Source organism: Biomphalaria glabrata, chromosome 10 (assembly GCF_947242115.1).
Source record: "Biomphalaria glabrata chromosome 10, xgBioGlab47.1, whole genome shotgun sequence".
NCBI classification, from domain to species: Eukaryota; Metazoa; Mollusca; class Gastropoda; family Planorbidae; genus Biomphalaria; species Biomphalaria glabrata.
In genome coordinates this window covers 39230274-39473644 of record NC_074720.1, presented here as the reverse complement: position 1 = coordinate 39473644, position 243371 = coordinate 39230274, and the positions used below count along the sequence as shown (strand labels likewise).

The window sequence follows — 243371 nt, the reverse complement described above, 5'->3', positions numbered from 1 at the left end:
TGGATCGCTCCATTATGACGGAAAGGGGTGTTAGCTCTTTAAGTTATGGAATTTTTTAACTATACATATATTATTATAATGACTCAAATGTAGGCCGCCTTAGCAGACGCACAGCAGTTATTGAATTGGTAACGATAATAATAAGCGATGCGTTTCATGTAAATTTTGTAGGTGTATGCTAATAATAACAAATTATCACTAAGCCTTATTCATTGTTATCCATGAAGAAATACGTTAGCAAGAATGAAACCGCGAAAGTGTTAAATGAAAAGCAAGGAACCAAACGAAGGTACAAAGAAGATTACATCGGATATGGTTTCATATCTTCGGGACCTGAAGATGCTCCATTGCCATTCTGTCTGATCTGCAATGCAATTCTGTGGAATGAGGCGCTTGTTCCAAGCAAATTGAAGAGACACTTGGAGACAAAATATCCAGCTATAAAAGCGCAACCGAAAAAATACGTTGAAAACATCAGCGCTCAACAAAATAAACAAGCTAAGAAACTTACAAAGTACCTAAAGCTGCCAGAAAAGGGATTGATTGCAAGTTATAAGGTTGCTCAGTTATTAACAAAAACGCAAGAAATCACACACAGAGGCTGAATCAGTCATTGCACCAGCTTTAGCAATAGTTGTTGAAACTATCCTTGGACCCGATGCCGCCGAAAAAGTTAAAAAAGTTCCTTTGTCAAATGATAATATCTCGCGCAGAATTGAAGACTTATTGTCAGATTTACAAGATCAAATCTGCGAACTCTTCGACGTGACTGACGATGAAGTGTCTCTGCTGTGGTCTCTTCAAGTTGATGAATCCACAGAAGCCCAGCTGCTAGCTTTTATTCGGTTCATAAAGGATGAAAAATGTGTCAACGAATTCTTATTTTGAAAAGACTTACCAACTACGACCAAAGGCGAAGATATTTTTAAAGTGGTGAAGGAAAACATTTTGCTCTTCAAACTACAGTGGAAAAACTGTGTCAGCGTTTGCACTGATGGCTGTCCTTCCATGCAGGGAAATAGAAAGGGATTCGTCACTCTTGTGCGTCAAGAAAATCCAGATGTATTAGTTGTTCACTGCATGATCCACAGAGAAGCTCTTGCCTTCAAATCTTTATCGAAAGATTTGATCAAGTGATTGAAGTTGTAAACTTCATCCAATCTCGACCGCTTGCATCCCGACTTTTCTCAGAGCTTTGTGAAGCAATGGATTCAGACTACAAATGTCTCCTGTATCACACCAACGTTCGTTGGCTCTCCAGGGGAAAAGTGTTAAAGGTGTCGTCCAACTCAAGGCTGAGCTGATATCATTCTTGGAGGCTGAAAACAAAAAAAGACTTTGGATTTTCTATTCATGACGAGATCTGGTGGGTTAAGGTGACATTTCTCTCTGATTTATTTGACAAATTAAATTCATTGAATTTAAGTCTTCAAGGACCATCGGAAACCATCATCACTGCATCCTCAAAACTGAAGTCATTTGGTGAAAAATTGTCTTTGTGGCAAAGTAAGATCTCGAAAGGAGTCTTCGACTGCTTTCCTACTTACAATGAATGTGCTTCAGATAAAGAAATCACCCCCGAAATTCTGGACATTTTGACACACTTGCAGTCAGCATTGCAGCATTACTTTCCAACAGTTGGAAGTAATGAATATGGATGGGTCAGTTATCCGTTTGGAAACATTGAGGCTACAAATCTGAAAACTGAAGAAGCATAGCAGCTCATTGATTTAAAAAACCAAGCAGTTCTTAAGTCAAGTTTTGCCGAGAAAAGCCTGGATAAGTTTTGGATTTCAATCAACAAGTTATATCCTGCAATCAGTTTAAAAGCAATCAAAATAATTCTTCCATTTGCATCTTCATGGTTTTGTGAGTTTGGATTTTCAGCATTGACTGAAATCAAATCTAAGAAAAGAGAAAGACTTCTTACAATAGACGATGAAATACGAGTTTGTTTGTCGACTCTGGAGCCTCGATTAGATCGCATTTGCTCTAAAAAACAACAACTGGCAAACCCTTCACATTAAATGCAATACTTCAAAAAAGGTAAAATACTTTTTTTCCTTTTTATTATAAAATAACTGTTGCTCTTCGTGGTGTGCCGCGAAATTTTTTTAGTTTTTTTACTGTGCCGCCAGACAAAAAAGTTTGAGAAACACTGGCCTAGGCTTTCATCTCATTTCCATAAAATAATCCATTATTCCTCTGTGATTACAATACGCCATAAACTATGCTTATTTTTACAAAGCTTTATATCAACTCACTTTGTCTGTCTGATAATAAGTTTGTACACGTTACTACTCCGTCACCTAATCTCCAATGAAGCTGAACTTTTGCACAATTATTTCTTTTACCTGACGCACAAGAATGAAAACAAAAACTAGCTATTTAATTATAAAAAAAAATAATTAATTATTATGTTATGTAGGCAAGCCATGCCCAGGCGTACTACGCCTTTCGGCCACACATCGAGATTCGAGTCAGGACTCTCGGTTCGGAAGTCAAGCGCTCTACACCTCAGCCCTCACGCACCATATTTATTACAACATAATATGCTGAAGAGGAGATCTGTTGTTTTTTTATTTTGCCGACTGTTTACGACGTTTACGGTATCTGCCCTATAGTTCTCAAGATCTAAACGGGGAACTTTTTTATGGTGAAATTGAAAGACAGAAATACAATTTCCCACTGGCCACGCCCTATTTGGACACGCTGAACTATCAGTCATTGAACAACAATGCACTTATTTAACACAATCGTCATCCCAAAGATGGAGACCGATTTTATGGAGACAGATTGCCGCCCAATGTGCCAAACGGCACGAGGGAAGATCTTAGTCTAATATTAATTGCTAGTCGACCCACGGGGTAGCGTACGCCGCTATTTTGCAGGGCCGGCCTTAGGCCACTGCATCCTTTTCGACCGCAGTGGGCCCCGCACTTTCATAGGACCCGCGCTAATTCTAGGTGTAAATTATTAAATTCAACCATGTTATAACTTATAACAGATTTCCCGCGGCCTCCTGATTTACCAAGGAGCTTCTGAAAATCTCCTGAAATTGTAAAATTTACGAAATAGTCCTGGAAATCTCCAGAAGTTATTAAAATTTCTAGAAAACTTATACAAATATATACACAAAAATTATCATTTTTGGGGTGTCATTCAATAGGGAAAACGCCAATCCTGCGCGCGATTAAAAAAAAGGCATTATGCAAAACACACAATTGTAGAATCTGGTGATAGAAGCTTCTCTCGCCTCAAACTAATGAAGAATTACTTGAGGTCAATAATTCTCGTACATAGATTGAAACATTTGGTAATTCTTGCTATTGGGTGTAATCTATGTAGGAAATAGAATTTTTAGATATACAGTATGACTTCGCTACACGCAGGGCTCGTAAAGTAATTCTGTACGTAGTAAATTAAATGCAAAGACGAATTTATTTTCTAATACTAACGCTTAATTTTCACTTATTATCCGTATCCCTACCCAAACTTGGCCATGCAAATTCCGTTTCGCATAGGGCACCACAACGGTTGAGTCCGGCCCTGCTATTTAGTGACGGGTGAATATAGAGTAGATTACTTGTTCTCTCCCTCTCTTTTTTTTCGCCGCTAAAACTACGTGGGGTAGAAATGAAAAAAAAAAGTGATTTTTCCATGACTTCTTGGTCACAATGGTTAAGACCGGCCCTGCTATTTAATGACGGGTGAATACTACTTGTGGTCCCTCCTCTTTTTTTTTTTTCGTGCGGTAACTCTAGTCCGACTTGTAAAATAAAAGAGAGATCTTTCCTCTACTTCTTGGTGTCCAAACTGTTGAGCCATGAAGAGAATTATAGAGAGAGATTATTTTGTCGGGAAATTTCGCGCAGTTTTGTCGGCGGTACTTTGTCGGCGGTACTTTGTCGGCGGTACTATGTCGGCGCTATTTTGTCGGGGTCATTTTGTTCGCGCTATTTCGTCAGCACTATTTTGTCGGGGAATCCTATTAGCACGATGATGAGAGTGTGTTGTCCAGTCAACACAATTTGATTACCACTTTGCCTTCCCACCCCCTTCCATCTCCCGTCGTGATTTTCATTAGAAAAAAGTTTTCTAGGAACAACTTAAAAGCCCGAATCAGCTAGCGCTGTCCTCACACGAGATTTGAACATAAGACTATAAGTGCAAGCCTCCTCAAGCCAACACACTAGCCACTGTGCCAGCGAAGTGCTTATGAAAAGTAAAGTTTTTATATTTATCTATTTATAGTTTCAAAATTTTAAGCCATGATCTAATTATTCTAGTTATCTACACAAAGTATAAAGATGACAAATTCAACTTATGCCACCACATCTGTCGAGTACAATTACTTTCCCTTGTTCGATACTAAACAAAATATTTAATAACCAATATTTAATCAACAATCTCGATGCCTGGTAAAAAAAAAAAGAATGTACACCTAATTTCTCCCTCGCCCATTATTGGATCAAGTTGAAACTTGAAATAAGTATTAAAAAATTATGAAATTATTATTCATGGAGCCTAATAAAATATGAGTCAATTAATAAGTCAACCAATTAGTCAATTAATGATTGCTTATTAATTAATTTGTTTGATATAGAAAAATGGAAATAACTTATTTAGATAATTGGTTGCAAATATTGGGTTCTTCCCCTAATGGAATATTTTGATAGTCACTTGTTTCCTGGTTAGAGTAGGTGATATCTTTGCAGTACTCCGTAAGAGTGCTATATTGTTTTGTAGTTTCTACAGCGCATCAAAGATACTAAGTTTTCTATTTAATTAAAAAAAGCTATTTCAGTTTTAAATAAGGTATACTATATTTGCATTAGAAAAGCATTTACCAGATAATACAACACATCCAGCGCACAAGAACAAAGCAAAATAATCCATGTTGAACTAGAACACAAAGAACAAGAACTTTTACTTCAAACAAACCAGATCTTGGAGAACAAGCGAGAAACACTGATTTCTCTGATATAGGCTACTGACCTATAAAAGTAGTCTTAGTCTGCCCCGCTCCTCCCTCTCTCTCTCTCTCATAAATTTGTCCAGCCCCTTTACTTTAATACCTTTAATGATTCGCTTCAAAGCAGAGTTGGACAAAAGAAGGGAAAGGGGGTGAATATATGAATTGATGATTTCGTAGATATTTATTTGATAAAAAAAGGGGGAGGGGGTATGTGAGATGGGGGGGGGGGCAGTGTGATTAATCAGGGACGGACTGGCTATATAGACATTCGGGCAAATGCCCAGTGGGCAGTTAGGGCCACCGAGAGGGCTCATGAATGCCAGTAAATTGTTTCAAGATTTATATTTAAAAGGCAACACTTTGAGCGTCATGATTTCATGTAAATATTTCGACACTTCTCAAGTCTAATGCTAATGTAAAGCATAGTCGTAAATATCTTTCATCCGTCTATAGTGCTTCCAGTAGACGTCACGAAACGATAAACAAGAAACTTAAGGCATTTATTTCTTATAGAGATCGACGTTAGTGTGAATCTACAAAGGAATCCCAACAACGTTCAAAGTCCTATAGAGGACATGTCCACAGTCACATACGAATTCTTTTTTGTTTGTCCCGCAACGAAGTCCTTCACAAATCACAATTATTTTCTTGAACAGTGTTGAAATGTGTTGATTGGAATCAAAATGCAAAAAAAAATAAATAAAAAGAAGGAGCAAAAATAATAAGTATTGCTGGAATGCTGTGCAAAACAATATTACAAAGAGAGTTTATGTTATCACACAAACTCAGAGGCGCCCCCCCCCCCAATTCGAATTCCCCAATGGACCAGGAATATTCAAGATATAGTCTTGTTTTGATCGTTTAAAGTAATAGAATTTTAAAAATAATTTGGCGTTTATTTTTCACATAAAAGCAAACAGGACGACACTTTGATAAGACTGTTTTAACTCTTCTGAAATAAGTAGAGTAACCTAAGAACTTTTTTTTTTATTCAGTGATCTTTGGGCGTCTCTGAGCAGTAGCGTAGCATCCATGGCGCGAAGGGGTTCAATAAACCCGGGCCCACGACCATTAAGGGCACACTGCCCGTGGTGTCTCAACAATGGCGCAAACGGGTTGATTGCACTTGGGCCCATAACTCTTGACCAGTTGGGGCCCTCGTGAGAACTTAGGGATGACACCAGGGGCGGACTGGGTATCAGAATCGGCCCGGGGATTACCATATAAACCGGCCCACAAATGAATGGCGTCATATCATCGGCGTTTTTCGGTGGAGGGGATTTTTTCTACCCCCCTCTGCAATGTATATGTATGTAATTAATCTTCATTACATTCCGACTTTTCATTGTTTCGGGCGTTTTTGTTTAGCCTAGAGTAGGTTCTTCTTTTAATTAGTGGAAAGACAGTACACAACCAAGAACAGCTACGCTGTCAGCGCTCCCCCAGCTGGGTCCGAGGCTTCGTCCCAGATCCAAGCATTATTTCCGTTATTTTAAGCTTTAAAAAAATGCATATTCTGAGGTAGCCTATCTACAGTGCAATTAGCTTGCTACTCTTCCGCAAAAAATTCATAAACCAAATCTGCTATTCACTGCACTTAATTAAAGGAGTCCAGCGACTGGTAGAAAATGGTAACTATAGTTTTGCTTTAGTTTTTGTATTGGAGGGGGGGGGGGGATAACCACAAAACCCCTTTTGGCTACGGTTAGGAAATTCGGTGATTGTAGTTTACTTAAGTTGGCTGGACTGGGGCATTAAGTAAAGTTTCCTTTTCAGACTATGAGGTCTGAGGCAAGTGATGATTTGAACAATAGCAGCCTTAATGAGTTTGAAACTTTTTTGGTATTACTTATAGATTGCAGACGTTTCTTCAAAAAATAAGATAGTTACGTCCTACGCATTGCATGTTGATCTGTGACTTTTCCTGGCTGACTCAGGCAACCCATTCCATTAAAAGAAGAGAATGCAGAACGGTTAGAGAGGCACTTACAAGTACATTCTCAAAAACGCGAATTGTATATGAATATATCATGACCCAATATTGAAAATATAAATCTCCTTTCATTAAATATCTGATGTGACAGCGCTATAAGCCTATAAATTATTATAATTATTATAAGAATTTCCATCATTAATGACTTCATACTAAGCATAAGTTTGGCATTAATTATAATAGTAAAAAAGATATGATTTAGATCTAGATTTGTCTTTTTTAAATTAAATAATTTGTCTTCTGTCTTCTAAATCTTATGAATCACAGACGGTCCTTCAAAAGAGAAGTTATTCACGTCCGTTGCGTATTCTCGTGTCCTGGAGTGCGTGCTAGAATTGTTCAGTAGGGGGACCTAGTGATTATGAGCCTAGTGTTCCGTCTGTCTGTCTTCTATCTGTCTTCTACCTGTCCGTCTGTCTTCTACCTGTCTGTCTGTTTTCCAACTGTCTGTCTGTCTTCTACCTGTTTTTCTGTCTGTCTGTCTTCTACCTGTCTGTCTGTCGTTCTGTTTGTCCTCTACCAATCTGTCTGAGTCTTCTATTGCCTGTGTGTCTTCTACCTGTCTGTCTGGCTTTGTCTTCAACAATCTGTCTTCTGCCTGTCTGTTTGTCTTCTACCTGTCTGTCTGTCTTCGGTCTGTCTGTCTTCTACCTGTCTGTCTGTGTCTTCTACCTGTCTGTCTGGCTGTGTCCTCAACAATCTGTCTTCTGCCTGTCTGTTTGTCTTCTACCTGTCTGTCTGTCTTCGGTCTGTCTGTCTTCTACCTGTCTGTCTGTGTCTAAAACTATCTGTCTTCTGCCTGTCTGTCTGTCTTCGGTCTGTCTGTCTTCTACCTGTCTCCTGTCTGTCTTCGGTCTGTCTGTCTTCTACCTGTTTGTCTGTGCCTTCTACTATCTGTCTTCTACCTGTCTGTCTGTGTCTAAAACTATCTGTCTTCTGCCTGTCTGTCTTCTTCCTGTCTGTCTTCTACCTGTCTGTCTTCTACCTGTCTTTCTTCTACCTGTCTGTCTTCTACCTGTCTGTCTTCTACCTGTCTGTCTTCTTCCTGTCTGTCTTCTATCTGTCTGTCTTCTACCTGGCTGTCTTCTACCTGTCTGTCTTCTACCTGTCTGTCTTCTTCCTGTCTGTCTTCTACCTGTCTGTCTTCTACCTGTCTGTCTTCTTCCTGTCTGTCTTCTACCTGTCTGTCTGTTCAAATAACGGGCCTAGGATGTGGTATTGACGCATGCGTGGAACCCTAAGTTGTGGACGTTTTGCGTGCATGTGTATGGTCTGTCTGAAGCTGGACTCTGTTTTGTCTTATGACCGCTACGTATAATTGATGCATGTCGTTGTAGTATACGGGTGATGAGTGTCAGTGTGGCCCCCTCCCCCTCTATACTTTACATTCATGTTTGGACTCAAATAAATTAACGAGAACCTCCGAGAAAACGTTCATGAAATAAAAATGCTTCAAATTAACATTCAATTTTTTTTCTGCCCAACCCTATTGTTATTCATTTAGTGCGCACTATAGGCAAGGGCAGATATACATATACCATAGACTGGCCAAGAAAAAAAAGTTTATTGTTTGTATTTAAAATTCTTATTGTAAAAGCAAAATACTTTTTTTTTGTCCGTGAGGCTGTAACCGTAGTACAACGAAATCGGAGACTGTCGACTTACACCGGTGAATGTTAACGTGTACATAGTCGGTTGGTGGCTGTCTACAGTACTCTCTACAGGAATATGAATGTTAACGTGTACATAGTCGCTTGGTGGCTGTCTACAGTACTCTCTACAGGAATATGAATGTTAACGTGTACATAGTCGCTTGTTGGCTGTCTACAGTACTCTCTACAGGAATATGAATGTTAACGTGTACATAGTCGCTTGTTGGCTGTCTACAGTACTCTCTACAGGAATATGAATGTTCGATGAGTTGTCGTACAGAGAGTCATTATGTTCATCCTAGATAGATCTTTGGTGATACATCTGTCACTTTCTGTGATGCATTAATGAGTAGCCTACAATTATAACAAAGTCTACCAATACAGTATGTAAGTTTTCAAATTAAGCATAAATCTCTATTGATAGATTAGAAAGTGTTGTCAAACTTTTTAAGTGAGTAGAGAAGCCGAACCGAATTAACTTCTATGTGTGAATATGTGGATCCTTTCATTGAGTATCGGATGGGACAGCGCTGTAAGCCTATACATTATCAATGACTTTATACTAAGCATAAGTTTGCCATTAATTATAATAGTAAAAAAATGATTTAGATCTAGATTTGTCTTTTTAAAATTAAATAATATTTTTTTTTGTAAGCCTTAAGTGTAGTATTTTTAGATTGATGTTATTAAAATAAACAAAAAGGAAACTTACTTTTTCTGTACAAATCTCATATTGAGCTGTGAATAAGTTGAGTGGTTTGCAATTTCGTGGCTGTGTGTGTGTTTAAGTTGATTCCTATGAAGTAGGGGCCTAGTGTTAAAGAGCTTCTTCTTTTTCCTCGTTCTCATTTTTATGTTGGAACGTTCAGATGACAGACCAATATACCAGATGAACTGCGCGGTGGTTTCCAAAATCAGGGAGCTCTCCATAGAGTTTTCTTTCAATTGGCGTGTTTTGGGGCCAGTGTATTGTACGGGCCTCATGGTAAAGTGAACAGTTTTGAAGGACATGTTGTCTCATTCTGTTGTGTCCGGTCCTGAGTCGTAAGATTAGAGTTTATAATAGACATCATCTTTCTTGTGATTCGCATGAGAGCTTGTCCATTACTCATTTATTTTATTTACTATTAGTTTCTTCATTTCTTCTGGATCGAGTGCAATTTAATTGTGAATTTGTTCTCCCACTCTTGGCGAGTGTGTCAGCCTTCTCATTTCCTTCTAGTTCTATATGTGTTGGTATCTGTTTTATCCGTTAAAGAGCTAATTGTCGCCCCAATTGTTTTTCTGCGTTATATCAATGTTTTCTAACTTAACCTCTCTCATCCCGCTTTTTCGTTAACTGCCAATGGAACGATCAAAAGACGGGGGAGGGAAGGCGCAAAAACAAAAGGGAGTGTCATCAAACGTATATGCCGACCAGCAAAATAATTAGGCCAAACACAACCTCGAAGACATCAAAGAAGTGTTGAAGTTAATGCCGCTCGTGCATATCAAAAAGTACGGTCTAACGTTTTACAAATGATAATACGTAGGCTACAGTGTATAGTGTACATTTTTTTTTAAATTCTTGTTGAATTTCAAACAAAATTAAGAGTAATAAATAAATTTAAAAAAAAAAAAGGAAACGTGTTCGGGCATCTGTGTCTCTCTGCTGTATTTTTTTTTAAAGTTGTCTGCATTTAAAAAAAAAAGATGTTTTCTTTGTTCGCGACCAGACCGGCCCATTTGGTACCGGCCCACCGGGCATTTGCCCGTTTGCCCATATAGCCAGTCCGCCCCTGGATGACACTAAAGAAAAAAATTGCACTTTTGTAGAAATATAAGGGATACAGAATCTGAAAAGCTCCCTCGAAATATCCAAAACGTAGCAAGAAACTTTATATTAGTTTTAAAACATTAACTCTGTGTTTGAAGCTAGAGTTAATATACCAGCAGCTTGTATTATTTAAATTGTAAGGAACTGTTCTGCATCAGGTTTAATGTCCTGGTGTTCAGCCCTAAGCGTACGAGGGGACTAGTGCTGCCAGATCGTCCCCTTGTTTTCCCATGTATGTTCATTGCTAGTATTAATAGGCTGTTATTATACTGAATGGAGTGGGAGGAAGAGAGAGAGAGAGAGAGATGTAGAAACTATGAATGTGTTGTACAGAAAAATAAGGAAAGGGGCAAGTAACATTGACAATTAGGTCTAGTGAGATAGTCATGAAGGTCAAGAATTAATATTTCGACACATCTACTAATTATTCATTTTTTTAAAAGCTTAATCTGTTTCTTTTATTTTTTGTATTTAAAATACGTTAAACATTTTTTACTACGGGCCGCAGGGGCCATATAATGGCATAAAGTCTAAGATCTTAACAGACTTAAGAAATGTTATAAAAGATATGTATCCGATCCCACAATGGTTATACAATGAATGCCTAGTAGTATAAGTCTACATCATATTGTTGTGTTGTCTTCTGTATTATGCTCTGTAAATGTTTACAACAGAATAAAAGTATCATTAAATATTAAGCAAGCAAAAGAAACATCATAGGTCTCGTGCTTGTGCTATTACAATGAATGGCCAAACCGAATTGGAGAGCAGGTTTATAACAAAGATCAAGAAGGTAGATAGATGTCCAAATTGATCATGGAATAGTATCAATCTGTAACCAGTGCTTAGTATTTATCTGGTTCATAGTTCTTAAAGAAAGTTATCATCATTATATTTATACAAAAACCTCTAATTAGGCTTTATTTAAAAATTGCTATGAATATTGAAATCTGACAGGAAAAAATATTTTAAGAATTTTTATGACACAGAGCAGGTTTTTAAGAATTTTTGTGACACAGAGCAGGTTTTTAAGAATTTCTATGACACAGAGCAGGTTTTTAAGAATTTCTATGACACAGAGCAGGTTTTTAAGAATTTCTATGACACAGAGCAGGTTTTTAAGAATTTCTATGACACAGAGCAGGTTTTTAAGAATTTCTATGACACAGAGCAGGTTTTTAAGAATTTCTATGACACAGAGCAGGTTTTTAAGAATTTCTATGACACAGAGCAGGTTTTTAAGAATTTCTATGACACAGAGCAGATTTTTAAGAATTTCTATGACACAGAGAAGGTTTTTAAGAATTTTTATGACACAGAGCAGGTTTTTAAGAATTTCTATGACACAGAGCAGGTTTTTAAGAATTTCTATGACACAGAGCAGATTTTTAAGAATTTCTATGACACAGAGCAGGTTTTTAAGAATTTCTATGACACAGAGCAGGTTTTTAAGAATTTCTATGACACAGAGCAGGTTTTTAAGAATTTTTATGACACAGAGCAGGTTTTTAAGAATTTTTATGACACAGAGCAGGTTTTTAAGAATTTTTATGACACAGAGCAGGTTTTTAAGAATTTTTATGACACAGAGCAGGTTTTTAAGAATTTTTATGACACAGAGCAGGTTTTTAAGAATTTCTATGACACAGAGCAGGTTTTTAAGAATTTCTATGACACAGAGCAGGTTTTTAAGAATTTCTATGACACAGAGCAGGTTTTTAAGAATTTCTATGACACAGAGCAGGTTTTTAAGAATTTCTATGACACAGAGCAGGTTTTTAAGAATTTCTATGACACAGAGCAGGTTTTTAAGAATTTCTATGACACAGAGCAGGTTTTTAAGAATTTCTATGACACAGAGCAGATTTTTAAGAATTTCTATGACACAGAGCAGGTTTTTAAGAATTTCTATGACACAGAGCAGGTTTTTAAGAATTTCTATGACACAGAGCAGGTTTTTAAGAATTTCTATGACACAGAGCAGATTTTTAAGAATTTCTATGACACAGAGCAGGTTTTTAAGAATTTTTATGACACAGAGCAGGTTTTTAAGAATATTTATGACACAGAGCAGGTTTTTAAGAATTTTTATGACACAGAGCAGGTTTTTAAGAATTTTTATGACACAGAGCAGGTTTTTAAGAATTTGTATGACACAGAGCAGGTTTTTAAGAATTTTTATGACACAGAGCAGGTTTTTAAGAATTTGTATGACACAGAGCAGGTTTTTAAGAATTTTTATGACACAGAACAGGTTTTTAAGAATTTTTATGACACAGAGCAGGTTTTTAAGAATTTTTATGACACAGAGCAGGTTTGCTTCAATTTGTGTTCTTTCCATTGAGTGAGAAACAGCTAAAAGTTTAGAAATAGATGCACTGGTTACTGACCTTGTTACTTAGAAGGCCAGAAAAATGTTCGATCTAGTTACTGTTAAATGATAGAAGTAAAATTAGATTATAGTTTGTATCAATATTTAACAGTTTTACACCCAGAAGTGTTTTAGGAATATTAATGTGTAGAACTCGTAAAACACTTCTTTATTCAGTTGAAACATCTTTAAGTCGTTTAATTCTGTTAAGGAATTGTTCAAACATTGACTTTTAAGACACTATTACTTGTCCTAACTGAATCATACGTAAAGACATTATTACTTACTGTAATTCTATAATTGGGATCGTTAAAAAATGATATGTAAATGTATAAAACAGAATAAATTTGAATTAAAAGATATTATACACCATTAGCTAGCGTATTTTTAATTATTTTTAATTATATATTTCATATAAATTTATGCGGCCCCCCATTCCCAAAAATTGTTTAATGCGACCCTCGATAGAAAAAGGTTGCCCATCCCTGGCCAAAGCAGTAAAAAGATAAGCTATATCTTCATGTTTTTATAGATATGAATTTTGTTCAACTTGTTTAATACATTTAAATCTAGATCTACGTCTGGCCTCTATTTAGTCTAATTTTGATTATTGTCATTCACCAACTTTATGATGACAGCATTAACGAATGAACAGGCTTAACGCCATAAGAAACGCTTTATCGAAGACGACAAAGCTATTGACTTAAGTCGTAATACAAAGAGGCTTTGCTAGAACATAAGATTACCTTAACAGCATTCGTTTTACTGAACGTAAGGATATTAAAAACAAGCAGGCATGTTCTGTTGTGTATGTGCGTAGCCAGCTTTAAGATGCAAACTAGGTTTAACAAGTTATTGAGAAACCAGTATATGAGAGTAAAGTTCTCTTTTAGACCTTGTGATCTATAGGGCAGATGATGTTAAGGTCATCTGTTTCTTTGGCCAACGGTTAACGAGCATGGTGTCATGTGGCCAGCACAACGACCAACAGCCTTTACTTTCTCAACTAACGTCAGGTACCCGTTAAAGTTGGGTGGACCCGGGGGCGATCGAAAAATCCCGAAATTCAAAATCCTTCAACGAGATTCGAACCAACGACCCCAGGTTCGTAGGCGCTAAACCACTCTGCCACCACGTCCCCCTTGACCTTGTGGGATGGACAGTTAATATAATGGAAGAGGAAGAGTTGGAGTTCATATGCCTGGCGAGGAGTGAAAGTAAATCATACACAATATATTTGTAAATGCGGTATCTTCAGATGACTTGAATGTGAATGCTAATGTGTATGGTAGCAAAAACTTTTCACAATAAGAGATTCCCCATTCCAAGTGTTATACTTTGATCATTTAGTAATAGCCCTTATATTTATTATACAGCGGTTCCCAACCTTTTAAGCTCGGCGACCCCTTTTTAGAATCTCCCACTCGGCCGCAACCCTCCCCCCTCCCCAAACACACAGCAAAATAGACAAAAAAGCAATCCATATTTTCTATGGTCTTAGGCAACCCCTGGAAAATCGTCAATCGACCCCCAAAAAAACCTCTGGCTTATCAGATAGTTTCAAAAACATCTAATAAATTATTCATATACTAACTACTTGGATACATTGTTAAAATTTACACAATGATTTTGAGGACAGGTAGGATTGGTCGCTCATTATGTGGCATACAACTTGTGGGGCGGATTGTATAGAAATGCCCGGGCCGGTTTTGACACCCAGTCCGCCCCTGTAATAGACGAGTGCTAAATACTGGCTGGCGAAAGCTGGTGAGAGCTGTATGTCAAGGTCGAGAAGCGCGTGAGTACTGTGTGAGTGTGTTTAGTTAGGGTGTGTTGGTTTGCCTTCACTGGTGTGAAATAGAGTTTTGAATTTTAGAATCTAATACATCACTAATATTTCTCTCTTTTTACAAAACCTCTATTAATAAACATACACAACGCCAACACTATCACGCCAGATTCATCAGTCTATTTATTTACACACCCTCGCTGTACGAGGTTACACACAACACTATGATATGACCTTTCTTACCAAGGGGAATAACTCTACATACTAATAACAAACACATTCACATAAACACAATGTCAACAGCGACAACAATACAAGAATCAATCCGAAAATTAACCAATTAATTAATCGCTTAGTACTAATTAACTAATTTTATGTTATATGGCAGAAAGGTAGATTAACCCCGTATGTTTCAGATAAATGGCAGTAATTAGCGGTTCATTCCCTTAGATAAATATTTTTTATAAAACGTTTTCTTTTTTCTATTGCTTTTTAATATGATTGTGAGGCCAACTATTTTTAGATCCGAGGAAAAAAAAAGGGGGGGGATGGCATGAAATTTTAGACACGCCTCTGACGGGTTAATATAATATATTAGTTTAACGTGCACTTTAGCAGATGTTTCGATTGGAAAGTGAGAATCATGCCAAGGGCTGGATATGGCCCGCTGGTCGTATGATGGATATCACAGCTATGTAAACTCTTGTTGAACTGACATGCTATTCTAATCGGTTAGTTGGCAAGTATTGACATGGAAGGAAAGGGGCGGTACTGTGTTGTAACTCTGTCGTTAGAATATTCTTTCCTCCCTAGCCTCTTAGCGTCCCATTTACCAAGTTTCACATCCACCTAACCAGCTATCCACCTAGCCTCCTATCCACATAACCTGCTATCCACCTAACCTGCTATCCACCTAGCCTCCTATGGACCTAGCCTCCTATGGACTTAGCCTCCTATGGAACTTGCCTCGTTTTGACCTAGCTTCCTACTCACCTAACCTCATATTCACATAGGCTCCAATTCACCTAGCATCATATGGACCTAGCCTCCTATGGACCTAGCCTCCAATGGACCTAGCCTCCAATCCACCTAGCCTCCTATCGACCTATTCACCTAGCCTCATATCCGACATATCCACCTAGCCTCTGTTAGACACCTTATTTATATAGGTTAGTTATTTAGCGACGCACCATAGAAGACGCATATTGAACGGGACTAGTGACGTTTGGGATATGTTGGGTTAGAGACCGGAAAAATCAGTTAGCGTTAGAATACTCCAGGGTAACGACGTGTTTAGTGACAGAGACTTCTACTGTGGCCTTTTATCAGAATAAATCTATGTGAACTTGTTCATCATCGTTGACTACATCTCTTCATTTGTTACAATCGATGTGCCAGTTCTTGTTTGTATTGTTGTGCAACTACACGTAATACACCCGAACAATTACACCCAAACGATTGCAGAGTAATTGGTTGACTTCAAGACAGCCTGAACTAGCAACATCACAGTGGCGACCCCGACGCCCGAAGCCCGGATTAACCGAACCTCGAAGTCGAACATCGAACCGGACCTCGAAGCAGAACGTTTACTCAGGTGAGGGTCGTGCACTCGAAGATATAAGATTTTATCGGAGTACGGCTGAACACAGCATCATCGCAGAGTGACTTTGTTCTAGATCTACATGCAGTCGTCGCCTGTTTGATCGCACGTTCAACGAGCCGTTAACTCAGGGTAACCTTCGTCAGGACCGTAATCATCGCAACGTCTGGTCTACTTAACCAGTATATTATCGAAGCCTGATCTTCATATGCTGAATCGACCTACAACCAGAGAAACCGTTCATTCATAACGGGTGAGAGATCGTTAGTGAACCTGTTGGACATATTTTTTCTTCGTCGTAGGAGCCACATTGAGTATCAAGTTTTACCTCGTCAGTTTCGAGAAGGACAGTTTGCCCGCTGTCAGAAGTATTGTGAGTACTACAAGTTTGGTAGCTAACTAAATCGAAATCGCTCTGTCGTCTTACCCTTTGAGAGATTCTTGTGGAGCAGTTTGCTCATTGAACCGGTTGCTTGCCACTTTTATAACGGTCACTGTGTTTAACCTTTGGAAGGTTAGTGAAATCGTATTTTTCGCTGCTGAACATTGATATATTTAGTATACGTCGGTCTAGACCATATCTAGACTTGTTGATATTGAAGTTGTGGAAACAGCTACATCCACTTAATTTCGTTGAAAACCGTTAATCGTGTAACGGAACGTCGTCGGAGGTGACCTTGGTCTCACCTAGTCTACATTGGACAGTTTGGTCTAGTGAAGCAGAGTACAACAGCAAACTTCGTCGTACTACCAGAGTAGCAGCAGAAGCAGTGAACTATTTTAGAGAACCGTTATTCGTCAGCCCAGATCAAGTCATCGTCAAGAAAACCGTTATTCGTCAGCCCAGATCAAGTCATCGTCAAGAAAGCCGTTATTCGTCAGCCCAGATCAAGTCATCGTCAAGAAATTCGTTATTCGTCAGTCGTCCAGATCAAGTTGCCGTCAAGAGACTGTTATTTGTCAGTAGTCGTCTACACAAATCAAGTCATCGCCAGAAGAACCGTTAACCTATTCGTCAGTAACTGTGTACACAAAGTCGTCGGAACTACACATACGGTCATCAACAGTCGCCGAAGAAACTGAAACATTTTGCTGTGGCATATCAGGACATCTGTGGCATTACGTGGGATACTGGTAGCACCGGAGAACAGAGTCAGAACTGGAGGAGAGGCAGTGGAATTTGTTGTGATCTAGCATATTCGGGAGTCCGAACAAAGGGATCTTTCTTATCAAAAGCTAAGTGCCATTTTTCTTATTAGTGTATGTTTAGATTGCCCTTAGAAATAGATTTTGTCTAAATTTGGTATGTTAGCCTGAGTAAAATTCAGGTGGTGCTGAAGCCTTAAACCCGTTCGGGGTAAAGACATAATTTAGATGAAAAGCTATATTATACGTTTAGGATTGTAATTTGTTTTGTTTGTGTAAACGTCATATCCGTTGTTGCCTAGTTACTTCGTGACGTTATCATTGTGTGTCATATTGTCATATCCCAACCCATAGCGATAGTCTCATTTAATTATTTCATTTGTTTATATTATTTTAAATTATTTATTTTTATTAATTTAATTAGATCTGTATTTTTTTTTCACTTAATGATAGAAAGTGCGGGTAGGATTCTTTTACTGTGAATCAGACTAAAATAATTTTAGTTTGAGCGGTTAAAATCAAATATGATTTTGCCATGAGAATAATGCCGAAACTGGCTATGTAGTCAAACACTGTCGTCTGGCTAAATTTAGATCTACAAATTGTTGTACATCTCTTTGGTACAATTAAATCATCTAGACTCTAATTTGAAATATTATTAATTGAAAGATGAATGAAGGTAGTACATTCTAGATATATATCTTGTTGAAGATATATTTGACATTGTATACACATATTTATTTCGTATGGTTAAATAGAACCATAAGTTCTGGATTGGATCTAAGAAATCTATTTTATCTACTCTAGATCTATATTAGCTTCTTATATTTTGGACACCCCATCAAATTCTCCTTCAATGAACGGGTCGCTTTTTTTGTTTGTAATTCATTTGTTTTTATGTTTGGAGCAAAAATCAACATTTCGGGACTGCACATGTCCAATTTTAGATAAGTTCCGGTAATTTTGTTCCGTTTTTCCAAAGCAGATGGCAGTTTTTTAGATTCTCGGTAACCATGTATGTAAAGCTGTTGTTTTAACCTCCCCCGGCAATTCATACCCATATAAGGGATGAAGGCTATATTATGAGCCTGTTTGATCGTAGGCTGATGGGCATATCAAAATAAGCTTCCAAACATCTTTAGAAAGACATTCCAATCACATTTATACCGTTAGCTGTTAAATAAAATTTAATAAGGGGGTGTACAACGAATAATAATGAATTCAGCTCATTCTCCTTCATTGGACACAGCAAAATCGTAATAAGAAATATTATTGGGATTAATAAATCTATGATTTTTTCAATGAATAAGCTTGACCTAGATCGAGATGTCTATAATATATAATTTATGAATGAAAGAAAAAGTGCGGGCTGCTAATTTGAAGCCAGAGACCATGCCCACTGCAGGTGATCACTCCAGATGAGCTGGCAGTGAGGAGAAGTATACACTCAGCTTGTAGTGTCACAAACTATCCAACAGGCAGTGGAGGGAAGGGGGAGAGAGTCATGAAAAGAATTATAAGCATCTATGGGAGGGAGGGGGGTGTTAATGTGTCACAAAACGAACATCCAACTTATGAAAACAAGAAGAGGGTCCTTGGATGGCAATTAAAAGAAAGACAGAGGAAATACATGTAGCCAATGTAGCCTAGTTGAAAATATCTTATTTATTAAATTATAATAATTAATTTATCGATATATAATCTATATAGATTTATTTCTGTCTGTTTCTACACATAGATTACATAGGTATATAAATAATAAACTATAAACGATATATATATATATATATATATATATATATATATATATATATATATATATATATATATATATATATATATTCTATATAGATCTATATTCTATAATATTATAGAGTTAGAGAGAGAGAGACAGAGAGAGAGTATATGAGGAAATAGACTATAAAAACATATTGCAAAAGTGAATCTACTTCTTTTAATACAATCTAAAAAAAATTAAGTAACACAGATATAATTTATTAGCAATTACATAGTGGTGTACAATGACGGTGCTCACTGTCCAATTGAGGAGAAAGCCCAAAAACTGCGTTCAATATAGGAGCATGAAGTGACCCACTTTATTTTAAAATAAAATCTTGACTATGAGTGGTAATACAAAGGAATACAGCTATTTTTATAGTCCTTTAGTTGCAGAATAAGAATCTGCTTTCAGTTTTTTTGTAAGTTAAACCGTCACCAAATAAAAAAATAAAATAAAAATTTGACCTAGTTCCCGTAAGTCGGTGTTCAGGTATAAGAATCTACTATAGATCTAGACTCTAGACAGTCTTAGAGTCCACGCTAGACACTTCAGTCACATCAGATTTTAAAATTGATCATAGTTATTCATACTAATAGTCATAGTGCTCTTGATAACTATAGATCTAAATTGTATTATTATATATACTATAATATACCAGATTTAAATTTGGGTGATACTAGACCTAATATACAGATTTGAATATAACTCAGACTAGATTTACTCATTTACTAAATCTATAGAATAGATAGAGACATAACACTTAAAACTGGTATAAAAGTGTGTAAAAACCTAAATATAAAATAAATTTAAAGTATAGCCATAACCAATATAGGCTAAGTAAAAATATATATAAAATATAAAACACAATGGCTACATCATCATATGTGGACCTTAAGGAGGTTAAGGAAACAGCTATGCAGGATGGAAAGGCCATGGAGTTAAAAGGAAAAGACTTAGCAGCTTATGTACAGCAAGTTGTGAGGGAAGAAATGGAACGGCAAGATAAAATAAGAAGGGAAAAAGAAGAGATAGAAAGACAAGAAGAACGTCAAAGACAAGAGATAGAGAGGCAAGAAAGGATCAGAAAGGAAGAATATGAGAAGCAAAAAGAGGAACAAGATAGGCAAGACAAAGAGAGAGAAAAAATTAGAGAGCATGAAGCTAAAATGGAGAAGATGAGACTGGATGCAGCACAAGCCAGAGCTCAAACTGAACAGACAACCCAAAGAAATAACTCAAATAACTCAAATAATGTTACCACACAAAGAGACAACCCTAATTCACAGACATGGCTAAAGAGAAAGATACAAAGTTTTGATGAACAGAAGGATGACATTGGTGATTTTCTGAAAAGATATGAGGCAAAAATGTCTACATTTAATATGCCTGAAGAAGAGTGGTCTGAAATACTGATAGACTTTGTTCATGGTCAAGCTCTAACAATATGCCAAAATCATGACCATCATATTGATGATAGCTATCAGGTTTTAAAAAGAGAGTTATTGAATGCAAATGGTCATAATGCTACAACTTTTAGAAAGAAATATTTTGACAATATACCATCATTAGGAATAGAACCCCAAACTACTATTAATATGGAAAAGGATTTTTTCAATAAGTGGGTAAAATTAGAAAAAGTGATAAACTCTTATGAGGGATTAAAAAATTTTATTCTAGTGGACAACTTTGTAAATAAATGTGATCCTCAATTACAATCTTTTATTAGAGAAAGAAATCCAAAAACTATAGATGAAATAACAGAAATAATGAGAGTATACAAAAATGCCTATCCAAATAAACCATTTTCTGATAGGGATAAAAGCAAAGTAGATTTAATAGGATACACCAAAGAAAATGTTGATAGAAGTAGAAATAGAAACAGATCAAATAGTGGAAATAGAAAATATAGTGAAATAACCTGTTTTAAATGTCAAGGAAAAGGTCATATAGCAGCTAACTGTAGAAGAGGGAATAGTAGGTCTGGAAGTAGAAATAGATACAATGAACAAAATAACAGTAGATATAGGAGTAGAGATAGGAATGACAGGGGAAATTATAGAAATAGGAGTTACAGTAGGGAATACAAAAATAAAGGTACAGATAGGATATATTTCATGGAAGGAAATAGGAACAATTTTGCAGTGTACCCAGGGTTTGTAGATAGAATTCCGGTGGAATTAATCAGGGATTCAGGTTGTAACACTTTGGCAGTAAAAACTAAATTTGTCAAACCTCATTGGTATAAAGGGTTTACTAGGAAAGTAGAATTAGCAGATGGCACCGTAAGGGAATTTAAAGCTATAAGGGTATACATTGAAACTCCATTTTTCACTGGTTATTGTGATGGCATTGCAATACCAGAAATGAGATATGATATGTTAGTAGGAAACATAAAAGGAGTTAAAGAATGTTCAAGAAAAGAATTAGAAGACTGGCAAAACAAATACAAAAACATAAGACAAAATCATGAAAACATAGAAACACAAAATATAACAAGTATGATAATAACAAGATCAATGGATAAAAAAGATGAGAAACAGGAAAATACAATAAATGTAATAAGTAATGATGAAGAAGAAGAAACCAGTAATGTAATACAAATAGAAAATACAGATGTTAAGGAAAGAGAGATAGAAAATGAAACACAAAATAGTCTTGAAACACAAATATCTCAAAGTGAAAAAGAAACAATACCCAAATTTGCATTAGAACAAATGAATGACAATATTATTGGGAAAATATATTCAAGAATATCAGATAAAAACAATAATAATCCAATGGAGAAATTTTGTATAGAGAATAAAATATTGTTTAGACAAACAAGTAATGATAACAAGAAAATAAAACAACTTGTCTTACCACAGAAATATTGGAAAGATGTTTTAATCATGACACATGATAATAATTTAGCAGCACATAGGGGAGTAAAGAAATGTTTTAGGAATTTGTCAAAACAAGTATTTTGGCCCAAAATGAAAGCAACAATCAATAAATACATAAACTCATGTGACATATGTCAAAAGAGATCTAACAAAAGCCTAGTGAATAAAGCACCTATTCAAGAAATGGATGAACCTACAGAACCATTTCAGAAAGTAGCTATTGATTTAATAGGTCCTTTAATTCAAACTGAAAATAATAACAAATACATTCTAACAGTAATAGACATGTTTAGTAGATACCCAGAGGCAATCCCATTATCAAATACAAGTGCAGAGAATATCATTAATGCCATAACTAAAAAAGTAATTACAAGACATGGTATACCTAAAATTATATTGAGTGATCAGGGATCTCAGTTTAAGTCAGAACAATTTAAGAAATGGACTAAACAATACAATATACAACACATATACTCTTCGGTTTACCACCCAGAGAGTAACGGTTTATGTGAACGATATGGTGGTTCATTAAAAAGATCACTAACAAAAATAATTCAGAATAATCAGAACAAGTGGGATCATTACATTAACTATGTACTATTTGCTCATAGAAACAACATCCATGAAGCAACACAATTTTCACCATATGAAATAATACATGGAAGAAAACCCAGAGATGAATTAGATGTTTTCAAAGAAAATCTAATAGACAATGAGAATAAAGTAAATAATGACAGTGAAACAACAATCACAACAGAACTGAAAGAAATATGGACTCAAGCATATAACAACAATAAGAAGTACAAACAAAGTGCTCATGAGAATCTAAATAAGAAAAGACAATTGAAAACACTAGAAGTAGGAAACAATGTATTAATATTAATAAATGACTTGAAAAATAAAATTGGTAAACAATGGAAAGGTCCATTTAAGGTGATAAAACAAATTAATGATGTGAATTATCAAATTGAAATAAATGGGAAAATTAAAACATATCACATAAATAATTTAAAACTGTATCATGATAGAGAAGATGAGTTAATACAAAACATTCAGGAGGAAATAGAAAATAAATTTTCAGAAAGAGAAGAATGCTTGATGATAATAACAAATGAAAATCACAATGAAAATGATATTAAGGAAATACCTGTAATAGAAACAAAAGAGAATCAAACTTGGCAAAAGATTAATCTTAATAATTTAACTAAGGAAAAGTCAAAAGATATAACTAAAATAATACAGGAATACAAAGAAATTTTTTCCAGCATACCAGGAAAAACAAATATTATTAAACATGACATTAAAGTAACAGACCCAAAACCTATCAAGCTTAAGCCATATAGAATACCGCTACATTTACAAGACAAAGTAAAGAAAGAAATAGACAATTTACTAGAATCAGGTATAATTGAACCATCAACATCTCCTTATGCTTCACCAATTGTGATAGCCAAAAAGAAGAATGGAGATATAAGGTTATGTATTGATTATAGGAAACTTAACAACATCACAGAATTTGACCCATATCCAATGCCAAATATAGAGGATATTTTACATAAATTAAATGGAGCAAAATTTTTTACTAAATTAGATTTAACTAAAGGTTATTGGCAAATACCTTTAACAGAAAATGCAAAACCTTACACAGCATTTGTAACACCATATGGTATTTTTCAATGGAATTATATGAGTTTTGGATTAGTAAATGCACCTGCCACATTTAATAGAATGATGAACATGATAATTGGAAACAAAGAAAATGTTATTTGCTATTTGGATGACATATGTATTTTTAATAATAGTTGGGAGGAACATTTGGTAGATGTAAAAGAAGTATTCAAAATAATAAAAGAAAGTGGACTTACAATTCAAGCAGAAAAAGTAGAAATAGGATTGGAGGAAATAATTTTCTTTGGACATAAAGTAAATAACAACATGATTAGCCCTATTGAAGATAACATAAAGAAAGTACTTAATATTGAAATACCTACAACAAAAAGACAAATTAAAAGCATATTGGGAATAGTAAATTATTACAGAAAGTTTATAAAGAACTTAGCGGAAATAGTGAATCCATTAAATGACTTACTTAAAAAAGGAAAACCTCAAAAAGTAGTCTGTAATGAGGAATGTGTGAAAGCTATTGACAGAATTAAAGATGTTTTTAGTCATGAACTAATATTAAGACTACCTGATAAAGACAAAATATTTTATGTCACAACTGATGCATCTGGTAATGCTATTGGTGGTTGTCTAATGCAGAACTATGATAACTTACATCCTATATTATATGTAAGCAGAAAACTGTCAGAGGCAGAAAAAAAAAATATAGTGTCATTGAAAGAGAAGCCTTAGCTGTAATATGGGTAATTACTAAGCTAGAGAGCTATTTAATAGGAAGGAAATTTATATTATTAACTGATCATAAACCTATTCAGTATATACAGCAAAAGAGCATGAAAAACAGTCGTGTATATAGATGGTTCTTAGCACTACAGGAATATAAATTTGAAGTGAAAGCTATTAGTGGATCTGTGAATATTGTAGCTGATCTATTGTCTAGAATGACATTGAAGTGAAATAATTTTGTAAATAAACTATGATTATATTGAGTATGTAATATATATTAATATATTGACACCATTTATATGTTATGGAAAAGGGAGATAAGTAAATTTGATGTTAAGCATTTAAAAGTAAGTATGGATATTTTTTTTTGTGTGAATCATTTCATATATCATTGACGAAAGTTAGTTCTATGGAAAAGGGTGAGTATAAAAGAAAAATGGACAAAAGCGTATAAAAGGGTAGTAAGGAGAAAATTTATTCAATGTGGAAATAAAGTCTATAATTGTTTTTTGAAATATTGTATTTTATCAGATTACTGCCAGTGAAGAACATTTGTGATGTATGACGTGCCCATAAGATGCCACATTTTCCTCCATGATGAACTGTGTACTAATGAAGATGATTCTGGAATGTTATGAACATTGACATTGAATATGAGGAACTGTCAAGTCAAGATGAAGATGTCAAGATTTTATGTTTGTTGTCTTCCCCTTAAATTGAAAATGCCCTTGTAAGACTTGACAGTAGTGGAAAAATATTGACATATTTTTTTTTCAAGGGGGGGAGGAATCTGTTAGACACCTTATTTATATAGGTTAGTTATTTAGCGACGCACCATAGAAGACGCATATTGAACGGGACTAGTGACGTTTGGGATATGTTGGGTTAGAGACCGGAAAAATCAGTTAGCGTTAGAATACTCCAGGGTAACGACGTGTTTAGTGACAGAGACTTCTACTGTGGCCTTTTATCAGAATAAATCTATGTGAACTTGTTCATCATCGTTGACTACATCTCTTCATTTGTTACAATCGATGTGCCAGTTCTTGTTTGTATTGTTGTGCAACTACACGTAATACACCCAAACGATTGCAGAGTAATTGGTTGACTTCAAGACAGCCTGAACTAGCAACATCACACCTCCAATTCACCTAGCCTCCTATTGACCTATTCACCTAGCCTCATATCCGACATATCCACCTAGCCTCCAATTCACCTAGCCTCCTATCGACCTATTCACCTAGCCCCACATACTCCTGTTCACGCAGCCTCCTAATCACCTAGCTTCCTATTCACTTATCATTCTATTCACCTAACCTCCTAACCCCTAACCCTTCTTTCCACCTAGCGGCCTATCCGCTTATCCTCCTTTCCACCTATCCTCCTATCCACCTTGCTTCCTAACATATCCACATAGCCTCCTATATCCACCTAGCCTGCTTCGGGTTCCTTATAGAAGAAACATTTACAAACTATTCAAACTAGCAGCTAATTTACTCTGAGTAGATAATTTAATTCCCTTAAAGAGAATTTTAGTCTCGGGTTGGGGGGGGGGGGCGGGGACTGGATTGGCGCAAGAGAAAAAAAAATATAATTTTAATTTCAATCAAAACAATCGCCTCTTATAATAGTGACTCTTCTGTACAAAGGAGGAAATGTTCTGAAACAAAAATGTGATTTGTTTCTACTATTTAATGTTACAAGTGATACATTTTTGAAATCGCTTGAGTATTGTGATGCCGTGTACATGTACACACTCTAACACTGGGAGACTTCTGAACGGTACAAAAGTCACTTTGTTCTTTGCTACGTCAGACTGTCAGCGCCACTCCATGGCTGTGGAGCGTGACTAAGATCTGACATCCTCTGTGTGAATGAACTTCTCTGTTCTGTTCTCGTTTGTTGTTTAGCCGTTATCACGATTCCTCTTTTCAGCTTGCGAATTCATCAATGTAAAAAGTCCAGAACATGGAAATTGGTCAAACCTGGATACGGTTCTCGAAAACGGCTCCAACTATTTTCTTAGAAATTTTAACAGTTTATGTATATCTTTGGGAAAAGAATTACTAGCTAACTGGCCAGTCACAGTTTTGTTTGACCGTTATAATTTTTTCAAGCTAAAAATTTGGATTAGCGAAACATGCTCATGAGGAGCATCAGGAGAGATTGCCGACCATGCCCTTCAAAGCTACAGACTCTATGGAGAGTCCCGAACAATACACTGGCCCCCGAAACCCTAACAGTCTGAACTGGAAACCAGTGCGCAGTTTATCCACCTTTCAGCCCACACAAAAAAAAAGATGAATGATGTATAGATAAGTACAACATTAAAATGAAAACAGATTTATGCAATTTTGAGCAAGCCTTTTTTTAATGATAAATTATCAATGTTTAAAAAAATGCAATGTTACACCACAGCGATAAGTGTATAAGCATTCATTCTTGCGAGATTTAGATCTTTTTCTATTGACAGCAGACTTCGTCACATTTGCTTACGTTCTAAAATAAAATCACTAGCCTATACAAAGAAATAATAGGACACCCAAAGCTTTAGCAGAAGTGATGACGGCATTGCTTGCTTTACATTCTAAGAAGCATCATTCTTTTGTCCGATTTTTTAATCCCCAAGTAAAATTTGCAGACTTCGCTCAGAGTTGACCAATGACGTAATCACACCGCGAGCTACATTCAGAATTCAATTTTGGAACTTTTACTTAAGAAATAAAATGTCTGGTCACGAAGATCAAATATAGTCCGTTCTTATTCGTTTAACCCTTAACGCATACAAAAGCGAACTTGCAGTAGAAATGTAAATATATTGTTGCAACTGCTTAGTACTAAAAGGGTTAACTCAGTCTTTCAACACTGAGCTTATAAGGTGACTTGTTTAATGTGTATTCAACTTTTATTATTATTTTTTAATTCTCTTTTTTCTTTTTTTTTTAAATCTTTAAATTCTAAACAAAAGAGTTAGCAATTTTTCATCTGAGAAATGGGCTTTTGTTTTGTTTGTATTTCTCTTTGTTATCTACGAAGGTGCTGAGTTCAAACCTTTGCTGCCTTAATTACCTGTTGCCCAGTAGAAGTTTTATGATCTAAGTTGTAACAAACTCTGCTTCAATGACGCATCTAAAACCCAGATCGCAACACATAAATATCGATAAATAAACATAGACACTGAGAAATACCTAGATGAAACTTTAGTGCATACATGCACACAAAAACAATACACACTCACACACACACATGTATACAGAGAGAGAAATTTAAATATACAGAAATTTAAAATATATGCTAATACATTATACATCTACCTTTTCTTTCATGAATTTGAATGTACAGGGTTTAATCAATGTAATTAAGCATGAAGAGTTAACATAATGTCAATACTGATCGAAAGGAAGAAGAGAGCCACCAATTTCCAAAAAAGTGATTTAAAATAGACCTGGCCATAGTAATGATTTTAAGACATTGGGGCCCATAACCAAATGTCTGTCTCATCAAAGTAATTGATTCTTGAGACATTTTTTTTTACCAAGTTCTACTGTATCATTGGAAGCCCGATTTACAAGTGATGAACATACGCAAGAAAATATAGAAAAAAATACTTTTTTTTTTAAAACAAAGCTTATATGAAGTTTCATTGTATCAATTAGTTTGGATCAGTCATGGAATTTAATTTGTAATAAATCAAGACTAACAATAATAAATCTGTGCGATTAGAAATATTTTTACCAATTGTTTTTGTTTAGTGCAATTTCATGCTTTTAGCTTTCTCAATACGCTATGATCCTATCTCCTGTCTGGACCAGTCATAGATGGGGCAGGGGTTAGAATGGGTGTATCTACGTAAATGTTACCGAGAACGCTTTTTAAATGCATTTTATATAAATAAAAAAGTGTACTACTTGAATTTGAACTCACCTCAATACAATACCCACTAACCACTGTGCCAACAAAGTGCTTAAGAAAATTAAGGTTTTATAGATTATCTATTGTTAGTTTCAAACTTTTAAGCGACGACATAAAATATAAAGGGGACTAATTCAACTTATGCCACCGCAAAGTACTATTTCTTTCCTTTGTTTGATACAAAACAAAATATTTAATTACCAATAGTTAACTAATTAATTGGTTAATTTTTATATTGATTCTTGTTCTTTCAGGTTCAAAAGATAATTGTGCGAAATATTAACTTGATCCGATACTTGGGTGTGGGAGAGATAACGTATATAGGATTTTGTATAGGACAGACAGAATGAATTGATATAAGGTTCGTAAAACATTATTTGCTTAACATATCATTTCATTATATTTAAATAATAGTAAAGTTTCTTGGTATAATTCTCCCTTTGATTTAGTGTGACCGGCGATGTATATTGTATGTGTATTGAATATAAAATATTGGCATTGTATGTATTAGAAATACCTCCTTTAGGGAACATCTAGCATAGCATATCTGCTTACATTCAAATTTGTATTCCTCATCTAGAATTCTCTCATGCATATTTTTAAAACTATATAGTGGTTGAATATAATATGAGTATACATTAAAAATAAAATGTGGTCACTATGATACCTCCGCAAACGGAAAACAGTATTATAATGATATAGTTTTGCTACAATTTAAATATAGGATTAAAGAACAAAGAGGCACAGGTTCGTATTCAATTTTGGCACTCAAATGACTTACTTTCTTAGATACAAAAACTATTATCTACACATTGAAAATAAAAATGCATACATACGTACAAGCATATTTTAAAAAAATGTAAAGAATAAAGCAATTATCTCCCTTATTTCTTAAAATAAAATTACATCCGGACCAGTAAAACCAGAGAGAGTGCTGCGAACAAGCAGCTGGGCCCAGATATACTTCCGGTGTTCTTAAACCTACCCTTACCTGAAAAGAAATAAGACAATACAAATTAGTTGAGGAAATTAAATAGTCTAGGCATAAAAATATCAGGTAGGCGCGGTGGATAAGCGGTAACGCGTTTGGCTTTTGAACCGGGGGTCCGAGTTCAAATCCTGGTTCGTGATCCCTTGGCGCCTCTGAGTCCCCCCACCTGACATTAGTTGGGAAAAAGTAAAGGCGGTTGGTCGTTGCGCTGGCCACAAGACACCCGCGTCAACCGTAGGCCACAGAAACAGATGACCTTTACATCATCTGCCTTATAGACTACAAAGTCTGAAAGGGGAATTTTACTTTTATAAAAAATATCACACAAGCACACACATACAGAATGGTGAGCTTACTATCTTTCACAAACCAGTTATTCAAAACTACGACTTGCGGGCATTATTTGGACCTTGAAGCGCTACTATCCTCCCCGCCCCCGCCCCCCCCCCCCCATTGTTAGTTCTGGCCACAGTAGAGGAAATTAAATGTTAAAAAAAACACAAAATTAAAGTACTGAATCTGTCTGTTAATACCGTGTCGTAAATATAGATTGTTCCCTAGCCTGGAAAAAAAAAAGAGGGGGGGGGGGTTAATATCACTTTTATAGACTATAAAATAATATGAATGTATCTTTTTACTTAACATTATCTTATCTTATCTTATACACCACAGACGTTACTTCAAATGGTTGCTCCACCTTTTTTTTTAAAATCTATCATTCATTAGTTATTAAGTGCGGACTACATGAGGTATTTGTATATAGGAAGAAAAGTCTTTTTTATTTTTGTTTGTCTGATTCAAATAAGGTTAGGATAAGTGTAATTAAAATATTTTTACTCCATTTCTGTGATTAATTTGTAATAGATCTAGAAGAACAATAATATAATTGTGCATTTGTAAATAATGTTACTTATTGTTTTTGTTTAGACCTAGAGCGCAAGTTCATGCTTTGAGCGCTATGGTCCAATCACTTGTGTGGACCAGTTGGGGTGGGGGAGGTTTACCTGGGAGAAGGCTTCCGGGCTAGCTTTTCAAAAACATTTTATTTAAGTTGCTTGACTTAAATGCGGATATCAACCCTAACCACTGTGTTAGACAAGTGCCTATGAAAATAGAAGGTTTTATAGTTATCCATTGTTGGTTTCAAAATTATTTTTCTTTACACAAAGGCATACGTCTCCTTACTGTCACTATTTTTAAACAAAATTACGACTAATTGATAAAATAATTGGTCAGTTGTTTTGTTTTTTTTTTGTTTGATTCATGTGTGTTAGGGACAATGAATAATTATGAAATGTTTTAAGTTGATACGAGAATGAGAAATTGGGACAAATAACGTGTAATAAAATGTGTACCAGACGTGTAATGAAATGTGTACCAGACGTATAAAATGTGTACCAGACGTATAAAATGTGTACCAGACGTATAAAATGTGTACCAGACGTATAAAATGTGTACCAGACGTATAAAATGTGTACCAGACGTGTATTAAAATGTGTACCAGACGTGTATAAAATGTGTACCAGATGGAAAGAGTGAGTTGATTGTTAAAAGCTTTGTATTTTTAAAAAAATATAGCCTTATACTACACGCAATATGACCAACAGCCTTTTACCTCCCCGGCTGAATACTTAGTTCGTTGATCAGACTGGCTATGACCATTGTTCATTAGAACTCAGTTCATATCTTTCTTTTTTTCTCTCTCTCTCTTTCTCTCTTTCTCTCTTTCTCTCTCTGTTTCTTTTTTCCTCTCTCGCCTCTCTCTATTGTTCTCTCTTTGTTTCTTTCTTTCTTTCTTCTCTTTCTTTCTGTCTCTCTCTTTTGTTCTCTCTTGCTCCATCTTTCTTTCTCTTTCTATCTTTCTCCCAATAACTCTCTCTCTCTCACACACACACACACACACACGAACATACGCACTATTTTATGTTTCACTACAAGATAAACTGACCTTAAACAAAAAATACTTACATTCAATAAGAATTGGTTTTGACTGTTCAAGTGTCATATCAATTTCCTTGATTGTGTTCCCGCACTTTGACTGCAGCTCTGTCAAACAACGCTCAAGTTTCAGCACTTTCCTGGCAAGCAATAAAAAAAAAATGAGCCTATAATGGCGACTTGTTGGTAACATGACATGTTGTTGTTGTTGTTGTTGTTGTTGTTGTTGTAGCTGTTCTTGTTGTAGCTGTTGTAGCTGTTGTTGTTGTTGCTGTTGTTGTTGTTGTTGTTATTGTTGTTGTTGTTGTTGTTGTTGTTTTTGCTGTTGTTGTTGTTGCTAATGTTGTTGCTGTTGTGTTGTTTTTGTTGTTGTTGTTGTTGCTGCTGTAGTTGTTGCTGTTGTAGTTGTTGTTGCTGTTGTTACTGTTGTTGTTGCTGTTGTTGTTGTTGTTACTGTTGTTGCTGTTGTCGCTGTGGCTGTTGTTGTTGTTGTTGTTGTTTCTTTTATCAATATTTTTTTTTTCGTTTTCCCTACGTATATCTACCAGGTAAAGTTCCCCAGGTAAAGTTCCCCAGGTAAAGTTCCCCTCTCAGACCTTGTGGCCTCTAGGGCAGATGATGAATGGTAGATTAAAAAAACAATAGAACGATTGTCCTACAAAGTTGTCGGTTGAAGTATATTGCTCTGAATACAATTACTAGCTCGTTGGCCCCATTGGGATAGCTCCAGTTTGACCGTTATAGTTTTAAAAAAGGAGGGGGAGATTAATTCGGCTAGAGAACGTGGACTAGGTCTAGATCCAACATCGGTTTTGAAAGGACTTCGCAAGCCGGAATTTCCTAACTTCCAAAAGAGATACAAAGGCACCGATAGCAAATACAAACAGACATAAAAACTATTTTTGTTCCCCTGGCAATCAAATCATTAAATAGAAACAATCTGATATAAACTTTGTCACATGTAAATTTTGAGCGAGTCAGGTGTGAATGTACACTTTGTTATTTTAAAGTTACAAAAGTTTTGTTTGGTGTAATGCACAAATTGTAAAACTAATTTCATTACGGACAATAAAGATTAGTATTATTATTAAATAATAGTTTAATAATACTATGTTTACGAAAATTCTGCACATCGCCTTTTAAGTCTAGAGTTGAAGGCCTAACATTGGATTATTATAAAGTTTAGTAGATCTTTATATTCATTTAAGCAGTATTCTGTTTCCGTGGAAAAAGGGAAATGGTAATGGGGCGCGGTAAAAAATGTTCCATTCTTGTTGTAATATAACATTCATTTGTTATTAAGAGAAAAGACATCGCTCTTAAAGTTGGATAAAGGATGTGTTTAATAATAATAATAATAATAATAATAATAATAATAATAAAACATTATAACTATTATGGGCGTAGCCAGGATTTTTTCGGGGAGGGGGGATTTTTTTTACTCCCCCCCCCTGCTATATATATATACATATACGCGCGTGCGTGCGTGCGTGCGTGTGTGTGTGTGTATGTGTGTATAGTAAATCGTTATTATATTCTGACCCTTCATTCTTTTGGAAGTCGTTTATTGGACCCTGGAATAAGTTATTCCTGGAGTTAGTGGGAAGATTGTAGACGCCCTGCCCATGCCAGCTAGGAGGTCTAGTGGAGTGCCCCGCCGCCTAGCGGTTTACTTTAATTTTATTTTAAAATGGTGGTTTTAAGCTTCAAACCCTGCTGGAGTGGGTTTTAAACACCAAAACCCCTCTTGGCTACGCTCATAGAATCGGGTGACTATTGTATGCTTTAGTCTTATATTAAATAGGGGGTTTTGACTACAACAAAATTTGGAGGAGATTTTTTTAAACTTCAAATCCCCTTAGCTACGCTCATGGAATTTTGGTGACTCTCGTTTGCATTATTATTTTTTTTTTATAGCAGAGGGAGTTTTAAAAAACCTCAAAACTACCTTGAGGTGGATTTTAAACTCAAAACCCTCTCAGCTGCGCGGGGGCAAGTGATGGTTTAACATAGAGTCACATCTAAAATAAACAAAATCAAAGCCAAAAATCAGTCCCAAAACTCCACATCCCCCCCCCTGCAGGGGAATTTCATTTCGGGGGGGGGGGGGATTGAGCCCCAAGAATCCCACGGCTAAGCCCATGGTATTGTTCATGTCTTTCTTGTTTATGTTTTTTTTTTCTTGTTTACAGTGCCTCTATTCAAATCATAACTTCATCTAACCGTTAAAAGTTCAGTATTTTCACTAACCTGCAGTCCTCATCAGTCATGTTCTTTGCTCCCTGGCTCTGCGGCCCAACTGAACTTTCAGTAAAACATTTGGACATGCCGAGCGCTGAACAGGTCATATCTTGTTTACCTGTCGAGAAGACATAATCTAATGAGATTTCCTAGACCTTAGATTCCCCTAAATACTGTGAAGAGGCTACAGGTGAGTTGGTTTGGGTCATTTTTGTAAGTCATGACACACTCACAAAAGTTCAGTGTATGTGTGGGGGGGGGGGCAGGAATATGAAACTATCAAAAAAATCAAACAAAGCATATGCCAATAATAGAATATGCATCCTCTGTTTGGGACTCCTCAACTCAAGAAAACATTAAGAAACTGGAACAGACACAAAATAGAGCAGTGAGATTCATAACAAACGAAAACTCACATTTGACTAGAGTAACACCTTTAGTAAAATCACTAAATTTAGAAAGCCTTCAGGACAGAAGACTCAAAAGTAAAGTAGCAATTAAACATAAAATACTTCAAATACAAATACAAAATCTAATAGAATACTCAGAGAGACACAAAGATAAAGGCACATTCCTCGTCCCATATGCTAGGACAAATTTGTACAAATACTTCTTCTTCCCTAGTGCTATTAGAGCATGGAATGGATTGCCTGAGCCAGCCAGGAAAACCAGTGACTTGGCAGAATTTAAGTCATTGATTAGAATGCATGGTAATGATTAGTAAGTAATCATCTTCTTTTTTGAAGTAACGTCTGTATTATATAAGATAAGATAAGGTCGTCCAAAGAAAAACTGGCTAGATAACGTTAAACAATGTCTCTCTTGATATCCTGCTAAGAACAACTGCTGGTCGGGAACAGGGGAGAGGTTTGGTTCCGCGCACTGTCCCAGCACCCCTACAGCGAAATGGGGACACGACAATTCGTTCACTGACATTTCGTTCACCGACAAATCGTTCACGACTTTTCGTTCACGCGACTATTCGTTCACCAGACATTTCGTTCACCCGACAATTCGTTCACGCGACATATCGCTCACGGACTATTCGCTCACAGACAACTTGTTCACCGACAACTTGTTCACCGACAGTTGGTTCACGACAAATCGTTCACGCGACAAATCGTTCACGCGACTATTCGTTCACGGCACGGACAAATTGTTCACAGACAAATCGTTCACTGGATAGTAACATATTGTTTATATTATATGTTCTCGTCGCGTGTTTAATTTATTTACATTAAAACTTTTGTAGCTATTATTTCCAAATGCAAAAAATTTCTAGAGATCAGGTCAAATCCGAGTTTATTTAATTTCGTTGTTGTTGTTAATATTTTGTTAATGATGACAGAATGTGGTAAAAATTATACTTAAAATAAAAAAAGAGATCTTACAAGCAAGCTAAAAATGTAAATGGGCCCTCACTTTACTATTTACTATAGGTAACATTTTTACTTTCACCTTTAATATACATTTACACCCCCTTCTTTTTTTCATCTACCGGGAATCTACCCATTCATCTGGCTACTCTAGTTGACACCTAGCTGAGTTGAGTTGAGACAGACTGGCTCCTCTGGAAGTCATACAACTTATTGGACATTGCCTATACACATGTTCAATCTGTTAACATTGAAAATATCTACTAGACACTAGTATAGTACTTTCCATCAAGTTTAAAAGAAGTTTTATTTTATTTTTATTTTAGTTAACTTGTTTCTATATGTGACCACCCATTGGTAGACTAATTTGATTGCTTTGACTTCAATAACAAATTTATTGAAAAAAAATTATTTTGTTGTTTTGCAATAAATTATAATTTTTTGATAGGGAACCAAAATATTTCCTAGTGTTCTATATGTAATTAGTTTTTTTTTCTTAGATGTCTTAATTGATAAGTATTAACCTTAGATCTGTATCTAGTATGTGACGTTCAGAGTTGAACAGTGAAACCATGTGCTGTACCAAATCTAGTACCATTGCTAAAAATCTAAATTATCTCTCGTAAAAACACTGAAAGGATTGTGGAAAAAATACTAGTGTGTCTGAACTAGCCAGGAAAACCAGTGACTTGGCAGAATGCATGACGCGTAGGACGTAATCATCTTCTTTTTTGAAGAAACGTCTGTATTATATAAGATAAGATTTGTTTTTGTTAATAAGATATCAATAAAATGGGTATGTTAATTAAACATCTGGACCGCTATTAAGAAGATAAGCAAATATGGATAGGTCGACCAAGACTACATGATGGACACGAGAGTAAAAGAAGGCCTACATGTTGAAAGTAAAAATGTTACCTATAGTAAAGTGAGGTCCCATTTAAAATTTCAGCTTGCTTGTAAGATCTCTTTTATCTTTTAAGTATAATTTTTTCACATACTGTCCTCATTAACAAAATATTAACAACAAACTAACAAAAGTTTTAAAAAGAATTTCGGATTAGGCCTGATCTCTAGCAATTTTTTTGTTTTTGGAAATATCCAGTGAACGATTTGTCTGTGAACAATTTGTCTGTGAACGAATTGTTCGTGAACGATTAGTCGCGTGAACGATTTGTCGTGAACCAACTGTCGGTGAACAAGTTGTCGGTGAACAAGTTGTCTGTGAGCGAATAGTCCGTGAGCGATATGTCGCGTGAACGAATTGTCTGGTGAACGAAATGTCTGGTGAACGAATAGTCGCGTGAACGAAAAGTCGTGAACGATTTGTCGGTGAACGAAATGTCAGTGAACGAATTGTCGTGGAACCCAGCGAAATGTAGACACGAGCATTGCTATTAGTCGAAAAGCGAAACGTTAATGAAGTACGGTGCAAACTGTAAAGCCGTGTTCTGTAATAACTCTCAAAGTCCAGGCCTATGTGTATGCTATGTGTGTTTGTCGACTGCTAATTCTGGGCGACCAACACAACACCAGTTTCGTCTGCCATCCTTAGTCTGGTTACGGTGGGGTTTGTTTTGTTTTGTTTTGTTTTTTAATTAGGTCAATGAGACTACTTGTGGGTTGTTGAGCGGTCGCTATGGTAAGTTAGACTACAACATTTGGGCAACTGGTTCAAACATGGATGAATAACTGGAACGATGAATTCTAATCTGAGTATACCGTCTTGTAACACAAGCATATAACTGGACCATCCGATTATTATGATCATAATGATGGAGTGTCAATATGTTTTGATTAACATGAATCGATTATTGTTAGATACTTTTTAATGCTGGAGTAATATTGTAATCAGAAAGCAAGATGAGCCAAACACTGTACACGCAACCGGAGGCGCCATGGCTTCCTGGTTCAAATCCTGGTGAAGACTGGGATGTTCAGCTTCGGGGTCGTTATGGCGCCTCTGAGTCCAGCCAGCTCTAATGGGCACCTGACATTAGTTGGGGAAAAGTAAAGGCGGTGTGGTCATTGTGCTGGCCACTTGACATCCTCGTTAACCAGATAAAACATCTGCACTTTGTATACGCAGTCAGGGCTTCGCACACAGTGTCGTTGGCTCTGAATCGGGCCATATCGCCATAAAGAGTTAAAATGTGTAAAAATGTATGCATTTTTATTTCACCAATCTTAAAACAAAATTCTATTACTTACAATAAGTATTTAACGCACTTTCCGTCCCATCCATACTAGCCTGAATCAATTTTCGATGTTCATCCGTCTTGCATCCTACAATGGCCTTGTCGTAGCAAGACTTTACTTTTGAAAGGTTACTGTAGATAGATAATTAAAAAAAAAAAAACAGTTAACATTCACAGAGTATGCATGTTGTTAAGCTAGAGGGGCTTTTTTTTCTCAGTTCAATGTACTCGATTTTAATATTCCTAATGTAATGTAATAATTTATTGTTTTTTTTTTTTTTTTTTTTTTTGCCGTACCTGATTTAGAAAAGGACTTTCAATTGTTGACCCTATATTAGCGACTAAGCAGGGACAATTTCAAATTTTTTGGAAAAAAAATATTAATATTACCCCCTCCCCTTTTTAGAACAGTAGCCACTTTTTCATAAATGTTTTTGTTTTTAACTTTTACATGGACGCATCCTCATATACACTATGAGAAAGTGTTTTGTTTTTTTTTAGTCGAAATAAAATAGTGCTTCAAATGTCACAGACCTATAAATATATATTAGAAACAAACTCCTATCCGCGATTGATCAACTCACAGACCTATATATAATTATATATATATATAGATAGATAGATAGATAGATAGATAGATAGATAGATAGATAGATAGATAGATAGATAGATAGATAGATAGATAGATAGATAGATAGATAGATAGATAGAGATATATATATAGATATATATAGATAGATATATATACATATATATATATATATACATATATATATAAATATATATATAGATACATAGATACATAGATTGTTATGTATTAATCACAGAACTATATATTCTCGCAAATTCATGAAATAAAGCCATTCCTGTTAGTTTCTATATATTGCCAGTGCCAATACATGAAACAATGACAATCATACAAAGTAGCTCTGACCTAATGGATAAATACATAGGTTCATCGACCTGACGGTGCCAAAATTGACGGTGCCAAAATTGACGGTGCCAAAATACGTGTTCGATACCCGACTTCACCTGATGTTGTTTTTTTTTATAAATTCTTTTTTATATTTAACTGTATTGTAAGTTGTAAGGGAGGTATTGCCTTTTAAAGAAATGTATTTTTTAATGTTTATCTTGTTCAATGCATCCTTCAATAGCATGGGTATTTTTATTTATGCTGGACTAAGCCAGTCAGAAAAAAATGGTTACTTTGAAATTTTTAAACCACCACTATCCCCAAAACAATAAAAGAGGGTCCAAAACTCTAAAAATAAGCTTTCTCTTTCTCCCTCTAGATCAGGGGTTCTCAACCTGTCGGTCGCGACCCCCTTGTGGGGTCGATTGAGGATTTGCCAGGGGTCGCCAAAGACCATTGAAAAAATGGATTGTTTTTGTCTACTCTTCTATTGCTGTGTGTGTATGCAAGGGGGGGGGGGGTCGTCGCGGCAGACTGGAGGATTGTAAAAAGGGGTCGCCGAGAACAAAAGGTTGAGAACCGCTGCTCTAGATCGTCTTCCTCGCCACCCCCTAATTATTGTTCTCACTAAATCAATTCAAACAAAGTATGTAAACCACGTGATTATACTTGCAAAGTGCAGGGATATTTTTAGGATCTTGACTTTGTGATTGAGACAATGATTGGCATTCAGAGCTTTCTGACAAACAAGCTTCAGAGGTGATGAAACAGCCTGGCAGGAGAAAAACATTATATAATGAATTGTACAATAGATAGATAGATAGATAGATAGATAGATAGATAGATAGATAGATAGATAGATAGATAGATAGATAGATAGATAGATAGATAGAGATGCTCTATGGCAGGGGTTCTCAACCTGTGGGTCGCGACCCCTTTGGGGGTCGATTGACGATTTGCCAGGGGTCGCCTCAGACCATCGAAAATATGGATTGTCATTGTCTACTCTTCTATTGCTGTGTTTGTGTAAGGGGGGGGGAGGGGTCGCGGCAAAGTGAGGAATTGTACAAAGGGGGTCGCCGAGCTTAAAAGGTTGAGAACCGCTGCTCTATGGCCTATGCATCTATTACTCAGACAGATAGATGAGACCTTTGCACATTGCATGTGAATGATCGCAGGGCAACCGTTGATGCTACAAATTGTATAAATGACAATAGGACTCTGGTTACCAATTATCATATTCACATAAAAGTGTGACTTTTTTGCTCACTTATTCAAAATACCGTAACCAGCCTATTGACCTGCATTGTGGTCATAAAGGTGTAGCTATTTTTACATGTAAGCAACAGTCGCCGTAACACAATATACAGTAATATGGGGGAGGTAATATAGTGCAATCCAGTGATGCCCAACATACGGCCCGCGGGCCACATCCGGTCCGCGACGTGATTCCATTCGCCCGCCGAACCGACGGCACAAAGTGTAGAAAATCTACTCTCCACAAATATATTAGAAAGAAAATATTTCCTTTACTGGGTAGCATTTTTCGTTGAGGTCCCTGTCTTCTTCAACATTCATAGATCTAAAAGTATTCCATATAAACAGAGAAAGAGAGTATTTTAAAAATGTATCACATTCTCCTTTTTTAACTATGCTCAAAATGCTTAACTTGCTAACAAAAATACGATGTTGAAATTTGATGACGTCGTTCAAGTGTTACGTAGTCATATGACGATGCGTGTGTCACAAATGTGTGTTATAGTATAATCAGAAATCTTGATTATGTGCAGCATCTCCATTTGATCAAACCAGGGCGTCTCTGGGCGCAACATTGTAAATCTTAGTTGTGTCAGGATTAGTTAACCTGGCGATCCCATTTCTTATCTGTAAATACTGCCTTCGAAGAACTAAATGATTTTGTAGGGAATTCGTATGAATTTTGGGAGGACAACTTTAAGACAGTAACGCAGAGTGACTCCAAGATAGTATTACGGAATGTTAGAAGTCGAGTACAGGACAATCTATTAAGAACAAAGCATTCCGTGAAGGGATGACACCATGAACATCAGCTGTCTATTGACGGTCATCACCCCAATGTGTACAAGTTAATCTCTTACTTTCTCAGAGAACACTGAGAACAAGATTCTGAGCTACAATGCTGGAGAACGAAGTAACGCTGCAAGCAAGACAAAGTACCTCCAATTTGACAGAAGTCTAGCAGCTATATTCGCAATGTACGGAAACAAGACACTGATGGAGATTCTACGTGACAGTGCATACAATTTAATTTTGTGAAAGTTTTGTGTGTATGTGACAAGTATGAAAGTATCTTTGTGTGTTTTGAAATGCACATTTCGAACGTAAAATAAATGATATGTTTTGAATATATTCTTTTTAGCTTATCATAATTCTTGCATAATGTTTGATTATTTATATTTTAAGATATCTAAAGTGTTTCCTGCAAAATGACTTACAAATAATGGTAACATTAAATTTTAAAAAATATATTGGCTCTATTTTTTATTTTACGATATCTAAAGTATTGTCGGCGCTATTTTGTCCGCGCTATTTTGTCGGGGAACCCTAAAAAAGTGCTTGCAAGCAATGATGGAAGAAATGTGTTCTGAAAAAAAGAATCTTGTTGAAGATGTCAGCCTTTCTCGTGACAATGGCGAGGCATCATCATCACTCCTTTGAGTTCCTCATGGAACATAGGGCCTCGACAAAAAAACACGCCACCCTCCACGGTCTCTTGCTAGTTTTTTTTATGGTTTCCCAGCTCTTCCCGGTCTTCTCTGCTTCTTCCAGTACACTGCGTCGCCATGTTCTTTTTGGTCTTCCTCTGCGTCTTGTTCCCTGGGGGCTCCACTCTAAGGCACAAGGGCGAGGCAAAGTGAAAGATATTGGTAAATGTCTCCATTTGAAACTAGGAGACATAACAGAATTGGAAATTATGATGGTTTCTACTTCATGTTGCTTGCAGAAACTTGTCTACATCTCTATCACAACCGTTTACGATGATCACAATAATGACAGACACTTATTGGTTAGGACCATGGACTATATATATGGTCTATGATTAGGACTAACATTTCTAGTGATAAATCGGGCAAAACCTATGTTACGTAATCATCTCTAGGACGAGCATCTGGAATTCTAGATTCAGTGCCCCGACTAGATTCATGTGTTTCTAATAAAAATGGTTTACTGTCTATTTATTTATTTTTTTTTTTTGTTGATGTGGCCTGCGACACGAGTGTTGAAAATTAAAAATGGCCCGTGTTCCGAATAAGGCTGAGCATCACTGAGGTAATCTAATATGCATCATGCTACGCAACATTCCAGTTTGATAAGGTGAAGGCTATCAATGTAAATACCAATCACTCTGGAATGCAGCTACATTTATATCTATTATTGTACCCTATTTTATTCTTTTTTTTTTTCCATGTAGTCAAAAAAGAAATTTACATTTTAAATAAGGTATACTATATGTGAATAAATTGAATAAATACGTATTTACCACTTAGTACAATACTGCCAGCACACAAGAACAAAGCAAAATAATCCATGTTAAACTGCAAGAAAAAAGGCCGACAGCTTTTCCTTGAAACAAACTAGATTCTAGATGTCTAGATTTAGAGGGTACAAGCGAGCAACACTGCAGTTCTCCCTAAGAAGGCACTGACAGAGGATAGTAGCTTTAAGTTGCCTCCTCTTTTTTTTTTATCTCCCTTTGACTTTTCTCTCTTACTTTAAATACTCGCCCTCAATGGTTCGCTTCCAAGCTGGAGGGGGGAGGGGAGGGGTGAAGGAGGGGCCGAAGATATGAATTGCTGATTTCGGAAATAGAAAAAAAAAGGGAGAGGGGAGAGTCGTGTTAGATGGTGGAGCGCTCTAAATACTCGCTGGCGTGAGTTGGTGTGAGTTGTATGTCAAGGTCGAAGAATGTGGCATCTAAACGCGTGTGAGTAGTATTTTAGAATTCGCTCATGCATCATCTAAAACATGGTCTATTACTAGAAAGCCAATGTGGCTTCAGAAAGGAGCGCGGAAACATTGACATGATCTTTGCGGCAAGGCAGGTCCGGGAAAAAATGCCAAGAACAAAAATGTTGACATTTTTCAATACATGTTGACCTAACAAAAGCATTCGACGCTGTTAGCAGAGAACGACTCTGGAAGATTACGTCAATGTACGAATGGTCACAAAAATTCATATCCATGGTGAGACTTTCATGATGGCATGAAGGCTAGTGTCCAGGAAAGTGGAGAACCATCAGACCCCTTCGAAGTTTCAAACGGGGTAAAACAAGACTGTGTCCTAGCACCCACACTGTTCATTATAATGTTCTCTCTTGTCTATGCTGGCAGATGCATGCACAAATAGAGATACAAAATAGAACGCATAGATATGATGGTGGTCTATTCAACCCGAGGCGGCTTAAAGTCAAATCATAAACAAAATCAGCAGTAACTTTTCAAGAGCCTTTTCAGACTTCCGCCTCTCTACAAACAAACAAATAAAAGTATTTTATTTGCCTGCTCCAGGTAAAGCCTACTCGGATCCAAGCATTAAGATAAATGGACAGGAAATAAACGCAGTGGAAAGATTTACCTACCTTGGTAGCCCCAAAACAAATTATAAAAATAAACACCATTCAAATAAAATAGCCCCAATTTTAATTGTTGGATTGAAACAATCAATGCTATCAAATAACGAAATTTAATATAGGACCTCTTGGCATTCTCCGCTTCTCGTTTGCGTTTTGATGCATCAGACTCAAATCAAAGTTTTGAAATATTTACCAATAGGAACCAACAAGGTTCTTCTTACAACGGTAGTCTAAAAAGTAGATCTCAGCACTCACGTATGAGACATAAGTTAGTGTAGTGACTTAGAGCTAGGCTAGTTGGCATAAATCTCTGCCATGTTTGAGATACGATCCAAGTTTCGCAATTTTCTTCTCGAGGCCCCCACCAATTGGAGGCCCTAGGCGGCTGTCTAGTTTGCCTACGCCTAAGGCCAGCCCTGTAGTAGGCCTCAACACTACCCACAGGTCGCAGGTTGATGTTGGTCTTGGCTCAATGGGCGTAGAAAGTTTCAATGTAAAGTAAAACTAAATAAATCCTATGTATTGTTAATATCTACTTTAAAGAGGTAATTATTTAAATTAGGTAAAGTTACTTAGAAGCCTGATCTAAGCAAGTTAGCTAATTGTAATCTTGATTTAAGCTAGTTAGCTTATCGTAATCTTGATTTAAGCTAGTTAGATAATTGTAATCTTGATTGAAGCTAGTTAGCTAATTGTAATCTTGATATAAGCTAGTTAGCTAATTGTAATCTTGATTTAAGCTAGTTGGCTAATTGTAATCTTGATTTAAGCTAGTTAGCTAATTGTAATCTTGATTTAAGCTAGTTGGCTAATTGTTATCTTGATTTAAGCTAGTTAGCTAATTGTAGGCCTAATCTTGATTTAAGCTAGTTAGCTAATTGTAATCTTGATTTAAGCTAGTTAGCTAATTGTAATATTGATTTAAGTTAGTTAGCTGCTTGCAGTTTTTTATTTACTCTATCAAGCTAATTTTAATTTTGATCTAAGCCAATTAACTTTTAGTAATTTTGATTTAAGCTATTAAGCAAGTTCTAATCTTAATCAAAGATGGCTAGCTATCTGTTTTCTTGCTATAATCTATCTGGCTAATTATAATCTTCATTTAAGCAAGCTAGCTGTAATTTCAATGTAATCTAACGCTAAATTTAATCTTGATGCAAGCCATCTGTAATTTATTTTCAAGCTTTTATCAACTCTATCTGTCTGTCTGTCTGGTTAAAAGTTTGCTCCATTTCCCATTCGCGGATCAAGTTAAAAGTTTGCATATTATTGATATTCGATGACAATACACGAATCAATCCAAAATCAACCAATTAGTTAATCGATTAGTACTAATTAATTAGTTTTGTTTTTATATAGCAGAAATGGAGCTCAACTCTACGATTTTTTTAGTAATAAATAGCAGTTATTAGCGGTTCTTTTCCTTAGATAAACTTTTTAAATGTTTTTCTTGTTTAACTATTTTACTTGCCTTAACTTTAATTTTCTAATCTTATTGTATTCGTTAGCCTCTGTCTAAGAATATATTTGAACTACATCTTAGTCAATGTCCTAGCCTTCATCTTAAGCACACCCGGTCTCGCTTAGCCCTCAATACTCTATACATGTGTGTAGGAGTTCTAGTTAGTCGAAATACTAAATTCCTCCCTCTCTCTCGTGTACTCCCCACGACTAAGTCACCTGTAAAACACCAACTATCGTTCCACCTTTTTCCCATCCCCTCATGTGTTTTTATTTCACATGAACATTTTTTTTTTCCTTTCGGTTCTGCTCCACGTGCATTGCTCAATCTGGATAACTTAGTTCTGCAGAGTGAGTCGCGAACCAAAAACTATATATACCGTGTGGCTGCCAACTTTAGCAGCTGCTATTATGTCGATTTTTTTTTGGTCTCCTTTCTGGACTAAAACACACATACACATGCGGATCAGGGGGGGGTAGGGGCGATCGCCCCCCCCCATACTCGGCCGACCCCCCCCCCCCGAATTTATTAGCTATGTAAGTAATATATACTAATTATTTATATTTCAACCTATTTTTAGATTATTTTGCCCCCCCCCCCCCCTAGTATGTTGACCGATGTGGTGGGATGGGGAGGTGGCGATATCATCAATCCCGCCCCCCCCCCCAGTAAACTTTCGAGTGGAGGGGGGCGGTCAAATTTATTTGTAGAAATCACAGCTTGTTAACGGAATCAATCAAATATCTATATAATTAATACTTGTTATTGGTATTTTAACCGATCCTTATATTATGTCGTTCCCCCTGTTGAATACCTCTACTGCCCTTCCGACCTAAGCCCTTTGAGTGTGTGTGTGTGGGGGGGGGGCGGCCCTACTTTTATGGGGAAATTATAGTTTGTGAACAAAATTAGTTGAATTACAGTATAATTTTTATATTATGTTGCGACACTTCTGGTATCTTAGCCGATTCGATGAAAGGAGGGGGGGAGCATTGGAGAAATCATAGTTTGTGAACAAAATTAGTTGAATATCTATATAATATAAGCTACGACTGAAAGGGGGCCTGTATATATATATATATATATATATATATATATATATATATATATATATAGCCTATACATATATATATATATATATATATATATATATATATATATATATATATATATATATATATATATATATATATATATATAAGCTACATATTGATGTTTAAACCCATTTGTATATTATGTCGCACACAGACTCTGATCTCAAATTTTATCATTAGTAAATATAAAATGAATAAGGGTTGTGCCAGGTGGAAGGGGTGATACATGCAATCGCCTTCCGCCCATCTGACAAACCAATACTTTTTTTTTTTTATTTTAGTTAAGAAATTACAAAATTTTGTGTATTCCTATTCCCCTATTCTTTAATGCCAAATGCAATCATTATCAGAAATTATTTTTAAAAAAAAAGTAGCGATGATTAACGTTTTCACTCTACCACCCTCTCCCCTTTCCATACAAAAACATGACTTTTTAAAACAGAATAGTCTAATATGGCGACAGAGTTTATGTAATTGCACACGAATTTATCTTAGTTATTTTAAGAAAGACTTTGTTTTGGAAAATTTAGAATTCATACGAAATTGTTCATTTGGGTGGGGGGGGCGAGCCCCTCACATTTTGAGAAACGCTGAACTAGATGACCATTTAATCTGTGGATTTTATGGTTTCGATATGTAATATGTATGTAAATTTGTTTATATTTTGTATTTGCAGTAAATAAATCAAGGTATGACAAACATATTGGAGTCTTAGTGAAAAGTTGAACATAAGATCAGATTTAGGCTATAAGAGAAGGATTATAAGATTAGTTCTATAAGAGAAGATCTATAAGATTAGATCTATAAGATTAGATCTATAAGAGAAGATCTATAAGAGAAGATCTATAAGAGAAGATCTATATGAGAAGATCTATAAGAGAAGATCTATAAGAGAAGATCTATAAGATCTTACAGGAGGACGACCCACTAAGTATTCTTGAACTCGGACCCACGGTTGCCTAGCTACGCCACTGGAAATGTTCCAAAAAGCGGGAGAAAAGAGAGACAGAGGATGACCTAATCTTCCGCCAGGCAGACAGCACAGCGTGGGTCAGAATAAAAAAAATGACAAATGTGTGCATATTGCGTTTGTCTACGCATTAATACTGTACAATCGATCCGTTACACCAGTACAGCACAGACAAGATCCTCTTGTTTGTAGTGTCCCAACTGAGTAGCATGGGCTATTTCGGCGTTTGGTCAGCGCATATTTAACAGTATACATCAATGTTCCCCAAACTTTTCCATTAACAGTACACTTCGCCCATTCTGAGCGGAACACTTTGCTTATTTTTTTTAGAGAGATTAATTCGCGTCGTGGCCTATTAGTTAATTATTCCTTTAGTTCGTGGAACACATATTCAGGCTTCGTGGAACACTAAGTTACCGCGTAACACAGTTTGGCAAACACTGCTTGTTGGGGCGAACGAAATGATGGCGCGGGAGAGGTGGGGGGAGGTGGGGGGATGGGGTAGTACTTCGCGTCTTCCGGGGATGCCACCTAAATATCAATAGGGTAACCCAAACGTTAGAGTATTGATTGCTGGCAGCGCCTGCACTTGGGCTGTTTGTTTTTTTTTTTTCTTTTTTTTAGGGGGGGGAGACCTCATAAGTTCGTGTCCCACGATGCCCCACGCACTTTGACCTTTTTAAGTGTTAATGGGGGATAGAGTGGAGTGTCCAGCCACAATATTATGTTAATTACTAGATCAATGTTACACGCTTAAGACTAAAAAAAAAAAAAAAACAGTTTTGGACAATCGATGAAGTTGTGTTCTTTACTGGAGTAAGCAACCCTAATAACGAAACATCTAGAAAGTATCGGTAATTTCCCTTTTGCATATGGCAGCCCGGAGCTTTATTAGTAAACGAAAATTGAAGTCAACAAGTAGCCTACTATATAAATAATGATTATAAAAAAAATATCTAAGGATAAAAACTCAACATTAATATCCTTATCCTTAATATCCTTATCACTCAATACTGTAGGATTTATTTTCCTTTTTAGACCAATAAAAAAAAAGTAATTACCACTAATCAATTGGTTAATTTGTTCCGGTCATTATAATGAATAATTGTGAAAGTTTCAACTTGATCCAAGAGTGGGAAGTGGGAGAAATAACGTGTTCAAACATTGTACCAGACAGACAGACAGAGTGAGCTGATATAAACTTTGTAAAAAATGTGGAGAAAATCCAGAACCAGTGTTTAAAAAGTAAGGGAAGTAACATTAATACATGATATACTGAACCCTGAATTACAACTTACAACACAGCCTAATAAAATACTCAAAAAGACACGAAGATAACGGCACATTTCTTATTCCATATGCTAGGACAAATACATACAAGTGCTCTTTCTTCCCCCAGTGCCATTAGAGCATGAATAGTGTTGCCTGAATCAGGACTGTCGTTCGGACTTATCGATGGTCCTGCCCGCTCCCATCCCCCGTCGTCCTGCAGGAGGGTTAAACAAGGAAAGAAAATTATCTTCAACTATACAGGAACATCCGATACATGTAAAACATTTTTAGAAACAAAACATTTACATTTTTAGATAGCCCTAATAATATTGAGAGAGCATTCAGTGGACATAGATCTCGCGTTATCATGCCGTTTTGTTAGGACACACATTGTATAAGATAAGATAAAAAGACACGTGACTCGTAATCACTCAACTATTGGATTGCCTTTTAGTTACCTTAATCGTATTTAACTCTTTCTCTCCTAACTGACGATACCAGCGTTGATTCCACCAGAATGTGGTAAATAATTACGGAGAGAAATAGTTAAGTAAACCCACTAATATTTTCACAAACATTTTCTAAGACGTGGTTTCCAGCAAGCAATGGCGCCGATCTACAATCGCACCCCTCAACATTCGCACCACTATACATTTGCACCACGCTGAACTCTGACCATACGATAACATACTAATAACACCCTACCCTCGAGATACTCATCCTGTGTGTGCATATCTTTATCTCGCTACCCTAGTGTGAGCCAACCCTTTCTGGTGTTTTGTTTTAGAATTTCGATATTTACTATTTGCAAAAGAAAGTTAACACTTTAAAAGACAATTATTACAAAAACATTTTATTAAAAATATGTGTGGGGGAAAAAAACAACTGTAATTGAATCACAGACCTAGATCTATTAATGTCGATGTCTTCAATTCCGAAGAGAAAGGACGAGTGCAGTGTTTCACGTGACTATGTAAGCCCAGTTGCGACCTGCATATTTTTCCACATCTAAAGTTTATTCGCATTAATCGGCTTTTAAAATTCGAAACTAAAAAAGTGTTAAAAAAAAAACTATTCCGTACACCGGATACGTAAAAAAACAGTATTTATGACTATGTTATTATTCTGCCTATGTTTCCATCATTCTGGCCTTTTCATTCTTCTTATTCTCTGTGCTACTATCTATATTGCCCATGTTTCAATCATTCTAGACCTTTTAATTTTCTCTCCATTTTATGATTTTTGTGGGTCAAACTTGAAGTGGAAAAGTCTGCCTGTTCATGTTTCGTTCACGACTTTTAAAATAATGACATTGCCTCAAACTTTCCATTGTATTTATTATTTTCAATATAAAGAAAGAAACTGTTTTGCCTTTAATGCCCCCCCCCCCCAATTGATTCGGAAAGAAAAAGAAGTTGTTTCCTTTAATTATGCAACACCTAGGGCGAATTTTCTGGGCATAGATAAAAAGGTCATAAGTTGCACGTGAGTCATGCCCCCTCGCTCGTGCTTACAGCTGTGGTCCAAACGACCGTAAACGGTTTGCATATTACAGCTCCTGTAAAGAAGTTGGTGTCATAAAATGGCATATTTGATGAAATGTAGAATTTCTATTCATAGGCGTTGGCCTTTAGAGAGTGGCCTATAGAAGACTCAAAAGTAAAGTAGCAATTATACATAAAACACTGATCCATAATCTATACTCAAAAGATACAATGATAAAGGCACATTCCTCATCCCATATGCTAGGAGAAATACATACAAATGCTCCTTCTTCCCTAGTGCTATAAGAGCAAGGAATGGGTTGCCTGAGCTAGCCAGGAAAACCAGTGACTTGGCAGAATTTAAGTCATTGGTTAATATGCATGACTGAATGTATTACGCGAAGGACGTAATAATTTTCTTTTTTAAAGTAACGTCTTTATATAGTCCTTTCTGTATAGTGTGATATACATAGCAAATAGTCCTTTCTGTATAATGTGATATACATAGCATATAGTCCTTTCTGTATAGTGTGATATACATAGCAAATAGTCCTTTCTGTATAGTGTGATATACATAGCATATAGTCCTTTCTGTATAGTGTGATATACATAGCATATAGTCCTTTTTGTATAGTGTGATATACATAGCATATAGTCCTTTCTGTACAGTGTGATATACATAGCATATAGTCCTTTCTGTATAGTGTGATATACATAGCATATAGTCCTTTCTGTATAGTGTGATATACATAGCATATAGTCCTTTCTGTATAGTGTGATATACATAGCATATAGTCCTTTCTGTATAGTGTGATATACATAGCATATAGTCCTTTCTGTACAGTGTGATATACATAGCATATAGTCCTTTCTGTACAGTGTGATATACATAGCATATAGTCCTTTCTGTATAGTGTGATATACATAGCATATAGCCCTTTCTGTATAGTGTGATATACATAGCATATAGTCCTTTCTGTATAGTGTGATATACATAGCATATAGCCCTTTCTGTATAGTGTGATATACATAGCGATAGTCCTTTCAAGATAAATATTCTTTTTCTTTACTTTTTACTTTGAAAAATTATAACGGTCAAACTAATTTTCCCAGTGTGGCCAATAAGCTTGTAATTCTTTTCCCAATGATATATATCAACTGTCAAATTCCTAGGAAATTCGTTAGAGACGTATTTATTTAGGCCCGGCCTTAGGCTAACTAGGCAGGTGCCTGGCTAGCAGCCATCTTGAGGATGCTTGGTCAAGGCGACGGATGTGATCCCAGACTCTGTATGCCTTTTTAGATTTGTCCCAACACTTAAAACATTTTTTTCTATATCTGTTTTAGATTACCTTCCCTTTGGAAACCTAAATAAAATTAATATAAAAAAAGAGAGAACCTTAACACAAACAATTCTTTATTACAATTTAATCATTTAAACATTAATTGATACATTAATTTATAAAACAGCATAAACATTAATCAACCAAAAAAAAATATTACAATTTTGAATACATCAACCAACAGGTTCCAGATTTGGATTGTCTGCGTCCACAATCTTCAGACAAAGATCTGCCAGCTCTGTGAAAATAGGTTCTTTCATGGCTTGGGCCATCAGGATGTCAGGTGTATCTGTGTTGACCAGATTTTCCATCATGGCTCTGAGGTGTGGATTGACCAGCACAGATTTCACTTCCTCAGACTCACCTACAAAAATAAATCAAGACTTAAAAGCAGGACAGAATAAATGGGAAAGAATTTTTCTTAACTGTTCTTATCATTGTCTTTCAATTGTTCATAATTATTATTATTTCCAATATATGTAGCAGTGATTTTGAGAATGTTCAATGCATCCTGGCTCAATCTCTTTTTCCAGACATTTAGGGGAAAAAGGTATTTGGAAAAAAGGTTTCCACAACTCAGCACAAGTCAGGAATTGTATTTATTTAGCATTAAATTCAGCAAGTAAATTATCTTCCCTAACCAAGATAAGACCAGAGCTCATTGAGCCGATAAAAGCATGTAATACAAAAGTAATTCAAAAAAATTCAGCGTGACTCAAATATTGAATTAAATTTTATAGACTACTTCATGAGTTACAAGACGCGGTGACCTAGTAGTGAAACGCTTAGCTTCCAAACCAGGTGTTTTGTGTTCAAATTCTGGCCACAGAAACAGATGACCTTTCTGCCCTATAGATCACAAGGTTTGAAAGTGGAAAATAACTTTAGTTTACATCATAAGTTTAACTGAAGCCCCCTCAGAAGCCATATACAACTCAGCTCACAGCTCTCATTCAAGCCCTTTTTTTGTATCTACATCTTGGAAAACATAAATATTCATGTCATCTAAAATGACAATGCGAATAAAAAAATGTCAGTCTGTATAAAGAAAGGATCTTTCCTATAACCTCATGACCTTTAAAATGTAGATAAATGACTCACCTAGTCTCTTCAGTAATTCCTCTGGTACTTTGTCTTCATCAGCATGATCCACTACATTTCTGAAAGCTTCATGGACATGCTGAACTAAAAATAACAAAAGTGGTTGGTTCAATTTAAATTTTAATATCTTTTAAAAAAAAAATTTTCTTTTAAAATATACCCTCAGGTAACTTCAGTCCCAAGTTATGATGTTTTGTAGTAATGACACACCTCCCATAAACTATATAAACCCTTGTTTCGAATAATATGGTTTTGCATTGTTAACATTACAAACACAAACTTCATGTGCCGTAACTAGTCGGTTAGTTTAGCAAGACATTTTGCTCTTATAGAGGAAGGGTAACCCAGGTTTGAAGAGGATCCCAACATGGACAGGTACACTGGGGTTGCCAAAGGGGTCATGGATTGCCTGCAGTGCTACAAGGAGAAGAAGATGGTCTCCTTCCAGACTGCAGCATTATTTCATGAAGATAGAGAGGCCTGCAAAGATCCGGTAACCTCTACCTCAGCTGCCTCTCCAGACTTCGCTGCCTTTTTTTATTAGTTTCATTTCATTACTAAACATATTTTATATTTCCTTAATGTGTTTGTTGATAATTATGCCGGTTACTTTGTTAAGGTATGTGTTAAAATAGAATAAGTGCTTACAGCATTGGCATGCAATATGTATGTATGTTCAGACTTACACTGAAAATCAGTTTACAACACCACATAAAAATGGATTAACGCCATAACCAGAGGAGCCCTCTATATGTTACCACCAAAGTGCAAAATCTGACATTCAATAGAATGCCTGAAGATTTCAGACATTTTCAGACAAAGTAGGAAATGATTTCTCCCTTTCCTACTTTGCCTAGGCATTCTTTAGAATGACTAAAACTACTTCAAGCAAAGTGTTGATTTAAAGTAATAATATTTCTATTCACCAATAATCTAAATAATTTAAGTGTGGAGTTAGTTTGATAAGGACTGTCTAAGTGTGTGCTTTATGTACAACTTTATTGTACTATGTAAATTGTTGATACAAAAGATTTTATTATTGTGTTTTATGAAAGGTGAAAGAAAGCAATATGTTAATAAGACAAATAGGACTACTAAGAAGGAAGCATTTTCACTAGATCTTGATTTATAAGCTGAAAATTGTTTTGTAATGATCATGGAAAACACAAGAAATTAATTTATCATGTTAAACAAGGCTTCCGTGCTATTAATTTTTTGTCTGAAATGTTTGTACACAGATTTCAACAAGTCAGTGTTGATGCCTTCTTGAGCAGGCATGCATTTTTTATAAACCTAATTTATACGAAACAAAGACTAAGGAAAAGTTGGGAAATGCAGTAAAAATACACACAAACAAGACCTTCTTTTAATAAACACAAACAAGACCTTCTTTTAATACACACAAACAAGACCTTCTTTTAATACACACAAACAAGACCTTCTTTTAATACACACAAACAAGACCTTGCTTTATCCAAAAAAAATATTTTTATTACCCTTCCTTATATAAATAATAACTAACTGGATCATTATTAAACTGATTTTTATATTAGTATTTAAAAAAGAAACTAAAAAAATATTTTGAACTAATGAGCACCCTACAGGAATATTATGAAATGCTGTGATCATCTATTCCTGTTGCCTGTAGACAGTTTTACCCAATTACTATGAATCTTTTAATTTCTCATTTTATACTATATCTTATTTATAACAGACATTACTACAGAAAAAGAAGATAATTACATCCTGCGCATTTCATGCGTCAATCTAGTCATGCGTGTTAATCAATGACTTAAAATCTGGCTGATTCAGGCAACCCCATTCCATTAAAGGGAAGAAGGATAACTTGTACAAATTCATTCTAGCATATGAAATACGAAATGTACCTCTATTTTTATGTCTTTCTGAGTATTTCCTTTGTTGATTTTTTTAGAATATTTGATTATTCTATACAATGCCAAGGCAAAGTAGGAAATGGAGAATGCCATAAACATATTATCAAATAAATGGTAATTTAACTGAAATAATATGTTTTAGTTTCCACAAAGCTTCTTTGAAAGAACAAGTCTTGAGGTGACCAATACAATTTTTGTTTTTAATATTTAAAGACTTGGATTAAATAAATTCCTGGTGTATGTAGTGCTACAAGAATACATCTACACTATAAAACATAAACAGCTTACCATAGGGCACGTGCCCATTATCCTCATAAGCTGGCACTGCAACAACTTGTAAAGAGTCTTTAGGTTTTCTAGTGCACAGCTCTGATGAAAGAGGTTTAATGGCATTCATAAAAAATATGGTTCAGTGCATGACAAATATACATAATAAGTTTAATTCATATAAAAGTATTTCGTTTTCAATTCAACCATTTTCGACCAGCATATGCTAGGACTGCCACTCATGTTATCTCTCTGTCAGAGAAGAGAAACAAGTCAAAACATATTGGTAGGCAATACTCCCAGTTATCTGTGATAGCCAAGGAGGAGAAGAAACAAAAATCAAGAATAACATTAGGTAAAAATAATTGTCATGGCTGGATCAAAACATAATATACAAGCAGCCAACAAGTTTAAACGGCAATAGAAAAAAGAATACTTTTGAAAACCAAAGCTTGTCTAAGGAGAAATAACAACTAATTAGCTCCCTATCTATTATATAAAACAAAATTACTTAATTGGTACTAAATGATTAACTAACTGGCTAATTTTTGGATTTATTTGTGTATTGTAAATGACTATGAATAATTAAGCAAAATTTCAACTTAATTCAAGGATGAGAAAAAAATTTAATAAGGGGAATAAATAAATATATATATATATATAAATACACATCTCTCATTAAGTAGCATTTATTCCTTTTAATTTTAAATCAAACAAAATAAATAATTAACAACAAGTAATTTTTTTATTGATTCATGTCTTATCAGGTTCAATGAATAGTTGTACAAAGTTTTAACTTGATCCAAGAATGGAAAATGGCAGAAAAAAACATATTCAAACCTCAAAGCTTTCTGAATACCTTACTGTCTTTTGCCCTATAGAGATACCTAGCTACCAGAGTTTGGCAAAGCTAGCAGAATTGTTTTGCTTTTTCTGTTTCAAAAAAGGCCTGTTGTCCTGTCCGTGTAACATGACAAAAATAATAATAATAATAAGGCTTGTGTTCGAATCCGAAGATTAATGAGGAATGCAGTATTTCCCATGGCTAAGCAACCCCAGCTTTGACATACATATCTTGCCACATTAAGGGCAAGCATAATCATTGTCCACTGGTGGTCAATTAAGATTTTTCTTTCCCCGTCTACATCTGTCCTCAGCAGCAGATTTTCTTTTGATCTCAAATGTGTATTCCACAGCCTTCGTAAGCATTTGTAAGTCACTAGAAAGTGACCTCCCAACTAGGATTTAGATTTAATTAAAGAATATAAGTCAGTGTATTATGTTAACCAGCATACCTTTATGTGTCTTGCAACAAGCCAAAGAACAACTGCAAAAAAGAAAAGAAAAAAGATAAATTGTTTTGCATAGATTTAATAATAAATTACATGCATTGTCACAAGACGCTAGCAGTGTGCTGGCGCCTGCTTGAACTGGTCGTAGTCTAGGGTGATTCAGGAGGCCCGACTGTTGACGCTGGAACTTTGGTGGCTTTAGCCTTGTCGCGATTTTGGTGTTATAACTAACATATATATAACTAAGATATGAAACTAAACACCGGAATATAGTTAGAGACTATAACTTTAAACTGTAACTTTATTTACACACAACACATAAACTTCCAAATGAAACGTTATATACAGGTACATCAACTACTAAAACTAAACTCAGATCTCTAATGACTATGTCTCTAATCATGAAGTCATTCTCCTATAGTTTTCTCGTACCAGATTAGGAAACGAGCAGGAGCGGGAAATACAACCGTCCGCTCTACAAGACCCACGCCAACTAACTCTCTCTTTTTTAGAGCAAAAAGAACCCTCCCACGTGGACTACACCCAACACAATGGTTACGTCCCCTTGCGTCATCAGTGACGCATCCTCAGTGGTTAAGTCTACATGCATCATCAGTATCTGACCAGTGATGACCACTGCCCCTTTCCCCAGATCACCCCGCCCTCGTTGTAGCCTAGGTACTCTGGTCCCGTGACAACAAAATAAACATTAAAGCACAAAAAAAAAAATACTTATTTCCCCCTTCCAATAATAAACAAATCTAATTAAAATATATTAAAACATAAATAATGACATTAGATCTAAAATATAAATAACAGAAATCAACTTAAGACTTTACACCATAACTAAGGCCATGGTAGTGGACTGCGGTTGTTCTGCTACACACACACAAACGGTTGTGGGCTCACAGCGGTTTGTGACATGCATTTTGAATCACAGTCATCCTAAAAGTAACATTTAAGGACAGCTTAAACCCGCCTATGGTTCAAACTTATCAATTTGTTTTTATTACTGAATATTATACTGTATTCATTTCTTTGGTGTATACAATAAACAACATGTCCAAATTCAAAGTGGAAGTATTTTAACTATTTTTTTTATATTTTGTATACTAACTTAGTTTTTACCACAGAGGTTGTCGCTTTTTGCTGATTAACAATTTTCATATTTTTTTGTTCAGAGATGGCATGATAAAAGATTTATTTATGAATATTTTGCCTTGAAATTTGGCATGAATAAAGTTGTATAATTATATATATATATATATATATATATATATATATATATATATATATATATACAAGTATGAAAGTGAAACAGAATAATTACAAAAGATTGAAAACTTTTAAAGTAATTAATTTTTTCTATGCCTACCCCACTATAAAAACTTGAGCTGTAACTTTTTTTCTATTCAATGAATATGGTTAATTCTGCTTCACAATCTTTTAATAGTATTGAATAATCAACAGCTGAAGTTTTATTGAACTAGCTTTAGTAGTTTTCAAGTAATCTTGACATGAAAAGTTCCTATTTTTTCATCATTTTAACTAAAAAATAGCCCCCCAATTTTTTTAAAAAAGCTGAAAAGATATAAAGTAAATTATTTATTTTCTTATTTGCATGCCTACACATAATTGAAAAGCCTTTTTATTACTAAACATGTAATTTCTAATTGGGGGTTTAAGCTGTCCTTTAAGCAAAACTGTTAATTAGAATTAAGTCGCTATAGAGTAGACTCTAGAATCTTATTTTTCTAGCTAGACTAGACTAGTATTACTATACTCTATAGTAGTAGTAGGGTGACTAAGTTAAAGTTAAAAGTTTAAAATAGAAGTATGGTTACACTACAGTCTACACTACACTTTTAATTTAAACTTTTTTTTTTACTTAATTACAGTTAATAAATATATAGTAATTTCCGTCTTCTGAACATCCTCTATTTTCTTACATTAACGAAACCCCCACAATCTTTGTTAAAATGAGCCTCTATCTTGCTAGCTTTGACGAAACTAGTCTATTGTTTTTATTTATATTCCATTTCTTTATAGTTCAGACATATTTTATATTTAGTTTCGTTTACTCTGAAAAACAAGGGTTTTACATGGGTTCAAAGAGCATTGGTAGGACGATGCCATTTTTTTTTTCTAGGACAAAAGGGGTTAAGGAGATTTTTTTTAGAAAATTTAAGTATCAGCTAAACATGAACTATCTAAAATGCTTCTAAATAGGCCTAAAAACACACACATCATAGTCTATGTGTAAATATGGGGTGTTCCATAATATTCGTTTGTCACAATCAATGACACTAAGGAACGGTCTTTATCACTATCAATGACACTAACAAATGCAATTTTAAAGTTGAAAATGCATATCAAAGGGATGTAACTCAAGGTTGGGAAATGGACAGTTCTTTGATTTATTTTGTATAGGTCTAACATTTTCTTATTTAATTTTGCTTTTGTTTTAGATGTTAAACCAAGTGTGATGTGAATGAGTAAAAAGAAAGGGAATATCGCTAAACATAGTGCTAATGAGGGGCAGAGTTGGATATAATAGGAATGAAATAAATAATGTTTTTGTGAGTGGCACAATCCTGCTCTCTCTCTTTTTTTTTCACTCCCTGGCAATCTAATTATTGATTGACCAGCCTAGGTAGGTACCTAGCATGGTATCATCAACACAGTACCAGAAAAAAAAAAAGGTAGCAGGAGGGACAATTATTGATCAATCACATACCAAATTAGGTCACATTCACTGAGTGAAAAGAGCTGGCTATCTGCACGGGGTCACGCAGTTGTTGTTTTTTGGGGGGTCAACTATATATAGGCCTATAGATCTAAGTAAGTCACAGTATATGGCCCTTTGACTTTGTAAAGTTGAGGGTTTAGCAGAGAAGGGAGCAATTAAAAGAGGGAAAAGTGACACTAATCTGTCAGTCTTGAGTTGGTTTAAAAAGACATTGATAATAAAATTTAAAAAATTGAAGATAATATTATTTTAAATACAATGACATGAAGTGTTCGTTAGTTCGTTAGTGTACAGATAGTGTTTGTTAGTGTACAGAGCGGAGAATGGTGTTCGTTAACGTTAGCGCTGCACCCCATTGACCTGACCCTCTTCAACATCATATTTTATTGTAACTATGCATAGCGTAACAAAACAATATAGTTTTTTCCTAGGACTAACCATTATCCTATGGATCTATAAAAATTCAAACGTAAAAATTACGGCGTCAGCGCTTAACTTGTTCGGAAGAGGAAAATTACTGTACTAGTTTTAGAAAATTTAGTTTACTAATAGATCTAGTAATAGTCACTAATACTACTTAACTACAGCTGCTTACACTACAGAACTAGACTTCCTACTCTTAGTAACTCTAGTCTAGTCTCGCTCTAACTCTAGCTAGATAACTGCTAGAGATTTACATCTAATTTATAGACTAATTTAATACTAGTAATAGTAAATCAAGATTTAGATTACTTCTATACTATTCCACTATTCATCTTACTCTTAGGTCTTAGATAGTAGTTAGTATCAGATAATCACACATAAATCAATTAGTGTGAGTGTCAGTTATTCAGTATCAATCAATCATCAATGTATGACTATGATTTGTTACATTTGAGTTTTGACCATTCAGGCATTAGTATCTACTAATAGTAGATGTCTAATTCATGATCATACCCTATTCAAAACTTAAATTTAAATCTAGATATCATATCTTACTATCTCTCATAACACTGAGGACATTTGTATTTCTTTGTTTCAATACTACAAACTACACAGTTTGACATTTTTATTAAATTAATCAGCTCTGAGTCTCACTATCAGAATTAAAGCATGGCTTTCATTTGTTGTTTCGATTCTAGTTTTTATTTCATGTTGGTAAACATAGATCTAGATCTAAATACGAAAATTCTATAGTCAAGTGATTTCCTATTGCTTAGTTTGACACACGGACCTATATATATTATAACTGTGGTGTGAAGCAACTCCACTGATCTAAAAATACGAAGGTTATTTTCATTACATTAAAATTGTGAATTGAGATTTGTTACGAAAACTAGTGTACATAACAACGAAAACACCTATCATATCCCATGGCGGTGGGATATGCTCAAATACTCTAGAAAACCGAAATCTAGAAATCATTGACTAGAACTACTCTAGTCTACCCTACGCCTACGAGTATGCTTCTAGCTCTAGATTATACCGAAGTTTAGATCTAGACTTTTTAAATCTAGACTCTAGTGACACTCTAGGCCTAGCGTCTATTCTAGAGTCTAGACTGTCTAGACTAGAGTGACTAGAGACTAGAGTCAAACTTAATTGAAACTACTCAAGTGACAAGTCTCAGACCAGTCAAAGAAATTTAGTTATGTAAAATAAAAATTTACAAGATTTTCGAATTTACTCTAGACCTAGTAAATTAGGCAGGCAAAGGCCAGGATTAGGGCATGTTGCATGTATGATGTCATGTAAATGTAAGTTAAAAAATTGTATCTCATAGACATTCCAGAGTCTAGAATATTAAATTAATGATAATTGATATTTATTTAACTAGATTTACATTTTAGATCTAATAATATAATATAATATACATCCTCTGTTTGGGACCCCCTCAACTCAAGAAAACATAAAGAAACTGGAACAGACACAAAATAGAGCAGTGAGATTCATAATGAACAAATATTTGCAGTTCACTAGAGTAACACCTTTGGTAAAATCACTAAATTTAGAAGCCTTCAGGAGAGAAGAATCATAAATGAAGTAGCAATTATAGGCCTACACTGAACCATAATCCTCAAATAAAAAAACAAAATCTAATAAAAAATAAAATACTCAGAAAGATACAAAGATAAAGCACATTCCTCATTCCATATATATATATATGCTAGAACAAATTAGTACAAATGCTCCTTCTTCCCTAGTGTTATTAGAATGTGATAAACACACTTGCCGGGGATTATATTATCAAACTTGACAATTCAATGAAATGAAGAAAGAAACATCTCTCTGTATTTTCTTAAAACTTCTTTAAGAATACTTCTTCAACTTTCACATCAAAATAACTTCTCAATTCAATAACAACTTGACCGGATACTTCATAAATAAAACTTAAAGATACATGAAACTTCACTTAGTATAACTTCAACTAATAAAACTTTAACTAATGGACCCGCTAATATCACAAAACTTATAACCATTACTGAGCGAGGACCATCGCTCTACAAGAACTACTACTATGCAAGGACCCCATCTAACTGACTTTCCCCTAATTTATACTTTCTTTGATCGTACGTTCCAGAATCCTGGAACCTTCTCAGATAATTATTTTAGTAACTTTGACCTTCTAGAAGCTGACGTGTGCTATTTTTTCCCTTAACCTCTTTCTTTGATTGGATACCTAAAATTAACTTGTTTACGCTGGATACTTGCACTGGTTTGAACTCGCTTCTAGAAACTGGTCGAAATAGGTCACAGACTCAACTCGTGACATAGAGCATGGAATGGGTTGCCTAACCCTGCCAGGCAAACCATGAGTGACTTGGCAGAATTTAGGTCATTGGTTTGGTTAACATTCATGATGCGTAGGACGTAATTATCTTCTTTTTTTTGAAGCAATTTCTGTATAATATAAGAGAAGAGAAGATTTAGGTCTAATTCTTATATATGTTATGGTCTACTTTTAATCAGAAATTTTATGTATCACAATCTGAGTAATCAACACTAATAAAAACCAGCTGATTACAATGAAAATAGCATAGAATAGATCATTATATATAATGAATGAACAGTGAAGCACATTTTAACTCTTGTACACTTTAAGTAAGAACAAGTTTATTAGGGCTAGACTTTACACTTTCTTCAAACCCTGGGAAAATACTGGACTTTATCTGGGAGGTGAGGTTGACTATGAAAATTTGATTTGAGATTGGGCAAAGTAATTGTAGATATATATACATTTTTACAACAGATTTTTTTGTAAACTATAAAATTTCTTCTATTTTTACTATTTGAGCTATGAATAGACCTTATTTTTAATAACTTAGACTTAGATGTACAACATTTAAAATTTGAGCTATAAAGAGGAAGTAACCCATGAGGGATTATGGGCATGACATGACCTAAATTGTGCCAATGTAACAAAAACCCCAAATATCAAACTTTCTTCAAAAACTGTACTTTGGTTTTTGATTGTATCTGTGTGTTTTCAAAGGTAAGAATGAGGAAAAAGAGCATTTAGTTTTGCTGGTGTATGCTGATGAAACCATGCTCTGGTGTGTCATCATGAATGTTTAGAGAAGTGGAGATGGGAGACAGAAAGGATATATGTTATTGTAATGAGATTTTATTTAAATATTATTTCACTCTGTTACTACTAGATCATTTCTTCGTTTCAAGTTTAATCTATGTATATTTAAAGATAAATGTTGTATTCAAGATTGTTTGAAAAGAAGACTGTTTAAGCTTATTTAGAGTTTTAAATTAATAATTTATTATGCTTAAATCAATTAAGTTACAGTACTAGCTGTCTGGAGGTGAGATGGCTGATTGGTACCAAACTAGGGGTCCTGGGTTTCAATCCTGGTGAAGATTGGGATTTTTAATTTTGGAATCTTTGAGCACATCTGAGTCCGCCCAGCTCTAATAGGTATTTGACATTAGTTGGAGAAAAGTAAAGGCAGTTGGTTATTGTGCTGGCCACATGCCACCCTTGTTAACCGTGGGCCACAGAAATAGATGACCTTTACATCATCTGCCCTATAGATTGCAAAGTCTGAAAGGGGAACTTTAACTAGCTGTCTGGATATACACACCAACGACCAAGCAACAACAACCTTAAAACTATTTTTTTTAATTAGTGCAAGGCTTTTAAAACAAAAAAAAACTATGTTGCTATAAATACATTTCCATTATGTCTGGCTGAGTTTTAAAAATTGCTTGATGGTTTATGCCTTCAGCATGTTGACATTGTGCGTTTGTGTTTGTTGTTAGAATGTAGAATTATTCCCCTTGGTAAGAAAGTTCATAGTATTGTTGTGTGTAGATTAAAGAGTCAGATATATCCAGCATCTAGTGTCCATGTCGCTTATTCATTTCAGTGTAATATTAAGCTTATAAGTGAATCATTATATATTAAAGCTAACACAGCACCTCTAGCATTATTTGCCATTACATTTTATAGTATGAATTTATGTTTCAGATATTCTCATTGTTTGTCAGAGCTCATTACTGTTCTCTTTGTTACGAAATGGTAGAAACACACTTGCAATAACTAGCTTAGGGTGTAGGTTTGTGCATTCTTGTCACAACTTATTCTCCCAGCTCAAGAAAACATTGTCGGAAATGACTGACGAACAAGTGAGGAAAGCTACCGCCAAACAAAGCAACAAGAGCTGGGATCACTATGTAACTATATCACTCCCAAGTAAACTCGATGAAAACAAAGCTCTTAACTTTAATGTGCATGTTTATGACACTGGGCCGTATGAGCCAAGTGCCAAGAACCCTGTTGTCGTTGCAGTTCATGGAATGCCTGGAACTGGTCAGGATTTTACTTCACTTGCAAACAGCTTGCATTCTAAAGGCATCAGATTGGTAGCACCTACAAGTTTAGGTTTGTGTCATCTTAGTCAATTTTTTTTTTGTTCTGTCAACATTTTAAGAATCATGCTCTTGTATGAAGGTTTAGAAAGATAGAGATGGATTTGTTTTTTATTCTTTTACCAAGATTAAGGATTAAATTTTGTCTCCTACATTCTAAAATACCATTTTGTTTACCTTTTCCAGTAATAAACATTTTAAATTCTGAGTAGAAATTAAGATTTCAATCTCTTGATATCCAGGAAATTCTGCACATTTCCTTTTAAATTCACACAAAGATATAAATAATAATTTTATAAGTCCTTTTATATACAAGGAAATGAAATACTGAGACTTAAGTGGTAGGGTAAGGATGCAACAGAGCCCTGACAATGCCATCAAACTCACCTTGCTGCTCCACAAAGGAGACCATCACCAGAGACTTGGATGGAAGTGGTGGTTTTAGAATAGGAATATGAAGAAATTCCCCATAGTTATTGCAGCCTTTGGCCACTTATAGCTAGTCGACCCAGTACTGGAGGCTGTGCTCTACAAATGTGATATGACCTAATTGTAGTAATGGTCACTATGTTGTATTACCTTCAGACAGGGCCTTGGGCAAAGAGCTCCCCTGCCCACTTCTGTCCATCTTATAAAATCCTTTTCAATGGTCACTGGGATAATGGCACACATTACAATCATGCTGATTCCCAATTGGACTCCATTGAAGGTTGGATGCAAGCCTTTAATGCAAGGTTCAGTCTTGATAATGGCTAGGCCTTTTAGCAAAGCTTCCTGATAAAGCTGTTGAAAGACAGTATAACGCTAGGGTTATTGAGTTCTCCACATAACAGCTTGACTAATAAGTGACCATGGGAGTGTGCTCTTTATTCTTTTAGTTCTTAGTTCTAACTGCTGGTATATACAAAAATACATAACATTTGTTATATATAAGCAATAGATCCAACAATGACGTTAGAAAAATTCTGCCAGTTGAGTTTATTTTATGCTTTTTTTTTTTTTTTTTTACATCAAATTTTAGGTATGGAAAAAAGTCCAGTAGATATGAAGCAGCTTAAAGAGGTAGACTTTTCTACAATGGGTCGCACTAAAGCTCTGAAACATGTACTCAATGCTTTAGACATCAACAGGTGAATTGTTAAATTGAATTATAACATAAATCGTGCACCTCTAATTACCCAAAGTGATATTCACATGCTTAGCGGCATTTAGTTTTGTCTGTCTAAGCCGTTAGACACAGCTATAATATATATTTTTTGTTTTGTTTTCATGTTTTGTCTTTTTAAAGAATTAATTATTATACTTTTTTTTTTAATAGTAAAACCATCTCAAGCTATGTCTTTTCATAGTTCTTTTAGTTCATAGTTCTCTCAGGGTTAACATTGTTTGTATCTCAGTATCTATTCCTCTGTGTTTTAGCTACTCCAGTAGTATATTTGTTGTGTGAATTTCATTAATTAAAAAAAAATTTACTAAATATTCACAAGGAAAGAAAGAAAAATTCTTCCACTAGTAGTTAGATCGGGGTAAAATGAAATGCTTCAAATGATAATTAGTTATCAATAACTATGTTAAAAAAAAAGGGATCCTTAGGCAACTGCTTAAATCCTTACTGGCTCACATGCTAATCTCCCTTAATAGTTATCATCATTTTTGTTTAAAAACATTCGAATCTATAGAGGAGACTGTTATTTTTAAGTTTTAATACAATTGAATGAATACAATTTTAAAAATATTGAAATAAAAAATGTTGTAAACTTAAATTTTTGGTTTAGTAATTTTTACATTCAATTTGAGTAGAAATATATATATATAAAGCATTATGATTAGGGACGTGCAGTATTTCTTGTGACTATCTGTGCCTGTCTTCAACAAGGGCTTTACTTTGGGTCTCAAATGAGTAGAAATAGCATGTATACATTTAGACCTGCCCTATAATAACTAAAAATCTCTAGAAAATTGTAGACATTTAAAAAAAAGAACAATGTACGTTGAATACCATTGCAAGGACTTACTAACTTAGCATCATATGGAAAGAAAGCGAGCTGGTAGAAGCATACTGAAGGCAAAGGAAAGTAATCAAGATCACAATAATCAGGATTGAAATACTAAACTTATGTAATGTACTAGTTTAGAGAGTAGGTTAGTTTTGTTAGATAAATATATTGTGTATAGTTTTAGCGACGGTAAAAGTAATGACGTAGTAAGACAGACTAATGACGTAGTAGACTTAGGCGAACAAGAGACCAACATGGCGTTATGTTAGAAGTAGGCTGTTTTGAATAGTAATTGAATAGTAGTTAGTTATAGCTTAGAAAGACTGGACGGATTTCCCAGTGGTTAATAAAGCATCATTTTATAGAACTGAATGTTGTTATCAAGTATATCTATTTTGTAATGTTCTGTGGCTAATGTTAAAGTAATAATTGCACAACATGAAGTCAGATTAGATTAGCCCACAACACTTAGCTAGTAGTTGAAAGCAACTTTATAGGGAAAAGTTTTATGGCATTTTAGATAATTTATGTTTATGCATATTTCTGTTTAGGGTAGATCTTGTGATGGCTCATAGTGCTGGGGCCTGGACACTCTATGAAGTAGGAGCCAAGTGGGACAATGTTGATTCTTTGTTAGCTGTCAATCCTGGAGGTGCTACTCCCAACAGGTATGAAACACGGGAATGCACTGTATTTCTTTACATCTCATCTTCAATACAACTTCATAAAAACAAAACAAAAAACATTAAATAGTAATTTAAAAAAAACGAAACAAAGCTTATACGAAGTGTAATTAAAAGAAAGAAATGGATATCTGGGTGGATCTTACTGTAATTGGTTTTTAAAAGCATTTCAAAAAAAAAAGGAGAATGATCTGAATTCGAACTCATGGCATGCGCATCCTCAGGCGGACATTTTAACCACTCTGCTAGTGAGGTACTTATGACTAGAGAAGATCGTATAGTTATATATTGTCTGTTTCAATTTGAAGCGGCAACCTATAAAGGGGACTAATTCAGCTTATACCACCACTTCAATCAATTACCATTTTGCGTTTGGCTACATTTAAAAAACTGGCTATGTCTGTCAGAATTCTTTTAAGTCACAACCATTCTATATTAAAATGCTACTAAGACATGTTACAGCTACTATGAAATTAAGGCCATTTGATAGCCTTATTTTACTCCTATACAAGATGTCATATTAAAGACCTAATACAAATTAAAGAAAAATGAAAGTAGAAATATTTATAACCTCTTTGTTATGTTCCTTCCCCCAGACCAACATTTCTCCCCATGCCCTGCTCTAAGCTCCTTCAGGCGGATCAGGAACAAAGCCCCATCTGTTTTCTGTATTCTTAGCAGTAGAAATGCATTTACTGGCATTGCAGGGCACAATTCAATTATGAAAAAATTGTTGGTCACCATCCTGTTACTATCCTTGTAAGATAGTCTTTGTTATGCAATACTTCTTATAGGAGGCCTATATTTTGGTATTGAAAATATTTCAACAGAGTACAGTAGTGCACTAGTAAACTAATTTCTCAAAAAGTTGACATGAAAAGGTCTGATGCATTGACAGTTGTTATTTCCTTAATCTAATTCTAGTTAACCATTCCACACTTGGTCAAGTCTGGGATGTTAGTCCAGACCTATGCCCTAAAATTAAAATCCCAGTTTAACCTCTAGGGTTTTTTTACCACAAATTTTGTGATTGGTTGTTGAAATCTTGACCTTTTAGCCATGCATTACCTTTCTTGATATTTAGCGCAAAACCTGAGGCACATTATTTAATGGCACTCTTGGCATATGTTCTGTTGCTGTGGACATGTCATGTCTTTTGAGTTTTAGTGCTATCTTTTTATGTACACTGTTAATCTTAAATGAAAGGTTCTTGATTCAAGATGTCCTTGAAGCGTTAGTTATTTCTTGCATTTACTGCTGAAATGCTTATGGTTTTATTTTAAATTATGTGATGATGCTACACCTTGTTCATGAGTTTGTTCATAATCTACAAAAAAAATGTTAGTTTAACAAATAACAGTTTTTATGGGTATTTATTTATTTTTTTTGCCTAATTATGAAACATTTAGTCGACAGTTTGTAATTCTCCAAGTTGAAAAATTAGTATTATCCAACATTTTTTTTTTTTTGAAGTTCCAGATAAAAAATCTCAAAGGGCTCAAATTTATTTTTCAGATGCATTCGTCCGTATAGCGCCTTGAAGTTTCTTGTTTCCATAATGAATAATTCAATAGGTAGATTTATGTTGAAACCATTTATTCTATCAGCTTATAAAATACAAGGTATTTACTCAGAGTTTTGTTTGTTACTTACCAATTGACAAATGTGACTACAATGTGTCTCAATAACATTTATGCTGAAAGAGTATGATTCATAATTTTAAAGAATTGTCTCTCCACCCATCAAGTTCAGTCCCCTTCTTTGTTTCTTGTACATGTTTCGGGTGTTTCTTCTGAATTGAAGATTAGTACATCTAAGCCCTGCGAGAAATGGCAGCAGTCAGGGTTATCTTATCTTTTATAATTATACAGACGTTACTTCAAAAAAGAAGATGATTATGTCCTATACGTCATGCATTTAGTCATGCATATTAACCAATGACTTAAATTCTGCCAAGTCACTGGTTTTCCTGGCTATCTCAGGCAACCCATTCCATGCTCTAATAGCACTAGGGCAGAAGGAGTGTTTCTGGATCCTGAGACCATTGAGACAATAATCCAGATTGCAAACCACATGACCAGGAAGTCAGACTTAGCTTTAAGTGAGAGTTGTTCTTTATGTTTGAGACCTAAATAGAGTGACTCCCCCTTTTCCTCTTTCCATGTAACAGCAGAACTTTTATTGCCTCACAAAGACGCATATTTTACTGTCCTTTAGTACTGCAGCCCATTGAGCCGTCTGCTTTCTCACACATTTTTAATTCCTAATACATAATATAGGAATATAAAGACAGAAATGAATATTATTATTGAAAGAAATCAATAAATTAAAAGACAATAATTATGAATAATGGTAAAGAAAATATGTCAAACTACAGGCAAGCTTCAAATAAGGGCACAAACCACAAATCTTGCACTTGGCAAACCACCTAGCAGCTACTAAGGAATCAGGTTAACTTCTCCCTTGATTATTTAGATGGTAATCAAAATCAATCTTTCTGATCAGAAGAGTTATATACTAGCCTTGCTCTCATCCCTCAATGATCACACAGCCCAGAAAACAACAGTACAAATGCCTCCATATTTTCTTCAACCACAATACATTATTTCATTAGACGATTGCCTAGTCTTATTGTCTCTGTATCTTATCTTATATAATACAGACGTTACTACAAAAAAGAAGATGATTACGTCCCACGCGTCATAGATCTAGTCATGCATATTAACCAATGACTTAAATTCTGCCAAGTCACTGGTTTTCCTGGCTAGCTCAGGCAACCCATTCCATGCTCTAATAGCACTAGGGAAGAAGGAGTGCCCTGTAACAAGACAATAGGACAACATATACACACAGTAGCTCAACATATACACAAAGTAGCCATATTGAAGTGATAGTTAAGCATACAAATGTGACGTGACACTTTAGTTGGAAGTTTTGTGTTTGCTCAGGTCTAAAAGATGTGAAGTATGGGGACCACCTCGTGGCGGCACAAAACTACGTAGTGAACCAGCAGTTTGAAAATGTAGGTCAGAGAAATGTTTTAGGTTAATTTTTCTTGAAAACTATTGTTTCTGCTCATTTTTATAAATGTCTGATATATTAACTCAAAGATTATTTTAATTCATTGACTAAGGCCTTGGAATGCACATTTGAGATTAAAACAAAAAACCAATGCCAAGGGCAGACCTAGATGGCGAAAAGAGAATCTAAATTGACCACCGGCAGACAATAGTTATGTCTGCACTGCATGGGGCAAAATATGTGGGTTGCAGCTGGAGCTGCTTAGTTTGCAAAATACTGCTCCTCATTAATCTTCAGATTTGAATACACATTTCAATAAAAAATAATAATTTTTCTTTCATCTATCGCTCTGAAAGTAATAAATAGTACATAAATAAAAATAGTAAAGCAGTAAATAATAAAAAGATCAAAGATAGATTTAAAACTGAGGGTAGATCTTTGCAAACCTTATTATTTTAATTTCATAATTATAATAATGTCTAAAGAAACCTAACAGTCACTTTTTTGGTTTATTATCTAATGAAAACAAAACCAGGTTAAATTTGAAATTAATAAATTTACTCTTGTCTTGAGTTTATACAAACCTTATTCAAAGCTTTCATTACTTAGTAGTTAACTTCAGAAAAAAAAATGAATGAGCATTAGACTAATGCATAAACACAGGAGATACAAAGGAGTGCAGAGATAATGCAGAATTGATGAGTCCCTAGTAATCGGTAACCAATTTCTTTTTGTAGCCACAAGACACAATGCTTTTTTAAGAATTGTTTGAACAAGGAAATATAGAATTTGGAAATACTGTAGAAAACAAGAATGGAAAGTAGTTATTTAAATCCTGTTTTACAACACAGTTTAAATGCAAATAAGGTGTGTAGTGGCGGACTGGCTATATTGGCTTTCGGGCAAATGCCCGGTGGGCCAGCACAGAATGGGCCAGTGGGGCCACTGCCAAATGGGCCACTCTGAATGACAGTAAATCCGTAAAAGATTTTATAGATTTCCTTTTAATGTTAATGGATATTGGTAAAGACATAATACAAGATATTGTTTTGGATGATGTGTCAGCGACCAATTAGCGCACTCCTTTTTCAAGTGTCACACCTTATTTTTAGTAATTTCAAATTATTTCAAAATCGTGTAATAAAGTTTTTTGTTTGGACTAATTAATATAGCCTCGAAGTCCATCTTTATGTAGAGTTACAATACACTTATGTCAGCTTACGCATGAGATCAGATTTTGATACTTATCAAACTTTAGGCCTACATATTATGATGACAGGTACAAATGGATGCCTTTCATGCAATGGTAAGTAATGCCAGGGCTGCTTTTGGCACCCAATCCACCCCTGGACATGTCCTTTACTTTTCCTGACATAAGTTGTGTACCCATTAGATAGAGGTGCAATTAGAAAATGGACTGACTGTACCTTTAATTTTGTTTATAAAAAAAATTAAAGTTCTCCTTTCAGATTTTGTGGTCAATAGGGCAGATGATGTAAAGGTCATTTGTTTCTGTGGCCTTCGGTAAATGAGGGTGTCATGTGGCCAGCAAAATAACCAACTGCCTTTACTTTTCCCCAACTAATGCCAGTTACCCATTAGAGCTGGGTGGACTCAGAGGCGCCCGAAATGTAAAATTCCCAGTCTACACCAGGATTCGAACCCCAAACCCTAGTTAGGAAGCAAAGCGCTTTACCGCTCAGCCACCGCACCTCAATCTTGTTAGACATCATCCTTATTTTGTTGTACAGGTGCCCAAGAATGCTGCTGAGATACGAGCCAAGTCATTACCTTTTGTCATGATGTATGCAGAAAATGACAAGTTGATTGAAAGCAGCATCTGTTCAGACATGGCCTATCAGCAACTGCGTATTCCCAAAGACAATACAGTTAGGTTCTCCAAAGACTCAAAACCAAATAGGGACCCAATTTTCGGTAAACATTTATCTTCTAGAATTTTTTTTTGTTTTTTTAATTTTACAGTAAAAGATGTCTGTAATGGAAAAAAAAACGTTATTTAACATAGTTTGTTTTTTTAAAACTTGGATATATAAATTGAGACTATGTCTTATACATTTTTTCAATTGATGATAATTTTCATTAACCATTACCTAAATCATAGATATAGTTTTTTTGTGTCATTCTATGCTCATGATCAAAACCTTTTTCAATTTATTTTTTCAAACTTCATTTTTGTTTTAGTTCATTTCAGGTTACTTTCTAGGAGTTTCTGACATTTCATATTTTTTGTCCACGCACTTTTGATTTCTATATCATCATCTGTGGCTTATGTCCCTAACTTAATTTTTGTAAAGGAGTCGGTAAAGTAAAGTGGTACCCTTTGTAATCATATGTAAAGGTATTCGAGTTTGTTTTTTAATCTTTCAAAAGACAGTTTTGGTCAGGACTCTGTGGAATACAATCTGTTTAACAACTAGGTGTCCATTAGCTCTTCCCCTCCTCTGTAAAAAAATGTAAAATGTTTTACACATTCAGGATGTTCCTTCAGATTTGCAGATAGTTTACTTCCTAGCCCAAACCTAACCTTCCACAGGTTGATGAGGGATGGGAGTGGGTAGGGTATGAACCCGGGAGCATCAATAAGTTTGAATGACAGTCCAGCGCGCATTCCGCATGACCATGCAGCCATCCTTGTTGGCTTCTCATCCTTCCTATACCCCTGTTATCAGTCAGGTCTTTTAATTATTTGATTATAAATTACATTTGATCATTTAAACCCAGAGAGCAGCTGGCAGCAAGGGGCTACCAAACGAGACAGCTGGAGATTTCTTATGAAGATTGGGAGATACACATTTGAGCCCAATGTGAAATCTACTGCCTAGGACATATGTAGAAAAGAGAACCTAAGCCCACCACCGGCAGACAAAGATTCTGTCTTCACTGGATGTGTCACAATATGTAGATCACAGCTAGGATTGTGCTGCCGCATGAAATATTGTATTCTTCTTTAATCTTCGGACAAGCCTGTTATTATATCATGTGCAATTTCTTTTTTTTTTTCGTAACCGTTCCCAGCTTTTTTTCTTACAGTTCCACCTGGATGGCTCTGCAGAGTTTTGGTATTTGCTCGAGGCGGCCATGTTGTTTACTTGGCCTATGAAGACGAGATGGTCCAACAGATACAGGACTTACTGAAACATTCGGCGGTAATGAAGAGATAGTCAGGTTCAAAGCTTCCATTTTAGGGATATTTATTTATTGTTTATTGTACAACAACATTAACTCAGGGATAATGTCAGTATTTCAAATTATGTACATGATTATTTTAGGGAAAGGATTATTGTAATTTATTAGCAATTTTTCAACGTTTTAAAAGTTTTATATTCAGAGCAAGAAATAATGCAGTAAGAACAATAACTCTAGTGATTCTTTTTTTAATTCCTTGTTTCTATAATCAGCATTAGTTTGCTCCCATGGCTGAGATAATTGTGTGTTGTTGTTTGTTTTTTTTGTATTTTAAACTATTTATTTGGTTACAGAGCTGCTTAAGTTTTATTTAAAATTGTTTTTTTTTCTATAAATAATATTGATATGCAAATTGGCTATTTTTTTTGTATTAGTCTGGGTTTGCCTGATATTTTGATTCAGATGTAAAGCTTCATTATAAAAATATACATTCCCTAAGACATTCTCAACAAAACAAAAAAAAAAAAGAAAAAGTTAAGATGTATGATGTTTCTGCCGTGTTGTTCTTTTTCAATCTTTTTTCTCCTCTACTTATAAAAGTACCAGACGCTGATGTTTATTTATTAGAAATCAAAGGAAAATATTCTCATTCATAAATGAAACAAGTTTTGTTGAAATTTATTCAATTTTACATAATAAAGGTCAGTGCTTTACAGTTTTAACTCAGAGTTGACTTGCTTCTTTGAATATTGACTTTAGCATTAAAAAAAAATTCATAATTAAGTAGTAAAATACTAGCACCCCTTTCAGACCTTGTTGTAAAGGTCAATATGTTTCTCTGGGACTGATAGTTAATGAGGGGATTATGTGGCCTGCAAAATGACCAATCATTTTACTTTCTCCAACTAATGTCAGTTACCCAGTTTGGTGGGCTTCTTGACATCCTAAAAATCCCATTTATCACCAAGATTTGAACTCAGGGCGCCTCAGTTCGGAAGCCAAGCACTTTGCCATGCCACCTAATAAAGTAGTAGATGGTCCATATTCTTTAACTTCATTATGTAAGAGTATTATAACTTCATCGATCTAGACTAGTTCAAGCGTACTGAGCCTCTCGATCAGGCTTCCCACAAACTATTCTAATGTACTTTATCAGTAACATGCATATTGAGACCCGCGGGCCGCGTGTAACATATGGCTAGTGTACAATAAAAAAAACTTCTGTCTCTTTGTAACCAGTAAACAGCAATGTAAATTTCATATGATGGAGGTCTAAGTCTTGTATCTTATGACACATAGATCACTTTAAGTTTGTTTAACTCTTTCTCTCCGCAAATTTTTACCACATTCTGGTGGAATCAACGTTGGTATCGTCTGTTAGGAGAGAAAGAGTTAATGAATTTATAACATTGCAAAGGTCACGCCCATTGATTTGTTTCGTGTGTATGTATTCCATGCTTTGTAAAGCTTCTCTTCACTTGCATAAAGTTGGATTGGACGCACTATATTGCCTAACCAAACACATATACTTTTCAGCCGGTGAATTCTAGTATACTTTTTACTTCCCCTTCTCTAAAAAAAAACCTACATACAATATCTGGCCATTTTTTCGGCTTCTCAATTCAATATCGAAATATTTGATAGACTCTTATGTTGATTTATCTGACCGTATCTTTTTTTTTTTTAATCCTGCATCTCGTCACACTCTACTAGATAGACTGAATTCAGTTAAATCTAACCTCTATGCTATAAAATTAATAGTCATACCTACATTTCAATTTGTTTTTATAATTGTATTCACAAACACATGCAGTCATACCAGTGGCATTGCAAAGTACCAGTGAGCCCGGATTCAGGAATAAGACGCAAGTGTCGCCCCTCAGGTAAGCTAAATGCGAATTTACCCTAATTGATTCATACTGTATCAAATACTCAGGACAACAAAAAACAAAGGTCCTGACTGTTTTACATCAAATTTCACGGGAGAAAAAAAAGTTTGAAACATATTTTATTCAGATGGTTGTTTACCATTTCAGTAGAAAGTCAATTGAGATCTTAAGCTCAATTTCCAAGGACACATTTGAAGTACAAGGAGAATGCACAATATAGTTACAGCAGTCTGTGTTTCCGAACCGTTTGATTGTCAAAAAAGTTCGAGCTCTAGGCATGTAAGCCTGCTTAAACAATGTTCTGTCTGGAAGAGGTCCAAATCAATGTCTATGTAAGACATTGCTATTTCCGATATATCCGGCACCCCGGGCGCATGGACTAGAATACATGGCCGAAGGCCGAGCACACCGAACCCCCGCCATTTTCCTACGTTGTACCAGGCTAACCGTGCAGGACCTATTGTAACGGTCTCTTGAGGAACGGCGCATGGATTAACGACAGGGACGTGGAAAGCTCTCTTTCAACTCCGCACCGTGCAATGGAAAAGCTCTCGCATTCCCTTGGACACTCCCACGTGAGTTTTGTTTTGCTATTCATTTAGCCTAATTACTTCCTCTAGTGATCGTTTCGGCAGAATAGCTCACTCAGTCATCGTCAAAATGTGGACGAGGAATGCGTTTTGAACCATTTTGGAATTGATGTGATGATTAGTCAGTGGACGAAATGCAGATAGCACGAGCATCCACTGTATATTTGACATACCTATACACCAAAGAACAATTTTAGTTACTCTCGACTCATAAAACTTATTCATGGATCTCAACTAGTTAATATATACGATAATATTAATCAAAATAAGATAAAAATTAAACAAAAAATATAATTGTATCTAATAGAGTACATTTACATTGTTGACTTCTTTATTATTAATATGTTAGAAACGAACGAGTAGTCATTCTCTGGCACTGCTAGGGTCGAGCTTCGTTAAAAAAAAAAATTCACTGTAGTCCCTTTATCAGTGTCCACTGGGAAATTTTCTGGTGATATGGGAGGTCTTCAGCAGTACCGCCCTCTGACAGGCAACGAGAATGTTCCTAGGATTGTTAAGTGCCTTGAAGGTATCTGTGAGGTCAGTTGTTATTATCCCCTCGGTTGATATAACAATGGGGTATATTATTATTGTGGATAACTTCCATAAACGCTTAATCTCTAATCCTAGGTTCCCATATTTTCATTGTTTTTCTATTTCAATTTTTTTAAATTATGAGACAGTGGTACGGCGATGGTAGCTGGTTTCTTTCTTTCTTTTCTATATCTATCTATATTTTTGTCGGTCGAAAAAGGCATATTCCACTACAGCAATTGATCAGTAGACTCGAGAACCTCTTGCAGCGAGTATTTGTAATAAGGAGGAGTATCCTTACCGATAAAATTATAATGTATCATAGCCAAGTGTTGGTGTATTAATTTTGCAACTTGGTTATGCCGCTCAGTTAGGCAGATCCATCGTACCTGATTTGACCTTCTTACACTTGTTTGAGAATAGAAATACATCGTGGAGAACATTCGATCCGGGATAGAATACTCCACAGTCCACCTCGTCACAGTGTTAAAAGCTTTAATGAGATTAATGACGTTGCTGTTCCCAGCATTAATATAGCTATTTGTACAAAACTTTTATGAACTCATTCTGTGTCTGTCTGTCACAATTTTTGTTCACGTTATTTCTCTCATACCCATTCTGGGATCAGCTTAAAACTTTTCACAATTATTTATTTTATTTAACAAAACATGAATCAATCAAGAAATTATTCAACTATTCAATTAACTATTGGTAATTAATTATTTTGTTTGGTAAAAAGGAAAACAATTCTACTTATTGGTGTATGTGGCTGTATATGTGGAGTTATTCCCCCTATTATGCTTTTAAGACATTTTCTCCCATTTCCCATTCTCGGATCAAGTTGCAATTTTGTATAATTATTCATAGTCTTGGGGTGGGAGGTGTCGGTGGCTTAGTAGTTAAGCGCTTGGCTTCCGAACCTGGGGTCCTGAGTTCGAATCTCTTTTCAAATTTCTGGATTTTTAAGGCGCCCCTGAGACACCCAACTTAAGTCGGGGAAAGTAACGGGAAATTGAAATGGCCCATCAGTTCGAATTAGGCTGGGCATCATTGGTCTATACAAACGAAGCCTACAGTTAGAACATGACTGTCTTCGATCACTTGCACCCAATGCACCAGGTCCTGCTCCTCGCCAGTCTGAATAGGTCTGTTTTGTGTTTGCTGGTGTGAGAGAGAGACAGAGAGAGAGAGACAGAGACAGACAGACACAGAGAGAGACAGAGAGCGAGACAGAGAGAGAGACAGAGAGAGAGACAGAGAGAGAGACAGACAGAGAGAGAGACAGACAGAGAGAGAGACAGAGAGAGAGAGACAGAGAGAGAGACAGAGACAAAGAGAGAGACAGACAGAGAGACAGACAGAGAGAGAGACAGACAGAGAGAGACAGAGAGAGAGAGAGAGACAGAGAGAGAGACAGAGCGAGACAGAGAGAGAGAGACAGAGAGCGAGACAGAGAGAGAGAGACAGAGGGAGAGACAGAGAGAGAGAGAGGGGGAGAGAGGGGGTTAATGGATGAATGGATATATATTAAGATATTTAGATAGATAGATAGATAGATAGATAGATAGATAGATAGATAGATAGATAGATAGATAGATAGATAGATAGATAGATAGATAGATAGATAGATAGATAGATAGATAGATAGATAGATAGATAGATAGATAGATAGATAGATAGATAGATTAGGCAATAGACAGATAGATAGATAGAGACAGACAGGCAGACAGACGGACATGCGTCTTTTAAGCTTTGTTGTTTTTTTTTAAATGGTGTATTTGTACGAAACACAATTTGTTGCATTTTTTTAAATTTTAACACTAAACTCAAAAGTTCACTTTCAGAAGACAGAAGTAGCCTTTGAATTATTCCAGCACGCTTCGGAATATTCTTAAATTGAATTTTCAATAGCGCTATTGATTTTTTGACTCTAGGCGAGATAGACAAACAAAGAAACATCATTAAACTAATATATTTTTTTTCTTCCTTTTAGAGGAGGGGGACTCTCTAACAACTGTGGTGCGGTCATTTTTCATACAAAAACTGTAGAGCAAGGGAATTAATATTGATAAGGTTTATGTAAATTAGTTTTTGTAAGAGTAGCTTCCCTTGTAGACAGTTCAAAAACACTCCCTCCCCACCCCTCCTCCTCAGTCTTTTGTATTCGTAGATTGAAGAGTTGGTGGTGGCGGTTTTTAATATTCATCTATAGATCTATATCTTCTTATCTTATCTTATATCTTTAGAATCTAAGCCTTTTTTTTTCGTATAGACTCAGTTATAGGTCTAGTTATCTATACTTCGTTCCTTTATATTCAATTATTTATGACTGTTTTTTTTTTTTTAATCAGAGCTGTGTTAAACTTCAAACAAAATACTCTTATAAAGTCAATCCCTGCTGTTGGTGCTCTATGATCTCTCACAGTGCAAGATTAACGTAGGCATACAGACTGCACAAAACTATAGCTTATGCGGCCTAGGGCCTCCACTATACTGAGCCCCCCTCCAATAAAAGGTGAATGTGCCGTGAATAGTGATAATTGTATTTTTTAAAAATATATTATTTAACTTTTCATTTTATATCAGTTGGACTCTCTAGGTTTCCAAACATTATATTTGGCACTGACCTAGAGTATCTGAGGGGTCTGGACATATAAAGTTCAATATATCAACTAGCTTGAGGCACTATGAAGTCTTAAGCCGGCCCTGATTTCTTATTCTATTCACCCTGAGTAGGCTATCATAAATGAAACAATGGTTTTTAATGGCGTTTTTTTTTTTATTTCAATAATCTGTGAAATGGTGTTTCTGGAATATTAAATAAAAAAGTGTTAGTTCAAATTACCTTTTCAGATGATAGAAGTAGGCCTAATAAGTAGGCCTACATGAATCGAACCCACGACATTCGGTTTATTAGCACGACGTTCTAACAACTTAGCTAACCAGCCACTATGCGCAATCTGAGCTAAAAATAAATGTTTTTTTTTACTTAAGTTTTGACCCTGACGAAAGTGTGAGGAAATAGCATAAATTGGGGGGTGGGGGGAAATAACATCAAAGCCCCTTCCCATATTTAGTCTTACTGTCCTATACTTAGTCATAGATCTAGAAAAATAGAATCTAAGCCTGTAGATAGATCTAAATCTTGTTGCTCTCATCTTATCTTGTTCCTCTTCAGTATTATTTCGCTCAAATGAACGGCCATTCAAGCATTTGTTCTCTCTCTCTCTCTCGTAGATCAGATGACGCATGAGTAATGCCGGTGGCTCGGCTCGCTGGATTTCCTTGTCGTGCGTGTTCCCCCCCCCCCCCCCACTCTTCGACCCACTGCGACACTGGACCCAGTCTCGACAGCAAAAGGGAGGAGTAGATAAAACTAGGAGGGGAAATTGAGACGCGCACGGATGGCCGAATGTGCTGAAAGGGGCGCAACACCTGTTGAATGAAGGATAACTTGTGCAAAACCCCCCCCGCCGTCATTTTCTAGTGTAATAAAAGTTGTCTGGAAATGATTCTAATGCATAGTGTAAATTTGCGAGTACAGAAATTAGATCTATACGGATACAGCCTTTAACAAACATCTCATAATTGTGTACCACTGTTATGATTTCTTTTCGTTAGTTGGAATATAGATCTAGATCCATTTTCCCCCTGTGGTGGGGCACGAGTGGGCTGCATAAGTGTCAACTGTCAGGTACGTGTAATCTAGGTCAGTGAGTGTGTCCTCAGGAGGAAACGCAAGAGTGATCTAAAGTGTACCTGCAGGGCCGGTCCGCTGTGTTCTGTGCAAGGGCATTTTCCCAAAGACTCATTCATAGGATATACTTTTATCTATGTGCAATATGTTGGTGTGTTTTTTCATAGGACTACAGTGTTGTTTGTTCTGTGTCGGAATATTTGGACTTGCTGACTAACACGCGTAGTCAGATACTTGATAGGCCTACTCATAACTGTTACATCTACTAAAACTGTGAAACGAATCTAGACTAGATTTCTAGCAACATCTAATGTAGATCTAGATCTAGATATCAATATCTATAAAATAAAGGCATTAAAGGTAATGTATTGCTCAGTTATTGGATGTAACGTTAGTGTATTAGTGTTATCAGACCTATGGCCCTATGGCTACAAATATCTTAAAATAGATCTAGATCTAGATTCTAGACTCTGTCTTTTAGTTCTTAAAGCTTCAATCGAAGAAATAAGATCTACAGATCTAGATAGATATAGGGGCCTACGAGTAAGAGTAGATTTAATCTAGACTTAGACTCTAGATCTAGATATCATGACGCGTAGGACGTAATCGTCGTCTTCTTTTTTTTTTTTTTTTCTGAAGTAACGTCTGTATTAGATCTATATATAAATCTATAAGATAAGATAAGATGAGACAGAATTAGACATCTGAATTTTCTAGACCCGTGATGGGGTAATTACGGCCCGATAACAAAGTCCTACTCGTGTAAATTTTAAAACCGAAATTCATACAAACTCAGGGAACAAAATAGAAGTGTATGTTAAAGGTTTTTAAAAGAGTTCATTTTTTCTTTATTACACTGTCTCATTGTGTATGTGTGTGTGTGTAGGCCTATAGAACACTGTTTGTTTAATTTGTAAGCATTGGTCTTCCGTGTGTAGTGTAAGAGCTTATGTTTATTATCAAGTAGGCCTACACATTATTTAACCCGTAATACACTTTGAATTTCACGTTTGTCTTCGAAAACTGTCTCTCTCTCTCACACACACACATATACGCACTCTCTCTCTCTCTCTCTCTCTCTCTCTCTCTCTCTCTCTGGTCCCGTCTGAGGCATAGGCCACCAACCATCTTTATCCAGGCGTCTCCGTTCTGGGCGAGTCTCTCCAACTGTCCCCACGTTTTGCCAATCTGTTTTGGCATCTGCTTCTAAATCTTGGCGCCACGTACTCCTGGGCCTTCCCCCCCCCCTCTCTCTCTCTCTCTCTCTCCTTGGGAGTTCTAGGTAAGGGCTTGCCTTGTAATGTTGGATGCAGGCCTGTGAAGGGTGTGTCCTATCAATCTCCAGCGTTGTTTGCCACAGTTCCTAATGGAAGATCTTGTCTGACCAGCAGATCATAAGAATCTTCCGGAAGAAGGTGTTGGTGAATACCTGGATTTATTTTTCATGGCGGTGACGGTGGTTCTCCAAGTCTCTGTTCCCTAAAGTAGTATGGGCTTAACAATGGTGTTAAAGAGCCTGATCTTGGTGGTGGTGCTTATTTCCCAGGATCCACATGAGTTCTTCAGCTGATGGAAAGCTGCTCGAAATTCGACAATGCGGGTTCTGACGTTTGCATTTGTTCCGCGGTGGTTGGCCAGGATATTGCCAAGATAGTCGAAGCATTCCACCTCTGTCAGCGCCTCGTCTTGGACTGTAAGGGTTGTGTTGTTGGAGGCCTTTATCTTGAGCACTCTCTGCTTCTAAGACTAAAGTAGACAAAAGTAACTGGAGAAAGATTAGTCTCTATGTCTTGAAGTCCTAACATCAAGAGAAAGATTGCGGAATTTTGCGTGGCAACGCAGGCACAGATTTGGCAGAACAAGAATAAACATTTACGTAAAATAAATTAACGAATGATCCCTTCATTTTTAGGGAAGCGGTTTTAATTTTAATTTAAGAACTGAATCTAGCTCTTTATTCTCTCTGCTTTATCGGACTCTGGTCTTCAAATTGAACGTTTAGACAGCTGTTAGAATTCAAGCTGACTTTGAACAATTATTTCCCCTGTCTGGCATGGAAATTGTTGTCTATTCCAAATGCAGCTCTCATCTTCGAGATAATACACACACTAAAAAAAATGGTCTGCGAAAATCGAAAGGCTACAAAGATTGAGTTATCGCGCTTTAATAAGATAAAGCGCAGTAACGTTCCTCATTCTATATTACGTAAGATAACCTAAAGGGGGTGGCGGAAAAGCACAACTTGATCTAGTTAATCTCACACCCTCTACCCCGTCCCTACTCTTTTTATTTTTCAAAGCTTATATAAACTCACTCCTGTCAGTTTTGGTGTAGTCTTCTGTACATTTTTTTCTCCCATTTCCCATTCTCAGATCAAGTAGACATCTCTCACCATTGTTCATAGTCTATGAAGACACAGGAATCTATTTTTTTTTTTAAACTTAATTAATTAGTTGTCATTAATGAATTTGGTTTTGTATGGGAAAAGGGTTAGAAAAAAATTATAATATTGAGAGCAACGGTTAAACGGTGCTCTCCCTTCACTCAAACCTAGCTTGTTTTATTTCCCTTGTTTTCCCTTTATTTCTATTATCGCACTCGAAGACGATGTATTCTACATTGCTAGAAATGGTAGTCGTTGTCTTAGCTTTGTCAGGCTAAATTTCAGGATTTTGACAAAGGAAAAAAAAAAAAAAGGAGGTCAGCACTGTTGCCGACACTATGTTGTATATACTGTAACATAATATATAACAATAATAATAATCCGGAAGATTAAGGACGAGTGCAGTATTTTCACATGACTACGCCAATCCAGTTTCGACCTGGATGTTATGCCACAACTGATGCAGACAAAGCCGTTGTCCTCCGGGGGTCTATTTAAGTTTTCATATTATGCCCGTCTTCGCCAAGATAATTTCTTTCAGCCTCAAATGCGTGTCCCGGGCCTAGGTGAGAACTAACTGTCTTTTTCAGCGGCCTTCTGCTGCCATGTACTTTCCTCCATTGCTTAGGGATCTCTGTAAGTTTATTGTATAGGGATCTCTGTAAGTTTATTGTTTAGGGATCTCTGTAAGTTTTTTGTTTAAGGGATCTCTGTAAGTTTTTTGTTTAGGGATCTCTGTAAGTTTATTGTTTAGGGATCTCTGTAAGTTTATTGTTTAGGGATCTCTGTAAGTTTATTGTTTAGGGATCTCTGTAAGTTTATTGTTTAGAGATCTCTGTAAGTTTATTGTTTAGGGATCTCTGTAAGTTTATTGTATAGGGATCTCTGTAAGTTTATTGTTTAGGGATCTCTGTAAGTTTTTTGTTTAGGGATCTCTGTAAGTTTATTGTTTAGAGATCTCTGTAAGTTTATTGTTTAGAGATCTCTGTAAGTTTATTGTTTAGGGATCTGCGAAAGTTTATTGTTTAGGGATCTCTATAAGTTTATTCTGTAGGGATCTCTGTAAGTTTATTGTTTAGGGATCTCTGTAAGTTTATTGTTTAGGGATCTGCGAAAGTTTATTGTTTAGGGATCTCTATAAGTTTATTCTGTAGGGATCTCTGTAAGTTTATTGTTTAGGGATCTCTGTAAGTTTATTGTTTAGGGATCTCTCTAAGACACTAGCGTCGTCCCAGTGGCTACATACGCTTGCGAGGCGTATAAGTCCAGACCAAACGCGTTTACCTTTTTTTTATTTTCTTCGTTCTCATTGTACATGTTGGAGGGTTCAAATCTGTTATCCTATATCTGAGATGAATCGCGCAGTGGTTTCCAGATCAGGAAATTCTTCATATAGTTATTCTTCTAAAGAAGGATTTTGGGGCCGGAGTCTTGTTCGGGCCTCTTGATATAGTACGCAGCTTTGAAGGACATGGTCAGCATTCTCTGGTGTTCAGGCCTCTTGATATAGCACGCAGCTTTGAAGGACATGGTCAGCATTCTCTGTTGTTCGGGCCTCTTAATATAGTACGCAGCTTTGAAGAACATGGCCAGCATTCTATGGTGATGCTCCACAAGGGCAAGTTACACGTTCGCCAAAGTCAGCTATAAAATAGGAACCGGAAAGAAGAAAGCGAAAGCAGGGCCATCTTGGCAAGTAAGTTTCAGTATCATTCTTTCGACCGCCTCAAAAGAAAAGCCTCAAGAAACATTACTTTTGTATGATCCATCACCTGGCACTAGTAGTATATGTAAATATGGACATATGTTGTAAAGACTGAACGTGTCCTGGACTAGCAGACCGCTGTTGTCATCTGTGGGTCACTTTTATTTCTGGTGTATGCATTAGATGCAGAAATAGCTCCTATACTTCGTCTGACGGAAGTGACGTTGATTCTCTAAAAACTGCTCCGGTTTGTTGAACATATATGTAGACCAAGACTATGTTCAGAGTAAAAGAAAGTTCTTTTTGTTTTTTGGTTCTAAATATTTAAATATGACTTTAATTCCCAACCTGTCATATGACATTAATTTTTGTGTGTCAGGTCTTGGCTATTCCTGACATGTAAGTATATGAAGCAGTCGTTTTTTTCTATTCTGACCTAATGAAAAAGCTTTTGAAAAAACTGGGAATAAACTTCACATTGACTGATTCTATTTTGGGTCGAAAGTTTTTAAATTTAAAGAGTCCGCCGACCCCAGTTGAAGTCATGTTTCATCTGAGGATATTCTCCCCCTGATTCGCGGATTTATAATAATACATTTAGATCACAGATACTGATTTTGTGGCATTGGAAGGCTGCTCGTGTTCCGGCACTAATGATTTTACCGTCTAAGGAGATGTTTGTCTTTGATAGTGGGCTGTGAAGGTATAGAATTACATTGAAAACAAGGATTCTCGTTTTGATGGCAGATACCGTGAGATACGGAACAAATTTAAAAAAAAAGTTTCATACTTTAGTTAAGGGTTAGACCAATGAAACAACCCAAATCCCTTATCTTTGGACAGAAATAACCTTGGGAATGTATTGTCAGTAAGGTCAGATATCTATCAGTGTTGCATGGACTCGGGGAAAGCACTCCAGATCTAAAGAGATCAGCCCTCCACATGTAATTGTAAATCCGTCCTTGCCCTAGATATTTAGATGATTAGATGTATGACATGTTGTACTGACGACAATAATGAAGTCTATTTATGTTGTGCGATGTTGTTGTGTTTGGTCAACTTAAGCCATAGCTGACGTCACAGTTGGGTGGAGAAACTTGTTAGGATATTGTTCGGCTAAAGACGAGGATAATTAATTGCGATTATTCAGCATATTTGTACAATCTTTGTTTAACATGTTTTGGATGCAGGCCGGCCTTAGGCCACTGCAACCAATGCGACCACATTGAGCCCCACACTTTCATAGGGCCCGCGCTAATTCTAAGTGTAAATTATTAAATTAAACCATTTTATAACTTATAACAGATTTCCCGCGGCCTCCTGATTTACCAGGAGCTCCTCGAAATCTCATGAAATTGCAAAATATAAGAAAACTCCGGAAATTATTAAAATCTTTTGAAAACCATTAAAGATTTTCTGAAATATATAGACAAATTTGTCATTTTTAGGTGTCATTCAATATGGAAAACACCAATCCTACGAGTGAAAAAAAAACACGACATTATGCAATACTTGTAATTGTGGAATCTATGGAAAGAAACATCTTGCGCCTCAAATTAATGAATAATTACTTGAGGTAAACAATTCTTGAAGATCATTAAATAGAAACAATTTGATATAAACTTTTTACATGTAAATAATGAGTGAGTTTGGTGTGAATGTACATTTTTTTTTCTAGTTACAATGTTTTGTTTGGTGTAATGCACAAATTGTAAGACAAGTTTCCTTACGGACAATAAAGATTATTATTATTATTATTATTATTATTATTATTATTATCAAGATACATTGAAATATTTGGTAATTCTTGCTATTGAGCCTAATCTATGTAGGAAACAAAATTTTATGATATACAGTATGACTTCGCTACACGCAAGGCTCGTTAAGTAATTCTGTACGTAGTAAAGAATGAATAAAATGCAAAGACGAATTTATTTTCTAATACAAGCTCTTAATTTTCACTTACTATCCGTATCCCTACCCAAACTGGGCCCCGCGAAATCCGTTTCGCATAAGGCCCCGCAATGGTTAAGTCCGGCCTTGTTTGGATGTTCCATCAACGTTGAATATAATCTTTGCCCAAATCTCCTGCAAGACGACGGGGAATGGCAGCGGGCAGGGTTTGAACCCGGAACCATCGAAATGACCGAACGACAGTCCAGCAGATGAGACTTCCATTCATACACCAGACTCATCTATAGTAGATTATGAGGACTTTAATGTTGATTCAAATAATAATATGTCCATAATAACCTCGTTTACATTCCTCAATTATCGGATCTTCCTCTATCTTCCTCTTTCAACGCGCATGCGCACCATTCCATATTCACACAATGCTGCGCACGTAACAAGGTGCCATCTTACTGAGACTGTCACCCAAAAATGTTACTGTTTAGCCATACGCGACTATTGTACAAATAATGAAATACATTAACTGTGAATTTTTATTCTTAATAATTGCAACCATGTTAGAGTTTATTTTGCTTGGTACAGATTCCAATTCAAGTCAATTTTTTTGTGGTGTCTTCTCTCTGTGAAGTATGTCTCGATGCAGGACCACGACGAGAAAAAAACAAACCATAAATACTTTAATAAGTGTTATTTTAACTTCATTCTCCAATCGTAAACATTTAGCCACGCGATTCTCTCTCTTGTATACAAATTACGATCTAATTTTAGTTCACAATGGCTATCACGTGACAATTTTTGTTCGTTGTTTTATCTATATTAATTATCACGTGACTAAATGTTGTTTGTTTACGATTGGTAAATGAGGTCCAATAGTTTGGATCAGTCGTGTACGATTGCCCTAGACATATAAATCTATGCCGTAGAAATATTTTTACTAATTGTTTTTGTTTAGCACTTGTGCCAAATTTCAGCTTAATCCTAGATCGGGTTTGGGAGAAATAATGTGTACAAACTTTTTAACAGACAGACAGACAGAGCGAGTTGATAAAATCTCTGTAAAGACACTTACTGTGTGTATGCTTCGCCTACGCTTTACTCTGTTTGGTGTGAACCTTGACCTTGTGTTTGACCTCCTGGTGTCAGTTTGCCCTTCCTTTCATATCGCGTCTTCTGAGATTTACTAAGACGCTTTAACAATGATTGATTTACAGCTGACTCTTTTATTAAGATCTCCCTTTTCTTAATCTCTCTTCCTCTTCCTCTCTCTCTCTCTCTCCCTCTTAGTGTGTGTGTGGCGCGCGTGTTTGTGGAAGTCCAAAGTCAAAACAATAAGGTGATGTCATTCATTCACTAGTAATGCAACTTTTTTCATTCTTTCTTGTCTGGTCTTCACTTTTTTGTTCTTACCTCGCTAACCTTTGGATGACCTGATCGGTCCACCTTCCCTTTAGGTAATGAATGTGCCCGTCTTGATACGCAGCTCAGTGGTTCTCAATCATTGTGTGCCACGACACCATGTAATAAAAAGTAGTATGACCCTAGCGCAATACGCTCAGAACAAAAAAAATGCGTCGGCCGAGTGGTAAAGTGCCTGGCTTCCAAACGTGGGTTCTCGAGTTTAAATCCCTGCGAAGGGAAATCCCTGAGTTGGAAAAACATGAAGGCGGTTGGTTTTTGTGCTGACCACATGGCACCCTTGTCAACCGTGGACCATAGAAACAGACGGGCTATACAACATGGTGTAAGAGTAAACTTCATTTCACAACCTACCAGGTTTTCTCAAGTAATACTTCTGCTATCCATGACAGGACTCAGTTGACGACCTTTGACCCGGAATTAGTGGTAACCAATTACACCTCTCCTAGCGGAAGAGTTTCAGAAAATGCGGAACTCCTCTTTCGAGTGTGTAGGCCTACATCGTCCGCTATATCTGGAGTCGTTTAACTCTTTCTGTCCGTAATTATTTACCACATTCTGGAGGAATCAACGCTGGTATCGTCACTTAGGAGAGAAAGAGTTAAGTTACGAGTAGTGAGGACAAGAGCCTCGCAGATATAAGGCTAGTATTATTTTGCCGCCTCCGTTTTCTTAATGAGAATGGTATAGTGCTCCCAGATTTGGATGGGGGGAAATTGTAAAAGATTTGAACGCTGAAACGTGAATTTTTGCGGAAGTTAATTATTCAAATTTTTAAGGTAACGGTGTTATACTGGAATCACTTTGAGTAGCCGATTTGTGAAAGACCATTACTGATAAGAGCATCGTTGTACTGCCCTAGCCATTGTTCATAAAATAAAGTTTCTTTTTATCTTTTTAGTTTGGGGGGAGGGGGGAGGGGGACGTTCTCAAGTTGAAGAGTTCAGATACCTGACATCCTGACACGAACTGCGAACTTTTGTGTGTGTGTGTGTGTTTGTTTTGTTTCTTTTTTGTGTTAATTATTTTTTTTTTTTTGTTGTTGTGGTTTTGTGTAAAATAAAATATGCAACTTTGCAAAACTTCGGTCATCATTCTCTGGAGACATGTTTCGCACGTTCTTCTTTTCAGCATCCGGAGCATGTGTTGTCCCATTATGTTGCGTCCCGTAAAGACTTTGCGATCTATGTGTCAGATGATGTAAATGTTTTACTGTTTCTGTGGCTAGCACAACGACCAATCGCCGTTACTTTTTCCCAGCTAACGTCAGGTACCTGTTAGAGCTGGGTGAGCTCAGGAACGCCCTTAAAAATCCCGAAAATTCAAAATCCCAGTCTGCACCCAAATTCGAACCCGAGACCTCTCGGCTGGGAAGGCAGGCCCTCTACCACTCAGCCCGAACGAGGACGAAAATGTATTTATTGATCGTATCAAAATGTCCGTGATTTAGCTATTGAAATATTTAAATAAACGTCTTGTATCAATAGTGAGAGCTTTAACATTACATCAAAACAGTGTCTCTTCTTCTTCTTTGTTCTCATTGTTATGTTGGAGCGTTCAGATGACTAGACCAATACATGAGATAAACTGCGCAGTGGTTTCCAAATCAGGGAGCTCTCCATATAGTTTTCTTTCTATTGGGGTGATTTGGGGCCAATGTCTTATACGGGCCTCTTGGTAAAGAGAGCAGTTTTGGAGGAAGTGGTCGACATTCTCTGGTGATACTCCACATGGGCAGATTTCACTGGTTCCAATTTCGAGCTTCCGGTACATATGTTGTCGCATTCTGTTGTGTCCGGTCCTGAGTCGAAAGATTAGACGTTGGTCATGTCGGGATATCTTATAGTAAGCGTCATCTTTCTTGTGATTTGGATGAGAGCTCGTCCATTTCTCATTTATTTTATTTACAATTAATTTCTTCAATTCTTCTGGATAGAGTGCAGAGTTTATTTGTGAGTTAGTGTCAATATTTATATTATTCTTGCATAAGATATCGTCTCTATTTAATGACACAACACCTCTGTGTGTATTTGTCTGCAGAGTTTCGGCGCGCACCTTTTGAAAGCAAATATCGTCTGCTATAAAAAAAAAAAATGAAGCACTGACCTACATCCAGAGTCTCGACTTCTTAGAAGACTCGACTCAAAAAGACTGCATACTATGCGCAGATTCGTTTCAGGATTTCACACTTGACTGAACATGTTCAGCGCTAATTACCTACAAGTCAAGAGTAACCTGGACCCTAGTCACGGATTTATCATCTGATCACTGCTACCTACGTGAGCACCATGAGTATCTGGAGTCCTACAAATGTGCAGTTCACGGGTAAGTCACTGCCATGTCATTTTTTATCTTGATTCGTACATCTTTAAACTAAAGTTTTTTTTTTCCCCGGAATGACGTCAAAGTATCAAACGAATCAAATACTTATTAATTAATGCAAACTAAAATATTAGTGATTCTCTCTTTTTTTTTGTAGTATTATTTTTTTCGCTTTATTAGTAAAAAAGGTACAATTTGAATAGTTACAATTAAAAATAAATGAATTACGATGTGATCAAGCATGGAACTGAATATAGTGAAATTAAGGTTGTCATAGCATGTTATCGTTATGAGTTGCACAATAATTGCTATTAGAACTTCAGGTACAAATGGTTAAAGGAACACATTACATTGCTTATACAACAGAAAACTCAAGACAATTACAAATTATTCAATAGATTAATCCTATGGGAAAATTAACCCTTTAAAATTATTAGCAGCTTGAAATCGAATGACCTACTTTTTATAATAAATACATCGTTTAAAATCTCTGCTTGGTAGCTTAATAGATAGTAGGCCTACGTCCTAAAATATGCTATAAATTGTACAACATATTCCTCAGTGTCAGGGATACCATTGTTTTTTAAGTTTTACGTTTTAAAAATATCGTATTTTTATTTATAATATATATATATGCCTATATATGTTGATGCGATCCCTGTCCTTAATATCTTTTTTTTTTCTTTTAATCTTTATTTTACCCTTTTTTTTTCTTTAAATGTTTTTTTTTTTTTTTTTTTATTCTTTATTTTACCCTTTTTTTTCCTTTAAATGTGTTTTTTTTTTCTTTTTTAAAAGAAACCTCAGCATTTGCGCTAGTCAATTTTAGCTTTGTCAACATAGGAATCCTTGGGCCTTAGGCCTCCTTTCTTTATATTTTTTTGGGGGGGCTTTTTTAATGGGCTTTTTTTTTAAATTTGTTTTTAACAATAGATTCACAAAATTAGACTTGACATGAAGTTTGCAACTTATTGATTGATGGATCCCGATAATAAGGTTGTCGCCCCTATTTATTGGCTTCCAAAACCGAGAGCTCTCGTAGAGGAAATAACATGGAAATATCATGGAGAAAAAAAAACCTGTAAATTCCTAATTAAATCCTTTTACATGTTAACTCCTAGATCTATGTGTAGGAACAGGAATCTTCGAGAAACCGGTGTTGACATAAATTGCCTTCTTACACTTCTCTTCCTACTTGACGTGTTCGTCACGTGACAGGAACCTAATTTTGCTCTTGTTAAATCCAAAAAAAAACAGACTCACACAAAAATCTTTGGTTTCGGCCATTTCGTGGCTGTGTTTCATACTCAGACTTGCAGTATTTGTCTGATTTCTAGTGCCAGAACTGTAGATTAAATCAATTATTCTTATCGATGGGGAGAAATTGCGTGATTCGATCCCAATTAGTGAACATGTGTAGGGGAGATCTGAGCGAAGTTTTCGGTGTTACCTTTAGGGGCCAAGTAACCTCAGCTCGAGGCCAATTTCGAATAAAAAAAAATCCGTTGTCTATATCGGGATTAGAACTCCAGAGCTTCCCCTCGGTTATTCAAGCGGTTTTCGCCTCCCATCCACACTAAGTAAACACTTCGCCAACACTACTTGAAGTTCTACATTATGCACTAAAAGGCCTCAGAATTGAAATCGACCTTCTCCAACGTTGAAGCCGCAACTTTTTTTTGTCTGCACCACAATTTGATTGTGTTATTCTATCTCCTAGCCAGTCAAACGGTTTTTGTGTTCGTTTTTTTGTTAATGAAAACCTGATCATAAATAACCGCGGTTCTTTAAGCAAACAGTTTCTCCGGATATAAAGTTCTGGGTGTATGCATAAATAATCAAAGGAAAGCACTTTCGCTGAACCATCGCCACGCTTTCGTTGTGGGGAGAATTGACGCCCCGGAAACCACCGCTTTCGATGCGATAATATTACGGGGGGGGGGGGGGGGTGCATGCGGGGTAAGGTAGAATATAGATCTAAGACTGGATTTTTATTGGCCGAAAGCCATACGCTCTTTTATATCTATAGTCTGCAGTGCTTAATTTTCCGCTTTAGCTTTTTAAATCCTTAGAGAACTAAAATTCCATACTAGATCTGAGCTGCACACAAAATAATAATAATAAGTTTCAAATCTGAAAATAATCTAATTTGGCATCGATTTACATCTTCCTTCTTTTCAAATATGGTTAATAAGATTAAAGAAATAAGATTCAATTTTTACGGGAATTAGTGAAGCGGGAAGGGGGCGTCCCTTATTTTTTCCCCTCTAAGAACTACGGGATTCGTTTATCTGTGAAATGTTGTTGTGTGTAAACAAGATTCGTTTGCTGTTTGGAGGTGAAAAGTTCCCCCACCCGCAAATAAAAAACATCAAAATTTTTAACGTAGAGCTGTAAATCAAGTAAAAAATGTATCACCTAAAATCAGCGAGTCTCAAATTGTGGACTTACAGCTTGCCGCCCTTTGCATACGAATTGTGAGATTTTGTTTTACTGGTCGCCAGGGTGAAGGTTAGAAAACCTGGAGTCAGTTTATTGTTTGTCAAATGATTTCGATGTTCTTCCGAGTTGAAGATTATCTACTCCCTAGTTCAAACCTCCCGCAGGACGAAGGGGGTGGGGGTTGTGTGGATGCCAGGCAGTAAGGTATGAGACGACCGAACGACAGTCCAGCGCGCATGCCGCACGATCAGACAGCCACCCGAGGCTCAAATGGATGACCATGTTTGCCCTTGTGGAATAAAGTCGGTGCGCTTTTCTCAAACTATCCCTCCCATGGTCTCTTTCAGTCGCGACGGAACTATGGAACATTTCATAGAACTGACATAAATGCTTGGGCATTAGTTTTTGTTTGGAAGGATGTCGCCCATACGGCAGTTCTCCAATCTACATACATCTGATGTCTCCTAAGGGACGCATTTGACGATGCCGCTTGGCTTCAGCGGCGTCGCGGGTTTTGCCAGGGTGTAGCTCTGTGAGCTGCAAGCTGATTAAGGTCCGTCGGCTCCTGATTTTTCCTCAAGATTGACTCCTTAAGTTTCTTCCATGTTTGGGTAAAAGCGCGAGGCATCAGGGTTTGGATTCAGAGTCATATATAAAGAATTTGGCTGAGCACAGTAGGGAAGAATTCAATGATAATTAAGGATTCAGATACTGGGCTTTATTATATAGATTCAAGCAATGTCTGTCTTAATGTGTTCTGCCCTAAAGTTTCATTCGACCAATGTCAGTCTTAATGTGTTTCGCCTAAATGTTTCATTCGACCAATGTCTGTCTTAATGTGTTCTGTCTAAATGTTTCATTCGACCAATGTCTGTCTTAATGTGTTCTGTCTAAATGTTTCATTCAAGCAATGTCTGTCTTAATGTGTTCTGTCTAAATGTTTCATTCGAGCAATGTCTTAATGTGTTCTGTCTAAATGTTTCATTCGAGCAATGTCTGTCTTAATGTGTTCTGTCTAAATGTTTCATTCAAGTAATGTCTGTCTTAATGTGTTCTGTCTAAATGTTTCATTCGACCAATGTCTGTCTTAATGTGTTCTGTCTAAATGTTTCATTCGAGCAATGTCTTAATGTGTTCTGTCTAAATGTTTCATTCGAGCAATGTCTTAATGTGTTCTGTCTAAATGTTTCATTCGAGTAATGTCTGTCTTAATGTGTTCTGCCTAAATGTTTCATTCGAGCAATGTCTTAATGTGTTCTGTCTAAATGTTTCATTCGAGCAATGTCTTAATGTGTTCTGTCTAAATGTTTCATTCGAGCAATGTCTTAATGTGTTCTGTCTAAATGTTTCATTCGAGCAATGTCTTAATGTGTTCTGCCTAAATGTTTCATTCGAGCAATGTCTTAATGTGTTCTGCCTAAATGTTTCATTCGAGCAATGTCTTAATGTGTTCTGTCTAAATGTTTCATTCGAGCAATGTCTTAATGTGTTCTGTCTAAATGTTTCATTCGAGCAATGTCTTAATGTGTTCTGCCTAAATGTTTCATTCGAGCAATGTCTGTCTTAATGTGTTCTGTCTAAATGTTTCATTCGAGCAATGTCTTAATGTGTTCTGTCCAAATGTTTCATTCGAGCAATGTCTTAATGTGTTCTGTCTAAATGTTTCATTCGAGCAATGTCTTAATGTGTTCTGCCTAAATGTTTCATTCGAGCAATGTCTTAATGTGTTCTGTCTAAATGTTTCATTCGAGCAATGTCTTAATGTGTTCTGTCTAAATGTTTCATTCGAGCAATGTCTTAATGTGTTCTGTCTAAATGTTTCATTCGAGCAATGTCTTAATGTGTTCTGTCTAAATGTTTCATTCGAGCAATGTCTTAATGTGTTCTGTCTAAATGTTTCATTCGAGCAATGTCTGTCTTAATGTGTTCTGTCTAAATGTTTCATTCGAGCAATGTCTTAATGTGTTCTGTCCAAATGTTTCATTCGAGCAATGTCTTAATGTGTTCTGTCTAAATGTTTCATTCGAGCAATGTCTTAATGTGTTCTGTCTAAATGTTTCATTCGAGCAATGTCTTAATGTGTTCTGTCTAAATGTTTCATTCGAGCAATGTCTTAATGTGTTCTGTCTAAATGTTTCATTCGAGCAATGTCTTAATGTGTTCTGTCTAAATGTTTCATTCGAGCAATGTCTTAATGTGTTCTGTCTAAATGTTTCATTCGAGCAATGTCTTAATGTGTTCTGTCTAAGTGTTTCATTCGAGCAATGTCTTAATGTGTTCTGTCCAAATGTTTCATTCGAGCAATGTCTTAATGTGTTCTGTCTAAATGTTTCATTCGAGCAATGTCTTAATGTGTTCTGTCTAAATGTTTCATTCGAGCAATGTCTTAATGTGTTCTGTCCAAATGTTTCATTCGAGCAATGTCTTAATGTGTTCTGTCCAAATGTTTCATTCGAGCAATGTCTTAATGTGTTCTGTCTAAATGTTTCATTCGAGCAATGTCTTAATGTGTTCTGTCTAAATGTTTCATTCGAGCAATGTCTTAATGTGTTCTGCCTAAATGTTTCATTCGAGCAATGTCTTAATGTGTTCTGTCTAAATGTTTCATTCAAGCAATGTCTTAATGTGTTCTGTCTAAATGTTTCATTCGAGCAATGTCTTAATGTGTTCTGTCTAAATGTTTCATTCGAGCAATGTCTTAATGTGTTCTGTCTAAATGTTTCATTCAAGCAATGTCTTAATGTGTTCTGTCTAAATATTTCATTCGAGCAATGTCTTAATGTGTTCTGTCTAAATGTTTCATTCGAGCAATGTCTTAATGTGTTCTGTCTAAATGTTTCATTCGAGCAATGTCTTAATGTGTTCTGTCTAAATGTTTCATTCGAGCAATGTCTTAATGTGTTCTGTCTAAATGTTTCATTCGAGCAATGTCTTAATGTGTTCTGTCTAAATGTTTCATTCGAGCAATGTCTTAATGTGTTCTGCCTAAATGTTTCATTCGAGCAATGTCTTAATGTGTTCTGTCTAAATGTTTCATTCAAGCAATGTCTTAATGTGTTCTGTCTAAATGTTTCATTCGAGCAATGTCTTAATGTGTTCTGTCTAAATGTTTCATTCGAGCAATGTCTTAATGTGTTCTGTCTAAATGTTTCATTCGAGCAATGTCTTAATGTGTTCTGTCTAAATGTTTCATTCGAGCAATGTCTTAATGTGTTCTGCCTAAATGTTTCATTCGAGCAATGTCTTAATGTGTTCTGTCTAAATGTTTCATTCGAGCAATGTCTTAATGTGTTCTGTCTAAATGTTTCATTCGAGCAATGTCTTAATGTGTTCTGCCTAAATGTTTCATTCGAGCAATGTCTGTCTTAATGTGTTCTGTCTAAATGTTTCATTCGAGCAATGTCTTAATGTGTTCTGTCCAAATGTTTCATTCGAGCAATGTCTTAATGTGTTCTGCCTAAATGTTTCATTCGAGCAATGTCTTAATGTGTTCTGTCTAAATGTTTCATTCAAGCAATGTCTTAATGTGTTCTGTCTAAATGTTTCATTCGAGCAATGTCTTAATGTGTTCTGTCTAAATGTTTCATTCGAGCAATGTCTTAATGTGTTCTGCCTAAATGTTTCATTCGAGCAATGTCTTAATGTGTTCTGCCTAAATCTTTCATTCGAGCAATGTCTTAATGTGTTCTGTCTAAATGTTTCATTCGAGCAATGTCTTAATGTGTTCTGTCTAAATGTTTCATTCGAGCAATGTCTTAATGTGTTCTGTCTAAATGTTTCATTCGAGCAATGTCTTAATGTGTTCTGCCTAAATGTTTCATTCGAGCAATGTCTTAATGTGTTCTGTCTAAATGTTTCATTCGAGCAATGTCTTAATGTGTTCTGTCTAAATGTTTCATTCGAGCAATGTCTTAATGTGTTCTGCCTAAATGTTTCATTCGAGCAATGTCTTAATGTGTTCTGTCTAAATCTTTCATTCGAGCAATGTCTTAATGTGTTCTGTCTAAATGTTTCATTCGAGCAATGTCTTAATGTGTTCTGTCTAAATGTTTCATTCGAGCAATGTCTTAATGTGTTCTGCCTAAATGTTTCATTCGAGCAATGTCTTAATGTGTTCTGTCTAAATGTTTCATTCGAGCAATGTCTTAATGTGTTCTGTCTAAATGTTTCATTCGAGCAATGTCTTAATGTGTTCTGCCTAAATGTTTCATTCGAGCAATGTCTTAATGTGTTCTGTCTAAATCTTTCATTCGAGCAATGTCTTAATGTGTTCTGTCTAAATGTTTCATTCGAGCAATGTCTTAATGTGTTCTGTCTAAATGTTTCATTCGAGCAATGTCTTAATGTGTTCTGCCTAAATGTTTCATTCGAGCAATGTCTTAATGTGTTCTGTCTAAATGTTTCATTCAAGCAATGTCTTAATGTGTTCTGTCTAAATGTTTCATTCGAGCAATGTCTTAATGTGTTCTGTCTAAATGTTTCATTCGAGCAATGTCTTAATGTGTTCTGCCTAAATGTTTCATTCGAGCAATGTCTTAATGTGTTCTGTCTAAATGTTTCATTCGAGCAATGTCTTAATGTGTTCTGTCTAAATGTTTCATTCGAGCAATGTCTTAATGTGTTCTGTCTAAATGTTTCATTCGAGCAATGTCTTAATGTGTTCTGTCTAAATGTTTCATTCGAGCAATGTCTTAATGTGTTCTGTCTAAGTGTTTCATTCGAGCAATGTCTTAATGTGTTCTGTCCAAATGTTTCATTCGAGCAATGTCTTAATGTGTTCTGTCTAAATGTTTCATTCGAGCAATGTCTTAATGTGTTCTGTCTAAATGTTTCATTCGAGCAATGTCTTAATGTGTTCTGTCCAAATGTTTCATTCGAGCAATGTCTTAATGTGTTCTGTCCAAATGTTTCATTCGAGCAATGTCTTAATGTGTTCTGTCTAAATGTTTCATTCGAGCAATGTCTTAATGTGTTCTGTCTAAATGTTTCATTCGAGCAATGTCTTAATGTGTTCTGCCTAAATGTTTCATTCGAGCAATGTCTTAATGTGTTCTGTCTAAATGTTTCATTCAAGCAATGTCTTAATGTGTTCTGTCTAAATGTTTCATTCGAGCAATGTCTTAATGTGTTCTGTCTAAATGTTTCATTCGAGCAATGTCTTAATGTGTTCTGTCTAAATGTTTCATTCAAGCAATGTCTTAATGTGTTCTGTCTAAATATTTCATTCGAGCAATGTCTTAATGTGTTCTGTCTAAATGTTTCATTCGAGCAATGTCTTAATGTGTTCTGTCTAAATGTTTCATTCGAGCAATGTCTTAATGTGTTCTGTCTAAATGTTTCATTCGAGCAATGTCTTAATGTGTTCTGTCTAAATGTTTCATTCGAGCAATGTCTTAATGTGTTCTGTCTAAATGTTTCATTCGAGCAATGTCTTAATGTGTTCTGCCTAAATGTTTCATTCGAGCAATGTCTTAATGTGTTCTGTCTAAATGTTTCATTCAAGCAATGTCTTAATGTGTTCTGTCTAAATGTTTCATTCGAGCAATGTCTTAATGTGTTCTGTCTAAATGTTTCATTCGAGCAATGTCTTAATGTGTTCTGTCTAAATGTTTCATTCGAGCAATGTCTTAATGTGTTCTGTCTAAATGTTTCATTCGAGCAATGTCTTAATGTGTTCTGCCTAAATGTTTCATTCGAGCAATGTCTTAATGTGTTCTGTCTAAATGTTTCATTCGAGCAATGTCTTAATGTGTTCTGTCTAAATGTTTCATTCGAGCAATGTCTTAATGTGTTCTGCCTAAATGTTTCATTCGAGCAATGTCTGTCTTAATGTGTTCTGTCTAAATGTTTCATTCGAGCAATGTCTTAATGTGTTCTGTCCAAATGTTTCATTCGAGCAATGTCTTAATGTGTTCTGCCTAAATGTTTCATTCGAGCAATGTCTTAATGTGTTCTGTCTAAATGTTTCATTCAAGCAATGTCTTAATGTGTTCTGTCTAAATGTTTCATTCGAGCAATGTCTTAATGTGTTCTGTCTAAATGTTTCATTCGAGCAATGTCTTAATGTGTTCTGCCTAAATGTTTCATTCGAGCAATGTCTTAATGTGTTCTGCCTAAATCTTTCATTCGAGCAATGTCTTAATGTGTTCTGTCTAAATGTTTCATTCGAGCAATGTCTTAATGTGTTCTGTCTAAATGTTTCATTCGAGCAATGTCTTAATGTGTTTTGTCTAAATGTTTCATTCGAGCAATGTCTTAATGTGTTCTGTCTAAATGTTTCATTCGAGCAATGTCTTAATGTGTTCTGTCTAAATGTTTCATTCGAGCAATGTCTTAATGTGTTCTGCCTAAATGTTTCATTCGAGCAATGTCTTAATGTGTTCTGTCTAAATGTTTCATTCGAGCAATGTCTTAATGTGTTCTGTCTAAATGTTTCATTCGAGCAATGTCTTAATGTGTTCTGTCTAAATGTTTCATTCGAGCAATGTCTTAATGTGTTCTGTCTAAATGTTTCATTCGAGCAATGTCTTAATGTGTTCTGTCTAAGTGTTTCATTCGAGCAATGTCTTAATGTGTTCTGTCCAAATGTTTCATTCGAGCAATGTCTTAATGTGTTCTGTCTAAATGTTTCATTCGAGCAATGTCTTAATGTGTTCTGTCTAAATGTTTCATTCGAGCAATGTCTTAATGTGTTCTGTCCAAATGTTTCATTCGAGCAATGTCTTAATGTGTTCTGTCCAAATGTTTCATTCGAGCAATGTCTTAATGTGTTCTGTCTAAATGTTTCATTCGAGCAATGTCTTAATGTGTTCTGTCTAAATGTTTCATTCGAGCAATGTCTTAATGTGTTCTGCCTAAATGTTTCATTCGAGCAATGTCTTAATGTGTTCTGTCTAAATGTTTCATTCAAGCAATGTCTTAATGTGTTCTGTCTCAATGTTTCATTCGAGCAATGTCTTAATGTGTTCTGTCTAAATGTTTCATTCGAGCAATGTCTTAATGTGTTCTGTCTAAATGTTTCATTCAAGCAATGTCTTAATGTGTTCTGTCTAAATATTTCATTCGAGCAATGTCTTAATGTGTTCTGTCTAAATGTTTCATTCGAGCAATGTCTTAATGTGTTCTGTCTAAATGTTTCATTCGAGCAATGTCTTAATGTGTTCTGTCTAAATGTTTCATTCGAGCAATGTCTTAATGTGTTCTGTCTAAATGTTTCATTCGAGCAATGTCTTAATGTGTTCTGTCTAAATGTTTCATTCGAGCAATGTCTTAATGTGTTCTGCCTAAATGTTTCATTCGAGCAATGTCTTAATGTGTTCTGTCTAAATGTTTCATTCAAGCAATGTCTTAATGTGTTCTGTCTAAATGTTTCATTCGAGCAATGTCTTAATGTGTTCTGTCTAAATGTTTCATTCGAGCAATGTCTTAATGTGTTCTGTCTAAATGTTTCATTCGAGCAATGTCTTAATGTGTTCTGTCTAAATGTTTCATTCGAGCAATGTCTTAATGTGTTCTGCCTAAATGTTTCATTCGAGCAATGTCTTAATGTGTTCTGTCTAAATGTTTCATTCGAGCAATGTCTTAATGTGTTCTGTCTAAATGTTTCATTCGAGCAATGTCTTAATGTGTTCTGCCTAAATGTTTCATTCGAGCAATGTCTGTCTTAATGTGTTCTGTCTAAATGTTTCATTCGAGCAATGTCTTAATGTGTTCTGTCTAAATGTTTCATTCGAGCAATGTCTTAATGTGTTCTGTCTAAATGTTTCATTCGAGCAATGTCTTAATGTGTTCTGCCTAAATGTTTCATTCGAGCAATGTCTTAATGTGTTCTGTCTAAATCTTTCATTCGAGCAATGTCTTAATGTGTTCTGTCTAAATGTTTCATTCGAGCAATGTCTTAATGTGTTCTGTCTAAATGTTTCATTCGAGCAATGTCTTAATGTGTTCTGTCTAAATGTTTCATTCGAGCAATGTCTTAATGTGTTCTGTCTAAATGTTTCATTCGAGCAATGTCTTAATGTGTTCTGCCTAAATGTTTCATTCGAGCAATGTCTTAATGTGTTCTGTCTAAATGTTTCATTCGAGCAATGTCTTAATGTGTTCTGTCTAAATGTTTCATTCGAGCAATGTCTTAATGTGTTCTGCCTAAATGTTTCATTCGAGCAATGTCTTAATGTGTTCTGTCTAAATGTTTCATTCGAGCAATGTCTTAATGTGTTCTGTCTAAATGTTTCATTCGAGCAATGTCTTAATGTGTTCTGTCTAAATGTTTCATTCGAGCAATGTCTTAATGTGTTCTGCCTAAATGTTTCATTCGAGCAATGTCTTAATGTGTTCTGCCTAAATGTTTCATTCGAGCAATGTCTGTCTTAATGTGTTCTGTCTAAATGTTTCATACGAGCAATGTCTTAATGTGTTCTGTCTAAATCTTTCATTCGAGCAATGTCTTAATGTGTTCTGTCTAAATGTTTCATTCGAGCAATGTCTTAATGTGTTCTGCCTAAATGTTTCATAGATCGATGGGTTTAATGGTAGTTTTTTTTTTTGTCGTTTCACATGTTGTCTTCCTTTCATTGAACGAAACTGCGTGTTTACTGATGCGTGAACTGTTGATGTGTAAAAAAAAAAAAGGAGGGGGGGGGAGGGGGACGCAATGTAGGCGGGCATGACGTCAAAAGTAAGGGTTTACGACATAGAGACAAGATGTTCGTCTGCTTTGAGTTTTTCCTTTCCTTGGAGATTCTTTTTTTTTTTTATTTCTAAACTGCCTAATTGCATTGGTTCTTCAAGTGTTTTTTGACAATATTCGTTACAATTAATACATGTGTAGCCGTTATGTGATTAAGTGTGTCGGCATTTCTGCTTACGTGCATGTGTGTGTTTGCGTGCGCGTGTGTGTGTGTGTAAAATCAGGATGTGAACGTGTAAATTTTGGAATCTCTAAAAAAAACAACAAAAATCTGGCTAACTTGTAACAATGTCTAGTACAGACCTAGTCTAAGAAAGAAGTGGGAGTTCTGAGTATACAAATAATTTTTGTTTAAATTGTAACTAAGTAAAAGAAATATATATATTTATACATTTTAATATGAAGCTATGACAATCTTAAAATAGTATACTGAATTAAGCTCCAAAATCAACTAATTAAAAGGTGTTTTTTTGATGGCAACTGAATTGAAACAACGCTAGTAACGTTTGTGTGTGTGTGTGTGACACAAGTTGTTCCAATAGAAATGTTCAAATTGAACAAATTTATAGAGACTATTAATTAGTTCAATAATAGACACAAAACAAAAAGTACAATTTTTTTCCCCAATAGATTCGTGTCTTATGGTTACCGATTCCCATAAAATAATTTATTTTTCTTGTTGGTTCTAAAGGGCGTTCCATAACATCATAGACAAAAAAATGTGATCAAAACAGTGTATAAAGATTGAGGCTAATTATTATTGCTGTTCCAATGGGCATCTCTTCAAGATAAAGGCTTTGAAACATTCCCCTCGTTTAAGATACCATCTTTCCGTGGCCACAAACTTCCATTGAACTCCCCTGAAGTCTATTCATTGTATGATTGGGGTTTGGAAATAAATATATGCCGACGGCTAATGTAAGACGACGCTAAACTGTTTGTGTTTCGGTATTGTATGAACTAGCCTGTATAAGACGTAGTGTGATAATATTACTTTTTGCACTCTTCAGCGAACCATAGTCTTGTTGGTAAATAACCTTGGTTAGGCCAATAATAGAATATGCATCCTCCGTTTGGGATCCCTCAACTCAAGAAAACATTAAGAAACTGGAACAGACACAAAATAGAGCAGTGAGATTCATAACAAACGAATATTCACATTTGACTAGAGTAACACTTTTAGTAAAATCACTAAATTTAGAAAGCCTTCAGGACAGAAGGCTCAAAAGTAAAGTAGCAATCATACATAAAACACTGAACCATAACCTTCAAATACAAAATGTAATAAAATACTCAGAAAGCCACAAAAATAAAGATACAGAACTCGTCCCATATGCTAGGACAAATTTGTACAAATACTCCTTCTTCCCTAGTGCTATTAGAGCATGGAATGGGTTGACTGAGCTAGCCAGGAAAACCAGTGACTTGACAGAATTTAAGTCATTGGTTAACATGCATGGCTGAATGCATGACGCGTAGGACGTAATCATCTTCTTTTTTGAAGTAACGTCTGTATTATATAAGATAAGACGATAACGCCCTAACGATTCCAAACTTATTTAACTTACGTTAGTCTGTATCTATAGCTCTGTGTTATGTCTTGTTACGGAGTATAATCTTAAATCTAAAATAAAAATACGCATTCCCCCAACACACAAGGGAAAAAAGTTGTTGATTATCATAAATGTATAGATCAGGATGGCTGCCTGGTCGTGCGGTTTGAGCGCTGGACCGTCGTTTGGATTTATCGATGGTCCCGGGTTCAAACCCTGCCTTCTCCCATCACCCGTCGTCCTGTGAGAGGTTTGGAATAGGAAGTAAACTATCTTCAACTCTGAAGGAACATTTTACAAACAAAACTAAAATAGATCAGTGCTTCAATTTCGATGCCGGAAGTGGGCATTTATGATTAGCACGAGAGTCTGTTTTGTTGCGACGCGCAAAAATTAAATATAGATCTAGATCTAGATATAGATCAAATGCAGTAAAGTTCCCCTTTCAGACCTTGCAGATGATGTAAAGGTCATCTGTTTCAAGTTCCAAATGTCATGTACCCAAAGATCCCGAAATTAAAAATTCCAGTCTTCACCAGGATTTGAACTCGGAAGCCAAGCGCTTTACCGCTCAGCCACCGCGCCCCCAGATCTAAGAGTACTTATAATTATGTTGGAATGTTTAAAATGATTTCAATCTGACCAGGAATGATTGTGTTATCCAGTGGTTCCCAAACCTTACCCTTAACGGAACACTTCGCACATTCTGATAATTTAGCGGAACACTTTACACATTCTGATAATTTAGCGGAACACTTTGCTTATTTTTTCGAGAGATTAATTAACGTGGTGGCCTACTAGTTAATTATTCCAGTAGTTCGTGGAACACCTACTCAAGCCTCTCGGAACACTAAGGTTATGCGGAAAAAAAACAGTTTGGCAAACACCGGTGTACTTCATTTATAGTTCATCGGGCATGTAGATACAATCTGGATCTAGGTCTTGTATTTGAGTTTCACCATGTCAAATACCGTGCGGACATGCGTTTATCCGACTGTCGATAGAACGTCAACCGAATACAGATTTATCTAATTGTAGATCTCTATGTCCACGACTATTAATACTACTGCTCGGGAGCATCAGATTCTACATAGACTAACATGCAGGAACATTGACATAGCAAAATCTCAAGAACCTTGACATAGCATACAAGAACCTTGACATAGCATACAAGAACCTTGACATAGCATACAAGAACCTTGACATAGCATACAAGAACCTTGACATAGCATACAAGAACCTTGACATATAATACAAGAACCTTGACATAGAATACAAGAACCTTGACATAGCATACAAGAACCTTGACATAGCATACAAGAACCTTGACATAGAATACAAGAACCTTGACATAGAATACAAGAACCTTGACATAGAATACAAGAACCTTGACACAGCATACAAGAACCTTGACATAGCATACAAGTACCTTGACAAAGCATACAAGAACCTTGACATAGCATACAATAACCTTGACATAGCATACAAGAACCAGGGGATTTATGTAACCTTGACACAGCATACAAGAACCTTTACAAAGCATACAAGAACCTTGACATAGCATACAAGAACCTTGACATAGCATACAAGAACCTTGACATAGCATACAAGAACCTTGACATAGCATACAAGAACCTTGACATAGCATACAATAACCTTGACATAGCATACAAGAACCAGGGGATTTATGTAACCTTGACACAGCATACAAGAACCTTTACAAAGCATACAAGAACCTTGACATAGCATACAAGAACCTTGACATAGCATACAAGAACCTTGACATAGCATACAAGAACCTTGACATAGCATACAAGAACCTTGACATAGCATACAAGAACCTTGACATAGCATACATAAAAAATGCTCAAATGGAGTGTGTTTTGTTTTTTTATTAAATGGGGGGCGTCAGATAACAAATTGAAGTATATTTTTGTTAGCAATAAAAAAAAATGATCTAGCTACACATTCAAATATTTAAAAAAAAAGCTTCCAAACACCATTGTATTCGGTTACCTAATATCTCTCTTCAAATTTAATTACTTTTAGTAGACAAGAATAAATGTGGGCAATCAAACGGCACTACATTCAACAAAAAGAGCAAGCAAACCAATCGCTTGGCACCAGAGACCCCAATGAAGACGATACAGTCTGGGTATTTTCCAAATTTATTACTATTCAAATTATTTTATCTCGAGGTACCATTCACAAGCTGACACCGTTTAAAAAATACAATGTAAAGAATCACTTAGTACGTAAACCTAAAAGGATCATATTTCTTTTTTTTTTCTCTGACAAAGATCGCTTGTAACAAAACGGTGCCAGTCTCTAAAGTATTTCAACGTAACACGACCCCATCTGTCGATCACCTTGATTTGTTTGTACAGGCACGGGGTGGGGAAAAACCAGGACTTCTTGTCACTAGATCTCTCCCCCACCCCCACCCGTGTATGACACGGGCGATCCAACGCTCTAGACTTTATGTCACGGTGGAGATCAGTTTGATCCATTGATGCCATGAGTCCTGGATATAACAAGTCTTCTGCTGCCTATCCAAGTTATTTCGATATCTTTTTTTTTTAAGTTCCAGTGATACAAAATACACAAGCTAAGCCCCGGATTGGTGTCAATAAAAAAAAACAGCAGCCAACAAGAGAAGCGTGACTTCACAGAGATTTCACACTGAATTTGAGGAACATTTTGTTTAGAAATCTTTGAATGATAATGTTCAGTTACAATGAAGATGATGAAGATTTAAACCGAAATCTGAATTATTCTAGTGGCGGTTAACTTTTCTAGTGGAACATCCTAATTGCTAATTCCGTTTACAGCGTTGATTGTTTTTCCCATTCCTACAATTACTTCACATTTTGTTTCATAGTCAGAAGTGGGAATTTGAATTATTCATTTCAAACTAAAAATTTCGCGCACAGTAGTATGGTTGTTGGTTAAGTTTATAGAGCGTTTCGCTAATAAGGCGATAGTCATGTGTTCGACCTCCATACCAACCTTATTTTTTTCTTTATATTTTATAATGACAACTAAAATTGAATATTTTGTTTGAACATAAAATTGGAAATTGATTTTTGAAACATTTTTTTCACATTCCTTTTTTTTTTTTTCTAGAAATTCAGTTTTCAAGTTTTAGTCTTATACGCAAGACATGAGAGCCTTGCGATCTATAGGGCAAATGATGGTTAGGTCAACTGTTTCTTTAGCCCACGGTTCACGAGCAGGGTGTCATGTGGCCAGCACAACGCCCAACGAACTTTACTTTCCCCAACTAAAGTGAGGTATCCATTAGAGTTGGGTGAACTCAGGGACGCCCTAAAAATCCCGAAATTCAAAATTCCAGTCTTCGTCGAGATTCGAACCCAGGACCCCAGGTTCAGAAGCAAGGAACTTAACCACTCAGTCACTGCGCCCCCCCCCCCCCCCTTATTATTCACAAGTAGTGAAAAACAAAAATTTTGGCCTAATGATTTACTGTTTCGGAAGTTGTTAAATCAAAGCAAAGGTTACAAAACATGTGTCGTGTTACTAGTGTCTGGGGTATAACAGTGTAGCAGGGTGTTGTTGTTGTTGTTTTTTTTACTATTGTTGTAAACTTTATTGCATCGATCAAATTTCACGCCTCATTTTGTGCTGATCGATCAAACAGCGTAATGCGAAAATAGCTTCACTCACAGAGAGTGAGAGAAAGAGGAAGTTAGAGAGAGAGAAAGGGGGGGGGCAGAAAGAGAGGGGGAACAGAGAAATAGGGAGAAGGAAAGAGAGGAGGGCAGAGAGAAAGAGAGATTCTAAAGATACTTTCACGTAAAAGTGAAAACATTGATGGCTTCTTTACACACACACAGTGTCATTTAATCAGTACTGGCTGTAAATGTTCTAACGAGGGGGGGGGGGATAATTTGCTTGAGTATTATTATTATAAGTTGTTACAACCTTTTATCTTAATGCTATTTAGTGAACACTATAAAACCACAAGTGCCTGTAAGCGCCATGGACATAGCTTTAAATAGCACGCTACACATTAGCTAGATGGTATGTAGTAAAAGCTGTGCACTGCACCGTGGTGTGTAAACATGCCCCCTTAGTCTCGTGTCTAACACAGGTTCATCCAGGATGTGTCCAATTTTTTTTTTCTAATAAGTTTCAACCTTGATCAGCGCTAAGGTTTACTTCACGTTAGAATTTGAACATTATCATTCAAAACATTTTCCAAATGTCTTCCAGATTGTAGATCTTCTGCGTCGTCTGCTTGCTCTAGGATATTGCCCTGCTTAACGTCCTACTGTTGAATAAAGTTCCAACATTGAAGCTATTGAAGGACATGCTCCGTATTCCAGAGCTCAGCTTTTTGTTTTCGTGGTGGGAGAGGGGGTTGGGGGGATTTAGAAGTCTGGGATTGTGGCACTTTGTTAAATCGCCTTTAAGTGATACATCGGGATCGAATAGCAGAAAAATCTGGCCGATGAGTTCGTTGTAAAGACTTGTGTACAGTTTGGGCAAGTATTTCTTGTTCAATTTAGTTATTTACACCAGTGGTTCCCAAACTTTTTCCTTAACGGAACACTTCGCACATTCTGAGTATTTAGCAGAACACTTTGCTTATTTTTTTTTGTTTTTTGGAGAGATTAATTCACGTGGTGGCCTACTAGTTAATTAATTCAGTAGTTCGTGGAACACCTATTCAGTCATCGCGGAACACCAGGGTTTCGCAAAGCAAAGTTTGAGAAACACTGATTCATAGCATTGTCTCTCTTCCTATACAAGGTTGTGTGTGTGAAATAGAAGAGAGCACCTGGCAGCTTGTGGCTCCAGAGGGAGACGGCTGGAGATTCCCTACAACAAAAGACTCATAATACACATTGAAATCAAAATGAAACTTATTGTCGAGGACAGGCCTAGAGGGCGAAAAGAGAATTTGATCCGAGCACCGGCAGAGATGGGCGACGTCTGCACTGGATGCGGTAAAATATGTGGGTCACAGCTTGGACTGCGTTGCCACGTGAAATACTTGCACTACTTCCTAATCTTCGAAATCGAAGACATCTCTCACCTCATCTGTCCCTTGACTTTCATCGTAGAGGTGCTCTGACAGTTTGCGTGACCAAATCCCTCCACATTTCCCGGTCGGCAGCTGTTCTTTCACGTTTTCCATTCAGCTTTTTTTTTTTTTGGGGTCGTCCTTTTCCTTGTGCTCCCTCCCCTTCTAAACACTTGTCCTATTCACGTGACATCTGGGCACCCCGCCCCTTACCAACCAGGTGCCTTCCTAATAAACTTAAGTAGAGCACTTTCTTTTTCCTCTCTTCTTCCCCATTCCCTCTCTTCTCACTAGAGCTTATCTCAGGTTTGGGGTCACTTTGAGGCCAAGTAAATATTTATTATTTAGCCTAATTAGGTAATCTATAACTTACTCCACAATGATTTTTTAAAAATATAGGGCGAGAGGTCAGGGCACTGGTCTCCGAGACTTCCTGGCTATGAAGCCTCGCTCTGGTGTTCACTTTCACCAAGTATTCTTTTTTTTTTTTTTTTTTGTAAAACCCAGTAATCCTGATATCAAAGGGGAGAGAGGCCTGGAGAGGTCTGAACTAAACAAATCTTCGGTCAGATCTCAGAGCTAGTCATTAAAACACACACATTTAATTAGCTAGCTTTGTAGTTATGTCTGCTTGAGAGTTTCTGGGCTATTTTGTATTGGTTTTTCTGTTTGGTTGGAAATTGACACTGAGTGTGAGAGTTTGTTCTTACGGAACATTTTTTTTTTAATTTAGTATTCCAATGTATTTGCGGTGAGAATGCAATAATTTGCATAATTTGAACAGTATCCTCGCATATTTGTATTAAAATAAGTGAGGCTGATTTTGCATACTATTGTGAATTCAAACCACTTTGATAAATACTTACGATTTTATGTTTTAAAACAGCTTCTTAAAATAATGCCTTAATGTAAATATATCTTTTAAGAAATCAAATTAACTTGTTGCATGACCGTTTAACATTCTTCAACGGTATCCAATGTAAACATAATAAGTGCACTCCGCCTTTGTATTGAATTTTAGTGTTTGTGTGTTACACCCGTTATTTTGATCTTAGTACACGTATAAGCAATTAAAGTATGAGGAATATCTGTAGAGTGGCCCGAAAGTTGTCCGGTTGTTGGGCCGCTTATGATGAATTGCAGTAAGTCTTGAGCCAATGAACCTACATACATAATATGCTTGTTAACCCATAAATTGCAGAGCTTTTTTTTTACAAGAGTGCATACAAAATGGAATTACAATTCTAGTGTTTAGAGTCTAAACAACCGCACGTCTAAAGGGTTAATAGTGTTCAATAAATTAAATTATTATTTTATTTTTATTATTAAGAATGATTTTTTTTAAATGTGTGTATTAGTTCTCTCCCCTGGATTACGGAACAAATCTTTCCAAAATGAATTAAAAACGCCGTCTATTTGTTGTAAATTTTTCACGTCTTGGTTGTTTATGAACTTACGCGTGTTCGTCTCTGTTTGTTCATCGGCTGTTCTAAAACCTGCCATCTTCAGTAAATGTTTGAATGTTTAGTGTTCAGATAGACATCTAGTATTCAATATCTTGGATCCTGACTGCAGAGCTAGAGAGGAGAAACCTAGCCTTGGAATTGAGATGCTCCACAAGGATCCTAGGTATCACATTTAAATACCGCATCACAAAACAAGAGATGAGTGACAGGATTAGTTCAGCGATCGGACCCCACGATGATCTGCTAACTACTGTCGAAAAAACGCTTGCTAAAACTCTATGGTCATATTACAAGGTCCCCCAGGGCTCGCAAAAAACCTTCCTTAAGGGAACACTACCAGGAAAAAGAAAAAGAGAAAGCGATGTGAAGACAATATAAAAGAATAGACGGCCCTGTCATTGAAAGATATTTTATCAAGTGCAAAAGACAGGCATGGAGAAAGACGGTCAACAGATCTTGTGTGATGCCCCAACGATCCAACAGACTAAGGAATAGGTGAAGGTGAAAACATCGTATTTGTTAAATCTTACTAGATTGCCATGGCTCTTCTCTTGCAAATAGTAAACTGTTAACCACGTGCATTTAGAAGTGAGGCGCTCCAAGAGACGTTTACCTTACGATAGACAAGACATCCGAATTCTATTTATAGATCGAACGACTCCGGATCTCTCTTGAAATATCTTTTCGATTATTTTTAGCCATGCCGAGGACGAGAACAGAAAATCGATGACTTAAAACGTGTGCTTGAATGGTTAGGTCTAGTTCTGTCGTTGTTGCTTAATAGAGTTATATAGGACGAGGCGTATTGCTTACATCGGGGATGCCGAACTCACGGCACGGGGGACCCAGATCGAGACCATTCTTTATAGAAGGCCTCATCGCTGACCTGCAGCGTCACAACCTGTGGGCAGTTTAGACCAATAGCCCGTTGTCACGTCGTACAGACCTGTGACGTGGCGGACCAGGCCCGCGGTGCTGTCCGGCAACTTCCGGATTCACTGAAAAGTTGTTGGCCCATCCGTTTCTGTGGCCCACGGTTAGCGAGGGTCTCGTGTGGCCAGGACAACGACCAGCCGCCTTAACTTTCCCCCAGTTAATGCCAGGCCCTGCCTATGACCTAGGTTTACAAAGTTTACAGTTCCATCAGTTATTACTGTCCGAACTGCTGGGGGGGGGGGGAAATCGAATTCCAGTCATCAAACGAAACTGTTCATTAAGTCATAAAACTGAAATTTGAAGAGTCAAAAATCAAGCATAAGCATAAGTTTCCTCTCCCACTTCAGAAAAACCCATCCTTGGCCTACCATTGTCATGGGCCTGAGACAAGTTTGTTTTCATAGATAGCAGAGCGGGCCGATAGTTTAGTTACTAAGTAATTTGTTCAGATAGAATTTCAATGCTGTGTTTTGTGCCCAGGAGTTAGTCCCCATATATCTGAACTCTCTTCGGGGGGGGGGGGGGGGGAGGGGGACAATGGAGAGGGTTAGGTGAGGTCAAGTTGAGGAGGTAAAGTTGAGGTCACCTGTTTGGTCCACAATTGTATAGTCGATGGTTTGGTTTACGATATTAGAGTGTAGTCAGTGATTTGGTTTAGGATGGTAGAGTTTTCTCTATGATTTGGTTTACGATGGTAGAGAGAATTCATCATTTGGCTGGCGATGGTAGAGTGTAGTCATCATTTGGATGGCGATGGTAGAGTGTAGTCATCATTTGGCTGGCGATGGTAGAGTGTAGTCATCATTTAGCTGGCGATGGTAGAGTGTAGTCATCATTTGGCTGGCGATGGTAGAGAGTAGTCAATGATTTAGTCGACGATGGTCTGATCTTATTCTGTCCACTTTCTAGTTTATGTTGTTTGTGATCCCGGCTGACCTGCCCACCCGACACTCTCGTTCACAGTTAAATGAAGAGTGCTCACACAATACTGCCGACTCTGACCAAATATACTCACCCACCGGCACAAGTACCGGGTAAATACATACACGTCAGTCTGCCAGTTTGCAGACGGGACGCAGACATCACTGGGCGTATTGATTTCTTAATGTTAGATAAAGGGACAAAACTCTCGAGAGTGTGTATTCCATTCAAGAGTTACTTTACCTGACTAAATAACTTTCTTTGTAATCCGGTTTCCATTTGAGATTAACGATCATTCTCATCTTTGTCTATTATTTAAGACCCTGAGACTATTAGTTGACACTATTTACTCTATATTAGATCATTATTGGTAAAACCTAAACAGGCTTTATAAATGTCCCGTTATGTTTACTCCTAACACCATCCCTTGGGCTGTAAGAGGGTAGATACCAGTGTCTATTAAGTTTCTCCAGTATTGTAGGCTTTTTCATGCTAGACCGTAGTACCAGAGCCTCTAACTCAGAGGTTCTCAACCTGTGGGTTGCGACCCCTTTGGGGGTCGATTGACGATTTGCCAGGGGTCGCCTAAGACCATCGAAAAAATGGATTGTTTTTGTCTATTCTTCTATTGCTGTGTGGGTGGGGGTCGCCGCAGAGTGGGGGGTTGTAAAAAGAGGGTCGCCGAGCTTAAAAGGTTGAGAACCGCTGCTCTAACTGTTCATGGATTCTAAAAGACACGATAGCAAGTGCGTTGTTCTGATGTTAACTTGCATATTCTGGGCAGTGTTAAGAGATGTTTGAAAAATGAATTGTAGTTCATGACCTCTAATTGGCAGAAACTGAAAAGAGTACACTCCAACGATTCATTGCTAAAAAAAAAGGTTTTCATGGGTTAGGATAAGATCTAGATTTGTTTCCCTTTGTTGAGTCACAGCTTAAAACAACGTTATCGGATGGCTGCCTGGTCGTGCGGTTTGCGCGCTGGACTGTCGTTTGGATTTATCGATGGTTCCGGGTTCAAACCCTGCCCGCTCCCATCCCCCGTCGTCCTGCGGGAGGTTTGGACTAGGAAGTAAACTGCCTTCAACTCTGAAGGAACATCCGAAACATGTAAAACATTTTACAAACATCTTGTTCAACGACTCTCTCAATTTTTGTTTAAGACTTCTACATGCCTTGCCATTAAATCTCCACTGATGTGATTCGTTCTCAAAATGTGATACTTGCACCCAAGTTAGCCTTGTTAAAGACAAGGTGTATACAGAACTGCCAGCTCTGGAAACCACTGCAAAGTTATCTTTTACTTCAGACGAGTTGTTGGAACTCTTCAAACTTAATGAGAAAGAAAGTCTTGTATTAAGACAGCTTTTTTTTCGTCCTTTTCTTGCGTGACATTTCCCCCCCAAATTGATTGTACATATGAGAATGACGTAGTGTGTAGCTTTGACTGTGCCACATGGTAGTAAAAAAATAAATAAAAAAGCGAGTTGACTTTGTAATCCAACTACTGATTGGTTCCGCAAATACCTGACTGCTTGTCAAACGTAATGAATGATGCTGGCATTATTTGACTTCTGGTGGACTCTTGTACACGCTGGTGTAGTTTTCTGTCAACTGGGGAACTCGGGGTATTTGAGAGTTTCACGATCAACTAATAGAGTTGAAGGACTTGAAATTGAGCTTCAATGTTGCCAACTAAAAGATTTGAAGGACTTGAAATTGAGCTTCTTTGTTGACAACTTAAAGATTTAAAAGGACTTGAAATTGAACTTCAATGTTGCCAACTAAAAGATTTGAAGGACGTTAAACTGAGCTTCAATGTTGCCAACTAAATAAAAGCTACTATAAGAAAAGGTTAGAAAAAAAATCATTTACCCTAAAAAAAAAACCACATAGTTTATCAACACTTCCTGTATTCTCTACACCGGATACACCAAAACGCTTTTCTATTTTTGGATGTTTCCATGTATGAGAATCTCCAATCTTCTAGTGTGCTCTAATATATTTTTATGTAATCTGATTGTACTTTTGTGACTTTTGTGCAAACTGATTGTACTTTTGTGACTTTTGTGCAATCTGATTGTACTTTTGTAACTTTTGTGTAATCTGATTGTACTTTTGTGACTTTTGTGTAAAATGATTGTACTTTTGTGACTTTTGTGTAATCTGATTGTACTTTTGTAACGTTTGTATAATCTGATTGTACTTTTGTGACTTTTGTATAATCTGATTGTACTTTTGTGACTTTTGTTTAATCTGGTTGTACTTTTGTGTGATTGTACTTTTGTGTAATCTGATTGTAGGCTACTTTTGTGTACTCTGATTGCACTTTTGTGTCTTTGGTGTATTCTGGGTTATTCTAGTGTATGTTTGTAGCTTTTGATTGTAAGACAGCTACAGTTGAAAGCACATTCTGGGCTTGTTATGGATCTCTTGTGGATATTACGTACAGGTAAAAATAATTTTCTGTTGTAGAGTACACGGTCTCACGTCCACAATGTTCTCATTAAATTTTTTAATTGTATTTCTTTCAGCTCACCACACACACACACACACACACGCACGCACACACTTTCTACTCCCGTGATGCTACCTAATTAGTTGCATTTCAGAATGTTTAGCGTTGTCAAGAAAAAGAACAACAGAAGTGACAGATGAACTCCTCCTGGTATTGCTAGGCTTTTTTTGGTAATTGTAGGCTTTTGGCTGACTCGAGTCACCGTTTTTCAAAAAGAGGGCGGGGAGGGGGGGGGGGTTGAAGAAAAAAAATGGTTACCAGAGTGTCAAAGACAAAAGATAAAAGTAATTGAGTGTTCACCAGTAGTCTTGTTTTTTTTTTGTTTTCTATTGAAACCCAGTAATCCTCTTTGAACTTTGACCTTCACACTTCCCTCTTGCTCCTAGTTTTACTCCCCTAATAAAATTACTCGGGATCACGCGTTCTTTGTTTAGCATTTGTCTTCATTTTGATTTTCAATGACCTTGAGTGACAGCAGACGTCTGCACGGATCAACGGGGGAGTTAATCAAAACAACAAAATGTGGCCGCAGTTGTTGTGTTTTTTTTTATTTGAGCTTTGGATTTTGGAGAATTGAGAGAACTGCTGATGTGTGTGCTTGTGTGTGCATGTGTGTTTTCTTATTAAAAGAGTGGAGAAAAAAAGCTGTTAAATGTTGTCGTCTGCTTGACATTAATCGTATATAGGACAGATTGAGAAGGTCACGTGACGCGGCAATAAATGACGCTATAATGTCAGCCTGGCACTTTGGGTAGTCAGAATGTAATTATTGGTATTTTTATTGCAAAACTTATATCAACTCTGTCTGTCTGTCTGGTACAAATTTTATACATGTTATTTCTCCCACCTCCCATCCTCGGATTAAGTTGAAACTTTGCACAATTATTCATTGCCCCTAACAAAACATTAATCAATCAAAGAATTAATCAATTAATTAATTGTTTAGTCGTAATTAATTTTTTTATATAGAAAAGGAGAAATAAATCATACAGTTCTGAGAGATATGGCAAATCTATTTGTCAGCCGAGGATTGAATCTGATATACAATAAGATAATCACTATATTGGTAGATCGAATTTGTACACCCTAAACTATAAGAAATTCTTGGCAGCAAAGCTTAAACAAGAAGCCGACGCTCTGCTAAAATACACTAAAGCATAAGTACAGACCTTCAAATGCCTTGACCTGTGAAATTTCAAGTTTGTCCCCATTGACCTTAAACGCCCTCACTGCCTTCGCCTTTACTAAGTCTTTGGTTTATATTTCAGTATGTCAGGACTTGAAATGTACACTTTCTAAGGCTTAGTTTTTATTTCACTCTAATAGAGTTTACCTGGGATGGAGGCTTGATCGCAAGACTCACTCGCTAACGTTTTAGTATTAAGTATATCACACACGCACGCACACACATCCACACACGAACACACTTGTCTGACCTGTCCTCACCGCGCGCCACACACACACACACACACACTTCCCCCCCCCCTTTCCACCTAGACTTTGAAAGTGTTGGGGCGCTCAGTTTCAGAGAGAGCGCCCCTAGTGTAAACATAAGGATTAGCCCCGCACGTGATTGAGAGGGGCTTAGGCCCAGTGTGTAGGGTAGGGTCGCTCGGGACGTAAGGTCGGCTTTGGGGGGGGGGGGGGGGAGCTTAATCAAGGGTGTGATCAATCTTGATGGTGAGTGTGTATATGTGTGGGAGGCCAGGGATTTTCAGTCCATCGCCCATCTTCAAACTCTTAAGTGATTGTTGAATTAAAGTATGTGTTGGACCATTCATTAATTACCGAGCAATGTCATCAAATGTATACCAAGTAAATAAATGTTTATTTGTTAATTTATTGGTCCGTGATTCGTAGTAAAGTTAAATTCCTAAGCTATTTCGTTTGAAGTGCAAAGTATTTTACTATTTGGTTTCCTACATTGATCTTTAAATATTGGAGAGTTCATTCATGACGAAACAAAAAAAAAAAAAACTATCCATATGGTGTATCGGTGTTACAGAATGCAGGAAGTGTTGATGAACAGTGTTAATTAAAAAGTCGGATCGTTTTTGAGCAATTTGTAGCACGCCCGAGCTAAATTTTCTAAGCCCTTGCATTTGTAACGGAAATTAATTTTAAAATGGAGGAAGCTTTAGAATTTCACTCTGTGGCTGAAAACATATTATTTGGAAATTAGACAACAATAACTAGCGATAATTAATGAGATCTGATACGAAGATCAACTTCCACACATCAAGATATTGTTAAAATTAGAGCTCGATTCTTTTTCTATGCACAGCGTATATCAACTCACTCTCTGTCTGTTATAAGTTTTGAACATGAGAAATAAATCTTGCAGTATTGAGATATATTGCTGTAAATGAGGAGTTTTTCTGCTTCGATAAACATTGTTGTTTTTTTTTGTGGGTGTTTTCTTTTTTAAAAAGCGCGGGAAATCGGAAGGGGGCGGAGATGTCAGAAAAAGATAAATGGGGAAAGGGGGGTAGTGTTAGTGCCCATCGCATATTAAATAAAAATGTGCTGGTTGTTGATCCCGTGAGGTTGGAGGATGCCTGACATGTAAATAAGTTTGTTTTCGATCTGCAGACGGGTGTTTTTGTCATTTGCATTGTTGTATAGCAGTGACGAGAAGGTCGGTGGTACCCCTATGATGTGTGTTATTAAAATGGATAGAGACGAGCTTAGTTGTAAAGTTACGAATGTCTCTAAAGTGTTATTGGAGTCATATATGCTATAATATGTTCAAGATGTCAAATGATCTATATTGGAAACACAGTCAGGACCTTAAAAACACGACATCTCCGCCCCCTTCCGATTTACCGCACTTTTACACCAGCGTAGCTCATTTCTTTTCAGCCTCGATAGAGAACAACACCGGACAGATAAGTTCACTTTTAAGACTATCCCCCCCCCCCCCATAAACAGAAAATCTCCAAAGAAGGTAAACTTTATTGATATGTTCATCTTTGGGAGAGACCATGTTAAGTTGGGAAACTTGGGCTGAGTGGAGGCTAGCGAGCACATTGGCGTCACCGTGCCATGAGTGGGATCATTAATATGCAGGTAGCAGGTAGCCTTTATTGAGGTGGCTTTACACAAAGAAGAGGTAGCAAACACATTTGGATGGGAAAGTATTGTTGTTAACTTTTGAGTGACGTTCCACCCAAGCAGAACTAGATAGACTGATGTTAGAGAGAGAGGGGGGAGGGGGGGAATATTCGCTAATTTAAAATCTAATTACATAATTGGATGTCACAGCTTTAGAACACATGTGGCGCCCGGTGTGTGCTATTGATTTGTAGGCCTACACGCACGCTCGCACACACACACATACACACACATTATTTTACTTCTTCCTTTCTGTACACGCTAAAGATCGTACAGCACAGCGGCCAAGAGCTGGCTAGAAGAAGTAGTTTTAGTATTAGTTACTCTAAGCAAAACAGACAAAGATGGGTTAATTGATGATGTATGTTCACTTTAAGCCAGCGGTTCTCAACCTTTTAAGCTCGGCGACCCATCTTTACAATCCCCCATTCTGCCGCGACCCCCCCCCCCAAACACGCACACAGCAATAGAAGAATAGCCAATAACAATCCATATTTTCGATGGTCTTAGGCGACCCCTGGCAAATCGTCAAACGGCCCCCCAAGGGGGTCGCGACCCACAGGTTGAGAATCCCTGCTTTAAGCTGTTAACAAATATCCTTTTACAATACCTCTATTCAAGTCACTACTTCTTGGAACCTGGACGCTGATTTCAAAAACGTCTCTAACGATTTTTCTAGAAACTTAACAGTTGATGTGTATCGCTGAGAAAAGAATTACTAACACGTTGGCCACACGGGGGAAACTCTGGTTTGACCGTTATCATGGAGGATTTAGCCATCGAATTCAGCTCGTTCACCTTTTTTGAAAATGCATTAAAAAAGCGATGGCCAGGATATCCCTTTCTTTCCAGACAAATGATAGTATCATAGCGTATCTAGAAAGCTAAAAGCATGAAATTGCGCTTAGCAAAAACAATTGATAAAATATTGCTAATTGCACAGTTATATTGTTGTTGGTCTAGCTAGATCTATTACAAATGTAATTAAATGACTAATACAAACTAATTAATACAATTACACTTAATATAAGCTATGTTTTATTTTTCAGTATTTGGTATGTTTTTTTTTTCTTGTTTATGGCGTGATAGATTTCTGGCTTCACTGTTTTATCAAATGGCGCCCGGCTTTATTCACTTTCACCGCAGAGACACGCCAAATGCTCTTGTCGCCCGGCTCTGACGCCCGGCTCTGACGCCAGACTATGTCCATTCCTTGATGATATCGGTCCATTCTTTAATGTTATCGTTTTTAAGATCCCCCCCCTCCCAGAAGGAGGTACGTTCTTCTTCTTTTTTGGTCGTCTCGTTAGTTATTTACTTTTTGTCTTTTTAAGTTTCGCTTTGCATGCTGGTTAAAATTTGATGCGTCTCATTCTATAATAGTACTTACTCCCCCCTTGTAGGGAATACTCATCCACACTACTGTACTAAACATAAGCTTTCACTTTTTCCTCATTCCCCCCTTCCCCCCCCCCCCCTTTTTTTCCCGAAGTCCTGATGCTATGTACCAGATTATGAAACTCTCGGAACTGAGCCCCGATGTCATGTGATCGTCTCTTATTACGTCATCAGCCTCAAGACAGCGCGCGGCGTGAACTAGGGCCAGGTGATTGGGTGCACCTCACACCTGATTGAATCACTCGGGTTCCAGTCTCTTTGTGTGACCGATCTGTTTGTGCCCTTGTCACCTGGCCTTGCAGTGCCGGGTCTTGCTAATTATACATGCGCTCTGCACTTCCATAAAAAAAAAAATGTGGGTGTTTTCTTTTTAAAAAAGCGCGGGAAATCGGAAGGGGTTAGAGATGTCAGGCAAAGATGAATTGGAAAAAAGGGGTAGTGTTAGGCTAGGCTGCTTTGATAAATGAGTTCACATAAAACCCTGGTGGAGCTAGATGTCGCTGCTGCCTGGCGACGAGCTGCCGTTCTAGAAGCCGCTATTCTAGTTCGGTCTGTAGAACTTCTTTGTCTTGCGTATCCTTTTTCTCTCACTATGCTGCAGCTGTTTGTTTTTTCTCTAGTCAATTTTTATTCTAAAGAAGGGTCACGCGCATAAATACGTGTATATTTCTGTCAAAAAAGTAGTCCCGTGGTTAAAAAATAATGCTTCATGTTTTAAATGGAATATAGATTTTTACTGATCGTTAAGTATAGTCGTTGTAACTCCAATTTATTGTATATTAATATAGGCATTATTACGTTCATTACAAAGGATGTAAAGAGAGTCTCCGAACTAAATGTAAACTGTGAGTTTTGTTGTAAAGTTGTGTGGGTGTAAAGCTAAGGCTTTGTTTTTGTTTTGTTTTTCCCATTGTTGTTGTTTTGTCGCTGGCAGCTGTGAGGGTTCTCACGTTCCGTCGACGTCGCCTGCACACGTCCCAGTGATTTGTTGACTTCCCCAATCCTGGCAGCATGGCGTACCGTCAGTTTGTTCGTCAAATACAAAGTGGATACACAGTGGGGCGCCGAGTTTTTCCATCTCGTTATTTGGTAAGGGAGGGAGGGGTGGAGAGGTAAGAGTGGTTTTACTGACGGGAAACAGGTCGACTTGAATATTTCTTTGCTGTAACTTAATAGTTTTGTTTACAGTTGCTCTTATTAGCTTGCCAACTCTTCGTGACCTCAGGCTGTACACTGGACAGGTATTTCGAAAATGGCTCTAACGATTTTCCTAGAAATTTGACAGTTTATGTAAATCTTTTAGGGGAAAAATACTTTTTAAAACACGGCTTCAACGGGAATTCCCGCACTCGCCTCGCATGTTTGTATTCAGTAGAGAGTTCAATCAATAAATCGTCTTATGGTGAATACATGGGCGCAGTGAAAAGACTTCTTGCAATATTGAAAGATTACAAGAAATAAATAGAAAGAGAAATGATAGAGCACCATCAGCTTCATAAAGAAAGAAATTGATTAAAAAAACTTTTTTAAATCCTTATTTTTAATAGGGAAGATATTTCAAAGTCTGCGAGAAAGTCATCTATTTTTTTTTTACCTCTGACCTCGCGTTGTATGTTACTTTTAAATTGTGTTGGACTTAAGTTGGTCTATTTTCTAAAAAGTCCTACTTTGATTCTAGTCTCGAAAGCTTGGAATGAAAGGTTTGTATATTATAAACAAAAAAGGTGTGTGTGTGGTGTGGGGGTGGCACTAGGAAAGAAGCGCACGTGCCTTTTTTTTTTAAATATGAATCTAGGTCGAGGACTGAACTCACACCTTACAGCTGGGGCTCTACGTTGAGAGCTAGCGAGCGCGTTACCATTGGTTTCTTTGTGATGACATTTTGAGGCGTACCTGGCGAGGGGGTGGGGGGGGGGGGTAGTCTCCCCCATGGGCGTAGCCAGGATTTTTTTTTCGGGGGGGGGGGTAGGGGGAATGTTTCTCCCCCCGCCCCCACTGGCGACGAAAAAATATGTATGTATGTGTGTGTGTGTGTGTACATAATCTTTATTACATTCTGACCCTTCATTCTTTCGGAACACGTTTATTGTGCCCTAGAATAGGTTTTTCCTGTAGTTAGTGGAAAAATTGTTGACTCCCCGCCATTGCCAGCAACCCCCCCCCCCACTGGCTACGCCCATGGTCTCCCCCTCCCCAATCCCCCTTCACAAGTGTGAAGTCTACTATCTCTCCTTCTGACTGAATTGACCCTTTTTCTCCGGGCTGCAATGGGGAAAAAATGTCGTCTGCGCCCATGACCGTGATCTTACCTTCATTGCATTAAAGCGAAGAGAACAACAAACTGTGAGGTTGAGGTCTTTTGAAGTTTGTAGACTGATCAACTCTGAAGGCCTATGTGCTGTCAACGCATATATATATAGAGAGACGTTTGAAATAGATGATATATTAGTAGGCAAGTAGGTCTTCAGTATAAGTTACTCTCGTAGACCTGTGTAGTTAACAAAAGCTTTTTTTTGTATGACTGTTTACATGGTACTAGAAACATTGTGTGTGTCAAAGAATAAAGACAAGCTAAAAATAGAATAAAAAATAAAAAAAACAGCACAGCAATAGGTCCGACCAAGTTTGATCTGCTTTTCTAAATGAAGATCGGACTTCACAGCCATCTTTGAGTTCATATCAAATAAGATATTGTTCAACTTTGAACACGCAAGAGTCTATGGACATTCGTGCTATGAATGGAACTTCAAACATTGCATAAGCCTACACTATATAAGGCATCGAATTGTTTAAATTGTTTAAAAATTTTATTTTTGATATAATTGAGGTTATTGAATGCACACACACACACACACACAATTATATACTCACACTTACTTACACACAAGCCCTAACATGCTGACTCACACACACAGACCCACTCGAACCAAGGCTCTCTCTCTCTTTCTCACACACACACATATTTTTACTCATCGACCCTGTTTGTTGATTTGTTGCTGACACGTTTGACAAGATTTCTGATCAACAAGAGATGGCAAGTCGAACACACACTGACACAACAGCAAAGCAATGACATGAACTGACATGGCATTAATGACAGCAATATGTCCGCATGTCATGTCAATTTCTCTAAATATGTCCCGCGTATGTTAATATGTTTGTTTGTTTTATTAAATCACTGCCATGAAATGTGTTTGTATTTTTATAAACCTATTATGTAATTCTTAATAGCCCCAGCTGACTGATTGTCTGACTCCTCACCACTTGTAGACGCGAAAAAAAATGGAAATTTCGCCCATTTTCTCCTTACTCTATACTTGTAATTCTTCTTCTTCTTCGTTCTCATTTTAATGTTGAAGCGTTCATATGACTAGACCAATACATGAGATGAACTGCGCAGTGGTTTCCAAATCAGGGAGCTCTCCATATAGTTTTCTTTCTATTGGGGTGTTTTGGGGCCAGTGTCTTAGACGGGCCGTTTGGTAAAGAGAGCAGTTTTGGAGGACATGGTCAGCATTCTCTGTTGACACTCCACACGGACAGATTTCACTGGTTCCAATTTTGAGCTTCCGGTACATATGTTGTCTCATTCTGTTGTGTCCGGTCCTGAGTCGAAAGATTAGACGTTGATCTTGTCGGGATAGCTTATAATAGGCATCATCTTTTCTTGTGATTTGGATGAGAGCTCGTCCATTTCTCATTTATTTTATTTACAATTAATTTCTTCAACTCTTCTGGATAGAGTGCAGAGTTTATACTTGGAATAACGAAGCACTTTTCGAAGTAGTTTAGGTACTCTAAATAACCACCAGGGTTACACATAAGGCAAAGCTGAAATAAACAAAAATTAGATCTAAGATTTAAGAATGCACACAAATTGTCAAGAGTGAATGTTAGGGATTGTTCTTAGCTCTGTGGGGGATTGTTCTTAGATCTGTGGGGGATTAGGAAATATCTTTTCAAATAATAACACGGAAAATCTGTATGAATGTGCATGTGTGTGTGTATAAACGTACGTGTGTGTGTTTGTGTGGAGAAATTCACTACATTTTGAACTGTATACAAAATTTTAAAAATTTAAATTTGGATAGAGCACTAGAAAAATCTTTATCTTGAACAGATTAAGTCTTCCGGTATTTCCGCATGTAGGCCCTATTCCATAGACTTATATATACTATATCTAGACTGGACATGGTCTGCCTTTAAATGAAGGTTTATCCAGTGCTAAGCACGGAGAGGGAATAGAGGAGGGCCATTGACAGGTCTTGTTTGGTGCCCAAATTGTTCAACAGACTAAAGGATGTTAAAGGTGCAAAAAAGGCCTATCATTTGAATGTTATAAAGTCTAGTAGAGTTATATATTCGCTTAGCTGTTTTGTTTTTTTTTAAATATTCATTAGTTATTAAGAGCACAATAATCGCACATAAGTTGTATAAATGAAGAATGGTATTTAAAAAAAAAAAAAATCTATTTCGTGTTACAGTACATCATGGCTATTATTATTATTATTATTATTATTATTATTATTATTATTACTATTATGTTAGAAATGAACGAGTAGTCATTCTCTGGCGCTGCCAGGGTCGAGTTTCGCTAAAGAGAAACAAAATTCATCGTAGTCCCTTTAACAGTTTCCACTGAGGAATTTTCTGGTGATGTGGCAGGTCTGCAGCAGTACCGCCTTCTGACAGGCAACGAAGATGTTCCTAGGAATGTTAAGGGCCCCTAAGGTGTCTGTGAGGTCAGTTTTTATTATCCCCTCGGTTGATATAACAATGGGGTATATTGTTATTTTGGACAATTTCCATAGACGCTTAATCTCCAAGCCCAGGTTCCCATATTTTCTTTGTTTTTCTATCTCAGTTTTTCTTTTATTATTATTATTTTATTTTATTATTATTATTATTATTATTATGTTTCAGTTTTACGAGCAAGGAATCTAATCGCCAAAGGGAAGGGAGGTAAGTGATCTTTTCATTCAATATTTTCGTCTAGAAATCCAAGCTGGTTGTAGAATTAAAAGACACTTAAAAGACAGAGAAAGAGACCAAGAGAGAGAGAGAGAGAGAAAGAGAGAGAGAGAGAGAAAACAGAAAGGAGAGTAGGAAAGCAACAGTTGTTTTCTTCAAGACTTGTTGGACTGCAATTATCAATTACAGTGTACTTGGACAGACTGAGCTAACGTTACATCAAAGCAGACTACTGGACCTCATTCATCAATCGTAAACAAACAACATTTAGTCACGTGGTTCTCTATCACTTCTATACATATTACGATCTAATTTTTTATACACAATGGCTATCACGTGACAGTTTGTTTCGTTGTTTTATCAATATTATCACGTGACTAAACGTTGTTTGTTTACGATTGGTGAATGAGGTCCATTCGTATCCACTGAAATCACGTGACTCAATTGCTATGCAACTTCCTGATCATACAAACCCACTTTCAAATCTTTTTTAAAAAAAATAGCTATATGCCTATTATCCACTTACATTTACATCTTCTCGCGCAGGCGCATTAGGTGGCAATCTGTCTTCATACAATTCGGTCTCCAGGATGTTTCCAGGCGGTGTCCACTGCTCTGATGTCCCCTATGAAGGTGCGGCGCCAAGTTATACGAGGGCGTCCCCTGTTTGAGCTTTCCTCGTATCGGCCTCCATGTCATCGCAACTCTTGGTATGCGTGTTTTATTCTGTAGAAACAAGTGCCGCAAACCCCATGTGAGGCTCGGTCAAAATCCCATTAATTGGTCTAGTCCTTATTCGACATAGGGTGTCCCTGCTTGTAAATCGATCTCTTTAACTGACTCTTAAAATAAGCCGCTCGAAGCATAGAATGGTTTAGCCTACATCTAATATATATAATTGAAAGTAAGGAGTTTGTATGTATGTCCCGAATAAAATGAAAACCGTTGGACCAATCTTGATAAAACCTGGCATAAATGGTTTTTTTTTACATCCTGGCGGAGACCGTAGTGTATGTTTAATACCCCTACCATAAACGGAGAGCCCTAAAAATAGACAAAAAGTACCCAATTGTTTCTCTATTAAAGAACGAAGCTTTTTTAACAAAATGGGTAAACCCGTTTTTATGGTATTTCTGTTTGATTTGACTGTGTCGGCTGAACGGGTAAATCCATTTTCACAGTCTACTTTTATTTTCGTGGCGAAAAAAAAATGTGAAGGGAACATTCTCCATGTTTGATGTAGATCAAAGTTCAATCTAGTAGATCAGTAATACTTTAACTAAATCAGTAATACCTAAACTAAGGCCTGCAAACCGCCGGTCATACCGGTTAGTATAAGATTAAATAAATAGATCATTGTATTGCAATGACTTTTCTAATGAAAACTCCAATAGCCTACTTTTAAATGCGGCTATTTTCTTGGTCGTGACTACTTTCTCCACTTCTGAAAATGCTTTTAGCTTTGCACTGATATGGAACACAATGTATAGACTGAATTCAGTTTGAGGGTACCATTTCCTACAAGTGGATGAAAAGCCCGACATTCGCCCCTGCGGGCGCCACTTTTGAAAGGATCACTAGTCTGGTCAATCCAATTGGAACCACTCGTCTGTGCGCTGACGTGGAGGCTTCTGTGACCTTCACCGCATCTGCCATTTAGTCTCCAGACTATCAGTGCCATCATTGGTGACACCGAGCTCTGGCCCACACACACGAGCGCACACACACACACACACACCAAACATTATTTCGAAGTTAAAGTGTGGACCGTACGTAAGCCTCTTTGTGTGAGTTCAACATCGTGCATGTCAAGGTCACAGAACTGAGACGGATTTCGTTGATAAATACAATGATCAACAAACGCTAAGTCCTCGTTGTAAACTTCAAATTCGCTTGGCTACCTTTCGTGGGGGGCTCGAGTTTGAATCCCGATTCGAGATTTGGTTTGCTGGGCGCCTAATGCTGACACGGACACCTCCCAGATACCCACCTCCAAAAGAGTTCATCAGTTTCTTTGGCCAGCGGTTAACGAGCAGGGTGTCGTGTGGCCAGCACAACGACCAACCGCCTTTAGTTTTTCCCCGACTAAGATCAGGAACCCATTAGAATTGGGTGGACTCAGTGGCGTCCTAAAAATCCTGAAATTCAAAATCCCAGTCTTCACCGAGATTCCAACCCCAGGACTCCAAGCTTGGAAGCCAACCGCTTTACCACTCAGCCACCGCTCCCCTAAGTGATCATGAACAATATACAATTTATCGATAATGTTGACCGCGTTGTATCAGCTAAACGCCTTGCATTGTCGGGGTTCCTTAACTACTGTTTACTCACAGAATTGTGTTTCATTGTAATTGAAATAGATATAGAATTTTAAAAATATGTCTAACTAGCACAAACTCTTAAGTGACTGTGAATTTGAAATAAATATCTATTCTTATATGTTTCTTTAATACTCTACCGTGTGACTTATACGATCTTTGGGACAATATTTTTTCCTCAAAAAGTTTTTTGTAAGGTGAAAAAAAAAAGCATTAAAATAGTGATTTTTGACCTTTGTTTAAAATGTCAATTCATCTGCTGTTATACAATGGTTGTCTCCCCTGTTGCCGGGAGACTGCACCGGAAGAGACGGCAGTTTCGTCAGAGAAGGGATAATGCTACGTGACAAGGGGAGATAAATTACTACTCTGCCGCCACTGCATTAGGGTGATGGAATGAAGGCCAATAACTCGGCCTGGCTGAAATGAGATTGCCATTCAAATAAATGTGAGTTTTAAAAAAATATATACCTCACTTGATTTTTCGTAGACGCGTTAATAAGGTTGATAAGTTTTGGCGAAATCTCTTTCAACCGTTTGAAGAGCAGACCAATATTAAATATCTATTTTTTTTTTCAGAGACGCAAAAAGGGACCACTGTTAGGGATGAGAGCGTGACCTCCGTGTGTCGAAGGTGCCGATGGGAGGAAGGGGGAAATTTTAAAACTGACGTTTCAAATGAAAGGCTTTAATATGCTTTTATTCTTGTATGCTCCCACAGTATAGGCCAAGAATTTCTTTTAAAACCAAAAGATGATTTTTGGCTAATTATATTACTACTATAGGCCTATGTTGATTTGGTTTGTTGCCCAAAACAGCAGGTACAGCTAAACTAGTGTTGGCGTATTGTAGACTTAATGTAGAACTTGATATAAGCTTGAACAGACTTCTTTTCTAGACAAAACCTTTTATTTTTAAAACACAGCTTTCAACTTCACTGTAGATACCCGTAGAAAAAACTGTTAAAATGTATGCTTTAAACTCACTAAAAATGCGTCCTTCTGTCACACGTCTTTCTGTCACACGTCTTTCTGTCATATGTCTTTCTGTCTCATGTCTTTCTGTCACACGTTTTTCTGTCACACGTCTTTCTGTCACATGTCTTTCTGTCACACGTCTTTCTGTCACATGTCTTTCTGTCACACGCCTTTCTGTCACACGCCTTTCTGTCACACGTCTTTCTGTCACATGTCTTTCTGTCACACGCCTTTCTGTCACACGCCTTTCTGTCACACGCCTTTCTGTCATACGTATTTCTATCATACGTCTTTCTGTCATACGTATTTCTATCATACGTCTTTCTGTCACACGTCTTTCTGTCACATGTCTTTCTGTCACATGTCTTTCTGTCACATGTCTTTCTGTCGTATGAATTTCTGTCATACGTCTTTCTGTCACACGTCTTTTTGTCACACGCCTTTCTGTCACACGCCTTTCTGTCACACGCCTTTCTGTCATACGTATTTCTATCATACGTCTTTCTGTCACACGTCTTTCTGTCACACATCTCTCTGTCACACATCTTTCTGTCACACGTCTTTCTGTTACACGTCTTTCTGTCTCACATCTTTCTGTCACACGTCTTTCTGTCACACGTCTTTCTGTCATACGTCTTTCTGTCACACGTCTTTCTGTCACACGTCTCTCGCTTCTACTTCTCTCTTCAACTTTCACTCCTTATTTATTAACTTGAACTACGACAGACCACCTCGTGATTTCATCAGAACGAGACAGCTGGAGGTCAGGGGTAGAAAGGCCGCGGGATACACATTTGAGACCAAAAGAAATTTCGCTGCCGAGGACAGACGCAGACGGCGAAAAGAAAATCTAAATCGACCACCGGCGGACAATGGTTATATCTGCTTTCGATGGCAAAATATGTAGGTCACAGATGGGGCAACATAGCCCTCCTTTTTCTCGCTGTTACATCAGAAACAAGCACGTACACTCCATAGCACTAGACATCTCTTAGTCCCCCATATTCTATCTTAGTGTTTCCCAAACTGTGTTCCGCGGAACCCCAGAGTTCCGTGAGGCCTGAATAGTTTCTCCAAGAACTGGAACAATTAACTAGTAGGCTATCTAGTCAAATAATCTCTCTAAAGAATAAGCAAACTGTTCCGCTAAGTGTTTAGGATGTGCCAAGTGTTCCTTTAAGGATTAAGTTTGGGAAACACTGGTCTATATCAAAGCTTTCGGGGCATGTCTTGACGCGAAAAAACTGCGAATACTGTTGTATTGAATACAGTTCGTTGTATCAATGCTTAATTTTGTTTCTTGAATGTAAGTGAATGTTCGAAGCACAGAGTTGTATGCGGCCTCGTGTTTACTATTTTGTTTCTTGATTTCAACGCCAGCTGTTATCACCGATACACGAGACGAAGCAAACAAGATCAATGTACAGCTTTACCACTGTTTATATAATATTTCTAGGAACATTATAAAATGTATCAAATTGTCCTATTGTGACAAAGAAATCCAAGCCAGCGCCATCTGTGTTCCCTTCTGTTGGATCAGAGGTGGAATAGCTGCACATTACTTTGTTTCATGTTTTGTTGTTTGCTCTGGTACGCCCATGAAAAAGGGACCCAAATAAGAGTCGAGGTCAAGTCTCTTTAGACCGGTCGAATATCGGAGATCATGAATGAAAGGTGGGTTCTCCGCCGACCCTGCTTGTTGGGGGGGTTCTTCCACTGGAATCTCTTTCTGTCGCAACCAAGTTTTTAGCTCCATTGACAGAGGTGTGGGTGTAGGTCGCATATTTCGGACAGCCGTTCATATTTCTTCTATGTGCCATTACTATTGTGGAAGGGTCTTCAATGAGAGGACGTCCTCCGTATAGAAGGATATAGTCGGGTGGGGGGGGGGAGGGGCTGGTGTCTCTTCTCTCACACTGTTAATCTATTCGGATCACAAAGGGAGTTGCTATGGTTGCCATTTCTGCGTCATGGAAGGCGCCACGGTGAGATCAGGAAACAGAACTCTTGGTTGAACTGCAGACGAGCTCATGACTGGCTAAAACTGGATATAACAAGAACTTCTAGAAAAACACGAAACTGCCTTATAAATTTACACCACGTGACAATGTCTAAATTTAGAAATACAGACTTTTGAAATACCAATTTGCTAAAGTTTGTAGGCTATTTATTTGATTTTAAGTATTTGTAAAAGGAATCGGAAGCCGTATTTTCCCTTCGACACTTTTCACCTTGACCCAATAACGGTGTTGATATGCAATGAGGAGGAGTAACTCTTTCTACTTCCTCGGGAGATACAAGGGGAGTTATGCTGTTGGTGTCGTCACGGTCAATGATGAGTGAAAAAGAAAAGAAAAAGAGAGAAGAGGGACGAAACGAATCGTCTGCTCCTTGTGCCTGCACATGCGATACCGTCTTCCTGGGAAATCGATTATCTTCTCCCTTTGTTCTTTTTTGGGGGGCCAAGTGTTTGTGATCCAACCAGTTATGTTCAGAGGAGGTATAGGGAGGAGTCTGAAAGAGAAAGGGGGGGGGAGTATGGCGCAGAGGAAAGTGTATTTCCTTCTCTCTCGTCCTCTCAACAACTGGTAATCATGACTAACTAGTCACGTGATTGGACAAACAGCTGTTCAGTATTTCTTTTATTGGAGAACCTTTTTTTTTTTCCCTTCATCACATTAATACTACGTACTCTATGTGTGCAAGTCAAAGAAAAAAAATCAAACTCTTTTGTTTGAAGCGCATCAAAATAATGTCTAAAATTTAAACATCTCTATCAAATATCCTGGACTGATGTTCCTCCTTCGCACGCAAGCACGATCTGGTGGGGTGGATAAATCTGTTGAGTTGTAAACTTCTCTTTGAAAAGCTTGTTAAAGTTACAGCATAGGTAGATTGTTCTAAGTTACTGACATTGTCTTCATTTTTGGCAAAATAGAAATAATAGGGTTGCCACTGTTGAGCATCACCAATGAATGCTGACCATGTTCCTCAAAGCTGCATGCTTTATCAAGAGGCCCGAACAAGACTCTGGCCACAAAACCCTCTTATACAGCAAAAACTATACGGAGAACTGCCTGATCTGGACACCACTTCGCGGTTCATCTCAGATATAGGATTACTGGTCTGAACTCTCCGACATGTACAACGAGAACGAAGAAGAAGAAAAAAAATAATTCAGAAACATCTAAAAACCCTCACTTTTAATACACGGCCGTAGGTTTGTAGCCTCAATCAGCTAGTACAATTAAACCGACGCAGGGGTATACATTCCTTTAAGCAGAACTTGAAATGAACACGAGCAGCCCTCTTTTAAAACTAAATATAATTTATTTCTAAATGCACACTGATTCAACTTGAACGTAGAAGTATGGAGACATACAAGTGAACTGATGATGGAAACAAAGTCTCACTACAAATACACGTCTTGTCTGTCCCTCGTCTCTTGCTAGTCTCCTCTCTTCAACTTTCTCATCAGTATTTAACTTGAATTACGACAGACCAGCTCGTGGTTTCATCAGAAACTCTTCAGCCTACACAACCAAAAACATCCGCTCTTCTTCTCTCACGGTAACTTTATATACACGTACATGCGCTCCATAACACATTGTTGATTCCTTTACGAATGTTTCTTGGTTGCACACCCCAATACTAAATGACGTGTTCCTCCAGCCATTTTATTTTGCATGTTCACAATCGAACTACATTGTTGAAGTTTCAAACGATATTTTGTTAAGGAAGTCATAACATCGAGCGACATCTTCCCATGCTCGTCTCACTGCTCAATGTCAACGTATTTTTTTTTGTCTTAACTCTTTCTCTCCGTAATTATTTTCCTCGTTCCCATAGAATTATTCATTTTGCTCCTTTGTATTTCACTATCCTGTTATGATTAAACTTCAATAACTTTAATGTTTGATATCTGAAAATGTTATATTTGGTATCGAATTATAGGGGAATGCACGCTCTTTTTACACAACACAAACTAATGTTTATAAATCCAAAAATTAATTTAGTTTTATGGGGTTAAATCAACGTTGACATCGCTAGTTAGGAGAGAAAGAGTTAATTGTACAAAACGTTTATTAAATTTAGAATTGTATTATTTCTTTTAATTCATTGCTTTGAGTGATTAGTCCTGGACTGATGTATTTGTCTGTTACCTGTTATGAGTTTAACATTCATATTTTAAAAAAATAAACTGCATGTATGGTGTGTATCAGGCAATATACACGTTTATTTTTACACGTATGTTCTTTTTTTCTTCTCTTAGCCATTAATTAGACACAATCGTGTCCTCTAACCATCAGGTAACTGTCCCGCATGTCACCGCCTCGTCCTTATGGACAGGCGAATTACATATGTCATAACGACCTGAACAAATCACTCGCTCCGAATCACCCTCCCCCACCCCCCTCCACTAGTGGCCTGTCTCAATTTTCTTTTTCCTTGGGATTAAGTGAACTGAACGTCGTCTCGTTAAAAATGAGGTCAGATCGCACGAGTTATCGCGGTCATTGTTCTGTAATTAGTCACGCCCTGACCACTCCCTGACCAATCCTGTAATTAATTAGTCCTTGGCCACGCTAACTAGTCTTCCGTTGACCACCGGATCCCACCGCTGTGTAATCGACGCGTCAATTTAACGTCATAGCGTAAGTATTACTATAAAAAAAAAAGGGTGGGAGTTTATGATACAAACCTGAGTCTACATTGCGTCTATTGAGAAAAAATAAAAGAATATTGGTGCAATGTTTGAACTTGCTCCGAGAATGGGAAGTGAAAGAGATAACGTGAACAAGATTTGGCCCAGAGCGCAGGGGCGGACTGGGTGTCGAAATCGGCCCAGGCATTTCTATACAATTAGGCCCGTAAATTACAAATCATATGTTGAGCGTCCAATGAATAGGTATACCTGTCCTCAAAATCATTATGTTAAGCTTGAGTATCGATAACTGTACACATGCAGACAGTGAACTCTATACGTTTATAAGAAATATAGGCCTTATGTTGTTTTTTTTAATCGCTCAGTCTGTAGCCCCTAAAAAGGATGAAGCCCACTACTAGTAGCACTGTCTACGGAAGTAGGCTATTAAATTAGTTCGGAAAATTTGTTAGATTAAATTAGTATTACAGTGTGGAGAGATTTTTATAAGAGAATATTGTTAAGCATTTAACAAGTTGATACACAGTGACATCCATGCGGCCCTTTCCGTGGCCCTACCGGCCCATTTGGGTACCGGCCCGAATGCCCAAATAGCCAGTTCGCCCCTGCCAGAGCGCATTGCATTTAACCTGTTTTGTAACTGCATTTCACTGTTGTTAAAAAATAATAACTGAAAGTCAAACATAGCTACATAACATTTTAATGTATTTACCTTGTGTCTTTTGGGGGATCCCAGTGATCTATTAATAGCGCGTCATGTAACTATAAATAGCGTACAAATCGTGTCTGTGTAAGCGTCCAAGTACGAACGTATTCTTGGGCATTCGAGATAAAACATAGAGAGCGATATGTTAGCAGTTAACGCAATGAGATTCGAAAAAAAAATCTGCTTGTCCAGCTTTCCGACTTGTGGCCAACGGTAAAAACGTTTGGCTACCGAACCAGGTGTCTCAGGTTTGAATCCCGAGGATGAATGCGATTTCGTGATGTTTCGGAGTCCACCCAGGTCACGTGGTACTTAGTGTTTGCCTAAAAAGGCAAGAAAACGTGAAGAGGATTGGATGGCGTCGAACACCAGGCACACCACACTCACACAATTGTCATCGCAACTTGTCTATTAGTACTGAAAAATATAGTTTGACTTATCGGTGGGGAAGGGGGTATAACTTGATATCAAATCGACCTGCCTATCGCCAAGGCCAGTGCATCCTATGGTAGACTGTCTACAAATGTGTAGAATAGACGAGGGATTACCATAAGTTCTAAGTTTTGTGTCTATCGGGCTGTCATCATTCCCACAAGGCTCCATGCCTCAGAAATGTGAAAAGTCAAGACATGCACACACACACACAAAATGAATCACTTCCACATGATCTGTCTGAGAAAAAAATAATGAATGTTAAATGGCAAGAAAAAATTCCTGAATTCCTTCCTCTGAAGATCGGACCTGCAAAGCACCCACACAATCCTGCAGTCTCAGTTGCGATGGGCAGGTCTCATCTCCAAAATGGAAAATTCCCACATCCCTAAAAGACTCTTTTTATGGAGAGCCAAAGAAAGGAAGCGACTCCTCATAGACACCCTTAAAGCGTCTCTGAAAGCCTTCAACATTGACCCTGTCACCTGGGAGATGGAAGCACATGGTAGAGCATCATTGCAGAGAACAAGAGAACAGCGCTTGCAGGAAAAAAACAACAACTAGCGACTTAAAAACAAAATCAAGGCAACCGACATAAGCTCCAGCTGGACCAACTTGCCCAGTGTGCAGCCGAACTTTTCAGGCTCACATAGGTCTTCCCTGCCACATGATGAGGCATAAACCCCCAGCGCAAATCCCTCAGCCCCCCATGGACGACGGAAGTGGTGATCGTCGAATCACGGTGGATAAACTATATAATTTGGCATAGCCGCGGTGTACACAAAATCCAACAATGGAATCATTTTCGAGATTTAATCATTGAAAACAAGTAACATAAAAGAAAGTTTGTTTTTAATCAGTTCCTTCTTTGTGAAGCTGGTGGTAGTCTATAGTCTATACATTTCTCATTCTATTTATTTATTGTAATGCTTTAATAAAGCAAAGAGTCTTCCCGGTAAGCTTTGCACAATCTGTTTCTTCTATTACATTTCAGCCATACACATATATAAATTTAGACTGGAAAAGGGAAATAACTTCATGTAACTTGAAAACGTATATCTATTGTTGTTGGATTTCCGAATTCTGAAAAAGTTGCATAATCTTCAGTCTTAGAGATTAAACAAAACTACACTGCTCATAAATGCTGTATACTAAAGTACACAAGTCACAAAATTTCCTTTCATAAAACTCTTTTATCGGCCAGTCTATATTTACTTATGTCTATGATTTCAGCTAATTGCTACATAAGACGGTGCGCAATTATTCATGTACCGTCTTTTATTTATTCCACACCTTACTGAACACAAACAAACTTTAGAGGGGAGTGCGGTAATTCCATGGGAAACGTGTTCTAAATAGACCAAATTTAATTATAAGATGATGCTATTTTTTTAAATATTAGAACGGTAAAACCAGAGTTTTAACTGTGCGGCCGATGGCGTGGGTTTTACAGTGAATGGGGCACGTGAACAAAATTATGTCCAATAATGTTAGGAGGTCAATATTTAAAAAAAAAAAAAAAACAATAGTTGGCCGTTTCTTAGAGTTTTTTTTTTAAATGGTGTCGTTGGTAGAGCAATTAGCTTCGTGATGTGTCGACCCATGAAGGAACCTTTGACAGCACAAGTTTCTCGTAGCTGTTTGGTGAGAGGACCTTAAGTGACCTATCGACCTCCTTTGACCACTAAACTTAATTGTATCCCCGTGGCCAAGAATACCGTGATCTTGATCTGCTATTTATTGCTGCCCATGCGGCTAACTGGTTTTGATGCCCGGCGGTGTGTCTATTTTTAGACCTGGGAAGGGGAGATAACTTATATTGCAATCTAGTTGTAAAGCCTAGGTTTTTTTTTTGTGTTGTTTTTTAATAGAAAGACTGCAATAGTGGTACTAGTGTTTAAAGGTAACAGTATAGGCACCCACTGTCCCTTCTGTAGAAAATCATTTTAAAGTTAAAAATCGAATTTATTTGGTGGGAGGGGTAAACCTGTAGTTTGACGTTGTATAGTCTCTGATGTAAAGATCGACCTCGAAGTAAATGTTACACTGTTTGCACATAATAAATTGGTGAATAATGTACTAGCTATTTGTGTAAGCAAAGTGTCCGCGACCTTGTCAAAAAAAAAAACTTTCTTAAAAAGATTCTCCACCATACATACTTACACATATAGACCTTTGAGTGATCTGTATATCTTTATTAGATCCATACTGTGATGCAGTACAACCAGGGGGATGTGGGGAGGTCTGTCCCAAGAGAACTCACGCTTTAGACTTGTGTTTAGACTTGTGTTTAGACCTGTGTTTAAGCTTGTTTAGACTTGTGTTTAGACCTGTGTTTAGACTTGTGTTTAGACTTGTGTTTAGACCTGTGTTTAGACTTGTGTTTAGACCTGTGTTTAGACTTGTGTTTAGACTTGTGTTTAGACCTGTGTTTAAACTTGAGTTTAGACCTGTGTTTAGACCTGTGTTTAGACTTGTGTTTAGACCTGTGTTTAGACTTGTGTTTTGACCTGTGTTTAGACTTGTGTTTTGACCTGTGTTTAGACTTGTGTTTAGACCTGTGTTTAGACTTGTGTTTTGACCTGTGTTTAGACTTGTGTTTAGACCTGTGTTTAGACTTGTGTTTTGACCTGTGTTTAAACTTGAGTTTAGACCTGTGTTTAGACTTGTGTTTTGACCTGTGTTTAGACTTGTGTTTAGACCTGTGTTTAGACTTGTGTTTTGACCTGTGTTTAGACTTTAGTTTTGACCTGTGTTTAGACTTGTGTTTAGACCTGTGTTTAGACTTGTGTTTTGACCTGTGTTTAGACTTGTGTTTTGACCTGTGTTTAGACTTGTGTTTTGACCTGTGTTTAGACTTGTGTTTAGACCTGTGTTTAAACTTGAGTTTAGACCTGTGTTTTGACCTGTGTTTTGACCTATGTTTTAACCATAAAGAAACAAAAGACAAAATAAAAGGGTTTGTTTTAGATGTGTCTTTTGTTATATTATGTTTGTGTGTTCTCTTCGTGTGTGGGCTTGACTTCAGATTCTGTCATCTTAGTAGAGTATTCCAATAAGAGAAATGGAGAACTAGCTATAGGGTTAGAGAAAATGGACGAAGAAAAGAGAGAGAGGGAGATAGGGAGAGAGAGAAAGAGAGGGTGACTTAAGTGAGACATGTTAAGTCCTGAGAGAGAGGAAGAGAGAGTGAGAGAGTCAAGCATGTAAAGTCAAGAGAGAGCCACAGGAGAGTAGATACAAAGTCATTAAGAGAGAATGGTATATAACGTCATGAGAGAGAAAGAGCGGAAGACTTATAAAGTCATGATTCAGAAAGAGAGAGACGTATATAAAGTCATGAGATAAAGAAAGATGTATATAAAAAGTCATGAGAAAGAAAGAAAGATGTATATGTAAATATAAAGTCATGATTCAGAAAGAGAGATTTTCTATAAAGTCATGAGAGAGAAAGAAAGATGTATATATATATAAATATAAAGTCATGATTCAGAAAGAGATATATATATATATATATATATATATAAAGTTATGAGAGAAAGCGTAAGGCCCATAAAAGTTATGAAAGAGAGATGTATATAAAGTCATGAGATAGAGAAAAAGAGATGTATATAAAAGTCATGAGAGCGAAAGAAAGATGTATATTTAAATATAAAGTCATGATTCAGAAAGAGAGATGTATATAAAGTCATGAGAGAAAGCGTAAGGCCCATAAAAGTTATGAGAGAAAGAGAGATGTATATATAATTATAAAGTCATAATAAAGAGAGATGTATATATAAAGTCATGAAAGAAAGAGATGTATATATAAAGTCATGAAAGAAAGAGAGATGTATATATAAAGTCATGAAAGAAAGAGAGATGTATATATAAAGTCATGAAAGAAAGAGAGATGTATATATAAAGTCATGAAAGAAAGAGAGATGTATATATTAAGTCCTGAAAGAAAGAGAGATGTATATATAAAGTCATGAAAGAAAGAGAGATGTATATATAAAGTCATGAAAGAAAGAGAGATGTATATATAAAGTCATGAAAGAAAGAGAGATGTATATATAAAGTCATGAAAGAAAGAGAGATGTATATATTAAGTCCTGAAAGAAAGAGAGATGTATATATAAAGTCATGAAAGAAAGAGAGATGTATATATAAAGTCATGAAAGAAAGAGAGATGTATATATAAAGTCATGAAAGAAAGAGAGATGTATATATAAAGTCATGAAAGAAAGAGAGATGTATATATAAAGTGATGATTCAGAAAGAGAGATGTATATATATAAAGTCATGAAAGAAAGAGAGATGTATATATAAAGTGATGATTCAGAAAGAGAGATGTATATATAAAGTCATGATTCAGAAAGAGAGTCTAGTGGGATTTAGAAAGTCTTGACAGACATCATGTAACCTTCATATTTGTTATTTACTTCTAACCTGGCCACACAAAATGCTTCAGTGAGCACCTGGCTTCCCAAAGCGCGTGAGTTAGTTTATCGATTAGTTCAGCCAGTCCTGCATTATTTTCCTCGAGTGCTCGACTCCAATGTCTTTTAATGTCGTGATTTGTTGTGATGCTACGCCACAAAAACAAAAAAATAGTCGTCCCATTGCGAATGCCGGAGAATGGCTTCAACTGGATCTATGTTTCTCTGTATGTAGCTAATACTAATTAGTCGATTAAAACTTTTTTTTATATATAATAGACAAAATCTAACATGCTCCAAGTCTCATGAAGATATACACTGAAATGTATTCATACAGTCATGGTTATTGATTAATTAATGATTCTTATACAAAGTCATTGCTAGACCAGATAATTTTGTTCATGTGACCGTACAGTCTTAGCTTGCGTTTTTTTTTGGACAGTAGTCAAATGGTCTTCATAGAGTCTAAACCCCAAAGTGGTCCTGTTTCGGTTTTTTTTTTAAGTTACTAATGACTACTAATGAGATCTTTGTATGTGATGTTTAGAATCCTTCTGTAACATCTCAAATCCATGGCTAAGATTCCTCTCGCCCTTTCTTCTATGCACTAAACTCTTCGCTAATTTGTTGACGTCAGTGTCCACTTGCCATCTTTTTCTTTGCTAAGGATTATTTCCTGTTTAAACTTTTATTGTTTTCATCTTTTAACCCAGACGACCTTTGACTTCACATTAGTGAGATATGAAAAAGAAAGAAGAAAAAAATCTAGATCTAGGTTAAAACAACATTAAAAAAAAAAGGTTTTGCCCTATAAGATTTCATTGCCTGTTTGAGTCAGACTAAAACGAAAGCTTAGCTAATTTAATACACGGTTGCCAAAGCATTTCCTTCTTGTGTGGCTATTCACATAGTCTGATATGCGTGTGGTATGCCGTGTGGTCATAAACAATTGTCGAGTCGAACCGAGACCTCATTAAGCTATGTGGGCGGAAGTTTCGATGAACTGGATAGCTGCGCATCGCTGGCCGGATATGACCCTCGGGTTGTGGGTTCGGAATCACTGATCTAAGATACATCGTTGTTTGAATACGTAGGAATACGTTACACGTAGATTCTAGGACTATTTATTGTGTTTTCTCTGTCATTTTTTTTTACATAGCTTATATCAACTCACTTTGGTCTGTCTGTCTGTCTGTCTGTTTGGTCAAAAGTTTGGACAATTTATGTCTCCCATACCCATCCTCTGATCAAGTTGAAACTTTAAAAAAGTATTTATTGTAAATGACAAAATATAAATCAACTTAAAAACTGACCAATTAGTAAATTTATTATTGTTTTTTTTTTTATTTGATATCGAATAAGGGAAGTAGCTTCTACTTTGTTAAGAGATGTAGTTATAAGTGCGGAGTTCTTCCCCTTAGATACTCTTTTTTTTTTTAAAAGGATTTTTAAAAATATTTTGCTTGTTTGTGTTTGACTTTGTTAAAAAATACAAATGGAAGCTAAATAGGTGACAATATAGTTCTACACTGAACTTGAAAATGCTTTATTTATAAAAAAAATTCCTGATGATTCAACTTGACTAGAGTTATACGCCCCTGTGTATCTGTGTTAGTTGTCTCTCTTTGCATTTTTACCTTTACCTTTACCTATCCCTTAGTCTATTGGACCGTTGGGGCACCAAGCAAGATTTGTCGACCGTCTTTCTCCATTCCTCCCTTTTTTTTTTTGCCTTGTTTAGAACCTCTCTCAATGGCAGACCCGTCCATTCTTTAATGTTGTCCTCCCATCGCTTTTTCTGTCTGCCTCTTCTTCTTTTTCCTGGCACTGTTCCCTGAAGGAAGGTCTTTGCGAGCCCCGTAGATCTTGTAATGTGGCCAAAGGTTTTAAGCTTTCGTCTTTTTACAATAGTTAGCAGGTCGTCATGGGCTCCGATCGCTACAGTAACCCTGTCTCTGATTTCTTGGTTTGTGATGCGGTCTTTGAATGTGATGCCTAGGATCCTTCTGTAGCATCTCAATTCCATTGCTAGGATCCTAATCTCTAGCTCTGCATTCAACGTCCACGACTCGCAAGCATATAAAAATGTGGCCATGACCAGAGAGCGCATCAGTCTCATTTTGGTGCCGAGGGCTAAGCCCTTATCTTCCATATTATTTTAAGTTTTGAAAGGGCTGCTGTGGACTGTGCTATTCGGGCCAATAGTTCGGGTTTTGTTCCCTCATCTGAGACAATAGTTTCGAGGTATTTGAAGCTGTTAACACTAGTTAGCTTTTCACCTCAAATACTGGTGCCTCTTTTAAAGCCCTGATGGCTATTGGTCATAAATTGTAGATCTGGAAATCTAAAAGAACTAAACAGACTAAAAAAAAAATACCTAGGTGTTATAAAAATAAAAACCTGTCATGGAATCCACATATTGATGAAAGTATCAAAAATTCAAACAAAGCATTGGGGCTTATTGAAAGAAATTTCTATAAATCAAATAAGAACATAAAACTAAAATGTTATTCAACCTTGGTTAGGCCAATAATAGAATATGCATCCTCCGTTTGAGAGCCCTCAACTCATGAAAACATTAAGAAACTGGAACTGACACAATATAGAGCAGTGAGATTCATAACAAACGAATATTCACATTTGACTAGAGTAACACCTTTAGTAAAATCACTAAATTTAGAAAGCCTTCAGGACAGAAGACTCAAAAGTAAAGTAGCAATTATACATGAAACACTGAACCATAATCTTCAAATACAAAAACAAAATGTAATAAAATACTCAGAAAGACACATAGATAAAGACACATTCCTCATCCCATATGTTAGAACAAATGTGTACAAATGCTCCTTCTTCCCTAGTGCTATTAGAGCATGGAATGGGTTGCCTGAGCTAGCCAGGAAAACCAGTGACTTGGCAGAATTTAGGTCATAGGTTAAAATAAATGACTAGATGCATCACGCGTAGGAAAGAGAGGAAGAGGAAGTGCGTTGATGGAGGGTTGTTGATATCGGCCATGCTTTGTGATCTATTTGATTAAATTTGTATTGTTCCCCTGTCGTTGAGTTGCTTATTTAAAATGTTATAACATTGGTGTCGAAGTGGGATCATAGGTGAACCATCTTTTTTTTTATATATTTCTTATATTTATATTATATTAAAAATGAAATTATTTTTAAATAACTTCAACAACATTGTTTATGTTTTGCATAATAATGTAGCTTTAAAAAAAAAAATTAATATATACAGATTTCTTTAAAACAAACTTAATATAACTTTTATGAATAATATATTCAGATTTATTAACACAAAAATTAATATCACTTTTATAACTTTTATTCATAATATACACAGTTTCAAGTTGAGATGAGATCTTAATCTAGATCTAGTAAGGGTAAAACGAAATGAATTTAGAATCTCTTACTTGCTGCAAGTACGCATCTTTACTCTCTGAGTTGTCTCCCTTTATCAACTCTCCAACTCGTCACTAATTTTGACATGAATTATAATGACAGACCAGCTCGTGGTTTCATCATTCTATACCAGCATAAACAAATAATAGGCTTCATTTCCTTAGCGTTACCTTCAAAACACACACACAAACACACACACACACACACATATATATATATACATACATACATACATACATACATATATACATACATATATATACATACATACATACATACAATAATACATACAATAATACATACATACATACATATATACATATATTAATATATATATATATATATATATATATATATATATATATATATATATATATATATATATATATATATATATATATACTGCATAACAATAGATCTTATTAGCAACAAATGTCTGTTGTCACTTTCCTGCCCTTGAAGATATTAATTCAACTGTTAAGTGCTAATTATTACTGACTCTTAACTTTTTTACACATTTTTTTTTAATTTACGAGTTATCTCCAATTGTGAAAAGGGAGGTAAAAGCAGATGTCCCAAATGGGATGATTCTAGGAGCAGGCTGGTGGTTCTTGACACTGACCTAAAATTAATGCTGTGATTGTTTTATCCTCGTGTGTTTACTTTGTAGTAGGTACAATCTGATTGGGTCTCAGTGTCACGTGACTAAATTCCCCCCTCCCTAAGAGAGAGCTAGAGAGAGAAAGAGAGCTGGAGAAAGAGAGAGAGAGAAGAGAGAGAGAAAAAGAAATACAAGGAATCTAGAGCAAGACTATGTCCTTCTTCTTGCTTCTTGCTATCTGAAGGTCAAATAGTTGACCTATGAAATAACTTCCTGTTACTTACCTTACCCCCCCCCCCTTCTCCTCAAACTGCCCCGGTATTCAGAGCCGGCACTGTGGGGGGGGGGGGGGGTAGGGGCACGATCGACCGCCCTAATCTCTAAGCTAACTACTAATATGTAAAATACCAGTAGCATGTCTGGATCTCCTACCAAAGATCCAGCACCCACACTTACTTACACCTCTCTCTCAGCGCCATTTCTGCTGACGCAGTCACACCGGGACGTGACGACCTTTTCTTCTCCCTCTCTCTTCCCAGCTCCTTCCTCGGGGGCTCATCTTCCAGTCCAGCACAACAGAGTCCGAGCAAAGTGACCTACATGGTGACCTTTATGACCTTTTCCCCTATGTACACAACAGGAAGTTAACTTCGGTTGTTCTTTTTTATTTACGCATAGAAGGGGTGGGTTGTAGGAGGTTGAAGGTTATCGCGTGCTTAAAATATAGGTCGGTGCCGTCGAAAGCTAGAATATAGGCCGGTGCCACCGACAGTTAAAATATAACTCGATGACATCGACAGTTAGAATATAAGTCGGTGCGCTGACCGTGACCTCCGTGAGCCCATATCGAAAGTGCCTCGCTGACAGACTTTCGTCATCCCTGCAATACAACGTGAAGTGAAGAAAAAAAAATAAGGACCGCAGGTGAAATTGTGGGCGCTAAAGCGTGATATCCTTTAATTTTTGTTTATAGTTTACACTCACAGTGCATTAAGGTTGTTATTTAAATTCACAACAGCTTCCACCTATAACAACCTTACCGAAACAAATAAGCCTTTCAGCACAAATAAAATTAAATTTACTTGTGTTCACTTCTGTACCTTGCCGGTGAAACTGTTGGCCATGGCAGGCTGAGGTAGTGGCTCCTCGACCAAATAGCTTTGAGAAGAAGGAGACATTTTGACCTTGGTTAAAAGAAAGCTCTAAATACGAAATTTCTTTAAGAAATCATAGATCTGGGTTGTTAAATCATAGACCCATAGATCTGGGTTGTTTAAATCATAGACCCATAGATCTGGGTTGTTTAAATGAGACCCATACATCCGGGTAGTTTAAATCACAGACCCTTAGATCTGGGTAGTTTAAATCATAGACCCATAGGTCTGGGTTGTTTAAATCACAGACCCTTACATCTGGGTAGTTTAAATCGAAGACCCTTTAATCTGGGTACTTTGTATCTAATAGACAAAAGTTCCTACCAGTCAACTGAGACTTAACCGTCTCTGCGTCGTTTGGTTTTAGCGTGGGGAGAGGGGGGATATCTGATGTGTATGCGATGACATTCCAATCATAGATTGTAGCCTAGGCTCTTATCTCATTTTCTCAAGAGACTGGCCACATTCTTTAGTTCATTGATGCACAAACTACGGCCCGTGGCCTGGCGTTGTCCGGTCCCTTGAAACAGCCGACCACAGCACATAATGAAGCCTCACAGGAATGGTTCCATTGAACTGGACTTTTTTTTTGTCTCTATCCGGTCCATGAATGGCGTCGGGATTGTAATTGCCCCCCCCCCCCCCAAACCGCCTTTTTTTAGGTTGAAGCAGATTGGGTGTATGTTATGAACTTATGAAGTGTGTGTGTTTGTTTCTATGATGACGTTGGAAAGAGGTTAGCTGTGTTGTGTGAATGATGCAAGATAAGCGGCATTGTCGTCAGCGGTCTTTAGGTAGGACAGACGACCCCTGATTGCCATAGTGAAAAGACGTGTTTTTTGTAGTGAGTTAACATTTTGTTCACAGTATCAGTTTATGTTACTACTAAAGTCTACTACTTCTGTTTCATTCTATCTCAACTTGATTTGGTCTAAATTGTAATAAAGTTTTCACACGATATTATTCAAAAAGAAGCTATTCAAGTTTTAGAAGTTAAATATACTACGCCTACAGCAGTTTGGTGCTACAGGTCAACGGCCGTCACCAACAGTGTGCACCACGATTAGAAAATGACTTTGTGTATACTTGTTCTATGTCTGTTCTCTGTCTGTCCAGGGTACAGTCGTAAAAGATTGATGCTATTACATGTGCATTTCGAATTTCAAGTTCATCTCTTCAACGAGTGACACTCGTGTTGTTGCTGCGTTGCTAGGCAATCAAATCACGTGATCCAATTGGCCAGTTCCTGCTCCAATGAACCAATTATGTGATAGTGAGCATTGTCTTGAAAACTAATTAAGGGGCGATCACTCCGATGAGTTAAGATTAGGCAACGCTAGAATTAGTTAATGTTTGGTTTGTTTAAAATAACATTTGACAAGAGTTGGGTATCCTCCTGATATGAGGTTCGCACCAAGGTTTCGGAAGTTGGTCGGACATCAGTGGACGCTTGTTCCGTGGTATATCCACTGTCTGTCTTGTAGTTCAGTCCTATTTATCAGTTGTAGTTCTAGTAGATCTATATATAGACCCTTTTTTTTTCCATCCTACTGTGAAAGTCAAGAATGTAGGCTACGAACCTGTTCACATCTAGTAGTTACCTTGTTTTGTTGTTGTTGTTGTGTTTTTTTTTACTGACATTCGCCCCCGCCCCAACCTCTTCCTGATACACACACACACACCCAAGCCCCGCCTCTGGGTATTTGTTTGGTTAATTTCTCGTGATCCTGTCACGTGACTTCCTGTTCGTGACCGGTGACACTTTCTTGATAACATCTTCACTGTCACCGCGCACGACTTTTTCTCTACCCAGTCGTCAAAAACTAACCCCCCCCCCCCAACCATACACACCCAGATATGTAGAAACATACCAAACTCATCTGCTACACACACACACACACACACACAATATCAACAGAGTGTCGCATAAGAAAACTTAATTAATCTGTTATACAAATCATGGCTCTTGACTTTATATTTCAAGTCCGTCCTTTAAGATTGTATTTTAGCGCCAGACTTGAAGTTGATTTTTCAAAAATTTGATATTTTTTATCGAGCTTGTGTCACGTCACTCTGTCTGTCTGGTCAAAATCTTGTACTTGTTATTTTTTCCCCACTTCCCATTATCGGATCAAGTTGAAACTTTGCACAAGACATGAATACAATTAGTCGTAATAATTTCCGAATGCAAGACTTTTCTTATTGAAGAGTTTACTAAATTAATGTTCTAAGTCTTGATCTAAATACTTATCATTGAAATATTATAAAGTGTACTAAAATTATACATTCGCTTACCCATGATTCTTTCTTGGGGATAAGGGGTGAGGGGGGTAAAAAATGTTCCATTGTTGTTTTTTTTAATTTAACATTCATTAATTTTTTAAGCAAAAAAACAAACAAACAAGCAATCGCTCTACAAGCTGCATGAAGTATTGTCCTTTTAAATAAGTATCTGTACTGTTTTTCTTGTTTCTATATAACTTGTTTGTGGATGTTTTTCATCTCAAATCCTGTGAATCTTATGAACTATAGACGTTACTGCTACGTCCTACGCGTGTTCCCAGGTCAATCGAGTAGGCCTACAAGCCTATATTCGGATTGCAATCAGTTTCCTCTCGTCTACCCAGAGCAGTGTCTCCCAAACTATGTCCCGAGGAACACTAGTGTTCCGTGCGGCCTGAATAGGTGTTCCACGAACTACAGGGATAATTAACTAGTAGTCCAGCACGTGAATTAATCTCTCTTAAAATGAATGTAAAGTGTTCCGATAAATACTCTGAATGTGTAAAGTGTTCCGATAAATACTCTGAAAGTGTAAAGTGTTCCGATAAATACTCTGAATGTGCGAAGTGTTCCGAGAAATACTCTGAATGTGTAAAGTGTTCCGATAAATACTCTGAAAGTGTAAAGTGTTTCGACAAATACTCTGAATGTGTAAAGTGTTCCGATAAATACTCTGAATGTGCGAAGTGTTCCGAGAAATACTCTGAATGTGTAAAGTGTTCCGATAAATACTCTGAATGTGCGAAGTGTTCCGTTAAGGGAAATGTTTGGGAATCACTGACCTAGAGAAAACAATTCGACAGTGGTTTTCAGAGCGTAATGCACACTGCCTAGATAAACAGTGATTTCCCCACTTGTTGTCGCAGTTTAAACCACTACGTCATATGAGCGGCTATCAAAGTGGGCGTGTCTGCAGACAAAATAAAGCAAAATTTAAAATTGCGGAAATTTCCGAAAATTAAAAATAGCCCTAACAACATACGACCTTCTCAGTTTTGCCACTGTAAGGAACATTCGTGATATTCAAGGATGCTCAACAGACTTACAATTCGCTTATTGTGCTAGTTAAACCCAACCGGTGGCTACATGTCACCTTTACAATGTGTTTGGTTATTTCAGGAAACAATGACGTGTTTGTCACCATTCAACTTGGCAAAGAGAAATACCAGACATCCACCATCAAAAATGCTTTGAACCCAGAATGGTTTGAGGAATGTGACCTGTAAGTACATGTCTTACCACTTATGAGACATTCATGATTCATTGTTTTGACTTGCAGTCTATTCCTTCAAGATCTGTTTCATCTTGGCCTTTTTTTTTAATTTCCTTTATCAAAGGGGACATAAATCCACATATTTAGCCATATCTCGAAATACTGAAGGATTAATTTTCTTTAATAGCCTATATATTCGTGTTCTTGATTGTCCTCGGTGATTTACTTGTTAAGAAAATAGATGAAAATCAATGTTACACTCTGTGTGACTATGAGCATGTTATTAAAGGGCATGACATGTTCGCATATTATATATGTTTGTTTCCTTGTCAAGTTTTCTTGACTTGTTGTTGACCAAGTCTCTTGTCCATAGACCAATAGCAAGCTTGCATTCTGAGATTGAGGTCAGCCTCTTTCATCATGGCGTCTTATCTGACGACTTCCTGGGTTACGTGGCCATCCCGTTATGGGAGCAGAAAGTCACCGAAACTCCCAAGAGCAGGTGAGTCAGTCAGTCGGTTAGTTAATCAGTCAGTTAGTGAGTCCGTATATCATTCGGTCAGTGAGTCAGCCAATTAGTCTGTTTACCGCTTTGAAAGAAATAGTTTGTATCATTTAAAAAAAAAAAGAAAAGAAATATATTTCACTGCTGCGGGGTCGGTTCTAACATGTATGGACTCAGGCTCAACAAGTTCCACAAATTTGATCACAAAGTTGATTTGATTTGGTTAAAGAATTTTTAAAAAATTCTACAGAAAACTGAGACATATTAATCCAACACCTTTTTTTTTTAAGGGAGATAAATTTTGGCTCAATTGCAATCTCCTAATTCCCATTGGCATCGCGTGTCTAAGTTGACAATTTATAGGTCTGTCTACTTTGTTTTTTTTTCTTGGCCTCGTCTGCCTATTTATTTATTGAATTAAAACTGACCCTCTACCTTTACCCCAAAAAAAATTAATAATAAAAAGGAAGGGGGGGACTAAACCCAGCTTGATTTCCTAGATAATTAATTAGATAGTTAATGAAATGAACCACAGTTGTTTTCCCAAAGAGGGTAACCTCTTCACCGCCCCTGCAATAGAAGGAACACGCACATGCTTTTATCTATAATGTGTAGATACTAACATCAGAGCTTGTATTATAAATGGTCATACAATAACGCCTATAAATAAACGAGCGCCTATTTCCAGCAGCTGGGTGTCACTCCATGCCAAACCCAACTCAAAGTCCGGCGACACCAAGTACAGGGGCGAGCTGGAGATCAAGCTGACCTTTCACTCCCAGGCCAAGACCGAGAGCACGCCCCATGGCCTCAAGAAGCGGTCCTCGTCCATCAGAAACCTGGCCACAGCTTTCGGTATGCTCAACTTTTTAGCTAAAAACATTTTCGTTGATATTTTTTTTATCTTTTGATATTTTATTGCTATTGAAGTACGACTCCCCCACTTTAGGATTGTCTGTTTGTCAAATGTTTGACATGTTTCGGATGTTGCTTCAGAGTTGAAGATAATATACTTCCTGGTCCAAACCTCCCACAGGGCGATGGGTTTGAACCCGAGATTCAATGGGTAGCACTCTATGGTTTCCCAATGTGGTTTATCCCTACAAGTTGAACAGCTGCTGAATTTTATCCCTGTAGTCAAAATGTCAAACTGTTGCTGGATGTTATCTCTTAAAGTCAAACTGTTGCTGGATGTTATCCCTTAAAGTCAAACTGTTGCTGGATGTTATCTCTTAAAGTCAAACTGTTGCTGGATGTTATCTCTGAAAGTCAAACAGTGGCTGGATGTTATCTCTGAAAGTCAAACAGTTGCTGGATGTTATCCCTTAAAGTCAAACAGTGGCTGGATGTTATCCCTTAAAGTCAAACAGTGGCTGGATGTTATCCCTTAAAGTCAAACAGTGGCTGGATGTTATCCCTTAAAGTCAAACAGTGGCTGGATGTTATCCCTTAAAGTCAAACAGTGGCTGGATGTTATCCCTTAAAGTCAAACTGTTGCTGGATGTTATCCCTTAAAGTCAAACTGTTGCTGGATGTTATCCCTTAAAGTCAAACAGTGGCTGGATGTTATCCCTTAAAGTCAAACTGTTGCTAGATGTTATCCCTTAAAGTCAAACAGTGGCTGGATGTTATCCCTTAAAGTCAAACAGTGGCTGGATGTTATCCCTTAAAGTCAAACAGTTGCTGGATGTTATCCCTTAAAGTCAAACAGTTGCTGGATGTTATCCCTTAAAGTCAAATAGTTGCTGGATGTTATCCCTTAAAGTCAAACAGTTGCTGGATGTTATCCCTTAAAGTCAAACAGTTGCTGGATGTTATCCCTGTAGTCAAACTGTTGATGTATGTTATCCCTTAAAGTCAAACAGTTGCTGGATGTTATCCCTGTAGTCAAACTGTTGCTGGATGTTATCTCTTAAAGTCAAACTGTTGCTGGATGTTATCTCTTAAAGTCAAACTGTTGCTGGATGTTATCTCTTAAAGTCAAACTGTTGCTGGATGTTATCTCTTAAAGTCAAACTGTTGCTGGATGTTATCCCTTAAAGTCAAACTGTTGCTGGATGTTATCCCTTAAAGTCAAACTGTTGCTGGATGTTATCCCTTTTAGTCAAACTGTTGCTGGATGTTATCCCTTAAAGTCAAACTGTTGCTGGATGTTATCCCTTAAAGTCAAACTGTTGCTGGATGTTATCCCTTAAAGTCAAACTGTTGCTGGATGTTATCCCTTAAAGTCAAACTGTTGCTGGATGTTATCCCTTAAAGTCAAACTGTTGCTGGATGTTATCCCTTAAAGTCAAACTGTTGCTGGATGTTATCCCTTAAAGTCAAACTGTTGCTGGATGTTATCTCTTAAAGTCAAACAGTTGCTGGATGTTATCTCTTAAAGTAAAACAGTTGCTGGATGTTATCCCTTAAAGTCAAACTGTTGCTGGATGTTATCTCTTAAAGTCAAACAGTTGCTGGATGTTATCCCTGAAAGTCAAACAGTGGCTGGATGTTATCCCTTAAAGTCAAACTGTTGCTGGATGTTATCCCTTAAAGTCAAACTGTTGCTGGATGTTATCCCTTAAAGTCAAACTGTTGCTGGATGTTATCCCTTTAAGTCAAACTGTTGCTGGATGTTATCCCTGAAAGTCAAACTGTTGCTGGATGTTATCCCTTAAAGTCAAACTGTTGCTGGATGTTATCCCTTAAAGTCAAACTGTTGCTGGATGTTATCTCTTAAAGTCAAACTGTTGCTGGATGTTATCCCTTAAAGTCAAACTGTTGCTGGATGTTATCCCTTAAAGTCAAACTGTTGCTGGATGTTATCCCTTAAAGTCAAACAGTTGCTGGATGTTATCCCTTAAAGTCAAACTGTTGCTGGATGTTATCTCTGAAAGTCAAACTGTTGCTGGATGTTATCCCTGAAAGTCAAACTGTTGCTGGATGTTATCCCTTAAAGTCAAACTGTTGCTGGATGTTATCCCTGAAAGTCAAACTGTTGCTGGATGTTATCCCTGTAGTCAAACTGTTGCTGGATGTTATCCCTTAAAGTCAAACTGTTGCTGGATGTTATCTCTGAAAGTCAAACAGTTGCTGGATGTTATCTCTTAAAGTCAAACAGTTGCTGGATGTTATCTCTTAAAGTCAAACAGTTGCTGGATGTTATCTCTTAAAGTCAAACAGTTGCTGGATGTTATCCCTTAAAGTCAAACAGTTGCTGGATGTTATCCCTGAAAGTCAAACAGTGGCTGGATGTTATCCCTTAAAGTCAAACTGTTGCTGGATGTTATCCCTTAAAGTCGAACTGTTGCTGGATGTTATCCCTGAAAGTCAAACTGTTGCTGGATGTTATCCCTTAAAGTCAAACTGTTGCTGGATGTTATTCCTTAAAGTCAAACTGTTGCTGGATGTTATCTCTTAAAGTCAAACAGTTGCTGGATGTTATCCCTGAAAGTCAAACGGTTGCTGGATGTTATCCCTTAAAGTCAAACTGTTGCTGGGTGTTATCCTTTAAAGTCAAACAGTTGCTGGATGTTATCCCTGAAAGTCAAACGGTTGCTGGATGTTATCCCTTAAAGTCAAACTGTTGCTGGATGTTATCCCTGAAAGTCAAACAGTTGCTGGATGTTATCCCTGAAAGTCAAACAGTTGCTGGATGTTATCCCTGAAAGTCAAACTGTTGCTGGATGTTATCCCTTAAAGTCAAACTGTTGCTGGATGTTATCCCTTAAAGTCAAACTGTTGCTGGATGTTATCCCTGAAAGTCAAACTGTTGCTGGATGTTATCCCTTAAAGTCAAACTGTTGCTGGATGTTATCCCTTAAAGTCAAACTGTTGCTGGATGTTATCCCTGAAAGTCAAACTGTTGCTGGATGTTATCCCTGAAAGTCAAACTGTTCCTGGATGTTATCCCTGAAAGTTAAACTGTTGCTGGATGTTATCCCTTAAAGTCAAACATTTGCTGGATGTTATCCCTTAAAGTCAAACTGTTGCTGGATGTTATCCCTGAAAGTTAAACTGTTGCTGGATGTTATCCCTGAAAGTTAAACTGTTGCTGGATGTTATCTCTTAAAGTCAAACTGTTGCTGGATGTTATCTCTTAAAGTCAAACAGTTGCTGGATGTTATCCCTTAAAGTCAAACTGTTGCTGGATGTTATCCCTGAAAGTAAAACTGTTGCTTGATGTTATCCCTTAAAGTCAAACTGTTGCTGGATGTTATCCCTTAAAGTCAAACTGTTGCTGGATGTTATCCCTTAAAGTCAAACAGTTGCTGGATGTTATCCCTTAAAGTCAAACTGTTGCTGGATGTTATCCCTTAAAGTCAAACTGTTGCTGGATGTTATCCCTTAAAGTCAAACTGTTGCTGGATGTTATCCCTTAAAGTCAAACTGTTGCTGGATGTTATCCCTTAAAGTCAAACTGTTGCTGGATGTTATCTCTTAAAGTCAAACAGTGGCTGGATGTTATCCCTTAAAGTCAAACTGTTGCTGGATGTTATCCCTTAAAGTCAAACAGTGGCTGGATGTTATCTCTTAAAGTCAAACAGTGGCTGGATGTTATCCCTTAAAGTCAAACTGTTGCTGGATGTTATCCCTTAAAGTCAAACTGTTGCTGGATGTTATCTCTTAAAGTCAAACAGTGGCTGGATGTTATCCCTTAAAGTCAAACAGTTGCTGGATGTTATCCCTTAAAGTCAAACTGTTGCTGGATGTTATCCCTTAAAGTCAAACTGTTGCTGGATGTTATCTCTTAAAGTCAAACAGTTGCTGGATGTTATCCCTTAAAGTCAAACAGTTGCTGGATGTTATCCCTTAAAGTCAAACTGTTGCTGGATGTTATCTCTGAAAGTCAAACTGTTGCTGGATGTTATCCCTTAAAGTCAAACTGTTGCTGGATGTTATCCCTTAAAGTCAAACAGTTGCTGGATGTTATCCCTTAAAGTCAAACTGTTGCTGGATGTTATCTCTTAAAGTCAAACAGTGGCTGGATGTTATCCCTTAAAGTTAAACTGTTGCTGGATGTTATCCCTTAAAGTCAAACTGTTGCTGGATGTTATCCCTTAAAGTCAAACAGTTGCTGGATGTTATCCCTTAAAGTCAAACTGTTGCTGGATGTTATCTCTTAAAGTCAAACAGTGGCTGGATGTTATCCCTTAAAGTCAAACTGTTGCTGGATGTTATCCCTTAAAGTCAAACTGTTGCTGGATGTTATCCCTTAAAGTCAAACTGTTGCTGGATGTTATCCCTTAAAGTCAAACTGTTGCTGGATGTTATCTCTTAAAGTCAAACTGTTGCTGGATGTTATCTCTGAAAGTCAAACTGTTGCTGGATGTTATCTCTGAAAGTCAAACTGTTGCTGGATGTTATCCCTTAAAGTCAAACAGTGGCTGGATGTTATCTAGTTTTGAACTGGTTTAAAAAAGACTCTCTACACCCTTTTTCCTTTATTGGTGCCCGTTTGAAATTTACAAATGAAACCTCTCACTAAAGCTAACTATCTTCACTCACTAAGGGTGTATGATCATGAGTAGTTTCTGCCAGTGGAAACATGGAAGTTTTGAGGGATTTTTGTATATTATAAATCTAATCTTGATATTTTGTTGCATGCGGATATTAGGCTTTGTAGTCCAACATAATTTAAAGTTGGAGGTATTTTTATTCAAGTTTGTTTGCGTTCAATCTATAACTTATCATATATTTTTTGTTTTAAATCTATAGTATCAATAAACATATTGGCAGAAAAAAAATATTGGAAGAACTTTTAGTTGATGTACATTGAAGTGTTTATTTGTGATATTTTTACGACATAATCTTACGACATAATGTTACGACATATCCACGTGTTGTGTTTTGCATGGCTCAATGTCCATTCAGAACAGAAGATATTCAAGCCTAAGCCTCCCTCAGATTCTGCAGGCAGGTTTTGATCCCGGGACCATTGAGACGACAGTCCTGGCGCATACCACACAACCAGGCAGTATGGGTCTCAGTAAACTGGGTGTAAATATGGTTCTCAATCATAATGCTCATTCTAACCTTTCAACTCTTTGACCCAGGTGATAAGTTTAAATTTGTCAGAAGTCGATCTTTACGTGAGAACAGAAGAGACACAGAAGCTGGGAAGATGGACAAGCATCGAGGTGTAAGTTCCCCGGATGCCCCCGAGGTCAGTCATTGGTTCTTCCCTTTTTAGTTTGAAATAATGTTTTATTATTTGTATTATTATTTTTTCCTAGTACACAGTCTTAATGTCAAAAGATCTTGGTGAAATTAACTCTTGATCTCATTTTACTGAAAGAAATTCGTGTAGTACCATAGACACATCTAAATCTAGTTTGTTTTATTGCAATATTACATGAAACAGGGGGGGGGGGGGGCTGTGCCACAAACTTCTATTCGTTTCTATGTGAGTTTGTCATTTGAACCAAAATCTGTAGTTCATCGTTTCCTAAAAATGCGAACTCTTGAGACTGTCGGACTTAAAATCACCAAGATCTTTCGCTAGTTGATGTTGTTTTATGTCAATATGATGAGTTGGTGGGGAAATTTATATTTAAAATAGATGAGAACTTAGTGGATGGTTCAATTGAGCTTCAAACAGCGTTATACTTTGATAAAAAAACAACCAAATACTGTACTGAACTTGTACTGGGCTGTCTAGTCTACAACTCCACTGTACCGCGCTGTCTAGTCTACAACTCCACTGTACCGCGGCTGTCTTGAGTCTGCCACTTCTCTTTTTCTTTAGGGTCCCCCGAAAACCTCGAAAATAACAGAAACACCAAAAAATTGTTGCCAGCTCTTTCTAGACCAGAGGTTCTCAACCTGTGGGTCGCGACCCCCTTGGGGGTCGATTGACGATTTGCCAGGGGTCGCCTAAGACCATCGAAAATATGGATTGTTATTGTCTATTCTTCTATTGCTGTATGTGTGTGTGTGTGGAGGGGGGTTGCGTCAGAGTGGGGGATTGTAAAAAGGGGTCGCCGAGCTTAAAAGGTTGAGAACCGCTGTACTAGACGATCACATGACCATATCATGGGGGTGATATTCACTTGTAGTTTTCAACACTTTCCTGAAGGTTCGTTCCACGTCTACCAGTTCGCTGGTTACCCGGCCCTACCAGCGTCACCGGTTCAATAACAGCAGTACTTTCTAGTTACCAGTACGCTGGTTACCCGGCCCTACCAGCATCACCCTTTCAATTATAACAATACTTTTTAGTTAGCATTACGCTGGTTATCCGGCCCTACCAGCATCGCTATTTCAATTATAACAATACTTTCTAGTTACCATTACGCTGGTTACCCGGCCCTACCAGCATCGCCCTTTCAATTATAACAATATTTACTAGTTACCAGTACGCTGGTTACCCGGCCCTACCAGCATCGCCCTTTCAATTATAACAATACTTTCTAGTTACCAGTACGCTGGTTACCCGGCCCTACCAGTATCGCCCTTTCAATTATAACTATTTATTCTTAAGGCAATGATTTTTTTTCATCCTTTTTTTTTCTCTCTGGTAACTTTAACTGCATGTCATGGGCACTCTGAGTGTCATGGGTACTCTGAGTGCCTTCAAAAAGTACATTACGCCTTACACACCTTGTGATCTATAAGGCCTCTTTTTCTGTGGCTCACGGATAACGAGGGTGTGATGTGGCCAGCGTAACGGCCAACCGCCTTTCTTATTTTCCCCCAACTAATGTCAGGTACCCCTTAGATCTGAGTGCACTCATTAGAAAGTAACATCCTATTTGTAAATGTTATGTACAAACGCGATAATGATAGGCCATCTGGGCATTCTAAGTCCGCTCAAATTTGAATGCGATGTTTTATTGTTGTTCTATTCTCATTTCGAACTGCCGCTCACCTGAAAATCTGTAATTTCCTTGTGATATTCGCACACCCCCCCCCCCCCACTAATTCTTGAAAGATTCTGATATTAAGGTACCTTTGTTGTTTTAAGACATCTCTTTTCCTATAGCCTTGTCTCGCACTCCTTTCGTAGATTTAATTAATACATTTAGGTGGCAGATCGATTCAGTTACCTGAACTGACCTACTTTCACCCTAGCAGACGCGAACGAGTGTAGCCAACACGTGATCCTTTCAGCGCGTCTGCTCGTGTGCGCGCTGGCTCACCCATTGTTTACTTAAAGACAAAGACACACACTCAAAGATTTTCAGAAGTTTCCTTGTTCTCCTCATCTATTAAATTACCTCACCCTTTCACCTCAAACGTTTACAAATCAATATTTATAAATAAAAAAAAATAAATAAAAAAAAGGGGCATATATCCGGATATTAAAATTTTCCTTTATAAGTTGACGTCACCTACTCACCCGCATGTAGTAAACGTGTGTCCTTGTGATTTACTGAGTCCAACATAATGCGTAGGATTCTATCGACATTTTTGTCAGGTGGACACGCTTCGCTGATTTTAGAGAAGGGGGACAACTCGCGCTATAAATAGAAGGAAAAGAAAACTGAACTCACGTTTGGATAGTTTGTAGTTAAACGAAGGGAGAGAAGTAGGGCTAAAAGCGGCGAACGTATTTTCTTTTTATCTCACGATCAAATCTTTAATTAAAGAATTGATTTTTGTTTTATAATTGTTTTGTTGATTGAACATGCACGTGTTTGGTGTGTACATGCGTGTGTGTGTGTTAATTTATACGTGTTTAAGTTTCTTTCAGCGTGCCTCGATGTAGCTATATTTAGTAGCACGACTCATCATATTGCCTTTTTCTTGTATGTATACCCTTACAGCAATACAGGAGTACACTATGATTTGTTTTAATTACTGTCTTATACTAGTCAAGAAGATTACGATTAATTGTGGCACGTTATTTAAAAGATTTGTTTCGCGCGTTCTGTGTTTTCTGTCTTCCTGTAGTTTTTTTTTGTTTGTCTGTTGGGGACAATTTAGATTGCGCTAGCATTGTCTGCCGCTCTGATACCATTATCCTACCATTCACTTTCTTCATATGGAGGGAGGGGGGATCAATGTTAATTAAGCTTAGGTGGCCGATTCCATTCTGAAATGGGGGGGGAGGCTCAATGTTAATTAAGATAAGGTGGCCGATTCCATTCTGAAATGGGGGGGGGGGGAGGCTCAATGTTAATTCAGCCAATGTGGCCGATTCCATTCTGAAATGGGGGGGGGGGAGGCTCAATGTTAATTAAGATAAGGTGGCCGATTCCATTCTGAAATGGGGGGGGGGGAGGAGGCTCAATGTTAATTCAGCCAATGTGGCCGATTCCATTCTGAAATGGGGGGGGGGGGGCTTAATGTTAATTAAGGTATGGTTGCCATTTCCATTCTGAAATGGGGGGCCCTCAATGTTAATTAAGCTAAGGTGTCCGATTCCATTTTGAAATGGGTAGGGGCTCAATGTTAATTAAGCTAATGTGACCGATTCCAATCTGAAATGGGGGGGGACTCAATGTGGAGCGGGCTCAAAGTTAATTAAGCTTATGTGGCCGTTTCCATTCTGAAATGGGGGGGGGGGCCTCAATGTTAATTAAAGTATGGTGGCCGTTTCCATTCTGAAGTGGTGGAAGGGGGCTCAACGTTAATTAACTAAGGTGGCCGATTCCATTCTGAAATGGGGGGCGGGCCTCAATGTTAATTTAGCTAAGGTGGCCGAGAGTATAGGGTTTAGTCTGTTTGTTTATCTGTGTCTGTGTTGTGATGTTTTAGCAGTATTAAAATTGCGCAAGGAAAAAGACAGGAAGAACAGAATGGCGGCAGTGACCCAATTAACCGGAATGTTCATCATATTTCTAACACACTTTTTTTATGTGTCAAAATAAAACTATCCCCCGTGAAGTGTAACTTTTTTTTTTATTTCACTGACCTATATATGTGTATAGATTTATATAGAGGTATATGACTTTTTCTTTTTCTGTAGGTGATTTGTTTATTTAAATTAAAACCTTTTTAAAAATATCAGATGAGCAATTTTAAATTGCTATTTTATTTTTTGGTCTGCATGCTTTAATTACTGACATTTAAAGTTAATTTTATTTTTATATATTCCATTGTACATTTGCTACAAACATTAAATCCTAATTTTAAAATAATTAGTCACAGTAAATTGCATTCATTGATGATTTGGGTACACAGCAGACTCTCGCGAAATGCCCAGATAAGAACAGGGGGGTATTTTAGACCTTAGATGAACACACAAAAAAAGCATCTATAAATGTTTTATAAACACACACACATACACACAAAACAAAACAAAAAAGAAACATAATTTTAAAATATTGTATCGTTATTTTAATGAGCTTGTGTATTTCCAATTTTGATTAATCTTTTTTTTTCTCCATCATTACCCCCCCCCTCCCCCCAACCACTGTTTCCAAACACTTCCCGTCATGCGTCCCACGTGACCTCACAGACTGCTTCCTTGAGGGGTATACCACCCTACGCCCACTTGCCTGTCCACTTTTCAGCTTTGGACATTAACAGGGCGCCCTGGGGTATCGACCCCAATGCCCCGGTTCGTAGAAACACTTGTTCATTTCTCTCCTGCTTTTTTTGGTTGTTGTTCTGTTATTTCATCTTTTTTTTTTCTCTCTCTCTCTCTCTCTCTCGCTTTGCTTGCATTTTGGAAATAGATGTTTGTTTCTTTTATACCTTATCACGTGACGAGAGAAGTTTCAGTTTTAAATAAACATTTTGTACGCATGAAAACAGCTGACACACTTAACGATCACTTTAAAAATGGGCGCAGAATTTGAATTTTAGTGTCAATAATTTCTGACACGAACAGGCCTATAACCAGTAATGCAAATTGAAGTAGAGCCTACATGTCATCTGAAAAGTGTTTAAAAAATAAATCTTTTTTCTTAGAATTTGTTTTTTTATTCCACTCATTTAACATCCAAGCTAATATTTCAATCAAAAAGATTAATACTATTTTTGTAACTCAGAACTTGACAAATCTTGCGGCTGTTTAAATAAAGGGTTTAATGTGATTATGTGCACTGTAAATTTAGTTTAATCACACTGATGTATAAAGTCATTTTCTTTATTTTAGAAATGGTAAATCTAAAATGAATAAACCTTGTCATTATTTAACATTAATTTTTCTCATGGAATAACTTGAGACATAAGATCCTATAGATCAAACAGCACAGCGTAAGCTAAGGTTATGAATCAAACAGCACAGCGTAAGATAAGGTTATGAATCAAACAGCACTGCGTAAGATAAGGTTATGAATCAAACAGCACAGCGTAAGATAAGGTTATGAATCAAACAGCACAGCGTAAGATAAGGTTATGAATCAAACAGCACAGCGTAAGATAAGGTTATGAATCAAACAGCACTGCGTAAGCTAAGGTTATGAATCAAACAGCACAGCGTAAGATAAGGTTATGAATCAAACAGCTATCTATGAGGAGACTTATGTATACCTCACTGGTGTCTGTATTTGTTGTCTTGTCTGTGTCAGTGTGCGGTCTTTCCACGTATCCTCCTAGGTACTGGTGTGGTGCCGTGTAGGAAGGTAACACTATATGTACTGGGCAACGCTATATCTACTTAGCATGTTCTCTGTAGGTCACTTCAAGTAGGACGTAGGACAGTTTCGCTCAGCCTTCTTGAGTCGATGTCCTAGTCCTACGTCCTGATGGCACATTGACTCATGTTTTGTTGTAGAGATGTTTTAACTGCATGCTGGTGTTAACAATGTAATCAACTCTTTTCAAAGTGGTGCTTTTTTTTTTTTTTTTTGTGTTCTTTTAACTATGGGGATTGATGAGTGGTGTAGATTATTATGAACGAATAATAACAAGACTCTGGATATAACTTATAAGACATGAAATCAGCTGTTTAATCGAACGCCATATTGGTTGACAACAACAGTTACAAGGGATGTTACTCCCAAACACCGGTTGGTGTAGATTCTAGGTTATACCAGAGCCGTGCACTGGAAAGTGCTCTCAAGGAGTCAAGAGATACGAGTATACTCTCAAGAACTCTCTAAATGAATGCAGAAGCGGAACTCATTGATTGGGAAATGCTAACTCTTGATCACTTATCATGGCGTGGAGTTGTGGGTGTCAGTGTTTCAAGATGGGAGGTGCATATACAAAAAAAAAAAAAAAAAAAACAAGAATCAGAAAAGAAACACGATCAGATAAAAATGTAGAGTAAAAAAAAACGGGCAATACTGCAAGAGGCCCTACCTGTATTACGTGTGATTGGCTTCTAAAAGCAGAGATCGGACTTCACAGCCACCTTCGAACTTAAAGGAAAAAAAGTTATGTTCATCTCCGACCATAAAGAAGAAGTTTATTTTTAAATATGCCATTCGCAGGAAATGTTTTATCTGCGACATATTTACTGCCTTTTTACTCAAACAAAAATTGTTAGAGATGTATCGATATGGTTGCCTCAGACTCTAAGTTCGGCTATCACTTACCATACCAAGCAAGAAGAATGTATTTTAAAGTGGTTGTGTTGAATATGAATATTAGACCTATTCAAACAGTTTGGGGGAAAAAAAAGCACTGCTTTTCCGCGTTGTCGTTTCATCTTTTGTTTTTTAAGAACCACACTTTTGTCTATTCTAAAGGCTTTCGTGTTACTGTTTCCTCTTTTCTACTGTTCCTTTGTTTTCCAACACTTTGATGCAGACAGGAAGTGGAGATTTTAGTCTCTACAATCTCTGTAGGCTAATTTCACCAACACATTTGTTTTCTTTCTTTCTTAAAGTACACTCTCTGTAAAGGGCCAAGATTACTTCTCTCTCTTTTTAATTCACCCAGGGTAACATTTATTACTGCTTTGTGTTCATGTGATTGACAGATGTTGTACATTTGTTGTACATTTGTTGTCCTTGTGGCAGTTGTTTGTTTTATGCCTGCGCCTTTTTGTTTTATTATTATGGATTTTAATTTTTTAATTCAATCGCACTTTAAGCCTACTCCCGATCAGCTTTCCTGTCCACATTTCTCTATTCGTTTCACGCTGGAGTATGTAGATGTACACTAACGCATTGATGGTCCGTACAAAGTTGGACAAATTCGTACACATTTGGGTCTGTGCCTGGCCACGCAAGCAGACTCAAATATGGCCCCGGCTTGTGTGACTGAAACAAACATGAAATTTAAAAAAAAAAAAAAGGGTCTAGGAGTCAGGCTTTACAAAGTTTTATGTCTATAGATCTACACGTATGCGTGTTCTATTTCCATTCCGTTTAACTTTACAGTGTCAAGTTTAACATTTCTCTTTTCGACACTTTCTTTTTTTTTTGGGGGGGGGGGGGCTTACAATCGAGAAAGTATTAAATCGTACTGGTATTATCTATTGACACTGTGTGTTGCGTATATTGGATGCTCCAGTTTATACGAGGAAAAAATGTGAAGAAAATATGGGGAATATATTTAAGCTCTGACGGGAGTCGAATCGCGGACCTCCGACTTGGTCACATCGTCTAACATCAGACTGGACCATCAAGTCTACGAATAAGAACTTTCCAAGTCAGTAGAGCAATCTGGGCTTTAAGCTATTGGTCAAGTCTATTTTTTTTTTAGGGCGTTTTCTCTCCACATAAGATGAGATAACTTTATTGGGCCCAACAAATTGAAATTCAGTTTGACTACAATAGTCCACCTCAGCATGTTGGACCTAGTCGGTGCTACTCCGACTGAGTTCTTTGTAGAAATCGACTCCCTCCACCCCCTGCCCATCTGTCACGATTATGAAATCTTTCATTGTAATGTCCCATTTTATGCATCACGCGATATTCGTTATTATAGAATAATCGATTTTTATTTACTAACAGCGCACTGAAGTGTAGGAAAGTGACACTGGAAGTATGGATACCACTTAATATGCGTTTGCTGCTAATATTTGTTAAGTGTGTGTTTTTAAAAGGTGGATTTCATCTGAATCTATAAATATAGCAATATTTATAGATAATTATTAGAATAAGAATTTAAAATGTTTAATATTTGAACCATAAAAATCTGAAAATCTGGCAGTCTGTAAGTAGCATGCCCTCAGAATCCAGACCATGAATGATCTCACACGTAGGATGTCTTAACGTTACATTTCAAAAGAGCACTGACCATTATTGTTTACTCTGATCATATGTGTTCACTACCGTCCTTCTATTACTTGCAATGAATTGACTGCTTCGGCGTTATGCAGAGCCCACCAACAGGTCTTCGTGTTGACTTCAGCCCCACCAGAGGCTAAAGTCGAACTGTCTCCCCACCTTTCAGCAGAGCATCGAGCGGTAATACTTTCGCTCCCTTCAAGTAACCTTTTTCTCTATCAGACGTACCATGCGTCCCTGGCTGCTACTGCCGTGGAAGTTCCTGACGTACTACAACACATCTTTCCATTCGGATCTCTTTTATGACAGAGGCGGCCTTGGCAGTGCGCGCGGGGCCCTGGGCGATTGTCACGAATATTTATAAGGCTGACAAAAGATTCTCTTTAGCGCGGGATATTTGATATTTTGGAGGGTTTTTTTTTGGCACATCGGCACAAAGTAGGCCGTGTCGTGCCCATAATCCCTGAAGGGTCATTCCTCCTTCATATCCCAAGAGCTAAATTTTATACAGTAAAGTCATTAAAGGCTCTGGGCTTGAAACGGTTGCCCCTATCCCGCCACTCCCAAAGGTTGTAGAGCCCTATTATTTGTGGTCTGCTCTTGGCTCGCCTGTCTTTTGACAATTGCTGGCTCACTATTTTTCCATTTGTTTCAAGACATTCATTCAAGATGACGGTTTTTCTTATCAATATGTAGATTTGGGCTACTGTTCATTAATGTGTAGCCTACATCCACCGGATAGGCTTCTTCTCATCAGTATGTAGATCTACGTCATAAATGAGTAGGCCTTGATCTATATATAGGCCTATACTACTCAACAATCTTTATACAATAGGCCTACTTATAAGCTATGATTTAGAAGTAATGTTTATGTTGAGCCGAACGGATCAAAGAGTGGAGTTTTAAACCAACCGTCGCCGCAAGCTGTTGCTAAAATAGCAACAGTCGTTACAAATCAATTAAAACTAATTGAATAAGCTGAAACAAATAAATAACAGAAACATAATCGAGTCTAGATATCTACTCATACGTAGGCCTATAATGTGAACCGTTTCAGAATATCTTTAACTCATAGGCCTAATTGTGATGTTTATAAACCCAGAATTCAAGAATATAATTTGCGATTTAATCATGTTTTTAATCCCAGATGTCAAGGTTGTTTGGTATTTTGCATTAATTAATGCCATTATGTTATTATATTCTGTCTAGATCTAGTGAAATCTAGATGCAGGGCCTACTTGTTCAATTCCGGACTAGATGAACTCACTAACGTCTGCTTCTACTAAACAAAACAAGCCAACGTTTCGTCCGCTTAGTGTGTTCTAATCGTTCACTAATCCAGTTATTATAAACAACCTAGATCTAGGGTTATGTTATACAAATACTACTATGAATTATGAGATAATAGCTTGGACACTCGGTTTGAAAAGAAATGCAAAAACTAAGTTTAGAAACGTTGGCTTTTGGTTTAGAATATTGCATTAGAGTTGTCGTTCTTTTAATTCTCTCTACTTTATTTTATTTATTGTTTTTAACATCTTTCACTTTGTTCAATCCTGGGTTTTGGATTCTTTTTGTTTGTTAATTTTTTTTTCTTTATATATCTAGAAACAAGCTAGAAATGTTGCTAAATTTTATTTTCCGCCTTTATTTTTCCTTTATTTGCAATTAGTCTTTTTTTTCTTTTTTTTTTTAATTTCATTATTAAAAATATTGTTGACAGTTAATAATAACAGACATTGATATGAAATGTAATTAATTACAGCAGAATGTAGGCCTATTTGTGTAAATTATTATTACTGTTATTATTCAATATTACAATTATGAATTATATGTTTAAAATCGTCTATAGATGCATTTTACCAAAAGAACAATTAATATACAGAAGAGACTTACAAAATTATTGTTGATTATAATATGTAAAAATATGGACTAGGACAAACATATATTTAATTATAAATACAAGCTTCTGGTTTTTCCTATATATGTACGGTATATTGTTCATAGTTGTTTTTATAAATTATAAAGACATATATGGCATACCGGTATAGGCCTACTACCTGTACTGGTATCTCTATTAAAGGTTGAAGAGAAGTACTGTAAATACGATTTAAAAATATAGGATTTTGTTAATGTGATAGCTTCTGTTGTGCAGGACACGCTGACCAGAAGTTACAGCATGTCGGCTGCATACATCAAGTCCATGTCCCTGGACAGGAACAAGTCAGAGATCTACTCGGTCAGCACCAATGTGGGCAACAAGAGAAAAGATAGCAGCAGTGGAGGAGGCAACTCCGGCAAGCAGAGTGCTCCCCCTCCACCAGGTGGCGTACATCTACTTTGATTTACCTCAATGGAAAAGTTTGCCTTAGAGGGACTGAAAAATCTAAATAATTTTATTTTGTCTAATAATTCCTTTTTTTTTTTTTTTATTGATTAAGTTATTGTAGATTTAATCATAGTATTTTCAAATTTACACATTTTAATTAAAAATTTTATTTTAAAGTGCTGAAAAGCACACATAGATCATTATATGGTTTATTAACATAGGAAGCGTGGTGACTTTGTGCTTAAGCACTTTGCTCCTGAACCGGGGGTCCTGGGTTTGAATCCTGGTGAAGACTGGGATTTTTTATTTCAGGATCTTGGGGTGCAGCTCTAATGGGTACCCGACATTAGTTGGGGGAAAGTTAAGGCAGTTGGTCGTTTTGCTGGCCACATCATACCCTCGTTAATCTTGGGCCACAGAAACAGATGACCTTTACATCATCTGGCCTATAGATCGCAAGGTCCGAAAGGGAAACTTAATAACATATTCTGTACACTGGATACACCAAACAACTTACTATTTATGGGTTTGCTTCCATATAGAAAAATCTGCAGCATGAAATTTTTTTTTAATGTTTACAAAATGAAACTGTTGGGAATTAGATCTGTTTAAGAATAAAATAGTTCACTTGCAAGCGCTGTCTTTTTTTTTTTTATGTAGGTGTTGCAGCATCTTACAGCCAATCCATGTACAACCTGCCAGGAAACAGGAGAAGCTGTACAGAAATTCCATTTCGTCAGCCTCCTCCACTTCCTTATGACCCGAGACTCTCTTCAAAAGATGACTGCGCTCTGCGAGACCTGAATGATCGCCGAGCCAAGTCAGAGTTTCATATAAACTCCACATCTCGTCCCCCGCCCCAGCCGCTCTCTGGATTCTTTGATTCCGGGCACCGGACTGAGCTCTCTGGGATTTACGAGAGCATTCGAGAGCGAACCGAACCAGAGAACTCTGCCTCCTCTTCCTCTTCTGATCCAGAAAGTGTTCCCATGCCTCGACCACGACGGTACCTGCATAAAGATGGACGCTCATCGAAAAAAAGAACTGGAGAACAAAATGAAATCAATGGCAGGGACTCGGGAATTTTAGAGGACCGGTCCTCAAGCCATGGGAACTCACTTGAAGGCAGCAGCATCAACGATGGGACAGCAAATAATGGATCCAAAAGTCGGTCATGGACTTCTGCTGCTAACGATGAGAACTTGCTGAAAAAAGATGAGGACAGAAACAAAGCCCCTGCCAACAATTCAGGTTATCATTTTGGAGATAAAGACCTGGCTGTCAACAGAACAGGCAGGGCTAAGAAGAAAGTTCCAGTGCCTAGCCAGTTCTACAGCAAGGAAAACAGTCAGGGGGAGCTGGTGGTCAGGAAGAGGTCAAGAGGACAGCGCGACAGGCTGCGACAGATCAGACAAGGTGAGATTGCTTTGTTAGTCTAATTTGGACTGTTTTATTATAAATTTACTCAAAAGGTGTCCTTTTTAATTATAAAGCTATAGACCTCATAGTTCACAATGACATCAATTCACCAGAACAATATACCAAACTAAGCTGATATGTCTATTTAACAGTGATTTGCTTCTTAATGAAATGACATCAGTGATGTCAAAAAATTAAGTACTGGTACATCAATTATACAGCAACAGAAATTTTGAATTCCAACATAAGTCTATTACAAACTCCTACATTTTCAAACATATTTATGTTAGGTACTTTTAGCATTGAAATGTTGAATATCTATAGATCTTTTAGATGTATTTATCTCCCAAAGGAGTTTTCCTGAAACATTTTTATTGCAGATTAATAAGAGCTAATAAATATTTTCACTAGTGGTGTCTGAGTGTTATATAATTATTCACTTACTTGACATCTCACTACAGTACGGGAGTGAACATTTCAAAAGCAATGAGGGAAAAGGGTGGTAAGAAAAAAAGACTGAATGGTCAGGAAAGACATAAGTAATAACTAAAGTTAAATCTCTTTCAGGATAGCAAAGCTTAAATTATTATTGTTATATTATTGTTATTATTGTGGATGGCTGGCTCCTCTACCACCAAAGCGAAAGCCACTTTGACTTGCAATATATAGGGACGGGAGTGTTTCTCCAAAATAGGGCTCCACAGCCATATGAAAAAGTGTTCGAGATGAACCATAGTCGTGCTGCGACTGAAGGAGGCCAATATATATATATATATTTATAGTACCGGCACCATGTTATTAGTTGTACATCTGCCCTGTGACTTAAAATTTAGTGACTTAATTGCTGTAATTGTTAATTTCCAAACAGGGAACAGAAGATACACAGTCCAGGGCTTAGATAATCACAATGGGCTTTATGATGACAGTTTATCTTCAGAACCCAGCGACACATCACGTGCTGAAGTACCAGAGGACATGTTGTCTGTATTTAAAAACATGTCAAAAGAGGTAAAAGTCTATGTATAGACTATTAGACATAGCTAGCTTAGATTTTATAATTGTAAATGAAAAATAATTACAAAATATTGAGGGGAAAAAAGCTATAGAAATCATGGGAGGGCTGTGATGATATTAGTAGATTTCATTGTGACATATACTTACAACTATATCTACTTTGATCACAAACAATGATTGAGCTGAATCAAACAATGAGTGAGCTAAATCAAACAATATTTGTTGTTCGAAATTATATTGGATTCTAGTATTTTATAAACATCGAAATCCATATTTTCAAAGCAATGCCAACCACAAGATTTATCCATAGTAAGGAGAAAGTAAAAGAAAAACCAAGAGTTAAATATAAGATAAGATGAACAGTTGTTCGAAGAAATACAAATTCCTTTCTTAGCTCGTCTCCTCTTTGTTTGTTCATCTTTTGGATGTTTCTTCAGAGGTGAAGATTACACATCCTAGCCCAGACTTCCTGCAAGATGGCTTGGGATGGTAGCAGACAGTGCTAGAACCCAGAATCATCAAGACGACTGTCCAAAGCATATACCTTATGACCAGGCAGTCTCTTTCATTTGGTGAAAATGTCAAAGATTGTCACTGCCTTCAATGTTAATTAAAATTCTATCACCACTGAAAAGTAGAAAAATTACTAATTCAATCACCAGGGAAGGTTTAGTGAAAAAAAGCAATAAATCTTTTTATGGTATTTAAAAACGTTTTGTTGTTTTTTTTCCACAGGATTTGTTCCGGGTTGTCATTCAGTGCAAGGCTCAGATGATCCGCAAAGATCAGTACATCAAAGACCTTGAGAACTACATTGATGACCTGTTGGTCAGGGTCATGGAGGCTACACCCAAACTCCTGAGCAGACCTGGGATGCACAGATAATAAAACTATGATGACTCTCTTTTTCACGTGTTTCATTAAAAAAACAAAACATTCCTTTCACAAGATTCCATTTGTTGGCTAGTTTTTATTTTGTATAGAATATAAAGGTAGAGTAAAATAAAAATGGACATAGAAGTAGTGCCCCTGGTGCTGTCAATTTCTTGAAATCAGAGCTTCCTGAAGTGTTACATAGAGGCCTATGTGTGCTGGATGCATTTCTAGGTGTTCCACACAGTACCGTTTCCAGGCATCAAAATATTCTATTCTTCAAGTAACTCCTAGCTTGATAATAATTTAGTTGTATAATGTGTTTCCAATGTCTGAATAAATCAATGGAAAGTTAATTCTGGCAGAGCAAAAGGAGAAACAAAAAAAAAAAAAAAATTGCAATTAGAATTATGTCCCTTTTGTTCTGTCAAAGTTTTTCAATGATCTTAAAATGCACATGACTCATTTTCTAACTGTGCTCTATGCCTAAGAACAGTACAGAACTTTAGTGTTTTAAAGCTAGTTTAACTTGATGACAGGAATAACATTTTTGCATTGATAATACATTAGCTTATTTGTTGTTAAAAATGTATCATGCTTGCACAATGCAAATTGAGAGTGCAATCCAATGCATTTTATTTTTTGATATGGTGAAAGAATGTTGAAACCTAATCTTACCATTGACAAATCTAATATATTTACCGGTACAGGAAAAGAATATGTATATTTGTTTGTGTTAGTTGCATTGCTAGTACAGCCTGTAAAGATGTTGCAATATCTGGCCTAGAACAATTTTACTTATGTCACTGTAAATTAAGTGTACACATTTTATGCAGTAGGACAATCTAATTTTGTACTGCATTAGTTCATCAGTTTCCTTACAACTTATGAATGCAAAATATTTCTGTTCTGCTTGTCCTGATGCAGATAGAGTTGCCTATTTGTGCTGAAGCTATGGCATTACTTTATTTGATGTAGCGTATTACTATTAAATTGCACAGATTTAAAAGCTCAGTTATAGTTGTTAAAAGTGAAACTCTATTACTTTCAAAATACATTACTGCTGTGAAGTCAAGAACTTTCTGTGTTGCTTTAGTTCTCAAAACAAGACTACCACTATGTTCTAGCTGTTTTTGTTCTGTTATGTAATGCAGGTCTCCCCTCTAAACTACTCTGGTTCACTGTCTTTCAGTTATGTTCCCATAGTGAATATTAGTGTATGTATCTTATGTGAGGAATAAATTGTTTTAATTGGTTATCATCTGAATAATTAACTACCGTACCAGTAATATGTTGCTTGAGTGGCTAGTTCATTACTGTACATGCTGAGAAAAAGGGGGCACTTGACTTTCGAACCTGGGTTAGAATCTTAGTGAAGACTAGGATTTTGAATTTCCAAATTTTCAGGGCACCCCTGAGTCCACCCAACTTTAACGGGTACCTGACTTGAGTTGGGGAAAGTAAAGGTGGTTGGTCGTTGTGCTGGCTACATGACACCTTGCTCGTTAACCAAAGAAATAGATGATCTTAACAGCATCTGTCCTATAGAGTGCAAGGTCTGAAAGGGGAGATTTACATTTCAAGGCTCAGCACAGGTGCTGGTACCCATGATTGAAAAGCACTTTACAGAAACACAACTTAATAGTGACAAGAATAGTTTAATTAAACTTTTGACATTCAAAACTAGAGCTTTGTCCTTTACTTTGATATCAGCACTTACAAAACATAATTAATTTAGTTTGAGAGTTTTCATACAAAGATTTATTTAAAAGCAAGGCAAAAATGTACATTTGACTGCTTTTTATTCAATTATTTAAAAAAAATAAAAAATGTTGTTAGTGTTTGGCTTTTTTAACTGATTTTGAGTTGTATATGGTAATTTGCTAAGAAAAAAATCTTCAGAGCACAGTGTCATAATGCAAAGTACATTCCACCATACAACTTTTCTATTATAAACCCATTCCAAAAAATGCATTGAATTACAAAGATGTAAAACATTATTGAACTAAATTTCACGTTTTCAGTTTGGTAGCATAATGTAGTACAGTGAACTACTCCATTCCCTCCAGCACAATCCCCACAGGCAGGGTGCACCTTAGCAGCAGAATACTTCAAGTGTCCCCCCACCTATTAAACATTTTATTGGGCAAATAATTAGTTACTTTTGTTACTTCCACTGTTAATTGATAGCTATGCCACTTGGTGGCATGGCATCCAATCAACTTAGTTCCAATAGCTTTATGCAACTCCATGGATCTTACTAGTAGTTTATCTAGTAGATTTAGAATTATTATTAAATGCGACATTTTTTAAAAATTTTTTTGGTTAAATGTTGAGGAAATGTGTGGTCAATACTATCCTATTTATTCATTCAATAGAATATACTGCTGTCTGGTGCTATATAATATTCTAGACTTTATTTTCAGTTTGTCTTGTAAAAAGTTTCTTTTTTAATACATTCCTATTTTTTTATACATTTAAGATCATTGTGCTAACTATGTACATAAACATGTTGTCCACTGGGATGTCCACTTGAAAATGAAATGCAACTTTTTTTTTGTCTTTGTACCTATTGAATTAAAGATGGACCAGAGTTTGGGGGGAAAAAAAACTACTAACATGTCAATGAAATTGAATTTGAGATACTGTCAGAGCAAGTCCTCATGTGCATGTAACTTGTAGCTTGCATTGATTTGAAAAGATTAAAATGAAAGTGTATTGATGTTTTTTTTGTTTTTAAGACATTTCACTTTACTCACATCTGCAAATGTGTTCAAACAACCAATTACCAATTAGAGACCCAGTGACAAAAACAATTATTTAAATAGAACATACAACCAACAAATGATGATGTTTTTTTTTTCTATTGTATTTATGTCACCAAAACAACACAGGACATAGACAATTATAGACAGTTATGTAAGCCTGTAACCATTCCAAGCTTTCTCTATGATAAAAAGTTGAAACAATGATTTTTTAATAAAAAAAAAAAAAATGAATGTAAATAATGAATGATGATGATGGTGATGATGCAGTGATGGTGGTGATGCAAAACAATTTAAAAGCAAGAAAATGTCATTTATCAAATAGTGAAACAAAAAAAAAATTGCCTGTCCAACCAATGTCCTTGAGGGCTTAGTTATCTTGTGTCAGATTTTCTGAAGCTGTCCCTTGTCCAGTTCAAACTGCTCAAGTCCAACTTGAATTCCCTGCTGGGCTTTTCCTCTTCCTTCTTTTTTTTTTTAATCATTGAACATCCCAAGAGTTTGAAACAAAAAATGACAGCAAAAAAAAAAAAAAAATACAATTAGCCCTTGCAACAACTCCTGACATCAACAGATTAAAGTTACATTACTGATGATCTGGTTGTAAACATATAAGAGAATCCTCTGTGTGCATCTTGGGCCAGCTGAACATACTTGATACAACATGGAGAAGCCTAAGGGAAACAGATAAGGAAGAAATGCCTTGGTCAGTTACAATAAATACCAGACAAAAAACATGGGCACAACTCTTTGCAAAACTGCTGCTACTTTAAATATGCCTCGAGTTCCAAATTGTAATTAGAATTAAGGTTTAATTTAGTCCAGCTGTTTTGCAAACAGGTCCCTGGAGGTACAATCCACAGATGTTGATATACAAAATGCCATTCAAATATACAGTATTTCATTTAAATCACATTCATTGTCAAGAAAACACATGGAATTATAATTGCACTGCATCAAATAGATAGAATGATTGAACTAACGTGTACATTTGAATGAAATGTTGATATAGAGAGTTCAACATAACAAATAAATCAAGAAAACATTACAACTAAGTTCCTAGTTTTACCTACACACTTTATCACTAAGTCATCAAGAGCAATATATTTCATTGCATATATCTAAAGGTGAAATGCAGCAGATTGTGATCATAAAATCATCTTTCATTTCATCTTTGAATATTAATGGGTAATGGTAGTTGAAGTTCAGGTATAACAGACTCTGCATATGTAGGGCCAAAACAGAATAAAACTAACACATGAACAGCTGTTACACAGGGGTTAACATTTCTAGGGATACAGTCAATGCCAGAGATGAAGGTAAGCAAATAGAAGTATTATTTATTATGAACAAAATATGGTTAAGACTGGAAATACTTGAGTTTGATATTGAAACTGAGGCGATACTAAAGCAGCTTTAGTTCTCAACTAAAAACAGTGATCAGAACGAGTGACATTGTAGCCTTTTCTCTACAATGGGAACAACTATGGCATTTCTAGTAATAATATGGCACCACATTCAAGAAACTACATTCAGAAGCTTACATTTGTCTAGTATCAGCAAACTGATACTAAATAAATTGAAGCTGACAATTGAAAAAAGAAGTACAACTTTTCAATGACAAGATCCAATCAGTTCATTTATTTCCCATCCCCCGGTATTAACATAAACCATACAAATCCCAATAAATGCCACCCATTGGTTTCCAGAAGGTCTACAATGGGATACACAATAAGGACTTATGGAAACAAAATCATGATTTACTTAGAGGGTAACTAATAATACAAAATGGTTTGTAACTGAAACGTTTTAAATAGCATAAATCTGAGGTGGCTGCATTAGTCATAAACCTCTAACAATATTGTCAACACATTATGTATAATAAGGTGCATGTTTAAATATTTATGAATAACAGATTAAAGACAAGACACATTTTTCTGAAATAAAAAAAAAAGAGAAAAAAAAAGAGTCAAAAAGAGAACATTCTATCAACATGCCACATGGACTGCCAATTCGGCTGGCACCACTAGTTCATCTCTATCCTCGATTCAAACACCAAAGTGTTACTACTACGTAATTTAAATTGCACAACACAAGTTTCTTTGTGTAGATGGGTGGGAAGTTCACTATATTTCTATACTTATTCTATTAGCATATAAAAGATTATTATTATATTACTGTATGCACAACTACAATAGTAGAATTTATTCAACTTTTCCATTAGCATACTATACAAATAAAAAATGTTTAGTATTTCAAGTAATATTAATGCTATTTATAGCTATTTAATTTTATAATATTCTGCATATCCAGAGGGTGATTTTTAAGGGAACCTAGTTTCCTTTATCCCAGTCCAAAAACATTTCTGCCAGATCAGTTTCTTCAGAAAGGGAACATAGTTTCCTTTATCCCAGCCCAAAAACATTTCTGCCAGACCAGTTTCTTCAGATAGGGAATAAATATCACAGTTACGAATAATGAAAAAAAAAGCTTAATTGCAATTACTTTGATTTGGCGAGCACATCTAAAACTATTTTGCAGAAAATACAAGATTTTCGAAATGGCAGATATCAAGAAAAGTACAATTTAAAAAGTAGTAAGAATATGGATGTTTCCCCACCATTTAAACAAGTTACACTTCAACAGACCTATACATAGGCTAGTTTCTCCATGTTTACTGTTATGTAAAAATAAATCACTTTTCTGAGTAAATATTAACAGTGAAGTAAATGCCAAAACATTAATAATACATTTAAATACAGTAACCGACAATGTATAGAGCATATTTTCAAAAGGACTTTATATAACCGACAATGTATAGACTTAATATATTTCTTGACAAATTCTGTGAGAAGGAAGCTTGCATAGCTAATAACATTGGGAGTAACTGCAATCCGCAAAATTATTGTTGTAAATAAAAAGAATGAATTTCACATCGGAACTGTTCTCTTTTTTTTTTTATTATATTTAGTTGCTTACTCCATCTAATTGATTTTATCACTACAACCTTACAAGAGAAACATAAAAAAAAGCAAAACTTAAAAGAAATGGTTTAAAATAAAAAGTACAAAATAGTAAGACAGAGTAGTTTGAAGATGATGTATAAACCTCAACAAAAATGATTAACTCATTCTGTAGATAACTTTTACGTAATGCAGCACAACTCTTAACACGTCTATCTATAAATGTTTTTTTATAAAAATACTCTTACTTAATGTTAACCAAATGTTGAAAAAAAGTTCTCAAGATTATGTTACTATTTCAAAAATAAGTTCTTTCAAACACTTAAAAATAAAAAGAGCTTTTTAAAAAGGTACCTTGATAAAAATGATTTTTGATTAAAATAATTATGAATTCCTTGAAAATTTGATTTTAAATTAAAATAAAATGACCACTTTCAACTAACAGTCATTATTTAGAGGCACTGTGTACATCAACAGCACCTTTTCATTTTAAAACGTAAACATAAGAGAAAAAAATCCTTTTTTTTTAAAGCTTCTAACAATCTAAACAAAGCTCTGTAAAAAAAATAATCTGACTTAAAAAAGAATATTAAACAATCACTGGCACACGTGGGCACACCAAAATGTACTGTGCTGCAATACATACACAATGAGTTAATACCAAAACTGAAAACTGATGAAGACATTCAAGTACATTAAATTCAGTGAGGGTCAGCGCAGAACTTCAGTACAAGATTGGGTCATAGAAATCTAAAAACTAATCTGCCCCTACATTTGACACCAAAACAAAAGATTAAAAGGGTTTTTGTTCTTAAGGATTCCATCAACTCTGTGTAGAAATGATATGAAACAATGAATGTTTACATTCTACTCGGACTAGCAACTGTAACTTGTACACAAAGTAAATTTAAAACAAGATTTTGTTTTTACATAATAAGTCATCAGAAGTGAAGTTTATCATTAATATATATAAATAAGTATGGATATTGAGTTTTTTTAGGATCTGGTGGAACTTTATTTCCAAAACAACTAGAGCGCTATAATTTCTTAAGAAATTGTGCTTTGTCTCAAAAGTGGTCTGAACAGCTCTCTAATTATGGGGATGCATAGAGATGGCCTTATTCTATAGGCCACAAGCCTATGTAAACTGTTAGCCACACAGGTAAACTCTACTTCACCTGCATAAGTCCTTAAGTCTTTGAATTAATTTTTTGCTTATGTGTGTTTGATAACGAAAAACCAAACAAATATGTTAAAATCAGAAAAATTCTTCTACTTAACAAATGTGAAAAAAGAAAATATTTTAATCCAGTTCTTCCATTGGAATGGATGACATGGAAGCTAAGGGATATATATATATATATATATATATATATATATATATATATATATATATATATATATATATATATATATACATATATATATACACACACACACTAAAATGTGAACAAATCATGGGTTCATTAATAACAATTATCAATTTAATAAGTGAGAAGCGTGGTCGAGAGGCCAAGTGCGTTTGAACTTGGCTTGGCTACCCAGAAGGGGGCTTGAGGTTTGACACCCGACTCAGGCAGAGTTGTGTTTACTGAGCGCCTAAAGGCAGCACAGAAAACCAACTCCTAGATACCCCCTCCCCCCCCCCCCCCCCCCACTGGACCACAAATGAGATTGGACCAAAAGCGCTCTGAGCATGCTATAAGCATGAAAGTAGCGCTATATAAAAGCTATAATAATAATAATAATACTACCTCTCTATTGTTGACCAGTCAGTTTATTGACATTGATTATTCAGTTTAATGCCATTTAGAATGTACTGAGTGACTTGACAAACTAATTTACTTGAATTAGAAACACCCTTCAGTTGTTAATATTTTCTAGACTAACATGTCTAGTAATGATATAGGGAGAAATGTATGGACACCAATTGTTACTTTTCCTTCAAGTTTGGTAATGGAAATATTTTTAAACTTCATATTAACTATTATACGTAGACTGATTTCCCTATATAATCTCTTGGGCAAACTATAAATATGATAATCTGCCATATGTATGGCTTCAATAGTACCACACTGCAATATTTACAAAACTTAATGTGATAACTAACACATAGCAGTTCATGTGACAAATAACTAAAGAAATCGTTTCACATCTTATAAACCCTATTGTAAGTATTACAAACTGGATACGTTTAGATTATAACAATCTTGAGGAAAATGTTTTTATGTGTTAGATCTCTGAAAAAAGATTTTTTTTTTATAATTATTTAAGTCTAATTACAATTAAAATGTTGATCATTATTACACGCAGGTATTAGACAATCTGTCACTGTTGCCCAATGTCAATAAAAAGATGGGCAATTTTTCTTACAAATAAGTTACCAATCACAGTATACTACATATGACATAAGGTATACAACGAGAAACCCATACTGAAAAACTTTTAAGCCACTAAAACTTGAGTAATACATACAATAGTGATAGTTAATGGTGAGGACACTAAACTATATAGATTATCATTTCAATGGCAACCTATCAAAGGGCATCCAGTACAACACCAGACTGTTTTTTAAGCACCTTAAGGCAGCATGGAAAACCTCCCTGATACCCACTCCCCCCTCTAGAGATTGGATCATAGCGCTCTGAGCATGCTATAAGCATGAAAAATTTGCTAAATAAAATCTATTTAAAAATTAATAATAAAATCCCCCCCCCACCCAAAAAAAAAACCATTGAGCTCACCAAGAAATATTTTTGTTTTTAGCTGAAACAAGAATATTTCAATTGATGAACTACAATCAATAAAGGTTAGCCTATACACAACAATGGATCATACAAATACATGTTTGGGGACTTTGGCAGTTTAGATACATTTTGTGGATAACAAAACATCCAGCCCCATTTCAAACAACGGAAAGAAAAGTTAATTAGTTGCCTCTATCATAATACTGCCCACATTCTATTCCTAAACGCAGTGGCTTAGTAGCATAATGGTAGCCAATATAAATCTTTCAAGAGAACAATATTTTAATCACTAACCTAGTATTCTAACAATTGCAGTTTTCAAGAGAAATGTTATTTCTAACAAAAACTGGAAAAGTAAAAGCATGCAAGATTTAAAGGTGAATGCAGTTTGTGTAACATGCAGTATCAGAACAAGAGGGCCTCTTTCAGTGTAAATATCACTCAATGTTCACACATTCTAAACAAAATATGACTAATGACTGGGCACAAAGAAGTTCTGACATAAAACTGGTATAAAATCTCACTCAAAATGTCACTTAGATGAGAATTTCAAGCATGTATGAAACTTTGGTAATTAGTACACTTTCTCGAGCTGAACTGTTTTAGTAGCTCTCATATCTCTAAGTATTACAACAGTGTCAATAACTCTGGCATTTAAACATACTGGTTACAGATACCAAACCCCAGGGCCAACAGTCAGTAATATATATGAGCCCAGTCTAACATTATGTTGGACAGATAACTCTATATGTTCAACACAACCAATCAGAAGAACTATCTTTTGTATGTATGTCACCTCTATTTTCACTGTAGCATGTAAAATATTTCTAACTAGATATACGCCATCTTGCTTTATGCATACCAATATATTTCAATCAGATGTACATACAGTAGAGGTGTTAGGAGTGAGAATGTAGGACTAAATTGGACATTAACATTTTAAGGTTCAGGTAGCAAGGGTTACTTTAGGGGAAAGATAATGACACTGGGATAAAGGCCATGCCTTTGATGCCCTAACATGGTTGTCCCCCTGACATTTCATTTCAATGTCATTTTGCACCCTGATTAAACAAGCATAACTAGTATACACTAGTGATTCAAAGCATCATTTTTACCTTTTTTTTCTAAATAATTTTAGCATGTAGACTGTTACAAATATTTGAAATGTTCTAATTAGCCTAGATTTCTTATAAATGATTAGAGAAGCCATGCATTCCTACTGGAAATGACCAGCTAATTAAAATGTAAAAAAAAAAAAAATCACACTTTTCATATAACCATTTTCAATATAATCAGGTCAAACTGTTATTTAAAAAAAAAATTTAAAAATATATAGTAATGCAAGCCATATAAAATTAAGCACATTTAGTTAAAGTTTAGGACATTTTCTTGGCACCTGCAAAGTGTAAACCATGGTATTAATCATTATAAACAAAATTTAAATTACAAAATAAATGCACAAATGTATGTATATTATATAAAAAGCCATTTGATTATTTCTTCATTATTTTACAGCAAGGTATAATGGTATATCTGTGATAGATATCTATTAACAACTGTGTGGTGAACTTATTGATTTCAAATTGGGGGGAAAGGGGCGAGGGTCCCCGAAGTTTGAATCCAGATGAAGACTGGGATTTGGAACTTGGGCCTGACATATGTAGGGGAAGTAAGGGTGGTTTGTAATTGTGCTGGCTATATGATACCCTCATTAACTGTCAGCCACAGAAGATAAAGAGCTTTACATCATCTGCCCAATAGATTGCAGGGGTACCTCAACAATCAGCTTTTTGTTGTCAAACCCGAATTATTTACACACTACAAGAAGGATATTTGGTAACTTCAAACATTCCTTGAGTGTATGTAAATACGAACCTATTACAAGAATATTATACTGTGCTATGCAGTCAGGGATTTAAAAATTATAGCCTTGGTCACACCAAAAGAAAATTTCTCAAAAAAAAAAAAGTTTGTCCTATTTTCCATCTGAGGCACTTTGCTTCAGCTTAAAAAAAGTAACAAAAAACTGATAACCCCAGAAAAAGAAAGTATTTTGCTAACCAGTCATTTTTTTAGGCATAAAGTGTAGAGTCATATACATAAAAATGGAGAGGGAATCTGACCAACACTCAAAATTTAAAATATGGGAAAAGTAACTATCATCACCATTACTCCATTCACTATTGCATTGTGTGTATATATATATATAAATATAAAAAGAATAAATTAAACAATTTAAAAGACCTAGTTCGTAAGAAAATACAAAACATTACAAGACAAAACTCACTTATCAAATAATTCATTTTTCAAGTTGAAAATAATGCTGAAGAAAACAAAATTATAGAAAACCAAAGACAAAAAAATTCATGTATATACAATCATTGACAAAAAATCACAACATTTTTTTGGCAAGTCAGGAAAGCGGTCAAATAACCTGAAATGAAGAAGTCATTAGTCATTTAGCAATGATCACAAAAGTGATAGGACAAAATAATAAGTATTGCACTGTCATATGTAAATGATGATATCTAAGAGATGTATGTGGAATGTGGAGACAATAGCGGTGTAAATAGTGCTGTACAAGTACGTGTATAGCACCCTTTCAAAAAATTATATGGACGGTGTCAAGTTTAAATGCACGCAAGTCAACAAAATATCACAGATAGTCGGTTATCACAAATAATTTGAATCTCTACAAGACAAGCTTATTTAAGGCCGGGAGCCTGAATCACATTTGGTTTTCTAAAAATCATTCAACAGACTTTTCTCATTCATTCAAACAACCCCTTTCAATGCCATGACACTAACAAACAGGGGAATGGTTCTAGTACAAGGTATAACTTTAAAAAGTAATCTAGGTATATTAAAATATGGGACAAATAAATTGACACTAATGAAAAAACAAAATACAAAGTTAAGATGCATTTGGTAAAAAAGACGAAACAAATAATCTCCGTACCACAATCTTGCAAATTTCAAATAATGTTTAGTTTAATTTGCATGTGTATCTCATTGAAACTTTAAAAACTATTTTGGCTAATTCATTTGAGTTAATAGGCATGAATTCACATTAAAAATAAACAGAGAGCTTTTAGAGATGAATATTACAGTTCTAGTGTACATAAAATTAAGGAAAACAATACCTTTTTTATTTTTCAAAAAACTATTAGGATTATGTTTTTCAAATGACACCTGAACATTTTCTCTTATTTATTTTCAGAGCATTCAAGGTCTCTAAGAATCTGGCTCCAAAGGCAATAACATTACAAAGGCCTGTCAGTCACAATCACTTGCAAATTACAGTGAAGGTACTGAAGACTTATCCTAGAACATAGTAATGAATGGGCCATTTCTTTGGTTATATTGAACACAATGTTCACCAAGTTCAATACAACCAAGTTTGAACACTTTCATCCATTAACATGCAGCCTAATAGCTGATCAATAAAAGCTCATATTTGTGGTAAGTTTCCTCACTAATCACTAGTTAGGACCATTCTAAGTCTTTTACGCCACAAACATATATGTTATTTCAACAATTTTCACCATCTTGTATAAAACAAAATCCTAACAACCCACTTAGCGTTCATACGGTAACAGTTGTATAACTACTAAATATCAAATCTCCCATTCTGACACCCTGTTAATAACAACACATTGAATATCAATATCATAAACAACAACAACACAAAAAAAAAAAAAAAAAAGAAAAAGCCTAACTTGGCTAAGTTAATGCCATTTAAAGGCGGAAGCTGGACAATGACTTATCCCACACACAATAATATTTTGAAAATAAAAAATAATATTGACTAACACAGCATGCTTGAGATCAACTCAGACAATTGTGTGCATGTTGTAGGCTCCCTAACATTTGAGCAATTGTTTAGTGTTATCGTTGAGACCAAGCTAATTGAGTAAATATAAAACTGTAGGTAGAACAACATAGAAAGGGCACTTCTGGCCAGGCAGCAGTCACTTTTCATTGCAACTTTCTGGAAAATAAATGGCAAAAATTCTAAATAAAGTACTGTTAAAAAAAACAACAACACAATATCAGCGTCAACATTCAAATACATATATCACTTACTTGTTTTTTAACACTACAGATTTCTGACATATAATCCTATCTCTGCAAGTTGGCTCATCAAATGGTTGAATGTAAACTATAATTAAAGCCTCTGAAAGGAAATTCTGTTACATACAACATAGTTTAGATAACAAAATAACAACACAAGAAAACATTTACCTCATAAAGAAAAACAAGCAGTATGGTCAAATAAAATGATCTTAGTGTCGCCGACTACTGTATTCACGCTCTCTGTCTGTCCTCTCACGTTCTGTTCGTTCCCGTTCAACCCTTTCTCTGTCTGCTCTCTCTCTATCACTGCGTTCCCGTTCAGCACGTTCTCTGTCAGTACGTTCTCTTTCGGATCGTTCTCTATCTCTTTCTCCTCCTCTGTCACTTCTCTCGCTACGCTCCCTCTCTCGTTCCCTTTCACGACGATCTTCATAATGTCGTTCACGCTCTCTATCTCTTTCCCTAGAACGTTCTCTATACTCTCGAGGGTCTCTTTCCCTACTACGTGAACGATGTCGGGACCGTTTTTCCATTCTTTCCCGATCCCTTTCCCGGTCTCTTGATCTTGATCGTCTACTGCTCCTGAAAGTCAACAACAAATGAAAAGAGTATTAAGAGCTATATCAATTAATGATTTACGAAGAGATAGGAAAACAGACGGTCCAAAAATAATTTACCTAGAGCCATAGGATTTCTCTTCAATCCCATGAAGTGTATCTTGCAGCGAGCTGATGAGAATTTTACAACGGTCATCTGCAGCTATTTTTGACTGCTTAATTAGAGAGATGGCTGTAACTAAAGTTTCTATAGCACTGGGAAAGTCACCTAAAAAGAATATTGAAAACATATAAACTTAGTAATAATAGACTCAGGTTATAAACAGTACATTTAGTACGATTAAGATGGATACAACTAAATTTACTTATAATATTTTACTTCACACTTTATTATGGATTAACTACTAACTATATGCTCATAATTTGATATTTTATTGACATATACCTTCTTAAGCCGGATATAAATAATAATAGTAATAATCTTTATTGTTTGTATGGAAATACTGGAATTACTTCTATTTGTTTATTTACAATCTGATGAATGATGGGATGGGATGATGCAAGATCTCCAAAGAAGGTTTTAAAAAATGGACTGGATTTGTGGTTGCTAGGTACAAAGATCAATCCCTGATGTAAAATCAACTAGAGTACTTACCCGAGCTAGCATCCTGGACAGCTCTATTGATAGCACTGCTTGATACTGTTTTGTTGCGTTGAAATATTTCTTCAAACTCTTGGTCACTCAGCTGAGGGGGTGGTGGCTCATGCCTGGAATTGTTTAGAACAAAGAGGGAGGAAAGTTCAACACTGTTCTGACTCAATTTTTTTTTTTAACTATTTCGACATACAAGTTTACATTTGTTGAAATATAAGCAACAGAGCCCCTAAAGCTAAGATAATGTACAGAAATGAGCGTAAGCAAATCAAATGAGGAAGAAACAATCAACCGAAAAATAAACAAACTATTCAAATAAGAATACAAAGGAAGTTCAGTCACTGATATTATGGCCATCGGCAATCTTTGCCCATGCAATAGTTCAATATTTGAAAAACAGAACATAAAACTCAAACCAATATTGAACAAGATTATATTCCAACCTGATTGGGGTTTTTCTAAGTTCAGAACGCGATGGCCTAGGAAGTATATATAATTAACAATGAATGTCATTTTAGGAAAAATTCTCACCTAACAAGAAATAAGTTTTGTACTTTTTCATGTTCTGGTCAATCAATAAGAGAACTGTGTGTAAACAGTTGTTTAAAACTAACCTTTCTGGTGGTGGCCTGGCATACAAAGTGTCTTGATAGTTAGCTGTTGGAGGAGGTCTTCCATATGGATCTGGTGGTGGGTGAGTTGCCTGAACAATTGGAAAATAGAATACATTCATTTACACATGAAAGAAAAAAATCAAGAGCATGCTTAACTGTTATCACACACATATGTTGTTCTATGTTTACACTACCAGACCACTGTGCACATGTTAAGCTTTGCAAATGGCTGCGCCCATGTTTTTACATTGAATTGGTGTGGTTTTACATGAAAATTTGCAATACTGAATTAGGCACGTAACAAGTATGTCTAGCCTTCTATAAGCCTAGAGTTCATCAATATTGTAGTTGATTTAGACTCTTAGGATAAGGAGTCAGAATTTATTAAGAAGAATGTTTTTTATTTATTACAAGAAACTGTCAGAGATCAATTGATTCATTAGATCTAGAGCTTGAAAGATAGTAAGTGAAGGGGGCTGGCCCAGATGTCACAAGGGACAGTTTGTTTCACAGGCTCAGTCTGAAGGGTTAATTTATTTTAAAAAAATGTTGTTGTTTTTTTGGTTTATGAAGATAGCGATTGGATGTTATAAAAAAAAATATAACAATATCCTTAATGGTGCCATGTCTGTATTGAGCTGCACTTCTGTTGTTTTTGAGATATATTTTTTCCCCATACAAAATATGAATGTCCAATAAGATCAAACACTTTGGATGGCTGTCTGGCCATGCAGTTTGCATGCTGGACTGTCATTTGGACTTATTGATGGTCTTGGGATCAAACCCTGCTCGCTCCCACCCCCGTCGTCCTTCGGAAGGTTTGGACTAGGAAGTAAATTATCTTTAACTCTGAAGAAACACATGTAACCTGTAAAACATTTCACATAGATCAATTGTTAGCTATGCTTAAGTATACTCACAGTTGGTGGAGGACCAGTAATAGGAGGAGGAAAGAAAGGATTGTGCCCAGGTGGAGGCACATGTCCTGGTGGTGGTGCAGTTGAGACTGGTGGTATAGTTGGAGGAGGCAAACCTAAATCAAGCAGACAAATACAAAATTAGTATCAAGCAAAACAGTCATATATTAAGTAAATGTACCAACTAAACCTTCACCCCTTAAAGTAGCAGCATTGCTGACTTTTTTGTTTTTCTTACCTTGTTTTTAAAAGCTTTTAATTTAAAGATTTTTTAAAAACATCATATATCAATTTATCTTTATGAAGTGTTTTTTTTTTTTTTAAATTTTCTCTAAAATCAACAGAGTATATGGTAAGTGCATCTTAGGATTGAGACTGCTTTAATCCCATAAATGAGGGATTAATGTTAAGTGAAGAATTCATATTAGTTGAGTGATTAAGTCAGCAATCTAAGAGTTGGGCTTAAAAGCTAAGAGTTGGGCTTAAAAGCTAAGAGTTGGGCTAATGTATGTATACTTATACATTTTAGTTGTAATACTATAATAAGATTTTGTATTATTCATAGCTTTCATAATTGGAATTTACAATTAAAATTTTTTGAAGATGAGAATTTTATTGACATATTTTCATTTTAGAATTAAACTGTTTAAATTTCATCATTTTATTTTTCTCTCAAAAGTTATACTCCTTGTTTTAGGGAACTGGTGCTCTGGCACTGACTTTATCTCTGTGTTTTTCAAGCTCTTTGAATTGCTAAAAATCAAAACTTTTCATAGTACAGTGTAGAATGTATTAATAAAAAGAATATAATAATTTAGTTAATATTAATGCATTATTTACATATGGGGGGTTCACTTTCAAAGAAAGTGGAGACAGCTGTTATGCTTGACCACACATCACTGCTGTTAGGGGAAATGACCATGTTTAACTCTTTCTCTCCTAACTGACGATACCAACGTTGATTCCAACAGAATGTAGTAAATAATTACGGAGAGAAAGAGTTAAGAAGTAACCTAGTTGGAAATGTGGATCAAGATTCAAGTGTTTAGATTACTAGATTCTTCCTAGTCCATAGGTAAATAAGTAGACAGAGACAGAGAAAAAATTAGAAGAAAGGATGTAGTAATATGTAACTGTCTAGTAAAGTCTTAAGGGAGACAAGACTATCAAAGTAAAACAAAGCTAGATTCATCCTCATTGTTTTTTGGTGATTAGTTATAAGATATCTATATATTTTATTCAGCAATTGTTCACTGTGATTCATTTAATAGGACGAATCTCCCTCACTTTAATAAATTTGTATTGCGCTAGCCACATTTTCACACACTCATACATATTTGTAGGTCAAGTTAATCTACCAATCATATGATTTAAACAAGGGATTTATGTTTGTGTGGATTTTATTAATGGATGGAATAACTATTTTGATGAATTTAGTTTGAAGATATTAATGTCAAGGAAATTATATTCACCACTGTTTGTTCAATGAATTTTTATTATAAATGGCACCGCCAAACCTACTCAAAACAAATCCTGTCATCTAATTACTCATGGGTCTTCAAACTCCTTACCTGGAGCAGCAATATGTGGAGGTCTCAATCCAGGTGGTGGTACTGGCTGTGGGGGAAGGGGGCCTCCAGGAGGATAAGTAGCTGAAATACAAAAAAGACCACATTCCAGATTAATATGAAAACACTGCACAAATGGGACTTGAGATTAACATTTTACAATTTTTTATTATCCATAAACTCACAGAAAAGCTGCTTTAAAAAATGCCATACAAAAAAAAATATTTTTTTTTAAAGCCCCTGCCAATATTAAGGCAAAGCCCATCACCACCAAAAACATTTTAGAAAATTTTGTTTTATATTTTTTCTATACATTTTTTTTTACTTAAATTGCATGATTTAATAATGTAAATTTTAAAAAGTATTAACGTATTAAGAAGGAAAAAAGAAAAGAATACTTATTTATGGTTTTTAAAGTTTTAACAGAAACTATACAAAAATGTCATGCTTTTATAAAAAGAAATGTTAAATAAAAAAAAAAAACAGTCAAAGCTTTTATGTAAAAGAAAAAAACATGTAAAGAATATGCATTCATTGAATAATAATCATGTTTTGTTTGTTTTCTTTGAACATTTTATACTTGATAAATGTAATTTATTCACACATTTAAAACCTTACCATAAAACAAAAAAAAAAATTGAAAAGAATAGCTAAACAAAATACCAAGAACATATATATATACAAAAATTGCTACAAAAAAAATATTTTAATGTGTAAAATTAGAATATAGATCTATTGTTATTTCTTGTCTAGTTTCTTAATTTCACTACAACAATAAATGACTTATGAAGTATAGATATATATATATACGCATAATATTATATTTAAAAAAATAAAATAACAGAAACATTAGTTAGGAAAATGGGAGTCGCAGTTACAATTTCACCAAGAAATATTCACCCCATAGGTACGACATTAACATTCAATATTAGCTTCCAAAGTTTAAAAAAAAAATATTTAAGTATTAAAAAAAAAACTTACTGCCAGGAGGAGGGGGTTGAGCTTAAATTTGAAAATTATGACCAGAATTAAAGATGGAACAAAAAGGTTTAATGTATATTTCTGTTAACCATGCACTACACAAATTACTGATCAATGTTTTATCAATTCCAAATAAAAAAAAAAGTTTAAACTCTACACAACCCATTAACAGTAATGTAAATTAGGTCTTGAGCAGTTCCTAGAATATTTGGTGAAGCAATTATACTCCAAACTACTTTTACTTTCTACAGCTAATTAATCATCTCATTCTTTACACTCCCAACATACACTATCAAACATTTTGCCCAGTCAGTTGTAGCCAAGAAAAATAAAACAAACTTTTTTTTAGCCTTGGCAAAAGTCTAGCGCCCCCCCCCCCCTCCCCTCTTTCCAAAAAGAAAAACAAAAGGACGCACAAACATTCATACATTAACAATTTTATTTTACCAATTCTACATCTACATTAAACCTTTAATGGCAATGTATTTTGCTTTGCATTCTCCAACAGAACACTTTTCACAATTTACTCCACATGCACACACACACACAACTGTTCAGCCTGCTAAAAATGCTATTTCAAGTTTTCTAACAAGATATTTTAGTGCTTTTGTATTTTTCATTGCCCCAAAGCAGGAGAATCAGTGATGAGTGTATTGAGGCTTCAGATTTTATATTATAGATATGTATCCAACACAAACATTATGAAGCCCATTTAGATACATCAAATGTTATCAGACAGTGACAAATTTCATTTGACTTGTGAATAATTCTGCTTTGAAATGTGTTTAGGAAATATATTACAAATAGACTGCTAAGAGCTGTAAGCACAAGTAGGAAATACAACTAAGGCACAATACAATAAATATAAAAATTGTTAAGAAATGTAAATTACACAATAATGAACAGTAAAAAAAAAAAAACAATCAACTACACTAAAGTTAGACAATAAGTAAATATTTTAATCAATATTAATAACCAACCTGGGCCAGGTGGTCGCTCCCATTCTGGTCTCATAGGAGGAGGCGCTCTTGTGTCCAACGGAGGTGGTGGTCGCAAGTGAGGAGGAGGAATACCTAGCCTAGGAGGCTAGAAAAGTGAAAAACATACATATTATTGGAAAAAAAAAAAAAATATATATATATATATTTTTTTTTTAAAACCTTAATTCTAAAAAATATATTTTTTTTTGTAGAAAAACATATCATACCATATTTACCTGTGGTACTTCTAATCTGGGTGGAGGACCCCTATTACCAGGAGGAACAGGTTGACCAGGTCGAGGTGGTAGAGGGGGCATTCCAGGTGGTGGTCCAGTCACAGGTGGAAGTGTGCCTGGAGGTGCTGTAGCCAAGTAGTCAGTACATGCTCTGACCAGTTCTTCAAAGTAAGGAAATGATTTACAGCATTAAATGCAAAAACATAAAACTTATATAGGCTCAAGGTTCACATGTAATTAAGGGGAGAAAGTTGGTACATGAGAAGAAAGTTACAGTGTATGTCATCTTTAAGTAGAAAAACATTGTCCAATGTAAATTATGATTATGAGTCTTGTCTAAATATACTAAAAATCAATCATTTCAGCAGATTATCAAAACAACATTACAAAGCTGCAGGAGATTTGAAAGATCATCCTCTTCTATCACTGATTTCAAATGCAGTCACCTCTCCAGTCAAGTCATAGTCTTAGCAAAAAGTTTAACTTTTTAGCCTTCCATTCATCCACGGCTAATATGAATCTGCTTCAGATCCAGTACATAGTTATCATTTTGTCATCTGGTACTTATGTGATAAAGATGCAAACAGATCCGCTATAAATATATCCCCTCCCTCCACAAAATTCCTTAACAAAAATATCTAAAAAAAAATAATTAATTTTTTGTTCATTCTTAAGTTTATAAGATATTTTAAGAGCTCATCATAGCTACTTTATGATTCCTACAATTTGTGTAAATTGTTTAGAAACATATAAATGAGTGAGAGTTAAATTACTCCACAAAAAGTTTCTTCTGGAACAGAAACATTTGAAAGGTCACGAAAATGAGATAATAAAATTAAATACAAATTTAGCTAAACAAAAAATGTAAATCCAGGTTAAAGTTTTTGCAATATAAAGAAGGAAATTTAAAAAAAAATTAAACTAAACTTACGAGCAAAATTTAGTGGACCAGCCCCTCTAGGTGGTGGTCCAACAACTGGAGGTGGTCCTTGCCTTGGTGGTGGTGGGCCATTTATTCTTGGTGGAAAGCCTGGAGCACCAGAAGGTGGTCCTCCCTGAGGTAAAGGACCACGCTTATCTAGAAAAGAAAGTGTATCTAAAATTTAACCTTAATATTGATCTGAACCAACGTAATAACATTCCCTCCCATACACTTTCTTATTAACCTATAGCTTGTTACCATGTCTGAAATTTCCATTAGAAGATGAGTCCCGACCTGATGGTCCTCGATCATCCCTGCGATCAGCATCTCCTGGTCCACCGCCTCCAGTTTTGCGAGCCTGTGCTTCAAACTGATTGAGAGCTTGTTTAGTGAAGTGGCTGACTTGAGGAATCTGACCATGAAGTTCTTTACGGGGAAGTCTGTCAAATATAGTTCTTGAAGACTGCTCAGAACCCACAATAATCAAGGCAAATCTGAAACAATAAAAAAAAAATGTAAAAAAAAATAAGATTCTGAGATTTATAAAATAAAAAAAAAAAATGTTGAATTGGTCTATTCATGTTCAAATGGGGCTTGCATATACTTTATCTCAAGAATGCTGAAGAAAATTTTAGCCATTATTGTTGATACAAGGTTTGTCCACAATCATCTCAAAAATTTTAACTAATGATTAGTTCACTGTTTTAAACTTACTATTCGGATTTCAAGATGTGTACATGTGCAGAAGAAGTATGACTTTTAGATGCAAAGCCATCTATTTACTGTTTATGATGTATAATTTTTTTTTCTAGCTGACATCATTATGCCATTGTGACAAAATCCTTTATCTTGACTCCATTTTTTAACAAATCTGTCTCCGGTACTTGAAGCAGCAAGTCTACACCCAGACACTACAACAAGCTAGCTCTACCCATATGCTTTATAACTTATAAACACACACACTATATATATAAATATATATATAATTTAATTTGTTTGTTTTTTCACATTAATATCTTATTCCAAACCAATGGTTTAATACTAAATGTGTAACATTTAATGTCTTATGTATTACTTACAATTGATATGAGAACAATTAATAAATGGAAACAAAATATCTACCCTTTAGATTGTCCATTGGCTCTATTTTCATAAAATTTAATCTCCAACAAATCAGATACACCTATAGAACTCATAGCATCTGTAAGATCTTGATCAGTTGTCCACTGCAGACAAATATGTTTTACAAATTAATACAAATAACTAGCATAAGTGAAATTATAAAAGTTAAATTATTGAAGACTGGCATTCACTTATAGTGTTTAAAGACATGTTTTTTTTGACATGCTTTCTTCTTTATTCTACTCACTCTTATTACTATAATGAAAGGGTGATTGCATTTCTGTAGAATGCAAGAAATCAAGTGTGTCTCTTGCTTAGACCTGCAGCTGGCTATTGGGAGCATGATACCATCCATTTTTTTTTTTGTTGAAAAGGGAAAAGGGGAGTTTCCCAGAAGTAAAAGATTGAGAATAGCTGCCCCAAAATTCATCATTCTTTTCTACCTCAATCTTGTAAAATGGATATTTCAATGCAGCTTTTGTGTCTTAGTAATATCACTCTGATTTTTTAAATTTCCTTTAAAAAAAATGAAATCATACCCATGTTAAGTTTCCAATGTAAAGCATATGTTTTTTTCCAGTATGCGTGGCTGCAGATGTAGATGAGGGAAGGGATGAACTGTTAGATCGAGATGGTGTTTTACTTCCAGATCTGTCCATCGGCTGAAAATATAATAGATTAATTAGAGAAAAAATCTAATTAAATCTTTTCTATTCTACATTTGCTTGTTTATTAAAAAAATGAAAATAGCTGCGTATGTAAAATGACATTAAAAACGGATCATCTTCAAAATTGTTGAGAATCTGAAATGTAAAGCAGTTTCCAAAACAGGCATTTACCTATTAGTTGTCTTTGGTAGGGGAATAGTGAGACCAATGAAACGGCCAGGCTTGTTGATAAAGTAGACAGAAATATCATAATTTACATTGTCTGCTGCCACTCCATTTATCATGGCATGCCTTTTATTTAAAAAGTATTTTATCTGTAGTTGTACAATCTTTGTTTATATGATACTTGAACTATGTGAGGCCTAAAATGACAATATTTCTTAATCTGAATTTGAAATAGGTTAAAATAAATTTGCTTCAGCAGGAATAAGAGCGCCTTTTAAAAAAATATACAAAATAAAAGAGTGTCAGCATGGAAAGAATATAGTAGTCAATAAACTCTCCTATTTAACAAGTTACAAAGATTGTATTAACTTTCCTTCCTTCTTTTTTATTCATAACAACTGCCATCGGTAGTCAAAAGGTGTTTAAAGCTAATATGAAGTGCTCACAGTCCGGAATTACCTTTTTAACAAGCTGCCTGTTTGTTAACTTCATGATTAATCAGATACAATAAATCTAATCCTTAAATGTGCTTTAAAAAAGTCAATAGTTAGATGGTCTTTCTTAATCTGGTAAATAAAACCAAACCCTTGCGCTTACTGTTTTCAAAGTTTTAGTCCCAGTCAAGTGCTAAGCTATCCTGATCAGTACAAGCTGTATGAATTTGGAGATACTATTAAAGACTTTAAAATGTTTTCCACAACTTTTACAAATCGCCATCAAAGGTTTTTAGGTTGTAGTTACTGAAACTCTCACTTTAAATTACTTGACCAAGCAAACAACCAGTTGGAATATGCCCTTTCAGTATTATTGTTTCTGCTTTACAAAGTCTACAATTTAATAACAGAAGATCCCATTAAATATTAAAATAATGCTACATTTATCATTTTTATCAGTATTTTATCATGATTTTATTGAAAAACAAATTGAGCATACCTATATCTAATTCAACTAATTTTAACTTTATAGAAAAAAGAGCACTTTAAGGGATTACATTTTTTAGGGATTAAATTTTTTGAGTATCTAAACCGCTAAGAAATCTTGTATATATAAGTAGTTGTTACAAGTTTTAGTATATAATTTAATTTAAAAATAAAAAAGAGAGATCAGCATAGATGCCAAGGTCCAAAAACATGATTTTTGTCAATTAAAATAGGTGCATCCTTAAAGTATGATAATCACGGTTTAATTGCAGAGATTTAAATATATTCTTAATTAGACAAATAATTCAAAGATTTACCTCTGCACTTGAACGTGTTGATGATGCTGTGATAACATCATCATACAAATCTCCTCCTCCACCAAAATCTGCATCCTGTGAACGTCCCAAAAAAAATATTTCTATATTAAAAAAAATTTCTTATAATATTATTGTTACAACTTTCTATTATATTTAGATTTATTGAAACCTCATTAGTTTCTCTAGGTGTCCCTGGGTTCAGCTGTAATTACAAAACGCTAAAAAAAAGGGGGGTGGGAACACATTTCTGCTGAATACCTTTGACTTTCATATTGCGGAACAATTAATAACAATAATAATTTGCCATGTTCTTTGTTAAGCATCTTTCTGTGTTGCAAATATATCTTCTTTTTTTTTCAAGACATCAGTGATTAGGTATCTGACAAAAAAAATCACAAATACATTTCTAAAAATGACCCTTTTAAGATATCTGAGCCAGATCTTTTTATTTTTATTTCTCTAATTCTAAAATGTTCTAAAAAGCTTTTATTTCAACAGGTTGTACTTAGATGAAAGTTTTAGTACTTTGTACTTGATAAATATCTTGTATTTTAATTTTTTTAATGAAAAACAATTACATAATAGATGATGTAAGTAATTAAAATTAAATTTACTTCACAGAGAAGTAGGTACAAAGGTTTAGTACTTTTTTTAAAATTTGATCATTATCATCAGCTAAAGGCTCACATATTATTCTAAATAATTCTGAACATTCAACAGCCTTTCCTTTGACTGTTCAAAGGCTCAAAAATAAAGATTTACAGCTGCAAGGGTGAACAATTGTATAGAAAATACAATAATCATGCATATATTTAACCCTGCTGGACAAGTAAAAACAAAGGACGTTTGGGCCACGAGGCCTTCATTAGCTACAATGTAGATACTTTGACTTTCCGGTCGGGGCGATTTTTTTTGGTTACCAGAAGCAATAGCCTTTATGCAGCAGTTTTGAGATCAGTAGGAATTCATATAGCATTCCAATCTGATTTAGTTCTCAAAATCATGTTTTGAACGGGTTAAAAGGGCTTTTTTATTTTACATGGACCATAGATCAATTTATTCTTTGGACTTATATTCACATTAAGAAATAAATCGGATATGAACAGCTACCTTGGGTCTACAATTCAAGGTGACCTGTCACTAGAAGAGGAGATCAAAAAACGCATAGGGAAGGCCACATCAACCTTTGCTAGACTCTGACCAAGAGTTTGGGAAATACAGAAGCTCACCACACCGACCAAAATGGAGGTCTACAATGCATGCATTCTTAGCACGCTACTGTACGGCAGCGAGTTGTGAACAACCTACACAAAACAAGAGAGGAAACTAAACTCATTCCACTTGCGCTGCCTTCGAAGGATCTTAAAAATATCATGGAAAGAAAAAGTGTGTAATACTGAGACCCTCGCGAGAAAGAGCCTTCCCAGCTTCTTTAAGGTCCTCAGGCAATGCCCCCTGCGCTGGCTCGGACATGTTCGCCGGATAGAGGACAATCGCATCTCAAAAATCATTCAAACTATATTAGTTTCATTACAATATAATGAGTTTGGGAGTAACACTCCGCCCTTTTCCCATTTATTTTTACCACACATTACCTCCTTACGATTTCCTGCGCTTGTACACCAGCATAGCTCATTTCTTTTCTGCCTCGATAGAGAATATTGGACAGATAATTTAACCCAATAGCTCCTATTTCCGGTGAAAAAAAAAACCTTCAAAGTCCTAAGCAAGGAGGGATAACTCCGTATTTAAAAAATCCTAAAAAATATGTATTTTGCAAAAAATAATCAAATTGAAGATCTAATACAAATAAACAAACAGATAACTTTAAAAAATAGAACTATATGTCTAGTTTTAAAAAATATATACGTTTAATACCACTAGATTATAAAAAACTTCAAAAATACTCATTTTCCCACGTGGGGGCTTATACACTGGGGCTATGGGCCTGTTCGTTTGAAAAATTATTTAAAAAATAAAAACCTTCCAGATTTTATTAAAAATAGAATCGGTAATCTCCAAAGTTATTTGTAATCACGCTTGCAACGAGACTAGAAGAAATCTTGTTTTTAAAAAGTTTAAATCAAGTATATTGAATAGGGGGTTTTAGAAACGTTCTACAACGGTTTAGGACAAAAACGGGAAAACGTTTCCAACTGCAGAAGGAGCTAATGGGTTAACTTAATTTCATGTTAATTGTTTGTCTTCTTTGTTTGTTTTGTAGCAGATGAAGGCCTCGTTGCGCAAATGACCTTTGTTTTTACTTGGTCCGACAGGGCTACCTAGCTCTAGAAGCATGTTTATTGTATTTCCTTTGACTTTGACTGGCCTGGATTTTCTAAAACTAAACAGTAAACAGATTAGCCATAGTTATCTAAAACCATTTTAATCTGACTATTCTCAGCAGGTCGCAGCACACCAGGACTCAAGATGAAGATTTTACATTTTTAGAGTAGAAATTTTGACTTTGTAACAGAAACAGTTATTATTATAGAGTAAAGGATGGTTGTCGGAAACCCGGGTTTCGTCTCGCATATCGGCCACCTCGATGTATTATTATTAAATCTTCTTTATTTGAATGTTTACTACCCAACTTCCGCATAAATATTGCGCATGGACTATTTTGTCACACTTCTGACACGTACAGCTCCCTTTTATATTGAGAGAAAGTAATTTTATCTGGGGTCAAAGTAGACTACTGTAAAACTTTGCTTTTTTTCTCCCAAGGGGAAGAACGAGATAGGGTCTGGAGCTAAGACGATTTTTAAGCCCCTAGATGCATTACCCAATTAAAACCCAGATATAATGCTTCTAAATAGGCACTAGAAACAGATAAATTGTACAACCCAGACTCTCCTTTCCCACTTAAACATGTAAATAGGGGGTGGCCAACAAGTTTTACCTTTTCTGAATAAGAAAACATATCGTCATATGACGCTAGTCATCAAAGGGAAATAACTTGACACAGTACTTATGGGGAAATAAACAAATTGTTATTGTTTTTTTTTTAAACATTTACAAGAATAATTTTGTTGTTTGTTAAAATAATATAGTACAAAATGTATATTTAAGTTATGTATGTTTTCTTGTGTGTGTTTGTTACATTTTCCACAAAAAAAAATTCGTAACATATTTATAAAAAATAAAGTTAATGTGGTGTATGCAAAACGTATAACCATTTAATATGCAACAAATATGTACAAATAATATAGCACTTAAGTGCACATATGTAAACAATAATAAATTGGCATCAATGGGCAGCTGAAAAAAAAAAGTCACAATAGCAATATCATTGTAGACCTCGAGCCTACAATTATTGATCGACCAGGTGCGCTAAATGGCCATTGTGAGAAACATCAACATTCTAAGAGATTGTCAAAATCAAAAGAGAGTATACTACATGAAGTCTCCCTCCCCCCTTTTTTCCATGTCTCTTAAGCATACCATTACACGCTCTAAAAAAAAAAGTGGGGCTGTGCAACGGGGGGAAAAAAGTGCCCCATAGGTAGACTAGAGAGAATACTCCTCCTCTTCTCCCCCCCAACAGAGGCGATTTTTTCCCCTAGCGCGACCAGCTAGGCTAGGCCCAAAGTAGTGGCCGTGGTGTGACGTCAGTTACAAGCCGAGAATGAAAGCGTGGAGCGTGGGAAAAGTGATAACATGGCTTGTGTCGTTGCGCTAATGTACAGAATAATAAAATTAAGGATGAAATGTCTTAATAATAACATGTTTAATATATAGAAGACATCTATTTCCTTTGAAGTGTCCGATAAATCTCCAAACCGGCCAACAACTTTTACAGAGACAAAAATCATGACGAAAACTTTTACGCATCAGAAAACCCAACCTACCCCTCTTCACATCAGATCTAATTTTAACTATGCGTAGTCAGGTGTAGTGTGATACATTACAAAATAGCTATTTTAAGTATTTTTATAGACAAAGTCAAAAGGATGAGTCCGATGACGAATTCATTCAATTCATTGACACCATCACTTTATTCTTAGGTTAGACCATTACGGAGTTATGAATTTTGAAACTTAAAAATGGCCTGAGAATGGCTTAGCGTGTCCGACAACCATCCTTTACTCTAGATCTACTTTATTTTATTTTTCATTGAAAAAATGAAAAACAAAACGGTGAACTACCGTCGTGAACCAGAGTAGACCTCAGTAGAGTCCAGACGAAAATTTTCAAAATTACAATTAAATTTCTGATCTTAATGTCTAAAGAGATTAACTTTTGACTAGTAAAAGAATTATCCAATAATACGAAAGTCTTTTTAATTAAATATAGCAAAGGGTGTAATGTAGAAATTCTAAAATTACCTGACTAAATTCATCTTCTATATTGTCATATAAATCAATGTCAACGCCGTCCGCCATTTTAAAAAGCAGAATGCTTGCAATTTTGTAATCGAGCGAGCACTATTCTTTAAATATTGGTCGATACTATTGTCCTACTTCTAGCTTTGAATATTTTATCCATTCTTTTTTAATAAAAAAATGTTCGAATTATTTAATTTCAAACATTTGTATGATAATATTATGCACATTGTTTTTAAATCAAACTTTACACTTCTACGGAATAAAATTGACACACAAAGATCGATTTAAATAAAGTATCGATATATTATAGTATAGGTTAATGAATATTTATTGTGAAGACGTTGACCAGGCATTTTGAAAAAGGGTGGAAAAATAAGTAGATTTATAACTACCTTAGCTAGATCCTAGATCTATCTATATAGATCTATTTTTCTCATTGAAGTTAATATTATTTATAGCTAGCATAGATAATATTTTTATCAGATCTAATGTAATTAATTTATTCAATGAAACAAATGTTTAAAAAATATAAATATAGATCTATAGCTTGAATATGATGTAATTTTTAATGTATTTTTAAACTATTTGAGTAATTATATGATTGTTAGTTTAATTATTTCATTTAATTTTTCTTGATGTTGTAGAATAGTTAAGCTAAATTGGCAATTCAAACATACCGTCAGATTGAAACGTTCAACATCACTGAGCTATATAATAGATCATGATAAAAAGAGAAAAGAAAGGGGGGAGCGTTTCAAAGAAAAATCGGTGGATGAATGGAAAAAGTGAATGCAGTTGCATAGCTTAATTTCTTATATAGGCCTAAACTCCAGTTCTAGATCCATAGCTTTAAACATTGTCTCGACTAGATCTATTTTCTTAAACAATTAATATATTTTTTTTTATATCATACTTCAATATGTTCAATAAAATGGATTGGATCTGATCGTCATAAAAAAAAAAAAGTGAATATGGGCATGGCCCATGGCAGTGGTTCTCAAACTGTGGTAACGCAGACCTCAAGGGTCCACGAGACGACCGTGGAGGTCCAAAAAAGAAAATTGTATACATTTAAAATAACTTCTTCACTAAAAGCCCCAGCTTAATCCGATTGGATAGTTTAATTTGTCCCTCACTACTATTTTAACAATATAAAGGGGTCACCGGCTAAAAAGTTTGAGGACCTCTCTCCCTTGGGATCCTACCTAAGTCATTTTATTATTGGGGCGACGCTCTACCTACTCTGCCAATTTTACTGCCAGTTTCGGAAATTTCCAGATTCCATCTTATATTTGGCCACCCTTTTCCTGCTTCCACCCCTGAGGAGATTTAAATGTTTCCTAGTAGGGGTAAAAGAAAAAAAATGTAATGAAAAGTAAATAGAAACAGTCCCCCTAAAAGATCGTTATTAGATTAATTAAATGCTAATATGTAGCTAAGGGCTTCATGTTACATAGATCTAGGGCCTATGATAATGCATATCAGCACCAGATACAAAAGACACAATATTGGTTGCAAATAAACAACACAATAAGCCTACAACTACTTGATAACTATACATAGTGAGAAACTTACTTTGTAAATTAGAAACAAGGGCTGATCGAGTTCCTTGAGGGACGCCTAGCTGAGTCAGGCATGTGCTAATTTAAGTGTGCGACGCAGTACAGTAACTAGGCCTCGACTAGCGAGGCTTAGGGGAACGTACGCCAAAGGGTAGGCCTTAGACAAACTAGGCAACCACCCATGCAGTCCCCCCCCCCCCCCTTGGTGGTGGGAGGGGGGGCTCGACGTTGCTACAAAGTGTAAAATTTTGTTAAAGAAACTGCACAATTGAAAGGATTCTTTTTAAAACATTGTTCCAGTGAGAAGCCACTTTTTGCACATTCTTTTTCTTCTTTTTTTTTTTTTTGTTTTCTTGTTAATCATCCTTTCTTCCTTATCCGAGTTACCAGCTCAATCCAAACCCCGATAGCGCAAAGGTCTTTCATGGACGATTCATAATCAGCCAAACTGTCTCTAGAGATCTGATCCAAGTTTTACTTTTTTTTCTCTAAAAGAATTTGAGTCCTGTATAAGGTCCCCACCAATCGGAGGCCCTATATGAGGCTGCCTATTGTGCCTATATGCTTTGGCCGGCCTTGGGTTGGGACCTTCCAATAATGCATGATTGACTTCCCTGAGCAGAATCAGCGTAAACCGTAGGCCACGTTGTCGAGCGCCTTCGGCCTCGCGGTCCTTGGGGGCTCGCGCCTTATTTCCTTTCGTAAGCCTCTCATAAACTCTCCATTTAGGCCTACTAATTTAGAGGTTACAAAGAATATATCAAAACAGGCGACAACTCTAGCAATTATGGTATATTTATAGACTTATTCCTATTAATATTCACATATTTATATATGGGTACACATGAAATGTATCAGTGATAACAACATTATCTGAGCCTTGACATTCAAAATGAATTGGTCATCATCATCATCATCAAACTCCATTTGAGTGAGGGCTTGATAAGCTCAAATCCTCTCTTGCAAAAGCCCTGCAGTCTTGCGAAGTGCATACACGTCACCATACAGGTCGAGAAATTTTGGTTTCCCAGACGTGTCGAGGAGGAGATCGGCAAGTCTGGGGCAATCAAACAGAACAAGAGGCACGTACGGTTTCCTCTTCTTCCCCGCAGCACCGCGAATCGAAATTTGGCCATAGCCGTGAGAAATATGAGCCAACAGGACAGTGGCCTGTCCTGCACTGTGCTACAATAGCTTGCTCAGGCCTGGACAGCCTCCACCACGGGGAAGTGCGGTCAGGGCGCCTCATGTGCCCCCAGACTCCACTGGCTTTTTGGGACTTGTCCCAGCACTCAAACCACTTTTCCATTTCTGTTGTTTTTTTTAAATTATAGCCAGGGCATGATGAAAACTTACAGCCTGTTCAGTGGGTGGGAATAGCCCTCCCTGGTGGGCCAAGGAATCTGCAATAGTGTTTGCCAGTCACACCTATGTGACTCGGTACCCACTGCATTATTATAGGGGTGCCATAGCGCACCTAAATACAGTGATTGGAGCATGTTTGCTCGGGCTCCCCTCTTCGTGGATGCCAGCTTCCGCACAATGCAAAGTTTCCCTGAGGCCTGAATTAATCACAAGGATGTCAAAAATAATTACCGATAAAGTGATTCGTAGGGTAAAACAGGAAAAAAAAAAACACAATATTAGGCCTATTCATTTTGTTTTACTCGTCTGCGATCGAGACTGAACAAATGTCAATTATTTTACGACTTTTCATGCATTAACCGTCACAATGTTAGCAAACTTTAACGTGTTTCTTGTTCTCACTTTGACGTAATAAAAATATTTAGCTAACACAATGATGGAAGAACAATTAACACGATCGAGCGATATTAATTATTCCTAACTGTATAAACTGTCCTATCTGATGATACGACAATGGCGCAAATATATGGAAGGCGTTAAAGTGGAGTTAAAACTCTGATATAAGATGTTAATTCCAGAACATTTTGTTTTTACATATTCCATATTACCATCTTAACAAAATAAAATCCACACAACTCCACCTTTGTAGACACTGCGCCCACCCTTATGAAACCGTAAACCATATATCCTCTTTGAATGCCCATTCCTAATCCACCTTATAGGCAGACCCTACTACCACTACAGCCCAACATATCTAACACTATGTACGGCAGTGCTGAACAACTGAAGAAAACAGCACACTATTTTTCCTTGGCACAGTCTGCATAAGAGCTTACAGCTCAGCAGCAAAAAAAAAAAGCTGGCTAGAAGAAGCAGATATTGCAGACCATAGCTATTACCTGCTAATCAGAAACGTGGCATGACTAGAAGGGTTGAGTCCATGGAGCGCAGGGCTCTCTGAGGGACATATGGAGTGATCAATTACTAAGGTACAAGTAGGTCCAAATGAGATATTATCGCGAGTCAACATCATAAGAAACTCATGGCATTGGTAAAAGCCCATATAATGGTTCAGGAAAGACTTCCAGCTTTGACAGTTTTATCTACTAAACCGATATAGCTAAGATAAATTGCCTACCAATATAAGGGAGTTTAGAAAAGCTAATTGCAGGGAAAAAAAATGTTTGATAGTATTTTTTTTACCTACATTGCTTATATTAGGCCTAATTTCAACTCGCTCTGTCTGTCTATCTGGTAAAATTTGTGTAGCCTGCATGCTATTTCTCCCACACCCACACCAAGGGTCAAGTTGAAATGTTGCACCTAAAAAAAATATGAATCAATTAAAAAAAACAGTTAAGTAATTATTGATAATTAATTTATTTTTTTTTTGGTGGTCGTTGCGATACAACCTTCATGTCTAATAGCGTAGTAGCCTATTTCAAACCATATAACATCTCCGGACAACCGTTTTCAGTGAAATGTATTCACTATGTTAGTACAAGCTGATACACATGCACACATCCCCCACTTTTTTTAAAAAAAGTCTCACACGTTGTCCATCCCTCATCCTTTTCCAAAAAACTATGTGATGACATAATTACGTCCCTTGTACAGCTCTGGAGGAAAAATAAGTATGTATATAAGAGTTGATATCTTTCAGAGTAGGCTCTTATTGTAAAAATGGAGAAAAAAACAACAACTCTGCAGTGGATATTCACTTAAGAATATAACACAACTAGAGACATGGCTAATATCATTAGTGACCATCCCAGAACTGAAGATTAACAAAAAAAAAAAGTTAAGTAGCAATATTAATAAAACCCTTAATCCAAACTTTCTTGTAGGCTGCATATTCAAATGTAATACAATACTCTGATAAAGAGCATGACACTATTTCTAGTCATATAATAGCGAACTCATTTCTTTCGAAAAGCCATTTCAACAAAGAACAGATTACATGTGAGGTATGGGCTTCAGATTTTCATTAACCATGATGCAGAGTTCGAACCCTTTCCAATGTCATCCCATATGCCTTCCTGCAGGTGGTTTGGGCCAACATGCATAAATCTTCATTTCTGAAGAAACGTTTGATATTTGTATAACTAACTTCAAACAGTTTAAGTCACTTTATTAACATAAAACATTATTATATTCACAGGAAAAACTTGTTCTTTTATAAAGGAACATTTGTAAATTTTTGGCTGCCTAATTTTATAAGACATTTATTTGGTAAAGCATTTCTTGTTGACATCCAGCAGAAGTATTATCGCCCACCATATGAGGCAAATGTTCATAGCAGCTGCCACACACTATTTTTTCCTTGGCACAGTCTGCAAAAGAGCTGACAGCTCAGCAGCAAAAAGCTGGCTAGAAGAAGAAGAATAGCAGCTGCCTGGATGTTAAAGAAGACTGCTTGTTAGTACTTACCAACTTTAAGATAAACATCAGGGCTAGATTTACAAAAGTGTAACACTGAGCAACCTCCACATAAACAATTTTTCAACAAAATATGCATATCAATTATAAGAAAATAAGGGAAATTAAATTAAATTTATAAGTACCAGGTACTCTAATGTTTCTACACAAATATGATTTAAGCGCATTGAAACTTTTGAGTTTTCTTAAATCCGGTACTGAGAAACACAATTACTGATACAACTTTTAAAATAAAATAACCCTCTAATCTAATACTGTATACATAGCTCAAGACTTTAGCAATGATGATCCTGATTTCAACCCCTGCCATCCTGCAAGAGGTCTGAGCTAGGATGCAAATCTTCAATTCCAAAAGAAAGTCCAAAGCCTATAAAACAAATAAATTTACCTTTGTAGCACTGTATCCCAAAGGAGAGTGTGCTATCAAGGTTCAATTGTATCAGTTCATAAGTTATAAGGTTTTTGTTTTAAATGGAAGATCAAATATATTTAATTAAAATGTATATCATTTTACAGATTTAACTTCAAACTTGAAAAGAAACACAACCATGAGGTATAATCATGAATTTAATAACAAAATGTATTTACAGTAAATATATCACATTTTTTTAACAAGTTTAAATGGATTATATTAAATGCCAAAAAAAAATGTAACTTAAGTTACAAATATTAATTTGAAAGGGAAAAGGTTAATCGATACATTTTAAATTCAAGGTATGAAAAATAATCCTTTGCATATAACATTAAATTTTTAATTTCTTTTCCTACCAAACATTATGTTAACCACTACAAAATTAAATTTAGCAGAACTTAGAAAGAATAAATGCTATCACAAACTTCAACTATTAACAAATAACCAAAACACACTAATGATATGGTATGCAACCAATTACCATACCTAAACAGAGGGAAAAAAAACCACTCCAACAGAATAATATTACTAAATGGAAAAAACAGTAATTAAATTTAACAGCCAAAGAAAATTATTCATTTAATAGCAAAAAGAAAGTTAAAAGTAAAAAATTTAAGTAGTTCTATATATATTTGGGTAAAGTCAAAATCAATAATAAAGAAAAGTTCTCAATAGCTGTCATCAAGACTAGAACATTTTGTGTTGACAACTCTTGTAACAAGCTGTCTACACAAAGCAATTTGAGGTGTATTCTTAGACCACAGCCATAGTCCAGTTAAGTCTTGGTCCACTGTGTGATCTGAAAATTGAAAATGATTTTGAATGACCTACAGTTAAAATTTATAATAGTTTAGGTACTTGCTATTCAACATATAACAGGGCAGAAACAAAATACAGCCCTAACCTGCAAATATCGTTATGTATTTAAAATGCCAAAGAAAATTTAACAAATAGAATTGCGTGTGGTTTCTTAATTACTACAAACATGCACAGGCATAGCTATGGTGGGGGGGATGGGAAAATCCCTCCTGGCACCCACTTGAGGGGAGCCCCCAAATAAGTGTTCAAATTTTTTTTTACATTAAATATCACACCATTATCTCATGTCATGATGTTGAATGTCAAAATGCAGGGACAGCTAAAAAATCTGTTACTATAATGTGATGATAACCAATAGAATGATACAAACACTATATCACTTGGTTGTCTATTGTCATGACTGACTACACATAGCCTAGGCTAGCTTTACACTGACCAGTTTGTTAGAATCAGACACACAATCTATTTACTTTTTGGGACAGGGAGGGATGTAGATGAAAATGTTACTTTTTTAAAATTGAGTTGGTTATCATAATGCTTTTATATCTATCTATCTATCTATCTCTCTATATATATAAAACTGTACAATAGCTATATGGACTAGGCCATCACTAAGCCTAACTAACAGCCACTGTAAGAATGAATCGATAAGATTGGTGACATCTAGATTTGCTTTCAGTATTGTTGAGAGGAGTGACATATGCCAAACCTAAAAGCAAATCTCAAATAAAAAATAAAGAACCCTGTTTTTTTCTTAGATGTCAAGAATTTACTAAATTTTTAAATTTAAATATTTATAAGCATTTAAATAACAAACGGTACAATGTTTACTAATACAACTCTTTACGCACAATTTAAATATGTCCATAACTCAAATTCGTAAAAACCATCTGAGTTTCCCTTTAAGTTGTCCAGAGAAAATTATTCATAGACACTTTAAAAATATCTTGATGCTTTAATAATTGACACCAAGCTAGGTAACCTCAACAATTTTAAAGGCCTGAAATTTCTTGCACTCTATATAGCAAGCACAAGCTCAAGCTGACTTTGGCTGCCTGGTGTTGTGGTAGGAGCTCCTTAATTTTGTCACGATGATTTAAAGTCCAAGCATTGCCCACTTCCATCCCCAACTTCAGCAGGAGGTTAGGACAAGGACATAATTATCATCATTTCTAAAGAAATGCCAAAAAACCCTCATAAAACAAAACAGTTGCATCAGGCCACAAGATTATTAAAGTAATATAGTGATAGAAAATAAGTCATTATATCATATCACAGCTTCTACTGCCTCTAACTCTAAATTTATTTCCCCAAAATGTCCAGCTGAGTGAATTCAAGTAGGCCTATGTCTGTCAATCAATTACCCTTGCCTTCATTTGAATGCATGCACCACGGATATCGAAAATAATATATTACTTAATTTACAGCTTGTAACTTTAAAACTTGGTATTGAACAAGGTAATATTAGTAATAGATCTAATGGATCTTGATATTTTTTGGAAGAGATAATTTTATTACTAGATCTAGATCATCTAGAGTAGAATCTATGGAAAATGCTGCTGTAACCACTAAATTTTTTATTTTATCATATAATAAATATAAATTCTGTATACACTTACCAATGAAAGAACAGTTCCAATCATTTTTTATTCTTTTCGGCCTTATTTTCTGTATGTTTGTGTGCATTGTTGATAAGTTTCTGGACATTCTTTCTTGTGTGGCCACTGGGATCTTCGTAGTGATGCTGTTCAGCCTCTTTCTTGCTCCGTCCTTTTCCACTATGACCATGGTTCTCGTATTTGTCCTGTTCAATGTTGTATTTATCTAATTCGTCAAGGTATTTCTCATCTGCTCCAGACATTTTTTGTGGTTATTTGAAAGTAGTCAATTTTATTTTTTTTCACAAACGTTTAGAACTAAATATAACGTTACTAGAAAAAGAGAAATGTCTAACGAACATGGGGGTTAAGTCTGCAACGTAGACAGTTGTTTTGATGTTTACTAATTATCATTGGTTGTTAAAGAGTTGAAAGGTCAAAGTTGATAGATCTAGATCTATCTAGAGTCCGATCATCATCATGTTCACTTTCATAGATGTAGTTGAATTTAAAATATTTCAGATAGACTAAGACTATGATCCAAAAAGTATTTTATATAGGTCTGCCTATTTAAAAAAATAATATAGGTCTAGATCTATTTACTATTTTTAACTGACAGATAAATGGCAATGAAAGATAAAACTGAAAAATCAGCATCTAATCGTTCATGTAAACAATGTCAAGGCTAAAGGTTAAAAAAAAAAAAAAAAAAAAGGAAACACTCTTTAAAGGAAAAAATCAGGAAACAATCTTTGACAACAATGGCCTGTTTCTGATATTTATAAAATTTATTCAATGAGTCAAATGATAATTGTAAGTGTAATACCTAGGCATCTAGATCTAGTAAAATATTATAGTTTTATAATTTTAGAGTCTAATAATCATTAAATTTAGAAAGCCTTCAGGATAGAAGACTTAAAAGTAAAGTAGTAATTATACATAAAACACTGAACCAAGCATAATGATTCATATAATCTGTTATAATCATAATCTAAATCAGTGATCTTCAACCTTTTTTGGCCTACCGCCCCCTTTTCGAATTTTTTCTTTACAAAAATTCGCCAGCGCCCCCCTCTAAGAAAAACAGTTATAAAGAAGCGTAAGAAGGCAAATTTGAACAAAACATCATCTATCTATTAATTTGTATGCTGTCAATAACACTTATCCCGCTTGGGAGACGACCGCATGCCAAAGGCGATTGTTGTGAACTCCTTGGCCTATGACTGACGAGCCTTGAGGAGGACTGAGTTACAGAGATGCCCCCCTCCCCCGTGAGCGCTTTAAAGATTTATTCAGGCGCCATTTCGCTCTCACTGGCATAGAGGAAAGTACCTGGCAGCATTCTCTGGCAGCAGATAGCCTCTGAGAGAAACAGTTAGAGAGCTCTTACAAAAACTGCGGGACAAACATTTGATACTCAAAGAAAAGCCAGCATACAACGGCTTTGTCTGCATAAAATTCGGGAAAATATGTAGGTCGCAGTTGGGTTTGCTTAGTTATGTGAAACACTGGACTCAGCCGTAATCTTCGGAATTAAAGGCAAAAACAGGCAATATTATCATTATGCAAAAATTATGTCAAATAATTTGCAGTGATTACACACAAAAATTAATTGTAAAGACTTTCTTTCAAATCCTAAGAATAGTCTCCGTTTGAAGTTTTGAATATTAGGGCCTACTGTTTTTAGGTTTAATTGTAAATTTAGTTTTACTTTTTAATATAAATATTATTAGTGCTGAATTCACTACAAAATGAAATTAAGCTATTGGTAACCTTGTGCCTCCTGCAGTCTGACAATATTAGAAATTTCAAGCTTTAAGTTTGTCAAAGCGAGGCGAAGGTCTCCTCTAGTGGCTACATCCAGTCTATTTCTTTGCTTATTCATTAACTTTGTTACGCACTAAATCTAGGTTACCCATGTATGTTGAAAAGCTAAAACATAATTCCAATTTCGACCACAGTTTTTGAATTTTACTGAAACATTTAAATGCAGCCACATCTCTGTTGTGCCTCCAGGGGCGTAGCTAGGAATTTTCATCGTTTGGGGTCCAAGGGGCTTGATATCTTTGGGGGCCGCTGCATTTTGCGTAATATTTAATTAAATTAATCAAAAAAAGCACTAATTTGGGCCCTCTTTAAATGGGGCACGGGGGATTTTCAATTCCCCCCCCCCCCACCCACCCTAGCTACGCCACTGTGTGCCTCCTATGTTTACATTCTTTTTACTGAAGACATAGTTTTGTAAATCTATTTTTTTCATGCGACTCAATTTGAACGTCACTAACAGATGTTTAATAATTTACATTTATTATCATCTGAAAATGCCATCAAAGTAGAACTTACTTTTTTGCTAGTGGCAATTCACTAAATCTCAAGGAAATATTACATGACATCCCACTGAGTTTTCGTAAAAACATTTTATCAATGTTTTTTGTTTTTAAAAAGTTAAATTATTCTATTAAATGTTACATTTAATGTTTTTTTCAATTAATATTTTAATATGAATATATTAACATATCTAGATATAATCTAAAAGGCGTATTACCTACTTTGTTTATCAAATCTTAAACGTTTATACGCGCAAGATCCAAGGACAATAAATACTCTCCGATCACAGTAAAAGAAGCAAGAATTTAAAAATAGAAAATGGGATTTCCAAACTCATTTTCTAACGCTGTTTTTGTTCTTAAATTAGAAGCAAGTTAACTATAATTTGTCTATATTTAGTTTCCCAGCTTTAATGTTGAAGAATTTTTAAATTTGTTCTGTTTCAGAGCACCTTTAGTTTCTTTTTTATGCCCAGCGCCCCCTTACCGCCCCATTTTGTGCCCAGCGCCCCCCTACCGCCCCTTTGGCTCTCAGCGCCCCCCAAAATCTCGAAAACGCCCCCTAGGGGGCAATATCGCCCCCGTTGAAGACCACTGATCTAAATCTTCAAATAACAAAAGTTAATAAAATTAAAAATACTCAGAAAGTAAAGACGTCAAAGATAAAGGCATATTTCTCGTTCCATATGCTAGGACAAATTTGTACAAATATTACAAGTGCTCCTTCTTCCCTTGTGCTATTAGAGCAGAATTTAACTCATTGGTCATGATTGCCTGGTTAATTACTTAATTATACTTAATATCTTAATATGCATGACTAGGACGCAATCATCTTCTTTTTTGAAGTAACGGCTGTATCTTATAAGATAAGATAAGAAGTCTGTTCTAGAGAGTATTCTAGATCTAGTAATCTAGATCTAAAGTAAATCTAGAATCTAGCCAGCTAATTATCCTATAGTTATAGTTATATAGTATTAAGTATAAAGTATAGATTTAAGATTATAGACTACTCGCGTGACTATTAGTATTACTATATATGACTGACTTAATCCTGTGTACTCCCAGAGAAGCATAGGACCGCAACCACACCTCTCCACCGAACTCGGTTCTGAGCAGCTTTCTTCATCTGCTCCCATGTCATTCCAGTACCCTCAGCTTAACTGATGACTGACCTCTTCCAGGTTTACTTGGGTCTGCCCACTTTCCTCTTTCCTTGTGGGTTCCAGTCAAGTGTGTGCCTTGCAACATTGGTAGCTGGTTTTCGCAGGGTGTGTCCTATCCAGCTCCATTTTCATTTTGTGATGTCTTGGGCTATGGGCTTTTGTCTAGTTCTCTCCCACATATCGATAGTATTATCTTTTCTGGCCACCTAATTCCTAATATCCGGCGTAAGCATCTGTTAACAAAGGTCTGGAGCTTTTCCATATTTGTTTTAGTGACTCTCCAAGTTTCTGAACTGTATAGAACAGCAGTTCTCAACCTTTTAAGCTCGGCGACCCCTTTTTACAACCCCCACTCTTCCGCGACCCCCACCCACCCACATTTGCACATCAATAGAAGAATTGACAAAAAACAATCATTTATCGATGGTCTTAGGCGACCCATGGCAATTCGTCAATCGACCCCCCCAAGGGGGTCATGACCCACAGGTTGAGAACCCCTGGTATAGAAGGACAGGCTTAACGTTTGTATTATAGATTCGTATCTCGTTGTGTAGAGATAATGCCTTAGAGCGCCAGATAGTTTGAAGAGTTGAAAAGGCAAACCTAGCTTTATTATATATATTTATATATATATAGACTGTATACTGTTTAACTCACTGATTAACATGTATGATTAGATTGACACATGAAATGTAGGATTTGAATATTTGCTCTTTTGAAGTAGCATCTGTAGTCTATAAGTAAGATAAGATAATGATAGAATTAGAATCATCAATGTCTTATTCAAACTTAAATCTAGATCTAGTTATTGTCTAGTGAGATCATCAGTAGATCTTCAGTTATAATGAATTTTTAAAAATAAAAGGGCTAAAAATCAACACTTAAGCTCAGGGGCGGACTGGCTATATGGGCATTTGGGCAAATGCCCGGTGGTCCGGTACTCAAATGGGTCTAAAGGGCCTCATGAATGCAACATTGTTAAAGGTTTAAAAATATTATCATATATAAGGGGCTATATGGGCGTCATGTTAAAAACATCTCTTACAGACTACAGTATAAATAATACTAACTTAATCTAACACATTTTCAAAAATAATGTAATAGACCACATCCATTGACAAGTGCTATTAGTTGGCTTCATCTTTTTAGGGCCTACAAACATAGCGATTAAAAAGCAACATTAGGCCTATATCTCTTATAAAGATATAGAGCATGCATACAGTTATCAATACATTATAAAAAAATAACATAATGATTTTGAGAACAGATAGGCCTATAATTGGAGGCCCATCATATGATATACAATTTATGGGCTGTACTGTACAGAAATGCCTGGGCGTATTTTGACATCCAGTCCGCCCCTGCTTAAGCTGTTAAACTTTCTAAATTAAAGTGTTGTTTTTTCCTAATCTAAAAATCGTATGTTTCAGGAAAACTAAAGTTTCTCTCTGCAAACACTCACACATTAAAATGGAAAGTGATGAAGAAGAGGATTCAAACTCATTGCTTTCTCTTTCCCTCCTCCAGACTGATAATGGATCTGCAATGACCCTCTCAACAAATCAAACAAATACATGGTCCTCCTCAGCTGATGGGGCTGTGAGTGATATGGTGAATCAATTCTCACCAGTCTCCCCAGCTGATAGTTACCATGGCCAAGTACTAGCTGCCAGCAATGATGATGGCTTCAATAGGTTTTACAACTTTAGGTCATCTGAAAATCACCAGCATGTGAACAAGAGTAGTTCATTCATACGCACTGACTCCAGTGCTATTTCTGTTGACAGCAGCTTCCAATCATTGACAAGGATTAACACAGGGGATTTCAGTCATTCTGGCAGTGGAGCAGGCCATGGAAGTGGGTTCTTTGACCAAACATTAGATGCCAGGGGCAGTGAGGAGTATATCAATAAAGATCCTGAAAGTTCCTTTCGAAGTAACCAGTATGAACATATTCCACAGACTCGGTTGGATAGCACTACAAAAGCAAACCAAACCAACTTGAACCATAATGAAGGATACAGCAATATTATGAACATCTCCGTAGTATCTGAAAGTGATGGGAAAATGGCAAGTCTTTCTCAATTTTTTTTTTTTTCAAAATTAAACACACAAAAAAAATCATGAATTGAATGTCAATATTTTAAGGATTCAACTGTTACCAAATATTGTTTTTATTGTATAGCGTAGATATAAAATCATACATGGTCATAGTAAAACATTTCTTAACTGCTGGTCACCAATCAACTGCCTTGTTTTCCTCATGAAAAGAGTTAAATAATATCCCTTTATATTATCAATGGTGTTCGGCAGTTTGGTCACCAACACTATGTGCTAGTAAGTCCATGCAGCTAACTAGAAAAAAGATTGTAATAATAGAAATGATCCTTTTCTATTATTTTATTGCAGAAACTTCCAAACTATTTTCAGAAATTATATGAGCTCCGCTATATATTTAAAGCCATAGGGTTAGTGTTGATTGCTGCTTATTCCATTATTAATAATTATTCCTTTCCCTTTTGGAAAAGAGTAATAATGACACCATATTCTGCTGCACCATTGTGATCATGTTGATCGCAATCCAATTCACCACATTATTCTATTTATTTTTAAACATTGATACAAGTCTTTTTTCCTGAAAGAATCAGTGTGTACTAGTTTACATTTGGAGGGAGCATCTTAACATTATTTTGTAAAAAAAAAAAAAAACTTGTATAGTTTCTTCCCAATGTTCATTTTTTGTCACTATATGTCCTGATTTTTGCTTTACATTTTTGTTCTGGTAACATTTATATTCTGTAAAACAATTTTATGATATTTGTATTTCATTTTTGTTTGTTCACAGGATATATTTGAGTCTAGAACCAGACAAAATAATTTCATTAAAGACATTGACAATTTCTATGAACAATCCTTGAATAAATCATCAATGAAATCTGGGCCGAATAATGACATTTTACTGGACCGAAAGCATGTGGAGTTGTCTAATTTTGATGTTTTTGATGATTTTCCTTCAAGTAATCGAGACTTTACTCAGTCCTCATCTAAATTAGATGCATCTTTAGTTACACGAATAAATCAGCAGGGTTCGTTTCACCATCAGCAAGGAGGTTTTGACATGTGCCAAACTTCATCAGTTCCCAAGCATTCGGCATTAATTTCTTTTCTAAATAGTGGCTCCCAACTCATTAACTCATCAACCAGCATAGAATCAACCTCCAAAAGAATCCCTCCTATCCCATGCTCAGGATTCAATGGTTTCAATATAAATGAATATGTTAGGTCAGGGTCGTCATCGCAAAAAAAACCCAGCTTTATTCAAAACAATGAAATCCCTTCAGATTTTCAACCAGTTTTTCACAGTGATTTTACTGGCCAACAAAAATTATCTCCAGAACCTCATGTGAACTTTGATCATTCAAACCTAGCAGATGATCAAACAATCTCCAGGCAACAAAGCAAGTCTCTGCAGGAACCTAAAGACTATGTCAACAAATGGAGCGGTCGTCCAAGAGCCCATCGTAAAATGGCAAGACTTTTAGGTAGTGATGTAAAGGAACAGTTTAATATTCAAGAAACTTCCAAATCTTCTAATGGATCAGTCTCCCACAGTAAAAACTCCTATCAGCCAGTTCTTCAGAATGACTTTGCCAGCAATGGACGCAACTTTTTGACCATGGATGAAGAACTGGATATTCGAGCAAGTCAGCAACAAGAGAGACAGTTTCTAAGGAAAGGTGAAACATTAACCCGCCATCAAGTTTCACAAAGAGAACTGGGTTTCATGCAGTCTGCAGCATTTTCATTAGATGCAACTAGTATGTCATCTTCATCGACTAAAGACTCTATGAATAACATACTGGCTAATCAGCAGTTTCTGATTCAATCTCAACTTGATCTAGACTTTCATTCTTCACTTTCACAGAGAGATATTGATCTGAGCCCACATTTTGGATTGCAAACAGTATCAAAGGAGTTTGAAGCAGATCAATCCAATGTCAGTGCTGGGCAAGACTTAATCACTTTTGCACAGTCTCATTTGCAGCACATCAATCAACAAGATTTGTCTCTTACAGACAATTTGGGCCTTGGGTCACACCATTCTCAAGAGCTCAACTTGGATGCTTACTTTGCTACACCTAGTGAAAAGGAAGTGACCTTTGGAAGGAAGAGTGCCTCTGACGTTCAGAGAGACAACGGTGACACAGCCGACTTCAATATAGAAGAGTTCATGAACCACAAGGACATTGGTCAGGTTTATTTTGATAGATCAGACCTACCCCAGGACATGACTCTCTATCAGAAGACTGAAAAACAAGTGTCTTCTGAAATTCCCATGGTAACCAAAGATAAACTAAGGGCTCATCACTCCGTTATGGATAAACAGAGTGACATTTCTGAATTGCAAAAAGAACTGACAAAAACCTCAGCTAAAGAGAGCATGAAAAGGGTGAGAACTCCTAGGGATATAAACAGGGCTTTGGAAATACTTCAAGGGCTTCAGGAGCATGAACAAGAAGAAGAGAGACGCAAGGCAGTTCAACTGCGCCAGCAGCAGTATCGAAGTTCTGCAATTGGTGCCAGTCCAAAAAAGACATTTCACAACAAGCATTTAGTTGAGCAGATGGGCATTTCCATTCAGCCTTTTCTTGGGCAGTCATCCCACTTTATTGAGGACCAGTCTGTTAACAATCTGTTGGACCAATCACAACTCATCATTAATGATGCTCATCAAGATGGAAATGTGTTGCTAACCCAATACCAGCAGAAGAGTTTCATCCCTGTTCACCAGCCAAACATTGTAAATGCACAGAATAAAAAAGATTCTCAAAATTCCCACCAAAATGTCAGTGACTTAACATACCATGCAGTGAAAACATTTCCAAACTCAATGAAAGACATGGGCTCTAGTCAAAGCACTAGTGTGTTTATCAATCAGCATTCCAACCTTGCTTCCATGTTGACTGCAAACAGCACAGTCATCTCAGAATTGCCAAACCAAGAGCCCAGATCAGTTCACTTTCAAGGCCAGCAGACAGAGCTAGACTCCCTGGCTGGAAAGATCCAGTCTCAGCCTGGAAACTTAGGAGCTGAGCCAACAGCTAAGAGGCGAAATGAGTCTGTCTTAAATGAGAACAGAGACAAGAAGATCAGGGTTGCAGATGCTAACACACAAATCTCGGAAGACTTCTACGCGTCTGCTAGTTCAAGGCAGCAGGAAGATCTTCTGATGTCATCTCGCAAGAGTCTGTATGCCATGATGACTAGGGAGGAATTTTGTGATGCAGTTCTTTCGACACCTAAGCAAACTGTCAAGGTAGGTTGCTAACAACTAAAGTTCTTATGTTTAGAGCTTGTAAAGAAATATTAAATGTTTTTTTTTGTAAAATGTTTTACATGTTTCGGATGTTCCTTCAGAGTTGAAGATAATTACTTCCTAGTCCAAGCTCCAGCAGGACGACGGGGGATGGGAGCGGGCAGGGTTTGAACCCTGGACGATTGATAAATCTGAACGACAGTCCAGCGTGCAAACCGCACGACCAGGCAGATAGTCCACAGAATCTGCTAAAAAACAATGTTAAATTTTCACAACAGATTGGTTCAGCTACACTGTAAAATGTATTGAAAAACATCAAATAGTAGTATAAAAAATTTAAAGAGAAATTGAAATTGGTTCAGGCCATTTTTATTTATATTAAACAAGAAAAGTATCTGAGCTATTTATTCATGTTTTTAATTTGACATCATTTTTACAAAATGATAGAGGTATCTCTATTTTATGATTAAGATTTTCTTAATTGGTATTCATTCCAAGCATTATTGATGGTTCTGACATCTTTTATGCCCATTTCTTTGTTCTCACAATAAAGCTATTTTTATTTTGAATGGGTGGATCTGAAATTTTATTTATTTAGTTTGACATTTTCTTGTAATAGCAATAGTTAACTTGATATGTTTTGTCTTGCAGATTCATCAAGCTGTCCTGTGTTCCATGAGCCAGTATCTCTCCACTCTCCTCTTGAACATGAAGCCCAATCCTTCCACAGTGGCTGCAAGCTCAGAGCCCATCTCCCCGTCAACTTTCTACTTCTCCAACTCAGTCTCCAATCAAGGGGTCCTACTTCTGGTCAACTGCGAGACCATCAAGCCCAGCTCTATTTCTGCCTTCCTAGTTTTCATCTACCTGGGCAAAACGGAATTCAGCGAGAGCAACATCCTTGATCTCTACATTCTGGCTTGCAGTCTGAAGGTAACGTCTCTGGAAGACCTCTGCAAAAAGTTTATGTGGTCGACGCAGATGCCGGACGATCACATCAAAGTGCCGCAGCTTTTGGTGTTTAGCCACAAATCAGAAACCAGGGACCAGTCCAGCATGGCAGAGCTGGGGGCTCCAAAAGTCTTTGAAGATAAAAGCATTAACACAGCTTCAAATGTAAAATACATGGAGGTCTCTACTCAGACGGACAGATCAACTACTGAGTCAGGTGGAGGAGGTCAGGAGGAGTGGGTCATGCTGAAGAAAACAAAACAAAAAACAGTGTCACCATCGAAAGGTCCTCTCTTGAACAAAAGCAATCAGAGCTGTGAAAACATAGTTAATTGTAAAGTTGGCAAAAAAGGATGGCTTTCTCCCAAAAAACACAAACTAGAAAGTCCTTCAGAAGTGGGACACACATCAAAGGATAACTTCTTAAAAATCGGCAACATTGAGGTCTCTAAAGTAAATGATGCTGTTCAAAGACTAGAAGAGAGAAATGCTTCTAATCAACAAACATTTTTTCAGTTGGTTGACACAGAACAAAGTGTTGACACCAACACTGATGCTCCAGAGAAACCATTTGGCATTAATTTTCCTCTGGAATGTCAGAACAAGTTACCAGCAGGAAGCCCTTTGTCTCACAGTGGTCCCTCACTCCATAAACGAACCACGGTGGAAATAGCAGCTGCTGCTGCAGCGGCTAAGCTGTCTGCTCACTCCTATGGGACCAGACTTGCGAGAGGTAATGGAAGACCCCCATCATACGCTACTCTGGTGTCTGTTCAAGAAAAAAAGAAAGCTATGAGCCAGAAAGAGAAAGCAATCCCCGCAGTTTCCAAGAAGAAAGACTTCATCAAATCTAATCCCCCAATTGAATACAGCCCGGGCCATAATAATGTCCAATTACCAACCACAGAATCCCTTCAGGCCATCTTAGAGAATAAATGTGAGGACAAGATAACCACCAACAAGTCAGCTAGCAACACATCAAATCTATCAGTCAAGAGGCCTATTAAAAAAAGTATTGTTCACAGGACTGAATTCTTAAGGAATGCCTTCACTAAGGATACTTTCTTAGACGCAGAAAGTGTAAATGTTAAAAGTGATATCAGCTCAGCGTTGATGAATGAATATATGGACACTGGGGATGGAAATGACTGTACTTTCATTGATTCCATTGTCAACACTATTGAAGCAGAAAATATGGATTTCCAGAAAGTCATCAGTGACCTTGACAATGAACTTAATAGATCACCGCCACCAGCTCCCACACCGGTAAGCTCATCCGTGTCATCCACATCTTTGGCGTCTCCACTCAAGTCTCCACAACTATCCCTTGCAACCTCAGAGTCATCATCTCCTGTTAAAGCAAAGTCAACGCCCCAAGGTTTCAGAAAGAGGCTCATCCATATGATGAACTCTGAAAATAGCACGTTTCTACAAGTGGCATTGCCAGTGTCTCAGGCACAAGCAGCCATGACCCTGAGCAGTAGTCAGATTGATGCACAAGCTTCTGTCTTTCAACCATCTCCAGAAGTAACTTTAAACAACTGTCAGCCTGAACCAAAGCAAACTTCCTCTACCGGGGAAATGACTCTACCTTCAAAGCTAAACTTGGACCTAACAAAGTCTCTAAACAAAAGTTCTTCCACTTGTTCAGAGGCCACTCTTTATAACTTAAAGGAAAACTATTCTTATGCTAACAGTTATCTCCAAAATATAGAAGAAGAAGATTTGGAATCTCCCATTCAAAATAAACATAGTGTCAGTCTTTTGGAATCTTCTCTTAACAAACACACCTTAATGACTGCAATGGAAGTGTGTGATATTGCAGCAATTAAGACTCAAGACAAAGGTATTACATTTTTTTAAATTTAACAACGCATTTTTTATCTGTACTTTGCTAAGTGAGATATGTTTTGTAGTTTTTTTTACTAGTTTAGACCTGTGAAGAGAAAGATTAATACATGACCTATAATAATAAGGCTTGTCTTCGAGTCTGAAGATTAATGAGGAATGCAGTATTTCCCATGGCTACGCAGCCCCAGCTGTGACTTACATCCAGGGCAAGCATAACCATTGTCCGCTGGTGGTCGCTTAAGATTTTCTTTTCGCCGTCTTCAGCTGCAGATTTTGTTTTGGTCTCACATGCGTATCCTGCGGCCTTTGTGAGTGACCTTCAACTGTCTCATCCTGGGTCTGCATGCAACCAGGTACTCTCTTCTATGTCAGCTAAGGCAAGTAGGCGCCTAAGCTGGTCTTTAAAGCATTTTTGTGGGGCACATGACCTATAACTCTACATGTATACCTGTACTTCTCTAGATTGAAATAGTTGATGTGCTTTATATTGTTACTAAATTTGGGCTGGTATCCCCTTTTCTTTTTTTTTTTTTTTGCATTCTCCCACACTATAATCATTTCCCAAACACACTTTAGGTCTTTGAATTTTAGTATCTATGCCAAAAATAAAATAGTCCTACACGTGTTGTCTGGCAATTCTTTGTTTTTTATATCTACCCTAAGGTCAATGTTATTCAATAATCACAAAGAGGTGTGGCTCAACCTGTGGGCATCAAAAAACAGGCAGAGCTATGTACAAAGAAATGACCATGCCAAACAAACTGGACAGTATTAGCTTCCTCTCCCTCAAAGAGCAATCTACAATCTTCCAACTAAGAACAGGACACACACCTCTGTTAAATTACCATCTGAACAAAATAAATTCCACACAACTCCCCCTTTGTAGGCACTTCACCCACCCTTATGAAATCTTAAAGCATATCCTCTTTGAATGCCCCTTCCTAATCCACCTTAGGCAGACCCTCCTACCACTACAGCCCAACATAATCAACACCCTGTATGGCAGTGCTGAACAACTGAAGAAAACAGCACACTTTTTTTTCTTGGCACAGTCTACAAAAGAGCTCACAGCTCAGCAGCTAAAAGCTAGCTAGAAGAAGAAGAAGAATCTTTAATATCTAGATACATTTAGGTTTAGCCTCCAAAACATTCCTTTTCACATTTAACTAACACTTGCACAGCCATTTTGTTTTGGGAAAAAAAAAGAATTGTCAGTTTTTATGAAATGTCTACAATCCTGACTTAACAATCCTAAGACAGCAAATCAGTGTTTTCTGGAAGGAAAAAAATGATGTATTATTATTTAGTGCTAAAAAAAAAATTTATTTAGCTTTTATTAAGATTTATTGGGATGAATTAATAAAGAAAGCATTATTTTGGGAAAATTAACAGCTGATAATTTTGAATGTGAAAATTGCTTCTAAAGTTGTTTCAAGCATATGTTTCAGTAACAACAGGTTAAAATGTCTTTCTTTTTTCTTCCCCAAGTGGGAAATAAGTGATGAGTGTGTCAGAATATTTGCTTAGTTGTGATGCGGGATGTAACCTTTCACTTCAGTTTTTAAGCTAATTCAACTCATTCATTTCAGCTGTGTCATCACCCCTCAGCAATTTTTCTCTGATGACGGACAGAGATCTAGGATTGAAAGATAGCCAGATTCAAAGCTTTGATCACAAGATATTCAAACGGAAGAAGAAAATCAAAGTCAGGTAAAACAAGTTGACTTTTGAACAAAATATCATTCCTCCTACGGTACCTTTTTTTTTTTCTCTGAAGCATTTCCGCTTCCTCCTTGACCTTACAGCTCTTAATTGTATTAGCTATAGTAGATTGTGGTATGTTAAACTATGCTTTGAATTATTTACAATTCTCTGATCATTCTTAAACTTTTTATTTATTTATTTAGTTTTGCTATTTGCTATAAACTTTTTTCAATCAAGAAGTTCAGGCCTTAATTTGACCCATAAGTCTGCCTTGATCTTTTGAGTTAATTTAATGATAGCATTGCACAACTGGGGGGCTTGGTGGCTGAGTGGTAAAGCGCTTGTCTTTCGAACTGTGAGGTCCCAGGTTCTAATCTCATTGAAGACTGGGATTTTTAATTTCAGGATTTTTAGGACATTCCTTAGTCCACCCAACTCTAATGGGTACCTCAGTAGTTTGGGAAAATAAAGACGATTGGTTGTTGCACTGGCCACATGACACCCTTGGCCATTGAAACAGATGACCTTTACATCATCTGCCCTATAGATAGGAAGGTCTGAAAGAGAAACATTAGTTTTTATTGCACAATTATTTTCTATTTCAGAAAGCTTCCTGTGGCTGAGGTAGAACTTCTGACATCAAAAAGCAAGAAATGTGACAGTGAGAACAGTTTGACTAAAGCAAGACAAAGGAAGGTCACTGGTAGTGATTCTGAAGGTGGAGGAGGAGGCAGACTAAAAAAATTGTCTGCCGACAGACCTCAGACACAGGCAAATGTCAGGCCGCCACCCAAGAAACGAGCCAAGATGGAGCTTGAGCTGATGAAAGCAGCCAATGAAGTAAAAACCAAAAATGTGGACACAAAGATGCGAGAGCTAGAAAAATGTTGTGTTAGTGAGAATGCAAGTGATGCTTCTACACCAACTTGTGCAGTCCAGGAGAATGAGCTTACAACGATTGGGGAAGTTACTTCTGATAGAAATATGACAACAGTTGATAAAGTGAGTGAAAATACATGTCCTCTTTTATTTAAAATATTATTATCATGTTGTTGTTTTTCTGGGATTATTTTAAGACCAAAAAAAAATATGTTCGCTTTAAACTTGTTTATTTGACTTATCCTTCAGCTCAATCTCTCACCTCATTTCATTCAATGAAAACACGGAGGCATATTATTATTACTTAATAGTAAGACATAAATTGGTAAACATAATGGTGGAAATGGCAACATTTAATTTGCTAGACTTTAAAAAATACCTAGTCCTTTATACCTAGCTTAAAATAATTTTTTAGAAATATTATAACATATGGCTGCCTGACCATGTCTTCATGGTTTCAATTTACCCTTTGTGCTGCAAGACTCGCCCATCCTACTTGAAATTTTTACTTAGGACATATAGTCTTCATTTCTCTCTGATAATTCTAGAATAAACATTTTAAAAAGAACATTAATTTTTGTTGGTAGACTATTTCAACTTAACATGTTTTGACTGTCAAAGAAATTTTAACAAAACATACAACTCTTTAGGCAAGAGGTGCCCATTGATAACACAGCCTTGACATTTGTACACATAGTGAATGCTTTTCATTGTTTGGGTTGAAAACCAGTTTATCTTCCCTGTAAAATATGTGAATGAAATTAAAGAAATATCTAACATCATTTTTAAGCCTCTTTGTTTACAACTGTATAGTTAGCACGCCCACTGCCAGAAATATCTGGGCCCCAGGCAACAAAGACGCCCCTGAGTACACCCAGCTCTAATGGGTACCTTACATTAGTTGGGGAAAGTAAAGGCTGTTGGTCGTTGTGCTGGCCACATGATCCATTAACCATCAGCCATAGAAACAGATGAATTTTATATCATCTGCCCTATAGACAGCTTAGATGACTAGGTATATGTAGACCCTTCTGCCTTCCTATATGTTAAAAGCTTTCAAATATGTACTAGGGTTTAATTTTTTTAAAGCGTGAAGGAGCTCCCCATCTGTTGGGGACCAGGACTAACCCTGTCTGTCCTCCCTGGTGGCAGTTCTGAGCTTAGCAAGACAAACACTTTGATAGATATCATTGATTATGTTCTCAGAAACCACCAGAGAACAAAGTTGGACAAAATCTGAACAAATCTTCATTGAGCAGCACTGACCAAAGCATCATTGAAAAGGACAACGTATTTTTAGAAGAGACCAAGCTGACCTCCTTGCTGGAGAGCAAAATCAAAAAGACCAACTGTAAGAAGCCAATCACCTGTACTCTTTGCCAGTCTAAGTTCCGTAGGGCACGCCGTGCTGTGAAACATGTTTTAAACCATGGTGTCAGCAGCAGTGAAGTGATGGACAACATCAGTTTTGGGCAAGGGGAAGAACAGGAAGTAAGTTTGATGTACATCAATTAGATTTGTATTAGATGTTTACATGTTGAACAAGAAGCTTTTTTGTACAGAGATTTGCATTCATGTTAGATCTTAACGTATTTGTTTGTTTCATGATTTTAATAGATCATATTTTTTTTTCTTCCCTTTTTTTCTGTTATACATTACAGACGTTACATTCCCTTTTTAGTTATTAATAAAACACAGGCGGGTGAAAAAAAATGTGTGTGATAAATTGGTGCCTAGATCATTCTTTTCTCCATAGAAGTGGTATTTAAGAACTCATAAAATTAAAGATTTAAATATTGATCTAGTAAAATGGATTTCTATGGCTTTTACTCTTTTAATGTGGTCCTTAAGTTTGGCTGTTTTTCTAGTCTCATCTGCTTAAAGTAAATGTGGTGGGTTGTGCTGGCCACTCAACACCCTGGTAAACAACAGAAATGTATCATTCTATTCTTGTAGGAAAAAAACAAAATTTACATGACTTATCTAAAGAACTAATTACAAACATTGGTTCAGTATAATGCTTTTAAAAGTAGCTAACCTGAAATAGAGTTGTTACAATGTTTTAAAGTGGTGAATACTTTTGTGTATTTTCTGAAGATAAATCTGTGTTGACACAATGTTCAAAGTCTGCTGGAGATGCTTGCTTAGTTGAAGAAATAAGACAATGCCTCTTTACAAAATAGAATCATTGAACCCTTGTAGTAGAAATCATGGAAATGTTGAGCACACACTATATATATCAAGCTTCTTTTTCTTCGTTCTCAAATTGAAGGGTTCAGATGACTTTACCAATACTTGGCATGAACTGTGCAGTGGTTTCCAGATCATGCAGTTTTTCTTCTATTGGGATGTTTCGGGGCCAGTGTCCTGCTCTGGCCACTTAATGAAGCATGCAGCCCTGAAGGACATGGTTGGCACTTTCCGGCAACACTCTACAAGGGCAAATCTCCCTAGTCCCAACTCTGGGTTTCGGAACAAATGTTGTCTCATCCCACTGCCTCTGGCCCTGAGGTGAAAAACCAGTAGCTGGTCAAGACAGGATAGCTTATAATAGATGTTATATATCAAGCAATAATACACTTTAAAATTCAAATTCCATATTACATTGAAGTAAACTTGACATGAAGCTTGAAGCTTATAGACTCAAGTAAATGTATTTCGGACCCCAAACTAAGCTCATCTCTTTTATTTATAGTTTGCCTTTATTTCAGAAATAGAAAGTTCATGAATGTTTAGGTACAGGAAATTATCTCCCTTGCATTATCAACTCTTCTGTGTAGAAAATCAAAGCTACTAGTAGCCAATGTGTAAAAAAAAATTCCTGTTTACATTTCTGTGGCAACCTAGATGACAATAATCAAATATTTTGTACCTTTGTTGCTCCAGGCCTGCGGTGTGTGTGGCTATGTCACCAAGGACCAGAGCTACCATTACATGCACTACCACAAGTATTTCAAACATGGCATCCCTCTCCCCATGGGCTGGAAAGCTGACCGCTGTGAGATCTGTGGGAAGGAGTGCTTCAACAAGTTCCAGCTGAAAGAGCACATGCACACACACAAGGAGGGTCAAGGCTACATCTGCTGGATCTGTGGCCAGGTAATGTTTTGTTTATTTTTGTACAATTTGAGGATTAATACATAGATCTAAATCTTCTAATTTGAGATGAAACATTAATTCTTAGTCGCAAGAAGTTGAAGTAACATTTCAGTCAGTTCCAGCATTGATATGCAAATTTTTAACAAAAAAAAGCAATAAAAAAAAAAAGATCACTAACTGTCACAGTCTAATTAAAATCAGCTTTTAACAAATAGAAAATTACCCGTATTTATTTATTTATTGCAAAATCAGAGGTTCTCTTTCTGCACACTAGGAAAAAATCTTGCCAACTTGGAAAAAAAGAATTATTGACACTTAGAACAAAAACTGTCATAATAATTATAAAGTAATAAATAAATACAAATAAAACCATTTATATAATTGCGCTGTATAATTATATTCTAATGTATAATTAGAAGCTTTATATTACACGTTATCACTGCTCTTTAGTTACCCTGAAAATATATAAATATCTATGATTTACTCTATGTATCGTTTCTACTTATCAGTTTGAATTCAACATGAACTCAATCTTAACAATCGCATAATATCTCTTTTTCAAGGTTTTAATGTGCCAAACTTTTAGGCTATTTTTTTTTTAGTTCTTTTATTTTAGTTTAGAATTTAGTTTAAAAAAGGCTTGCTTATTAGGGTAGATCTAAAAATATTACTATATGAATGCCAAAGCTTGATAATAATGATTGTATTGATGGTCCATTGCATCAGTGGATTAAATATTTTCTGATAGGGAGAAAACAAACTGTAATTATAAATTGCTCTAAATCAACACCAATAACAGTAAACTCAGGCGTTCCTCAAGGAACAGTCATAGGTCCACTACTATTTTTAATTTACATAAACGATTTACCAAATTGCATTAGTTCAGGAACAAAAGTCAGATTATTCGCAGATGATTGCATAATATATAGAACAATAAAAACAACACAAGATACAGAAATTTTACATAGAGAATTAGATGAATTACAGAAATGGGAATCAAATTGGAGCATGTCTTTCCACCCAGAAAAATGTCAGTTATTAAGAGTAACAAAAAAGCTAAAACAAATTAATTCCACTTATCTAATTCATGGAGACGAAAGGCCCAGGAGAGATCTGAATGGAAGGATGTGTTAAAGCAGGCCAGAGCCCTCCATGGGCTGTAGCGCCACTGGGATGGATGGATGGATCTAATTCATGGTAAACCAGTAACACAAACTAAAAATGCAAAATACCCAGGTGTTATAATAAATGAAAAACTGTCATGGAATCCCCATATTGATGAAACTATCAAAACATCAAACAAAGCATTAGGGTTTATTAAAAGAAATTTCTATAAATCTAATAAGAACATAAAACTAAAATGTTATTTAACCTTGGTTAGGCCAATAATAGAATATGCATCCTCTGTTTGGGACCCCCCCAACTCAAGAAAGCCTTAAGAAACTGGAACAGACACAAAATAGAGCAGTGAGATTCATAACAAACGAATATTCACACTTGACTAGAATAACACCTTTAGTTAATCACTAAATTTAGAAAGCCTTCAGGATAGAAGACTTAAAAGTAAAGTAGCAATTATACATAAAACACTGAACCATAATCTTCAAATACAAAAACAAAATTTATTAAAATACTCAGAAAGGCACAAAAATAAAGGCATATTCCTCATCCCATATGCTAGGACAAATTTGTACAAATACTCCTTCTTTCCTAGTGTTATTAGAGCATGGAATGGGTTGCATGAGCAAAACCAGTGACTTGGCAGAATTTAAGTCATTGGTTAATATTCATGACTGAATGCATGACGCGTAGGATGTAATCATCTTCTTTTTGAAGTAACGTCTGTATTATATAAGATAAGAAGATAAGATAATATAATTTTTGAAAACTTACTTTATTTTATTAGGTTTTATAGATCTATATAAAAAATATACAGGTTTTCTAATAAAGAGAAATTATTAAAAGATTAACAAATTACAATTCTGGTTTTATTTGATTTAGAGTTTTAGATCCAGGAACTGTTTCAACAGCCATGTGTTCCACAAGCACAACCAAATACGTAAATATAAATGTAAAGTTTGTGAGAAATGCTTTAAAACCTGGACACAGTTGAAAGTTCATGTCAGGTCACACACAGGTATGTTTAATCTATTAGAACATTGAGAAACCACCACAGATAATTTTTTTTTACTTTTTCACTACTATAAGGGCACTTCATGTTTAAAATATGAACTAAAAGATGTTCCTAAAAGACCCAAAAAATTAATAATGTCCATATCACACTAGGGTGGTTGCCTGGTCAGACTGTCATTATGATGGTCCTGAGTTTGAAACCTGCCTGCTGTCATCCCCTGGTGTCATGTTCAATTCATGTTCAATTCTGAAAAAAATGTCCAAAACTTATGAAACAAAACATTATTGCCTCGATCTTTCATTTGACCCCTCTTATAACAATAATAAGGCTTGTCTTCGAGTCCCAAGGTTATTGAGGAGGACAATCTTTCATGTGGCTACACTGTCCTAGCTGCAATCTTCATATTTTGCCACATCCACTGCAGACATGACTTTAGTCCGCCGGTGGTCGATTTGAGATTAAAAGAAAATCCACTGCCAAGGACAGATGTAGACATCAAAAAGAGAACATAAACCCTCCTTATACAAACTTCCTGATTGACTTCATTCTGACATTTCAACACGCTTTGTTCAGACACTTCTTTCACTCTCTTCTGTCACCATTTCACTGGCCAAATATATAGGTCACACATTCCAGTGACGCTTCATTTTCTGTCTCAGGCGAGCGCCCATTCTCCTGCACCGAGTGTGAACATCGCAGTAGCACACAGGGCAACATGAGGCTCCATCTCACCACTCATGGACTTGGCAAGGACAAGATTCAGGAGCTGATGGAAAAGGTAAACCATTTATAAAAGCACTTTTTTTTTTTCGTCTTTTCTTTGGCGCATCAGAGACAGATGAATTGTATTAAGGGTATTTGTTTTTAGCCTTTGATAAAAAGCAAAAAGAATGATTTAAAAAAAAAAATTTTAATGACCAGAGAGGTGGAATGCTGGCCATGAGATACATGCTTTTGATGGACTCAAGCTATAGCTGAGCTTGCTGACAACAATTAAAATTCTCTGTAATTTTTATCTTGGTAATAATACTCTTCTTTTTTTTTAGAAAGTTTATAAAAAATGTATAAAATTTATTTCCTATTGGGAAGAAATTGACAACTAATAATATTTAACTGTAAAGCTAAGTGCTGAAACAATGAGATATACAGATAAATTAATAGAGCCTTTGTTTGTCTTATATATACCTAACGCCTGTCCATATCAGCTCTGTTAAAATCATTGGAGAGGATGAGTGTGGCAAGGTGAAGATGTGGCTGGTCTGTGCATGTGACTTTTGACTTCTGGCTGTATGCTTACGAATGCCGCAGATCAGAAAGACATTTTTTTTAGACATCTGAATGGTGTAGTGGTTAGTTCTCCAGCACTGCGTTCCTGCTTGTTGGAATTGATGTATTTAAGAGTCACTGGTTCATGCCCTGGTCAGTGCAGTCCTTTATTTCATTATATTTAATTCACCATTTTCTCTCATTAAAGAAATTTGGTCCCTAGTGCTGGGTACATGTAATAAGCATTCATAATATTTATTAGTCCTTTTCTTTAAATGCTACTTTTGAAATATGGAGCACTGATAATTTAGCATTGCAAAAAAATTTATTTCGGATGAAAATGCTTTTACCTAATTGTACTTTGCAATGTTATTGATTAAATTAATTAACTTGCAAGTGAAGGTTTAGGACTACTCAGAACATGACTCTTATTTAACTAGATTTCAGTCTGATAAAGTGATATTTCATTTGTCTAGTGTGTGTCTGAGGGGAAAACCCTACGTTCTGACGAGCTGCACTTCTGCATGTTTTGGGTTAATTATCCACACTTCATAAAGTCATGTGAGGTGCAAAGGCTATTAAAGCCTGCATAAGATGTTATGCACATATTTATGTTTGCCTATTGAGTCGTTTCAATTCACTGATGTCTATAAAGAAACATTTTAGTTTAGTACAGTAATTCCCGTTGAAGCCAAGTTGTAAAAATACATATTCTTTGAAAAGAATTGATTACCGGAACATTTTTTTATGATGACTTTTGTAACAATTTTATTAATAAAAAGCCATAAATCCAATATAATTCTAAGAAGACAATTACATTTGCAATTATTATGGTTGAACTCGTTTTTTCTATTGAGGCCACTTTTTAAGAATAATTTTTTACATTTTGAAATTTTCAAAAAAATCATTAAAGCCATATTTTAAATAAAATACGTATAAGAATAGCTTGTATTAGGTTACAGGATTTGCTGTCTTATTTGACTATTTGCTATTTTCATTTAGTATATTTACTATAGTAATTTATTCTAGTAATAAAATAATTATGTATTTATGTTTGTTACGAGCGCCTCTTACTTGTCTTTACAAAAATAGCAATGAGTTTATGTATTGCAAAGCATTTTATAATAATCTCAAGTGAAAGAATATTTTGTTGTTTTTTTTTTAGAGTATATATTGATACTAAAACTAAAAATATTTCGATTACTTGATAATTCATTTTATTTAGAAAAAAAAACATAGGACTATCAAATCTTGACTAAACATTCTCTAGACCTACACAGGACTATCAAATCCTAACTAAAAATTCACTTCTTCTTCTTCTTCTTCTAGCCAGCTTTATTGCTGCTGAGCTGTGAGCTCTTTTGCAGACTGTGCCAAGGAAAAAAAGTGTGCTGTTTTCTTCAGCTGTTCAGCACTGCCGTAAAGGGTGTTGGTTATGTTGGGCTGTAGTGGAAGTAGGGTCTGCCTAAGGTGGATTAGGGAGGGGCATTCAAAGAGGATATGGTTTACGGTTTCAAAGGGGTGGGCGCAATGTCTGCAAAGGGGTAGTTGTGTGGAGTTTATTTTGTTCAGGTGGTAATTTAATAGTGGTGTGTGTCACTTAAAAACATGTTTATGAAAGTGGTTGTTGGTTTACAAACATTCTATCTACAATTCAACAGATTGCTAAAAATGTCACAGAAATGACACCAGAATCCCTGGAGCAGATAATGGACAACTTGGTTAAAGAGGTATTTTTGTCATTTATCATCTCAGTCACTTCCCTTTATGTATTACAGACCTTTTCTATATGAAGTTATATGAGCTCAGTTTGAAATCAAAACTTTCCTAAAGCTCTTCATCTCTACCTGTATTTGACATAGAAATAAATAGATTATTAAATATAAGGGTTTTTGTTACAAAAAGTTCGGCGATTGAACTATTTTTAAAGAAAAATTATTGCAAATTAAATACGTTTTTTAGGAGGCGTGGTGGCTGAGCGGTAAAATGGTTGGCTTCTGAACCGGGGGTCCCGGGTTCGAATCTTGGTGAAGATTTTGATTTTTAATTTCGGGATCTTTGGGCGCCTCTGAGTCCACCCAGCTCTAATGGGTACCTGACATTAGTTGGGGAAAAGTAAAGGCAGTTGGTCGTTGTGCTGGCCACATGACACCCTCGTAAAATTTGGCCACAGAATCAGATGACCTTTACATCGTCTGCCCTATAGACCACAAGGTCTGAAAGGGAACTTAAATAAATTTACAAACTTGGTATGTTTCCTTCACTTTTGAAGTCCAAATGTTCAGCTGGACAATGGGGATGGTGGCGGGCAGGTTTCGAACCCAGGAGCATTGTAATAATTGAACGACAGTATTAAAAAAATGTATGACTATTATCTGGTTGGATCTATCAAGGCCATGTCACAGTGATCCGACTTCTAAAAATTAAGTTAGCTCAATGGTTCTTGTATACAATAATGAAAGTTATGAAAAATTAAGTTAGCTCAATGGTTCTTGTATACAATAATGAAAGTTATGAAAAATTAAGTTAGCTCAATGGTTCTTGTATACAATAATGAAAGTTATGAAAAATTAAGTTAGCTCAATGGTTCTTGTATACAATAATGAAAGTTATGAAAAATTAAGTTAGCTCAATGGTTCTTGTATACAATAATGAAAGTTATGAAAAATTAAGTTAGCTCAATGGTTCTTGTATACAATAATGAAAGTTATGAAAAATTAAGTTAGCTCAATGGTTCTTGTATACAATAATGAAAGTTATGAAAAATTAAGTTAGCTCAATGGTTCTTGTATACAATAATGAAAGTTATGGTCAACAACTCCCATGTCACTTCCCTAAAAGTGTTGTGTCTTCAGTTTCTGTCTTAAACACAACTGTTGGGTTTACAGAGTCACGTCTTAATAGATAAATCTTATTCAACACGCTATGTAGACTTACATAAGCCTGTGAAAAATATACTGTTAGATAAGAAAAATCATTTTATTAAAGTTTAATTGGACTACATTTGTTGCTTTGGTAAACTTTTTGCCTTAAGTGTTCCCAGTTTTAAAACAAACAGCTTTAAAAAAAACAACTGTCAAACATAAAGCTTTAAAATACTATATACTCTTGACTGATATACATGCAAGATCTTGTATTAATTCCAAATACATAGATGCAGTTCTACATCGAAATTACGGTACTTAAAGTTTACCTCTTTTATGAGAACCTCATGTAACAACCAAGAACAGATGCAAATTTATTTTTTTTTCAAGCTGGCTGCTCTCAGGGACATAGTAATAATCCCAAATTAAAAACTCAATTTGGAAGAGGATCTGAACTTAAGAGGGCAGCACATCCACTACTTTCATGATCATTTGTTATATTGCTACCTCAAGCTGCATATTGCAGACATTGTTTAGGCTTTATTTTTATATTTCTTCTGTAACATAAAGTTGTAATATATAATTTTTAAAATATCCTTTTTGTTGACATTTTTCAAATGTATGAAGCTAAAAAAAAAGTATGTTGCAGGAGAGTCTTGTAAAAATAATTCGTGTTTTAAAAAAGCTTGTCTTGTTCTCTTTTTTTTTTTGCTTCCCTCTAGACTTCAGCCAACAAGAAAGTAGACTTGAAGCAACCAGCATGTAAGAAAACAAAGAGCCATGCAAAGAGCAGGCAGAGCACTCAGGAGAACAACAAAACCGATGTGATAAAATCCAGGAAATTGGTTCCCGACCTAAAACCCAAGCCTTTATTGTTAAAGTTTGAAGGGACTGAACTGAAAAGAATATTTACCCAACCTCTAAGTCAAGTGGAGCCACCCAAACTTTTGAGGTCACTGCTGAACAAAACTGTTGCCAATGGTAATGACATCACAGAGGAGGAGAAGAGTATTATACAGGTTATCTCCCTTTTTTAAAAATCTACACCATCTTTTTGTCTTGTAAGCTGTTGAACATCAAAATAACTTCAGATGTTAAAATAACTTCAGACATTAAAATAACTTCAGGTGTTAAAATAACGTCAGACGTTATAAAATGTATAAAGTCCAAGATGTTTTTTCGTCCCAAGATAGGATTGCTAAGAGTTGTGTCCCTTACGACATAAAAAAGTTAAGACTTGATCAAACCTTTTTTTTTTTTTTAACATCTTAAAACCAAGAATACTTTATGTACACTTGTTTAAAAATATCTCTCATAAAACAGCACAAGAAAAGCAAATATTTTAGGGGGCAGTCTAAATAGCACTTCAATACTTTCCTAGCCTGTCCACACTGCTGCTTAAAAACCTTCTTATAACAATGTTTATTCTTCACGGAAATATGTTGTCTGGGTCTGTTTGATATATATATTTTTACCTTTTTTTTATCTTTACCTATCCCTTAGTCTGTTGGACCGTTGGGGCATCATGCAAGATTTGTCGACTGTGTTTCTCCATTCCTTTCAGTCTATTGCTTTAGATAGAACCTCTTTCAATGACAGGCCCATCCATTCTTTTATTTTGTCTTCCCACCACTTTCTCTGTCTTTTTCCTGGTACTGTTCCATGAAGGAAGGTCTTTGCAAGCCACGAAGACTTTGTATATATATATATATAATATATATATAATATATAACTACTCTCTAAAACTGTTGTCATCATTTTATGTCCAAGGTTGATTACTTTTGGTTCAACTAAAACTATACCCTATTCTTACTAGCAATGTACACTTGATTTGTACACCTTTCATAATATAGTATCCACAGTGCATTATGCTTCAATCTCTTTTTATGGACATGTGGGGGAGAGGTGTACCTGGTAGTAGGTTTCAGTTCTGCCTCTAGGCACTCAGCTTCAATCTTTTTTTTTTAACATGTTGATAGAAGTTTAGGTGCTGCCTCTAGGCATTCAGCAAGCACAATTCTGGAGCATCTTTGATAGATAGTCAGCCACACATCTCACTGCTACATAATGATAAATTGTTAGAAATTAGTAATTGTGTTGCCAAAGTTACATTCTAATTGTTTCATTCTGTTTCAGGTTAACCAGAATAATAAAAGTGAGCCTGGTCTTGTTTTGGATATGGGCAGTTTAAAGGGCATGCTGCAGCAGACGCCAGCCTCCTTGCCGCCTTCAACAACTGTATTCATTCCAATGCCAGATCAAGACCAAGTGCTGCAGCAACAACAGTTTCTTCAGCATCCAGGAACCACAAATCAGTCTCTTCTTGGCTACACTGCCATACCAACTTTCTTTTTGTCTGGTCAGACTGGCTCCCTGGACTCAGGAGGCAGCATCCTGACCATTAGTGACTTGACCAGCTCAGGGCTTGGAGTAATGTCACAGACCATACAGCTTGTTCAGCCCAAAGGCATGTCCAGTGTCCAGCTAGGTGGTCAAGATTTGGTGGCTGATAATTTTATAGGTAAAAAAAAATATTTTTTTTAAATCGCTTTTACATCTCTCATGCTATGAATATGGTCAGTGCACTTTTTGTTCCAATCTCTTTTGTGGACCTGTCAGGGAGGGGGGTTTCTGTGGTGCCTTTATACACCCAGCAAACTTAACTCTCCTCCAGACAGGATTTGAAACTAAGACCACTTGATAGGTAGCCAAACAGGTTTTACCTCTAAGTCACACATGTCACAAAGTGAAATGTTAATCCACATTGTGTGGAACAAATAACAGCAAATCTGAAATGTTTAACATTTTGTCTGTCTTTATGGCTTTTTTGGGGAATCGCAACAAAAATTTAAGTTTTTAAATAGTTTTAATAGTACTTCCCCAACTTCAAACTGAACCAATGAAATAAATAGTCCAACATAGTCCCTTGTAGTGTAAATCAGGTAAGTTATGAGGTAGATGACAAAGAGCTATCAATATTACACTATTGAACTATAAACAATGACAGATAACTCTGAACAATGATTACTGATCAAATGACCAACAACACCTAATAGCTCTTTTTATTTTAGAGTTTTCTGAAAAAAAACTTTTCTCGATGTTTCATTCCTTCAAACTTTCTTGGAAATGTTTTTTCTTATGTAACCTGCCACCCCTTTGAGCTCAAGGTATTTCCCATTTTGGTCGGACCGACAACTATGCTACGTGTCTTAGCCTGAAACATTTTCGCCGCTTTGTTCAGTTGAGCATGACACTCTTTAACTGATGGTGTCAGCAGGCTCATGATTTGTTAGAAATTCTAATAAAACATAGAATTGATGTAGACTTTACCTTTATTAATTTTTTTTACTTCAAATAATGTTTGAGTAAGCTTTTAAATAGACCTAAAATTGTAATGCCAATACTGCTAAAAGATCTCAAGCCCAAAACAATTTCTTCTATAGATAGTGCTCTAGATTTTATTAAAATTTTTCTTCTCATGCATGGGATACCAAATAGCCATGATGCTGACTTTTTGATCCAATGAGAAAGAATTAAGTTAAATGTGGTGTCCAGGAAGACTTCTAGTCTACCATCAAATTGAAAGAATTCAAGATATTTCTAGGCTACATACTGTAACAATGATGTTGACTTATGGTATAAATAGAATGTGCTTACATGCTTGGTGCTAATATTTGATTCCTCAACAACTTAACCCTTACCAAGCAATAGAGAGCAATGAAAAATGAGACTATGGTAGAGAGATTTGACACTATTTGTTGTTTTATTTCAATGTCCTACCCATTAGTTGTTGTTTTTGGATCTATTTCTAGGCAACTTTGTTAATGTCCCTGTGTCAGAATACACTGTGATATCATCAGGGACAGACAACTGTGAAGGTGAGACTGTCACATTAGAATACGACTTTGAAGACCATGGAGGCGTAGCCAGTGCTGGAAGAGTGCTTGTTGGGGACGACATTGTTGATAATGCAAGGAACGGAGAAAACTTGAGATTAGCTGGTGCTCCATCGTTCGGAAACATTCTCTACCTGGACTGCAACAGCCAAAGTGATAAAACCTTGAAAGTAGAGAATTCTGGGAAAGCCGAGGCCAGCTCGCCTGTGTTAGTGGTTGCGAAAAATTATCCAGCTTTGAAGTATTAAAATGTGATAATATATAAATTAACGGCAGACTTTTCTAGTATCTTTTTTTTTTTTTTTTTTTTTTTTTTTTTTTTTTAGAATTGCACAATTTTGATTATATCATTGACAACTATAAGTGAGCATTTCAATATTTTGGCTGTGATTCAAACTTTGGATGTTGAGGCATGGCCCTAATCAGCCAGGAAGACCAATGACTCAGTTGAGTTTATGTCTGGAAGTTAATATGCAATATTAATCCCTTGTAGTTAAGCTTAATCTCAGCCAGTTGCATTTTTAAAACAATGTGTATGCATTTACTTTGTAATGTAGATTATGAAATCAGTGAGACAGCATTTACTTTGTACTGTAGATTTTGAAATCAATGAGACAGTAACATTGCTTTGTTGGTCTATATTTTTATGCAACTTTTCTTTTATCACATGGCTGTACTTTTCCTCCTGGGAGATTAATCAAAAATAATTTGTAGATAAACATGGAAATCCACTTCTATGCATTACTTATGCAAATTTTAAAAATCAGTTTTACTTTATAGAGTTTATGAAAACTTTTTACACTCTCTAAGCAACTGAACATTGACGTACAATATTAACCCACAAAGATCATTGACTGAAATGTGCAAGACTATAAATCAAATAAGAACATAAAACTAAAATGTTATTTAACCTTGGTTAGGCCAATAATAGAATATGCATTCTCTGTTTGGGACCCCTCAACTCAAAAAAACATTAAGAAACTTGAACAGACACAAAATAAAGCAGTGAGATTCATAACAAACGAATATTCACATTTGACTAGAGTAACACCTTTAGTAAAATCACTAAATCTAGAAATCCTTCAGGATAGAAGACTTAATGGGTTGCCTGAGCTAGCCAGGAAAACCAGTGACTTGCCTGATTTAGGTCATTGGTTAATATGCATGACTAAATGCATGACGCATAGGACGCAATCATCTTCTTTTTTGAAGTAACGTCTGTATCATATAAGATAAGACTCCATCAATATTTTCCTTTATTAATTTTCATTAAAGATTGAATTATAATTAGTTTGTTAACTAATAAAAGCTGTAACTACTCCAATTAAATGTTTTGGACAAAATCATCATTAACCCATTTATACATCCATTATTATAAAAGTAAAAAAAGTGAAGTACCCATTTCAGCCCTTGCAATCTATAGGGCAGATGATGTAAAGTTCATCTGTTTTTATGGCTCACTGATAACTAGGGTGTCATGTGGCCAGAACAATGACCAACTGTCTTGACTTTTTCCCAACTTATGTCAGGTACTCACTAGAGCTGGGTGGACTCATGCCCTAAAGTTCCTGAAATTAATACCAGTCTTCACCAGGATTCAAACTCGGGACACCTCAGTTTGGAAGCTAAAGCTTTACCACTCCACCACTGTACATCCTATCCAGTATTGGAGTGTTGTATACTCTACAATTGTTTAGCTGAATTTGAAGAAGGTCGAGATTGTTTTTTTAAAAGAAAGAAAAAAAATGTTCTTGTCTTAAGAGGGTAGTCCTTATTAATTTTTGTATAATGTATAATTAATGAAGACCAGTGAATTATGAAAAAAAAAATATGAGCTATAGGTCATTCAAAAGGTTGTCCATTCTTGTATATTACCAAAGTCTTTCATTTTTATTATTATAATGGTATTACAATCTAGGTCTAAATTATGAATTATTTCCCTTTGGTCCTAGTAAAAAATACACACCAAAATAATATTTTTAATATTGGAAACCAATGAGAACATTGAGATGTTTCCTTTAACATTAAGAAACATTTCATGCATTTAATATTTAAATGTCTTTATAATTCTTTTTTTTTTTTTGTATTGTCCTTCCCTTAAACATGTTTTGTCAAGGATTGCTTCCCTTGCAAAATAAGGCAGCATAATAATTATGATAACCAGAGTGTATTCTGCTTATAGAGTTTATTTTTTGTCGTTGATGTCAGATTGGGCTCATTTGATATTTTTTATTCAGTTTTGATTCATTATATATCATCACAGAGTATTATGGCTTGGTACAGAAATACTTATTAGAAACAAGGCAAGTGTATTATGTTTTTTATGTCTCCACATTTTGTTCATTTATAATTGTATGGTAAACCTATTGGGGTAGATAGGCTGAAAGTGTTGTTAAAGATGGCTGTAGGTAACATTTTTAAAATAAAATTTGGTTTATGTGTTTTGTAAAGCTCAGATTTCATGCTTGTCGCATGTTATGGTCCAGTGGACCAGTGTGTGTGTGTATGGGGTATCTGGGAGTAGGTTTTAGTGCTGCCTTAAGGCAAAAAAACAGCAAACACAACTCTGCTCAAGTCTGCTTTTCAACTTGAGTCCCCTCGATAGCGGTTTAAGCCTCTCCTCCATACATCCCACTTGTATTGTAAAATTTACACAGGCTGCTAATGTTGCTCTCAAGACCTCAGTTCAGTATTGTGAACAATATACTTAACTATTTTACTGCCAATAATTTGTAAATATCATGGTATTTGTCTATTTCTAATTGATGTAAATATGTTACAAGGTGTTACAAGATATTGTCTGTTGTGATACAAAGGTGCTTAAAGATTAATGCCTCAATGCATTTAGATCAGTGATGCCCAACCTAATTCGACCCGGGGGCCATTTTAATTTCCAACATTTGTCTCGCGGGGCACATGGGCAAAAAGTTACAAAAATAAAATGAAATCTTTATGACACTATTTAGGATTTGATACTTAACTAATAGGTTTTTAGACAATTATATATTTTTTACTTATCAGAAAACATCTTCGTTTCTCTACTTTATATGAGCAACTGTGTCAGCACCTTTACCACCGACTCATTTTGTGGTCTCTTTTTGGTAAATATTCCCATGGATCCTCCAACCTCTAGGCGTAGTTTAACAATCTTTTATTTGCGACTCAAACCAAAAATGCCGCCAATGCTGTTTTTATGTTGTTGTTTTAGAAGACAGCCACACTTTCTTTATGCAATAAATATATTGGTTTATTATACAAAAAAAAAAAAAAAAAAAGTAAAGATATGTTCACTTTTCCTGGTAGATTCTACATTTAGAGTCCAATTTTATAAACACACAAATGTTAAAATCATGATACCAACCCGTCATAGAAAAAGTGAAGGCCCAAACGTAGGTAAAGATACATTTTTTCAACCTTTTTTTTGTTTAGGAGGATTTCTACACTTTGTGCCGACGTTTCGGCGGGCCGGATGAAACCACGTTGCGGGCCGTATTTTGGGCATCACTGATGCAGTCAGGGCCGGATTTAAGTAACTGGAGGCCCACACACTTTTTCAAAATCTTTAACAAAAATCCACGTATTAATAATAATTTGTATTTCTTAAAGCAAGCAATATTTTAGAACAGTGTTTCCCAAATTGGATACGCATACCCCCAGAGGTACGGAAAGACTTTGGTGGGGGGCGCGGGGGGGGGTTACATGTTGCACGTCAGTAACTATGCTGATTTTTTTAAAATACCAATTTATTATGTTCCTTCTTCTCATAGATGCAAGGCGAGGGGTTCTCAAAAATGATAAAAGGGTACACTTTAGACAAAAGTTTTGGGAATCACTGTTTTAGAAGAAAGAAATGGAGAACTTAAAATTCAATCTCATTTTCCTTCTTTTTTTTTTTTAACAAGAAATATGTTTACTATGCATATTTTAGTTACCAAAATAATTACATTTTTTAGTGTGTGGAGGGTAAGGTCCTGGGTTTATGCCCAGCCATAGATTTAAAGCTGCTACAGTTGGACACCTCTTAACCACGACAGTGTTGACAACCATAAAATTTCAAGTATTGTCGGTAAAAATTTTTAAAAAGTTTGAAAATAAAAACTTAAGCTTCTCATCTGTGGAAATGGGGATATTGTTTGTTTATCTTTATAGTAGGGGCTCCCTCTCTTATAGAGTGTCCTTGGCAGCAGCCCTTAAATCTGGCCCTGTATGCAATGGTATTTTAAAACTTGTAAACAAGGCTGTGATATTAAACTTATAGAACAGAGTTTGTAGGTTTTATTGTGAATGAAAGACGTGTGTGTGTGTGGTTTCCTATATGTGTGTGTGACATATTGATGTCTATACCAACATTAAATCATCTTGTAAACAAGCCAGAAAGCACTTGATTGATTTTTTTGTGTGTGTTTTCTATGTGTGTGTGTGTTCTATATGTCTGTTGTATATGTCTTAGTGTATGTGTCAGTGTTGCGCGTTATATTTGTATATTTGTTTGTCCTTTGATGTTAGGTGGTAACAGAATTCTGAATATTTGATGTTAGGCGGTAACAGAATTCTGAACATTTGATGTTAGGTGGTAACAGAATTCAGAATATTTATTGTTAGGCGGTAACAGAATTCTGAACATTTGATGTTAGGTGGTAACAAAATTCTGAATATTTGATGTTAGGTGGTAACAGAAATCTGAATATTTGATGTTAGGTGGTAACAGAAATCTGATTATTTGATGTTAGGTGGTAACAGAAATCTGATTATTTGCTGTTAAGTGTTAACAGAATTCTGAATATTTGATGTTAGGTGGTAACAGAAATCTGATTATTTGCTGTTAAGTGTTAACAGAATTCTGAATATTTGATGTTAGGCGGTAACAGAAATCTGATTATTTGCTGTTAAGTGTTAACAGAATTCTGAATATTTGATGTTAGGTGGTGACAGAATTCTGAATATTTGCTGTTAAGTGTTAACAGAATTCTGAATATTTGATGTTAGGCTGTAACAGAATTCTGAATATTTGATGTTAGGTGGTAACAGAATTCTGAACATTTGATGTTAGGTGGTAACAGAATTCTGAATATTTGATGTTTGGTGGTAACAGAATTCTGAATATTTGATGTTAGGTGGTAACAGAATTCTGAATATTTGATGTTTGGTGGTAACAGAATTCTGAATATTTGATGTTAGGCTGTAACAGAATTCTGATTATTTGATGTTAGGTGGTAACAGAATTCTGAACATTTGATGTTAGGTGGTAACAGAAATCTGATTATTTGATGTTAGGTGGTAACAGAAATCTGATTATTTGATGTTAGGTGGTAACAGAAATTTGATTATTTGATGTTAGGTGGTAACAGAAATCTGATTATTTGATGTTAGGTGGTGACAGAAATCTGATTATTTGATGTTAGGTGGTAACAGAAAGCTGATTATTTGATGTTAGGTGGTAACAGAAATCTGTTTATTTGATGTTAGGTGGTAACAGAATTCTGAATATTTGATGTTAGGTGGTAACAGAATTCTGAATATTTGATGTTAGGTGGTAACAGAATTCTGAACATTTGATGTTAGGTGGTAACAGTAATCTGATTATTTGATGTTAGGTGGTAACAGAAATCTGATTATTTGATGTTAGGTGGTAACAGAAATCTGATTATTTGCTGTTAAGTGGTAACAGAAATCTGATTATTTGCTAAGTGGTAACAGAATTCTGATTATTTGCTGTTAAGTGGTAACAAAAATCTGATTATTTGCTAAGTGGTAACAGAATTCTGATTATTTGCTGTTAAGTGATAACATAAATATGATTATTTGCTAAGTGGTAACAGAAATCTGATTATTTGCTAAGTGGTAACAGAAATCTGATTATTTGCTGTTAAGTTTTCAGAAGTTCTTTCAGAACTGAAGTTTGTCCCAAACCTCCCGCAGGACTATAACATAATGATCCTGAAAGTCCCAAAAATCTGATTCCAGTATTTTCACCTAAAATGCCGATTTTAAAATTCCCCAAATATAGGTCTATGGCTGCTTACCCAGATAAACGAGCAAACTGGCAGACGGAGCCATTAGGCTTTGGTTTACTCAACTAGTAATGTATCTAACACGTAAGGTGGACCGGGTGTTAGCGAGACCAATCGTCATAGAAAAGGCCTGACCTGCAACGTCTCAACCTGTGGTCAGTTTTGACCAATAGCTCGTCGTCACGTCACCCAGACATAGACGACCAAGATTCAAGTTAGGTTTTTACATTTTTTTTTGTCATACAAATAATTTGGGAGACGTGAAAGTAAAATAAAGACTGGGTTTTTTTATGAACCAAAATCTAGTTGTAAAAAAAAACAACAGACGACAATCTTGGTTTTGCCACGTGGTTTCATGTCTGTATAGCCGGACGCACATTTTTCATTGCGCAGACTTGAAAAGGTCAAACTATAGCCCTGGCAGGCCGACGAATGCTGATAATTACCTTTATCAACATTGATACAACGTTTGCTGTTTTCTGGAAGCTCCAGGTTAGAGAGAGTTCAAGCAGTTATCAAACTGATGATTTACTTAATACTAGCAATTGGAAAGCGCCTTGTTGTCTGGGGGCGAGGAACTCATAGGTAAAGGTCAGGACACGGTCAATATTTACAATTTAGAAGCAGACGAGAAGAATGGACACCATAATTATAGTGTTAACATTAAAAAACAATATGTAATATAAAAATAATAGTACACAGAAATAGATCCGTTCCGAGTCTGTTTTGAAAGCGTATTTCTTTGAGAAATGTAGAGAAAAAAAATCTTATCTTTGAGATGGTATTAATGGCATCTCCTAGCGTGTTAGATGTCTACTTTACAGATTTGTGCGTAGGTTTTCAACCTGCTTTCCACGGACATCTAATCATTTTGGTTGACCACGAACAAAAAGCGGAGTAGGTCAGCGGTCAAAGTAGGAGGCACAACTATGAGCTTTATGTGGAAACGAGGTTTCTAGAAATGCCAAAAAAAAAAAAAAATCAATAATAATGGCGGTTTTCAACTGAAGTGTCTTTGCGGTCTATATAACAAGTTCTATATCTTTGATGATCTGTGCAGTGACTGTCAGTCACCCAGTTATCCCGAATTTATTGAAAACAGCTGTTACAAATTTAAAGACTTGTGTACGATACAGGCCGTTCTGGACTACTGTTTTCAATCTTCATATCTTAGAGATAACTACTATCGATTTGTGGGAGAGAACTAGACAAAAGCCCCAAACTCAAGATATCACAAAACGAAAATGAAGCTGGATAGGACACACCCTGCGAAAACCAGCTACCAATGTTGCAAGGCAGGCACTTGACTGGAACCCACAGGAAAGAGGAAAGTGGGCAGACCCAAGCAAACCTGGAAGAGGTCAGTCATCAGTGAAGCTGAGGGTACTAGAATGACATGGGAGCAGATGAAGAACCGAGTTCGGTGGAGAGGTGTGGTTGCGGCCCTAGGCTCCTCTGGGAGTACACAGGATTAAGTCAAGTAAGTATCTTATATTATATTATATTTATTATACAGACGTTACTTCAGAAAAAGAAGATGATTTCTTCCTACACGTGTCCCTAAGTCAGTCTAGTCATGCATGTTAATCAATGACTAAAACTCTGACAAGTCGTTGGTTTTTCTGGCTGATTAAGGCAACCCATTCCATGCTCTAATAGCACTAGGGAAGAATGAGTATTTGTACATATTTGTCCTAGCATATGAACACCAAACTATAACTTACAAATACAAACAACTTAACGTAATCAAATATTCAGAAGGACACAAAGATAAAAACATATTTCTTATTCCATAGGATAGGACAAGTTAATACAAGTGCTCTTTCTTCCCTTGTGCTGCTGGATCATTGAAGGAATTGCCTGAATCAGGAAAACCAACGACTAAGCAGAGTTTAAGTATTTAATTAACATGCACAATAAGAGTAACACACGGATATACATAGGGAGGGGATTATGTTTTCTTTAAAAATAACGTCTGGATGGTATGATAAGGAGCTATGTATCCCATAGCTGGAAAAACAAGGAAATACAAAAAAAAAAAAAGTACTTAAAAACAAACAAACAGACAAAAAATAATGCTTATATTAAGCGTATTTGTATCAATTAGATCAGACATGTCATTAAATTTGTAATTGATTTAGCCTAACAATAAAAAAGGATCTGAATTAGGAACTCGGGCTCAAGCCTTCCAGGCTTCTCAAGCCAACACGTTAACCACTGTGGTAGCGGAGAGCATATAAACATGGAAGATTGTATAGTTATCTATTGTTTCTATAATCCCGTCCTATTTTTCAGGTTTGTGTTTACTAAGACGACGACCTATAAAGGGGACTAATTCAGCTTATACCACCTCTTCAGTCAATTACAATTTCTTTCCCTTGTTTGAGACACCAAAAAAAAATTAATTACCATATAGTTAATTAACTCATTGGTTAACTTTTTTACATAGAGTCCTGTGTTGGCTGGTAAAAGAAATAAGTGTACAACATTCCAGCTTAATCTGAGAATGGGTGTGGGAGACATAACGTGTACAAACTTTTGACCAGGCACACAGAGTTGATATAAGGCTTTACTTTTTAAAAAATCCGTTTCTGACCACTGGCGAGACAACGAGCCTGGTTTACTTGCAGCATTGTTGATACGAAGGATTCACGGGGATGGTGTCTATCACGGAGTCTCAAAGGGTCAGCGCGTTTAATATGAAGTATCGATTTCCGGAAATATTCCATATGACAAACTGACGTTGGTTAAATTCTCGAGAAGCTTGTAGGTGTTAGTTCGCTGCGTCTTTTTCTCTGAATCAAAGGATTGTTCTTGTTGTTTTAAATACGTATAGTGGGCTAGTTTGTGCGAGTGTGTGTAGATGTGTATGAGTGTGTGTGTGTGTGATGAAAGGTAGATTATCTTTGTTACCAAATTCTTTTAATTACATTTTACCCCATCAAGTATTTTTTTTTAGAAATGTTTATTTATACTGGAGATTTCCATATATCAAGGCAAATCTATGAATAGCAAACTTTTTAGGTGTTCAGAATACGTTGTGGCTGAGTGGTAAAACGCTTGGCTTCCGAACTTGAGTGTCCAGAGTTCGAATCCTGCGAAGACTGGGATTCTTAATTTTGGGATCTTTAGGGAGCCTCTAATGGGTACCTTTATTTGGGGAAAAGTAAAGGCGGTTGGCCACATGACACCCCTGTAAACCGTCGGCCACAGAAACAGATGACCTTTCATCTGCCCTATAGACCGCATGGTCTGAAAGGGGAACTTTATTTTTTTTTTCTTTTATGTCGGACAGTAAAACAATGAACTACAATGGGTTGACAGAAAAACACATTCCATTTTGGAAGACATTTTATTATTATTATAGATCAAATAAAAGAATGAAATTTCAATTTGCATTTATATTATAGTAATTACGACATAAACTGATAGAGCTTTAAATATTTGATATTGCTCTTAGCAAATGATACCATTTTCTTAACCATTTTCTTAACCAGTTTCTTAACTAAAAAAAAAAACAATTTCCCCCTAAAATAAGCATTTCATATTATTTTTTAAAGAAGGAAACTGAGATTTAAATACACTACTTTTTTTTTGTGGTAAAATATGACTTGCTTGTAGATATGAGTGTTATTATTAATTATTAATAAGTAGATTTTCAAGACTTTTGAAGAACTTTGTGTATCGTCATAGAAATCCAGCCTCGGGGCCTCCACCTTAACCCCGTCTCATTATTTTTGAAAAGTTTTATGAAAAAGAGAAATAAGTTACTAATAGCTTGTAGTTAAAGGGTTAAAACAAATAGTTGCCATTGGTTGCCAAGCATTATATGTAACTTTTTTTTCATTTTATTCAAGTGAAACATTGCTGGAATATATTGATCTTTGATTCTATTTATACTTTTTTAAACGCCTTTGAAGGTAAAGGCGGCAAATATATTTTTGTTAAGTTTGTGGTTCTGCTTATGGCTAAGAAGATCATGACCTTATTGATCATGGCTTCTCCTGTGCAGGAATAGAATACCCATCTTCAGCTTTTAACAGCAAATAATAACCACGCGTTTAAATTTATATAAATTAACTTTTCTTAGTTTAAAACAAGTATTACAACGTTTGAATTTTTATTTCCCTTCTTTTTGAAACAAAATCCCGAACTTTGGTGGTCTAGCTATGGATGTCTGAATCACTTAGTAAATGACAAGGTCTATCACAATGTAATCTTTGCATCATTCGCTGCACTCTAAGAAATAGGAAAGATGTATGCCTAGTATGTCAAAAAAACAACAACAACATATAACAAGTTAAATCCACTGTATGTAGCTCCTATAAACATACAAATTAATAGGAAATCTATAAATATAATTCTCTTCATCGCTCAAGAGTTTGGACACCACGCAAAGGAAAGATCACTTTTTTATTTCTGCAAGTCATACGGACTAGAGTTACCCTACGAAAAATAGATGGGGGGGGGGGAGAACAAGTAGTATTCACCCGTCACAAAATAGCAGGGCCGGACTTAACCGTTGTGATCAACAAGTCATGGAAAGATCACTCCTTTTTATTTCTACCCCACGTAGTTTTAGTCTCGAATGTACAATGTCGTTTTTACTTATCGCCCTTAGGATTGGCGTCTTCCGTATTGAATGACACCCCAAAATGACACTTTTTGTCTATATATTTCATGAGATGTTTATGAGATTTCAATTTTTTTAAAATAATTTCCGGGACTTTTACGTATATTTTGCAATTTCAGGAGATTTCCAGGAGCTCCTGGTAAATCAGGAGGCTGCGTAAATTTAGTTATAAGTTATAAAATGGTTTAATTTAATAATTTACACCTAGAATTAGCGCGGGTCCTTTGAAAGTGAGGGGCCCACTGTTGTCGCATAGGTTGCATTGGCTTAAGGCCGGGCCTGCAAAATAACGGCGTATGCTACGCCGTGAGTCGATTAGTCTTATCTTATCTTATATAATACAGACGTTACTTCAAAAAAGAAGATGATTACGACCTACGCGTCATGCATTTAGTCATGCATATTAACCAATGACTTAAATTCTGCCAAGTCACTCTTTTTCCTGGTTAGCTCAGGCAACCCATTCCATGCTATAATAGCACTAGGGAAGAAGGAGTATTTGTACAAATTTGTCCTAGCTTATGGAACGAGAAATATGTCTTTATCTTTGTGTCTTTCTGAGTATTTTATTAAATTTTGTTTTTGTATATGAAGATTATGGCTCAGTGTTTTATATATAATTGCTACTTTACTTTTATGTCTTCTATCCTGAAGGCTTTCTTAATTTAATTATCTTCATAATGTTTATTATAACAATATATATTATATACAAATTGTAAATTAGGAAATCTATACATATCTAAGCACCCCATTCGTAGTTTAAAGCAGCTGAATCTCTTCTCGTATTCCTTTCGAGTTTTGCTTTTTTTTTTAATTGAAAATGGCGCGAAATTTTCTTTCAAACATAAAGAAAATACTCTAAAAAAAAAAAAGAAAAAGAAAACAGTAAATTTGTTATCTTACGTTCCTCTCCCTTCCTCCTTCACCAAAATGACGTCTGCGACACATACACACACACAGACGCACTTACAAATTCAGCCACGAGTTGACGTAACATGATCACGTGGTATATCACGTGCATTTCGTCAAGCAAACATGGCTTCCCAAAACACCGCGTTGACGGCTAATTGTGTGTGTGTGTGTGTACAGATGTAACAACAAAAAAGCAAGTCTGCGTTCATTAGAAAAGACAATCTAGCTCAGAAATTCAGTTAACTCTTTATCTCCGTAATTATTTCCCATGTTCTGACAAATGTGTTCATTTTTTACATGTGTACATTCTTCCCTGTTATGGTTACACTTCAATAACATTTTTTGGGGGGGCAATCAGAAAACATTACTTTTTTTTTATATGAGAAAGCATTATCTTTTTATAGAACGCAAAATTTATAAAGCCAAAAATTAATGGATTGAATGGGGGTTAAACAATGACAGTATCGTTAATTAGGAGAGAAAGAGTTAATCCAACTTTTCTAACCACTTTTTCGCACACTTCCTTAGCATGGTACAATCTTCTGTGGTCATTATTGCGTGATTTATAACCCTACGCTGTGACTTTTTAAAAATTCCCAACACAATCTCCGGATCAGCAAAACTACCATTAGTTTCGAACTTATTTTTTTTTTTACAATCAACACGCCACCATATTCCCTCCCGTTACTTTCATCTACAATATGCAAAGTAGATGGGGGTCGTTCGTGTCATATGTTTGAGAAGCACTGTGGCAGACTACGAAGAGCAATCCCAATGAAAAAGAACGTTGCAAAAAATACAGTTATCTCATCTTATCTTATATCTTATCTTATATAATACAGACGTTACTTCAAAAAAGAAGATGATCACGTCCTACGCGTCATGCATTTAGTCATGCATATTAACCAATGACTTAAATTCTGCCAAGTCACTGGTTTTCCTGGCTAGCTCAGGCAAGCCATTCCATGCTCTAATAGCACTAGAGAAGAAGGAGTATTATCTTGCCTAGTGTGGGTACCTTCTGGTTTTAACAAACTTGTTACTTGGGCTTATTACGCTTTTATTTCTGATCAAGATTTGGTAGACCAAGTATTGCATAACACATCACTGTTATGTTCCACAATTCTGACAACCGAGGTCACGGGTCGCATCAGCCAATAAAACATCGCCTCTAAAGCCTCATTTTGTACAGTGGACACAAGTGTCGAGGGGATACGGGTTCAAACCCTTCCCACTGCCACCGTCCATCGTCCTGCGAGAGTTTTGGACAAGGATGTAGATTTGTCTTCAACTCTGAAGGAATATCCGTAACATATACAGTCAGAATGAATGACATCCACTTGAATTTGGACACAGGGTTCCTTACAGAATATTGGTAAGCAATGAAAGCTAGTCCGTAAAGAGCACTAACCCCCATAAACTCAAGTTTGACTCTACTTTAATGTCCATCTTTCTTTGCATGTTATTGTTTCATCCGTGGAATGTTGCACGGATCATAGTGGGAAAAAATCTATTTCCAACTCAACTGAAACTGTTTTTAACTTTATTGTGTATTCTTGTGGGGAAAAGGGGGGGGGGGAGTGACGAACAACAGAGGGCGCTATTATCTCAGTAATCATTGGATAGATGGATATATTTATAACCCCGGGCTATGTATTTGTAGTCGCGCTATCTTTAAAGTCGATACCGCTTATCTCGAAAAGACTGGAATCGTAGTGCTAAATTTTCGTGTAGTGTAAAATCGCATCGAATTATCTTTAAAGCTTCAAAGTAGGTATCGATTTCCAGTTGAACTGCTCCAGGGGTCTCAGCGAAAAAGTTTTTGGTTGGACTAGTTAACGCGTGATGACGCAGAGACGAAAAAAAAAAACAACAAAATAGCACGTACACATTATCCATGGCCTACGTTTTACATCTTCATTGAGTGCCATGGCCTACGTTTTACATCTTCATTGAGTGCCATGGCCTACGTTTTACATCTTCATTGAGTGCCATGGCCTACGTTTCACATCTTCATTGAGTGCCATGGCCTACGTTTTACATCTTCATTGAGTGCCATGGCCTACGTTTCACATTTTCATTGAGTGTCATAGCCTACGTTTTACATCTTCATTGAGTGCCATGGCCTACGTTTTACATCTTCATTGAGTGTCATAGCCTACGCTTTACATCTTCATTGAGTACCATGGCCTACGTTTTACATCTTCATTGAGTGTCATGGCCTACGTTTTACATCTTCATTGAGTGCCATGGCCTACGTTTTACATCTTCAATGAGTGACATGGCCTACGCTTTACATAATCATTGAGTGACATGGCCTACGCTTTACATCTTCATTGAGTGTCATGGCCTACGCTTTACATCTTCATTGAGTACCATAGCCTACGCTTTACATCTTCATTGAGTGCCATGGCCTACGCTTTACATCTTCATTGAGTGCCATGGCCTACGCTTTACATCTTCATTGAGTGCCATGACCTACGTTTTACATCTTTATTGAGTGTCATGGCCTACGTTTTACATCTTCAATGAGTGCCATGGCCTACCCTTTACATCTTCATTGAGTGACATGGCCTACGCTTTACATCTTCATTAAGTGCCATGGCCTACGTTTTACATCTTCATTGAGTGTCATAGCCTACGTGTTACATCTTCATTAAGCGTCATGGCCTACGCTTTACATCTTCATTGAGCGCCATGGCATACGCTTTACATCTTCATTGATTGCCATGGCCTACGTTATATATCTTCATTGATTGCCATGGCCTACGTTTTACATCTTCATTGAGCGCCATGGCCTACGTTTTACATCTTCATTGAGTGCCATGGCCTACGCTTTACATCTTCATTTAGTACCATAGCCTACGCTTTACATCTTCATTGAGTGCCATAGCCTACGCTTTACATCTTCATTGAGTACCATAGCCTACGCTTTACATCTTCATTGAGTGCCATGGCCTACGTTTTACGCTGCCAACCTGATATGGTAAATCAATAAACATCGAATCGCTGTGGACTAATACAGAGGCTCACAATAAAAGTTAAGAAGCTCCACCCTGAAGCATGTAGGTGCGAACAGGTCAAGCTTTGTTTTCCGATTTATGAAAGCATTTGGTCTGCTGACATCTAAATTAAAATCTGGGGGTCAAGCTATGGGTCATTATGACAAAGAATATAGACGAATTTGAGTTGTCACCCTTCTAAAAAAAAATTCACATCTGTTGAAAAGTATGAAACATAGTTAATTTTTAATAAATTGTTTAATAACGCGTTGACTAATCATAAGACAAATGACAAACACACAACATAAATACAATTTGAGTCTGATTGCAGTTAATAAAATTATGCAGGGACCGAGGTACTCGAAATTTTAATGACTCTGGATAAAGTAAACTTTTGGAGTCAGGTACAATAAGTCGCGGTATAGCATAAAAAAACAAACAAGCAAACTGCAAATACAAAACTTTTAAAATAAAAACACTTTTAAGTTGTATGTTGATGAAAAACTGGCCACCAGCAAGTCGAATTGCCAAAGGTTTCAATGCTCAAGAAAGAAATCCGTTGAGCAAAATGTAAAAATTAAATACGGTTTCGCCAATTACCGAACACAACAATAACAGAAAAGGGCAGAGCAAATGTCAGTTCAACAAGAAACTCGGGATCTTGCGGCAGTTAGTGTTACCAGACCAGCCATGACAAGCAAATCAAAGTTTTTTTTTTTTGTTTTTTTTTTTTTAAGAGCAGAGTTTGAAGGTACCATCGTCAAGAACGAAGTCATATGTTATAGAAATAACGGCATCTAGGAACTCAACGTATTTCTGTTCTATCTAGGTGTACTATTAGTATCGCCACTAAATGCAGTACTTTAAATAATTACGACAGTCAAATCATACAATTCACTTTTTCTTTCAGCAATTACTCCCCCTCCCCAACCACGTATTTATATATAATATATATACATGTATAACATATATTCATATCGAGGGGAGGTTACTCCTAATATGTCCCACTTGCTCAATAAATGCAAATCGTTTCCCTTTTTATAGGCCTGTGTCATGCAGGCATTATTGTACCCTGTCTGGAATGAGGTGTAATTTGACGTCATTTTGAGATGCAGCTTTGCAGCGAGGTGAATAATTGCCATTACAAGGTAGACACCATCCTTCTGAGACAGGGGCGTCGCGTTCATGATTTGGACCCGAGGCCAAAATTTTGCCTACTCCTTTACCTATTTTACGCATTTTAATTCAGATCACTTTTAAAAAATATGTATTTTATAACTATCTTTTTTTTTCACTAAAAATATTTTAAAGAGACTAATTCATTTCGTTATTAGGATCATCACAATGGTGCCATGTTAGTGAGGGTACCATACATGAGAGTTTTATAATATGAATTTGGACATAGACTTAGGCTCTCCCAAACATAGGGCGGTAACCTCACCCCCACAGAGATTGATCACAAGTGACATTCTAGCAAGTGTCTTCAGATTTTAGGTCTTCTAAGAAAGTGCGACGCCATGTTTAACAGGGAGGGCTCTTTAGCATGATATGGGCTTTATGGACCGTCTTTGGGGAACATGTTTCACTATCTATCTATCTATCTATCTATCTATCTATCTATCTATCTATCTATCTATCTATCTATCTATCTATCTATCTATCTATCTACCTATCTATTTTACCACCACAAAAGAGATACAAGACACCGATGGCAAAGACAAACAGACACAAACACTCTTTTGTTCCCCTGGCAATCAAATCATTAAATAAGAACACTCTGGTATAAACTTTGTCACATGTAAATTATGAGTGAGTCTGGTGTGAATGTACACTTTGGTTTCTTATAGTTATAATGTTTTTTGTTTGGTGTAATGCACACATTGTAAGACAAATTTCCATACGGACAATAAAGATTATTAATATTATTATCTATCTATCTTCATAGATTCTTATATTATATATATATATATATATATATATATATATATATATATATATATATATATATATATATATATATATATATAAAGCCTTTTCCTTTCTTTTTTGCTCCTTAGAAATACCATAGGCGGAGTGCCCCTTCCCATCCGACACTACGCCACGCCACGCCACTGCTGACAATTTGAAAGCAATCATGACATGGTAGGCATTAGAAGTATTCCCTAGACAATAAAAAAAAAAAAGGAAATCGTCTGAAATCTTCAGAACTGCAGACGACGTTAACATGATCTTGGCAGTTTTTTTGGAGGGAAAGATTTGAAGCAGTCTCGAGATCGATGGTAATGGGGCATTTCGCTTTGAAGACAATCTGACTAGAGTTAGTGATAAAGTTGATAGATTGTTTCTCCGTGGAAGGATCACTGTTTCTGCCACAATAACCTCAACAACGTAAATCTGCTCCCATAAATCTATAGCCTATGGAAATAATAAAAAATAAATTGTATGTATTTATTGGTATGTATTTATTGTTTTTGTTAGCTATACTTACCAAAGCAGTGGTTCTCAAGGTGGAGGCTTTCTGTAGAATTTTTTTTTTGGGAGTAGTTGGGTTTAAAACAAATGTTGCTAATGACGGTTATAGCAGTGTTTTTTTTTTTTTTTTTT

The 243371-nt window shown here is 36.1% G+C and overlaps 7 protein-coding genes and 2 long non-coding RNA genes across 22 annotated transcripts in view; 4 read left to right on the top strand and 5 right to left on the bottom strand.

The window, feature by feature from the left end:
* The window catches only part of LOC106060688 (uncharacterized), a 132629-nt gene extending 127644 nt beyond the window's left edge, over positions 1 to 4985 (bottom strand). For 2 of the 3 annotated variants that reach the window (XM_056043033.1, XM_056043034.1), the window contains exon 1: positions 4851 to 4985. In XM_056043033.1, the coding sequence (XP_055899008.1) occupies positions 4851 to 4899 (49 nt within the window). In that variant the 5' untranslated portion in view covers positions 4900 to 4985. The remainder of the gene's footprint in view (positions 1 to 4850) is intronic. The other variant, XM_056043029.1, reaches the window with a different exon arrangement.
* A 10763-nt stretch (positions 4986 to 15748) lies between these two features.
* On the top strand, positions 15749 to 25352 carry LOC129928673 (uncharacterized). The gene is made up of 2 exons (XR_008780138.1): positions 15749 to 18024; positions 24888 to 25352. It is a non-coding gene; the product is annotated as an uncharacterized LOC129928673 (long non-coding RNA).
* Positions 25353 to 26708: 1356 nt separating this feature from the next.
* On the bottom strand, positions 26709 to 41727 carry LOC129928672 (uncharacterized). The gene is made up of 6 exons (XM_056043981.1): positions 41449 to 41727; positions 38598 to 38700; positions 37026 to 37144; positions 33448 to 33556; positions 31228 to 31337; positions 26709 to 29259 (listed from the first exon to the last, which is right to left on the bottom strand). Exons 1-6 carry the CDS (start codon positions 41495 to 41497, stop codon positions 29171 to 29173), a joined length of 579 nt encoding a protein of 192 aa, XP_055899956.1. The 5' UTR covers positions 41498 to 41727; the 3' UTR covers positions 26709 to 29170.
* Positions 41728 to 50223: 8496 nt separating this feature from the next.
* Positions 50224 to 58644, bottom strand: LOC106073497 (zinc finger HIT domain-containing protein 3-like). The gene is made up of 5 exons (XM_013234072.2): positions 58449 to 58644; positions 54725 to 54756; positions 53451 to 53531; positions 51268 to 51351; positions 50224 to 50530 (listed from the first exon to the last, which is right to left on the bottom strand). Exons 1-5 carry the CDS (start codon positions 58514 to 58516, stop codon positions 50340 to 50342), a joined length of 456 nt encoding a protein of 151 aa, XP_013089526.2. The 5' UTR covers positions 58517 to 58644; the 3' UTR covers positions 50224 to 50339.
* Positions 58645 to 60610: 1966 nt separating this feature from the next.
* LOC106073496 (uncharacterized) lies at positions 60611 to 71900 on the top strand. Its single transcript, XM_056044901.1, has 8 exons — positions 60611 to 60626; positions 61930 to 62343; positions 63352 to 63460; positions 64879 to 64995; positions 66526 to 66632; positions 67959 to 68032; positions 69783 to 69966; positions 71083 to 71900. Exons 2-8 carry the CDS (start codon positions 62073 to 62075, stop codon positions 71211 to 71213), a joined length of 993 nt encoding a protein of 330 aa, XP_055900876.1. The 5' UTR covers positions 60611 to 60626; positions 61930 to 62072; the 3' UTR covers positions 71214 to 71900.
* A 5687-nt stretch (positions 71901 to 77587) lies between these two features.
* Positions 77588 to 166368, top strand: LOC106073495 (rab11 family-interacting protein 2-like). Of its 5 annotated transcripts, XM_056045335.1 has the most exons (13): positions 77588 to 78248; positions 83425 to 83552; positions 87344 to 87628; positions 120636 to 120674; positions 142771 to 142873; positions 143238 to 143366; positions 144058 to 144224; positions 149408 to 149517; positions 153757 to 153858; positions 159582 to 159750; positions 160416 to 161171; positions 162043 to 162182; positions 162924 to 166368. In XM_056045335.1, the coding sequence occupies exons 3-13, from the start codon at positions 87592 to 87594 to the stop codon at positions 163071 to 163073; spliced, it is 1902 nt and encodes a 633-aa protein (XP_055901310.1). In that variant the 5' UTR covers positions 77588 to 78248; positions 83425 to 83552; positions 87344 to 87591; the 3' UTR covers positions 163074 to 166368. The 5 variants fall into 5 exon arrangements, with proteins under 5 accessions (XP_055901310.1, XP_055901311.1, XP_055901312.1 ...); XM_056045336.1 differs by lacking the exon at positions 83425 to 83552 and having other exon boundaries at positions 77588 to 77885; XM_056045337.1 differs by lacking the exon at positions 83425 to 83552 and having other exon boundaries at positions 144061 to 144224.
* On the bottom strand, positions 165910 to 190655 carry LOC106073493 (cleavage and polyadenylation specificity factor subunit 6-like). Of its 8 annotated transcripts, none has more exons than XM_013234062.2 (17): positions 190564 to 190655; positions 186236 to 186310; positions 184705 to 184827; positions 184166 to 184269; positions 183302 to 183537; positions 183053 to 183217; positions 182113 to 182282; positions 181886 to 181991; positions 180906 to 180926; positions 179928 to 180008; positions 178360 to 178472; positions 177440 to 177528; positions 177269 to 177304; positions 176826 to 176938; positions 176291 to 176438; positions 175782 to 176195; positions 165910 to 166500 (listed from the first exon to the last, which is right to left on the bottom strand). In XM_013234062.2, the coding sequence occupies exons 1-16, from the start codon at positions 190618 to 190620 to the stop codon at positions 175823 to 175825; spliced, it is 2010 nt and encodes a 669-aa protein (XP_013089516.1). In that variant the 5' UTR covers positions 190621 to 190655; the 3' UTR covers positions 165910 to 166500; positions 175782 to 175822. The 8 variants fall into 8 exon arrangements, with proteins under 8 accessions (XP_013089516.1, XP_013089517.1, XP_013089518.1 ...); XM_013234063.2 differs by having other exon boundaries at positions 165910 to 175527; positions 190564 to 190650; XM_013234064.2 differs by having other exon boundaries at positions 182122 to 182282; positions 190564 to 190650.
* A 5823-nt stretch (positions 190656 to 196478) lies between these two features.
* Positions 196479 to 199149, bottom strand: LOC106073492 (uncharacterized). The gene is made up of 2 exons (XR_001218787.2): positions 198780 to 199149; positions 196479 to 197140 (listed from the first exon to the last, which is right to left on the bottom strand). It is a non-coding gene; the product is annotated as an uncharacterized LOC106073492 (long non-coding RNA).
* Positions 199150 to 199442: 293 nt separating this feature from the next.
* On the top strand, positions 199443 to 230578 carry LOC106073491 (uncharacterized). The gene is made up of 14 exons (XM_056043978.1): positions 199443 to 199571; positions 203679 to 204318; positions 205094 to 207565; positions 208217 to 210362; positions 211957 to 212077; positions 212677 to 213073; positions 214157 to 214441; positions 215837 to 216049; positions 218051 to 218186; positions 218843 to 218961; positions 221111 to 221179; positions 223036 to 223332; positions 224450 to 224834; positions 226126 to 230578. Exons 2-14 carry the CDS (start codon positions 203719 to 203721, stop codon positions 226455 to 226457), a joined length of 7572 nt encoding a protein of 2523 aa, XP_055899953.1. The 5' UTR covers positions 199443 to 199571; positions 203679 to 203718; the 3' UTR covers positions 226458 to 230578.
* The last annotated feature ends 12793 nt before the right edge of the window (positions 230579 to 243371 follow it).

Coding starts and splice junctions, on each gene's coding strand:
- LOC106073495 (XM_056045336.1), top strand. CDS start 87,592: ATGAGTATCTGGAGTCCTACAAATGTGCAGTTCACGG. Junction 120,675..142,770: donor AATCGCCAAAGGGAAGGGAG/GTAAGTGATCTT, acceptor TGGTTATTTCAG/GAAACAATGACGTGTTTGTC. Junction 143,367..144,057: donor ACCGAAACTCCCAAGAGCAG/GTGAGTCAGTCA, acceptor GCCTATTTCCAG/CAGCTGGGTGTCACTCCATG.
- LOC106073497 (XM_013234072.2), bottom strand. CDS start 58,516: ATGTCAAACTGTGTAGTTTGTAGTATTGAAACAAAGAAATACAAATGT. Junction 53,532..54,724: donor TTGTTGCAAGACACATAAAG/GTATGCTGGTTA, acceptor CTCTTTCATCAG/AGCTGTGCACTAGAAAACCT. Junction 51,352..53,450: donor TAATGGGCACGTGCCCTATG/GTAAGCTGTTTA, acceptor TGTTATTTTTAG/TTCAGCATGTCCATGAAGCT.
- LOC106073491 (XM_056043978.1), top strand. CDS start 203,719: ATGGAAAGTGATGAAGAAGAGGATTCAAACTCATTGCTTTCTCTTTCC. Junction 221,180..223,035: donor TGGACAACTTGGTTAAAGAG/GTATTTTTGTCA, acceptor GCTTCCCTCTAG/ACTTCAGCCAACAAGAAAGT. Junction 223,333..224,449: donor AGGAGAAGAGTATTATACAG/GTTATCTCCCTT, acceptor ATTCTGTTTCAG/GTTAACCAGAATAATAAAAG.
- LOC106073493 (XM_013234062.2), bottom strand. CDS start 190,620: ATGGCGGACGGCGTTGACATTGATTTATATGACAATATAGAAGATGAA. Junction 177,529..178,359: donor TTACTGGTCCTCCACCAACT/GTGAGTATACTT, acceptor CCAATTGTTCAG/GCAACTCACCCACCACCAGA. Junction 176,196..176,290: donor GAGAAATCCTATGGCTCTAG/GTAAATTATTTT, acceptor GTTGACTTTCAG/GAGCAGTAGACGATCAAGAT.
- LOC129928672 (XM_056043981.1), bottom strand. CDS start 41,497: ATGGATTATTTTGCTTTGTTCTTGTGTGCTGGCAGTATTGTACTAAGT. Junction 37,145..38,597: donor AATATCCCTGCACTTTGCAA/GTATAATCACGT, acceptor ATCTATCTACAG/TAACCTTTCAAAAGTAAAGT. Junction 31,338..33,447: donor ATGACTGATGAGGACTGCAG/GTTAGTGAAAAT, acceptor ATTGCTTGCCAG/GAAAGTGCTGAAACTTGAGC.
- LOC106073496 (XM_056044901.1), top strand. CDS start 62,073: ATGACTGACGAACAAGTGAGGAAAGCTACCGCCAAACAAAGCAACAAG. Junction 62,344..63,351: donor GGTAGCACCTACAAGTTTAG/GTTTGTGTCATC, acceptor ATCAAATTTTAG/GTATGGAAAAAAGTCCAGTA. Junction 66,633..67,958: donor ATCAGCTTATAAAATACAAG/GTATTTACTCAG, acceptor GTGTTTGCTCAG/GTCTAAAAGATGTGAAGTAT.